This window comes from Bos indicus, chromosome 18 (assembly GCF_029378745.1).
Source record: "Bos indicus isolate NIAB-ARS_2022 breed Sahiwal x Tharparkar chromosome 18, NIAB-ARS_B.indTharparkar_mat_pri_1.0, whole genome shotgun sequence".
Classification (NCBI taxonomy): domain Eukaryota; kingdom Metazoa; phylum Chordata; class Mammalia; order Artiodactyla; family Bovidae; genus Bos; species Bos indicus.
Window position 1 is genome coordinate 25,883,309 of NC_091777.1, and position 243,793 is coordinate 26,127,101.

The window sequence follows — 243,793 nt, forward strand, 5'->3', positions numbered from 1 at the left end:
GTTTTAGTGTTTAATAGCACAACTGACCAAGGTCCAAGATATGAAGTTACCATGCTCAGGAAACATGGAAAGTAGGGGAGGGAAATCACTCTATAAACTAACTCTGTAGTACCAGGTAAGAGGAGGGCACACTTGATAATAGAAAACCTATCTACACATAGTAGTTAGTTGCAAAAAGCCACCCATCTTCCATCTTCTCTTGGCTCATGAATAGGATGCTGCAGAGTCTGGTTCGCATAAGCAAACTCCAGCTCCGCTGCGGAGCAGGGGTCTTGTTTTCACCATCCAGCTCTTTCACCCCAGCCTGTGTCATGAGGTCTATGGTGTTTTTGTCCAGGTCACCAATGCGACTTCTCATGTCATCAGTTCTTCCAGTGATCCAACTGGACATGGTCTGAATGCAGTATTTTTCTCCAGGTCATCAATATGATTGCCCATGTCATCAATTTTATTTTTTTAAGATTTAAAAAAATGTGGACCATTTTAAAAGTCTTTATTGAGTTTGTTACAACATCGCTTCTGTTTTCAGTCAGTTCAGCTGCTCAGTCATGTCCAACTCTTTGCAACCCCATGGACTGCAGCCCACCAGGTTTCCGTGTCCTTCACCATCTCCCAGAGTTTGCTCAAATTCATGTCCACTGAGTTGGTGATCCCACCCAACCATCTCATCTTCTGTTTTAAGTTCTGTGGTTTTTTTGGCCACAAGGCATGTGGGGATCCCAGCTTCCCAACTGGGGAATCGAACCCACACCTCCTGCATTGGAATGTGAAGTCTTAACCACTAGGCCAGGAGGGAAGGCCCTCACATCATCAGTTCTTCCAATGGTCTGGTCAGATATGGTCTGAAATTTATCTTGAATCTGTTGCAGGAGTGCCTGCATTACTGAGGTGAGATCCTGCATGGTCTTGGGGTCATCTCCCCAGTTCCCAGCTTGGTGGTGCTGTCTCAGACTGTCAGCTGCCATTGGTCATTTCCATTGGTCCCCAGTGTACCATTCATTGCACACATCTGGTAAATATGGTGGAGCAAGTTCCCACCTATCAAACTGACTTTGCTGAAGTAGTATCTACGGGGCCATGCCCACAACCACAGTATCCTGTCTGCCCTCTTTGAGCCAGCCTTGCTCACCTCTTCCACCTCCTCTCCACCTCCAGCTCCCTGCACCCATCTTTCTGTTCCCCCTCAGGCCTTTGCACTTTCTGTTTCCTCCACGTGGGGCCATCTTCCCCCAGATCATGTGGGGTTGGCTCCTTTCATCATTCCTGTCAGTATCTGGGTTAAAATGGCCCCCAGACCTCCCATTCACTTTCAGCCTGGCCTCCTGACAGATGCAAAGTCACTGTGCTTTTTTGCTGCCTTATTTGATGATCACGCTTCTCTCTCACTCAGCTCTGAGCTCTTGTAAAAGTAGAAACCTTGGCCATCTCGTTCACCAGGTAGTCCTAGCAGTAGTACAGTACCTGTCACATAGCAGGAACAGGAGGCATAAGTTCTGCACGAGTGGATGAATGGACAAATGGACAGATGGCTGTTGGCAATTTGATCTCTGGTTTTCTCTCTCAGGAACCAGAGAACCAGAGATCAAACCAGCAGTGGCCACAGGACTGGAAAAGGTCAGTTTTCATTCCAATCTTGAAGAAAGACAATGCAAAAGAATGCTCAAACTACTGCACAATTGCACTCATCTCACACGCTAGCAAAGTAACGCTCAAAATTCTCCAAGTCAGGCTTCAACAGTACATGAACCATGAACTTCCAGATGTTCAAGCTGGATTTAGAAAAGGCAGAGGGACCAGAGATCAAATTGTCAACATTCGTTGGATCATCGAAAAAGCAAGTGAGTTCCAAAAAAAATCTACTTCTGCTTTATTGACTATGCCAAAGCCTTTGACTGTGTGGACTACAACAAACTCTGGAAAATTCTTAAAGAGATGGGAATACCAGACCACCTGACCTGCCTTCTGAGAAATTTGTATGCAGGTCAGGAAGAAACAGTTAGAACTGGACATGGAACAACAGACTGGTTCCAAATTGGGAAAGGAGTACATCAAGGCTGTATATTGTCACCCTGCTTATTTAACTCACATGCAGAGTACATCATGAGAAACGCTGAGCTGGAGGAAGCACAAGCTGGAATCAAGATTGGCAGGAGAAATATCAATAACCTCAGCTATGCAGATGACACCACCCTTATGGCAGAAAGTGAAGAAGAACTAAAGAGCTTCTTGATGAAAGTGAAAGAGGAGAGTGAAAAAGTTGGCTTAAAACTCAGCATTCAAAAAAAAAAAAACTCAGCATTCAGAAAACTAAGATCATGGCATCTGGCCCCATCACTTTATGGCAAATATATGGGGAAACAGTGAGAGACTTTATTTTTGGGGGCTCCAAAATCACTGCAGATGGTGACTGCAGCCATGAAATTAAAAGACACTTGCTCCTTGAAAGAAAAGCGATGACCAACCTAAACTAGCTTATTAAAAAGCAGAAACACTACTTTGCCAACAAAGATCTGTCTAGTCAAAGCTATGGTTTTTCCAGTAGTCATGTATGGATGTGAGAGTTGGACTATAAAGAAAGCTGGGCGCTGAAGAATTGATGCTTTTGAACTGTGGTGTTGGAGAAGACTCTTGAGAGTCCCTTGGACAGCAAGGAGATCCAACCAGTCCATCCTAAAGGAAATCAGTCCTGAGTATTCATTGGAAGGACTGATGCTGAAGCTGAAACTCCAATACTTTGGCCACCTGATGCGAAGAACTGACTCATTGGAAAAGACCCTGATGTTGGGAAAGATTGAAGGTGGGAAGAGAAGGGGACGACAGAGGATGAGATGGTTGGAGGGCATCACCGACTCAATGGACTTGAGTTTGAGCAGGCTCAGGGAGTTGGTGATGGACAGGGAGGCCTGGCATGCTGCAGTCCATGGGGTTGCAGAGTCGGACATGACTGAGCAACTGAACTGTACTGAACTGGCCACTGCTGAGTTTCCCAAATTTGCTGGCGTATTGAGTACAGTACTTTTACAACATCATCTTTTAGGATTTGAAATGGTTCAACTGGAATTCCCTCACCTCCACTAGCTTTATTTTTTTAGTGGTAGTCAGTATGGCTAAGGCACTGCATTCAGGTTGCAGGCTCCCCTGGAGGCGTGGGTTTGAATCCCACTTCTGACAAAGCTGGAAGATGTTATACAAGCTGTTAAAGTTTTAAACATTTCTGCAGGACTACATTATGACTTTCCTGTTTGACCTGATACTCAGCTACTCTTTGGGAGCCCTGATTGATTCAGTCCCAACCCTACTCTGGCCACCTCCCACTTCCACGACTTATCTCTCCCCACCCAGGTCTTCTGATACCAGTCCCCTGATTTTCCATTGGGAAACAACCTCTCACCCACTCTCTGTCCTGGCACATCACATAAGCTGACTCTGGTCTCCTACCATGTGAGGGGGAAATGGGCTTGTGACTCTGGTCTGACCAATCAGCCAATTCCATTCACCTAGCTACACAGTGATTGGTTCTGAAATGAGCACACGGTTCCAGTTGGTCCAATGGGAGTCTGGTGAGGGGGAACTCTTGGAGAAGAGAAACTGGGTGTGGGGATCAGGTGGCTGAGCCGGTAGAGCAAAGTCTGAGGCTGGTGGTGGCTGTCATTGCTATGCCATCCAGAGCCTGCTTGGGAAGGGCTGGAAGAGTTTCTGAGAGAAAGTCAGAACTCTGGTGACAGCAATATTATTGGAACACCTGAATCTAGGTGTACCTGAAACCATCTGCCCCTGGTCTTTTCCGTTTCATGAGCCAATGCCCTTTTCCACTGAGTCAGTTTGATGTGAACTACTGTTACCTGTAACCCAAAGACTTACATGGCCTTGATCTGTGCTGGTTAGCATGGTAGTCACGAGTTGACTACTGAGCATTTGAAATGTGGCTGCACTGAATTGAGCAGACCATACACACAATATACAAACTAGATTTCAAAGAAAATTTGAAAATAAGCATGTAAGCTACAATTGACCCTTAAACAACAAGGGTTGGAACTCTATGGGTCCACTTACCCTTGGGTTTTTTCTTTTTTAAATTCTGTGGGTTTTTTCAACAGTGAAACCTATAGTACTACACAGTCTGCAGATGGCTGAATCTATTCGTGAATGCAGAGCTACAGGTGGGGAGAAACCGTGGATGCATAGGAACCTCAGGTGCCAGAGGGCACACTCTAAGTTATACACAGATGTTTGACCATGCAGAGGACCAGCACTCCTAAGCTCCATGTTGTTCAAGGGTCAACCCTACTTTATTATTACTTTTTGCTGTTGATACATTAAAGTGATAATTCTTTGGTTATATTATGTTAAACAGATTATTAAAATGAATGTCATCTATTCCTATTTACTTTTTCAAAGTTGCTACTGGGAAATTTTAATTGTGTGTGCCTTGTGTTATGTTTTTACTGGCCAGTGCCAGCCTTCAGCACTCACCTGTAAAATATCAGGGAGCAAGAGATCAGAGCCTACTCAAATAATGATACAGCACCACTGGAAAAGAACTCCAAAGATGCCAAGGAGGAGAAGGCTTGCTGAAGAAGGTGGGCATAAAAGGATAGGTCTGCTTTGTAGGGGTGGAGGGGGAGGGATACGGGACACAGTGAGAGCAAAGGCCTGAGCATGGGACTAACTGGACAGGGTCTGAGGAGAAACGAGGGTGAATAGGGGAGCTGGAGGGTTAAGATGGGCCATGCATTTCTTCACAGAAGCTGAGGACCTTAGGGAGGGTCCAGTTCAAAGGGACAAATGTTCCATGTTCCCTTCAGCCACCACACATTTTCTCTGTGTGTGTCATGAGGCCCAGGGCAGGTGCCTCCACTTCCCCAGGTATCCAGAGTCAGATTCCACAGCCACCCCCACCCTGCCCCTGGCCCCTGGCCTGAGATGCCAGGATCCAGCAGGCTATGTTACATGCCCAAGTCCATCAAAGTGGGGTTTCCAAGGATGGAGAGAAAGCCCCTAATTCTGGGAAGGGACAGGAGCCAGCATCTGCAGGTCTTTCCTACTAGCTCAGAGCCACTTAGTTTTACCATTTCCTTTGGAAATTCTCTCATCCTCAAATAGCTCCCAGTTTCCCTCTGATCTTTCGATATGCCTAATGCTTTGTGTTTTCTCTTGGCCTGTTTCCTGCAGTCCCTTTCTAATGCTGCTAGATACGTCATAGAAAATGTACCCATGACCTTATACCTCAATAGAGGACATGCCGTCAGGGGCCTGGACAAGTGGACTCACTGAGTCCCAGTAAGGCATCACTGAGTAGTGAAAAATCAGGGTGTTTGGCCTTCCAGCCAGAGATGTTCTGGGGGAGCCCCATTTTCTGCAATTCACTGCTTTTGCACTGCAAAAGAAAAAAAGCTGTGAAAATTACTTTTCATTCTAAAAACAAAAAAGCATTACTGACATCTTAGTTCTCCAAAGGTTTCCACAGATCTATAGAGCAAGTGTCTTGGTTGATCAAGCACCCTGCAAAAATGAGACAGAGTCTGATGCAATGTTTTTCTAGGTCAGGCAGTCTCAAAAAGTCTCAGCACTGCTGAAGGGCCTCAGTGCTTTTATATCCCTCAGCTGTCCACTGGACACTCCAGCTGGCCTCCAGCCTGAGTCAGCTCCCCTCTCTGAACCAGAGTCCCCAGCATGGGTGTGTGTGTGTGTATGAGTGTGTGTGTGTGTGTGAGAGAGAGAGAGAGATTCTCAGGCCACATGTACCCTACACTTCACGTGAGCAGGACCTGCCTGGACCCTTGATTCACCCCCGATCTCCAGCACCTGGCATCTTGTAGGTAGGCGCTCAGAATAGTCATTAATTGAGCAAATGAATAAATCCTACACTCAGAGTTTGCCCCCTCCCCCGCCCCCGCCAGATATTACAGCATCCCAACTAAGGACCTCAGTCCTCATGCACTCATCCTCAAGATTACATTTCGGAGGAAGCAAGTTTCTCCTGGTTAACGTCAGGCTCCAGAACAAAGGAACCTTCCTGTCTCCACCTACTCACCACCTGGTGGAGTGCCCACTCTGCCCCCGCCCTGGGAACCCCAAGTAGGTGTGGGGACAGGAGTGCATTTTCATGAGGTTCCTGCTATGTCTCCGGGCATCAAGGAGCCACATTTTTAGGAGAGCCTCAAGTCAGACTAAATGTATTTGTTACTGAGTCTTGGCTCATCATTCCCCTGCCACACGACAGGCCAGTAAATGGGGAGATGAGCCTTTGGGGCAAGGAATAGCAACTTTATTCAGAAAGCCAGCAGTCTGAGACAGTGGACTAGTGTCCCAAAGAACCTTCTTCCAGTTATTAATAGAACCCAGGATTCTTTTATACTTAAAGGGGAGAGGGTAAAGTCCTGGTTCCAGCCAGACTTCAGAGGGACTGTCTTAATTTCTCCTTCCCTGTAGTCATTCACAGGTGGGCCTGGTCAGGATGTTTCCTGCTAGCTAAACAAAGGTATTTTAGCTTAACGCTTATTACCTGGGAGGCAGGGTTCCCAGAGATGGGCTATTATGTATAACTGAAGTTTATAAGCAACATCCCTTTAGTGATTAACTATTTTTTTTTTTTTTGGCCAAGGGGCAGCATGTGGGATCCTAGTTCCGTGACCATGGATTGAAGCCTCGCCCCCCTGCAGTAAAAGCACAGAGTTTTAACCACTGGACTGCTGGGGAAGTCCCAAGTGACTAAGAATACAGAGGTTCTTTCCTATTACATGAGGACTACTAGGGGAAACTGAGGCAAGGGATTCAAAAACATTTCACAAACAGGAGCAACTGGAGAAGATGAAGTCACAGGATTAGAGGGAGGTTAGGGATGGGCTTCCACCTAGGGTTGGGATTTTGTTAGGGGAAATTAAAAAGTCTTGTTTAGGCTTCAGAGACAAAGCAGAGCAGGCCTTTGACCTTGCTTCTAACCTGCCTGGACACTGCCTTGACGGTGAGTGACTGTGAGTGACTGTCTTCTGTGAGTGCAAGACTTGCAGCACTGTATATAAGATGGGGGAGGAATCTTGTGATTGTTGAGCCCCTGGAGGGGTTCTGGCCAACCAAGCCCCAGGCTTAACAACATCCCAAGTTTTGCAAGACAAAACATACATCATTAACTTGAATCAGGCTTCCAATTTGCTCACAGATTGACGATGATATCAGTTTGCGTCCCTGGGAATACAAGCAGGAACCCCGGAATGCAATCTTTGAAGTCTTACCCACAGAGCGAACATGCTGCCTGGGACCTTTTCCCAATTGGGATTCCAGTTGTGCTGTGACATGGGACTTTCTGCTGCTGCTGCTGCTAAGTTGCTTCAGTCGTGTCCGACTCTGTGCAACCACAGAGACGGCAGCCCACCAGGCTCCTCCATCCCTGGGATTCTCCAGGCAAGAACACTGGAGTGGGTTGCCATTTCCTTCTCCAATGCATGAAAGTGAAAAGTGAAAGTGAAGTCGCTCAGTCGTGTCCGACTCCTAGTGACCCCATGTACTGCAGCCTACCAGGCTCCTCTGTCCATGGGATTTTCCAGGCAAGAGTACTGGAGTGGGGTGCCATTGCCTTCTCCGGACTTTCTGGTGTTGTTTAAATCTGAATGTTGGTCAAAACCCAATTTGGTGATGTATTCTCTACTCTTTCTATTTCTCTTTTCTTTTAATGTTGGTATATTGAAAGTAAGCTAGATAATTCTCTAATAAATATCTGTATCATTTATTTGTACATAACGAGTGGCTTATTTTGTGAACAAATCATTTGAACCTGAGATGAAAGTGAAAACTTTCAGCAAAACAGGTTTTTATCTCCCAGCCGAGGTCCTCTCCAAGATACCTATTCATATAAACCTTAGAAGGTGGGAGTGATGAACCTCAAGGTTCTTCACCAAAATTCCATGAGGTACCAGGGCTGTGGATCTTCCCAGGTGGCTCAGATGGTAAAGAATCCACCTGCCAATGGAGAAAATGTGAGTTCAATCCCTGGGTTGGGAAGATCCCTTTGAGTAGGAAATGGCAACCCACTCCAGTATTCTTGCCTGGGAAATCCCAAGCACAGAGGAGCCTGGTGGGGTACAGTCCACAGGATCACAAAGGGTTGACTACGACTGAGCATGCACACACCCACCAGGGCTGCTAGGGCGGGAACAGGAGCCTTAGATTTCTGCTGCCTTAGAATCTTGGCCGGGAGGGGAAGGGCGTGGAGAGAAGGGGCCCTGCTGTAGCTGGGGCAAGTGGCATCTGCTGGCATGATCACTGGTCTAGAAGACAGCAGCTGGAACTGGAGGGGGCAGAGAGGGCAGAACCTCTGTGGACAGCATGGCCAAGAAGGGGAATGTGGCCCCTCTGAGGGGTGGGCTCTGACAGAAGGAATGAGAGAGAGTTGAGTGGGGACAAGGCACGTCCCAGTGTCGGTGTCTATGCGTGTGTAGAACTGTTTGTCTCTGGGAGTGGTAACGTGTGTATGTGTCTGAAGTCTATTTATGCACACTGCACATGTGTGATTGTGTGAGAGAGTGTATCTTGGTTTAGAGATGGATGTGTCTAGAGGGGTGTGGGGACCCCACTGGGCCCGTGTGTGTGTATGTATTGGGACATTTTTGTGTGACTGAGTTAGTCATGTGTGTGTGTTGTATTGTGTGTGTGTGTTGTGTGTATATGCCTGGGACAAAGGATGCGCCAAAGAAGTTCTATAAACTTGGGATGGAGCCATTCAGAGCTTACACAATAGTAGACCTGTGAACAGGAGGGTCAAGTTCAAATCCCAGCTTTGCCACATTTCAGCTGTGTGTCTCAAGAATCTCTCCTTCTTTCCAAGCCTCAGTTTCCTCATCTATAGAATGGACGTTGTTACCCTCACTGCCTCCCAGGGCTGACCTACAGACCACTTTGGGAGGATGCCCAAAAAGCCTGGTGGGTAACTCAGTTCCCTCTAGGGAGAGGAAATGAGAAAAGAGTTCCCATTCTCTGTGCTCTTGGAATTTCTTACTATGAGCACGTATAATTTTTGTGGTGGAGATGTTAGGAAACCTTTACCACCTTTCTCAGTCCAGCTGGGGAGACGCTTACAGATGACCACGGTGGGTACAGCTAGGTATGAGGTTGTTTGCCAGGGTCACATCCTCAGGCCAGGCAAGCTCTCTGTGGCCTCCTTCTCCCTAGGAACCAGCTAGGGATGCCACTGCCTAACTGGGAGAAGACAGGAATGCTGCTTCCAGGAAGCCTCCCGGCTTGCTTTCTTGGCCAAGAAGAATCAGGCTCAGCCGGTCCCCAGAGATACGGGACAAAAATCACCTGCAGAAACAGACTTAAGGGTTCCCAAGCTTAAGCAACTTGACTTTCACAAAGGAAAGTCAAGTCATTAAATGGAAACTTGCCTTTCACAGTGCCTGTTTTGCTTTCCTTTCTTTTCATTGCTTTAGATTCCCCTCAGCCTGGCAAGGAATCTCAAAAACTTATTTTAAATCAGAGGTTATCTCTGGGGAAGGAAAGAGAATTATTTCACTTTTCCTTTGTACCTTTCAAAACCAAATTTAAATTTTTGAACTGTATCCTTTCTTCCTCTTTGTGCTCCAGCCTCCTCCCCCGCTGGTATTAGGAAATCTCTGGCCAAAGAGCCTGCCCATTGGGGGCTTTTCTTATTTGATCCTCAGTGTGTGAAAAAAGAAACAAAAACTGTGGTCACTGCTATATAATTTTTAAAACTACTAAAATGCTGCCCCTTCTAAAACCTAATCTTTTTTGCATTACATATTAAAACAATTTTTTTAACAGGTGTTACATCGGCAAGGAGTCAGACATGACTTAGCAACCGAACAACAACAACTTGACATAATTTGACTTTCAAAAGGTACAAAGAATAATCAGTGAAACACTTTTCTTTCATTCCCTTACCCCAGTTTCTGGCCCTAGAGGCCACCCGTGTTACTACTTCCTCATGCAGCCCTCCAGGACATCTCTGCACGCATAAGCAGATACTTACCGTCTTTCCCCTCCCTCTCCTCCTAATGTTGTAGTTTCCTACAGACTCTGTTCTGTTCCTCCCCAAATCTGCAGAGCAGGAGGTGAGCGGCAGGTGAACAAACACAACTTCATCTGCTGCTTCCCATCCCTCACCATCACTGGCCATTACCACCTAAACCGTCTCTTCCCCTCCTCCCCGCTTCTGCCCCCAACCATGGAAAAATTATCTTCCACAAAACAGGTCCCTGGGGCCAAAAACGTTGGGGACTGCTGGCCTATAGAATCTGGTCATTTTCATATATACAGTACTGTTGCAGGAAGGGGTTTTCCCTGCCTGCAACAAATGGTGACTCTGCTGGGACTCTTCTTCGTTGTGACTGACATCCTGACCACTTGGGTACTCAGGGACCAGCTTGCCCACTGATGGACCAGACCTATCAGCCACAACTGGGACCATCTTGTCCCTGGTCTCTTCCGGATGCGAACAACTGGCTAGAGTGCCCCAACTGGGTAAGGAGCAAGAGACTTGATTGACCTCTCTCCCCTTCCCTCTTTCTTTCCTCTCCTTAATATTTCCTATCCTATCCCTTTTTTTCTAGTCCCCCGGTCCTGGATGCAGGAATCTGGTCGAAGGGCCTCAGCCTGAGCTGAGGATTGGAGGCTGATCACCTCCTCTTGGCAGAGAACTTGAATTCTGGTTCTGGTCTGGTTTCTGGTTTAAATTCTGGTTCCAGTCTGGTCTGACCTGGTTTATGGTAGGGCCGAGTTCCAGTCCTCCCTTCTCTGAGGGCCAAGGGTAAAGTCCAGTAACACCTGGTTATCTGCAGGTGGCAGGATACGTCGGTAAGGCCACCGCTTTTGCCCACCTCTCCTGCCTCCTACGCCCTTTTCTTTCAACCTGGCTTCCTTTCCTCTCTGAAATTTTTGAAGACCTGAGATATTTTCATCTACTCTGTTAGTACTTGGATCTGAAGTTCTGTGTCTCTATAGGATGTTTTCTGAGAGACTGTAATCTTGTATTTAAGGGAGTGTCTGATGAGGATTGCCAGGTCTATGTGTGTGTTCTATACTCTGTGTTCTGTGGTGATTATGATGGCCATTTTGCTCTGTGTGGCTGCCATTTAGTTTAGACCTGCTGCCACTTTGTTAGAACTTGATTTTCTTTTCCTGTGCTTTGAGACCAGGGCTCTCAGGAACACTTATCTCAACCATCTCTAACTCCTGAGACTGAAGAAAAACAGGAAGAAGCCCTTAGATTTTTTATTTATTTCAGTTTTATTTATAAACTAGTAAATTTTATATTGCAATATCTAATTCATGACTAAGTTTAGAGAATGAAGCTAGATCTTGCATTGTGTCTGTCTGAATATGTGTATGTCTCAGTATGTCTTTGCCTCTGGATAATATTTTTGAGATTAATTTGTAAATGAGCTCTATTTAATTGGCTTAAAGAAAAGCAAATGCTTACAAATCAAACAATTCTAAATTAAGCTAAATGAGTTCAGGTTCATGTGAACTGGGACATATTCAGTATGAAATTAATACCTGGTAGCATAGACATGTCTTTAGAACTGTCTGGAGAATGTGTAATTTCCTCAGTTCTGTCTCACCACAACAAAGATTTGAAATGGTGGACTAGTGTTACATCTCTGTTACAGCTCAGAGTTTTATTCAGTAAACAAAGGATAGCACACCCTCAAGGTGTGAGGGCAGGCTAACCCCAAAGCAGAGGCCCCAACCCCATCTTGGCTCCTTCTTTTTATACATTTTGTCTCCTCCCCGCTGAGTCTGCTCTATGTAAATTCAGGCTAACCAGGAAGGGGGCATGTTTGTTTCACCTTAGGTTCTCACTCTGGACCGTGGATTTTCCTTTGTTCCCTTTTCCCTGGGTTTTTCCCCTTTGTCTTTTAGCCACCACCATTTTGGACTCCTTTTTCCTATTCTAACTACCTAACAGAAGCATCAACAAGTATAATACTTCTATTGTACCTAGGTTTACTAGAGGTCAAATAAGACTGTATTGTTACAAATTTGTCAATCAGAAATGTACCCCATTGTGGAAAATACTTTAGGGAAAAAAATGGACATGAGTCTCAGTAAGCTCCAGGAGTTGGTGATGGACAGGGAAGCCTGGCGTACTGTAGTCCATGGGGTCACAAAGAGTCAGACATGACTGAGCAACTGAACTGAACTGAATTGAAGGTGTGCTTTCAGTAAAAGATATGAAAAAAAATACTGAAAAAATTTATGCATGATCAGGGTTTTCTAAAATTGGATTACAATTAGTTGGATAAATGGATTTTGTTAGGAATGACACAGCCAAAGGGAAACTGGTTAGAGCCAAGTAGGTCCAAGATGGTGGAGTTTACTTTCACTAGACCTTGAACCTCAGTATATATGCACTTTGACATATCAGCAAGCTAAGTGCTACACCCACCAGCATCGGCTAAATCTGACTGAATGTTTTAAACATTTTTGACTGATTATTTTTGACAAAACTTCCTAAATCAAATTCTCTTGAAGTTCTTTGGACCTCTAGCTAATTTTGGGATGCTTCAGAGGGCCGAAACATCCCAAAGAGAGATATTAAACTAATTGTGTTTGTTTGGTTGGATAAATTACATGGAAAATATTATCAAATGAATAATAAATCCTCTCCGGTTATATTGCATGGTTGCTGCTGTGGCTGCTGCTAAATGGCTTCAGTCGTGTCCGACTCTGTGCGACCCCATAGATGGCAGCCTACCAGGCTCCCCCGTCCCTGAGATTCTCCAGGCAAGGACATTGGAGTGGGTTTCCATTTCCTTCTTCAATGCATGAAAGTGGAAAGTGAAAGTGAAGTTGCTCGGTCATGTCTGACTCTGTGCGACCCCATAGACGGCAGCCTACCAGGCTCCTCCATCCATGGGATTTTCCAGGCAAGAGTACTGGAGTGGGTTGCTATTGCCTTCTCCGATATTGTATGGTAAATATTAGTAATTTATATATCCTAGAAATTATATGGAGTTCCTAATATTCTGATATGTCCTGGTGTTCTAATGGGAAACCTGATGACTTCACAAAGGTTAACAAAAGGACTGAATGGGCCAGTGAATATGCTTATAACTTTTATGGTTTCTATCTAAAAAAATTACAGGCTTTATTCTGTGTTTTCCAGGAGTAGGGAAAACCTTCCCCTCAAACTAATTATGATAGTAATTTGATAAAACTATATGTTATAAACAAATTGAAACAATTCTATTTTCTCTCTATATGACTCCTCCAGAGATTGGAAACTCTTAAGTTTCCATTAACTTTATCAGATAAGTGAGGAAGGTTATCTCATTAATAGGTACAGAAATCACAAGGAATTTTTAAGACCTTGAAAAGGAAAGAATTCACCTAGATTTGCTAGGCAAAATCTGTGTTAAGCTTTTGGCATGACTTTCCCAGCCCTGAAAGGTTTTATTTTAAAAGTTTAGTCTGAGATTCTATAAAAGTTTCAGCAAAGCAAAAAGTCTATGATCAATTATGGTTCTATAAATCATCAGGCCAAATTTATTGAGAGCAGACCTATTTTGCAAGCACACTAGCTTTAATTTGGTTATATTTGGAAAAAATGAGGGTAATTTTAGGGAGATTAAGATATTTAAATAAATGTTAAATCCCAGTTTGTTAATGGAGGTTTGTATCTACTAAGACTCATTTCCTGGATAGTTCTTTACTATTATGCATTATTAATGTAAACTTTAATTGAATTATTAAAGAATATTCTAAGTTTGTTTATGAAGCTTATCTCAGCAATCTATCTTTAGATGAATATCAGATGCCTCACAACCTGCAACCAAGACTGGAAAAAGACATAATTTAAGGGATTGTCTCCAACCTGGTTGGAAGGACATTTTTATCAGGTACTCTTAACTAGCTTATGCACAGTGAAATTGAAGGGAAATTGACTCTTAAATTAATTTCCACTTCCAAAAGCCTCTACACTGGACTACTCTATAGAGAGGCCTGCTGACCTGAACTTACCTTAATACAATGCTCAAACAGAGGAAACTGCACTATACTAGGATGAGAAGTAGAGAAGGCAATGGCACCCCACTCCAGTACTCTTGCCTGGAAAATCCCATGGACGGAGGAGTCTGGTAGGCTGCAGTCCGTGGGGTTGCTAAGAGTCAGACACGACTGAGAGACTTCCCTTTCACTTTTCACTTTCATGCATTAGAGAAGGAAATGGCAACCCACTCCAGTGTTCTTGCCTGGAGAATCCCAGGGACAGAGGAGCCTGGTGGGCTGCCGTCTATGGGGTCGCACAGAGTCAGACATGACTGACATGACTTAGTAGCAGCAGCAGTAGCAGGATGAGAAGATGACATCAGAAGTAGATGACTTGCCCAAGATGCTGGACCTGATTCATATGATCATTTATAATATTTTCTTGACTTCTTGGACCTTTGCATATAAATCAAATGTTTTTCTATCATAGGCATGATCCTATGCTAGTTTTAGAAATCAATCCAATTGTTGAGTTTGTGGCCAATTACCCGTGTCTAGTTCTGGGTTACCTTGGTGAATTTCTCTACCCAAAGGCTCTAATTGGTTGGCCTTGAAAAAATTTACTTTGAAAGACAAATTACAGCCATATTCAGGTCACTGTTGATATTGCTAGATGAGATCCCCTCACCTGGCCAATTAATAACGCCTGCTCTGACCCTGGCCATAAATTTGAGTTTTCTTGGCATTACTCAGGCTCAATCAGGCAACAAGCAAAGTTTCAGCAAAGGAAAAAATCTCCCAGAATTATGGGATGGATTTGTATAAATAATACCAGGCTATGGTAATTTAGGTTTAGTCTCCTCTATGTTGGAAACAATTAAATCATACTAAGGATAATCAGTCTAATAACACTAGAAAACTGGGCTATGTGCCTTGTAGACAATGCCAACATATAAATTCCCTGGAAGATAAGGATTCGTACAGAATAAACTAAGTCAGACCACCTGGAATATACTAGGCTACATTTAATGAAAGCTCTTAGCTTAAGTCTTATTTATGACTTTACTAATACTGCTGGCTATGCTATTTGTATTTCCCCTGTTTTGCAAAATTGCTGTTTCTTACACTGCCAAATGTGTAACTGAGCCTCTGATAAAATAAAATTGGTCTCATAGTTCCATATGAGACCAATGATGGTAATAGTGTAACTCTAGATTTGGGAAGAAGCAACAAGAGGGAATGTTTTCATGGATCAAGAGGTTAGTAAGACAGGTGGTCCAGAGAAAACAGCCCCTGGAGTGGCCTGTCAACAGAATCTTTGCCAGACCTGAGAATGAACATTCTCAGCACTGTGGGATGAAATGGTCATGAAATACCGCCCCCTCCCGCCAAATCATGGTCAAGTTTATGATCAAGAAAGGGCCCTGCCAACTGGAAACCGACACTTGCCATCTACCTCTACAAAGATTAAATCATGGTCATGGCAGCTGCTGACCTTCAACACTGCTGACAAGAGTTCAGGGTGGAAATCAAGAACGAGGCACTCTGTGCTCTGGGGAAAACCGGCAGAACAGGCCTTTAGATAGTTAGATCTTTTCAGGAGAAGATTTTATGAGTTCCAATTCTTGCATTTCCTCATACCTAGAGAAACACTGTCATCATTAATGGTGATGTCTACTTTGGCTACTAAGGAGAATGTTACAATTAAAAGTCAGAATAGAGTAGCTATGGTTCAGACACCCAAGGACACAAGTAGGTGACACTACAGATGTAATTTCAGGCTAGGCCTTGTTTTGCTAAAAACTTGAGTTTTCTGAGTCGTGTCCGGCTTGGATGCCACTGCTGCTGCTGCTGCTAAGTAGCGTCAGTCGTGTCCGACTCTGTGCAACTCCATAGACGGCACCCTAGACATTCTTAAAACAATGTCTGCTGGCAGCTAGTAACTGCAAGCTTACTTTTTATACAACTAGGCAACTGGCTACAAGTCTCCCCAAAGTGCCAGGTCTAGACTGGGTTTCAGGCCTATTCCTCTGAAAAGAAATGAGATTTATTTTGTCTATTAAAATTCCAGTTGCCACTCCTCCAACTACTTCTAATTGGGTCTGCTACACCAAAATGGTAGACCAAGCGACTGAGATTTTAATCACACAAGACTCAGATCTAGAACTTGGAACTCAGAAATACTTCCAGTTCAGTGTCTATTCTCCAAACTGAGGCAGTCCTATGCCCCATTTTGACAGAAGGATATCAGAGTCATAGTTGCCCAGTTCCCTGAATTAAAACTGAGGGGGACTCCATGGGGCTCTGGAGTACAGATCCTTTCTGTGTTTCCCGTTTCTTATTTGTAGGATATAGATTTCATTCAGCCTCCTTAACCTTCCCTGAGTTTCAAAGGGCAGATCCAAACAGTTGCTGATCAGAGAAGGGAGGGGATACAGAAATAGAGGAGGAAGTGGTGGTACCGCCTTGGGACAAGATCCTGGTTCCTACTCAAGGAATATGCATGACAATATCTTTGCGTTCTTCTAAAGGACTGGGGCCCCCACCCAGGTGGAGGATGGTAATTTTAGGCTGAGCACAGGATTCCTGGAGTACCTCCCTGTTGCCTCACTACCAAACCAATCAGAAGAAAGTTGTACATATTGCAGCCCTCACCCCACAGTTTACCTTCCTTTTCTGAGGACCAGTGGTGACCATCCTGTCAGGTCTCCTGTTTGGCCCCTGTCTGTTTCATCTCTTGACAGGGTCCAACAGTTTCAGGCTAAATCACTGTTACTCCAAGGATGGAAGCCTGTTTCAGATACAGAATACCTTAACTAAGATCAGGTAGAGAGAAAGAGACTTCTACTCTGCTAGGTAGAACTACACCCATGCACAGTAGGAAGAAGTTACAGAAGAAAGAAACCTCTGCCCCAATTGCCAAGAAGTATGTTGAATACGAATTCTCTCAATGGGGAATTGTTAAGGGAAGCACGCTGACTGAAACCGCCCACCCTGGCCATGCACCCTGGTAACCATTTGCATGAGTTGTTTTATGACAGAAAGTCCTGGTAAGGAACACGGAACTAATAAGCCACCACCAACTGGAAGAGTTTGGGAAAGGTCAAAAGGAGATGCTGCGTGTCCGACCACCTCCCAGAATCCTTCTCGCTGGCATCCATATTGTCTAAGCAATGTGTGTGCCACCAGGAGTCAGAATGATTGGTCAGAGACAACCCGGAAACTAAGCCCATCACCATAAAGCCCGAGATTGTGAGGCACGTGACAGCTGTTCTCCTGGGTTCCCTTACTCTACTGTGCTGCCTGGGCGCTCCTTCCCAATAAAATCTCTTGCTTTGTCAGCACATGTGTCTCCCTGGACAATTCATTTCTGAGTGTTAGACAGGAGCCTGCTTTCTGGCCCTGGAAGAGGTCCTCCTTCCAGCAACAGGACCATGGGTAAAACAGATAGCTAGTGGGAAGCTGCTGAATCACACAGGGAGCATGTGCTCTATGGTGACCTAGAGGGGTGGGGTGGGGTGGGTGGGTGGAAGGTTCCAGAGGGAGGGGATATGTGTATACTTACAGTGGATTCACATTGCTGTATGGCAGAAACAAATACAACCTTCTAAAGCAACTATCCTCTAAAAAAAAAAGGAATCTGGTCATTTTATAGAAGTGTAAACTGAGGCTCAGAGAGCTCTGGAACCCCATCTTGCCTGAGTCTGGGGTACATTCCTCAAGTTTGAGGGTGAAATTGGCAGGGATAAACTGTCTCTACTAAGAGATATTGTTTTAAATAAACTCACTGAGTGAAACAGAGCTTAGACATAGATTTATTTGTTTGTTTTAGGAACCCTTGGTTCTCAGAAGAAAGGAAATCAGAACTTCCCAAGTACACACTAGAAAAGAGCATTTGCCTTCCCTATGGGTCATCTGTAAATCAGTGCCTGCCCCATAACAGATGCTGCCTCTCCATCCAAAATGGGGCCAAATCTATGGAGCCTCCTTCCAGCTCTGCCACAACAGCTGTGTGTCATTGGCTAGGTCACCTTCCTTCTCTGGGCCTCCAGGCTCCTCTCTATGCCTCACCAGCTGGAATTAGTTGCTGCTTCTCTGGGTTCCCACAACACACGATTTACAACCATCCTTCCCCAGTCCCCACCACTTCCTCCTTTCACTCTTAAATAATTTTTAATTAGTTGAGCACTTCTGATGTTCCAGGTCTGTGCCAAGCAGTCTTTGTGTGCTGAAGTTTCAAAACAACACTGAGAGGAAGGAAGAAACTGGACACACAAGGAAACTGAGATTTAGAGAGGTCAAGGAACTACCCTTTATTACAAAGCTAGTTAGCACTGGAGACAGAAATCACACCAGGCCAGCTCTGCCGACCACAGAGTCCCTAATGTGACCTACCATTCCCTTGGTTGCTGATATTCAAGTGTAAGCTTAGACAGCTTCACATTTCCTAGACAAAGAGGCTGGGCCCGGAGAGGGAAAGCAGATTGCCCAAAGACACACAGCCTCTGGGATGAGCAGAAAAGGGAACATTTCCTATTGTCTTCTGTACATCTTGGAGAAGGAAATGGCGACCCACTGCAGTATTCTGGCCTGGAAAATCCCATGGACAGAAGAGCCTGATGGGCTACAGTCCACAGGGTCGCAAAGAGTCAGAAGGACTGAACGACTAGCACTTCTTTACTTTTGTACATTTATCATGCACGGGGTGCTGGGAGTAGGGAGTTGGATAGAACACCTGCTGTGTGCTCCCAAGTTGCTCACAGATCCTCTCATCCGTACAGTGGTCTAGGCCAGGCGTTCAGCCATAGCTACGTGCCAGGCACTGTGGGGCTTATGTGTATCTTTTCACAATGATGACCCATGAGGAAAGGCACTTAACCCATTTTACGGATGGGCACACTGAGGCTTAGAGAAGTGACGACAAGACAGCCCTGGAGCTGGAGCTCTGGCTCAACCCAGCCTGTTGTCCTAATCATCCCACCCCTTTGCCTTCCAGGCTTGGGAATTCACATACTGTGAATGAATGGGGGGCAGGTATATGTAGTATGATCCTTAATAACAGTTATTATTATCAATGAGGTGTTGTAACTAGATCACCCTCCTCCTCAGGCCTGGGTAGGAGGAGTAGGGGTTTGGGTGGAGGAGTCAGTACATTTCCTGGCCCTTCATCACCCAAGAGAAAGCAACCAAGTTCCATCTTGAGACAGGAAGGTGACTCAGGCTTTCCTCTAGGATAAGTCCAATTTGAGATCCCAGGGCTGGCCCACCTGACAGCTCTCAGTCTCTCTCCCACAGAGCAGAGTGTGGAGAAAAAAGTCCCCAGGTGATTTCTTTGGCAGGGAGAGATGGGAATTTCAGCAACTGAAGATCAGAGAAAAATCTCACTCCTGGGAACTTTGGAGACCACAGAAGGGCAGTGATATATCCAAAATTCTGCAGAAAGTCAGAGGCTGAGGCCCGCCCCATGTGGAACATTGAACCTCTTTAGAGAGGTCTGCAGTGGGAGGCTGGTGACATGAAGATGTACAAAGCCCAGGACCTTCCTGGGAATGTTTATGGCTCAGTGGGGAGTGACATTATTACTGGGCAAAGACCTCGTGACATGTCCACCCCATGGTAGAAGGAAGTGGCAGCCTGGTGGCCCAGAAGAGGATGCCGTGCAATTCTGTCTAGTGGGGGAGAGGGACCATATCAGGGAAAGCTCTTGGGTACACACGGAAGGGTACGTTTTGCCAGGTGGAGAAGGGAGGAAACATTCCAGAAGGGGAGAACAGCATGACCCAAAGCTCAGAGGTGAGATCTTCCCCAGGGGCTGTGAGAAGCAGAATGAATGAGTCAAAAGCCTAGATTTTGGAATCAAAGTACTTAGGTTTGCATCCTGGCTCTGCCACTTTCTAGCTATGGGCCTTGGCAAGCATCCTAACCTCTTTGTGCCTGCCTCTGTGTAAAATGGGGGAAACAATAGTATCCACCTCAAAGGGTTTTAATGAGGATTAAATAAATGCATTCACATAAAAGCGAGTGAGCTGCCTATTATCAACTTTTATGATTGATGCTGTAATTGGGCTCAGGAAGAATTTCAGCATGGTGATCCGGTGCTCTTTCCTCTGCATTTGCCTCTATCTTGCTCTATGGAGCTCTGAGAAACCTGCTCCTCACTTCACCCAGTGTTCAAGATCCTTGATGGGTGGCCTGGAAAGCGGGGGAGGCCAGAAAAAGGGCTAGTGGAGCTTTTGGAAAGTCCCAACTATAGACTGGGATCCAACCCCAGGGGTTAGGACATAAGGAGGTTCTCTGGGAAGGTGGGAGTATAGGAAGGGGGTCTGCTCCAGATGGAGCACAGAAACATGCCCCCACCCTAAGCAGGGGCCCTCTTGCGTAAGGGCTCCGGAAAACTCTCATGGGACTGGTCAGCTTTAGATGGAGGTCACCAATTTATGGACTTTTGTAAACACAGAAAGAATTTGCCTGGACCTCCCATGCAGGGACATGGAATGCCCCTGGGGTGAGGAAGAGAGGGAAGGTCATAGCAGTCCTGGGGCTTCCTTGAGCAGCTCAGCCCCCTCCTCTGGTCTGGGGCAGGCAGGAGACCTCCAGAGTCAGCAGCCAGCCTTGACCAGCAGGGTGGGTGCAGAGCCCGAAGAGGCAGTCGCCTTCCCAAGGCAACTCCAGAGTCAGCGGAAGAGCCCCACCTGAGCCAGTGTCTTTGAGAAACAAGACGTGCTCAGGACTTCTGGGGTGTGGGTGTGTCATATGGACACACAGGAAATAGGACTTGAGGAGATGGGACTCTCTAAGGATACCTTGGGGGTCCTCCCCACTCAAAAACGGCAACTCCTTGTTTCCTGTGCCAGGCACCCTGCCGTCTTTGTGATTCAGCTTCTCTCTGGGTCTCTGAGTCTTTTTCTGTGGCCGTCCAGTCTCCCCAGGCTTCCCAGCTGGCTCAGTTGGTAAAGAATCTGGCTGCAATGCAGGAGACCCAGGTTCGATCCCTGGGTCGGGAAGATCCCCTGGAGAAGGGAATGGCAACCCACTCTAGTATTTGTGCCTGGGAAATCCCAGGGACAGAGGACTGGTGGGCTACAGTCCATGGGCTCCCAAAGAGTCAGACACGCCTGAAGCGGCTAGAGAGAAAACCTTACTCAGTCTTCCCAGGGCAGCCATGATGCCCCATCCTCACATCCCTCACCGAGTGTGGCCCCTGCTCACTGCTTTCCCACAGAAGGTCTTGGCTTCCGTGTCCCTCTCTTCACATCAGAAGCACAGTGGGGCTTGGGGAGAGGGGCTGACACCCGTCGCCCCCCTCCCCCTACTCTCTGAAAGAGGTGCTTGCCAACAATCATCTTCAACTGAGAGGTGATTCAACATCTAATTGCATTATTTGTTATAAAATAAATAAATCCTAGATTTGTTTTTGAATCACTGTGACATGTTATCTTAGTCAAATGGGCTGCTATTACAAAATAATGTGAACCGGGTGGCTTACCGACAACAGAAATTTGTTTCTTACAGTTTTAGAGGCTGCAAGTCCAAGACCATGGTGCCAGCACAGTCAGGTTCTGCTGAGGAGCCTTTTCTGGGCTGTAGACTACTGACTTCTCACTATATCTTCACATGGTGGAAAGAGGGAGTGAACTGAGCTTTCAGGCTTCTTATTAAGGACACTCATCCCATTCATGAGGGCTCCACCCTCAGGACCCAAGTTCCTCCCTAAGACCCCACCTCCAACATCACACTAGGGATTAGATTTCAGCCTATGAATTTTGGGGGGACACCAACATTCAGTCCATAAGACATGCATGTGGTATAACAGTAAATACAAACCTCCCTCCCCTCCCCTGACCCCTGGTTACCTTTCCCAGAGGTAACTACTCTTGCCTGTTTCTTCAACAACAATTTTTATGAGGTTCTTTGATTTGAGAGTTGCTGAGATGCTGATGAAAAGTGCCAAGAGAAAGCAGTAGGAAAGCAGGACCATGAAATGCCCAGAAAACCTGCTTTAGAGGGAAGAGTCTTCTTTTTTTTCTGGGTCACTTTCCCTTCTAAGGGCTTCCCTTGTGGTTCAACTGGTCAAGAATCCGCCTGTAATTCGGGAGACCTGGGTTTGATCCCTGGGTTGGGAAGATTCCCCTGGAGAAGGGAAAGGCTACCCATTCCAGTATTCTGGCCTGGAGAATTTCATGGACTGTGTAGTCCATGGGGTCTCAAAGAGTCGGACATGACTGATCAACTTTCATTTTCACGTTCCCTTCTAGACAATGGTAAACACCCCCTTTCCTGCCTCCCATTTGGACTTCTCTTTTGGTGTAAGAATTTGGCTGGGGTTCTACTCTGTGGGTTTTCAAATCTAATGGGACAGGCTATTCCTGCATTCCAGAGCATGCCTGGGGCGGGTCTGAGGAAGTCACCATTGGTTCTAAATTTAACCCCTAGTTTCAGCAGTTGCTGCCTTAGTGATGTGCTCAGTCGTTCAGGCTGAGCCCGGCTCCTCTGTCCGTGGGATTTTCCAGGCAAGAATACTGGAGTAGGTTGCCATTTCCTTCTTCAGGGGATCTTCCCAACCCAAGGACTGAACCCAACTCTTTTGTGTCTTGTGCCTTGGCAGGTGGATTCTTTACCGCTGAGCCACTAGGGAAGTCCGCCTTAGTGATAGATTACTAGTTTTTTGCATATCTTTCCCGAAAGATTCAAAGATTCTAAGCATATATGTACTCGAAAGTCCCAGTTCCCTTTTTCCTACAAATAGTATGCTGGACATGTGATTTAGGTCACCCCTTACCATTGTACTGTGGAGGCCAGTGCAATGAGTCAAGAAATAAAAGCCACAAGAATTAGGGGGGAAGAAAAAGAATTAGAAAGAAAAAATAATCCTTATTCATATGACATGATTGAGTACAGAGAACTTTCCAAAAGAATCTATAGACTAGCTATTGGATTGATAAGTGAATTTAGCATGGTCACTGCATCCAAGGTCAATATTCAAAAGTTAATTATATTTCTATAAACAAGCAACATACAAATAGGTACTTGAAGATGAGACAATCATGAAAATTTAACATGTTATACAGTACTATAAATAATTTAAAACCTAGAAATAAATCTAATGAAAGTTACACAAAGCCTCAACATTGAAAACTGCAAAATATTTTTGAAAAAATTTGAAAGAGAGACTAAATGAATGGAGGAATATACTATGAACAGAGATTGAAAGACTCAGGATTATAGAGTCTGCTTCTCCTTTCTTCAAACTGATAGGTTTAAGGCAATTCCAATCAAATATCCCAGATTTTTTTTTTTGCCTATACATAGAATGTCTTTATTCTTGAAAGAAAAATCCATTTGAAATATTTAAGAATGTAGTGTCATCACTGAGTATAACTTCCTCTCACTGAAAGAATACGTTGCTTAAAATTTTTTTCATATAGCATGTAGCAAACATCTATGTATCTAATGCGGGGGCTTCCTAGGTGGCTCAATGGTAAAGAATCCTCCTGCCAATGCAGGAAACACAGGTTTAATCCCTGGGGCGGGAAGATATCCTGGAGTAGGAAATGGTAACCCACTCCAGTATTCTTGCCTGGGAAATCCCATGGAAAAGGGAGCCTGGCAGGCTGCAGTCCATGGGGTCGAAAAAGAGTCAAACACAACTGAGCAACTGAGCATGCACACATACATATAATGCAGGGAGAAGTCTTTACAAGGAGATGGAAAGGAAGATACTTTTTTTTTTCTGTTTGAAAGCTAGGGTTTTCCCAGCTTTAATATAGCCTTAGAAACACAGTACTGCAGGTCTGTTATACAATTCATTACATGTGTCACTCAATGAGTATAACTTGCTTTCACTGAAAGAACACTGTTGCTAAAATTTCTTTCATGCAGTTTGTAAGAAACATCTCTCTAAATCTAATGTGGGAACATGTCTTTGCCTGCAGACATAAAAGAGGATACATCCTGTCCTTATTTGGAAGCTAGGCTTTTTCCACCTTCAAAGTAGCTTTTAGAACACCACTGCTCTTAAGAGGGAGGGGATGCATATAAACATATACACACACACACACACACACACACACAATTATAGCTGATTCTCCGGAGAAGGAAATGGCAACCCACTCCAGTGTTCTTGCCTGGAGAATCTCAGGGACGGGGGAGCCTGGTGGGCTGCCGTCTATGGGGTCGCACAGAGTCGGACACGACTGAAGCGACATAGCAGCAGCAGCAGCATAGCTGATTCTCACTGTAACATGGCAGAAAGCAGCACATTATAAAGAAATTATCTCCTCCAATTAAAAAATGAATTAAAAAAACATCAGTGGTAAAGGTCTGTTATACAATTCACTCCAAGCTTAACTCAATGACTATAACTTCCTTCCACTGTAAGAACACTGTGCCTTAAATTTCCTCCACATTGATGCTTTGAATTGTGGTGCTGGAGAAGACCCTTGAGAGTCCCTTGGATAACAGGGACATCAAACCAATCAATCCTAAAAGAAATCAGCGCTGAATATTCATTGGAAGGACTGATGCTGAAGCTGAAACGCCAATACTTTGGCCACCTAATTTGAAGAGCTGACTCATTAGGAAAGACCCTGATGCTGGAAAAGATTGAAGGCAGGAGGAGAAGGGGGCAGCAGAGGATGAGATGGCTGGGTAGCATCACCAGCTCAGTGGACACGAGTCTAAGCACACTTCAGGAGATGGTGAAGGACAGGGTAGACTGGCATGGTGCAGTTCAGGGGTCGCAAAGAGTCAGACACAAGTAAGCAACTGAACAACAACAAGCTTGTGAGAAACATTCTGTATACATTTAATGTGGGGAAAGTCTTCACAAGGATACAGAAAACACCTCCTTTTCCTGTTTGAAAGTGAGGCTTTTCACAGCTTTACGGTAACCTTGGAAACAACAGTGCTACAGGCTTGTTGCAGTCCATGGGGTTGCAAAGAGCCGGACATGACTCAGTGACCGGACTGAACTGAACTGAACAGGCTTGTTACACAATTCACTACATGCATGACTCACTGAATATATATATAAAAAAGAACAGAGTGTCATGATGTCTACAATTCACTTGCAAAGTATTATTTTTTGTTTTTTTACATTATTATAAAAGTGTTTTTTCATAATCACTTGAAACATTTTCTTCTCTAAATATTTAATAATAAATTTATTTTTAAATTAAAAATATATTGAAGTGTAATTGACATATACCATTATATTTCAGGTGGAGAGCTTAATGATTCGATATTTGTATATACTTGTGAAATGAGCACCATAATGAATCTAGTTAACATCTGTCACCATGTTATAGTTATAATTTTTGGTGACTGTGTAGAGAATTCTTAAGGTGACTCAGCAACTTTCAGATGTACAATACGGTGTTATTAACTATAGTCATCATGCTGTACATTGCATCCCCATGGCTTCTTTATTTTATAACTGGTTTGACTTCCTTTGTCCACTTTGCCCAGGCCCAGCCGTAAAGAAGCCGTCTGCAGTGCGGTAGACCTGGGTTTGATCCCTGGGTTGGGAAGATCTGGAGGAGGGCACAGGCAACCCACTGCAGTATTCTGGCCTGGAGGATCCCACGGACAGAGGAGCCTGGTGGGCTAGAGTCTACAGGGTCACAAAGGGCGGGGGGCCCACACACTCCCATTTGCCCACCCCCGCTTCCCATGTCTGGCAATCAGGCAACCACTGACATGTTCTTTGTATTCATAAACTTGCTTTTTATTTTTAATTCAACATGTGACGTTAAACAGTATTTGTTTTTCTCTGACTTACTTCATTTATTTCACTCAGGATTATAGAATCTATTTCTCATTTCTTCAAACTGAATGATAGGTTTAAGGCAATTCCAGTCAAAAATCCCTAGAATGTCTATACTTGGAAGAAAAATACGTTTGAAATATTTAAGAATGTAGTATCATCAATGAGTGTATCTTCTTACTGAAAGAACACACTGCCTAAAATTTCTTTCATATAGTGTGTAACAAACATCTACGTATCTAATGTGGGGGCTTCCTAGGTGGCTCAGCGGTAAAGAATCCTCCTGCCAATGCAGGAGACGTGGGTTCCATCCTCCTTGGGCAGTGGGGGTGGGGGGGGCATTCATGTTTCTGCAAATGGCAAGATTTCATTCTTCTTATGTTTTGCTTGTTTGTTTGTTTTTGGTTTTGGCCACACGGCATCTCAGAGCCTTAGTTCCCCAACCGGGGGGCCAGGGATTGAACCCGTGACCCTGCAGGGGAAGCTCTGAGTGTTAACCACTAGACTTCCAGGGAAGTCCCTGTAATGTGATTTGAAAACAAGGATCATAATGCCTCAAGCTTTGCTTTTCTTTCTCAAGTTTGCTTTGGCTGTTTGAGGTCTTTTGTAATCCCATACAAATTTTAGGATCATTTGTTCCCAGGATAGTTACATGCAGATTCTAAAACTTCTTTGGAGAAGTGGAAGACTTAATGGCCAAAGCAGCCTTGAAAAAGAAAAGCAAAGCTGAATGACTCACCCATCCGATTCAAGACTTACTAAAGCTACTGTGCTTAAAAAACAAAATAAACAACCCCCAAAACGTGGTGTATATATCAATTATCCAAATGGAAAAAAAAGGAATATTTACCCCATATCTCAAATTATATATATAAAATCAATTTCAGATTGATTGTTGATCTAAATTAGAGAGGTAAAACAATAACCACTTTAGAGAAAACAAGATTATAGCTTTATGAGTAAGGAGATGATCTCTTAATTGGGGATATCAAAAAACACTAACCATAAGAAAAAATGATTAAATTAGACCACATTAAAGCAAAAATTTGTGTTCATCAAAAGACACTGTTAAGGAAGTGAAAAATCATGTCAGAGAGTGGTATTAAAAGAACACTCATCCAGAACATATTGGGTTGGCCCCAAGGTTCATCTGGTGTTTTTGTAACGTGTTATGGAAAAACCCGAACTAACTTTTGGGCCAACTCAATGTAAGGAACTCCCACAAAAATGAGTAAGAAAATTACAGACTACTTAGAGGGAAAGGGGGGCAAAATTATTTGAACCAGCATTTCACAAAGAGAATTTCCAAATGGTCAAAGAGACAAAACAGCCAAAGTTGAAATGGGGTTCAACTTCATTAATCATCAGAGGCGTTCGAACTGAAACCACTATGGTCATGACTACGTACTCGTAAGCACGGCTACAAAGAAAATGACAGACAGTGCCAAGCGTCAGCTGGGATGCAAAGCAGCCAGAAGTCTCATCACTGCTGACGGAGATGTACATCTATAGAAGATCTGGGAAAATTCTGTGCCAGAATTTACCAAAGCACAACATATGCATACTCTACCATCTAGAAATCCTACTCTTAAACATGCACCTAAGAAAATGTTTACTTATATCCATCAAATGATGTTCAAGAATGCCCATACCTGCAATATTTATAATATCTCCAAACTGGAAACTACCCAAATATTTATTAATAGTAGAATGAATAAAGAAATTACATATTCTTTTTTGTTGTTGTTTTTGCAGGGTCTTTCTATTTCACTTATAAGTGTAGAATTCAATAATTTTTAGTAAAAGCACAAAGTTGTGCAACTGTCACCACAATTAAATTTTAGCACATTCCATTACTCCAGAAAGTTCCCTCATGCTTATGTGCAGTCACTCCCCTTTCCCCATCCCCAGCCCCAGTCACCTACTAAATCTAATTGCTGTCTTTATAGATAGGTCTTTTCTGGACATCCCACATACTGGGGACCATCCAGTGGCCCTTCATGCCTGGCTGGTTTCACTTAACACAGTGCTTGTGAGGTTCATCCAGGTTTTAACAAATATTAGTACTTCATTCCTTTTTGTGGCTGAATGTATACCATTGTGTCTGTAAAATACACTTTGTTCATTCATCCATGAGTGGACATTTGGGTTGCTTTCAGTTTCTGGCTATCATGAATAATTCTGCTCTGAATATTCATATTTAAGCTTTGTGTGGACATATAATTTTCCTTTCTCTTGGGTAAATGTTCCGAGGAGTGAATTGTTGGGTCATATAGAAAAACACATATATTTAACTTCTTAAGAAACTGCCAAACTGTTTTTTAAACTGAATGTACCATTTTACATTTCCTCCAAATTATTGAGGACTCTAGTTTCATCCTTGCTATCACTTGTTATTATCTGTCTTTTTTTAATTTTCATCATTCTTGTGGTATGAAGTAGTATCTCATTGCAGCTTATACTTCTCTAATGACTGATGATATTGAACACCTTGTTGTTGCTTAGCCACTAAGCTGTGTCTGACTCTTTTTTGACCCCATGGATTGTAGCCTGCCATGTTTCTCTGTCCATGGGATTTCCCAGGCAAGAATACTGGAGTGAGTTGCCATTTCCTTCTCCAGGGAATCTTCCTGACTCAGGAACCCAAGTCTCCTGCCTTGGCAGGTGGATTCTCTACCAATGAGCCACTGGGTAAACCCCATTGAACATCTTAATATATGCTTATTGGATGCTCATATAGCTTTTTAAATGAAATATCTGTTCAGTTGCTTTGCCAATTTTTTAAATTGGGTTACTTGTGTTCTTGAGTGGTATTCTATAAAGTGTTCTTTATATTTTGGATACACATCTTCAAGCAGATGTATAATTTGCCAATATTTTCTTCCAGTGATGGTGACTCATACAGTTTTACATTTTGATGAAATTCAATTAATTTTTAATTTTGTGGATTGTGCTTTTGCTGTTGTATCTAAGAAACTGTTACCACCCCTTCCGAGGAGAGCCCCAACAAGGCTTCTCCTTCCCCATGTTTGTTGTGCCAATAGAAGCAAAGGGATGTTTTAGGCTTTGATCAAATCAAAGAAGGGACAGGTGTAAGCCCTGACTCTAGAGTACACAGCTCCCTTTCTCAGTGAAAGGCTGTGGGAGGGCTGCCTTATAGGGTTATGCTCAAGTGCAGAAGGCGGCGGTTCTTATGGGTCTGGCACAGGAGTGTTGCTCACGCTCCAGATTGCAGTGCCTGGTGAAGGGTCTATGCACACGCTGCCCCACCCCCCACCATCTTGAATTGAAGCGCCCTGTGCATGCTCTTCATACAGCCCTGCCAAGCTGGAGGTGTTGGGCACAGCCATTCTATGGTGGAAACTCTAGTCCCTTGTGTTAAGGGCAAGACCATTTACAGGCAATTGGAAACTAAGCACAAAAGAAATGAGACCTGATCACCTAAATTCTCTTATTTTTCCCTGGGACCCCAGTGGATTTTGCTGGTGACAAAATGTTTGCCTAACCCAAGGTCACCAAGATTTTGTCCTAAGGGTTTTATGGTTCTAACTCTATGTTAGGTCTCATTCATTTTGAGTTAAATTTTGTGAATGGTGTGATGTAGGGAGTCCAGCTTCGTTCTTTTCTTTGCAGGTAGCCAGTTGCCTCTTGGCTCCTTGGTTGTAAACCAACTGATTGTAAATGTCAGAGTTTATTTCTGGGCTCTCACTTGTGTGTCATTGATCTGTCTAGCCTTATTCAGTTCTACACTCTCTTTATTGCTGTAGCAAGTTTGGAAATTGGAAGGTTATGTCCTCTAACTTTGTTTTTCTTTTTCAAGATTGTTTTTGTTATTCTAGGCCCTTTGCCTTTTAATATAAACTTTAGAAGCAGCCACAGTCAATCTGTGTGGAAAGGAAACAGACTTGCTTGAATTTTGATAAGGATTGAGTTAGTTCTATTGATCAAATAGAAGAGGATTTCCCGTAAATAATGAGCCTTCCAATCCATAGACGTAGAATATCTCTCTATTTAGATTTCTACCCGTCTTGGCAAAGATATAATTTTCACTTTTGAAATCTGGCACTGTATTTGTTAAATTTATTCTGACGTATTTTATTCTTTTGATACTGCTGTGAATGGAATTGTTCATTTGTGGGTTGTTCATAAGCATATGGAAATGCAGGTGATTTTCATATGTTGATCTTCTACACTGCAGTCAACAGGATTACTACTGTTTCTGCTATGGTTTTGTAGTTTTATTTGTTTTGGGTGTTTTTGTAATCCCCTTAGAATTTTTTGTATATATGATTATGTTTACTTCTTCCCTTCCAGTATGAGTGCCTCTTATTTCTTTTTGTTGCTTAATTTCTTGACAAGAAATATCCTTGTCTTGTTCCAAATCTCAGGGGGAAAGCATTCGATTTTTCACCATTAAGTGTGTGTTGGCTGTGGGTTTTTTTTTTTTTTTTTTTGACTGTGGGTTTTTCATGGTTGCCCTCTATTAGATTGAGGAAGTTCCCTTCCGTTTTTAGTTTGTTGAATAATTTTTTGTTATTAAAGGGTGTGGAATGTTATCAAATTCCTCCTCTGGATCCACTGAGATGATTATGTGGTTTTTGTTCTTTATTCTGTTAATATGGCATATTGCATTGATTGCTTTTGTATGTTAAACTAACCACGTATCCCTGACGTGAATTCCACTTGATCATAGTTAACTCTTTTTGTGTTTTGCTGAATTTGGTTGGCTAATTTTTTTTAATGTTAGGATTTTTTTGCGTTTAGATTCATAAGGGATGTTGGTTTTCTTAGTTTTATTTATTCCTTAATTTTTGGGGGTGTGCTCTGTCTTTCCGGTTTTACTATCAGAGTAATATTGGCTTCTGGCTTACCAGGTAAGTTGGTGGTAAAGAATACACCTGCAAAGCCGGAGACTGAGGAGACGTGAGTTTGATCCCTGGGTTGGGAGGATGCCCTGGAGGAGGAAATGGCAGCCCACTCCAATATTCTTGCCTGTGTAATCCTGTGGACAGAGAAGCCTGGCAGGCTACATTTCATGGGATCACAGTGAGTCAGACACAACTGAGCACACACAAGCACAGTGTTGGCTTCCCTTTGTTATTGAGCCGGGTACTTGAACTCTTCAATCAGTGGAAGTTGGTAAGAGGCCGGATGAGAAACTCAGGCAAGGCTTTATGGGCTGCAGCACAAGGGAGTGAAAACAAGAAACAAGTGTCCTTGCCTGCTGTCTGAGGAGGGCGGGCTGATTCCTCAATGGGGTGAGGGTAGTGGGGTGATCAGTGGTCATCAGAGGGATGGCTTCGGTGTGCTGTCTTGGTGGTGCTGTGTGCAGGGATCATGTGCAGTACCCTGCTTTTGCTCCTGGCACCTCAGAAACGGCAGTTGGTTTTTGGCTTTCTTGTATCTTATACATAATTTGCCCTCCTTGTGCATGTATGCAGCTATTTTTAGCCCCTCATTTTTTCTTGGTATTCTGTTGCTTCAGGAGGCATTTGTCCAGGTGCAAGCACTCCAGGGAAGGGCCCTGAATGCCAGGTTCCCAAGTCCCAGACTATCTCAATAGAATAAGTTGGGAAGTATTCCCTTCTATTTTTGGAAAATATGAGGATTGGTGTTCAATCTTCCTTAAACTTTTGTCAGAATTCACCAGTGAAGCTACCTGGGCCAGGCCTCTTCGTTGTGGGAAACTTTTTGATTACTAATCCAGTCTTTTGGCTTGTTGTTATTTATCTGTTTAGACTTTCTATTTCTTTCTTAGTCAGTTTTGTGTCTTTCTAGGAATTTGTCCATTTCATCTAGGTTATCTAATTTATTGTCATACAATTGCTGACTGTATTTTCTAGGTAGGAATACCTCCTGTTTCATCCCTGATTTTGTTAATTTATGTCTTCTCTTTTCTCCTTGGTCAGCCTGGCTAAAGGTTTGTCACTTTTGTTAATATTTTCAAAGAACCAACCTTTGGTTTTATTGATTTTCTCTGTTGTTTTTCTATTTATTTCCCTTCAATCTATGTTACTTCATTCCTGCAGCTTGCTTTTGATTTAGTTTTCTTTTTTTTTTTAATTAGTTTCTCATGATGTAAGTTTAGGTTATTGATGAGATCGTTCTCCATTTTAAAAATAGGCATTTACATCTTTAAATTTCCCTCCATGCACTGTTTTAGCAGTATTCTCCAAGTTTCTTTGTAAATATTTTAGTATTTGTTTATTTCCTTTTGGCTGTGGTGGGTCTTCAGGCTTTCTCTAGTTGTGGCCAGTGAGGGCTTCTCTCTAGTTATGGTGCATAACTTCTCATTGCCTTGTGGAGCGGGGGCTTAGGTAGCTGTGGCACATGGGTTTAGCTGCCCCGAGGAATGTGAAATCTTCCCAGACCAGAGACCGAACCCCTGTCCCCTGCATTGGCAGGCGAATTCTTAACCACTGGACCGCCAGGGAAGTTCTCCTAAGTTTTGATGTTTTGTGCTTTTGTTTTCATTCAACTCAAGGTATTTTCTAATTTCCTCTTGTGATTTCTTTTTTACTCACTGGTTATTTAGGAATTTGTTGTTTAAATTTTAAGTTTCTGAATTTCCAAAAATTCCTTCTGTTATTATATTTAATGGTGGTTGGAAAACATACTTTGGATCATTTCAGTCTTTTAAAATTTGTTGAGGCTTGTCTTATGGCTTAACATATGGTATCCTGAAGAATGTTCTACATACACTTGAGAATAATCTTTATTCTCCTGTTGTTGGGTAGAATGTTCTATAGATGTCTGTAAGTTTCAGTTATTTTATAGTATTGTTCAGGTCTTCTATATTCTTATTGATCTTCTACCTGTTTATATTCATTATTGAAAATGGGGCATTGAAGTCTCTATTATTGTTGAGTTATCCCTTGGATTCTGTCAATTTTTGATCTGTGTATTTTGAAGTACTGTTAGGTGAGTATATGTTTATAATGATTGTCCTCCTGATTGATTGACCCTTTTATCACTATAAAATACTCTTATTTGACTTTAGTAACAAATTCTGCCTCAAAGTCTACTTTACCTGATTTTATAGATACTCTAGCTTTCTTTAATATTTATATCTCTTTTGCATTTTGTATCTTTTTCATCCTTTTACTTTCAAAATATCTGTATCTTTGGCTGGAAAGTGTATCTCTTGTATACATAATATAGTGGGATCATACTTTTAAAAATCCACTCTTCAAACTCCGCTTTTAATTGGAGAAACCACCACGATGAGAAACCTACCTTCCCCAGCAAAGAGTAGTCCCTGCTCACAGCAGCTAGAGAAGGCCATGCAGCAGTGAAGACCCAGCACAACCAAAAATAAAGTAAATAAATAATTTCTTTGTCTTTGTTATTATTTTCTACTTGATAAATCTTTGTCAGCATACTTTCCTTTATTTAAACATGATCTTTTAGTTCTTTGAATATGTTTATAATAGCTCCTTTGAGGACTTTGTCTTCTAACATATGGATCCCCCCAAAGACAGTTTCTGTTGACTGTTTTGCTTTTTGCTGACAGCTAGCTGTTTTAGACCATATATTGCAGCAGCTCTGGTTTCTGTTACCTCTTCCCTATCACTGGGGCTGTTTATTGTTGTCTGTTTTTTGTTAGTTTCTTTTCTGTTTTTTTGGTGACTTCTCTGGACTAATTTTATGGATTTTGTTTCCTCCAAGCATGTGGCTGCTGATGTCTCTGCTCAGTTATTTTTTATTCTTGTTTTTATAAACCTAGTACTAGGGGTTGCCTCTGGGTCAGCATTCTTTGATGGTTATCCAATGATTGGCCATAAGTTGTGCTTAAATCTCTTGAGCCAATAAGACTTCTACCATTTGCTGAATGATCTATTTGTGTTTTGAGGTATATATTCAGGGTACAGCTAGTTTACAAGTTTATTCCAGATTTTAATTCGTGTGTTTTCAAGGCTCATGCTGAGTAGCTTGCTCTAACCTCCAATATCTCCTGAGATTTGTTCAGTCTTTCGTATGCACATCACCTGCCAGTAAAATCTTACTGAGAACTTTGGCTGTCTTGTTCTCCAGATATCCCTGTTAAAACTTTTGGCTGACCTGTTGGTCTATTGCTTTTCCTAACCAGTACAGAGACCTTAGACTAACTTTGATATTTGTCTCTCTGATTGCATGACACTGAGATCACTATTGCTTTTGATAATGCCTCTGGCATGGAATTTTCTGCACTCTGCTCCAATACAGTCACCTCTTTACCACCACTCTGATAGACCTTCTATTAATATATCATGAAGCTGAGGGAGGAGAAATATGGACATAGCCTCAGGTTGAACACCACGGATGTATACTCTCCTAACTGAAGTTTAGTTGATTTTCTTAAGTAAATGTTTCTCAATTTCTTGTATGCTATATTAGTTTTCTGTTGCTTCTATATCAAATTATCACAAACTTTGTGGCTTAAAATTATAAAAGTATATTACCTTATGGTTCTATGGGTCGGAAATATAAAATAGGTCTCATTAAAATCAAAATGGGACTTCTCTGGTGGTTCAGTGGTTAAGAATCTGCTTTCCAATGCAGGGGACATGGGTTTGATCCCTGACTCAGAAACCAAGATCCCCATTGCCTCAGAGTAACTAAACCCTTGAGCTACAACTAGAGAATTTGAGCTCCGCAACAGAACATTCCTCGTGATGCAACAAAGATCTTGAATGCCACAATTAAGACCCAAAGCAGCCAAATAAATAAATAAATATCTTTGGAAAAAAAATAAAAGAAAATCAAGGTATCAACAAGGCTACTTTCTTCTGGAGACCCTAGAGGAGAATGCATTTCTTTACCTTTTCCGGCTTCTAGAGACTGCCCGCATTTATATTATCAGTCAGTTCAATTCAGTTCAGTCACTCAGTCATCTCCAACTCTTTGTGACCCCATGGACTGCAGCACCCCAGGCCTCCCTGTCCATCACCAACTCCCAGAGCTTGCTCAAACTCATGCGCATTGAGACAGTGATTCCATCCAACCATCTCATCCTCTGTCATCCCCTTATCCTCCTGGCTTCAATCTTTCCCAGCATCAGGATCTTTTTCAGTGAGTCAGTTCTTCCCATCAGGTGGCCAAAGTATTGGAGCTTCAAGCTTCAGCATCAGTCCTTCCAATGAAGGAAGAGCTTTATCTTATGTCAGCTAATTAACAAACTTAATTCCATCTGCAATCTTAATTCCCCTTTGCCGTGTAACAATGTATTCAGAGTTTCTGGGGATTCGGACATGAACATCTTTGTGAGGTCATTATTCTGCCTACCATGGATGATTTTGATAAATCTCCAGTTTTCAAATGATTGCTTTTGGCTATTTTGCATAGCTTTACCATTGATCTTTTGGAGTGAGGGTTTTCAGAGGTTCTCAGTCATTCTGGAAATCCCACCCCTATATGATGAATTCTTACAATGGAATGCTAGAGAGAAATGAGAATGAGTGAATTGAAAAAAAGCAAACAGCATAGCTGAATCTCACTCACACTTTTTTTTTTTTTTTTTTTGCCTCAACATGTGGCACGAGGAGCTTCCCTGATCAGGGATCGAATACTCACTCCCCTCACCCTCCACAGTGGAAGCTGGAAGTCTCAACCTCTGGACCACCTGGGAAGTTCCCCCATCAACACAGTTTTAAAAGAAAGAACTCAGACACAAAATTATGATTTCTACATGATTCAAATAGAAAAACTGTCTAGATATTAGGAGTCAGAATGGGGGCAATCCCTTGAAGGAGTACTGATTGGAAGAGGTCGTAAGGGGGCTTCTAGGTGCTTATAATCTTCTGATTTGTTTTTGAAGTGATTTTAAACTTATAGCAATCTTGTAAAAATAGTATGAAGAATTCCTATATTCCCATCACCTTGATTCATGATTAACGTTTTGTCACTTATTTTTTTTTTTTAAATCATCTTCCCTTTTCAGATAAGAGGTACAGGCTTAGGCAGAAGATACAGCATCCCTGGGCAGCAACTCCCTGGAGCTCAGAATAAAAGGATGCAAAAGGAGGGTTCCTTTACTTCATGGTTCCTCCTTTAGGATCCTTTCCTCAAACAGGCAGCTTTTGACCATGGGAGCAATATTGATCTACATCTGCCTCCTATCTGAAGGCTTCTGGGGATTCCAGATGCCATGAGTTCCCACTCTACTTCTCTATAGTCCTCCCTCTTTGACTAGACCACCAGGCATCACAGAAAACAAATCACAAGAAAGTGAGGGTTAGGAGGCAGTATGGAAAGAACCCTGGGCTTGGGGATGTACTTTCGTGGGTTTTCTTCATTCCTCCTTCCACACCATTCCTTATGCTTTTCTGCTTCCCTCTTCTGATGTTACCTCCTCTCATAACTTAAGTCACCACCTCTTGCCTGGGGACTGAAGTGGGGTTTCCCTGAGTCAGGCATGTCACCTCTCCAGCTCAGACTTTCCCCAACTGTGAAATAAGCAATAACCATTCATGCCCTTTCAGCTCCAAAGGGCTCTTGTAAGGATCCCTGGGAGCAGAGAATGAGCAAGTCTTTGATTCCCCAACAACATGGCCGCGGCAAGGGTTACTCATTCCACAGAATTGGAGCTTGAGTCCCAAGAGTGTGAAGTTTGTTAGCCAAGCTCTTGCTGCCAGCTGGAAGTGAAGCTATGCCATAGTCCTAGTCTTAGGGTACAGGCACACTAGTCACACTCTACAGGCTTTAAGGTGCCCTTGTTTTTATGCAACACTGAAAAACCGTATTTGGAAATCCATAAAACATATCAAATGGCAGCAGAGATAAAAGGAATGTTAGAATTGTTTGCTTTTCTAAGGGATTTCTTCCCAGAAAAAAACAAATGTGGTTTTACAATGGGACTTGCTCTCTGAATCCAGGCCAGAGCAAGCTGTTCATTCAGGATAAGATGCTAGAGGATGAATCATCTTCTTCTTGCCTGCTCATTGGAAGTCCTTGGAGGACTTCCACTGTTTGCAAAGACTGGCTGGCTCTTCATCAAGCCTGTTTTCTTTCCTTCTTGGGCAGTCAGCTAGATAATTTCTCACCCTTCCTTGTGGTTAAGCAAGGCCATGTGTCTGAATTCTGAATGTGAGCAGAGCAGATGCACCCCAACTTCCAGGTCTGGACATAAAAGCCTCCCATGCTTCATTCCCTGCTCTGTTTTCCCTTCTTTGGCTTCCTGCAGGTGAGCACAGCACTCTATTAACTACAGTAGAACCACAGATGGAAGGAGCCTGGGCCCTGAGTCATCAATTGGAGAAGTTGTTATTTAGTCTCGTTGGACTCTTTGGGACCCCATGGACTGTAGCCTGCTAGGCTCTTCTGTCCATGGAATTTCCTAGGCAAGAATACTGGAGTGGGTTGCTGTTTCCTTTTCCAGGGGATCTTCCTGACCCAGGGATCAAACCTGTGTCTCCTGCATTGGCAGGCAGATTCTCTATCACTGAGTCACCTGCCCCCACTTGGAGAAGAGCTGCCCATTAACCAGGAACACCTATTTCGGACTTCACATGATGGGAAGTCAACTTTTAATCATATCTGAGCCATTATATAATTTGGGGGTTGTTTGTTACCACATCTAGTATTCCATTATTTACTACATGTTAGTTTACCTAATTCCAATAGTTTTTTAAAACCACGAAAGACATTTTATATCCTTCATGTGTTTAACAATTTCTACATCCTACACAGACCAAAAATATCTTCTTTTACCTCTGCCAATACCTTTGAAATACAATGTACTCCAGAGTTTCTTCTCCTCCTCCCCTCTCTGAAGGATCTTCTCTCACGAATCTTCCATCACAGGGAATGCCAAAGGAATCTTTGGAATCAGCATGGGAATATTGAGGCAAGGACAAGGGGACTTGAAAACTGCAAGGATAGACGCTTCTTGAGGTTTGCTATAAATGGACAGTATTTCGAGGCAGATGTGGGGTCAAGGCACCGTTTTCTTAAGATGCAGGAAGTAACGGTACGTTGCATTCAGATGAGCAAGATACAGTAGAGAGGGGGAAATTGATGATGCTGGAAAGAACGGGAGAACTGAGGAGTAACGTCCTTGAGTAGGAGAGGGGATTAGTCAGAAGCAAGGAAGATGGAAATCCATGGGTAGATGCCGTACTTGCAGGCGGGTGTGCTCTTCTGATAACTTCCCTTTTCTCAGGAAAAGAGGAATCAGGGTCATCAGTTGAGAGTAGGATCAGGGAGGAGGGATTAAAGGTTTGAGTGAAGGGAAGAAAGGATGAAGTAGTCTAGGAGGATGCAAAAGCAAACAAGCCAGGAATATACAGCAGGACTTTGGGGGCAAATGGAAGGACCATGGGAGATCTTGAATTTTTGGGTGGCATGACTGGATGCTTTTCTCCAGCCTCGTTCGGCTACACTGGTGCAAGTGCAATGAGTGAAGAGTTGTTTCCACCCAGTCATGGATTTGCTAGGATGTAGCAAGAATGGGTAGCAGATAGTTGAAGTTATTTGGGAAAGAGAGTTGAGGTAAATGATGTTTGTAAATGAAAGACCAAGGAAGTTGAGTTGAATAAGGAGAGAAGCAAAGACCTGAGTGGAGAGCAAGGGACAGGGGAAAGGGATGGGATTGGTTTGAGTGTGGTGGAAGGATTGTTGGAATGGTATATTCAAGCTGACGAGCTGGGCTGAGAGGTGATGGTAGTTGGAGAGTGGGGTATGTGAAACTGAAATTATACAGCTGCAGTTACTGGTAATGATATGGTCAACATGTATCTTAGGAGCAAGGGGCTGAAGTAGGTGGAAGATAAGCTTATTGGAGCAGAGAAGGCCGTGGAACTGAGAGGCTGGTTATTGAAATCATCATGACTATGACAGGATCATGCTGGAGGGAATGACAATGAGCTGGTAGCTAGTATTATCTGTGGGACGGGGAGTGACTAGTGGTGTACAAGGCTGCAGCAAAGGGTGGGTAATGGATGGAGAGTCTGCTGACATGCATGTCAAAGAATCTGGGAGTTTGATGGGGAAGATGGGAAAAATGGCTGGCTTGGGAGGAGCTATGAAGAGTGAAGAGGATCCTCTCCTGTGCCAGTCATGTGGTATGCGGTGCTCAGGGAGAGAAGTGTGGCTTGCTAAGAAGGCTACAGGGGAATCAGAGTCCTCAGGGGAGAACCCAGCTTAGAGCAAAAAGTGAGCGAAAAGATGAAGAGAACAGGAAGACACCGGCTAGGATGTCCACTCATTACAGAACTCTCAGTAATAGTCAACATCTGGAAAAAACCTAGATGTCCACTGCCAGGCGAGTGGATGAAACACACAATAGATTAGTTCTATGTTGAATTTGCTATATACAACAATGAAAATCAATGTACTAGATCCACATGGATCAACACGGAAAAAAAGCTTACAGACATAAACTTGAGTGAAATAAGCCAGTTGTAAAAGGTTATGGTCAGTATGATGCTACTTACGTAAAATATTAAGACCCCAAAATAATACCATACTAAAAGGCTATAAAAGGATAATGGCATCCTCAGAAAGGAACCCCAGCAACTTCAGAGTGGTGGTTTGTGGTTACCTGTGGAGACAGAGGGAGGGGAAATGACTGGGGGTAGGAATAAGATAACTTTAGGTATATCTAAACTATTTTATTTCTTTTTAAAGAATAATTTTATTTGTTTATTTATAGGCTCTGCTGGAGAAGGCAATGGCACCCCACTCCAGTACTCTTGCCTGGAAAATCCCATGGATGGAGGAGCCTGGAAGCCTGCAGTCTATGGGGTCACTGAGGGTCGGACACGACTGAGTGACTTCACTTTCACTTTTCACTTTCATGCATTGGAGAAGGAAATGGCAACCCACTCCAGTGTTCTTGCCTGGAGAAGCCCAGGGACCGGGGAGCCTGGTGGGCTGCCGTCTATGGGGTCGCACAGAGTTGGACACGACTGAAGTGACTTAGCAGCAGCAGCAGCAGCATAAGCTCTGCTGGGTCGTCATTGCTGTGCTTGCTTTTCTCTGGTTGTGGTGAGCTGGGGCTGCTCTTTAGAAGCGGCGGCTTATTGTGGAGTGCGTGGACTTCAGCAGCTGTAGCTTGAGGGCTCAGTAGTTGCAGTTCCTGGGCTCTAGAGCACAGGCTCAATAGTTAAGGCACACAGACTTAGTTGCTCCGCGGCATGTGGGATCTTCCCGGATCAGGGATTAAACCCGTGTCTCCTGCATTGGCAGGTGGATTCTTTGTCATTGAACCACCAGGGAAGCCCTAAACTATTTTACTTCTTAATGAAAAAAAAAAGTGAACCAAAACACAGCAAAATATCAACTGCTATTAAATCTAGGTTGTAGGTTCCCAAATTTATTTTAATTTTATCTGTGTTTGAAATATTTCATTTGAAAGTTAAAAAAACCTCTGAGGATATTAGAAAATACGGTAGTCATAGCAGAGTAGTATTGGCACAAGGATGGGCATACAGATCAATGGATTAGAATTGAGAGTCCAGAAATGACAGCATCCATTTAGGGGCAACTGATTTATGACAAGGGTGCCAAGATAAGTCCATGAAGAAAGAAGATTCTTTTCAGCAAGGAATGCTGGGACTGGATAGCCACATGCAAATGAATATAGTTGGACCCCTACCTCACATCACATACAAAGATTACCCCCAAATGAAGCAAAGATGGGAATGTAAGAGCTAAAAGTACCAAGAAGAAAACATAAGGCTAAGTCTTCATGCCCTTGGATTAGGTAATGGTTTCTTAGATATGACTCTTTCCTTGTTATAAGCAACCAAATAAAAAATAAATTAGTATCATCAAAATTTACAACTTTTGTGCTCCAAAGGACACTCTCAATAAAATGAAAAGACAAGCCAAAGAATGGAAGAAAATAAAGATCAAATATTAGGATACATAGAAAACTGTTACAACTCAACAACAAAAACATAAGCAAAGGGTATGAATAAACATTTTTCCAAAGAAGATATACAAATAGCCAATATTCACATGATCAGATACTCAGCATCATTAGTCATTAGGAAAAATGTGAATTGAAATCACAATGATATACCACTTCACACCCACCAGGATGGCTATAACCAAACGGGAAGATGGTAACAAGAGTTCACAAGAAAATTGAAAATTGGAACCCTCACACATTGTTGGTGGGAGTGTAAAATGTTAGATCCCCCTTGGAAACACTCTGCTGTTGCTGCTCTTTAGTCACTAAGTAGTGTCTGACTCTTTCTCTGCCGCATGTACAGTCGCCCACCAGGCCCCTCCGGCAGGTCCTCAAAAAGTTAAACATAAAATTACTATGTGAGCCAGAAATTCTTTTCCTATGGAATTCATTTCCTAAGGAATATGTGTATTCCTTAGATACACATATAACATAGATTTATACAAAAGCCTGTACACAGATGTTTATAGTAGCATTATTCATAATAGCCCAAAAGTATTTGAAAGGATTCAAATGGATAAACAGAATATGTTATATCCATAAGGAAGTATTACTCAGTCATAAAAAGAATAAAGTGCTGATAATGCTACAACATGGATACAACTTGAAAACTTAAAATTAAACACACAAAATGCCACCTATTGCCTGATTTCATCTATATGAAATGTCCATAAAAGGCAAACTCATAGAAGCAGAAAGTAGGGTCTGGGGAGGGGGAAAAATGGAGAGTGACTGCTGATGGGCGCTATGCTTCTTTTTGAGGTGATGAAAATGTTGTGGAATTAGTGGAAATGGATACACACACCTTGTGAATATATTTAAAAAACCACTGAATTATATATTTCCTTTATACTATTTAAAAGGGTGAATTTTAGAGTACATAAATGATATCTCAAAAAACAAAATAAAAAGCTTAGGGCGACAGAGGACAAGATGGTTGGACGGCATCACCGCTTCAGTGGACACGAACTTGGGCAAATTCGGGGAGACGGCGAGGGGCAGGGAAGCCTGGTGTGCTGCAGTCCATGGGGTCGCTATGAGTCAGACACGACGTGGAGGCTGCACAACCACAACGACAGAAAGGATCAAATCCAGACTCCATGTAGCCCTAGCAGCAGGCTTCCATTCTTTAAGCCTTGGTTCCTCATCTTAGGGCACTTCCGGTAACCCTGGCTGCACTGGCCTGAGAGGGACTCTCACCATCTGAGCCCTTCTAATGGGGCTCCTCACTCTTACTAGTGCCTTCGGTCTTGTCTGGCTACAGCGATGAGTGATTAGAATGCGCCTAGACTCTGGCCTCAGACCTGAGTGTGAATTCAGGCCTCACCACTCACTGGCTGTGGACTCTGAGTCTCAGGTTCCTTATCTGAGAACTGGGGGTGAGGATGGTGGCCCCTTCTCAGCAGGGGGATGATGAGACAGTTGGTATGAAAAACAAGGCACAGTGCATCTGGCACTCACGATGGGCTGTCTTCATCTTTTTTTCGCCTTTTTCTCCTTCTTCCTCCTTCTCCTCCTTCTTCCTCTTATTACTGTAGTGGTTGCCACTGTGCCAATTAATCCCCAAATCTTTTACTTCTTCTTCCTCACCCTCCCTTCTCCATTTCCCTCTTGCTTCTCAGTCCACTTGTCTGGCCCAGGTGGAGTTCTGGACTCAAGTCACCTCTTGGCCAGGCTCTTGTCCAATTCTCTTTGCTCACAAAGTCCCAGGCTTGTCCACCTGCTGCCCCAGGCCCTCAGATAAATGTGCATATCCTTCCTTCTGTTTGTGGGACAGTCTGGGGGTGCTCATCTCCTCCCTGCCATGTAAAGGGGTGACAGGCTGTTCCCCCAGAAAATTTCAGGGTGGGGATCCCAGCCACTCAGAAATCAGAAGCCTGGAGTGGTCCTCAGAGCTCCACGAGGAGCCCTCTCCAGGGCCCCTCCGGCTTTGCTGAAAAGAGGAAGCTCTGAGGCAGCAGCTCTTCAGGGCAGGGACTTTCTCTTTGCCTCTCAGTGGAAGCAAAAGTCCAGACACTACTTCTAGGAATTTATCTACCAGATGTGTTCCCTTTCATGAACAGCAAACAGCATGTAAATGCAAAAGACTGGAAAACCCCCAAAACGTCCATCAATAAGCAGACCAGCTATATTAATTTTGGTAGGTCCATACAGCAAAAAACCAGATGGCTACTGGAAAGAACGAGGCTGATCTAGACTACAGATAGGGACTTTTCCAAGATGCATTTCAGGTGAGAGAAGCAAGGAATAGAACAGTAGTAGTGGTAAAGAAGCTGCTTGCCAATGCAGGAGACATAACAGACGTAAAGTTCGATCCCTGAGTCGGGAAGATCCCCTGCAGGAGGGCATGGCAACCCACTCCAGTATTCTTGCCTGGAGAATCCCATGGACAGAGGAGCCTGGCAGGCTACAGTCCACGGGGTCACAAAGAGACGGACACGACTGAAGCGACTTAACACACACATATGCTGCCCTCCTTCCCACCCTTCCTCCCTTCCTTATTTAGGCCTTTCTCCCATTTCTTTCAAAGAAATGCCTTTGTATATATGCTTACATAGACTGTTTTTGAAGGACAAATAAGAAATCATCAAGCTTTTTTCTTCTGAGAAAGGGAAATGAAATGTGGAGGGGAAGTCAGAGGTGAGAAAATTGCTTTTCAGCCTATCTTTTTCTTTTTTTTGGCTGCATGAATTTACATTTTTTTCTTTCTGAATAGGTCAATCATGCACATGGAAAACACTTCAAATCACTCAAAAGGGTATTTGGTGGAAAGCAAACCTTTCCTCCTCTAAACAGCTGCCCCCATCCACTATCCCAGTTCCCTCCTTAGGGGCAGCTCACATGATGACTCGGTTGTATATCTTTTCAGATGTAAGCTAAGCATTTGTGTAAATACGTATTTACATATAATATTTTTGTAGAGATAATATATACATAGGGGTTTCCCAGATGACACAGTGGTAAAGAATCTGCCTGCCAAGCAGAAGAGAGTTTGACCCCTGGGTCAGGAAGATCCTCTAGAGAAGGAAATGGCAACTCACTCCAGTATTCTTGCCTAGAGAATCCCATGGACAGAGAAGCCAGGAAGGCTACAGTCCACGGAGTCACAAAAGAGTCCAGCATGACTCTGCAACTAAACAGCAATACATCAGAAGCTTTAAGTCATTTTAAAGATTTAAACCATTTTAAGGTGCACAGTTCAGTGGCATTAAGCACATTTACATTGTGCTTCTGTCGCCGCATTCCACCTCTAGAACTCGCTCATCTTCCCAAAGAGAAGCTCTGTCCCATCAAATAATAACTCGCCATCCCCTCCTCCTCCAGCCCCTGGCAATCACCATTCTACTTCTTGTGCCTATGGATTTGACCACCTCTAGGTACCTCATAGATACCTCCGGGAATCCTCCAGCACGTGTCTTTTTGTGACTGGCTTATTTCCCCTAGCATTAATGTCTTCGAGGTTTATCCATGTTGTCGCACAGCTCACAATTTCCTTCCTTTTTCAGGTGAGTAATATTCCATTGTGTGTGTGTGTTTCCATTCATCCACTGATGGACATATGGGTGGTTTCCACTTTTATGCATTTTTTTTTTAAGAAGCAAAAAAAAATTTAAACAGAAGAAGAAGGACATTTGGGGAAAGGAGAGTTTGATCTGGGAGCCTCCCATGCATTGCCAGCACTGTGGAAGGACAGAAGCACAGGGCAGCTCTACTTCTTCACATGAAGAGGGAAAACATCCCCTTCCTTGGTAACTGCCGGGGATTCCCCACCCTCAGCCCTAGAGAAACTCCCCTTGCCTTTTTCTGACAGCTGGTCCCCTGAGCCCTGTCTGTGAACTCAGGGCTCTCCTCCTGCACAGGGGGAGCAGGCTGGGGGAGCGCAGGCTGGCTGGCACAGGTGAGGCTCACCGTCTTTCCGAGCCCCAGGGAAATGGGGCACTGGGGAGCAGAGGCTGAGTCAGCAGGAAAGGCTGGGGGCCCTGCCTCGTTGCTGGGGACAAAGGTGCTCTCCAGTGGGCAGCCCCTGATCCCACCCCCTGAGGCCCTGTGGAAGGAAACCCCGAGTTCAGATGAAAAGCCATTAGACCAGTTCTGTGCCTCTCCCTCCAGTGACGGTCCATTTTTCACAAGATCACTTCCACATCTAAAAAATATTTCTTCTTTTCTCCCCGTGTTTTCTTATGAAACATTTAACATTTTCAGGAAAGTTGTTAGAGCAGTTTAAAGATCACCAGTGTATCTACCACCTCACTGTAACATGGTTAACATCTAGCTGTGTTTGCTTTCTTTGGGATATTGTACGGGTATATCCATATACACACACACACACGTAACACACATTTGCACATATACATGCATGCGTACACACACATACCAAGTGTACATACTCACATGTATATGTATACAACACACAGATGTAGGCATATGCACACTTGAATGCACGTCACCTATATGTATATGCAGTACATACATACATATGCATATATGCACATACACATATCCACATGCCTCTGTCTATACACACATCAATATGTACTCATATACATGAATACCTCACCTGAACTGAACTCTTTGAAAATAAGATCATCATGAATTTCACCCCTAAAAACTTCAGGTGCATCTCTTAAAAACAAGGACATCCTCCTACACACCTTTATAGTCTTTATCTTACCTAAGAAAATCAACAATAAAGCCCTAATATCATATTACATTTAAATTTCCTGGTTTCAGGGAGCTTAGCTCTGTGCTCTATGGTAACCTAGACGGGTATGATGGGGTGAGGTGGGGAGGAGGCTCACGAGGGAAGGGAAATATGTATTCCTGTGTGCTCAGTCACTTCAGTTGTGTCGACTCTTTGCCAACCCATGGACTGCTTCCTGCCAGGCTCCTCTGTCCATGGGATTTTCCAGGCAAGAATACTGGAGTGGGTTGCCATCTCCTCCTCCAGGGGAATTTTCCTGACCCAGGGATTGAACCCACATCTCCTGTGTCTCCTGCATTGCAGGTGAATTCTTTACTGCTGAGCCACTGGGGATGCCTGGATATATGTATACATATGGATAATTCATGTGGTTGTACATCAGAAACTAACACAACACTGTTAACCAATTATCCTCCGATTAAAAATAAAATTTAAAAAATAAAAGAAAAAAGAAAAATAAATAAATTTCCGTGTTTGTCCTCAAAAGATCTTTTATAACTGTTTCTCAAAATTAGGATTCAACTAGTCTATGTATTGTACATTTCTGACTGTCTCTTAAATCACTTTTAATTTTCAATGTCCCTAATCCACATTTTGTAAAAAAAAGAACATTGACTATGTGTTGATCCCCGGACAGCTGTCTTTTTGGAGGCCTGGAAGGTTCCACCTTCTGCAGTTATCTGCCTTCTCGTGGGATCATTCATCTTCCTCTAGACCCTGTATTTCTTATAAAACGGGATTCAGGGCTAGAGCTTGATTAGACTCTGGGTAACATCTTTCTTTTTTCTTTCAAGATAATTTTCTGGAGTAGTTGGGTTCACAGCAACATTGAAAGGGGGGTAGAGAAATTTCCTGTGTACTCCCTGCCGCCACACATGGGTGGCTCCCTCGCTATTAACATCCCCCTCCAGACTGTGCATTTGTGACAACTGATGAGCCTACTTTGACACATTGTAACCACCAAAAGTCTATAGTTTATAATATTATGGCTTATTCTCTCTTGGTGTGTGGTGTATGGGTTTGGACCAAAATACAATGATGTGTATCCATCGTTATGGTATTGTATGGAATATTTTCACTGCCCTAACACTCCTCTGCACTCCACTTATTCATCTTTTCTTCCCTCTAACCCCTGGTAACCACTAATTTTTTATCATAGTTTTGCCTTTTCCGAAAGGTCATATAGTTGAAGTCATACAGTAGTTAGCCTTTTCAAATTGGCTTCTCTCACTTAGCTAGTCATTGGAAAAGGAAATGGCAACCCACTCCAGTATTCTTGTCTGGGAAATCCCATGGACAGGGCTGCCTGGTGGGCTATATGACTTAGCGACTAAACAACAGTAACCGTGATATGCATTTAAGTTTCCTCCGTGTCTTTTCACACTTTGATAGCTGTTTTCTTTTTAGCAGTGAATACTGCAAGGAGATCCAACCAGTCCATTCTAAAGGAGATCAGTCCTGGGTGTTCTTTGGAAGGTATGATGCTAAAGCTGAAACTCCAGTACTTTGGCCACCTCATGCAAAGAGCTGACTCATTGGAAAAGACCCTGATGCTGGGAGGGATTGGGGGCAGGAGAAGGGGATGACAGAGGATGAGATGGCTGGATGGCATCACCAACTCAATGGGCATGAGTTTGAGTGAACTCTGGGAGTTGGTGATGGACAGGGAGGCCTGGCGTGCTGCGGTTCATGGGGTCGAAAAGAGTCGGACACGACTGAGCGACTGAACTGAACTGAATAATTCCATTGTCTGAAGTACCACATTTTATCCATTTACCTACTGAAGGACATTTTGGTTGCTCCTAAATTTTTGACAATTAGGAATAAAGTTGCTAAACTATAGGCTTTTGTGAGGACATAAGTTTTCAGTTTTCCTTTGGGTAAATACCAAGGGTTGTGATCATTGGACCAGACAGTAAAAGCATACTCAGTTTTGTAGGAAACCTCCAGACTTTCGAAGCGGCTGTGCTGTTTAACATCCCACCAGCAACGAATGGGTCCCTGTTGCTCCACAGCGTCACTGTTGTCAGTGCCCCAGACTTTGGCCATTCTCATAGGTGTGTAGTGGTATCTCCTCATTGCTTTAATTTGCATTTCCTTGATGACATAAGATGTGAAATATCTTTTCATATGCTTTTGTTTTCTTACTTTTAATTGATAATATATACATAATGTAAAATTTACCGTTGTAATCACTTTTTAAGTATACAGTTCAGTGGCATTAAATACATTCACTTTTTAAATTCTTTATTTAGTTTGGCTGTGCTGGGTCTCCACTGCTGCAGGCAGGCTTTCTCTAGTTGCTGTCAGCGGGGGCTGCTCCCTGGTTGCAGTGCTCAGGCTTCTCGTTGCAGTCGGTGGCTTCTCTTGTTTGAGGCTCGGTAGTTGCAGCAGCCGGGCTTCATTGCCCCGTGCGGCATGTGGAGTTTTTTGGATCATGGATGGAACCTGTGTCCTCTGCACTGGTAGGTGGATTCTTGACCACTGGACCACCAAGTTGTGCAACCATCCGCACCATCCATCTCCACAACTTTTCCGTCTTCCCAAACTGAAACTCTGTATCCATTAAAGACTAACTCCTCATTCCCTCTGCCCTCCAGCCCCTGGTAACCACCGTTTTAGTTCCTGTCTTTATGAATTTGACTCCTCCAGGAACCCCACAGAATGGTAATCATGCAGTATTTGTCCTTCTGTGAGTGGCTTTTGACGAGGTCTTCCAAAGCAATGCTATGCCCTTCCAGGGCAGATCCATCAGGAGGCCCATCGGAATCGTAGTTGAACAAGCCCCGCCCGCCTCTGCCCGCCTGCCTCTCCCAGCTGGCTGCCCTCTGTTCCCGCACGCACTCTGCCCCAGCTTCTCAGCCCTTTCACACTTAACCCTTGCCCTTTCCTCCCTGGTGGGCTTCTTAGTATCACCTGAATTTCAGCTTGCATGTCACCCCTCATAGACTACACAGCCTGCTTTCCCATGGTCACCGTCTGTTTTGCTCTGTTTCATTTCCTTCCCGGCGCTCGCTGCAGCCTGACATTACCTTGCTTGTTTTTTTTTTTTCTTCCTCTGTTTATTGTCTGTCTCCAAGGTTCACTGCTGTGTCCCCAGATCCTGGTGGTGTACCTTGCACACGGCAGGTTCTTGTATTAGTCTCCCCTTGTGTTGTGATAAATGGTGGTTTAATACAACACAAATTTGTTATCTTACAGTTCAGAAGTGGCTCAGTGGGTAAAGAATCTGCCTGCAATCAATGCAGGAGACATGGATTTGATCACTGGATGGGGAAGATTCCTTGGAGGAGGGCCCAGCAACCCATTCCAGTAGTCTTGCCTGGAGAATCCCATGGATAGAGGAGCCTGGTGGGCTACAGTCCGTGGGGTCGCAAAGAGTCAGACACTACTGAAGCAGCTGAGCACGCACCCATGCACAGTTTAGAAAGTCAGAAGTCCTAAATCAGTCTCAGTGATATGAAATCAAGGTGTTGGCAGGGCTGTTTTCCTTCTGGAATCCCTAGGGGAGAATTTGTTTCCTTGCGTTTCCCACCTCCTCGAGGCTGCCTGCATTCCTGGGCTCACAGCATCATATCATGTAAACTTCTGCTTATGTCATCCCTTATCCTGTCTGTATCTGATGCATTTGCTGGCCCTTCTTATAATGACCCTGCGATTGGATTGAGTCTATCCAGATAATCCCGGAAGTCTCTCTGTTTGAAGGGCTTGAACTTAAACACAACTGCAAAGTCTTTTTTACCATTTAAGGTCACATATTCACAAGTTCAGGGAATTACATGTGGACGTTTTGGGGGGTTCATTATTTTGTCTACCAAGGGCTCAATAAGTATTTGTTGAATGGATGAATAAATGAATGCCTGGATCCCTTTACAAGTAGAGTACTGCTGAGTCCTGAACTCCAGGCTGGCTCAGCCACTTACTGTCAAGTCCCTTTTTTCTCCTCCATTAGATGTATTCTGAGCACCCACAATGTACCCCAGTCTTGGAAGACCCTGGACTGCCAAGCAAATAAATGGAGACCCTGCTTTCCAAGAGATGAATCAATTTGGCTTCTGGGAGGAGCCCAAGAAAGAGAAAATATGATGTAATTTGTTTGAGTCCATGTTCTAGGTCACCCCAAAGAATTTTAAGTCCTGAGGGGGTGTGCTTACCTAGAGGCTGACATTTCAAATGGCTCTTGTGCACGAGTAGGAGTTTATGCAGTAGGGAAGTGGAAAGGGCATACATGGCCAGGGACAGGCCACAGACCTCTTTGAGGAACTGTGAGGAGAGTGATGTGATTCCTCATGGGAGGGAGACCAGTTTTAGGGCGAGGGTCATATCTGGAATAGAGGTCTTGAAGGTCACAATCAGGAGAATGGGTTTAGCGAGGGCGCAGAAGAGTTTTGAAGCAGGTGTGTGGAGGTTGGAATCAGGGCTGCTCCCTCTGGTTACTGCATTGTGGAGTGGGGAATGAGGGGCCAGCACCTGAGCCTGGGGTGGAGGCGGCCAGGACAGGGTAGGGACAATGGGGACAGAGATAAGGGGACAGATCTGAGAGAGACTTAGGAAGTAGGATCAGTGGGACATGGTGGTAGATTGAGAAGGGTTGGCTGAGGAAGAGGGTAGAGACAGCTGGAAAGAAGGACAGAAAGAAAGTGAAAGTCACTCCGTTGTATCTGACTCTGTGACCCATTGAATTCTCCAGACTGAATACTGGAGTGGGTAGCCTTTCCCTTCTCCAGGGGATCTTCCCAACCCAGGGATGGAATCCAGGTCTCCTGCATTGCAGGCAGATTCTTTACCAGCTGAGCCACAAGGGAACCTGGAAATGTAAATGACCATGAACTGGCCCAAGTTGAGACCTTGTGAGAAGCCCTGGAGAATGCTGGTGATGCGGGAGAGAAAATAAGCCAAGGGGTCCATAGGCTTCTCCCTTTGAAGACAGATCCATGATGAAGGTCACCAAGGGGACAAGATGGGCCTCAGTTCCATGTGAGGGCTTGGGGCTGTTTGTCTCCTGTCCCCATTCTCACTTGATTTACAAACAACCACTGGGGTAAGTCGGTGGGACTCTGAAAACGTCTCCCCCATTTCCAGATGGGTAAATTGAGACCCAGAGACGTCCAGTGACATGGCCAAGACCACACAGCCAGCAGACCCCAGGGAGCACAGGCCTCCAAGAAGCCCAGCTCAAGGGGGATTTCACATCTCTTGAGACTCAGGGAGAGGTGAGCGTGGGGGTCCCCTCTGAGTGATTCCTGGCCACAGAGAATTTCCTCCTCTTTGAAGGAAGCAGGAGTTCTTCTTTCATAATGTGAATGTCAGAGACTCTGGCCTCACGGGTGACTAAGAGTGTCTGAGGCTTGTGGGTGTAGCAAGTGCTTAAATACCAGACCTCCCTGTCCTTTGGTGATTGTAGACACCTGAGCTGGGACACAGGTCAAAACGATGGCCAGCCTGCAGACCCCTCTCCTGGCTGCCCTCATCCTCCTGGCTATGATACTTCAAGCAACAGAGGCAGGTGAGACTGGGAAGAGGCAGGGCTCTCTGCAGAAGTCAAGGTCAGACAGTAGTGGTGGAGAGAGTACTGAACTGAGAGCCGAAGACGCCAGTCTGTTGGCTGTTGGGCTAGTTCCAGTGCTTCTACCAGACCTGAGTCTTTATGTCTGCTAAATGAGCAGCGCTGAAGGCTTGGAGTCTAGGATCTGCCTCAGCTGGGTTGGGGTGGTGGTGGGTATGGCCCAGGGTCCCCCTAGAGAACTCAAGAATAGGGTCTTGGGGTGTGGAGAAGGAGCCCCTGAAGGAGGACCGCCTGGGTGGGGAAAGGTGGGAGCAGGGGTAAGGGCTATTCCCTTGGAAGACTGGTCCTGCCCTCTCACTGCCCCATTTTTGCTCTGGAACTTCCCCTCAACACTGGGCTGTTGATTTCCCTTTCCATCTCAAGGTCTGCTCTTCTGCCCTGTGTTGGGTAGGGGAATGAGGACTGGGCTGGGAGTCAGGAACGATGACTGCTCATTTACCGGGGGTTCCTGAGCACTTTTCCCTGCATTTAAGGCCCCAGAGAGTAGGTACTATTATTACCCCCTGGATCTGAGGAAGAAATTAGGTCTCAGAGATGTTACGTGACTCAGAGTAGAGTAAGACTCGAACCAGGGCTTGGGTGACTGGAGTCTGTCTGAGCCCTTGACCTGACACTCTCCTGGGTCCTGCTGTGTGGTCTGGGCAAATCCACCTCCTTCTCTGGACCCTAGTCTCACCATTTGCTCCAGGAAGGGGATTAAAGTAGATGTGAGCTGAAGGGAAATTCTCCAAAGACCTGGAGAGTTCTTCAAAGTGCATGTGTTTCAGCCTGGCTGGGACAAGGCACTGAGCTTTTCTGACAAGCTCTTATGTGATGGTGATGAGGGTCCACAGACCTCACCTCAAATAGCAAAGTTCTAAGGCTCCTTCCTGTTCAGAGTCTCTGGATCCCATCTAGAGCTTCAGCATTGTTCCGTTTGTTTGGTTGAGTTTTGGTGGGTTTTTTATTCTTGGCCACGCTAGGCATTGTTTTTTATTGTCTGTTTGTTTGTTTCTTTGGGGAGTGCTATACCACTTAAAGAACCTTAGTTCCCTGACTAGGGATCGAACCTGTGCCCCCTACAGTGGAAGCACAGAGTCCTAATTCCTGGACCATCAGGGAAGTCGCCTTAGGGCATTGCTGATGCTCAGTGAGTCTGACTCCCTCTCCCCCGAGCTGGCTGATGCAGAGTGTAGACTCTGGGTGCTTAATGGCTTCTTAGAGATCCAGAGTGGGGTTTTGAGGACCCAGAATCCTTTGGACACCAACCTTCCGCATGAGAACAGAAAAGCTAAGACAGAGGTGAGGGCCAAGGGAGACCAGCCTGTGACGCCCCTGAACACCCCTCTCCCCCAGGCCCCTACGGTGCCAACGTGGAGGACAGCGTCTGTTGCCGGGACTACATCCGTTACCCTCTGCCCCTGCGTTTGGTGAAATATTACTACTGGACTTCAAATTCCTGCCGGAGACCTGGCGTGGTGTGAGTAGGGAGCTGGGGAGACAAGGCCCTAAAGAGCCTGAGGGGTGTTGCCCGGGAGGATCCAGGTGCTCGTGGGTGGTCTCTACCCGGGGCTGGAGGAATGCAGCTGGACGCCTGGATGCCAGGGGGAGCCCCTGGCTGGACTAGATGGCTCAGCTGAGGCTTGGGTGTACCAAGAAAAAAAAAAAACCCATGTGATCATTCGACAGATCTTATCGGGCACTTCCTTTGTGCCAGGCAGCACGTGCCTGGTTCTGAGATCGCAGAGGGTGCATCCGCGGGCATGGTGAGATAGGTAGTGTAGAGCTGCTATAGAGCGCAGGGTGCAGGGGACAGGCTGATCCCCAGTGCCCTGAGATTTAGTTATTTGAGGCAGTCCATTCTAATTTTTTTTTGTTTGTTTATTGGGATATAGCCCATTAACAAATAATGTTGTGATGATTTCAGATGAACAGCAAAGGGACCTGTAAAGGGATATACCTACACATATATCCATTCTCCCCCAAACTCCCCTCCCATCCAGGCTGCCACATAACACTGGGCAGAGTTCCATGTGCTGTATATAGTAGGCCATTGTTGCTTATCCACTTTAAATATAGCAGTGTGTACATGTCCATCCCAAACTCCCTAACCGTGCCTCCTCCACCATCCTTTCGCCCACCCAGGAGCCATAAGTTTGTTGTCTAAGTCTGTGAGTCTCTTTCTGTCTTGTAAATAAGTTCATTTGTATCATTTCTTTTTAGATTCCACATATAAGGGATGTTGTATGATATTTCTCCTTCTCTGTCTGACTTACTTCACTCAGTGTGACAATCTCTGCTGCTGCTGCTAAGTCGCTTCAGTCGTGTCCGACTCTGTGCGACCCCATAGACAGCGGCCCACCAGGCTCCCCCGTCCCTGGGATTCTCCAGTCAAGAACACTGGAGTGGGTTGCCATTTCCTTCTCCAATGCATGAAAGGGAAAAGGGAAAGTGAAGTCGCTCAGTCGTGTCCGACTCTTCGTGACCCCATGGTCTGCAGCCCACCAGGCTCCTCCGTCCATGGGGTTTTCCAGGCAAGAGCACTGCAGTGGGGTGCCATCTAGGTCCATCCGTATTGCAGAACATGGCATTATTTCATTCCTTTTCAATGAGGCAACCCATGCTTACCAGGAGAATATTAAGAGCTGACACTAAGTGCTTCCTCTGGGCCAGGCACTGCTCTGAGCATGACTGTTTCATTCTCATAGTGATCCTACAAGGAGGTGCTATTATTTCCATTCCACAGATAGAGAAACAGCCTCAGGATGGGATGAAGAGAAATGACTTGCTCAAGGTTGCCCAGGCTGGAACCAGGACTCTTGGGTCCTTGTTCTCCTTTGCTGCTTTCTCTCAGCTTCTTTGGTTTCTTTTCCTTGGCCTGGAGTCTGCTGGGGGTGGGGTGTTTGAACCTGGGGATTCATGAGCCCCTTTGGGTCTGTGTCATCGTCCCCTCTTCATCCTTCTCATTCATCTTCCACCCCTCAAAGGGGTAAAAGGCAAGAAGACTGAAGCAGGAAGCCCTGCCAGGGTCTTGCTTACTTCAATACTGGGCCTCAGTTTCCCCATCAGTATAATGGGAATGACCACCTTCATTTATTTTTATCAAACGTGTAGAGAGTGCTTGTTAAGTGCCAGTTACTGTTATAAACACTTTATAAATATTAATAAATAGTAGTCCTTCAAACAACTCAGTGTAGTAGGTACTGTGAAATCTCCTTTTTACAGGTGAATAAATGGACACAGTGAGTTATGGGGCCTTTTTGAGCGTCGCAGGGCATGATAATAGGAAGTGGGAGGTGTAATACTCAATTTCTGGCATATAATAGATGCTCAGTGAGAGGCAGTTGCTGTTGTTTAGTCGCTCAGTTTCTTAGTTGTTCTTTTGTGACCCCATGGACTGTAGCCCACCAGGCTCCTCTGTCCATGGGATTTTCTAGCAAGAACACTGGAGTGGGTTGCCATTTCCTTCTCCAGGGGATCTTCCCAACCCAGGGATTGAACCTGAGTCTCCTGCCTTGACACATGGATTCTTTACCACTGAGCCACCAGGGACACACATGATTATTGGATCTTGAGCCGGAAGGGATTCTAGAAGGAATGTGGTTCAATGAATGGCCGGGCCTTGTCCGGTGCCACAGAGCAGCCAGGGCAGGCTGTCCATGGCCAAGATCAATCCTGCTTTGCTGCCTTCTTTGTTCTTTCTGTTCATTGGTCATCTGTGTGTATGTGTGCACACACGTGTGCAGATCAGGGGTGTTTGTTGCAGCTCTGGCAAAAGTGGAAGCCCGAGCCCACAACTGCCACGTGGTCTTGGGCTATTGCTCCCCACTCTTGTCTGCTCTCAGATCTCTCCAGGGCGGGCCCGGATGGGGAAGTTCTCTGAAGGCCCTGCCCCAGAGCATCCAGTTTATGGCCAGCACGATGAGGCAGGTCTTACCAGCTCTGGCCCTTGGGCAAGTTCCTTTACCTCATTTGGGCCTCACTTTCCTCACTGTGAAGCAGATAGAATACTGGAGGCTCACAGGGTCGTTGAAGGATTTATGAAGAAAATCAATGTTAAAAGTTCAGGCCAACATATACCAAGTGAACCTTAAAAATGCATTTCAATATACATTAGGTGCAGCCAAATCCTGTTTGATTCCACTTCCATGAGGTACCTAAGAATAGTCGAATTCATAGTCAGAAAGTACATCGGTAGATGACAGGGATCAGAGAGTGGGAGGACGGGTGGGGAGATAGTGTTCAATAGGGACAGACTTTCAGTTTAAGAAGGTGAAAAATTCGGAAGATGGATGATGGTAATAGTTGCACAATAATGTGAATGTACTTAGTGCCACTGAACTGTCCAGTTAAATATGGTTAAAATAGTATGTTTTAGATTATGTGACTTTTATTAGTTCAGTTCAGTTCAGTCACTCAGTCGTGTCCAACTCTTTGCAACCCTTTGTACCACAGCACGCCAGGCCTTCCTGTCCATCACCAACTCTTGGAGTTTACCCAAACTCATGTCCATTGAGTTGGTGATGCCATCCAGCCATCTCATCCTCTGTCGTCCCCTTCTCCTCCTGCCCTCAGTCTTTCCCAGCATCAGGGTCTTTTCAAATGAGTCAGCTCTTTGCATCAGGTGGCCAAAGTATTGGAGTTTCAGCTTCAACATTAGTCCTTCCAATGAACACCCAGGACTGATCTCCTTTAGGAGGGACTGCTTGGATCTCCTTGCAGTCCAAGGGACTCTCAAGAGTCTTCTCCAACACCACAGTTCAAAAGCATCAATTCTTCAGCGCTCAGCCCTCTTTATAGTCCAACTCTCACATCCATATATGACTATTTGAAAAACCATAGCCTTGACTAGATAAACCTTTGTTGACAAAGTAATGTCTCTGCTTTTTAATATGCTGTCTAGGTTGGTCATAACTTTCCTTCCAAGGAGTAAACGTCTTTTAATTTCATGGCTGCAATCACCATCTGCAGTGATTTTGGAGCCCCAAAAAATAAAGTCTGATACTGTTTCCACTGTTTCCCCATCTATTTGCCATGAGGTGATGGGACCGGATGCCATGATCTTAGTTTTCTGAATGTTGAGCTTTAAGCCAGCTTTTTCACTCTCCACTTTCACTTTCATCAAGAGGCTCTTTAGTTCTTCTTCACTTTCTGCCATAAGGGTGGTGTTATTTGCATATCTGAGGTTATTGATATTTCTCCCAGTAATCTTGATTCCAGCTTGTGCTTCTTCCAGCCCAGCATTTCTCATGATGTACTCTGCGTATAAGTTAAATAAGCAGGGTGACAATATACAGCCTTGATGTACTCCTTTCCTATTTGGAACCAGTGTGTTGTTCCATGTCCAGTTCTAACTGTTGCTTCCTGACCTGCATACAGGTTTCTCAAGAGGCAGGTCAGGTGGTCTGGTATTCCCATCTCTTTCAGAATTTTCCACAGTTTATTGTGATTCACACAGTCAAAGGCTTTGGCATAGTCAATAAAGCAGAAATAGACGTTTTTCTGGAACTCTCTTGCTTTCTCGATGATTCAGCAGATGTTGGCAATTTGATCGCTGGTTCCTCTGCCTTTTAAAAAAAAGTTAAAAACAGACCTTTGGGCCAGTCGTGGCACAATTATATAGCATCTACTGTCTGCTGTGCACTGTCGTGAGCACACCAGTTTATATATTAATTCATCAAATCGTCATCAGATTCCCGGGAAGTTGGACCACAATTATCACGCCCATTTTACAAATGTGAAAACAGAAGCTCAGAGAAGTTAAGGGACTCACTAACAAGTGGCAGAGCTAGAACTTTAATCCCAGATAAGCTGGTTCCAAAGTTCATGCTCTTGGCCACTATCCACTACCCGATACTCTCTCCCAAGACAGTGTCAGCAGTGATTATGAGCCTCTTGCGCATTCTATTTCCTGGCCTGTCCAGGCACTTGGGGCTGGGGCTGAAGGTATGGGAAGTCCTTGATGTTTATTTCCCCCTGTCCTTCTTAAGACATGTGAGTCACCTGCATTTATGAGTCACCTGCTGTATGCAAACCATCTGCAGTGGACCATGGCATCCTTGCTGCATGCTAATGAGGCTTCCTTCTCCCCCTGGTGTTTCTGCCTTCCAGCTTGCTGACTGTGAAGGACCGAGAGATCTGTGCTGACCCCAAACAGCACTGGGTGAAGAAGATTCTCCAGAAGCTGAACCAATGAGGCAGGCCCTGCTCTGATGACCGTGGCCTTGGTTCTTCCAGGAAGGCTCACAGATCCCCACCTCCCTCCTGTTACAGCGGCTTCCTGACATGAGCCTGTGCCAACGACTCTTTCAGTGCTGACAGAGCTTAATCCCTGCAGCTGTCACCCTCAGTCAAGCCTCCAGCTGTGCCTCTCATCTCCCCTCTTACCCTCCAACCCACCCTCTGCCCCACCAAAGCCAGAGGATCCACCATCCTGGTTAGTCACTCCTCTGCTCCAAACCCTTCCATGGCTCCCCATTGCCCTCAGCTGAAGTCAGAGCTCCTGAGCTTGGCACCTCAGTCTCCAGTCCTGCCTCATTTCCCTTCATGCATGTTGGGTTCCAGCTCCCTGTTCTCCCAACCCATGTCATACCTTTCCACTTCTGGCTCTTTTCCTGGGCTGCTCCTGATACCCAGAATGTCTTTCCATTTTCTGCACCTGTCCGACCCCATCTGTCCTCCAGGGCATCATCACTCGACCTAAGCAGCCAGTAATTGAGATTCAGTTTTTTAAATTTCCATGGGCCCTCTGCCTCTCTTTAGCAACACTGATCACCATCTTCCCAGAATTCTCAGGACTTGGGAGCTTGTCCTCCAGCCCTATCAGCTAGACCAACATCCACACCTGAGTTACTTTGGTCTCCTGGCCTCCAGCACAGAGCACAGGGGCTGGTTCAGAATCAGAGCTCAGTAACAGGCTGCAAACTGAGTCAATGAAAGTAGTTTCTCTCTCCCACCTCCCAAAGGCTCTCATGCATCAATACAGAGACTTAAGGTCATCTAGCGAAGGGCTGGTGGGGTCCATTAGGAAGCCTCAAATTTGCCCAGAATCACTTTTCTCCCCCATTTTACCTGCATGTTAGAGGTCTTTAACCTTCTTGCTTCCCTTGGGTTTTTACTGCCCCTCCAACCTCCAACATCCAGGCCTGATTTCTTCAGAGGGACTCTTCAGAGTCCCTCATTTTTTCTTCCTCCTTTCCCAAATAGCTAATAATGAAATTCATGCTACAGTATGAATGACTACACTTGGCTTGGTATTATAAGCTCTAGTTATATTTGTATAAGTAAAGAAGGCAGATGCTTAAAAGGCCAAATAAATGACAGGAAGAACTTCTAGGAAATGTGTGGGACGGGAACAAGGCAGTGATTTCCTGACCCCTGAAGTGAATGTGTGGGGTATAGTTAAGGGAAAGAGCCTTGAATGGAGGTTGTTCTCAGGTGGCTGTGGCCAGGCTAATGACTGGGATTTGGGATTCATCTGGAGCTCTTTGGGGACAACAGGTTCCCCAGGTATCTGTGCTTTTTCCTTTCTGAGGGACCCTGATGCAGCATGGCAGGGTGGTTGTCACTGTGTGACCCTGAGGAGAACATTTAACCTCTCTGAGCCTCACCTGAGAATGGGAATACCCATCTGAAGGGATTTGCTGTTAGGCTCAGGTGGAAGCCACAGGGAATGTGGCTTTGCCAGGCATAAACATCAGTGTCTTTCAGGGCTTGTGTCCCCTCCTAGAGCCCAAGGGCATTTGTCCACTGCAGGTACTAGAAGTGTTAACCTGCCCGCTGCCCATGCACATGGCCTCCAAGTGTTCTGGGATCTCCCTCCGCTCCTGTCCTGCCCATGCCCCTGCCCCTGCCCCTCAGGCCTTCTGGAAAATAAATCCTCTGCAACAGTGTCTGCTTTGTTCCTTGGCATGTGCTGTTCCTGTGAGGTGGGGCAGGAGACCCACGGCCCCCTCTCTCCCAGCGGAGAAGCCCTTGACTTTGGTACATGAGCTGGCTTGCACAAGGTCACCCTGTGAGAGGGTGGGGAGTCTCAGCCAGACCTCAGGACCTGGGAAGTAGCCGAGCAGGTGCCAGCAGGGAATCCCAGACATGTGTCCACCCTGGGACCACTTGACAGGAGGAGTTGATGAAATCATTCATTCAGTCCTCAATTGTAGATCTTTGAGAAGCATATTCATTCACTCATTCAATAACCCAACCTTAACCTTCCCCCTTCAAGGGAGAACACAGAGACAGAGGAGAGTGTATTAGTTAAGAAATGCTACTTGCAGAAACAACCCCACGAATCTCAGTGGCTCAACTCCATACAAGGTTTTGTCTTCTCACATGAAGTCTGACCGGGCATTCCTGGTCTGTGGTGACCTTCCACCCATGTGGTCATTCAAAGACCCGAGCTGCTTCCCACTCATGGCTCCAACCTCCTCCAGGACCAGGTCTCCTATCCATCATCCAGAAGATGGGAAAAGAGAGTGGAAGCTTGTGGGAAGACTTCATGAGCTGGGCCAGAAACGGGCTCATCACTTCTGCCCACGTGCCATTGGCAGAACTCAGTCACATGACCGCCCTGACAGCAAAGGATGCTGGAAAGTACAGCCACGCTGTATATCCAGGAAGAAGAGGGAGTGGATTTGGGGAGTATCTGGTTCATCTGGTGCCAAACTTCCCTGGGGCCTAAAATGGGTGTGCTTCCCTGGAGGAGTTCCTGGACACAGCTTGCTCTGCCAAAAACGACCAGAAAAAGGATTCTCTGCTCTTGCTGCATCTTCATTATTTCCTCAGTGTACATTCTGTTCCATGGATATCTTGGCACAAGTGGCCTTTGCTCCCTTTTGGATCTGGCTCTCACAGTGAGATTTCCAGGGTTGAGGCTCCAGACACCCGAAACACTAACTGAGAGGCGTGGAAAAGCATCATGAAGGGCATGGGTAACAGGTTCAGACAGACATAGGAACTCTCACCAGCTGTGTGTCTGGAACAAGTTATTTGGTCCCTCTGAGCCTCGGTTTCTGCCTCTGTGAATAGTGGGCAATGAAAGCCCATGGTACATGTATTTATGAGAATCTGATGGCATAAAAAGGTACAGACAGCCCAATAACAAAATGGGCAAAGACTTGGATGGACAGTTCTCCAAAGAAGATACTCAACTTGTTAATAAGCACATTCTTAGTGGGGGCAATATTTGCCGCTCCAAAATGTATCTCCTTGACATGAGGATTAATTCAGGCTGGTTATTTTTTTAACACTAAAAACATTTTTATTCTACTATTTGGGGACTAATAAAAATATTCTCAGTTTTGTGCATATTCATAAAAAGTAACCACTTTAAAATACTCCTTGTCTAATATGCAGGAGTAGAAGAAATGGAATAGCCCTCATAGTCAACAAAAGAGTCCGAAATGCAGTACTTGGGTGCAGTCTCAAAAACAACAGAATGATCTCTGTTCATTTCCAAGGTAAACCATTCAATATCACAGTGATCCAAGTCTATGCCCCAACCACTAATGCCAAAGAAGCTGAAATTGAGTGGTTCTATGATGACCTACAAGACCTTCTAGAACTAACACCAAAAAAAAAAAAAAAAAAAAAGGATGTCCTTTTCATCATGGGGTATTGGAATGCAAAAGTAGGAAGTCAAGAGATACTTGGAGTAATTGGCAAGCTTGGCCTTGGAGAATAAAATGAAGAAGGGCAAAGGCTAACAGAGTTTTGTCAAGAGAACACACTGGTCATAGCAAATACCCTCTTCTAACAACACAAGAGACGACTCTAAACTTGGACATCACCAGAGGGTCAATACCAAAATCACATTGATTTTATTCTTTGTAGCTGAAGATGGAGAAGGTCTATAGCAGCAAAAACAAGACCAGGAACTGAGTGTGGCTCAGATCATGAACTCCTTATTGCTAAATTCACACTTAAATTGAAGAAAGTAAGAAAAGCCACTAAACCACTCAGGTATGACCTAAATCAAATCCCTTACAATTATACAGTGGAAGTGACAAATAGATTCCAGGGATTAGATCTGATAGATAGAGTACTTGAAGAACTATGGATGGAGGTTCACAAATTATACATGAGGCAGTGATCAAAACCATGCCCAAGAAAAAGAAATGCAAAAAGGCAAAATGGTTGTCTGAGGAGGCCTTACAAATAGCTGAGAAAAGAAGAGAAGCAAAAGGCAAAGGAGAAAAGGACAGATATATCCATCTGAATGCAGAGTCTGTCACTGTTTTCACTGTTTGACTGTGTGGATCACAACAAACTATGAAAAATTCTTAAAGAGATGGGAATACCAGACCACCTGACCTGCCTCCTGAGAAATCTGTATGCAGGTCAAGAAGCAACAGTTAGAACCAGACATAGAACAATGGACTGGTTCCAAATTGGGAAAGGAGTATGCCAAGGCTATATATTGTCACCTTGCTTATTTAACTTATATGCAAAGTCCATCATGCAAAATGCTGGGCTGGATGAAGCACAAGCTGGAATCAAGACTGCCGGAAAAAATATCATTAAACTCAGGTATGCAGAGGACACCACCTTTATGGCAGAAAATGAAGAGAAGCTAAAGAGCCTCTTGATGAAAGTGAAAGAGGAGAGTGAAAAAGCTGGCTTAAAATTCAACATTCAAAAAGTGAAGATCATGGCATCTGGCCCCATCAATTCATGGCAAATACATGGGGTAACAATGGAAACAGTGACAAACTTTATTTTCTTGGGCTCCAAAATCACTGCAGATGGTGGCTGCATCCATGAAATTAAAAGATACTTGCTCCTTGGAAGAAAAACTGTGACAAACCTAGACACAATATTAAAAAAGCAGAGACATTACTTTGCCAATAAAGGTCTGTCTAGTCAAAGCTATGGTTTTTCCAGTAGTCATGTATGGATGTGAGAGTTGGACCATAACAAAGGCTGAGCGCCAAAGAATTGATGCTTTTGAACTGTGGTGTTGGAGAAGACTCGTGAGAGTCCCTTGGACTGCAAGGAGATCAAATCATTCAATCCTAAAGGAAATTAGTCCTGAATATTCACTGGAAGGACTGATGCTGAAACTGGTCCAATACTTTGGCCACCTGATGTGAAGAACTGACTCATTAGAAAAGACCTGGATGCTGGTAAAGATTGGGGGCAGGAGGAGAAGGGGTTGGCAGAGGATGAGATGGTTGGATGGCATCACTGACTCGATGAACATGAGGATGAGCAATTTCCAGGAGTTGGTGATGGACAAGGAAGCCTGGTGTGCTGTGGTCCATGGGGTAGCAAAGAGTTGAACATTCCTGAGTGACTGAACTGAACTAATATGCAAATCTACAAAAGTAAAGAACTGCCTCTATCTTTCGTATTAACATTCATTTAAATACTATACATCATTAATATATTTTGCCTATAGCAACTTTAATATATCCTCTGACCTTTAACAGAAATTTTTTTTTTCAAAGAATTCTAGAGCATTACATTTCATGGTCTCATAACATAACCTCATTGGAAAATATAATTCATTCTTTATACCCTATAGGCTGATTTATTTACTTTATTTTTGGCTGCTCTGGGTCTTCGTTGCTTTGCACTGGCTTTTTCTAGTTGTGGAAGCTGTGTCTACTTTCCAGCTGCGATGCGTGGGCTTCCCATCGAGGTGGCTTTTCTTGTGACGCATGGGCTCTAGGTTGCCAGGGCTTCAGTAGTTGCAGCGCACAGCTTAGAATTCTCAGGCTGCAGCGGTTGCAAGACGCAGGCGTGGTAGTTGTGGTACACTGGCTTAGTTGTTCCGCAGCACGTGGAATCTTCTCCGACCAGGGATCGAATCTGTGTCTCCTGCATTGGCAGGTGAATTCCCATCTACTGAGCCACCAGGGAAATCTTAGGCTGATTATTTTTAAGAAACAGAAGACCTGGGAAATTTTTTGGTTACTGCCCCCTTGACTGCCTGAAAGATTTTAGATAAAGAACCTGTGACAGGAATAGAACTATTACTAGAGCTATCTGCAAAGAATATGGAGCTAAGTATGGTCGGGGAAATTGAGGAAGGTCTAGAGATCAACATCCAGTCTGTGTCTCATTGTTTCTGCATGATGCAGCAAGCGTTTATTTACCAAACATTTGCGCTTTTTCTTCCTCCCTGTGAATTGTCTTCCTCCTCTTTGAAGTCTCAAATTGCTACCCCCAACATTCTCTTGTCATCAGCTGAAGATGGTATTTAATATGAGGGCTTCAGCTCTCTTGGCAAGTTACTCAGTTTTCCATGGTCTCCCCTGTGAATACAATGTTATTAAACTCTTGTTTGATTTTCTCCTGTTAATCTGTTTCATGTCAATTTAATTCTTAGACTGGGCAGAAGAACCTAGATGTGTAGAGGAAATTTTTATTCCTCCTCAGCGACAGGAAAAGGTGCTTAACATCACTAACCATTTAGGGAAATGCAAATCAAAACCACAATGAGATACCACTTCAGATTCATTAACATGGATATTATGAAAAAGCAAGGTTGGTGAGGGTGTAGGGAAATCGGAACCTTTGTGCATTGGTGATGGGAGTGTAAGGTGGTACAGTCGCTGAAGAAAACACTATGGCTGTTTCTCAAAAAAAAATTAAACATAGAACTACCATATGATCCAGAAATCCCACTCTGGGCATCCACAGACAAGAATTGAAAGCAGGGACAGGAACAGATATTCATACACCCATTACTCACTTCAGTATTTTCTGAAATAGCCAGAAGGTGGAAACAACCCAAGCACCCATCGATGGATGAATGCATAAGCAGAATATTGTCTAAACCTACAGTGGAATATGATTCAGCCTTAAAAGGAAGGAAATTTTGACACCTGCTACAATATGGATGAACTTTGAAAGCAAAAGAAGGCAGTCACAAGAAGACAGGTACTGTCTGATTCCTCAGGGAGTCAGACTCCTAGACACAGAAAGCAGATTGGTGGTTGCTAGGAGCAGTGGCAGGAGGAAATGGGAGTTATTGTTCACTGGGTCCAAACTTGCAGTTTTGCAAGATGAGAAAATTCTGGAGATAGATTGTGCTGATGGGTACACAGCAATGTGAATATACTTCATGCCACTGAACTGAACACTTAGAAATGGTTAAAATGTTAATTTTTTAAGTGATATATGTGGTTGTTCGCTAAGTCCAATCCAATTCTTTGCGACCCCATGGACTACAGCACGCCAGGCTTCCCTGTCCCTCATCATCTCCTGGAGTTTGCTCAGATTCATGTCCCAATGAATGTAATAGTCAGTAATGCCATCTAACCATCTCATCTCATTCCCTTCTCCTCCTGCCCTCAGTCTTTCCCAGAATCAGGGTCTTTTCCAATGAGTAGGTTCTTTGCGTCAGGTGGCCAAAGTATTGGAGCTTCAGCATGAGTCCTTCCAATGACTATTCAGGGTTGATTTCCTTTAGAACGAACTGGTTTTATATCCTTGTAGTCTAAGGGACTCTCAAGAGTCTTCTCTAGAACCACAATTCGAAAGTATCAATTCTTCAGTGCTCAGCCTTCTTTATGGTTCAACTCTCACATTTGTATATGACTACTGAAAAAACCATAGCTTTGACTAGATGGACCTTTGTTGGCAAAGTGATGTTTATTTTACCACAATAAAAAGAGGGGGTGGCCAGGCATGTGCACAGATAGAGGGAAATATCTGGAGCATGTGTGTTGCCCTCTTTAGAGGTCAGAAAAGGTGAGCTGGGTGGGGCTGGCTAGGGCAGGGAGTGCGGCCCCCAGGGGGACCTGGAGAGACAGCTCACTGGCCACCACATTCCTCCTACCATCCTGGGGTCCCACAGGCGTGCCCTGGGCTCCCCACCCCATTCCCCACTTGTTTCTGTCCTGCTTCCGATGCTGGGAGAATCCCCGATGTTCCACAACAGTGATGCAGCCTCCCTGTTCTTTGGGGCATCCATAGTGGGTCCCAGCCACCATTGGGTCTGCAGAATATAGATGAGAATACCTCTCTCCCTACCATCCCACTGACCCTGCAAAAACCCTCTTTCCTGCTACCCAGTGCTGCTCTGGTGATTCTTCAGCTCAGAAGATTCCCAGCTTCCTTTTTTCCCTGAATAGCATCCTCTTTTCTCACTCTAGCTTCAAAGTGTTTAACAGCAGACTTCCTGCCCATTCCTTCCTCAGAGACAACACACAGTGAGAAAAACAGTAAGCGAGACAGTGGTCTTGACTCTTCAGGAATTCAATCATGAAAGATGTAAAAGAAGTCTAATGTAGGATTAATAGAAACAACCATAAGCAATGCATGAACCTAAATGGGACCATGGCTCAATAGTCGATAGATAGATATGAAGGAAGAAAGAGAGAAAGAGGGAAGACAGGAGAAGAAACTTAAAATACATTTCAGGACAATTGGAGAAATTTGAATATTAACTAAATGTCATAAGAGATATAAGAATCGTTAGTTTTGCTAAGTGCAATAATAGTATCCTGTTCATGTAAGACAATGTCCTTATATAGTGGAGTACATGCTGAAGAATTCAGAGGCAAAGTATCAGGCAACCACTTTGAGATGGCTTGGCAAAAAGAAGAAAGATGAATCAAATATGGAAAAACGCAGGAAAGCTTTTTCTTTCATCCCTTTTTTATTGTTTACAAATTTTTCAAAACAATAATGTAAAAGACAAGCAAAATTCTGCCCACTTTCTGGCTGAAATGTCTCTCATTCCTACCTTCGTTGATTCCCAGACAAGAACAAAGGCTTCTCTCTCTCCCCAAGACCCGCAGCCTTCGAATCTCTGATAGGACTCGCATCTTCTTTCTACTACTGAACTGGGGCTCCTTAGGGCAAAAACTTTGACTTATTTTCCTACCTCCCCTCCTGCCCCACCTGCCCCTCCCTGTCCACCACAGTGCCAGGCACACATCAGGGTTGAATTACAAGCACCAATGGTTCCTGTGTGTCAGGCACCGTGAAAGTCCTTAGATTTGTGAACTCCCCAGGGAGTGAGTGATTCGGTGAGGGGGCTATTAGCATCCCATTTTACAGATGGGGAAGCTGAGGCTCAGAGCAGTTAAATCACTTGCCCAAGGTGATACCCCTCATACGTGGTTGAGTCATGTTTGTCTCAGGTCCCACCAACCTAAAATCCTGGCTACTGTGTCTGAATTGAATCTAAACTCAGTTCTTAACACCCGGATGAGACAGGTGGGGTGACCATTCCAAATTTGTGGGAGCAAAAGCTGGGCCAGAAGAGGACAGGGGACATTCCCAAGGGCTGGACAAAGAAAAGCAGTGCTGTCTCTGTGTTTTGATACCTGTTCCATGCCAGACTCTGAACCGGTACCTAAAGGGCACAAACTCAATTCCCACAGCAGTCCTCGCCGTGGGGGTGGAGGGAAAAGTGTAATCTGGAGTCAGGACCTCAGACTCCAGAGTTAGCTGGCTGGGGCACATCCAGGCTTCCCACTTCTGGGATGGTGATACTCAGAAAATACCTTAACTTTGGCATGCCTCAATTTCCCCATCCATAAAATGGACCACGATAATGGCATCTTGCTTACACCTGGGTTTGGTGCCATAATTTGCTGAATTAGTCATAGAAAGCACTTAAAACACTGCCCATCTCAGAGTAAGTGTGAAATCAGAGAGGCAGGGTAGCTGTCCGAGACAGCATAGAGATAGTGCCAGAACCAGGATCATCTGACCCCAAAGTCCTTGCTTTCTAAATCCTTATTTGGAGCATAGTATGGGGCCAAGAGAACAAGGGTCTCTAACCCCAAATATTTGGTCCAACCTGGTTCTTGTCCTTTATGAAATGTGGGGTTTCCCAGGACTTGCCTCTCCCCTCACCCCTCTCCCCTTCCCCTCTTCCTTTCTTTCCCCCTCCTCCTCTTTCTGGGTTTTCCCAGTGGCTCAGTGGTAAAGAATCCACCTGCCAATGCAGGAGACATGGGTTCAGTCCCTGGGTCGGGAAAATCCCCTGGAGGAGGAAATGGCAACCCACTCCAGTATTCTTGCCTGGCAAATCCCATGGGCAGAGGAGCCTGGCGGGCTAGTCCATAAGGTCACAAACAGTCAGAGAGGACTTAGCAACTAAACAATGTCCTCCTCCCCTTCCCTGGCCCCTCCCTGTTCCTCCTCCCCTTCCTCCGCGCCACCCCCTGCCCCCCCACTTCTCATCATGGGCAGAACAGAAAGAGCCTGGGACATCAGTTTGTATCACTTCTTGTCCCTCTTTGGGCCTCAATTTCCCCAGCTATACACTGAGGGATGTGAAGGTTACAACTTCATGTCTGCATGGGCTGGACAGATTCTCTGAGCTTGAGTAGACATTGACCAGTGCCAGGGATGCCCCTCCCTGTCAAGGAGGGTCCAGCCTTCTAGCTCCATACCCCAGACAGCTTTAGGGTAAAAGAGAGGTGCCCCGGGACCTATGACCCCTCTGCCCAGCCCCACCTAGACCAACTGGCTCCATAGCCTGCAGCCGTAGCTCACAGGCAGACTGGCTTTGCTCTGGCTGGCAGCCCAGAGTCGCCTCGATGAGAGTGGGTTCACGGTTAACTCCTGCCCCAGACTGACTGGGCTCCTGCTAGAGTCTCCTGGAGTCTTGGGGATTATTGCCACTGCCTGTGGGGAAGGCAGCCTCGAAAGCTGCTGTGCAGCGCCCATTCACACCGGCAAGCTCTGAGACCAGTTTGGTGGGAGCTAATGGCTAGTCGTGCCTTTACCTCTTGTCACGGCCTCTGACAGAGAGAAAGCCTGGGAAGTTGGAGCTGGGAAGCCCCCTCCTCAGTGATCGACCCAACTCCCTCCTTGAACAGATGGGAGAACGGAGGCCTCACGAGGGGCAGGGATCTTTCAGGGCATGCTGCTGAGTTCAGGACTGCCCGAGGGGCCCCAAGTTACCAGGGGTGACAGCCATGTGTTTCCCCTGGGCTCACAGCAGGCGAGTGGGTGATGGGAGGGAGGAGATGAGGAAAGAGCAAAAGAGGAAAGGAGAGGTAGTGGGGATGGAGGTGGGGAGGCCGGGCTCTTTGCCGCTTCCTGAACCACCCGCCCCCTGGGCCTGCCTGCTCTTCTCTGTGGCGGGGGAGGTGGGTTCCCCTCTCTGATGCTCTCTGTGACTTGGCCCCCTCTCAGGGCTTCAGTTTCCCCACCTGCCCTGTGAAGTGGGGCTGGCGCTTTCTTTCCGCAAGCTTTTGCTGTATTGAGCCCCTACTGTTTGCCAGGTTCCATGCTGGCCTCGGGGAACACCTTGATGAACAAGGTCCCCCAGGTGCTGGGGCGTTGAGAGGTTAAGGGTTAGAGGTCCTTCCTGGCATCGGAGAGCTCCCTCCCAGACCAGGGGAGAGTTTATCAGACCCCAGACGGCGGGACCCCAGAGTCCTCCTGGCTTGCCTGCCTGCCGCCGGCACTCTCCAGTCCTCTGTCCTTTTGTTTTCAGCCCACTTAGGAGCTAGGGCCCCAGCTCAGACCCTAGGACATGTGCCAGCTCCCAGTAGGAAGGCAGCCTCAGCAGATGGGAGGAGAGGAAGCCCTTTGAACCCTAACAGGCCGGGTCCAGCCTCCCAGGCAGGTCCCCATATGCGGAGCCAGCCCAGTCCCCCCACCACGAGCCGCTCACCCAGAGCCAGGGAGCTGCTCGCTCGGTTCCTTGGCAACATCCTGAGGAATCCAGTTGCTGCACACGCTCCCTTCCTCTCCCCTCCCACCGCCTGCCTGCTGCCTGCGGGGGCTGGAGGCGGAGGCGGAGGCAGAGGAGCCCCATTATAAATCGCAGCAGAGCACAGGCGGCCAGGGGACCAGCGCTGAGCTTCGACAAGGGCCCCTGCTGCCTGCCTGGACCCCCACCCGCCCCGGCCATGGGTCTTCCGCCTCTCTCGCGGCCGCTCTGCTTGGCTGTCCTCTGCCATTTGGTTGCGCTGCTAGCCGGTAAGTGGGGTGGACTCAGCCATGAGCCGGGTAAGGGGAACCCTTAGCCCCACTTCTGCCCCTCAAGCCTGACAACAGGACCCCCAGAGCCTTCCCGGGTAAGGCTGAGATCCCTGGCCGCCCCTTCTTGACATATATGCCGGGTGGGGGAGGTAGGAGCTGGGTGCGGGGGTAGGTGGGGGATGCGGCTTGACACCTCTCTGGTTGTGTGGTCTGCCCATGGGCTGGAAAAATTTACTCTAACCAGAGACTGTCCCTGCCTGGCCCAGTGAGCAAGGTGGTGACCACTTGGCAGTGCAGGGAGGTGGTGTGGGCAGCAGACGATCCAGGTGTGGGGTGCCGGGAGAGTGGGGGTAGTGGGAAGCCTGAGGAGCCTCTCGGTGGGCACTCGGATGGAGCCCTGGGAGACCGTGGGCTCATCTCCCTTTCCGGGGTTAATATGTAACCCTCGGTCCTGATTCCCATAGTCTCGGCTTGGCCCCAGCCCAGGCCACAGTTGGGACTTTCTCCTGCCCAATTTCGAGGCCTCTCCAGGAGAAGGGACCCAGGACCAGTGGAGGTCAAGGTCATTGCAGCTCATGAATTGGGCTCATCACTGTGCCTCTGGTCTAGCCCTCAATCCCTCTGCCCATGTCTGTCCCCACCCCACCTCCCCCCTCAGGGTACTGTCTTTCTCCTCCAAAGCACAGTTTAGAAAATGTTTTCACCTCCAGTCACTTGCTTTCTGGAGCCCGGGACCTGGGAGGGTATGATGTATCGATCCCACCCAACATGAGTAAGATGGAGGCCCAAAGAGGTTGAGAAACTGACCTGAAGATGCACAGCCAGCAAGTACGACAGGAGAGGGTAAGAGTGGGTGCAGGAGGGAGCGTGGATGCACGCGCCCGCTTCTGTGGATCACACTGCCTTCAAGAGCTATTTGAGCCAGCCCTATCCTCTGGTAATACCCAGGCCATCTGGCAGATTGAGGCTCAGAGAGGGCGGGAGGCTGCCTTAGGGCACACAGCCAGTCTGGGAAAATGAGCACCAGTCTCTGGTTTCCAGGACACCTCTATGGAGCGCACTGTCCCCCAAGTCCCTCTGTTTGGGGAAAAGCCACTGGTGGGGCAGAGAGCAGGTGAGTGGAGATGGTGCTGGCCAAGTGCTGCTGACCTTCCTGCTTCCTGGGCTTGAACTTCTGAGCCCTGAGGTGTATGGGGACAGTGAGGACTGGAAGATGAGGAGTCAGGTGGAGGAGGTTGCTTGGCCATAGCTGTGACCCTGAGTACAGTATTGCCTTCTTTGGTCCCAGCTGCTGCACCTTTAAATATAGCTATTGCCTATATGTGCGTGGTGAGGCTGAGGACACTTAGCAAGTGGGAGAAAGAGGAGGATCGCTTCTACTAAGCTGGGTTGGGGGGTGGGTTTCTTCTCTGCTAGGATGGAGGAGGGATCCTGGGTGGGGGGCACTCTGGAAGCTCTATCCGGCAGCCTGAGGCTTCAAAACCATCAGGGGCCCACCCTAATCTTGGCCACTGGTTTTTCTGGGAGATATTCCCATTATTCTGACCTTTCTGAGGCTCCGTCTCTCCCGTTTTACAACTGGGCATGTGGCTAGGTTCATCTTGAAAATTCTTAGCCATGCTGACATGTGTGGCTCAGAGACACCCCCTGGGAGCCCCTATAGGACTTAGGGACTGGACCACAAGCCGGAGAGGCAGAGAGAGAGGGGGAGCTGGGGACTTTGTGGCTACCGCCCTGGCTGGTGCAGGGTGGCTGCGTCAGTTCCCAAATGTGGGTTTGCGGGGCTGTGTCAGGCAGGAGGCGCCTCTGCTTTATATAACAAACCTGCAGATACAAGTCAGAACAGAGAATTTTCCTCCCTGAGCACTGACGCATTCACTCCCACTCAAGCTCTGACAAGAAAGAGGGAAAGAAAAAAACTGAATTAAGCTGCTGTCATCTGCCCCCCCTGATTAAGCAGTAGGGGTGGGTGGGAAAGGCAGAGGAGGATAAATTGAGAGTGTCAGATCCAGGCCTGGGTCGAATCTAAATTAAAAATTCCTCTATTTCCTGTTGGTTGGGATTTTACATGTACAAAGTGGCTTCCTTGTGCATTTTGTTGATTCATTTGGTAGATAAGCCCCTACTATGTGCCAGGTACAATTCTAGGTGCTGAGGCCACATCAGTGAATAAAATTGCCAGTGATCCCAGCTCTTGGGGTTGCTGAATATCAACTGGAAAAGACAGGTAATACTCAAAATGAATTAGTAAAGGATTTGGTCTGTTAGAAGGAAAAAAAAAATGCTGTGATTAAAAAAAAAAAACAGGGATCGAAGGGTGGTGTGGAAGATGTTGAGATTTTATGTAGGGAGTCAGGGGAGAAGGGGGCATTGAGTGGGGCAGGGGAAAGAATCATGTGGGTATCTCCAGGGCAGTGGTCCTCACTGCTGGAGTTGGCCCCCAAGGAGACATTTGGCAATTTCTGGCCACATTTTTGGTTGTTACGTTTTGGTTGGGAGGTACTCAGGCACCTAGTGCATCGAGGCCACGGGTGATGCCAAGCATCCTACAGTACATGGAACAGCCTCCCCAACAAAGAATCACGTGGTCCAAAATGTCAGTGGTATTTGCTGTTGAGAAAACTCTGCTCTAAGGGTCCAGATATTTTAAAAGCTTTATTCTCATAACCATCCCATGAAGCAGTTATTATCACATCCATTTTATAGGGATGGGAGGCTCTGAGAACCTGAGTGACTCGTCTGAGACACACAGCTGAGCAATGGCTCAAGCTCTCCCAGAGACCCAGAACATTCCCATCTTTTCCTGCCTATAACCCTCCGAACAGTCCTTGAGCTCCAGCCTAATGTACACTTCCTCCAAGAAACCTCCATGATCACTTGCAGTTGCAGGTGGTCTCTCCCTCATGTAAACCGCAGCTTCTCTGAGGTCTGTTCTGGAACATGGTGTTTTTTCTTGGCGTTTAAGGCAGCCTAGAATAGTGGATATTGGAGAAGGAAATGGCAACCCACTCCAGTGTTCTTGCCTGGAGAATCCCAGGGATGGGGGAGCCTGGTGGGCTGCCGTCTATGGGGTTGCACAGAGTCGGACACGACTGATGCGACTTAGCAGCAGCAGCAGAATAGTGGATTGTCTTAAGGGCTGGGAGGAAAACCTGACCTGCCACATCTGCCAGCTGTGTGGCCTTGGGCAAGTCATTAAAGCTCTCTGATTCTCAGCTTCCACATCTTTAAAATGAGGATAAAAGTAATCTTTTTGCAGGAATTAATGACAACAGATGTGTGTGGGCTGAGCCTAGTGTCCAATACACCACAGGTGGTCTACTAAGGAAAGTTCTGATACTCTGTGGTTCTCTCTTAGCCGTCCACCAGGTTGAGAGACTTCTGAGGCTGAGATGGGCCTTCTTCATCCCTCTGCTCCTCACAGGGCCTGGTCAGAGGCAAGTCAGCATTTGTTGGTTGACCAAGTGAACACGGTGATCTGATAGCATTTATTGGGATTGAGGTACTCTCTCCGAGCTCAGCATCAGCACCTCTGGGAGAAGGAGTTCAGAGTTAAGGACAAGAGGGCCTGGGTCTTTGTAGATACTCAAAAGTAACTCAAACAGATGTTGGCCAAATCAGGGAGTGGATGGATGGATGAAGGATATGTGAGTGGGCTGGAGAGAGATGGAGGGATGGGTAGATGAAGGGGGTGGAGGGTGCCTAGGTGGACAGGTGGTAGGTAGGTGAGTGGGGCACGGGTAGATTGATGGACTGGAGTGAGTAGGGCTGGGTGGGAGGTAGCCAGGTGGGTGGCAGGGAATGGGTAGCAGATTGACAAGAGGGGGCAGATAAATGGATGGATGGATAGACAGGTAGGCAGGTGGCTGGAGGGGTAAGTAGACTGAGACATTATTTCATTCAATGAATATTTATATCCACCTTAAGCTTGATGATGAGAAACACTGTGACACCAAGACATTCAAGGTCCCTGTCCTCCTGCATTCACACGAGAGTTAATAGACGACTGGCTGGTTGAGACATTATCCCCAGTTACAGAAAAGAAAACTTCAGTTCCTAGAAGGAAAGCCCGCTTGGTTAGTTACACCACCTTCCCAGGCAAAAGCGAGAAGAGAACCTGGCCAAGGCCATCAGGCACCATGGCAGACGGTGGGGACTGTGAGACAGGCTGCCTTTGTGGCTCATTAAGCCCTAGAAGTGGGCATAGTGGATGCAGAGTCAGAAGAGGGCACTGAGCTTCCCTAGTTTGTCCCTCCTGCCCACTGGGCAGCCTCCCCCTGGCTCCAGGTCATCAGAGGCACCATTTTTCTGGGGATTCCCCCCGGAAGTCACCTGCCACTCCAGTCCAGAGGACTGACTCTTGACTCTGCTCAGCAGGACCGGGGGAGGCTGCTGCTGAGTCATTTTGAGGTCCTGCTGTGGGGAAAGTAGGGTGACAAGGCAAGGAAACTTTCATATCCTGGTTCCTCAGAGAGAAAGGGCAGCTGGTGATTCAGGGACCAGCTGCGGGGAGCCCCCCTGCCCACCTCGGGGGGCTACTAGTGATGCCCCCTGATGGCCTGGCCCTGACCTTGCAAGCCCTGACTCCCCCTACTCCCCACAAGGCAGGGTGGGCTGAGGCAGGGGGTGTGATGAGAGAAGAGGCGGCAGATTTTAGAAGGTGTGCGTGCATGCCTGTATTTGGGAAGGCAGAGCATATTTGGTTTCTGTGTCCTCGTGCATTAAGTATTTGTGCAAGAGCAATGTGTGTTCTGGTGGAACCCCGGGGATCACTGGGGACCTCCCAAGCTCTGCAGAAATAAAATAAGTTTGTTCTTTCGGCTCCACTGCCCTGGAAGTCCTAACCTCTAGATTTTTCAAAATCCTCTGAGGTCTTGCTTTGGCTGCAAATGACCTTGACTCTGATCGGAAACTCAAGCTCTTCATTTTTTGGCCTGCCCCTCTTGAACTTATACCAAGCAGAGTAGATTTTGCTGGAGATTTTAGGGGAAGGTAGAGATGCAGTGCAAACCACATTGAATGTTTATATAAAATATCTGGGTTCTCAGCTGTCTGTTGAGTCACCGTCATTCTGTCCTGGGCTTTCTGTCTGGCTCCACGTGGGACCCAGCCATCTTAAGGCCCCGCCTATCCCATTCTGCCCTCACCCCATGCACAACCCCATTTCTATCCCTCCTCCCTACTCCTGCTGCCCCAGCTTGTCTTGGGAATCCAAATGGCCCATTTGGTTCCTCTCAGGAGCTGCTTCCCAATTCATCCTGGCTCTTTTTATAGACTATTTATTTCTGTATTCACTTTTTGGCTGTGCTGGGTCTTCTTTGCTGCACTCTGCTTTCTCTAGTTGAGGCTATCAGGGGCTACTCTCTCGTTATGGTGCTCAGGCTTCTCATTTCGGTGGCTTCTCTTGTCGCTGAGCACAGGCCAGAGGGCACTCAGACTCTGTAGTTGTGGCTCCCCAGCTATAGAGCATAGGCTCAATAGTTTTACTGCACGGGCTTAGTTGCTCCACAGTATCTGGGATCTTTCCAGATCAGGGATTGAACCCGTGACTCCTGCTTTGGCAGGTGGATTCTTTACCACTGAGCCACCAGGGAAACCCTCATCCTGACTCTTAACGGCAGAACAAAGGATTGTCTACTCAGCACGCTGCTTAGAAGGTGGTTATCGTTTTATATTTAAATTTTTTGTTACCTGCTACTTCGGCCTGGTGGCATGTATGCCTTTATGTGGTTTTTTGTTGTTGTTGTTGGGCATATATATGTGTCATTACGGTAGTTGCCGGTGACCGTGATGTATACAGGGAATACACATGGGATGTGAATGGACAGAGATCTAGGGGTGTCTCAGAGGCTGCGGAAATGGATCAGGCTGAGATGGAGGGATGGGATCCCGATGCGACGGGGTGAGAGTTGAGCAGGTGACTTACTAGAGTAAGAGCACGGTGCGGGGAATGGCAGGGTTACGGGTCCAGATGGGCCGGGAGCCAGGCCTGGCAGGAGAGCCTGTTCTGTCACTTGCTGACTGTGTAACCTCAGGTAGATCCTTGTCAGTTTCACACTCCTCTCCCCTGGTGAACCCACTCCAGCAACTGAATTTTAAAATTAAATAAGATGTGCCAGACAATAAGAGCTTTATAAGAATTCATTTTCCTCCATCCTTACAACAAACCTGTGAAGTAGATTCTACTGCTGTCCCTATTTTACAGGTAGGGAAACTGAGGCCTAGAGAAGTTTGGCCGGGGACAGAGGGCTGAGGTCAAGGGTGTGGGGCATTGGTTCTGGCTAGGAGGGTGCGTCTGGGACAAGCTGGCATGGGGCTGGGAAGCCAGATGTCCACAGACAGTCCCGCTGACTGGGGGCCTCTGTGGGGTTAGGGCAGCAACACGGTGTGAACAAGTGTAACCTCTTCTGCAACAAAATGACCCAGAAGATTCCCGAGTCTCGTCTAGTCGGCTACCAACGAAATCGGGAGTCCTGCAATGATGGAGCTGTCATGTAGGTACTGCCCTCTCAGCCTCTGTATTCCTTTCAGCCCCTGGTCTCTGCTAATCCATGTCCACATCCTGTCACCCCAAACTGGGCTCCTGGCCAAGGGCTTTCGGCAAGTGTTCCTCTTGCTCCTGACCTGCTGGCCTCCTCGCTGACCTTAATATCCGTGCCCTGAGCAAACATGAGCCGTGACATTCCTGAATAGCCTGGAGAAGCCATCCGGGGTGGTAATTCCTACTGGGCCAAAGGGTGTTTTATGCAGCACTGGAACCTGCTGGGTTTCATGGGAGAGGAAAAGCATGGTGTTCTGAAAGTGCAGGCTCTAGACGCCAGCAGATCTGGTGTGAATAATGCCTTTACCGCTTACAGTCTGGGTGGCCCCTGTGATCTTATCTACCCTCTGGGCTCTGGTTTCCTTATCTGTTAAAATGGGTAGTTTTGAGGAGAATGAAAGCTCTTGGCAGTGTGCCTGGAAGCTGCTAACAATAATAGAGGCCAAGGTTATAATCACCATTGAACAGATAAGGAAACAGAATCCTTCCCAGACTTCAGACTTCCAGGAGGGGTCAAGCCAAGCCGGCTTCACCTGTGGGTGTTAGGACTCCTGGCCATCTTGGCTGCTTGCTCATTTGGGGTCCCTCTTGGGTACTGCCCAGTCGCCCAGCCCTCAGGCCTTTCCCCAGGACTGACCTTTGGGTCCTAAAGCAGTCTCAGCCAGACCCTGACTCCTGGCAACAGGAAACAGCCTGTTCGAAGCCTGTTTCCCAAGCTAAAGCAGGCTTTCTTTAGCCCAGCTAAAGAAAATTGTACTTCCTCCCAGTGATTACTAAGAGGGCAAGTGTGCTACAGCCTGACCTCTCTGCTCATCTGTCAAACCTCACTTCCCCCACGCTACCCTATATGTTTGCTTCTCTTTTGTAGGCGAAGGGGAAGTGGGATGCTCCAGAGAGGGGATGACAGCACTGGGACAGCACTGTGCCTGTGGGTCCTTCAGGGTCATGCTCGCTTTCTGGACCTCTCTGGCTTCTTAGCATATTGGAGACAGGCACATTTTTATTACCCCTCTAAGCCTCAGTTTTCTAATCTGTAAAATGGGGATGTATATAGTAGCCATCTTGCAGAAAGGGTATGAAGTTTAACCAGACAAAATTTCCAGCACAGGCCAGGGTGTGGAGCAGGGGTCCCAGCCAGTTCTGAGCTGTAGTCTTGGTACTAAGCCACATGCAGGCTTCAAAGGAAGCTCAAGATTTGGATGGAACTCAGGGTCCTGAAGGAAGGAATGACCACCGACTCCAGTATTCTTTGAGCTTCCCTGATGGCTCAGATGGTAAAGAATCTGCCTGCAATCCAGGAGACCTGGGTTTGATCCCTGGGTTGGGAAGATCCCCTGGAGAAAGGAATGGAACCTACCCCAGTATTCTTCCCTGGAGAATTCCATGGACAGAGGAGCCTGGTGGGCTACAGTGCATGGGGTCGCAAAGAGTCAGACATGACTGAGCATCTAACACTTTCACTCACATTTCACTTTCAGGGCCCCATCAGGGCCACCATATAGAGAGTTGTAGCACCCTAGGGGCCCTTGTAGCCTGAGGATACACTCTAGGAGAGGAGAGAGGTCCAGAGGGCAGCCTTCAACTGAAGGAGAGGAGGAAGAGGAGGTTATGACATTGAGTCTTTTCCACCACCAAGCTTGCCAGTCACACACCTCATGGCAGAGAACACCTGGGATATCTCCCAATCATAAAACTCACAGCGAAGAGCCCCCATCTTCACGTTCATGACGTTATGACTTACATTTTTATTGTCTTTCTGGTCAGGAAGATCCCCTGGAGTAGGAAATGGCAACCCACTCCAGTATGCTTGCCTGGGAAATTCCATGGACAGAGGAGCCTGGTGCATATCAGTCCATGGGGCTGCACAGAGCTGGACACGGCTGAGCGACTGAGTTTTCATGCACACACTCTGAACCAGGTGCTTCACATCCTTTTCATTTTTTACAATAACACAGAAGCAGGTGACCAACTTGTCCTGGTTTGCTGGAATTGTCACAAAAAGACCCCTTCAGTCCCAGTTTTTCTGGGATGGTTGGTCACCCTGCAGAAGACAGGACTCTCTTTCCAGTTCTCAGGTGAGAACACAGAAGTTCTGTGAGCTGAGCTGCCACAGCTAGTAAGTGGTGGGGACTTGATTTCCAGCCAGGTCAGCTCACCTGCAGAGATTTTGTGTGATGCTCCTACTCCACGTGGCATCTAAGCATCACTGGCTCTCTTGTCTTCCTTCCTTGCAGCCTGAAGACTGTGAAGGGTAAATCATTCTGTGCTGACCCAAAGGAGGAATGGGTCCAGAAAGCCATGAAGCACCTAGACCACAAGGCTTCTGTGTCTCAAAAGAGTGGCACATTTGAGAGGCAAACCAGTGAGGGCAAGCCCAGGACCACCCTGGGCGCCAGGGAGATGTACCGGTCTGCTGCCTCAGAGGTGAACTTCACGGGCGAAAGCAGTAGTCTGGGGGCAGAGAGTGCCTTGGGGACTTCGCCAGGAGTGGCTGGTTCCATGGGGACCAGGTCCTCCTCCACTTCAAAAGCTCCAGATGGAGGGACTCAGAAAATTGAGCTTTTCAACGAGGCTGCCTTCACCACCGCCACGTCTTGGCAGAGTTCTGCTGCCGACCAACCTGAGGCAGGCCTCTGGACTGAGGGGAAAGCCTCTGAGGCCACCTCCACCCTGGTCCCCTCCACCCAGACCCTCCCCACCCCAGTCCCCTCCACCCAGGCCCCCTCCACCCAGACCCTCCCCACCCCAGTCCCCTCCACCCAGACTCTCCCCACCCCAGTCCCCTCCACCCAGGCCCCCTCCACCCAGGCCTCCTCCACCCAGACCCTCCCCACCAAGACCCTCTCCACCCAGACCCTCCCCTCCCTGGTCCCCTCCACCCCGGACCCCTCCACCCAGGCCCCGACTCTTTCCTACGCTGTCTTAGAGGACAGCAGTGGGCCTGGAAGCCTAACTGTGGGAATCAAGGTACAGGACTCTTCAAAGAACTCTCTAGGGTCCAAAGAAATGAGTCCCTCTTCAGCTCACACGGATGCCTTCCTGGGGTCGGCCACGGTGTCCAGCATCTTCGAGGTCACTGTAGCCTCTGAAGGGACCCCCAGCATGGATGCACTGGCCTCGGGCAGCTGGGGCCCTGAGACTGAGGAGCTCCCCAAGGCCAAGGAACCCATTCTCACCACCGCAGGCCCCCGGAGTCTGGGCATCCTTATGACGTCTGTCCCCGACTCCCAGGTGGCCACGCGAAGGCAGGCCGTAGGGCTGTTGGCCTTCCTCGGTCTCCTCTTCTGCCTGGGGGTGGCCATGTTTGCCTACCAGAGACTGCAGAGCTGCCCTCACAAGATGGTGGGGGATGTGGTGGAAGGGATCTGCTATGTCCCCCGGAGCTGTGGCAGTAACTCGTACGTCCTGGTGCCAGTGTGAGCTCCCCTCCTGCCTGCGTCTGTCCAGTCATTCAACTCAGCGGCCCGGGGTCCCCCATCCTCACACTCACCCTCACCCAAGGGTCTGGCCCAAGCTGGGATGATTGGAGCAAGGAGGCAAGGTCATCTGGGTGGGTCTTCTCCCAGCTCCTGGGGGCCACCCTTGACCATTTGTGACCTACTGTGGACAGAACAGGTGGCCTCCCCAGCTCACTCCAATGTCCCAGGACAAAAAATGTCCCTCTGCTGTTGGCTGGTTAGAGGGTCCCTTAGACACCATGCCAGCCCCCATGAACAATTATTTACTGAACGCCCAGCCCCTTTGACCCACTCCCCCTGTGTTACCATGGACATTCCATCTTACAAATGAGCCTCAGGTCAGGCCTCTCCTGCCCACTCCCTCAGACCTCATCGCGTCTCTTGGTCCCGCTGCGGTCGCCAGCCACCCCGGCCACCTGCGGTGCTAGTTTTCCATGTCCCCTGTACAGACCCCATGCCCCAGGAGGGGACCTGTCTTTTCTTGCATGAGGTTAGTGTGGTGTTTCCCGGGACTGCTCCCATTGAAGGTTCTGCCCTTGGGCAGGCATTTTGGGAATGAGAGATGAAGTAATCTGCTGGCTTGGATTCCACTCTCACCACCCCTCACCCCCCACCCCCGACCTCCGCATCTGTGAAGGAACATTGACTATAAATGTAAAGGCTGGGAGTTTAGTCCCAGGCCCTCACCAGTCCATCAAGACATTCATCACTCTGGTGTCTCATCTGTGAAAGGGAAGAGGGATGGTAGATATGTGGCAATAATCTCTATCCCTGTCAGGCATCACTAGTTGATCCAGAGACCCCTTTCTGCAGACCCTGGGTGCAGCTTCTCAACCTTCACAGTAGAGATGCTCTCAAGCATCGATGAGACAGGCATATCCATGGATGCTGTGACCAGGAGGTCCAGCCCCCACCCCCACCCCCCGCCCCCCGGCGACTTGTGACAGCCTACCAGGTCACAAGTGACAGGCTGTGGGAGGAGCAGAGGCCTGCAGGCTCCAAGAAAGGAGCCAGGGAGCAGCTGCAGGCAGTAGCCACACCCCTTCCTCCTCCACTCCTTCATGAGGGACCCAGGTCCAGCGCTTTCTCTTTCTTTCCCGCAGCCTGGCTTCCTCTTCCACCTCTCACTCCTTGAAAACACTGTCCTCTGTATTCTGAGCTCTTCCTGCCTCCCCTTCACCCCCACCACAGGCAGGGCCAGGCATTTCCATGATGTTTTCCATGATATCAGAATCCACCATGGAAACCTGAGGTTCCCATGTTTATTTCTGAAAGGGACTCTGTCCTGTGGGGAGAGATGGGCAGGGGAGGGGAAGTTGTGGACATGACGTCAGAGGTTCCCTTTTAGGCACTGAAGACTCAGGCAGGCCTGGGTGGGGCTGAAGGCTTCCTGGACTGGCCAGCACCCCACCATCAGAGCCAGACCTGCAAGTCCCACCCCCTCAGGGTCTCTGGTGGCAGCTCCCCACCTCCCTCTGGCTGTCTCTGAAGGTGTTCTTTGCGCCCCACCAGAGGAGCCTCCCATGGGCCAGGCTCTTCCATGTACAGGTGGCATGCTCCTTTGCAGACAGATGCTGAGAGAGTGCACATGCGGCTCTGGTCCACAGAGAGAGGGAAGCCAGCTTTCCCTGTCTGCCTGGCCCTCCTCCATGCCCGTGAGGGTCTGGCTTGGGTTGGGGGCACTCTGACCACTCAGAGAGGAAGACAGCAGATCTGAATGCACTTTTGGGGTTCTTCTTGATGGGGAACCTTCAAGGGATGGGGCCCAAGTGATGGGGCTCCCACCTGTGATAATGCGGCTGGGGACAACAGTTACCCCTTCCACAGACTTTGTGAGGTCCTCTTGAGAAGGACAGGAACAAAGACAATTTGGGGAGGGCTTTGGAAGGAGTTGGTTGATGCTTTTGCTTTTCCAACCCTATCGCCAACGTCTGTGTCATTTTGTATTTTACTAATAAAACTTAAAAGTCTTGAGTGTGCAATATAGTTGTTTTTCCTGGGTCAGACTCAGCAACCGAGGCCTCTGGGAAGATGGAACAAAGGAGGAGCCAAGACTGTCTGGGGAAGTGGGACTTCTCCGGCACACCAGTGGATATGACTCTGTGCTTCCACTGCAGATGATACTGGTTCGATCCCTGGCCCTGGGGTCCGCGTGCTGCAGGGCGGTGTGGCCAAAATAAACAAAAGACTCTCTGTGGAAGCATTGGAGACCCCTGGGGCAGAGGGGCAGCAGGAGAAGGGGCCCTGGGAACAGGGGTGAGGACGGCTGAGCCTCTAGCCTAGTTCTGCTCTGCCCAGGTATGTGACACTGGGCATGCATAAAATCAGGTGAGACTTCACTCTACACCTGAAACTAACACAACATTGTTAATAACTATACTTCACTATAAGAAATTTAAATTTTTTTTTAAAGATTTTAAAAAACCAGGTGAGAGATTTCCAGCAGCTTCCATCCCTGGCAGGAATTATATTCCCTTATGAAGTCCCCCACCCTGCCCCCTCCCACTGTGCAGGCCTCTAAACAACCATCTTGAGGGCCTTGGTATCACCATTAGGGATCTAGTGACCCACGGGAGCAAACTGGGCCACATTTTCCTCTTTACAGCCTCAACTCACTGCTGGTCCAGATAAAGATCAAAGAAGGATTACTTCTCAAGGGACTTGGGTACTCAGAGGTGTGACTCAAGTATGAACCGCCAGTGCCCAAGGTGGCATCATGAGCTGCTCTGTACAGTTGCGTAGACTGGAAACTGCAACGTGCCAAAGGCCAAGTCCAGCTTATTATACAGTATTGCATCAGTCTTGAATATTCATGGGAAGGACTGATGCTGAAGTTGAAGCTCCAATACTTTGGCCACCTGATGTAAAGAACTGACTCATTGGAAAAGACCCTGATGCTGGCAGGAGGAGAAGGAGAACAAGATGGTTGGGTGGCATCACTGACTCAGTGGACATGAGTTTGGGCAAACTCCAGGGGACAGTGAAGGACAAGGAAGCCTGGCATGCTGCAGTCCATGGGGTCTCAAAGATTTGGACATGACTGAGCGAATGAACAAATAATTGCATGGATTCTTAGACACACACTTCTTTTTTCACGTTGTAATACCTTTGGAATCAAGATGTGTCTTACAGTCAATGACTTGTCACAGTTTAATTGACAGGTCTTTTGTTCTCTACTAGTAGTTTATTAAATGTCAGAATGTTTTGCATTAGAGGCATTTTAGGTTTGATGTCTACATGGAATTTTTGTTTTTAATTAGAGGCAACACTTAAGAAACAGGAAATTACACACACCAGCCTACTTTTCTAGGTTCTCTTAAGTAATTTGGAAGGTCTCAGCCCCACTGTGTGCTGTCACCCCCAATATGATGGTGGGTAGGGCCTGAGCCATGGCTGACCCTTGAGATGGAGCAGGCCAGGGTGACAATCCTGAGTTCTCTACCACCCCTTCCACTTCTTGGCGTTCCGGATTCCAATGGCCATGTCAATTGCCATTTATCATCACCCTTCTCTTGTTTTTCTCATAGAGAGGATATTTTTCTCTTAGCCCAAGTCTTCATCAAAAGCGGGACCAGGAAAGACAGCATATGATGGGCCCTTAATTTTTCTTACATGCAGCTTCCCTCACTTCACCACCTCCTGAGCCCCATAGACATTTGGGTTTGAAGTTTCTGCAAGAATCTGAGATTGCTGCCTCACCACTCAGCTTGTGGGATCTTACTTCCCAGACCCAGGATAGGACCCATGCCCCCTGCAGTGGGAGCCCAGAGTCCTAACTATTGGACCACCAGGGAAGTCCCTGCAAATTCTAGTACTGCCCTTAGCAGCACACAATAGCTTTCCTGTTCCACTCCAAGTCCAGTCCCTCCTGCTTTTGCCCGTTCCCACCCCCAGGAAGGAGCTGGAGGCAAAGTCATAACCCCTCAACACCTGAACACCGCCCTTTCAGCAACGTGCAACACCAGCAGTGGCTTTGAAATGAAAATATTTGTCCCTGATTTTTCATCACATTCTCAGATAAGGTTAAGCTCTTCATGTTCCAGAAGAGAATGGAGAGCAAAAGAAATTTTTATTCTCCTTCAGTCCAGACCAACTCCCTAGGGATTTGGGGCTTGATTTTTCTCTTTCAGTTGTGGAGCTCAACTTTAGCTGAAGTGATTCCCCACAATTAGTGCAGAGTTTGATGGAGACTTGAAAGTGGAAGTGAAAGTCACTCAGTCGTGTCTGACTCTTTGCGACCCCATGGACTATATAGTCCATGGAATTCTCGAGGCCAAAATACTGGAGTTGGTAGCTGTTTGCTTCTCCAGGGGATCTTCCTAACCCAAGGATTGAACCCAGGTCTCCCGCATTGCAGGTGGATTCTTAACCATCTGAGTCACCTGAGGCCTCTGAAAACTTTGATAGAGTGATCAGGGCTCTGAGATATAATATACTATTACTAATAATATAATATTATTTATATTATTATCACTGTTGTTGTTGAGTCGATAAGTAGCGTCCAACTCTTTGCGACCCCATGGACTAGAGCATGCCAGGCTTCTCTGTCCTCCACTATCTCCTGGAGTTTTCTCAAATTCATGTCCACTGAGTCTGTGATGCGATCTAACCATCTCATCCCCTGTCATCCCCTTCTCCTCCTGCTCTCAGTCTTTCCCAGCATCAGGGTCTTTTCCAATGAGTTGGTTCTTCCCATCAGGTGGCCAAAGTACTAGAGCTTCAGCATCAGCCCTTCCAAGGAATATTATTATGTTATAATATTTTTATAATATCATATTATAATAATAGTAATATTATTGTTGTTATTAAAATAGCCATTGTTTATTTAATGTTTACCACATGCCAGGCAATACACTAAATTCTTTATGTACCAGGGCTTCCACTTGCAGATGATGAGAGTAAGGTTTTCAAAGTCCACAGGACTTGCCTGAGGTCAAACAGACTGTAAGCAGCAGAACTGGAACCTGAAGTCTTTCTCCAGGACTTGAATCTTAACCACCGTTTCTAAAATTGTGAGCCACAGATTGTCAAAAGTAGAGACTCCCGAGCCCCACTTCAGTCCTGCTGAATTCAGGGATGGGAGAGCTGAGAGTCTGCACTTTCAAGCCGTTGCCTCTTTCCTCCCGCCTTCCTCTCCTCTCTTTCCCTCCCCGCCTTCCAAACTAGGGGATTTGGCACCTAGCCAGAGTTTTAGAGCCCTCCGCACCAGGCCAGCCTGCCTCCACCCCACCTAGGTGTGCAGGGTCCTTTGGGCGACAGCTACCGGCAGCCCTCTCACCCTCTGCCCTTTGCTGTTATTCCCCTTTGCCTCTCCTGTGTCCTCTGTACATTCCCCAAAAGGGTGAGGCCAGGCAGAAAAACACAAATGAATGGTTGGGAATTTCCAGTGTGAAGCTGAATAGTAAGCGCCTGGGAGCCATGAAGTGTGTGTGTACACATGCCCTGCTGCTCCTGTGTACTGGGATTAAAGAAGAGATCTAGGGCCAGAATGCCTTTCCCCAAATGACCGCAAACTTCAGCTGCCAGACACACGCAGGATCTCATCAACCTTACCAAATTGGCTGGAAGAGCTGGTACCTCTGAACCTAGGAGGATTCCAGAGCAGGGCACCTGTGGGAAGAGATGCCTCTCTCTTACCTTCAAGGGATCTTTTGTCCCCAGGGGAAAGAACTAGAATTATTTCTAATGAGCATCTTGCTATTTAGCAATACAGAAGTGGAATGTAACATGGTGATCTTTGGCTGTGTGACTTTAGGAAAGTTGCTTAATCTTTCCAGGCTTTTGGTTCTACTTTAGTAAAGTAGAATTCACGATCAAAGAGTTTGAAACGTCCTTTTTCTACTCAGTTTTGTTATTGGTTACCCAAATAAGACTGTGGAATTATAAGAGAGAGATATATATCAGTCTTCTTGGTTTTCAGTAAAGGAAGATAAAGACATGATACAGTGTCAGCAAGCAGATAAAAATAATTTATGACTTGCATAATTTTTTCCCTAAGCTAATGGATGCTGTTCAAGTTGATGGAACTTTTTTCCTTCTAAATTGCTTTTGAACTTGGCAAGGTCAAAACACTGGCATCCTAATTAGAACCAGACTAGCAAGATGTCTGAATCTGAGACTTGGACAGAAAGGAAAGTTAGTTTCAACATCAATTTCTCCGAGCATTTCTGGCTTGCTTCCCCTAAGCACTCAAGAGGGCCACTCTTCTTGTTCCCTTGGGGTTGGTGAGGTGCCAAACAATCAATTCTGAGCTGGCAGTGGGAGTAAAGTTTGTCAAACCAGATTCAAACATTTAATTATTGGTGAGAAACCCTTGAGAACTTTTAGTTCCTGGAGCCAGAACTTGGCAATATTCCAGATGATGACTGACTGGTCCATTACCCTGGTTCCCAGAGTGAGGGTGACTCAGAACCTCCAGCCACAGAAAGAGCCCCAGCAGCTCCATGTGGAAGAAACAGAACTTTGCAGTTTTAAACCAATGAGAGTTTGACGCTATTTGTCATTGCAGCATAACCTAGCCTCTCCTGATTGATGCGGCAGTCAGGAAGAAGAAATATATCACTTGGACTTAGCAGGAATGACTTGTCAGTTACCTGCATGATACTATTGAAAACTTGAACCATTTCCTTAACTGGGGTAAACAGGCTTTCCAAGACCAAACTTGCCCCTCTATCCTTGCTCTGCTTGCAGACAAGATGAAGGCCACCCTTAGCCTGTCAGCTACTAATGGATTTAATCTGGAATTCTTACTGAGTGGACGTGGAAAGAAGAAGCGTTTTGTAGCTCCTCTGAAATACACTGATGCTGAGGAGTTCTAACGACTCAGATATGCTGGTGATCCCTTGCAGCAGACAAGGAAGTAAATGTGGAGAAGAATATTAAAATGATTGAGCACCAGCTGTTTGCCAGATGATCTAGACTAACCAGTCTCTAACATAGCTCCAAAACCCAGAAGTCCAACCAGGGTAACCTTGGCCTCTTGGCACAGAAATCTGGCACAGTTCTAGGGACTGACAAGTTCGTTTCGGTGTTTTTGTTTTCCTGGAGCATTTCAACCGTCCTGCTGGCTCCAGTTCATTTCCCTTGATGTTGATTCCCCCATCCTCATTATAACCCTCACGTGACCTGGCTAATTTCTGTAAGATCCATGAGAGCAGGCATTTGTGTGTGTTGGTCTGTGCTCCAGTGACCACCACCCACCACAGGTCCTGGAAGGAGAGAAAGAGGGGTGGAGCCAGGGCCCACAGCCATCTGTGTCCACTGGCACTCTCTGACCTGATGCCTGTGCCACGCCCCTTCTGATTTATGGAGGCCCACCCATCCATGGGTGGGGGGCGGGAGGTACATTTCAAGGCCTTTCCTGGCGAAAATATTTAATTGTCTCCAAGTGATGTCAGAGACTTAAAGTGGCCTTTTATGAAGATGTGATCACCCCAAAAGCCCTCTGAACCTCCTCCACCACATCCTCATCAATAAATTGCTCCTCAGGCCCAACAAGGACCCCCAGGAAGCTTGGACTGGGTCAAGGCTCTGACTGTCACGCAGACCCACAAGGAGTGAGCAGGGGAATCCAGCAGCCCTGGGATCTCAGGCGTCTCATTGTGGAGGCTTCTGCCTGCCTGGACATTTGCCTGGGTCTTCCCTTCTCCTCCCCACCCCTGGCTCTCACTGTACCTGTGCAGCCTGTTTCCTGGTTTTATACATCATCATGACTACCATTAGCCTGACAGAGTTGGAGTTCCATGCGCATGAACACTGAGATGCCCAGTAGGCAGCCCCCAGGTCGCCTTTCCAGGGCGTCAGGATTAGAAGCAGTGGGGCTCCCAGGTAGGGTGGGTAGCATGGGAAAGAGGAAGAGTTTATTTATTGCTGAAGACACCGATGACTAAGACACTGGCCTCCTCGGTGGGAGGTTCACCATCCCTGTCACACACCACTGTGAGTCTTTGAATGAATTTTCTCATTTAATCCCTGTCCCAGCTCTAAGAGGAGGTCCATAGAAGTCCCATTTTCCAGATGGTAGTGCTGAGGCCCAGACTGATTAAGGGTACTTACCTTGACCAACCTGGCAGACAGCCCAACTTCAAAGACCCTACTCTTCTTTTTGTCAATTGTAGCATAGTCATTGTACAGAAGAGCATACAATGGTAAAAGCAAAGAAATACATTGGTACCTGTCCACATACATGACTCTCAAGTTCAACACTGCAAAATGTGAAAGCACAGATACCATATGACAGTATTAATATGAAGCATAAAAGCATGCATTAACAGTGATATATATGATTTAGGGACACACACATATTAGTAAAATAGGAAGAAACGCATGGGACTAGCGGGTGCCCCATCCAGAGTCCTCTAATCCATAGAGGAATGGATTAGGAGAGATGCATGGGGCTTCCCTAAGCAGAAGTATTGACTCTTACCTGGTTAACTGTGCTGGTGTCCCACCCCGAGCCCCACTCACTTTGGCTACTTTCACTTCTAACTCTCACTTTAGAGCCTTTCTGGGGCCAAAAAGAAGCTCCCTGGAGGAGTCACACCTTCTCTGGGTTTCTGTCCCTTTCCTGCCCTCATTCCCATGCTCTTCCTTATCTACCCTGGAAGCACATCTTTAATGAGGCCAACCACAGACAGTGAAGAGAGCCAGTCACCCCACTCCCCAGGCTGCAGCCCATGGGGAGGGCAGGGATGAGGAGGGGCTGGCTGGAGGAGGAGAGGTTAGACAGGCTGAGAGAGGCTTCAGGGAGTGGATGGGGAGTGGGTGGGACAGACGCCCAGCTCCCTAAGGACATCTATACTTTCAGTATGATCCCAATAAAAATGCCAAATTATTTTTGGAGTTAGTGTGGACAGTTTTAGTTTAAAAAAATTGAGACTGGAGTGTTGAAGGAACGGAGACAAGGCAGGAAGGAGGAGGGATGCTGAGACAAGTGGGGTTGAGGGGAAAGCCTGTGTGTGGCAGAACAAGCCACAACCCATCTGGCCAGGCCTGGAGTGCTGCAGAGTGCTGGCTTCTCTCTAGAAAGGGAACAGGGCCCCCTCCTCTGGGGCCCATACTTCTCAGGTCTGGGTCCTGCTCAGATGTGGCCACAGCTGCTATGAACCCTCTGCCCCCACTGGGAGAGCCATAATCCACGTAGGTCTATGCCACGTGTCATACACCCCAGTGCTGCTGACCTTGTCCCTGCTGGCTTGTCTGCAGTGGCTGAGACTGGTCAGGAATGTGGGGAAACCTCTAGCCTTTCAAAGAGGCCAGGTTCACCAGGCTCCTTAGACAGGGTGCCATGTTCTCTTTCCAGGATGCTGGGCTCTGAGAGCTGACCCTGGTGCTGAACAAACCTTTGGAGCACAAGTGTCAGATTGGATAAGAAGGACCCTGCCAGGCAGGCTTCCAGGCTCAGAGCAGGCTGCTGCAGACTTCTGACATCCAAATGAAAGGTCTGTCATTGCTCTTGAGGGCTAAGTGCCTTGGACTGGCAGCCCAAACTAGAATGATCCCAGTGCCTTCAGGAGACCAAACACCTGCCTGTGAAAATACTTGGAAACTGGGATAAGTGCTCCCTTGAGAGAGAGAGCTGGATTCTAGCAGTGAATAAAAGGAACTGATTTACAGGGCTGGAGCGGGAGCCCAGATGAAGTGAGTGAGATTCCAGGCATGAGTGAGATTCCCCTCGCTCATCACAGGGAAGAGCGAGACACCATGAGAAGTGCTTCCTGGAACAATACCAGCCATTATTCATCCTCTCATTGGATTCTACCAGGATGTATGGTGGGCCCTCCATGTGCCAGGGGATATGCTTTGTTGAAAGGCCTTTGTCCCTGGGAACTTACATTCCAGTGGAGATGGGAGTAGGGAGATATGAGTGGGAGACAGGCAAACAGCAGCAGACAGAATAAGTAAGCCAATGGGATATAGTGCGTTGGAAGGCAGAAAGTATTAAATACACAGCAAAAAGCAAAAGAAAAAATTGAGCAGAGGAAAAGGTGGGGTGGGTTGCAATTTTAAACAGGGCAGACCTCACTGAAAAGTGACATTTAAATAAAATTTGAAGGAGGTGAAGGAATGAGTCACACAAGTATCCAGGGAAAGAAAATACCGGAGTTAACAGGGTCAGGAGGCAGGCAGAGCACACAGAACCTTCTGGCTGCTGTGGGGTCCTTGGTTTTTCCTCAGAGTCAGATGGAAAGCCACGGAGATGCTCTGATCAGAGGACACTCTCATTCCCTTTGACAACCGTGCTGACAGTAGATTGTAGGAGGTGAGGAGAGAGGTGGGGAGATGATGGAGAAGGCAGTATAGGAATCCAGGAGAGAGAAGCTGGGCTCTGGTTGGATTCTGAAGGCAGAGCTGGGCGATCACCAGACAGATGGGAAGTAGAGGGTGAGAGAAAGAGGTGTAGAAGATGGCACCCAGGTTTCTGGCCCGAGTAACAGGATGGAGGGGTTGGCAAAGAACAGGAGAGGAGCAGGTATGGGGGTGAATGGGAATGGGGAATGCAGCTTCAGACTTGGTGGTTTGAGACATCTGTTTGACATGTTGAGTAGGCAGCTGATAATACAAGTCTGGAGTTGGCGGGAGGAATTTGGGAGTCGGTGGCATATAGATGATATTTAAAGTCAGGAACTCATACTATTTGCCAGATATAGTGCTAAGGCAGCTGAAGCAAATCCAAACCTTCTAATGCAGTTACTATTATTATTTTCATTTTAAAGATGTGAAACCTAGGCTCAGAGAGGAGTGACTTATTGAAAGTCCCCCAGCTTGCTGATGGCAGACCTGAATTTAAACCTGGGTTATCTGACTGCCAGCCCCTCAGCTCCACAGTAACCTTCTTGCTTAATCTTTTATGGCATGCCATATATAAGAAATGGTAAAGAATCTGCCTACAATGCAGGAGACTGGGTTTGATGCATAAGTCAGGAAGATCCCCTGGGGGAGGAAATGGCCACCCACTCCAGTGTTCTTGCCTGGAGAATCCCAGGGACGAGGGAGCTTGGTGGGCTGCCATCTATGGGGTCACAAAGAGTTGGACACGACTGAAGCGACTTAGCAGCAGCAGCAGCAGCAGCAGTGACTAATACACATATAGATAAGAAATGGATAGAATTTGGTTTGGGGATAGGAGGTGGGTAAATCCAGAAAAAGAGAGGACAGGAGCTGCAAACCCAGGCACAGAGTAGAAATTTAACCCTGGGGAAACTCGAGATGAGACTGACCAGGGAGGGAGGGACCAGACTGATGCCAGGGCTTAAAGACTGGCCTGAAGAGTTTCCAGTGGAGGTGGAAGGAAGCAGGCAATCAGTGATGATTCTTGAGGGTGGGCAGTATGAAGTCAGAGCAGCGCTTGAGAAAGACCCACCAGACACAGGCAGGGAGGTGGGTGGTGTCTGCAGGACCAGAGAGGAGAAAATATACTGGGAGTGTTGGTATACTGTCTGGGTGTGAAGGATGTGAGTTGAGCCAGTGGGAATGAGGAGGAAGTGAGAAAACTGAAAGCTGCCTGAAGACATTGCCGAGTGGAGTCTGTGCCTGATGCAATGTGGGGGCTGGAGGCGAGGAATGAGTCAAGGGCAAAGTTTCAGACCAGTGAGACATACGGGGAGGTAGGGAATGAGGCTAACATACACAGAAAAAAAGGGAAGTCGGTTGAGAGGGAACTCGGTTCTGCCTTTCTGGTTCCTGAGGCTGCGAGAACCATGAGGGCACAGTTTTCTGCCTCTCTGGAGCCCCCAGTCCAGTGTGGGTGGCAGACGCACACAGAACCAGCTAGACGGCAAGGCAGAGAGCTAAGGTATCCGACAGTGCAGGCAGGAGAACGCCAGAGGAGACAGCGGGGTCCTGGGCTGTGTGTCTGGTCTGTCATGCTACGGAAGCATCCGTGCTGAGATCAAAGGTCTGAGTGGAGACATCTTGGAAGGAGAAAGGGTTGCTTGAGGTGAAAACACATCCTAGGACAGAGTCCCAAGCACACTTGTACCACGAGCTAGCTCTGTGTCCTTGGACCAGTTTCTCAACCATTGCGGTTGGTCCCCAGTTTCCTCATCCGTAAAATGTAGATAAAAATAGTTCTTACCTTCTAGGGCTGTTGTGAGGACAAAGGAAACTAATCAGCATAACTGCTAAGAACCCTGCCCCGCCCGTGGTGAGAGCTCAGACACATTACTGAGGAGTGTGAGTGCCTGCATTCTAAATCGCTTCAGCCAAGTCCGACTCTTTGGGGCCCCATGGACTCTAGCCCGCCAGGCTCCTTGGTCCGTGGGAGTCTCCAGGCAAGAACACTGGAGTGGGTTGCCATGCCCTCCTCCAGGGGATCTTCCCACCGCAGGGATGGAACCCAGGTCTCTTCTGTCTCCTGTACTGGCAGGTGCGTTCTTTACCAATAGCGCCACCTGGGAAGCCCATTACTGAGGAGAGGAGTCCACACAGAGTTCAAGCAAGAGAAAAACATGTCCCGAATCCCACAGGGAGGAATGTCAAGAAGGGAAATGGGTGCTCAGTGATGACAAGGGGACTCATCCATCCAGCTGGAGACTGAGAACTTTACCTTCATCATCTCAGTTCATTTTCCCAGCAATACCATGAGGCAGAATCTTACCCACATGCCCATTTTACAGACAAGGACAGTGAGGTTCCTAGTCTTGTTCACAGGGTCACATAACCAGGAACAGGTAGATGACAGACTGGGGCCCAGGGCTGTAGACACTGGTCCCAGAGCATCTGCTGGTAACCACTGCCCCACACTGTCCTCTGGGAAAGGATGAGAAGTTCAGGGTGTGGGGGCTGAGCTGCCCAGAGAGAGTCACATCCCTGGAGTGTCAGTACCAGAAGCCACATTCTAAGAATTCAATCACATGTGGACAGAGAGGAAATTGGTAGTGGGAGGTGTAGACCACACATCGGAGAAGTTTGGTCATATTCGTAAAAGGGGAAAAATAAAAGGGGAAATAGGAGGAAAGCATGCTGGAGTGCTGGAGGCTAGGGGAGAGGGGAGTTGGGGTCAAGGAGAGGTTTTATGGAAGCAGGCAAAAGGGATCATGTCGTCGGCAGAGGGGAAGGAGACCCTGGGGTGGGATAGTGTCAGAAGCCAAGAGGTGGGAGCATGTGGAGGGAGGAAGACCCTTCTAGGATGAAGAACGAATGAGATCAAAGCCACAGTTGAAGCAATTTAGGTTTGGCAGGAAGCAAGAAATGGCCACAACCCACAAGGAAGCTGTGAACTAGGTGGAAAAAAAGTCAAAAGAGTGCCTTGTTTGGTTTCCTCCACCTCATTCGTAACAGAGGATTCAGGTGTATCGCATGAGCTGAGGGGACACATACACTGGATCAAAAATCACTTGTTCTGGGGTGAAGAAGCCGCTGGGATAGACCAGAAGCTGAGTCCAAGCTGTACTTCAGAACTGTGTAAGTGTCCATCCATCCATCCATCCATGAAGCCGTTTACCCAGCCACACATCCATCTGTCCATCCATCCGTCATCCAATCACTCATCTGTTCACCCGTCCATCCAACCACCAACCCTTCATCCATACAATAAACATATTTTATGGCATATCAGCTGGGTGCTATGTCCTGGAGGTACAAGTTGAAAGACAAAAGAGTTCCTGTTTTCAAGGAGTTCACAGGAATAAGCCAGGTATAACAATGCAATGAAAAGACAGCATAATGGGGAAGTCAGTGACCTTTGAGGACACAGAGAAAAGTTGGGGCTGAAGGAAGGAAGTGAAGGTTTAAGCTGTGATCTGAAGGAGCGTAGGAATGAATGGAAGTAGGGTGTGGGGAGCAAGAGAGTGTTCTAGACAGGAAGCAGGGGTAGGGCAGACTTGTCCAAAGGCTTGAGGAGTGTCAGTGAGAGCCTGGCCTTTTTCAAGGAACTGAAAGAACATTGATGTGACTGGAACAAAGTGACATGGCTGGCAGGGCTGGGGGCAAAAGTTGAAAAGTTGGTGGGAATCTAGACTCCATCCTGAAGGTGATGAGGAAGCATTGAAGGATTTGGGGAGGGGAGAGCCTTGCTGAGATTTGTGTTTGTGGAAGATGACTGGGCTTTGGTGAGGATGGACTTGGAGGCCAAGGCTGGGAGCTGGGAGATGGATGTGGACCGTGGTCTAGGAGACAAATGGAGGGCTGGCCATGTGGATGGTGAAAAAGAGATGGATTCAAGTCATGTCTGGGTGGCTGACTCAGTAAGGTGAGGGAAAGGAGAGCCTGGGGCAGGGACTGCCCTTGGATTTCTGACCTGAGGAATCAAGCAGACCTATAACCTATCAGGAACAATTGATTCATCAGTGAGCAGGTCAGATTTTCAGGACAGGGGAGTGGGACACGTCTTGGGATTGGAAGATGGAGATAAATTTGGAGACCTGAGCACCTCAGCCCCCAGGGGCGGGGCAGGATGAACCTCGCTTCCGCTGCCAGAGAACGGAGCCGAGTGTGTACAATGCTACATACACATCCTGCAGGAGACAAGTCGTCGCACCTCCTGAAGCCTCAACTGACACAAGTAACCCACAAGACAGCTTTGCCAGCCAAGTGACAGTTGTCACGTGCAATTTGAAGGTGATGAAGAGCTTCCACACCCCAGCAACCTGGTCCCTGCTCTGTGGCTTGGGGCTAAGTTTTGGGAGGTGTGACAGCTGCATCTATGGTCCCGGCCCAGCCTGTGGTAGAGCCAGAGGTGGGGCAGGACCCCTCCCCCCTTACCTGTCAAGTGGAAGACCAGAATCAGGCCGGTCTGACCCCTTCAGGCTAAAGCTGGGGGGACACTGAGCCCTCCAGCTGGTTTAATCCTCAAGGCACTCCCCATGGCAGCAGTGTTAGGGCAGGAGGGTCCATAGGTGAACAGGCAGGTGTCTGGCCAGCTTGGGTCAGAGGTGTTAAGACAGTCCACATTGCTGCTTCCTCCCCTTCAGATCCAATTCCCCCTTGATGCTCTTCTCCCAACAGGCCTGCACCTGGCCTGCTTCCCTCCTGTACCCATTCCCTTCCTCCAGCTGCAGCACCCCTCCCCTACACCCCCTCCCTTGCACCTCTTCTCCAGCAGCCCCTCCCTGTCACTTCCTCCAGGGAGCATTCCTGGTTCCCCAGCACCGCCCCCGACAGACCTTGGAGCCCCAGAGTCCTCAGAGCACCTCAAAGGTCTTTTGAGACCCTGATCACAGGCCCAGACTCCAGGACACTCATCTGGAAGGTCCCTTGGAGTTTGTCTCACAGCTGGGAGAACCAAAGAGGAATAAATGGGTTAATCCCCGGTGAGGAAACCACCTCAAAAATGTCCCTGGTCCATTCTGCCTACCAAGGAAGGCTGAAAGATGCACTCGGCCCTCCAGGACTTCTCCCTCCGTTTCTGCTCCATGTCATCAACTTCCCTTTCCAGCCTGCGCTCACTCGGTCGAGCCTCACTGTGGAGCCCACTGGGTGGTAGGCGCCATGCTTGGCGCTGGGGACACACATAGTGGTAAGCAAAGCAGACGCCCTCCCGTCCCCACGGAGCTGACTGCCTCAGCGTCACACCCAGGCCATTTGCTCCAGCAGCATCCCATGTTGTTTCTCCCCGTTTATCTGTGCTCAGTGCTTCCCTGGTGTGAAATGCCCACTCCTCCTTCCCTTGGTATGAATCCTTCCACCCACCCGACCCATCTCACTGGCTGCAGCCTCCTTGTGGCATCCAAGGTAGCCAAAAGCAACATCTCCCCACTCCAGGCCCCTTGGCCCTTCGTCTCACCTACATGTTCCTCTGTGGGGCTGGGCCTTGTCTCTCCATCCTCATCTCCTGCGAACTCCCCCGGGGTCAGGGCTGGCCTCTGAACTCTGCCCGTCCATGACCCCAGCACACACCAGGCACCTGGCAGGGGCTCCAGGGCACCTTGGTTGCTCTGTTCCCTGTCCCCGGCGAGGCACACTGCACCCGCCCGGAGCTGGTCCAGAATCCTTTGTGTCTTCTCATGTAACCTGTTCCTTGGAAGGGGCAGGGGAACTTGGCTTGTTCCAGAGAAGAGTTCTGAGTCGGTGGCAAAAACAAAGGGGACTCGAAACCCACTCAGGGAGTTTCCCCAGCTGTGGGGGTTGGGGAAGCCTCATGGTTAATAAACTGCTAATCATCATGGTAACAGTTCCCTGTTGTCCAGCAGAGAAGAGCATGGGGGCCTCATTGGGAGGTGGGGCAGCCATGAGACAGTGGGCAGATGCCACTGGGTAGAGGGCATGCTGGGTCTACAGACTTCCCCCCAGGAGGCCCTGCATCAGCAAACATGCTCCCTCTGCCTCCTCCTAGGACGCAGGCCCTCCCCAGGCAACCCTGGAATTTTGTGTTTCCTCTGGGCTCCAGGCTCTGTCTCCAGGCCAAAGTTTGCCCTGGGGATAAGAGGATATGGCCAGCGGGACAGACTGGGGGCAGAGAGAACCCTCCTGGTCTGTGGCTTGAGGAATGGGTGGGGCTAAGGGGTCTCTGACATGTGATGTGACTCTAAGAAGCAGAGAGATTCTCGTGTGAGGTTCTCTAAGGGCAGATCCCATCTTTCTCAGATCTAAAATTTTGGTGGGGCCCCTGAGTCTCTCTGCAGGTAATGAAACTGAGGCCCAGAAAGGGTCTGTGAGCTTCCTGAGGTCACACAGCAAAGCCATGATAGAGGATCCTGCCCACAGGGTGGTTCTGCCATGGAGGGGAGGACTCCCCCAGCCAGGAACTGAAGCAGTCCAGCCTCCCAAAGTGGCCTTGGGGGAGGAGAAGGAGGAGCACCTGACCTTATCCTATGGTCTAGTTGAGCATCATGGGTTCCTTTCACAGGTGAGCCATGAGGGCTGATGAGATTATAGTCTGAGCACTGCTCCTGGTAGAGTTGGTTTCAACAAATGGCACCTGATTTTAAACTACCCTACAAAGCTGCAGTAGAGACTTCCCTGGTGGTCCAGTGGTTAAGACTCCAGGCTCCCAGTGCAGGGGGCCTGGGTTTGATCTCTGGTCAGGAAACTAGATCCAATATGCCACAACTAAGAATTTGCATGCCACAATGAAGATCGAAGACCTTAGACGCCACAACTAAGACCCAGCATAGTCAAACCGATAATAATATTTTTTAAAAGCTGCAGCAATCAAAGCATTATGATACCACACAAAAATGGATGCATCAATCAACAGAACAGACTAGAGAGCCCAGAAATAAACTCAGACTTATGTGGGCAATTAATCTATGACAAAGGCAGTAAGAATATGCAACAAGGAAAAGACAACCTCTTCAATAAATGATGTTGGGAAAACTGAACAACTACATGCAAAAAAAAAAAAAATCAAACTGTTTAAAGTTTGTAAAACTACAACCATAAAAATCCTAGAAGAGAACATAGGTAGTACATTTTTTGACAATGGCCTCAGTAATTTTTTTTTTAATATGTCTCCTCAGGAAAGGGAAACAAAATCAAAAACAAATAAATGGTCAGAATAATGATAGTAAAATGGAGAAAATGCAAGAATCAATTAACAAAGACCTGGAAGAATTAAAGAATAAACATACAGAGAAAAATAAATGGGACTACATCAAACTGGAAATCTTTTCATAGAGAAGGAAACTATCAACAAAACAAAAAGGCAGCCTACTAAATGGGAGATTATATTTGCAGCCGATATATCTAATTAGGGGTTAACATCTCCAAAATATATGGGATTCCCTGGTGGCTCAGATAGTAAAGTGTCTGCCTGAGATGTGGCAGACCCAGGTTCAATCCCTGGGTCGGGAAGATCCCCTGGAGAAGGAACTGGCAACCCATTCCAGTACTCTTGCCTAGAAAATTCCATGGATGGAGGAGCCTGGTGGGTACAGTCCATGGGGTCGCAGAGTCAGACACGACTGAGCGACTTCACTTTCACTTTCTTTCTTTATCCAAAATATACAAAGATCTCATATGACTCAATAAAAAAAAAAAAAAAACTGATTAAAAAAAGGGTGTGTGTGTGTGCCTGCTAAGTCAAGCCAGTCATGTCCGACTCTGTGCAACCTTATAGACTATAGCCCACCAGGCTTCTCTGTCCACGGGATTCTCCAGGCAGGATTCCCTGGAGTGGGTTGCCATGCCCTCCTTCCAGGGGATCTTCCTAACCTAGGGATTGAACCCACGTCTCTTCTGTCTCCTGCATTGGCAGCCGGGTTCTTTACCACTAGCGCCACCTGGGAAGCCCCCTAAAATGGGTAGAGGAACTGAAAAGACATTTTTCCAAAGAAGACATACAAATGGCCATTTGGCACGTGAAAAGCTGCTCTGCATCACTAATCATTAGGAAAATACAGATCAAAACCACAATGAGACATCACCTCAGGCCTCAGAACGGTTATTATCAACAAGACAGCAAGTAACAGTATTGGTGAGGATGTGGAGGAAAGGGGACACTTGTGCACCGTTGATGGGAATGTAAGTTGGTGAAGCCACTGGGGAAAACATTCTGGAGTTTCTTGAAAAAATTCAAAATAGAACTACCATGGAATCCAACAACTCTAATTCTTTCTTCTACTTTATCTGAAGGAAACAAAAACATTAATTTGAAAAGATATTTTCACCCTTATGTTTGTAGCAGCACTAGTTACGATAGCCAAGACATGGAAGCAACCTAAATGTCTGTCGACAGACGAATAGATAAAGGTACGGTATACAAACAATGGAGGGCTCCCTGGTGGCTCAGTGGTAAAGAATTTGCCTGCAATGCAGGAGACCTGGGTTCGATCCCTGGGTCAGGAATATCCCTTGGAAGAGGAAATGGCAACCCATTCCAGTATTCTTGTCTGGGAAATCCCATGGACAGAGGAGCCTGGTGGGCTACAGTCCATGGAGTTGCAAAGAGTCAGACACCACTTAGCAACTAAACCAGCACCACCACCACCCCTGTATATGCAATGGAATATTACTCAGCCATTAAGAAGAATGAAACCTTGCCATTTGTGACAACATAGATGGATCTAGAGGGGATTGTACCAAGTGAAATAAGTCAGACAGTGAAAGCCAAATACCATAAGATTTCACTCAGATGTGGAATCCAAAGAACCAATGGACAAACAGAACAGAGACAGACTCTTAGACACAGAGAACAAACATGTGACAGCTAGACGGGAGAAGGGGCAGGGGGAGGAGTGAAATAGGTAAGGGACATAAAGAGGTACAACCTTCCAGGTTGCCAAATGAATGAGTCACCGGGATGAAAGGTCCAGAGTGGTGGAATGTAGTCAACAATATTGTAATAACTTTGTACAGTAATGAATGGTAACTAGATTTATCATGGTGATGACTTCATAATGCATAGAAATATTGAATCACTACGTTGTGCTCCTGAAACTCACACGGTGTTATATGGATCAACCAACCTTCAGTTAGAAACAAAAACAATGGTGCCTGCTGTTGTTTTCATCGCTGGTAATGAAATGATGGTAATGGCTCAGTGAGTAACACAGAGCTGGCTGTGAGGGGGTCAAATGCACCTCACACCCCATTGCAGACGTGGGTGTGTGTTATTCTGAGCTGCTGCTGGTTGCTCAGGGACAGGGTGGAGCCAGGCTTAGATCCTGCATGTCAGAATCAAAGTCCAGGGTGGCCCTATGAGATGTAGGTTGAGGAGAGGGGCATGGGACTCTCCTTCTAGGTAAGGAACTCCCATAATCTGACCTGGGGAGCACTGAGCAGACAATTGGCCATTTTCTCTGGTGGCCAGGAGACCCACCCGCAGCCCACGGGGTTCATGGAATGTCTGCTCAGGGCCTGGCTGAGGACAGACCCTGATCATGTGTTCCAAGCTGACTTGACTCTCCTAGGAGCCGGAGGCATTCTCTCCCAAGGATCCTTCCCTTCCGTTCTGCAGCCTAGAGTGAGATGCCCCATTTGAGGGAACTTGGCTTCCCAGTCTCTACAGATTAGGACTTAATGGCGATTCAAACCTGTTGCAAGGTTTCCCTGGTGGCTCAGGGGTAAAGAATCTGCCTGCCAATGCAGGAGACAAGGGTTCGATCCTTGATCCAGGAAGATCCCACATGCTGCAGAGCAACTAAGCCTGTGAGCTGCAACTATTTGTAGGGAATATGCTATGCACAGGCCTGTACCATAATTAACAGGGCTTCTTTGCAAAATAAGAATGACTTTCTCATCACCCCCAGGCAAAGGGCTGCTGCTGCTGCTAAGTCGCTTCAGTCATGTCCAGCTCTGTGTGACCCCATAGATGGCAGCCCACCAGGCTCCGCCGTCCCTGGGATTCTCCAGGCAAGAACACTGGAGTGGGTTGCCATTTCCTTCTCCAATGCCTGAAAGTGAAAAGTGAAAGGGAAGTCTCTCAGTCGTGTCTGACTCTTAGCGACCCCACGGACTGCAGCCTACCAGGCTCCTCCGTCCATGGGATTTTCCAGGCAAGAGTACTGGAGTGGGGTGCCATTGCCTTCTCCAGGCAAAGGGCTGGGAGCAGTAAAAAGTACAACGTGGAAAAACATCTTGAAAACAAGATGTTGAAGTACTGATGTGACTGATGGAAAACCATTAGTGACTGTTCTCATGACCAGAGCCTTGAGGGAGTTGCTGAGAAAGGTTGTCACTAGCTGATGGTCTAAACAGAGTCATGAAAGGCCTGAAGCTTTGACATTGAGGACTGTGCATTGTATATCCTTATCCCTGATCTGAGATTGTAAAAAACAAGTATCTCTAGAGCATGTACAAGAAAGTAGATGTTAGCAATAAAAAGCATGCAAGGATTAGGATCTGGGCTTTTGCCTGTGCATTCTTCTTTATTCTTCTGCGCACTGCCCCTCAGGTCAGTTTTTTGTTGGGCTTGTCCCAACATTTGGTGCCCAAACAGGGACCCGAGGGTGCAAGTAGCTTTCAAGGCTTTTTGACAGTGCCAAAAGACGCGGAGAATTCCAGCCGAGAGACCGAAGGACAGTGAAAGTACTCGGTGAGGACACCCCTGTGGACTTGTCAATCAGGGACACAATGGGGCGATCTCCTTCTAAGCATGCTGACTATATTATGCTTCTAAAAACCTTACTACACAGCTCTGGAGTGCAAGTGAAAGAAGAGAATTTTGGGGAATCATTTCAGGCAATTCATAAGCTCTGTTACTGGTTGAACCCAGAAAAAGGGACTTTGAGTCTTAATGAGTGGAAAGAAGTGATGCGTTGTTTGTGTAGAGCCTATCAGTCTGGGGAACCCATTCCTATAAGTGTGTGGTCTCTTTGTAACCTTATATACTACTTTGGCTCCTTTACACTCTGAACGGTCTGACTCTTCTGATTCAGAATCCCATACTCCTGCTCCTCCTGCATCTCAGGAGTCGCTTGTCCGGCTGCCTCATATTTATGAAAATCTGGATAAAGGGAAATATAATCCTTTGGAAGGGGAGAGAGAGGCTTGATTTTTGAGTCCTAAATCCCACATTAACTACGGTACGGGACAACATCCTCAAGCTTTCCCTTTATCACCAGTCTCACAGCCTTCGGCTCCTTGGCCAGAGCCCCCTATAGCTCAGGAACCCCTCCACTAGATCCTGACACACCGTTGGATGGTGGGGTACTTATTTAGAGCCGCAGTCACAAAACCAAAGACGTAGGCGCCTGCTCTCTCATCTTTTCAACAAGCTCTAGGAGCAGTGAGGCGAGAAGGTGACCTTGGTACTTTGGTTTCGCCTGTTATCGTGACTGTATCGTGAGGTGCCCCCTAATGCTGAACTTTCACAAGGTGGGGTACAATTTGAACATACTCCTCTCTCTTTCAAAACTATTAAGAAGATTAAACAGGCATTTACACAGTACAGAACTACATCTCCTTACACCACAGGTCTTATTCAGGGGTTGGCTCAGTCTGAACAACTCATTCCATATGATTGAGAAACGATTCCTAGAATTTGCTTATCCACTTCGGAATTTTTACAATTCTGAACATGGTGGCAAGATGAGGCCTCTCAACAGACTCAAAGAAATGCAGCTGCTAATTCTCCTCTTAATATTACTGTGGAACAATTAACGGGGTCAGGAGCATATCAAGGGGTTCAGAGACAACTATAATTCGATGATCAACTTATAAGTCAGATAAGATTTATTTGTCTTAGGGTGTGGGAAAAGGTTAGCCCCCCAAGACAGTCTCATCCTTCTTTTGTTAATGTAACACAATCTAATGAAGAACCTTGTACTGATTTTATCACCCAATTAAGACAAAATCTGGTGAGAACTATTGCTCAAATTGAATTAAGGGATATGTTATTACTGATGCTTGCCTATGATAATACGAATTCAGAATGTCAAAAGGTTTTACAGCCTCTCAAAACACAAGGAAAGCCTCTAGAGGATTATATTAAGGCTTGTCATGATATTGGATCAGAACCCTATAAGATGCAATTGTTGGCTCAAGCCATTAAGGCTTGAAACAATAAATGAATCAGGAGATTAAATGTTTTAGTTGTGGTAAGAGAGGACATGTGCAGAAAAATTGCAAGACTAATAAAATACCCCTAATAAGCCTACTCCCACAAATGAAAAGACACCTGGATTATGCCCTTGCTATAATAAAGAAATCATCGGGCTAATCAGTGTAGATCTAAATTCATAAAATTGGATCCCCTTTGTCGGGAAACTGGAAGAAGGGCTCCGCTCAGGGCCCGTCAAACAATATGAGCTCTTAACAAACCTGGAAACTGTTCCTTTTGTGTACCCAGCCAGCGAACAGCAACCTCATCCAGCCCTTTCAAACCATACACCCGGGTTGCCAACCTCCTTCCTGCAACATCCGGGAGTGCAACATTAGATATCCCTGCCATTGATAATTTACTTCTTATGCCAGCTATGAAAATTTATAAAATCCCTATAGGAATTAAAGGTCCGATATCTAAAGGAAGTGTGGGGTTATTATTAGGACACAGTAGTTCAACAAGTAAGGGAGTTCAAGTCCTGATGGGGGTTATAGATGAAGATTATGAGGGCAAAATTTCTATTATGATGAAAACAGAGTATCCTTATCAAATAATAAAAGGAGATCGTATGGCTCAGTTGTTATTATTACCTTATATCACTACTAGTAAATCTCATATTAAAAAAACCGGAGGATTTGGAAAACTGGAGGACAGGAAAACAGGTATATTGGCAAACTTTTGTATCTGATTCTAGACCCACATTATCTGTATATATTAATAATAAGCAATTTTCAGGACTTATAGATACTGGAGCTGATGTTTCTATAATATCTAAAAAACATTGGCCAGTTTCTTGGCCTTTAACAGATATCCCTATTATGTTAACTGGAATTGGAACTAAGCAAAATATTCAAAAAAGTACTAATATTTTGACCTGTTCAGGCCCCGAACAACAACCTGCAACTTTAGTTGCAGATACCCCTATTAATTTATGGGGACGAGATCTACTGATGCAATGGGGAGCTTATGTAACAATTCCTACTATATCTTCTCAAGCTAAACAAATTATGGCAAATATGGGATACAATCCTGTTCAAAATACACAGGTTGTGGGGGCCACTACCAAACAACAAAAAACAGCACTTAAATTGACATGGGAATCTGAGGAGCCTATTTGGACAGAGCAGTGGCCCCTATCACATGAAAAGTTACAGGCTCTTGAACAGCCAGTAGAGGAGCAATTATCTTTTAATCATATTGCCTCAACTACTAGTCCTTGGAATTTTCCTGTCTTTGTTATTAAGAAGAAATCTGGGAAATGGAGAATATTGACTGATTTAAGAAAAGTTAATGCTATCCCAAAGAAAGGCAATGCCAAAGAATGCTCTAACTACCGCACAATTGCACTCATCTCACACGCTAGTAAGGTAATGCTCAAAATTCTCCAAGCCAGGCGTCAGCAGTACGTGAACCGTGAACTTCCTGATGTTCAAGCTGGTTTTAGAAAAGGCAGAGGAACCAGAGATCAAATTGCCAACATCTGCTGGATCATGGAAAAAGCAAGAGAGTTCCAGAAAAACATCTATTTTTGCTTTATTGACTATGCCAAAGCCTTTGACTGTGTGAATCACAATAAACTGTGGAAAAATTCTGAAAGAGATGGGAATACCAGACCACCTGACCTGCCTCTTGAGAAACCTATATGGAGGTCAGGAAGCAACAGTTAGAACTGGACATGGAACAACAGACTGGTTCCAAATAGGAAAAGGAGTACGTCAAGGCTGTATATTGTCACCCTGCTTATTTATCTTATATGCAGAGTACATCATGAGAAACGCTGGGCTGGAAGAAGCACAAGCTGGAATCAAGATTGCCGGGAGAAATATCAATAACCTCAGATATGCAGATGATACCACCCTTATGACAGAAAATGAAGAGGAACTAAAAATCTTCTTGATGAAAGTGAAAGAGGAGAGTGAAATGTTGAGCTTAAAGCTCAACATTCAGAAAACGAAGATCATGGCATCCGGTCCCATCACTTCATGGGAAATAGATGTGGAAACAATGGTTGACTTTATTTTTCTGGGCTCCAAAATCACTGCAGATGGTGACTGCAGCCATGAAATTAAAAGACGCTTACTCCTCAGAAGGAAAGTTACGACCAACCTAGATAGCATATTCAAAAGCAGAGACATTACTTTGCCAACAAAGGTCTGTCTAGTCAAGGCTATGGTTTTTCCAGTGGTCATGTATGGATGTGAAAGTTGGACTGTGAAGAAAGCTGAGCGCTGAAGAATTGATGCTTTTGAACTGTGGTGTTGGAGAAGACACATGAGAGTCCCTTGGACTGCAAGGAGATCCAACCAGTCCATTCTAAAGGAGATCAGTCCTGGGTATTCTTTGGAAGGACTGATGCTAAAGCTGAAGCTCCAATACTTTGGCCACCTCATATGAAGACTTGACTCATTGGAAAAGACTCTGATGCTGGGAGGGATTGGGGGCAGGAGGAGAAGGGGATGACAGAGGATGAGATGGCTGGATGGCATCACCGACTCAATGCACACGAGTTTGGGTGAACTCCAGGAGTTGGTGATGGACAGGGAGGCCTGGCGTGCTGCAATTCATGGGGTCGCAAAGAATCAGACACGACTGAGCAACTGAACTGAACTGAACTGAATACTGGACATATTATGGCCAATACTTCTGATGTAGAAATTATTGATTGGAGTCCCGAAGGAGATCCTTTGGATAAAAATAATAATTTAGATTTGCCTATATTGTTAAACTGCCGGGGACCAGCCCCAGCTGATCCAGGGTATTCGAAGGAGAGACGGCCTAGGCGACTATTTATATGCTAATTAGAGATATAGAGAACAATAGAATGAGGATAGCTCAGTAGGAAAATTCAGTGGAGAAAAGAAGCTGAGTAGCTTGGTTTACGCGGGAGACCAATAAAACTTCAAGACAAGAAGTTTGCACCACTTACGTAGGCCGCAGGCGCCCTCTCGAATAGCGGAAGGTGCCTCACCCTAGACACCTTCTCGAGTGGGTCTTAGAAGCCCAGGCATAATTAGTAAGCGTGGTGGGTTCCGCGCTCCAGATGGAGACTCAGCTGGAAGTTAAAGGGAAGAATGACATGGGGAGACCTGTAGCTTTATTTTTAGCAGGGGCTTTTATACCCTAAGTTACACATAGAGGATAATAGGGGATGCAAAGTCAGCAGTCTTTGATTCTTATCAAAAACCAAGGTTTCTTTCCTGCAAATTTATCGTATACAAATGGTTTAGGTGATTTACATCATCTTCTGGCCAGAAGGCCTACTAACATTTTATGACTCTTGACAAGGACTTATCAACAAAGACTTATTTTCTCTAAGAGTAATTATTTTAAGGTTTGGCACCATCTTCCAAAGATAAAATTGCATTCCTATAGGGCGGATGTGTAATGGGTTTACAACAAAGAAAAGAATTTATTACCTTAAGGGTCTAAAGTTACTAACACCAAGGCCACTACTTATTTTTTACTATATACCAACTATTAATTAATACACATTCAAGGATACAATTCAGAGGATGTGAAAACTTGGCAACAAGCATTGACTCATCAGTGAAATCCTTTACTAGTTTATTCTGACAGTTTTTAACTCTCTGAGAGGCTCTAAGCTATTTGAATATCTTAAGCTTCCCGTGCCTCTGGAGGCTAGGAGACTGTAAACAATCGTATGCATAGCTGCAGGAGTCCGGGTAAACTTGTCAGGCGAGTTAGAGAGCCATCTGAGGGGTTTGGATTTAAACACTCCTAATTGCCCAGGAACTTTATTAATTGGAGCTGTAAGTTAACTCTTTGACAGAGAGAGAGAGAGATGGTGGTAGGGGACAGCCCCCAGTAAAGTCAGAGGTGAGAGCACAAAGCAATAAAGTAGGCAGACTCTGGTTTTTTGGGGGAAAATGCTCGAGAATATCCGGGGGGACTCCTGAGGCTCGATCCCGCCTTTGCGTATGCCGAGCCTCCTTCCTCATGACCTTTGTCACGAGTGGAATGCCTCACCGGCTCCCCGCATTAAACAATACTTAAGACTCCATGAATAACATTGTTAATAGCTCCATATATTGACATGGAGGGAGTTTCTCCCCTCCCTTGCCTCAATTACCTTATATGCCTTTACAATCAGAATTGTGGAAAATATCAGCTGTCTTCCAAGCCATAACAGCATGGAAGGGGCGATTTAATTCAACAATATCCAGTCATTTCTTACAGTTTGATAAAAAATCAACCCATTGGATTAAAGCATTAGTTTACCTTTCATATTTTTGATAGGACCTACTTTTTATAATGCCTCTTCTGGGTTACTTCCTTGTCAAAATTGTTCCTTTTACACTTGTATCAACTCTTATCTACAATTTCAGAATGACTGTTCTCTATATATTCTAAAAACCAGATCTGGAGTATGGCTTCCAGTAAAAATGAATAGACCATGGCAGGATAGCCCCACAGTCTATACTGTAGAAGAAATCCTTAAAGAAAGTGTCAAAATGCAGTAAATGGTTAATTGGACTGTTAACTGCTACCGTTTTAGGAATTATTGCTATAGCTACTACAGCAGCTGTGGCAGGAACGGCGTTACATCAGGCTGTACAGACTGTGCAGTTTGTGCAGGAATGGCATAAAGATTCTGATGTTCTTTAGTCTATCCAAAGACAAATAGATGGAAAATCAGCTGCACAAACGGCTGATTTACAACAGGTTGTTACACTACTCGGTGATCAAGTAAACAGTCTGCAAAAACAGATTCGTCTTAAGAGTGATCGGAACATCGCTTCTTTTGTGTCACTCCTCACAAATAGAGTGAATCTTCATTTCATTGGGACAAAGTTAAACACCACCTCTTAAATCAAGGTAATCTATCTCTGGATAGTAATAATTTACAGCAAGAGATTATGGAAACTTTCTCTCAGAAACTACACCTTTTGCAAAGATCTAATCTGCAGGAAGCAGCAGCAGATGGGATTTCTCAATTAAATCCCATTCCTCACTTGAAAACTATCAGAGGATCAATGGCTGGTTTCATGTTAATTTTTATGTGCCTTTTTTTCTGTTTCTACATAGTCTGGCAACAAATCACCAAGAAAGTCAACAGACAACAACAGCAATCAGTGACTATCGCTTTGGCTTCTATGATCAACAATCATCAAAAATAAGCTTCTAAAAATAAAAAAGGGGGATACATAGGGAATATGCTCCACACAGGCCCGTACTATAATTAGCAGGGCTTCTTTGAAAAATAAGAATGACTTTCTCATCACTCCCAGGTGAAGGGCTGGGAGCAGTAAAAAGAACAACGTGGAAAAACATCTTGAAAACAAGATGTTGAAGTACTGATGTGACTGATGGAAAAGCATTAGTGACTGTTCTTGTGACCAGAGCCTTGAGGGAGTTGCTGAGAAAGGTTGTCACTAGCTGATGGGCTAAACAGAGCTAAAGCTTCATGAAAGGCCTGAAGCTTTGACATTGTGGACTGTGCATTGTATATCCTTATCCCCAATCTGAGACTGTAAAAAACAGATATCTCTAGAGCACGTACAAGGAAGTAGATGTTACCAATAAAACACGCATGGATTAGGATCTGGGCTTTTGCCTGCGAATGGCTTCTGCCCCCGATCCCCCCTTTATTTCTGAGTCTTATTTTTCTTTATTCTTCTGCGGCATCACTCCCTCAGGTGAGTTCGTTGTTGGGCTGATCCCAACACTATTGAGCCTGTACTCTCCAACAAGAGCAGCCACCGCCATGAGAAGCAACTAGAGAGTAGCCCCTGCTCACTTCAACTAGAGAAAAGCCCACCTTTAATTAATTAAAATTAATTAATCAATAAACGAAACTATAAAAAACAAAAACCTGTAGAGCTCTGGCCTGCTGTGGTCCAAAGCCCAACTTGGTAAAGGACCCACACCCAGGCTGTCTGGGCCCCAGGCCTTTCTCAGGTTGCAATGGAGCTACCCCTGCAGAATGATGCCCGTGCAGCCTGCTGACCCCCGGAGGAGGCCTTCCCAGCACCCAAAAGCTCCTCCAGGTGGGCAGTCCCTCTTGGCCCCAGCCTGGCTACCCCTACCCCTTGCCCAGGGTGCACCAAACATGAAGGACGTTGGCCAGCCTGAGCAGGGATGCAGCCAGCTGAGGATGGAAGCGTCTCAGTTCTATTTGAGGAACCAAGAAATGTCCCCTGTGAAAGGAGAAGTGTGCATGGCCCCCGGATACACATACCCCACCTCTGTCCCCAACGGAGTGCCCATTCTCTGGAAAGCCACAAACATTCCAAGACTGGACTTCTGCTGAATCATCCCGAATTCTTTGAATTCCACGGGTCTAGGGAAAGATGTGGGTGAGGTGATCAGAGGCGGGGCAAGATCCCCAAAGAGGTTAAATAGGTCACCTTCACCCTGGGAGTTCACCCTGGTCTCCCCTGAGCAGAGGGACCCACACACACAGACCTTCTCCCCGGCTCCTGGCACCATGGCTCCCCTGAAGACACTGCTCCTGGTCGCCATCCTCCTGGGGGCTCTTCTGCAGGACACCCACGCAGGTGAGAGCAGAGGAAAGACACAGGAGGAAGGGACACTGGGCAAGGAGGGGTGGGGCCGCTAAGACCACAGCAGCTGCACACGCACATTATTCCTGCACCCCACTTACTCCTGCAAAGGTGTGAGAGGCTGGCAGCAATAGGATTTAGAGGGAGGCGTTCAAAGGAAAATGATGATGATGAAGAGGAGGAGGAGGAAGATGAATGTCCTAGGACTTGGGGCTCAGCTTCTGAGGAAAAAATTGCTTGCACATCTCCCCCTGCAAATGTCATGAGGCAGTGACTGTGATTGTGTTTTGACAGTGGACAAGGAGCAATTCTCACAAGTATTTGTTAAGAGTCTGTTTATTTAATGGGTTTTTATATACAGTGAGGGGCTTCCCTGGTAGCTCAGCTGGTAAAGAATCCACCTGCAATGCAGGAGACCCCGGTTCGATTCCTGGGTTGGGAAGATCCGCTGGAGAAGGAACAGGAAAACTCCAGTTTTCATGGGCTTTCCTGGTGGCCCAGACAGTAAAGATCCTCCCGCAAGGCGGGAGACCTGGGTTTGGAAGATCCCGTGGAGGAGGATATGGCAACCCTCTCTAGTATTCCTGCCAGGAGAAGCCCCATGGACAGAGGAGCCTTGCGGGGCTACAGTCCATGCGGTGTCAAAGAGTTGGACACGACCGAGCACCTAAGCACAGCACAGTATATAGAATGAGAGGGCTGGCATCAAGGCAGGAGCACACGACCCCAGAGCAGGTGAAAAAAAAGAGATTTTTATACTCAGTTGGGAAAGGAAGGCTGAGCTAAGATTACTATTTTAGAGAAACAAAGCTGGTTAGCACCCCGTGTGGTGACACAGTGACAGGGCCACAGTCTTCGGGGCTAGCTTAATTGGGGTGACCTTCACAGTTGGCTGCATGTCTCACTTTTGTAAAAGTCTGGGCCTGGCCAGCTCCGTGTCAGTCAAACCAAGCTCCATCCGCAAGATGGTGAGAGGACACTCCGAGGCTTCTCAGAAAGCACCTTGTGGTGGTCTGAATTGAAGTCACAGATCGTCTGTTTGCCAGTTTGCAGATGCTGGATATTTTTTCTCCTGCTAAGATGAGGACACCAAGCCCCGGGGAAGTGTGTTCACACCCGGGCCTCCACTTTCTCATCTGTAGAATGGGGTAGTGACAGCACCTGTCTCCAGGTGTGCTTGAGGACTGAAAGAACAGCTACAGCCAAGGGTCAGCCCAGAGCCTGGTCCAGAGTCAACGTTTGGTGATTCGGGGCTGGTCTGAGTGTGAGCACACATGGATGCACACACATGCAGACACACACATATATGCGCAGACTCCCCAGGCACATACAGATCCACACCTGCACACAGATCTCCACACACAAATGTGCACACGCACAAAGACGCACACACAGGCATGTGTACACAAATCCTCTCAAACACATATAGACATGTGCACAGACAGACACACAAACACCGCAGGGCCCCTCAAAGCACACACACGACCTCATGCACACAAACGTGCACACTCTGACACACAGACTCACACACAGAGACACAGGTGCAGACCCCTCACATACTCCCCCACACAGAAACATGATCACAGAGCCCCTCAAGGAGACCTCTCCCAACCACACAGACACACACATGTAGAAATGCACACGCAAGGACCCACATGATACCACACACACACAGACTCCTCACCACAGAGACACACACACGTTCTGGCCTTCACAGACCCTCCCCAAGCAGACATGCGCACACATACCTGTTCCTGCTTGGCCTTCCCCGCAGCTCGAGCAGGCAACGTGGGCCGGGAGTGCTGCCTGCAGTTCTACAAAGGATCCATTCCCCAAAAGGTGCTGGTGGGTTGGTACCAGACCTCGGACGATTGTCCCAACAAAGCCATTGTGTAAGTCTGCCCCTGCTGTTCCCCTCTGCCCCCCTTCTTACCCCAGGAGCTGAACGTGGGAGAAGGTGGACCCTGGAGCTCCTGGAAGGGCCACTGCGGAGGGGAGAGGACAGACCGGGGCCTTCATCCCTTGTCGCCCTGGTCCTGCTCCTCAGGGCCACTCCCACTCCACACTCCATGAACCCCCAAAGGACCTCAGGCTGTGAGGTCTAAGCTCTTCATACATTTATGAGGAAAGGGAGGCCCTGAGAGACATGGGACAGCCCCATGCACAGGGGCAGTCAGCGCCCTACGTGGTCGCCTCTGCAGCCTGGGCCCGAACCCTGAGCCCCTCCTAGGCACCCCTCATCCCCAGGGTTACGTGGATGCAGATGGTCTGAGGTGGGGAGCAAAGCTGTGCAGCCCTGGCTCCCTGGAAGGGTCGGGAATCACTGAGGACAGACTGTGGGGTCCCAGAACTGCCACTGCCACCCTGGGTGACTTCAGGCGAGTTCCAGCCCCTCTTGGGGGCTTGGGTCCTGGTCATCACAGGGCGAGGCTGTGCCAGGACTCCGGAAGGCCTCCCTGCCCTGACCCCCCACCATGGTGTTCTCCCTCCATGTAGGCTGGTGACTCGCTCTGGTAGAACCATTTGTGCAAACCCCAAGGACAAAACGGTGAAGAAGGCAATGAAATACTTGCAGAAACAGAAGAAGTCACCTGCTTCGGCCCTCCAGGAGTCCTGACCCCTCCTGGACTTCTTGTAGACCTCCCGCCTCCATGTTCATTACCCCAACCCCCAGCTCCTGGAGCCAGAGGAGGCCCTACAAGGATAAGGAGGCCCCTTGTCCCCTTTTCTGATTAAAGTCTTTCTCCCCCAGTCTGGGTTCAGCGTGTTCTGTCCACCCTGGCCTGTCGCCCTGGAAGGGCCCTCAGAGAACATCTAGTCTCTCCCTGTTCACGTTAGAGAAGGAAGCTGAAGCTTCGGGTGCAGACCACCCTCAGGGAGAGGGGGCCCCGGGAGAGAGATGGAGGCAGGGGTGGGGCTGAGGGGTGTGGGATGAGCAGGGCAGGGGTGACAAGAGGCTGGTTGCCCACCCCAGCTCTGCTGTATGAGAGCAGGAAGAAGCCCTGGGAAGGGGCTTCCAGCTAGCCTCCCATCTAATCTGCCCCTGGCCTCCTCACGCCTGATCCCAATTCCACGAATGTTTCCAGGATTCTTTCCAGGCAGGCTGGGGTTCTGCCAAGTACTGGGGAGCTCCCTGGCGCCAGGGACTCCTGCAGCCCCTTCTCCATCTTGCCTACCTCTCAGCCCCCAACCACACACTGCAGCCCAGCCAGCCCCAGAGGGTCTTTGTAAGCCCAGCTGCGCCCCCCCTCTTCTGGCTCCAACTCCAGGCCGGCTCCCAAGGCTGGAGTTACTCCCCCTTGTCCTGAGTACCCTGTCCCAGCCTCACCCCTGCACCCACTCAGCCCCATGGCTTCCAGCCCTCATCTCCCACTCTGAGCAGGCTGCTTCCCACATTGTCCGTGATTCCTGCTGACCTGAAGTGTGAGCCCCGCCCTACCAGGTGACATCGCACCCAGCCTCAGCCCAAGCCAGCCTGCGGGAAGCCATCCTGGCTGCCACCCCTCCCGCCTCTCCTGCTCTTCGGGACGGTAGGGCAGCCCATGGGGGTTGTTTTCCTGTTGACTCCTGTGAGGGTCTGTAGTCCTGATTCCTCTATCATATTGGGAGCTCAGTGAGCCCCCCTAGAGAATCCACAGCCCATGTGCTCAGAAGGATGGAGAAGGACCCATCCCCAAACCCCTCTGACCAGGCCCAGCTGAGGACTGGAGTCATGGGGAATGGATAGAAGTTGGGATCTTCAGATTCTAGATCTGTCTCACTCTCCTCACCAGCCGTGGGCCTGTGGCTTCTCTCTCTGGGGCGAAGTCTAGGGACAGGGGCAGTGCGTCCTTCTCTCATGGAATTCCGTGTTATTTGGCGGGGCTGCAAATGAGAGTTCTTTTCGGGCAAAGTTTATGCCCTCTGCTGCCGCCTTGTGGTCAATGTTTTATTGATGGGCAGACATCAGAGCCAAGCCAACGAATAAAAGTGATGATAATAATAAGGTTGACGATGGTGGTGAATTATCTTATCCGTGACCCCAGGGTCTTCTCAGCCACAGTTGGGCTCTTTCTCTGCCCCTGGTCCCAAGGAGTATCCCTCGAACAACCACCTCTGATCCAGAGTCTTTGGGGGCAGCCCAGTCTGAGTCCTTTGTGGGAAAATATTGTCTGGATCCACAGTGTAAGGAGTGGGGAAAAGATGATCTCAAAATTAGGGGAGGCAAGGAGATGCTCCTGTGACAGCAAGGGAGAACAAGGGCTGGAGCCTAGACCTCCTCACCCTGCAATAATGACACTCAGGAAATTCCCTGATGGTCCAGTGGTTAGCTCTTGGCACATTTGCTGCTGTTGTCCTGGGTTCAATCCCTGGTCAGGGAACTAAGATCTTGCTAAGCCACGCGGCACAGCCAAAAAAAAAGAAGAAGAGAGACACTCAGAGATCATGCATGTAATCCCAGTGCATTGCAAACTCGCCTTAAAAGAATAAGAACTTTTTTCCTAGTGAAATCTTCCTGCTGCTGCTAAGTCGCTTCAGTCGTGTCTGACTCTGTGCGACCCCATAGACAGCAGCCCACCAGGCTCCCCCGTCCCTGGGATTCTCCAGGCAAGAACACTGGAGTGGGTTGCCATTTGAGGCCCTTCTTGTGAACTTGGATAAGTAGAGGACTATGAACAGGTAAAGAGGGGTGGGGGGCTGGGGGTCACAGAGCAAGGGGGTGTGTGGCTTAAAGGTCCCTCAGTGGAAGAGAGGTGGAGCCAGGACTGGCAACAACATGCAGGATTCGGAATCCAGGTGTTTACTAGCAGGGTCAGGTGCAAGGTGGGTGGGGGGAAGAGGCAGGAGATGGAACCAGCCATCATGTTCCCCTGGGAAGGGGTCATTTTAAGGAATCATGACAGGGAGACTTGCCCAAAAGTAGGGAGGCAGGAAGCAAGAGGACAGGGCAGGGACCAGAGAACACAGAACAGTTGGGAGGCACACTGGCCTCTCATTGTTCCTTCCACCTGGAAGGTGCTTCATCTCTTCCGCATCTGAAATCCAGTCCCCCTTCTGAGCTCAGCTCAAATGCTGCCTCCCTCAGGAAGCCCTCCCCGACCTCCTTGGTTGCAGCTGATGCCCCACTCTGTACCCTCCTCCAGCTCCCTGCTTTTGCTTTCGCTTTATCACACTGTCACCTGTAAATATAGTTACTTGCAAGTCTGACTCCCTGATGAGCTCCTTGGGGCAGGTATTTCTGACAGGCAACTCGGTACTTCCTGATTCATTTATGAGAAGGAGGAAGTGCTTTGTGTATAGTGGACATTTGAGATATATATTTTCATCAACAAGCCCCCGTGTGAATCCCATGAGGAGCACGTCAAGAAAGAAGGTCCCAGAGGAGCGGTGCCTGGATAAGGTAACTGCGCTTCAGTCTAGGCATTGACGTGGAATTCAGAATTGGGATACTCTTCAGAATTGCGCTGCTCTTCAGTTGCCCATCAGAGGGCGCTCCAGCTCTCAATAAAAATGGATGTACCTGACCACCAGGGCCCTGGCCTCAGCGCGGTCCCCAGGGGCTGAAGTCACCCACGTCGGATTATAGCTGCTCAAGGCCTCGGGTCAGCGTGTCTGTGGCTGGCCAGCTCTTCTCCTGAGGGAACTGGACAGGGAAACACTGCCAGGGGTTAACAGGATGAAGAGGAAGAAGGAAAACCACTGCTAGGGATTGCAGGGCCGCTAATTTCAGATGCGACGTAGGCAGTGCTGAGAGCACCGAGCTAGGGCCTTTTTCACCGCGTTTTTTTAGATTCTGAATGTGTCTATTTGGCATACATTTGTCACAAGTTACACCTTCCCTGTGATCTGGCTCTCAAAGGGACGCAAAAATCATACTGCAAACTTTTCAACCAATCCCGAGTCCCCCCAGCCATCTCCTTTATATAACTCACTTCCCAAACCAGTATTTCCCCAAATCACTAAGCGCTGGGTACCAGACAATGAGGGACAGCGCCCGCGCTCCAAAACCCGCTATCATGACTCCCACAGGCCGGTCCTCAATCGTTGTCCCACTCCTGCCTTGCTTTTTCCATGGAAACCCAATAAGGGTTGTGGCCTCAGCCTTCCCCACGCTTCTCTTTCTGCCCTGTGGGCTGGCATGGCCCCTCCTCTTGGGAAAGGTAAGTGATAATGGCATTGAGTCACCTACATACATTTAAATCCCATGAGTACATTTTATTTATTTATTTTTATTGAAGCATAGTTGATTATAATGTTGAGTTAATTTCCATTGTTCAGTAAAGTGACTCAGTTATTTATACATGTGTATATAAAATTCTCCAAGCCAGACTTCAGCAATATGTGAACCGTGAACTTCCTGATGTTCAAGCTGGTTTTAGAAAAGGCAGAGGAACCAGAGATCAAATTGCCAACATCCGCTGGATCATGGAAAAAGCAAGAGAGTTCCAGAAAAACATCTATTTCTGCTTTATTGACTATGCCAAAGCCTTTGACTGTATGGATCACAATAAACTGTGGAAAATTCTGAAAGAGATGGGAATACCAGACCACCTGACCTGCCTCTTGAGAAATTTGTATGCAGGTCAGGAAGCAACAGTTAGAACTGGACATGGAACAACAGACTGGTTCCAAATAGGAAAAGGAGTTCGTCAAGGCTGTATATTGTCACCCTAATATGCAGAGTATATCATGAGAAACGCTGGACTGGAAGAAACACAAGCTGGAATCAAGATTGCCAGGAGAAATATCAATAACCTCAGATATGCAGATGACACCACCCTTATGGCAGAAAGTGAAGAGGAACTAAAAAGCCTCTTGATGAAAGTGAAAGTGGAGAGTGAAAAAGTTGGCTGAAAGCTCAACATTCAGAAAACGAAGATCATGGCATCCGGTCCCATCACTTCATGGGAAGTAGATGGGGAAACAGTGGAAACAGTGTCAGACTTTATTTTTTTGGGCTCCAAAATCATCACAGATGGTGACTGCAGCCCTGAAATTAAAAGACGCTTACTCCTTGGAAGGAAAGTTATGACCAACCTAGATAGCACATTCAAAAGCAGAGACATTACTTTGCCAACAAAGGTCTGTCTAGTCAAGGCTATGGTTTTTCCTGTGGTCATGTATGGATGTGAGAGTTGGACTGTGAAGAAGGCTGAGTGCCGAAGAATTGATGCTTTTGAACTGTGGTGTTGGAGAAGACTCTTGAGAGTCCCTTGGACTGCAAGGAGATCCAACCAGTCCATTCTGAAGGAGATCAGCCCTGGGATTTCTTTGGAAGGAATGATGCTAAAGCTGAAACTCCAGTACTTTGGCCACCTCATGCAAAGAGTTGACTCATTGGAAAAGACTCTGATGGTGGGAGGGATTGGGGGCAGGAGGAGAAGGGGACGACAGAGGATGAGATGGCTGGATGGCATCACTGACTCGATGGACGTGAGTCTGAGTGAACTCCTGGAGTTGGTGATGGACAGGGAGGCCTGGCATGCTGCGATTCATGGGGTCGCAAAGAGTTGGACACGACTGAGCGACTGAACTGAACTGAGCAACTGAGCACACATCTTGAAATTGACACTCTAGGGGTAATGGCCTAAACCAATTCCAGCACCTTTGGTGAAAACTTCCTACTTGGCTGAGCCCTCACCCATACTTGGTAGCGGATCCATGTGCAGCTTCCCCTCCCCAACACAGGAAGCAGGCGGCTCTAGGTGCATAGCAAAGCTAGGTCTCTGATCTCCTGCCAACAATCTGAGCCGGCCAGGGTTGCTCCGTGGGATGCTTGGCTGCACACGGAACCCCCTGCTTGATGTTGTATCTCAAGCGCCCCCTCGGTTTGGAGCAGGTCTGGGCTCTGACTTGTTCTCTTCCTCCCACTCTCCAGCCCCAAAGGCCCTGCTTTCAGCACCCTTCCAGCTCTCTTGTGGTTCCTCTTGTGGTTCTGTTTCGGCTATGTCTTAACCCCAAGGAAGGTGTGGTTTGCTCTGCTGCCCACACCACTAGGTGCTTTAAAGTGACTTCAAAGAAAAGGGGAACGCCCCAACTGTTTGCTGTCCGATTTTGGAGATGACCTTAGAAAGAGTTCACCGAAAAATGATTCCTCAGCCCCACCCAGGCCCAATGACAAAATGTCCAAGGACCTGGGTAACCTTTGCCTTTAAAGGTCATCAGGTGATGGTCACAGCTCATTCTCTGGGTCTCACCCAGTCTCCAAATGTAAATTGTGGTTTTCAGTGATATCTGAGACTGTTTTGGCTCCAAAACCTCCCCTCAGAGCTGCTGTCTTCTAAAGTCCACAGGTGTGAGGACCCTTGTACCTTCCGTGGACTCACTGAGCTGTGTGGCAGCTGGGCACTGAGGCCACGTGTGCACTGCTGGCCAGCCAGGCCGCTCTGCAGCAGGTTGGCCCCCAACTCTGAGCCCTCATGTGGAGTGATCCAGCAGTGCTGGCCTGCGACTCTAACTGCCAGACAGGAGGTGGCATCACCCACTTTGCCAGCAGTGGCGGGGACGCAGAACAAGAATCAAATCAGCAAGAACTGGTGGCATTTGCCTGGAGTTCTGCTAAACCCAGCCCAGCTCTTTAGCTCAGGATCTTCTCTCTTCAACCTGCAGGTAGAGATTTTCCTCCTTCACTTTGGCAACTGCAGTGGGAGCCATTAACAGCATCCTGTCCCGTGGCTTGACTTGATAAATATCTGTTCACTTTAAGCCTAATTGGGGGCTGGAGTGGGTACCATGGGTGTATAATGAGCCACCCCCAATCTAGTGGCTTAACACCACACACATTTGTCATCTCAGATTCTGTGGCTTGGAAGTCCAGGCACCACAAGGTTGGGCTCCCATGTAAAGTCCCACCAGCTGGGTCTCATCTGAAACCCGGGTCCTCTTCTGAACGCTCCTGATTATTCAGTTCAGATTTCTGTTCTCAGGTGTGATTGCAGGGCTGAGGGCATTTTCTCTTTGACAGTCATTAGGTCCTGCTCCCTGGTCCCAGAAGTTGCTTGTGGTTCCTTGCCTGTGGATCCCTCATAACACGGCAACTTAAGGCCAGCAGGAAAAACTTATCCTCCAGTTCTTATAAAGGATCGACTGACTAGGTCAGGCCCATGAAGGACAATCGCCCTCTTAAAAGGCTGAAGGTCCAGGGAGGACGTTTTCCTCCAATTATTATTTTTATTGAAGTATAGTTGCTGTATAATGTTACAGGTATACAGTGTAGTGATTAATGATTTTTCAAGGTTATACTCCATTTAGTTATTATAAAATATTGGTTATAGTCCCCATGTTGTACAATAATGTATCTATGCAGTTATTTTATACCTAATAGTTTATACCTCTTACTCCCCTACTCCTATATTGGCCCCCACCTGCTGAACTCATAACTAGTTTGTTCTCTGTATCTCTGACTTCTGCTTTTTTGTTATATTCACTAGTTGGTTGTATTTTTTAGATTTCATATACAACTGATATCACTTCTCATGTCTCTTAGCCTAATGCCCTCCAAGTCCATCCATGTGGTTGCAAATGGCAAATTGCATTTTTTATGCCTGAGTAGTATTCCACTGTATGTATATACCACCTTTAATGTTGCTTATTATTCATCTGCTGATGGACATTAGGTTGCTTCCATTCTTGGCAACTGTAAATAGTACTGCTATGAACACTGGGGTGCATATATCTTTTCAAATTAGCTTTTGGTTTTTTTGGATATAAAGCCAGGGGATTTGCTGGGTCATATGGCAGTTGTAGTTTTAGTTTTTTGAGAAATCTCCATCCTGTTTTTCACAGTGGCTGCACCAATGTTGTACATTCCCACCAACAGTGTATGAGGGTTCCATGAGGGACTTTATCTGCAAATCCTTTCATATCCACCACACAATATAACCCAATCACAGCAGTGATGTCCTGTCATCCTCACAGGTCCTGCTCAGTCTACCACGGGGCTTCAGAGTCAAGCCATACCCATAACTAAAATCCATCAGAATGGACAAATACCAACGGGTACTTTTCTTTATTGTTAAAACAGGAAAACCTGGGTCTCTTATATCTACACAATCTCTCTTGCTATCTGGCAAGATCACTTTCATGTTTGTGTAGGTGGGAACAAGAACAGAGGAGCTCCTGCTCAGAGATTTACTGTTGGTTCTGCTTCTGCCCTGCTTCTCTCTAAATGCTCACCAGCACAGACTCTTCAAAAGGCGATGGAGGTCGGTCCTGATCTCTAAGTGCAGGAATGGCTCCCTGTGGTGTGACTCAGTCTCTCCAAAAATGGTTGTGGTACCAGGTGAGCTTAGATGGCTGTGTCAGACATCACAGACACACAGACATACACCCTCTTCACAGCGAGTATGCGTAAGTACATAAATTTTAATAACCTGTTGATGAACAGAAATGAAATAGGACACAGATGTAACACATTAACACATGGACGGGGGGAGACGAGTGGAGGGAGCAGGACACTGGATATGATCATGGCAACCCATGAGTGATTCCCTTGGTGCTGAGGTCACAAGACCCTCGCCTCACGTCACCAAAAACTGCATGGTAAATAAACCCCCAACTCTGGGAGATAAGCTGTGGGCGCTGCTGCAGAGCTTAGGATGAGACAGGGTCCTCCATGTCAGTGTCAATACTCAAGGGCAGCGGGATCCAAGAGTGTCACAGTCAGCACTCTGACGTAGGGAGAGGGGCCCACTGGAGATGAGCACTATTCGCCTAACACTGGGTGAAGGAGGTCCCCACTCAGGTGGTAGGGCCCCAGGATACCTTGGTCTTGACCGATGGCAGCACTCCACACCACTGCGCCCCGGCCAGCTCCACTCTGTCCCCTATCACCCTCCCTGCCAGGGACCTAAGTCAGAGGAGATGGGGGGAACCATGTGGTGGGATGTGAGGGGCGGGAGCTGACGGAGGAGCAGGTGTGCCCCAGGCCAGGCCCTCCTAGGCGTCGTGGAGGTTGCTGTCACTCAGAAGCACCTTCTCCCCAGGTTTGAAGGCTGGCATCCCAAGGTAGGGGCAGCTGGCACAGCGGAAAGCATCGCCCAGGTAACACTGTTGAGAGAAGAGACCCATTAGCGAGAAGCTGAGTGTCAGCTCTCCCGGAGATATGGGCTGGAAGATGATATAATATGGCCACAGCAGCCTGAAGAGAATGAGCGGGAGTATCTGTAGGTCCAGCTGAGACCCACAGACTGAGAGTCTTTAAGATCTCTGATTTCATGAAAGACAAATGTCTACAGAAAGTTCCTTAGGTGGACATACTTCTGGGTTCTCAGCAGTTCAAATCATAGCCACATGTAGCAAATGGTTAGGTAGCTTCAGGCCCCGTGTGAAGCAGAAAGAAAGGGGCCAGAAATAAGAAATGACAGGCGCCTGCCTCCCTATGGTCCTGAGCGTGCTACGCACCCTCAGGTGATAACCCGTCTCCCCACTACTCCCTGGAGACACCGTCTCACATGTCCACCTATTGTTACAATACTTGGGCAGTAGCTTCTGTAAAGCTGGAGCTGGTCTGTGTATGCTTTAGTCCTTTGTGAATACTGAGTAACCATCCAGATACTCACATTTCCACAAGCTGACTTGGGCTGGGAGCTTATCTGGTCCCTCGATTTCTCTTTTTCCAGTTCTTCTGCGAGGCCACAGGTGCTGGGGGAAGTCAGGAGCTGATGAGTGAGATTTCCTGCCACCCAAATCCTTGACAGACCTCCTTTCCCCTTGAGCCTTTACAGACCCAGACATGGACCTTTCCTGGCCTAGTCAGGTTTGGGCTCCACAACTCAATAAGGTATTGTTTGGAGATTCACACAGAGATAGTAATCTATGAAACAAGTCAGGAAGGAGCCCAAACTTAGGAGAAAGTAGCTTCTTGGGAGGAGATGGAGGGAGATGCAGCTGAGGAAGCCAGCAGAGGCAACGTCTGAGGTTCCCGATTCTTAACCTGGGTGGTCAGTACCTGGGTGTTAGTTTTAGTACTCTTTAAAATGTACCTGTTTAGGACACTCTTCTATACATCTGACACACTTTCCTGTAAGATATGTTTTAGTAATTGTAAAATACAGTGATTCTTTGAGAGTCAGAAGTGGCTGGCAGCAGCGAGGCGGCCCCAGCGCACCCCAAGGCTTACCAGTTCTTGCAGGCTTTCCTCTTTTTCCCTTCCCCACAGGAAGGGGCCCGCAAGGAAGCTGGGTCTGGCTTCTTCAGATCTTCCGCGTCCAGCAGTTCATCTGAGTCGATAAGATCCTGGAGAGTGTTGGAGGCCATGAATGACACAGTCGTGGTCTCTGCTAATGAACAGCTGATGTGGTCACGGGCCACGGCAGCAGTTCACCCCTGTGTGTCAGAAGGCGTCCACCGTCCTACCCAGGGTTGATCATCGCACCCAAGCCGCCCACACAGCAAGTAAACTGTGGGCACGGAAGCTATACTGGGTTGTGAGGGGCCTGGGAACTCATTTATGATGTGCAGAGATTATGTGTGAGGAGGGTGGGAGGGAGGGAGCAGGAAGAACAGAGAACTGTTACATGTACTTGAATATATAAGGACTGTCACACGAGAAAAGGGGATGGAATATTTTCCATATAATTTCAGGGGAAAAGGCAATAATAATATATACACTTGGGTAATTTGTGAGGGCAATTAATCTTTAAGTTCTATGAGGACACAAACCATCACCTATTTTGCTTACCACTAACCTCGATAGTCGCAGAAATGAAGCATTTTATTATAGAAAGCACAGATGTGAGATTTTAAGACAGTGAGCATTTGGAATCTTGTCCAGATGAAGAAGCCAAAAAATATTTTAGCTGGCTAACTCTTTTTAGGTTTACACATGCCTACAAGAGTCTTCAGTATATCACATGAAGTGAGAACAAGAAAATCTGTGGAGAAAGATGCTGAAAAGGAAATGTAAGATGCCACCAATGTGGAGTTTCCTTCTGAGTCAAAAACACCAGTGTCAGGCACCACCACAAGGCTGGGCTTTAAATGCTTTCACACTTACGAATTCAGAGTCCATTCCAAACTATGACCACTCCTACCCAACATGAACGTCGCTCAGTCGTGTCCAACTCTTTGCAATCCCATGGGCTATATACAGTCCATGGAATTCTCCAGGACAGAAGAGTGGAATGTGTAGCCTTTTCCTTCTCCAGGGGATCTTCCTAACCCAGGGATCAAACCCAGGTCTCCCACATTGCGGTCAGATTCTTTACCAGCTGAGCCACAAGGGAAGCCCAAGAATACTGGAGTGGGTAGCCTATCCCTTCTCCAGCAGATCTTCCTGACCCAGGAATCAAACCGGGGTCTCTTGCATTGCAGGCAGATTCTTTACCAACTGAGCTGGGAAAAGCCTAAAAGAATGCAATCAGGTGACCACAGAGCTGACTCACCACGCTCTCATCCTCCATATCATTGGCCGAGAGGGTCCAGAGCTTGGCAGCTGCAGGGTCCACAGCAGGCTTCCCTGAGTTCAACCAATAAAAGAAAACAAGCTCCAGAAAAGCAGCCAGAAACAAGGTCCACAAACATATTAAGTGCTTCTCTTTAAGGCTGTGCAGGGAACACACTGGACTGGGAGTCAAAAGACTTGGGCTCAAAGCCCAGCTCAACCACTTATAAAGGACCCATCACTTTATGGTAATAAAAGTCATCCTTTGTTAAGCACTTGCTTTGTGCCAGATATTAATACTACACATTAAACACTTTACATATGTTATCTGGTTTAGTCTTGCTAACCACCTCATGAGGAAACTTATCTGTCATCCTAATCTTCTGAGGAAACAGATTTAGATACTTGGGTCGGTTTCATACAGCCACAAATACAGACACAGTCTGCCTAACGCTTTAACCTTCCACTCCAGCTTGCTTTCTCCTCCTCCTCTTAGTTTCAGTCCCTAGAGCATGGGGCTTAATAGTATCCCCTAAACCCACAGCAGGAGATTTGCAGATTAAATGAGAAAGTGTGCCAAAAAGCATTATGAATAGCAAAGCTTTGGTCTCATGTAAACCTGTTATAGACAAGAAAATGGGCTCTGGAGCTGATGGTGGTAGTTTAAGAACAAATCAGTGACAATTACACCTTCTGATTCCCTTTCCGGGGGCTTCAGTGTGGGCTGGCTCATGAACGGGGCTTAGGGGGCAAAGTGTGCCCCCTGTGAGGGGCAAAGTGTGCCCCCTGTGATCACTGTCACAACTGGATGCTCAGACCCCCACAGGGCAGGTCATCTAAGCAGATCCTAGCTGCTCTGGAACTGTGAATCCAAAGGTTAGGATGCCAAAGAATTTCTTGAAGATTCAGGTTGGACAGCAAAACACAGCAGTGTGAATGTATACTTGTAAATTTCTGTCTACCTCACAGCTGGGACAATTTTCCTCAACCTGGGCATTAAAAGAAAGTGATAGGAAGGGTGAGAATGATGACAAAGGACTGGGTGTAATTTTCTAAACAGAAGAGCTATTTTTATAAATGTCTTAAGATCCTCAAAGAAAGAAAAGCTGACTTTCAGTGGCACAGAGAAAAGGACACGCAGGAAGAGGAACAGGGCACTCTTATCTGCCATGACCGCCCCTGGGAGGTCTTCAGAGGGTAAGTGTCATGATTCTGGGGTCTGGAAAGACTTCATTAGCTAATGAAGCCACAGGACTCAGAACCCTGGACTCTGGAACCTGGAGGCCTCAGCATCCTCTGGCGCAGGAGGAGGGGCTGAACTAGGTAATATCCACGTGCCACTTCAGTTTCGGATTATGAATATGCCCGGGACAGCAGTACATTAAGCATCCTTCTATTTGGAAATGAGAGAAATTAAGGAAGGAGCTGATTCTATAAAGTTCTCACCGCCTCACTCAGATCTCTGGCTCGGTTTCTAATAGGACCTCCTAAGTCACTCAGATAGACATGTCCCTAGGCCATCTCACCGGAAGACTTCTTGGCAATAGAAAGCTTAAGTTGACTAGAAGAGCCCACTTCAAAGTTGGGCTTTTTGCCTGTGATCTGCACAGAGAGCAGACTGTCGCTGTGGTAACCCAGGTGTTCTCGGACAGACTGAATCTCCTCAGGGCTCAAGGACTCGCGCTGCAGCTGGAATTCAAGACAGCAGAGGATCAGGGCACATCACAGTCCTTCTACAGTGTGACACGGTACCATGTCCCCCCATGGATGTCAAATGCTCGCATCTGGAGGAAGCACACGACAGCGGGAGGTCATAGACAGGGCCTCGGGCCTCACGTTCTCCAGAGCGTAACCTCTGTCTGCATGTTTACAGTTAACCCATCCCATGGACAGTTTGAAAGTATTTATCAGATAGCGGTCTATTGGGTACAAGGCGCTGTGCGAGGCCTTGTGGGGACTGTAATAATTGTTATTATCAAGATGAACTGGGTGTGTTGAATAGGATCAAAGCCTGTAGCGGGGAAGCATGCCCATGATAAAGAGGCTAGAAATGAAATATGTAGTAGAGAAAGCGAACCAAGGGGGAGGGAAATGCTTTTTATGTTCCTTGAGACGAAGCAGCAGGCAGTAAAGGTAGGGAAAACAGTAGGGGGTACCACCTCTGCGTCCAACAATTAAGGAATGAATGGCCACAAAAATCAGAGTCCATTTACACCACTGAATGTTGTTCCATCATTAATAACCAAGTGGGGAATACACTGATATGGATAAATGTCAAGCGTATCTAAAGGTGGAGAAAAGAGCTAGTGACTGAACAATGTATAATGTGACTTGATTTACATTAACAATGTGTAGACATACACACATAACACTCTTGTAAATACATAAAATGTCTGAACAGCCACACCAAAAAGTGTATCGGTGGCTTCCTCTAGGGAGGGAAGTGTAAGCAAGATCTGAGACGTCACTTTAAATTCTTTGGTCTTAATTGAAGTTTTATGAACATCACGTATTTTAGAATTAAAAAAGGGAAGAACTTTAACTAAAAAGAAAAATTAAAAAGGGAAAGTATAAAGAAACTGAGGCCCGCGGCCATGTACAGATCCAAGTATAACAACTATTGTGATTTAACACCTATCTCTCACACAAGAACATTTCAGCATGGGAGAAGAATGCAGAACCATGAATACCTCTATTTAATGTTAATGTTTCTACTGAATTGTCAGAAAAGGATTTCCCCTCTAACCTATTCCAGCCTCCCACCAAAAAGGTGAGGAAAATAACTGTGTAAGATTTGTGTAATAATTACAGGTGACTGCCTTCCCCGTGGGCCTAAGACTTGTGTCCACTAAGAGATGTGTTGCTCCCTTTCTGCCTCAGGCATCACCACCAGTACTGAGACCAGAAAATGGCCCAGCCCAAGCTGAGTCTGTCCAGAGGAGGCTGATGTTAGAGGTCTCCTCCTTCGAGGCATCAGGTGTCTTCTCAGTTTGTTTGCTAGTCTAAGTGACGCGGCTCACCTCACCTTTAGGGCTGCTATTTCTCCCGGGTTCTCTCTGTATCATCTGACAAAGAGATACTGAGCTTAGTGACCCAAGGCTTAAATTCCCAACGAAGAAGGTCATCTACAAACATACCTCTTTTACTTCCACAAGACCAGAAAGAGTCAGGGCTGAACACAGCTTAGATGCCGTCTTCACTTTGCTATTGTTAACTGCTAAGAGGAAAACCCCAATTAGTAGCGTTATAGGCCAATGCAGGAAAAATTATAAAGGCTCTATCCTAATCGAGTCAACAGGGCATTAAAATAATAATAACCTATTCTGTTTAATAGAATATAAATATATTTATATACAATATAAAGATGTATATATATATTTTAATGATAATATTTTAATTAGAGAAATCCTTTTGGTTGTTCAAAGTGCTCTTATACAATAAATCCTTTATTACTGTTTCTTATCACTCTCTGTTTCTAAGAAATACTTAACCTTACAGAGGCTGCTGGATAATGACTGAGAAAGAGGATTAGAAACTGTATACAAGTATCTTTGTATGGTTCTGGTAAGACGCTGTGTTTAGCCACTCAGGGTTTACCTCCTGGCAAAGAAGGCTATATCTGCTCCTAACATCACAAGTCTGTGTTTCCACATAAACATCTCTATATGTTTCAAAATACTTTCATTTCTATTATCATATTTGATGAAATGCATCACATTTTGATAGAAAGTCTAAAATGCTAAAACTCTAGAATGACTCTGACAGCTTTACCACTAAGCAAAAAAAATTAAAAAAGGTTTTTATTTCTTGGATTCTATCTTTAGTTTCACATGAATCAATACTTACCTCATCACTCTTGGACTATATTTAATTTTTGAGTTTGAAATACTATAGATGTATAGTAAATTAAAAAAAAGTTCAGGGAGGTTCGGAGGACCCTTCCCCTCACCTCCCCATGGTAATATCTTATACAATTATTACATAGTATGAAGGCTGGGAACCTGTCACGTGTAATAATATAGTCCACAGAGCTTATCCGGATTTCACCAGTTTTACATACATGTGTGTGTGTATAGTCTTCATCACCACAAGGAACCCTCACACTACCCCCTTTATAGCCTCATGAACACCCTTCCCTCCTGATCCTAACCGCTGACAATGGCCACCCTGTTCCCTGTCACTATAACTTTGTTATTTCAAGAATGTTCTGTGAATGGAATCATACAGCATGTAAGCTTTGGAGACTGGATTTCCTTCACTCGGCATGATTCCCCTGAAACTCATCCAAACTGCTGCCATGTGGCAAGCGTTTGTTCCTTTCTCACCGCTGCGTAGTTTTCCATTGTGTGGATGTACCAGTTAAACCATTCACCTGTTGAAGGATCCAGCCATTTTCAGATGAGCAGTTTCCTTCTATTTTACAACTAACAGGTCAAAGATCACAATTTATTCAGATGTGTGGTTCAGAGTTTTACAATAACTTATCCCTAAGGATAAGGTTTAATATAGGAATATTGATCTCCAAATATTTGCTACTCAGAGAGATGCAGCAAACATACCTAAGATTCAACCCTGTTAAATCATAGGGTTTAAGTAGGTCTTTCAAGTGAAGATCTAGTCTTTTAAGTGAAGATCTCCTTACCTACAGCTGTCTCTACCGGTTCCTTCAGAAAAAGACATCCACCAGGCCGAAGAATCCGGGCCATCTCAGCCAAAATCTCAGCACTGTGCAGAGTGGTGCTTCCAGGAATTATACCCGACAAAACAATGTCAAAGCTAGATTCTTTGTGGGCAGCTGAAAAGAAGGAAGACTCTACTTAGTGGTCACCTGGGCCCCAGAAGCCATCGACCAAGCCCCCACAAAAGCTACGCACGTGGCCCCGTAAAATAAACACCTACCTGTTCTGCAAAGTCTATTATACCACTGTTACTAGCAAGTGGGGCAAGGACGCTTGCTCTCCCTCAGTCTTACTAACTTCTTCTTCTTTTACATGCTCAGGGGAAAAAGTAAAAAAAGAGGTGGACGAAAAACAAGCTTTAAAAAAAAAAGATGTGGAACAGGTTCAATGAGTAAAGAACCTGCCTGCAACGCAGGAGCCGTGGGTTCAATCCCTGGGTCGGGAAGATCCCCTGGAGATCTTGGAAATGGCAAAGATCAAGGAAATGGCAACCCACTCCAGTATTCTTGCCTGCAGAATTCCATGGACAGAGGAGCCTTGCAGGCTACAGGCCAAAGGGTCACAAAGAGTTGGACACGACTAAGCAGCTAAGCACAAAGTAATAAGAAAGAAGAACCTACTTACACAGATCATCAACTCTATCTAAGTCCACTATATCTCAACTGAAACAACCACTATCATGTGCCACCTGAAACAAAAACCCAGCCATCAAGGAACGACAGGAAAGCAGCACCCCCCTCATAACTGCCCTGAAAGACAACCTGGGCAGGTACTTACACTGCAGCAGCTGGTTGATATTTTCCACAGACACTCGGCCCTCATCGCCAGTTAAGGCTTGAAGCTTATCCACCAGATCTTTCAGAGCCTCCACCGGGGATGACTTATCCCAGATCACTGCCACAAACTGGCCAGCCGAGATCCCAAAATCTGCCATTCCCGCAGTGCTGTGGACCTAAAAGCTATGGGCCAAAAAAGAGTCAAGACTGAGCAGAGACAAACATGGAATGATTAGAATTACACCTAATTTTGACCTTCCATTAGAAAATCTCACTGTAGATAGCAGAGTGTGATCAAACAAACCCATTATCCAAGGTTTCATAACCCCAACATTCCCAAACATGGCAGGTGGCTTTCTTGGTGAGAATCGTGACTGGGGAGTCAAGTACGGAGGTTGAAGGCACAACGATTATTCTCTCTTTGCTATGAAAACTCAGCTTGAACAGAATATAAAACACACAGGACATTAATTAAGCATAAGTATGACTCAGCAAGGGAAGCAAATAAGTTGGCTGCCATATCCTAACCACAAGCTGAGATGTTTTTAAAAAGAGACAACATATGTAAATTTAGCAAATTGAATAATGATATTTCTCCATTCATCAAGATAGGAAAATTCAATTCCACTGACTCTGCAGTGACCAATGGTATCTACCATGTCTTTCTTTAACAATTAAAATTAGCCAAACTCTTCAAAGCATTTAATATACGTTATCTCAACTGAACCCAAGTATAACCTTAAACTAGGTAATACTCCCATTTTAGTCAGGACACAAACTGTTGACTTTGCCCAGGTCACGTAACTGGTAAGTGTTGTGTGGATAAAGAAAGGGCTGGGATTTGAATCCCAGTCTGTATGACTGTAAAACCCATGCTTTCAACCTATGGAAATTTCCTCCCACCAGAGTCAACTTTCTCTTTCACTTGATACTCAGACAAGTATACAATGTCCTCACGATGCACTCAGGTCAGCAAGATAGCAGTCTACTTAGTTCCCTTTTTCTTTCTTAAACATTAATGACACTGAGTCCCTGCCTGCAGATAGCTCTACCAGATGACACGAAGACAGAAGCTGTAGGAGAGAGGTCATGCGTGCATCAGTCTTAAGCGGAACACTTCTGTCTTCTGAGAGGTGGCTAACCCAGTAACAATTATGTCACCACAAACATTCCAGGACTGAGCTTAAGCCAGGCACATACACTCTTCCTTCTTTCAAAATGTTCCCTTCAAATGATTTGCCTTTCAGCCTATTAAAACATGCTAAGGTTAGCCAGGCATCCTTAAATATGATACAAAATCAAAATAGGACTTTTGATTTTGTCGTTCATCTTCTAAAGGAGTTACTAAGGCTTTTATTTTCTAGAGCAAAGTCAAATCTCCTCAGTCCTCTGGATCCAGGTGCTCTGTAATCTCCAGACGCTCTACCTGTATCTCCTACCTCCCCTTGTTCAATGGAAAATCCTGGCATTTTTCACTCCATCGTGCCTTTTATGTGATTCCTTCCTTGTGGAATACCTTTATTATCCTAACCTGCCTTCAAGGCACAGTAAAAGAATGCCAAGTGCTATCAGACAAACAGGACTCCTTATTCACTAAATTGTGGTTTTTTAATCCCTAAAAAGCACACAATCAAGAACTGAAACTTTAAGCTCTCAACTGTAACATGATGTTGAGGAAGAACCCTTGCAAGTCTTTCAAGTGAACAACTTGGGGTCTCACATTTAAGAACCGACTACAAGATAGGAATATGAACTGCTGGGCATGAAGGTATAAGAAATAAACGACCTGTTTCTAGAATGATGTTGAAACAAGTTCTCCCTGGGGGCCATGGAAAAAGATCCCTTCCCACTACACCAACCTTGCACTGTACTCACAGAAAAACCCTCATGCAAGAACTGAGGGGCCAAAGGCTACTCATTAGCAGGAGAAACACAAAAGGCCAGATCTCTAGACCTTTTCAGCAAACTTAATGGAGGCAGAGTTTTACAGAGCACAGGTTTCCAACAGAAATGGACTGGGATTCTATCTAGCACTAGATCTTCTATTCATTGGCTACATAACCATGGATCTGTGATTAGCCTCTCTCTTTTCTCATTAATAAAGTAGGGATAATGATCTTATATTTTGCAAGGCGGTGGCAAGAAGTAAATAAGAATATAAAAATATGCAAAGCACTCAGCAGGGCCTGGCACATAAAGCTCAATAAAATAATGTTCTCAGAGAACTCTGAGCCTCCACTTCTCTGGGGCCAGTTTATTTGCCTTTGCTTCAAACAGTCCTATAAAATCTTGTTCCTCTTCAGCCTTGCCAGCTGGGAGGACTCCCCAAGGAGAGATGTGAAGCTGCTTTTTCATTGTTAAAATTACACAATATGAGAGCCACACTTTATGACATCTTATACAGTACTCCAGTGGGATTGTCCATAAATTAGAAGACTGGAAAGTGCTCTGTGTTCCATATCCCCTGAAACTAATCTTCTATGGCAACAGGGAGCTCATAAAATACATTTATTAAACATTAACCCTCAAAAAACAAGACACAGCCACCATTTGCAGTCAGCATTTTCTGAATAAAATGGGACACAGTGTTCTTTTAAACATCTAAAAGCGAAAGTGTGATGTTATTCATCATCAGAGTTTTATGTTGTTGTCAATGTTTTTTCTAAAAAGATATAGGGGAAAAAATGTCTGGCACCTAAGTCAACATACTTGGAAGTGTGACTCAGAGGCCTAGTTTCATTAAAATGGTAGAGTAGAAGTCATTGTCACGTCAATGGATTTATCTGAGAACAATTTCTGGAGATTCACTTGTTTATTTTTAAGACACCTGTAAACATCAAATCTTGAAGCATTTGGATTCCTTTAAGGATGAAGGGGGTGGGGGGGAAAGAATTTAAAAAAAAAAAGATTTAAGTTTGGATTTCAGTTCAAACCAAGGATCAAACCCTTTCAAGTCAAGTGTATAAAAAAAAATTCTGAGAATACTGACAGTTATCAGGAAATTTTTAATTCAAATAAACTGAAACACACACACACACAGAAAAAAAGGTGATAACCTGTAAGGAAGTAGTAAACTCAAAGGAAAAGAAATGGACAACTTTTTCTCCAAGCAAATGCTAGACTTTCTACAAGAGATATTCACTCGAAGATGAGTGGACAGAACTCAGAAAACAAAACCTCATGGGGAGATCAGTAGGGCTTTACCAAAATCTAGAAATATGGATCTGAAATTTTAACACCTGGGGAGTAGTTCTGGCTTAAGGGGAGGCTTCCCCCACACTCACACAGGGGAGAAGAGGTAATTGCAAAGTCTAGAGTTGATAAGCTAACTGAAAAGATTAAAGCTGCAAAGATGCAAAAGAGAAAAGGGTCTAAATGCACAAAATTTACAGAATGGCATGTTTAGCTCCTGCCCTCCGTTATCTCTAATCCCCAAAATAATTTACTTCTTCCGACTATTATGAAGCCTTCCTTGTTGATTAATTTCCCAGTAAGGCACTCCATATTTACATTTCTGTTCAGTGACTAGTCCATGACCTCCCTGAGTCATGCAGAGCTTGGCACTCAATGTAAGAATAAAGGCCACCAGCCTTTCCCAAATTTGCAGATCATCGAAATCACCCGGAGGCACGCTAAAATAAGATTCCAGGGGTACATTCTGAGGTATTGAATCGATTCTCCAGGAGAAAGATCTCCGCATCCAACTTACTAACAAGTATCCTGATGGCTTTTCCAACCTGGCAAGTTTGGGAATACTCAATTATACCAACTCAACACCTTGGAGGTTCAGGGAAGACACAGGTTCAAATTTACAACCTGGGGCTCCAGAGACCCCTCCAAGACGGAAACTTCAGCTTCTCCGATGTTTGCCAAGAGGGATGTAGACTCAAGGTCGTAACAGCTTGCTACTAGAAGTGGGTCTCAGACTCCGATCTCCCGGTCCCCAGCTGAGCGCTGTCCCCCGGGCCTCAGGCTGGGTCCGGCTGCGCGGGAGATAAGGCAGCCCGGAAAGGGCCGAAGCCACCACTCCAGGGGCCGCGGGGGAGACAGGGCCAGCCCGGCCCCTCACACTGGCTTCCTCCGGGCGAAACCCAGCTGTGGTCCTCAGGGAGGTGGCCACGGCCACGTTTCCGCCGAAGGACGGGGCTGGAAATGGGAAAGGAGCCGATGTAGAGGAGAGAATGGGTCGGGAGGGGACTGTTGGGGACGATCGAGCTCACGGACCACCAGAAGAGCGCTCACCTGCCGCCCTGAGCTCGCTCCCAGCTTCTCTGCATCCGCCGGCTCCACACCTCGCGCCTCTCGCGAGAGGAGGAAACTCCCGCTGCGCTGGGGCGGGCAGAAGTGGCCACTCAGCGCTGCCATTGCATCGCCGTAGGCGGCGTGCCCACTTCCAAGATGGCGGCGACGGTGGCGTTTTCTGGCGTCCTACGCCGGGCGGGCTGGAGGCTCCTTCAGCTGCGGTGCCTGCCCGGTGAGGGGGCGGCCGAGCCCGGGAGAGGGGAGGGAAGGGGTGGGGTGGAGGGAACCGACCTGGTCTGGGTGAGGGGCTGAAGAAGCCTCGGGGCGGCTCGAGGGCAAGGTGAGGTGAAGGGCATAACGGCTCGCGCCGGCGACCCGGGCTTGAAGTGGTCGCCTGGCTGGCTTCTGACCACGTTCTCGACCTGTGAGGAGCAAGAGCATCAGGGAAGGGCCTGTCATTCCCATTTCACGGAGTTGACGGAGCCTGAGAGAGGGCTGTGGGCGCCCAAGATGACACAGCTCGTCTGTTACAGACTGGCACACTTGCCCAAGTCTCTTGACTCTGATCTCAAATCCCTGGGCCCTGATCACAGGAAACAGCCATAGAGAGCCCCTCGTCTATTAATACTTTTTCCTAAGGCAGTCATTTCCCCACCACTTCAGTAATTCTTCAGTATCTACGTATCACCTTTGCCTCCATATGGTCAGTAGTTTTGTTTATATGTCTGATTTTATAAAAATATTGACCTTTATATCACTACCATAAATGGAAAACAGATGTCACCTCCCATAAGTAAATTATGTATTAACATATATAAGTATATAACTGATGAAATAATGTTCTTTTGTATCTCCTGTAGTCCACCTGAAATCTGGACTGCAGTGGTTCTGCAATATTGCTTTGGGATCTCCCAGACCCTTTTCAAAGTTTTATGAATATTTGCTCCATTTTTTTCTGTGCATATACTAAAATAATTGATATTTTCACCTGTCGCATGCTGTGTTTCTTTTAAAAATCATTGTTTTCTGAGTTGGTCCATAGATTTTTTTTTCTTTAATGAGTGCTGTTTTATACATAACTCCAACCTATATTCAGTAGAAGTACAAATAATGCCTGTGACCAGAAAATCTCCTAGATATTTACCCAACAGAAATGAAGGCATATGTCCGCAACAAGATTTGAACAAGTACATTCATAACACGTTTATTTATAATAGCCAACACTGAAACAGCCCAACGGAATAGTGTTTCTTAATGGAATACTACTGAGCAGTAAAAAAGTAACAACCTACTGATCTACACAAAAATATGAATCAATCTAAAAGATATTCTGGGCAAAAAAAAAGTCTTATACAGAACCTACAGTGGGATTCTGTATAGATGAAATTCTCGGACAGGCAAGACTAGAGTGAAAAATTTTAAACAGGTGAATATATATGTCACCTCAATAAAAGAAAAGTAAAAATTTTAACTCTAGTTAAGGATGTGTGTGCTGAAATGTTTAGAAATAAAGAATACTGAAGTTTGCGACAAATGCATCAAGAAATAGATTAATGTAGGAAGAGTAATGGATAGCCGTGTAGAACTTAGGTAGTGGATATACAGGCATTCATGCCACAGTTCTTTCCACTTGTCTGTGTGTTTGAATTTTTTTGTATAAATGCTCGGAAAGAAAACCGTAGTATTAGCCTTTCCTTAGTGAACACAGTACTGTACCTTTTAAAAGCCCTTGCCTGAAGTAAATGGGGCTGTTGCAGTATTGCAGATGAGAAAACAGACACCCAATAAACACTAGGGAGTCGGTACTCAGACCTAATTTCTAGTCCAGTGCTCTTGCTATGATATATAAGTATGTAACATTTTTAAGTCACTTTCATTTTTTGTTTGAGCCTCACAGCATTCTCATTGAGTAAATAGAGATTATTGCTCTTAATTTGCATATTTTAAAGTCATGCTCTTTGTCCATTAACCTAACAAATGATGGAAACATGCCTAGAAGACAGGTGTTCTCCTGGTTTATACTTTTGCCACCACATGGGAACCCATGTCAGAAGGTTCCCAGTTTACCTAAGATTTGTGTCTAGGATCCAGCACTTGGTTCTGGCTTTCCTCTGCTTTTCTTCCATCCCTCCTACCACTCTGGGTCTCAAAGGGTCTGCTTTTGAGTCAAGAGTGTCCTTGACTGATCAGCTCAGTTTCTGTTTCAGTGCCCCGCTGCCGACCAGCCCTGGCCCCACGTGCCTTCCGTGCTTCAGCTATGCAGCTAAGGTCTTTGGATCAGCAGAAGAATCAACCCCCGCCCTCTTCTTCTCAGCAACAGTCTGAGGCGCAGGGCGCAGAGGAACCCAATCCAGAGGCTCTGCGTTCACCCCCCAGGTAGGCATCAGAACACCTGCCCACCCATTTTGTCCACTTTAAGTGCCTGGGTGAATCTGTGCTTCTCCTTTCTTTCTGCTCTCCACCCTCTTCACACCTTTCATCATTTTCAAAACTATCTTTGGAAAGAACTTGTTTGTTTATTTTATGAAAATGGTGCCTATACATTCTAAAATGTTCTGAACAATACAAAGACGTTCACAAAAATCAAACAAAAAAATTACCAGAAATCACAAACCAAGGAATAACTCTGCTAACGTTTTTGTGATTATCCTTTTAGATGTTTCTCTAAGCAATTCATATATAGCCCTATGTATATTATAAATGATTAATTACACTGTATACTATACCTGTTGTTCCAGAGCCTGTTTTTTCACTCAGCAGGACATCTTTAATGTCTTTTCACAGATTGTATGATTTTAATTGTTGCATAATATTACAACAAATGGCAGTATCAAAATTTATTTGACCTTCTATTGATGGATATTTAGATTTCATTCACATCATGAAAAATGGTGTGATCAAGTGTGTGATTTTATTAGCAGTGGGAGCACGGAGTCAAAGGTTACGCACCTTATGAATTTTGTTCACACCTGTGGGGCCAAATTGCCTGGCAGAAAGGAGATAATAATTTCCGTCTCCATTAGATACGTTCTGTCTACTTAATCCTGCCCCTGAGAAGCTCCTCCAGCTCTGAAATGAGAGTCCCCAGTCAGTTTTCCGGTTTCGCACTGAATGTCCTTTTCATTTCAGTTCAGAGGGTCTTCTTTGTGCCAGGCCCTGTGAGTAATATCACCATTGTCCCTGTCCTCATGGATTACAGTTTGGTGCAAATCTAGATAAAGAAATGGTGCCATGAGGCTATAGACTGGGATATCCAGGGTGCTGCGAGAGCGTGTCCCTTCCTATCGCGTGACCTCCTTGCTCACTGGTTCCTTTCTCTCGGTGACTCTCTGGGAGGTGAAGGATGATGTGATTTTTGCTCTGTCGGCGTTCACACACTGATACTGACAGGTAAGTAAATGTCCTCCCAACACACGCTGAGAGGAAGCACAGCGCCTGTGGTTTCTGGCCAGGCACATTTTGCATCGCTCGGCAGGAGGCGGTGAGAGGAGGAGTGAGAACTCTCCCCCTGTCTGTCTCAGGTACACCGACCAGGGCGGGGAGGAGGAGGAGGACTATGAGAGTGAGGAGCAGCTGCAGCACCGCATCCTGACAGCAGCCCTGGAGTTTGTGCCCACCCATGGGTGGACGGCAGAGGCCATTGCAGAAGGAGCCCAGGTGTGTATGGGTGTGGGCAGGGAGGCCTGACCGGGTCAGCCAGGAGGGAGTCATACCGGCCAGAGAAGAGGGCCTCACACTTTCTTCCAGCCCAGCTCAGAGTCCTGGAACCCCTCACGCTATCAGATATTCTGGTTTTGCTTGTTTTTCCTCTGTGGAGTAGAAATGGCTTTATTTTTAGATTATTTTTTAATATAAAAAGAATATACCATGCATTTGAATCTTGAGAGTTAGGTTTTAAAGGCAGATCATAAGTAGTGTGATGGAAGAGATCTGAGCTGAGTGAGGCTGGGGAAGGGTCAGTTGAGGCCAAATCAGACAAGATCCAAAGGTCGCGTTGAAGAGTTACAATGTCTTTTGTCCTAAGAATAATTGGAGATATGTGCTCAGTCGTGTTCGACTCTTTGCGACCCCATACACTGTAGCCACCAGGCTTTTCTGTCCCTGGAATTTTCTAGGCAAGAATTCTGGAGTGGGTTGCCATTTCCTGCTCCAGGGGCTCTTCCCAACACCCAGATCAAACCTGCATCTCCCGCATTGGCAGGTGGATTATTTTCCACTAGCCCCACCTGGAGATACAGAAGATATGGGATTAAATTTGACATTTCGGAAACCATCATTTTGGCTGCTGGATGAAAGAAGTATTAGAGGCAGAGCGAGTCACTGGGGCCTGCTGCCAGTCATGCAGGAGAGAGGAGGGCTTTCTGACCTAGAACAGTGCAGTAAACATGGAGACGGGTGGTAGAATGACATAGGAGGGAGTGACAGAGTTGCCTGTCAGTTTGCATGTGTGGGTACGTGGCGGTGCCATTTTCTAAGATTAGGGCCCCTGAAGAGGTCCAAGTTTGGGGAAGGATCATGGGTACAGTCCTGAGCTTTGTTGTGTCTGAGGGATCTTTGGGTCAGCCATTGGGAAACCTCGAGCATACAGGCCTGAAACTGGAGGAGCTGCCTGGACTAGAGTATATGTATGTGATCGTTAAACCAGGGATGTGAGTGAGATTGCCTCGGGTGGCACGAGTGTGAGTGTGCCAGGAGTGTCATGTGAAAAGAGAGAGGAGTCTAGGTTCTCGGGGACCACTGACATTGAAGGGTGGGTGAAGCAGGGTGGGGTGGCAAAGGAGACTGAGGTGGAAGAGCCTGCTCTGGAGGCCAAGCAGCAACATGTGGGCGGAGCTACTAGACATCGGTGACTGCAGTAGCAGCCGTCGGAGGGGAGTACAGGTCAGCAGTAACGGGGTGGGTTGAGGAGTGAGTGGAGGGTAAGGAAATGGAGAGGCGTGTGGCAGGGACGGGTAGAGGGGAGCTGGTGTACGAGCTAGTGTACGAGCTAGTGTATGAGCTAGTGTACGAGCGGGGGAAGTGGGATGGAAGTTGGAGCCGGATGATGCAGAAACACGGGTGATGGTAAAGATACAGGAGAAATGGCAAAATTACAAATGTGAGGTTCCTTGAAGGCAAGACTTATGAAGTCCAGAAAACAGGTGGAAAGACTGGCCTTCGATGTATTAGAGGCAAAGCTGGAGAAGACAGCTGCAGATTTCGTTTTAGAAGAATCTTCTGGGTTCCCAGGGAATCGCTTCTGTTTTCTCTGAAGTAGGCGTGGTTGTCTCATGAACCTGAAGTTAGGAAAAAGTGGTAAGAGACAAAGATTTGGAGGTGGCAGGGAAGGTTTGAGAGAATCATTAGAGAAAGATGTAGCACCTGTAGAGAACAGAAATGTAACAGGATTGTTTGGGAAAATCTGAGTCAACTGATTATTCTATGGTTACCTGGCTTTTTTTCGCCCCACTCTGCATACCTCTGTTCATACGGCTGCATAATACCTGTTGTATTTACTTGAACTCAATTGATAAACATTTGGGTTGTTTCTGATTTTTTTTTAGTATTATAAACCTATGTGTATGACATAATTAAGTACATTTCTGGTTGGTTTCTTCAGGACAGATTCTGAGAAGCGGAGTTGGTCTTTCAGGGAGTGCGTCAATCAGAAGAAATCACTCGAATAGAGAGAATTTAACACGAAGCATTGTTAACTAGATGTGACATTGGTAACCAGGTAGCCGAAAGGATAAAGAGAACATTAAGGTATCCTCAAGGTAGCACCTACAGAGAGTAGCTCTCATCCTGTTCTCCTGCACTGGCAGGCAGATTCTTTACCATTGTGCCACCAAGGAAGCCCAAAAAGGCTGGGTACTTCCGCCAGAAGAGAATTCCTTCCCGACTCCCAATGGTGGGGATTTTTTAAGTCTTTTTGTTTCTTTCTGTCCTCCGTCCCTGCTGTCATCAGGGTTCTTCCGACTGTAGCTTCTCAGTGACTGTTGTTTAACAGGAGTAGTAAAAGGCCTCTGTGGCTTTGTTAAATAACTCCTTGACAACTCAGTGAGAAAAGTTTGTGGGTTTTTTTTTTCTTTTTTTTTTTAATAACTGAGAGACCTACTTTCCAAGAGATTTAGGTTAAGTGAGCTAGAAAGACAGTGCTTTTTCCAAGGCCCTTTTCACAACAGTTAAAATTCTAGGTTACAAGTGTTAGAACTCAACTCTGAACTGGCTCAAGCAAGACAGAGTGTTTCAGCTCATTTAATAACAGAAAAGTCTGAAAGTGGCTCTGGCTCAGCGTTCTTATCTTGTGCTGCTGGGAGCTGTCTCCATGGCGTATCTGCTTTGCTTTCCCCTCCGTGAGCTTCATTCTCAGCAGGGGCTTCCCATGAGTTGAGAGAGTCAGCAACCCCAGAGGAGAGAGAGTCCCTCTTCCCTGTCGGTACTAGCGGAATTCCAGAGGCAGCCTCATAGGACTAGATTTGGTCACGTGCATGTCCCAGAACTAGGCGCTGTGAACTCCACACGTGCCGGCCTGGATCCCCTACTTTGCATCACACCCGGGGGCCTGATGGAGTGTGGAGGGACGAGTGCTCAGCTTCTCCCAGATCACATGGACCAAGAATGAGGAGTGGAGGTGTCGCACTGAAAGCCAAGCTTCTGGTGCCAGGAGAAGAGGTGCTAGTGATGAACAGGCAGCCAGTGACCACTGCACCTGCCCGCCACTTCCCTGTTTTCCCCCTCCCCCTCTGTAGTCCCTGGGTCTCTCCAGTGCAGCCGCCAGCATGTTTGGGGATGACGGCAGTGAGCTGATCCTGCATTTCGTGACCCAGTGCAATGCTCGGCTCACCCATGTCCTGGAGGAGGAGCAGAAGCTGGTACAGCTGGGCCAGGCAGAGTAAGTCCCACAGCATCATTGCTCGGGGTAGCAGCTAAGGATGGGAGGACTTGGACCCCACCAGCTGTCCCGAGGAGGCCAGTCCAAGCAGAGCCTGCAGGGTAGCGCTGAGCACCCCAGCTGCTCCAATGGGACAGAAATGTAGCTGCCTGTCTTGTTCTAGCTGGTGGACCCCTCCGTGCTAGAACCGAGTACACAGGGTAGCACTGAGCCCCTGCCTTCGACCCAGAGACACTCTGTTTTCTTTTCTCTCTTCCAGGAAGAAGAAAACAGACAAGTTCTTGAGGGATGCTGTGGAAACCAGACTGAGAATGTTGATCCCGTACATTCAGCATTGGCCCCGGGTACATGGTCCACCCACATCCAGGCCCCAGGGTGACAGTGTGTTCATGTTTATGATTCTTAGCACCTTCACGCGGAAGGTCTGGCATGATGTTCAGAAGTTAGCTTGCTGATCTCCACAGACCCAGGGGTGTGCAGTGCACTGGTACAGTAGGTGTCAGATTGAGAACCAAAGAGAGGGCCTTCTGAGCCGCCTGTGTCTCAGTTCCTGGAGATGTGAGCGGCCTGGTCCTAGATCACGTCCTGGTGGGCTGCTAGTGGCCCGAGTATGTCAATGGGTTTTTGGTGAGGAGGGCTCCATGAAGGAGATTAGAAAAGTCAGAAGATTTTAGTGACCATCATCATTAACAGCCCTTTCGCATTCTAGATCTCAGGGGAGTGGGGCTTCTTTTCAGTTTGTCAGTGTGACACTTAGAGAATTGGAGTGTTCATTCCAAGGGCTTTCCCCAACTTTTCTAAAGCTCCATTTTTCCTCCTCTTTTCAAAGTGTGTCACAATGTGGGCCATTCTCGGTTAAGAAAGTCAATATATATCAGAACTGAGAGAACCCACAGATCAACTGGTATCCGCTGCCCAGCTGGGAGATGGTTGGGCATTTAATTTCAGCTGTGCACTGGGTGTGAGGGAGTTCAGCCCAGAGTCAAGGCCCACACCCTGCCCATGCTCGCATGCTCGATTTCGTGGACTGACTCATTCCACCTTGCATTTAAAGCCACACAAGTGCATGAAGTAGGCTGTGGTTGCCTTCTTATTAAGCGTGTTTCCTCCTGGGCTATTTCAAGATAACTTTCCAGCCAGTCGGGGACGTCTCTCAAGGCCACAGCCAGTGGGTTTCAGAGTTGGTAAAGTGACAACCCTCGGACTGTCCAGTGTTGATACCTGCTAATGGAGGCATCTCTGGGTTGTGCCACTGCTTATATGAAAGGATTTTGAGGTCTCAGGTAACAGAAATCAGTTTGAGTTAGAGAAAAAAAAAACTGGAAGGAGTTTATCATGAGCTACAGCAGGGCATCAAGGGCAGGAATGCTGCTGCGCTCCGGGATGGCCTAGAATCAGGGCTTAGAAACCTCCCCCAGACTCCCCTCCTATCCCTGCCTCTTTCTCCATGTTACAGAATGGGGGTGCCCTCCTCCATCCTTACTCAAAGATACCAGGCTAGACCTGGCTGTCTGCATTCCCAAGTTCATATGCCAGGGACTGAGGATCTGATTGGGCAGCAGAGGGTACTCTGCCCCGGCTCCCATAAGCCGTAGTTGGGAGGGAGCCTTAGACGCCAGGAGCTCACAGCTGTGGGTGGAGATGGTGCGTCTCAGAAGGAGGGCTGGGCGGGCCCCTTACTACCTCTACCGAACAGTGAGGCGCTGTCATTACCGGTGTGCAAGTACCCCTTCCTGTGTCGTCTCTCCCCAGGCCCTCAGCATCCTCATGCTCCCTCACAACATCCCACCCAGCCTGAACCTGCTGACCAGCATGGTGGATGACATGTGGCATTACGCTGGGGACCAGTCCACTGACGTGAGTGCTCTCCTCAGGCCCGCAGCGGGTGGGGACGGCTGGGTTAAGCATTTTCTCCAGAAGTTTGTGAAATTTCTTTGATCACACATCCCTTCAGGAGGACTCCAGAGTCATTCCCATCTTAGGAAGGAGAGTTTAACATATGAGGAGGGTCCCTCAACAAGCCACAGTAGCCTCTAGGTCCTCTTCATTCAGGGACCAGTGCTATATCCACACATCAGTGCTCCTTCCCCCCAGAGTGTGACACACGGCATCAGAGGGCTGACTGGGCTACCGTTTTATAACCATTTTCCCCTCAGTCTCCTAAAATTTAGATTCTGTGGCAGACTTCCTCCATGTATGTCTTTTATGAGACTGATTTTTTAAAAAAAAGGATGCCCGTAGAGACATCCTCTAAGACTTTTTTTTTTAAGACATTGCTTTAAAAAGAAACTCCCTCCCTACAGCCCATCTTGGCCTGCTTTGCTCAGAGATCAATAAGCCTCTAAACAGGCAGCCGGAAAGAATCTGACTTATTAATACTATCGTATTTCTGGTAGAAAATTAAAAATGTATATACACATGTATATATCTACACCTTCATAAAAGAAATTAATATGCGATGGTACTTGGTGGGATCCAGGATGGAAGGCAGAGAGATGCTTCCACCACAGTTCTAACAAAGTGCTTTAATAAACTTCCCTCATACGGGAATATACCACCAACAGAGATGGTTGGAAAATGAAATTAGAAAGCCCAGAAATCAGGGAGGTAAAACAGGAAGCAGCCAAGCTAGTGCTCTGAAGAGTGATTGGCCAGGATAGCCACAGCCAGAAGTTGCTGAAGGACCCGAACTCTCAGCTCCTCCCAGGTGTTCCAGTCTGTCCCTGATGCTGCCTCAAGCCCTCGCATCACTGATGGATGACACAAGGTTTGGTCACAACTGCCTGATCACAGAGCCTCCCTGGAACTTAGACCCCATGGACTATAGCCCGCCAGGGTCCTCTGTCCATGGAATTCTCTAGGCAAGAATACTGGAGTGGATAGCCATTCCTTTCTGCAGGGAATCTTCCCTAACCAGGGATCAAATCTGGGTCTTCTGCATTGCAGGCAGATTGTTCACCATCTGAGCCACCAGGGAAGCCTGAAAATTATATGAGATCTTTGTGACCCTGTGGACTGTAGCCCTCCAGGCTCCTTGTGTCCACAGAATTCTCCAGGCAAGAATACTGAAGTGGATAGCCATACCCTTCTCCAGGGGATCTTCCCAACCTAAGAATTGAACCTGGGTCTCCTGTACTGCAAGCAGGTTCTTTACTATCTGAGCCACCAGGGAAATACCTAGATGTCCAGAGACGTGGGCTTTTCACTGGTGGGTTCAAAACAGCAGATGTAGCAAAATCATGCTGCTGCTGCTAAGTCACTTCAGTCGTGTCCGACTCTGTGCGACGCCAGAGACAGCAGCCCACAAGAGCCCCCCGTCCCTGGGATTCTCCAGGCAAGAACACTGGAGTAGGTTGCCATTTCCTTCTCCAGTACATGAAAGTGAAAAGTGAAAGTGAAGTCGCTCAGTCGTGTCTGACTCTTCGCGACCCCATGGACTGCAGCCTACCAGGCTCCTCTGTCCATGGGATGGCAAAACCATATGGGATGCTTAATAAACATCCAGATCCTGGCACTTAACTTCGGACCTGCTGACTCTGGGCTCTAAGAGGTTGGGCCCAGGAGCCTGCATTTTCAATCTCCCAGGTGATTCTGACACCCAGCCTAGTTTGGGAACAGCCACATTGTCCAGAGGGCCACGTGTATCCGTGAAGGAAAGGGGAAATTAGGAGGGAGCCCACAAGTGCCAGGGGCTTTGGGTAGGAATCACTCAGACTTCCCCCAGCCTGCAGCAACAGTGGTGACCTATCCCCCTGGATGGGTTTCTTTGCAGTTTAACTGGTATACCCGCCGAGCAGTGTTGGCTGGCATCTACAATACCACTGAGCTGGTGATGATGCAGGACTCCTCCCCAGACTTCGAGGACACCTGGCGCTTTCTGGAAAACCGAATCAGCGATGCAATGAACATGGGCCACACTGCCAAGCAGGTAGCTCGGGGCTCGGCATCTGGGAAGCTGCCTCACTAAGCGCTCTGTCCTCTTGGGCCAAACTCGTCACCTGTCTGTTCTCTTGCTCTTCTTGGGCCTCAGTTGACAGTCCCCAGGGCCTTCACAGGGAGCCTGACTGGTTCTTCCTCACCCCAGCCCTTCCCTAAAAGCCACATGTGATCCCTTTGTTACTGTGTTATCTGTAGACTCTTCTTCCAGGACACAGGCCCTCTTGATTCTATCTGTTGGGGCTAGTAAGCCTACTGATCAGACCTCCCTGTCTCACGTCTGAGCAGTGGTGGGGGCCTGAGAGAACCTAACTCTGACTCCTTCTAGGTCAAGTCCACCGGAGAGGCCCTGGTGCAAGGACTCATGGGCGCAGCAGTGACGGTGAGTACCGCCCGTCTTGTCCCTGCCCAGCTGGCTCCAGTCCCATGATCCTCACGCATGTCACTCACCCCAAGTAGTTTTGTAGCCTTAAATTGGGGAAACTAATCTTACGACTGGCAGTGGTTCAGTCCCAATCTCTAGATCCCAAATATCTCACCTCTGTTTGTTACTGGCATGAAGACATAATTTATGCCTGGGACCCTGGTACATCAGATCTCTGCATCATAGCCACACAGGCTGCCTCGGAAATCTCAGTCTTTGCCATTGGAGTCCTGGGGGCAGGGCCAGGTCTCATCATTCTCTGTTTCCATCCTGTTGTCAGCTCAAGAACCTGACAGGTCTAAACCAGCGCCGGTGAGCAAGAAGGGCTGTAAGCTAGAGTACCCGGAAGAAAACCCACGGATGTATCCAAAGGGCTTTGAAACATACAAGGTGCCATCCATGGAACAGGGTGTCACCGAGAAAGCGCCAAAGGACTCTGCAGCACTACCACAGCCACCTGGGAACCACAGGGCACTGGACAGCACAGGTGTAGCCCAGAGTTGGGCCACTTCTTCAGTTCCTAATGCCAGGCCAGGCCTCCTGATGCCTTTTGGCACCATAGCTGTGGGACTGAAAAATGCGGCACTCAATCAAGCATTCAGATCATGGAAACCCAACACATCCCTATTGTGGTCTCTCAGGCACTTTGACCATGTCTTAACCTGCCTCTGGGGCTCCCAAGTCAGAGTCCGGATCTGAGGCCACCCCCGGTGGCAGCTCCCCCACAGCACAGCACAGGCCTGTGGGTTCCATGCTGTCCTTTCATGCTCCAGTGTCCTGAGTCATTGCACCGGGAAACCCCGCGGGCAGGCTGCCTCACCTGAGACAGGTGCCTGCCGGTGCTCAGCCTGGCCAGAGGTGTGGTCCCAGGCCCTGTGTCATGTTAAAACAGCACTCACTACAGGGTTATTAGTGAACTTAGAGTCTGTAAAATATTATAATAAATATCTTTGAAGCAGTTTCCTGTTGTGTAGGGAATTTCCATACAGATCATGGCAGCTGTCCAAGACCCCAGAAGCAGAGAGCAGGGTTTTGGAGAAGGCTTGCAACTGGCAGTCAGGAGACCTGAGTTAGGGTCCCGGTGCTGTGTGACATTGCTGGGCAGCTATGACAGCTCTGCACCTGTGGGCCCGGGCCTCCCTTCAGTAAAATGTGGGTGACAGGGGTCTTTCCCCCTCCCGGTTAGCTTCTTTGGCTCCTCCTGCCCATCACTGACTATTTCCTTGACACAGTATTTAGCTTTACAAATTCAGCCTCTGTGCTGGCTGGGCCCCCTATTTAAGTCCGGTTAATTCTGTTCAGCCCCTGAACAGACTTGTATAAGTCTGTTCAGGCTGCTGTGGTGAAATGTCTCACAGTTATAGAAGCTGGAAGTCCAAGATCAAGGTACCAGCTAACTTGATTCTTAGTGCTTTCTTCCTGACACACATGGCCACCTTCTCCCTACATTCTCACACAACAGAGAGAGCATGCAAGTGTGCTCTGTTGCCTCTTCCTGTTTTTGTTAGAGCACTAATCTCCTGAGAGTTCTATCCTCAGGACCTCATAAAGACCCCCATTTCCAAGTATCCTCACATTAGGAGTTGGGGCTTCACCATTTTGGTACACGCAGCACTCAGCAGCCATCTGTCTTCTGCTTTGCTGTCTCCTACCCAAGTAGACTGAATGATGATGGGAGTAATGGCTAGTAGGAATTTCCTGTTTCTTGTGCACTTTCCTCTGGGCCCTTTCTGCACCTAATTCTTTTATCTTGACATCCTGTCAAGTTGCCTGCAGTAGCTATCCCATATTTTGTTCCATTCCCTCTTTTATCTTTTATAGCATCCATCTCACACTCAACAGACAACCTTAATTTACTGAGATGATACAGGCGTTAGTGCTAGGGCCCCCTTAATGCTCTTCTTCTCTGTCTCAGGTGTCACTCCTTGCTAAGGCAAACGCCTCTCTATCCCCTCTGATTATTCTTTCTCTGCCCCTTACATGTTGTCCCCTGCCAAATTCTATTTTAGGACTTCTCTGTATAACCTGCTGCCACCTGGGAATTCCCTGGCGGTCCAATGGTTAGGACTCTACTTCATTTCAGGGGACATGGATGTGGCACAACCAAATGCAAAAAAAGACCCATCAAACTCTTTCCAGGCTGTTTAAGGCACTGCGTACTCTGTGCATGTAACCTACATGTGCCCTCCCATATAATTTAAGTTATCTTTAGGTTTCTTACAGTACCTAATACAATGTTTAATGCTATGGTAAATAGTTGTAAATGCTATATAAATAATTGCTGGTCGTGCAGCAAATTTATTTTGTTTTTGGAACTTTATGGAATTTTTATCTTCAGTTGGTTGGATTCAAAACCCTTGCATATGGAGGACCAACTGTACTTTAGTTCTTCCATAAATTAACACACTTCATCCTTTTAAACGTTACACAGTTTTTTACACAGTATTCCTGTGTTTGTATGTTTAACCAGGTCTCTGTCAATGGGCAAGTTTTATCTATCTTTTGCTACAGACTGCTGCAGTGAACTGGAGAAGGAAATGGCAACCCACTCCAGTGTTCTTGCCTGGAGAATCCCAGGACGGCGGAGCCCAGTGGGCTGCCGTCTATGGGGTCGCACAGAGTCGGACACGACAGAAGCGACTTAGCAGCAGCAGCAGCTGCAGTGAACGTCCCTGTACATGTATGTTTGCTTACAACTGCAAATGTTTGTGCAGTATGGATTCTTAGAAGTGTTACTGCGGAATCAAGGATGTGTGCATGCTTTGCCAAATCGCCCTCCGAATGGTTGAACCTGGCGCCTCTTCAAGAAGGTGGTGGGAGGGGTGGGTAGAAAATTTCGGGCCTCCGAGCAGCAGGCGGCGCTGTGAGCGCCCCTCCGCGCCAGTGGCGAGGCCCCGCTGACGGACTTCCGCTGGCGGAGGTGCGCAGGCCGGGCAGAGCTGACGCCAGAGGCCGAGCGAGCGGTGGGGCGCGATGCCGTACGCCAACCAGCCCACAGTGCGGATCACGGAGCTCACCGACGAGAATGTCAAGTTCATCATCGAGAACACGGACCTGGCGTAAGACTGCTGGGGGAAGAGGTTGGCGGTTCTGGAAAGCCGGGGGCCCCGGCCTGCGGGACGTCGTGACTTTTCAGAACTGGCTCCCGGGCCAGGGCTTCCGCTTTGGGCACGGTGGGGCGCGACCCCGGCCTGTCGAGGCTGGGGTACCCACACGCCGCTTGGTTTTCATTCCTCAGGGTGGCAAATTCTATCCGGAGGGTCTTCATCGCTGAGGTGCCCATAATAGGTAAGCGACCCCAGTCTCGTTGCCAGGGCTACCAGGCCTCTCTCTCCCCCCACCCCCACCCCTCCCTTTACCTTGCAGCTCCTGCCTCCAGCCTTGGTTTGGGCGACGGACTGGGGGCGCTAAGAGAACAGTCGTGCTGGAGACTTGATCGGGCCCTTTGCCCTTGGCCCAGGGCCATTCTGGCCACCTCTCTGGTTCCACGGGCTATTTATTTTGTTCCATTCTTTTCCGTGCGTTGGTGAAGCGCATGGGCTCAGGAGTCTGTGGACTGGGACTCAGAAACTGTTTTCACTTACTATCGCTGCGAAACTTGGACAAGCTATTAAACTCTGTTGCAGCCCCCTCTCTAGTGTTCGGACGCTAATAGCAGTTGTCAGGGCGACGTTAACGATTAAGGGTAATAATCTCTGTGCCTTATGTTCAGTGAGTCTCCAGTACCGGTAGATGTGAATCTGTTCCGTCAGCTGCATTTCGGGAGCATCCAGGCAGTGGTGCTAGGCACTGGAAACGCAGAGCTGTAAAGTACAGGGTTCTTTAGGAGTTCATCTTCAGTTGCTCAGTTGTGTTCGACTCTTTGTGACCCCATGGACTGTAGCCCACCAGGCTCCTCTGTCCATGGGATTCTCCAGGCAAGAATACTGGAGTGGGCTGCCATTTGCTCCTCCAGGGGATCTTCCCAACCTATGGATCAGACCCTCTCCTCCTGCATTTGCAGGCAGATTCTTTTAGGGTTTAAGGAGAACCATAGCTGCAGTGGGTTTGACGCTTTGAGGAGAAAGGATCTGTTTCTGCTTTTCTTCCAGCCACTTTTCACTGGGTGTTCTGCCTGTCTACAGATACACTACAAATATTTTCTGAGTGTTAACTCAGAGTTTGGTTTAGGAAAAAGAGATGTAAGCCATAGTTACCGCATCAAGTGTGCAAATTCCTAAGAGATAAACAGGCCAATTGTTTGGTAAGCAGAGGACATTGTAGTTTTTCCACCATTACCACCCTCCAGAGACTTTTTCAACTCAGAGCTTGGAGTGTTGGTTCTCCTTCTCTGCCTAATCACCCCGTGGGGTCTCAGGACCCTAGTTTCATCATGAGTAAAATGAGGCAGTTGTGCTTTAGACACTGACATTCAAGCGCCACTTTTTCCACAAGTAGCATGAAGCATCTCTTGCAATCCAGACCCCAGTTAGGAATACAGAAATTAAGACATCTGAAGACCCAAAGAATTTTTGAAGCTTGAAGTGGAAGCAAGATGCACACAAATATAATGCAATTAAGACAAGTGTCTTAAGAGAAATATGGACAGAGTTCTAGGAGAGAGTAGCTTCTTCCCGGGAGAGAGTGTTCATCTCTGTATCACAGAGGGTGGGCAAGTCCTGGTTTATGGGAAGCTCACAGAGTTTTTAATCCTGCACAGGAGAGGTTAAAGGCAGGCCATTGGGAGGAAAGGCAGAGACAGAAAAGCTTGGCTCTTAGTCCTTACTTGGCTCAGGTTTAGGAAGCAGAAGGACAAGCAGGTGGGGGTCTGGTCATGTCTGGTCCTCTGTTCCTAGTGTCTGCCCCTCATTGGACAGTTGGTCTCACTGCCTTTGACTTCTGAATTTAATTGTTTATGTACAGATATTTATGAATGAATGAGTAAATGTGTGTTTAAGTCAACTGTGTGTGACACTACAGTTCTCCTCGCTCATGGCTGGTAGGGATTAGTATGCCTTGCCCATTAAAGGAATTGTGTAAACATGATTTGGTTGAATGATAATAAAGTATTAATTTGGGTAATCTAGTCATTATATCACAAAAGGAGATGTGGACCATAAGTCTATGTTACTTCTCTGAGGTTTGTCCAACTTTCAAATGCCCAAATAGTTTGTGTTCTTACTGGTGTTGGCATGAGTAGCAGATTTAAGTGCTTCCCACAGAAATATTCAGCTCTAAGAAACACATTCCCATTCTCGTGGTATCTTTAGGTCATTGTTTTTGGGGTAATACAGGGAACTCTGCATCATAATTGCCTGAGCAGGGAAGTGCGGTGCGGTGTGTGTGTGTGGTTCTTATTAAAATGCAGCTTCCTGGGCCCCACTCCAGAGCTGTGGAATCAGAGTCTCTGGCAGCCTGACTCGGCCTCTGCAATTTAGTACGCACTAGATGATTTGGAGGAGCTCAGATGGTAAAGAATCTGCCTTAGTGCAGGAAGCCCCCGGGGTTCAATCCCTGGGTTGGGAAGAGTCTCTGAGAAGAGCATGGTAACCCACTCCAGTATTCTTGCCTGGAGAATCCCATGGACAGAGGAGCCTGGCAGGCTGCAGTCCATGGGATTGCGAAGAGTCAGACACGACTGAGCAACTAACACTTTCAGATGATTTTTAAATCTGGAAAATTTGGTGGCTAATCTGCCCGTCTGCTTTTTCTGCTTCCTTCATTCTTTAGCAATTGACTGGGTTCAGATTGATGCCAATTCCTCCGTCCTTCATGATGAGTTCATTGCTCACAGACTTGGTGAGTGCTGGGTTTGGAGAGTTACAGGGAGGGGGCTGTGCCAGTGTCAGAGGAAGAAGCGTCCTCACTCCCAAGGGGACTTGTGGACTCCTTCCACCTTGGCCCCTGCTTTCTTCATTGTGCTTTTCTATGTCTTCCAGGATTAATCCCTCTCACCAGTGATGACATTGTGGACAAGTTGCAGTACTCCCGGGTATGCTGTGTGCTTGGGGAGCTCGGGGGAGGCAGGGAATTCAGTTCTCAAGGAGATTTTTTGCTGCCATCTCAATTTTGGCTTTTAGAAAGACAGTGTGGAGATGTTGTCTGGAGCCCAAGGCAGGCATCGGTCTTTGGTTCTGATGGGACCACAGATTGATGAGGCTCAAGGGGCATAAGAGAGTCTCATTAGCCAGAGGGGACATACACCTGGATGCTCATTTATACCGAATGGGTGGAGCTGTTTCTCTTCAGCATCTGGTGTGCAATGTTTTCCAGAGCATCTCTTCCCAGGGACAGGGGCCTAGGAGGCTAAAGGGCATCAACAGAAGGATAGTGGGTGAGGACAAGGAGCAGAGGGAGTGAGAACTGTTCTGCAGAGCAGCAGCTGTCTGCCAGCTGTATGCCTCACCCTATGGGTTGTCTTCCTGAAACATGGCTCCATTCTTCTGGGGTGACGTTTGCCACTTCCATGATACATTAACAGACTCAGAACTAGGGAACGTGTAGGACAGGATTAGGTTACCTGTATCCTTTCATCAGAGCTGCGTTAGTTGACAGCTTGAGAGTATTCCTTCTTGATGGCTTTCGGTGGTCCTGAATCAACCCCTTTTCTGGTATTCCCAGGGGCACATCATTTTGGTGTGCTAATGGCTAATTTGATATATTTTGTAAATGTATATGTGTGTTGCTGTTTGTTTTATTATTTATTTATTTTTGGCTGTGCTGGCTCTTTGTTGCTGCTTGAGCTATTTCATTTGCATCGAGTGGGAATACTCCTGGTTGCAGTGTGCAGGCTTCTCACTGTGGTGGCTTCTCGTTGCGGGCACTGGCCCCAGGCTCAAGGGCTGCAGTAGCTGTGGCTTGCGGGCTCAGTGGTTGCTGCTTGCTGGCTCAGCAGTAGTTGTGGTGCACGGGCTTAGTTGCTCCACAGCATGTGGGATCTTCCTGGACCAGGGTTTGAACCTGTGTCCCCTGCATTGACAGGTGGATTCTTATCCACTGCGCCTCCAGGGAAGTCCATATATGTGTTTTTTTTTTTTAATATTCAAGCACACAGCAAAGTGTGGAGCTAATAAAACAAATAGGCATGCTGCCGCCAAACCACCTGTCACATTTTGACATTTCATCATTTTTGCTTCATGTCCCCAGAGTCTGTTTTTAAGAAATAAAACATCACATATATTGGTAAAGACAGTTGTACCACTGATTGAAGAGCAGTTAGTCCATATCTTACATAAAGATATGCATCCCCCGTGACCGAACAGTTCCTTCCATTAAATTTTTTTCTAGTATTGCATTTACTGAATAAAGATGGTCTGGATTTTTCGTTTGTGTTTTCTTAAAATTTGCAGAAAAGTTAAAAATAGAATACATATTCATTCTCATTTCACTTTTAATTTACAGTTGTTGATACTTTGCTATATTTGCTTTATGTTTCATATAGATGTTGTGATTTTTGCTAAACCATCTGAAGGAACGTTACAGAAATCATGATACTTCTCCCCTAACTACATCAGCATGTGTGTCCTAAAAATAAGGATATTTTCTTACCTAACTACAGTATTATGTCTAAGAAAATTAGTGTGGATTTGTACTATCTATATACAGTCTAAATTCAGACTTTCCTAGTTATCCTCAAAATGTCCATAATTTTTTTTTATTTGGCTGAACTGCTTGGCTTACCAGATCTTATTCCCCTACCAGGGTTTGAACCCCACACTTGACAGAGAAAGGGCAAGTCCTGACCGCTGACTGCCAAGGAATTCCCCCTGATTGGCTGTTTGTGATCTGTGATGCATGCACTGCATTCGGTTGTTACACCTCTTTAGTCTCTTGATCTCTTGAACAGACTCTTCTCTCTTCATTGTACTTTTTTTTTTTAGGTTGAGTACCTTTTTATATTTTTGTCTTCCATTACATTTTGATTCTTTAATTTCATATTTCTAAGAGTGATTCCATCTTGAGGGTCTAGGTTGCCTTCCTGTCCCACCTGTGTGTGATTACAGGCTGGCCAGGTGTGGCCCATAGATTTCCTTCATCGTCTTGAAAACATCAAAAGTAGCTTGGATTTTCCTCACTAATATGAGGGGAGAACAGTTTGCTTGACTACATTCTAGTAGCTCTCTTCTTGCCTGACGTTAAATGGTGGCAGCTAGTCTCTTAAGACGGGAGTGTTTCAAGAATCGGTTTAAAGAATGGCACACTTGAGAACTATTAAAACTGAGCGATACTTACATGGTGGCAGTCTCTTATACCCTTCTCTGCTTTTGTGAATGTATGAAACTTTTTTAGAAAAGGTCAGTAGTCTGGAGCTTCAAAGGTACTTTTTCTATTGTCCCCTAGATTGTTTTAAGTGTTAATTGCATCCACAAGCTAGTGCCAGCTCATGGATACTGAACTGTGCGGGCTGAAAGCCTCCTCTGTTAGTGCCTTGGTTCTCTGAGGAAGAGCCGTTCAGCAGCCCAAGAGCGGTGTGTAGATGGACACAGCTGACAAGAGACTGGCGGCTGTGGTCCACCCTTTCATCAGATGAAGAACCTTCAAGGACAGGGTATTAGAAGCGGGGAGCCAAGCCAGACTTCACTGTCTGTCCACAGACTCACTGATGTCTCTCTCCCACCTCAGGACTGCACGTGTGAAGAGTTCTGCCCCGAGTGCTCGGTGGAGTTCACTCTGGACGTGCGGTGCAACGAAGACCAGACGCGTCATGTCACGTCTCGAGACCTCATCTCCAACAGCCCCCGGGTCATTCCGGTCAGGAAGGCCTTCCCTGTGGGGACCTCTGCTGTTCTCCTGGCTCCAGTGGGCCAGATTGGGGTGGATTCTTAGAAGATGCCAACTTCCCTGTGTTACCCTCTGCCTTAATGTGAGCCTGATACTTAGAAGTGCTAATGATTCTGGACCCTTGCCAGGATGGGCAGAAACATTGGTGCTGTGGGCCCTCTGCCCCCTTAGGACCCTTTTCAAGACCATGGTACTGTTTTGACTGAGGAGGTTGTAGGGGTTAGAGGCCAGTCACCAGCACAGACGGGATCCCTGGAGGTGCTGGAAGATTTCCGGATGAGATGAGCAGCTGCTAATAAATGCCTCTGTTTGGATTCCCTGCAGGTGACATCTAGGAACCGAGATAATGACCCCAACGACTACGTGGAGCAGGACGGTAAGGCACCCCGAGAGAGGCAGAGACCAGACCCAGCCTCTCATGTTGTCTGGTCTTCCATGGGCTGCAGGTCAGACCCGGAGAACTGTGCCTCTGCCGGCCCTCGACTGACTGTCGCCTGTCCCCACAGACATTCTCATCGTCAAGCTGAGAAAGGGCCAGGAGCTGAGACTGCGAGCCTATGCCAAAAAAGGCTTTGGCAAGGAACATGCCAAGTGGAACCCAACTGCAGGAGTGGCTTTTGAGTATGACCCTGACAATGCCCTGAGGCACACGGTGTACCCCAAGCCAGAGGAATGGTATGTTCTTGGTGGGAGTTGAAGGCTGGCTGGGCGGGCGGGTGTGGAAGTGGCTCCTAGTGACCCAGATGGGGCAGCCTGACTAGGAGACACGGGTCCCTTGAAAGCAGCCATAGCAACCCTGTGCTGACCTCTGTTTGACCTCAGGCCAAAGAGTGAGTACTCAGAGCTGGATGAGGATGAGTCGCAGGCACCCTACGACCCCAACGGCAAGCCAGAGAGGTAAGACCCTAGTTTGGCACTCGAAGGTCACAGGTCTGGTGCAGCCTCTGAGTTAGGGAGCCCCTTTCCCTCCTGTCCAGTTCCCCTCAGCTGAGGAGGGGCCGGTAACTGCTGAACCCCCCTTAAGTCCCCTTTTGGTCACTGGGAGAAGGGGGCCCTCCAGTTATCCAGACTGTTCCTTTTGTGATTATTCAGCCCCCAAAGAAAGACCAACATAAGATCAAACCTAGGGCCCCAGACTGTCCAAAGCCTTCTAGTGACAAACATGAAAACAGTCCCCGGGTCATTCCAGTCAGGAGCAGTGGCACTGCTGATCATCTTCCTTCCCCTCAGTGTGGAGTGTGTCTGTACACAAGTGTTTTGAGATTGTCACACAGTATCTTTTTGAGGCCGCTGTGGCCCTCTTGAGGTCCTACAGAGTGCACTGGGACCACTGTTTTTAAGAAGCTGGATGGAGGTCAACCCTGGAACAAGGTCAAATTCATGGGGAGAAAGGAGTCAGGACCAGAAGGGAGGGAGGCCCTTGGCCAAAGCTGGGGCCCGCTGGCCTGAATGCTTTGTGGAGGGCTCTCACTGGACTCTTGCCTCTCAGGTTTTACTACAATGTGGAGTCTTGTGGCTCTCTGCGCCCCGAGACCATCGTCCTTTCAGCCCTCTCTGGATTAAAGAAGAAGCTGAGTGATTTACAGACCCAGTTAAGCCACGAGATCCAGAGTGACGTCCTCACCATAAACTAGCTGCAGCTCACCTGTTTGAGCAAAACAGTTGGATTTCAGGTCTCTTCTGAGACTCTTTTTGGCTCCTGGGGACTGGACAGCTGTTGCTCAAGTTTCTTGGCAAGCCTTCAGTACCAATTAGCAAGGCAGCAGCGGGGAGGGGTAGGTCCATGCCAGCCTCGATCGGTTACAGATCACCAGGGGCGCCACTATTGCCGGCAGGACAGTTTTCCCCTTCATTTAGCATCCCTGGGCCTTCCTGTAGGTTGGCAGCAGTGCTCCTTGAAACACTCCTTCCACCCTGTCTCCCAGTGTGCCTTGGGGGCCATAGGGCTCCCCTGTTGACAACCACTGAGCTGGACTCTCACCTTTGGGTCATTTCAGCTCTTTACTTCGAACCCTTTCTGTTCATGAGTTGGAGTGCTCACCATTGTAGGCTCGTGTGTAGGGACTGACTCTGAATCCTGACTCGGGCTGCACGAGCGCCCTTCCAGTCCCTGCCTCGGCCACCCTGTTGGCCTTTCACTCAGATTCTCAAGTGTCCTGAATTTGAGAACCTCTTAAGAGTAGTGTTAGTCCTAGGCTATCCCCCTCTTCCCCCCAGTAAACCTTGTATTTTGTTCTCTACCCATCAGTTTCAATCTTCACCAACAATGGCCAGATGATTTAATTTGTGTGGTGGGGGCAGGGTAGAGGACAAGGACCTTAATGAAGATCTGGCCTTGACCCTTAGCCCTGTAGGTAGGCACACACCCAACACAGTTAATTAGGCAGCCTGGCAGGAGAAGCCTGGAGAAAACCGGAAATCTAGTACAGAAAGGAAGGGTTATTTATTAACAGTAGTTGTCTTTTGAAAGTTTTTATTTTTGGCAATAAAGAGCACAACGTACGTAATCTCCTTCATGCGTCATCGAGCCACGAACCGAGCCAGCCAGCTCTGCCTCCCCTCCCGTGGCCTCTGGGTGCCCTTCTTCAGGCTAGCTTACTCCTGGGGTGGTCATTCCCTGGGTCAGGTTCAGAGCTGAACGGGCCGTGGCCCCTCCCTGGCTCCAGGGCTCTGTCTGGAGGGGCCTCTTGCTTTACCATCCTCCTGCCACAACTCAAATAGTGGTTATTTACAACAGGGTCTGTTCCCACAGATCAGAACCCTAAAATATTAAAAACAAAAAACCCAACACACACACAACCGAAGGTTTGATGTGAGTAGAAAGATAGCCCTTCTGCACGGTAGTCAATAAATACCAGCACTAGAAAATCAATTGCTTTAATTGCGTTTCAGCAGGGAGCCTCAGCACCATGTGGGGAGGAGGAAATGGGGCGGTCTCGGTTTTTGAGTCCTTTTGGCCAGAGGGAGGCCACACGGCAGGGGAGCACCCTCCACGGGAGCACTGCCCACCTGGTCAGTGAGGGGGCAGCAGGGTGCTCCCCCCGACCCCTCAGTCCTCCTGGGGGCCGGCCTGGCCCTGGAGCAGGAAAGAGCTCAGGAAGGGCCACCCTCCCTGGGCTGAGGTAACAGCACCCTGCCCCCAGGGCGTCTTCTAGCCTACGAAGCAGGAAGAGCCTGGGCAGAAACCACTTTAAAACCAGATTTTCACCTGAGGTGTCAGCGAGATGTCACCTCTGTGTAAAACTCCGAAGTGCAAGGCTGCCAAGTGGCACAGTGTAAGCTTGGATCCTTCCTGTGCCACCAGGCCCAGAGGGACCGAGAAGCCACCTGCTATCTCCACCCCTGGGCTGCGTGGGAAAGCCAGCAGCCAGAGCAGGCGCCGGGAGTGTGGACTCTCCCTCCTCAGGCCTGAAGCAGGAGGGCTGGTACCCCTTGGGGGACAGGAAAAACCACCGCCCTCACATTCAGAAACAGCCCTGACTGTGGCCTGGTCATGGGGATAAAAAATGTGTATGTGGTGGCAGGGAGGGACAGAGGGGGAAATCTTATTAATATAGAATAATGTCATAAGCCATATATATTAAAATCATTAACCGTATATAGTCCTATGGTAGCTCCAGCCCCTCACACATGCTCAGGTGGCATGGCCAGCCCTTTGCCTTGGTCCAGTCTCACCCTTGGGGGCAGAGAAGGGACGGCTTGCTCCCTTTCTCTGGGCTCCTGGCCCACAGCCCCTGCAGGCCGTCCACGAGACACTGCAGGCAGCCCCAGCGGTCGTCCGAGCACGCTAGCTCTGCCGTCACTGGGAAGGGGCCCTGGCCTCGCTGCTGTCCCCCTGGCTGGGCTTTGGCTTTAGCAGGATGAATCTGTTGAGGAGGTCCGTTTCTGAGCTGGCCTGGGCTGCCGCATACCCCTCACCTGTGGACACAGACGCAGGCTGAGGACTTGGGCCTAGGACAGAAGACCCCTGCCCAGCATGCCTTGTCCTCCACAGAGCCTCCTGGCTGGTGGGGGTGACGCACAGCAGTGACTCACCGGCGAAGCTGGAGGCCTCGGCGATGTTCTGGGAACCTGTGATGTGGTGCCAGTAGGCACTGCGGGGCAGCATGGTAGTGGGCGTGCAGGGGTATGAGTAATGTTCTGTGCCCTTGTTGAGCAGCTGTGGGGCAGAGAAGGGTCAGCGGCTAAGCCCAGGGGCGGCCAGCCCAAGACCCTGCCTGCCTTTGCCATACACATGAGCTGGAGACGGCTGGCACTCTCCCGGTCCTCTGACTGCCCGCCCGCCGCCCCCTACCCTGGACTGAGACGTGCGCGGCCTCACCCTCACATTCTTCTCCATCTCCAGCAGGACTCGTTTGTGCTGCTCGGCGATGGCCAGGGTGGCACTGTGGACCCGCTGGTAAATCTGTTCCCCTTCCTGTGTCTGGAAGGTGTAGAGCCCTTCTCCAGCGTCACACATCCTGGGGACACAGAGAGCACGGTGGTGGGCGCGTCCCACGTATGTGACATGCTCAGGCTCTCCTTTGGGAACAGGCAGGGCTGTTACCTGAGGGCCTGACCACCCAGCTCAAACGTGCTGAACATTTTCCACGGGCCTCGTGGTGGTCTAAATGCTTTACGAGAATTAATCCATTCTGTTTTCTCCACCACCTGGTCTGTGTGCAATCAGTTTGTTCATAACTACAGTTTTTCTCAAACTATCTTATAGATGAGAAAACTGAGGCATTCAGAAGCTAAGTAACAACCAAAGTTACATGGTGGAGTATACAGAATTGGAGTCTAGGCAGGCTCCTCCAGAGTTCAAGATATACCCAGTCACCATCATCACCCAGTGTGTGAGGCTAGGTACTTTTATTATCCCATATGACAGATAAGAAAACGGAGACACAGGTCTGCCATCACACAGCTGGTCAGTGCCAGTGCCAGCATCTGATTTGAGCTTTTGACGTACTTGCTGGGAGCCTCGATTTCTTCATCTGTAAAATGGGAATATTATGTTCCCCTTCAGGATGCTATGCCGATAAATGAGCTTTCAGCACAGGGCCCACCCAACACAAGTGAGTGGCAGCCACCATCAAGACCATGGCTGGAGGGTGGGGAGGCGAGTGGGTCCTACCGGCCAGCCTCGAAGGTGAAGCGGGTGGCATCCCGGCCATAGCGGCGCAGTGAGCAGAGGGGCCACGAGACGAGCTTCACGCGGGGGTTGTGTATGTCCCAGAGGTAGATGTTCTCGTGGGTGATCTGCAGCTTGCACTCGCCATACACGTCCAGGTTGGGACAGGGCAGCAGGAAGACATTGAAGCGATCTGGAGGGGAGAGGACAAGAGGGCCTGGAGCTTTCGGGGGATGGGGGGAGGTCCCCCCACCCCCACCCTGTGCCAGCACCAGGCCTCACCTGTCTGCTCACACTGCACTCCTGGGGCCAGGAGGTCTGGCTCTCCCAGACTGATGTCGTTGAGCCTCGACCCCAGACACTCCACAGAGAGTGTCTTGTACCACTCCTCTGCCTCCAGCTCTGGAGAAAACAGTATCTCATCATGCTGCCAACTCAGGGTCTCTCGGCAGCCCACCCCACCTGCTTCAGCCGGAGTAGTCCCCCCACGCAAGGCAGAGAGGGCGAGGCCAGTGGACTCTGCCTGCCTGCCCACCTCATCCTGGGGGGCGGCTCCCTCAAAGGCGCCCTCCTCCTCTACACCTCACACCCCGTCAGGAGAGCTAGCCTGGCTCTGCCCCCTACCAACTGGACCTTGACCGCACACCACCGGCAGCCCCATCCCCTCACCTGAGTCGCAGGTGAAGGTCCGTGCAGAGTCGTCAGTGAATATGATGGCCACTGCCTGCCTCTTGGTCTCCTTGGGGAGCCGTGTGACACACTTCACATTGCTGATCTCTGTCACCTGGCACAGCATCCACAGGGGACTCAGCCAGGGTGAAGCACCTCCCGCTACATCCCCCGCAGCTCTCTCACCCCCAGGAGGTCCTGTTGGCCCTCAGGACTCTGAATAACAATCATCGCTGCTTACAGGTTGGGGAGCTAGGGCCCAGGCCCCCTAACCTTGGGGCAGCCTCGGAGGCACACGGACTTCTCGTCTGGATACTTCTCCAGCCGCTGAGGCCCCTTGCTGGAGGACTTCCGGAACACCAGCCAGCACCTCCGGTAGATCTGTGGGGCGAGATGGCAGGGGGATGGACCCTGGACCACTCCCAGCGCAGCCAAAGTGACCCTGCAGTTTTCCCTGCCTACCACGAGGGGCAGTGCCACATAGCCTTCTAGGGGGCTCAGGCCCAGGAGACCTGGGACAGCTGACACCAGTGTGACACCCCACCCTGGGGAAGAGACCCCTCCCCAAACTGAAAAGGCAGTCATTTCTTGGCTGGCTCCATAAAAGTTGCTCCTGAGTTACTGTTGACTATGAGTTCAGCCCTGGGTTTAATCTAAGTAGCCAACATTTATTGAGTGCTTCCTATTTGTGCTTTTTGTTATTAGCACTCCTCACATTTAATCTCAGGGTCACTCTTGAGGTCAGTTCTATTATCATCTCCACTTTACAGATGGAATCTGAGGCACCCAAGAGTTGAGTAACAGCTTATGAATGGCAGAACTGGTATTTAAAACCGGCTGCCTGGAGCCAAGGCCGTACTGGGAAACCACTGCGCTAAGGCTCAGTCCAGGAGCACCGGCCAGGACAGAGGCAATGTCGTGCGGATAGGAATCAGGCCCGAGCCCGCTCCCAGCCTGCACATCACCACAGCCCTTGTTCTTAGAGCCAGGGGACAGCTCTTGATGTAGGTAACACCCCCTCTTGTCTCCAGGACCATCCTGGGAATGAAGGGAACCAGGGTTAGTTTCCTGCTCCAACTGGGAAACCAGGCGCTCTCAGAGGTCAAGGAGCAGAGCCAGGAACCTGGAATCACCCCAGAGCACAGAGCCGTCCCCAGTGAGGTTCATCACTCCTTGCCCCAACCACCGCCAGTGACCCTTGCCTAAATCCACCTAAATTCTCTATAGCTTCCCGGACTCCATCCGAGGGGCAAAGGAGCCAGGGAGCGGGGAGCTGCAACGTTGGTGGCCCTAGCCACTTGCCTGGGCCTCTGACTCTTCCTCCTATGGCTCTTTTCCAGCCCAAAGTCCAGCTGGGGTGTACCTACTCTTTCAGCAAGCACTCTAGAAGGCTGGCAGAGCCATTCCGCAGGAATCTCCAGTGCTCCTCTCACTGGCAGCATGGAGACTGAGGGGCCCTCCTCTTTGCCCTGCTATGTGGGCACCAGATCCTCGGCAGGCAGGTTCCCAGGGTGCGGTGGGCCAAGGCAGTCTCCATCCTGAGAAGCTACTCACACCAGGCTATTTCAGGCTCTGGAGACTCCAGGAGACATGTCTGTCCCTGCCCCCCTGACCTTGGCTCAGCCCTTGGCCTGTCTGCATAAACCCCAGCAGGCCTCAACTCTAAGCTGAGCAGCTCTTTTAGGGCAGAGATTGTATTTTATTCTCAGAATCCTCACATCCCAGTAGCCTCGTGAACAAAGCCTGCTGAACAAGTGAATGATCATGTGTAGAGACCGTGAATGGATGGATGGATGAATGAATGAATGAATGCATGAATGCTGCCAACTCAGATATGCCCTGCCAGGCGGGGCTCTGTGCAGCCTGCAGGGGCGGAAGGCCTGGGGGCCTGAGCGCTCTGGTTGCCTGGTTACAAGATACACACACACATGCACACACGCGCACGCACACACACTCGCACGAACACAGAGCCCCAGGGAGCCACTGTGCTCAAGAGCCCTCCTTCCCCACTTCTCACAGGTCTTTGATCAGCGCTTCAGAAACGCGCTGCCACAGCTCTGCCTTGGGAGGAAAGCCCTGGCAGGTAGGAGGGCCCGCTCCTGATCTCTTTCAGCCCTTCCCCCCTCACCTCTGTGGGCTGAGACAAGAATGGCTGGCCTGAGACAAGAATGGCCCGGTGGCCCCAGCCCCTCACAGCAGATCTGCAGGGGGAAGTCGAGTTCCCTGAGTGGGGGTGACTCCAGACGGGGCCTGGCCTCAGCCCAGCTCCTAAACCCTGCCCTTGACTGTGCCCACCGTAGGTTCCCAGGCCTCCCCCGAAACAGGCCAGGTTCTAAGCCCAAGTGGCCACCTCAAGTGCCTTGGCTTCCTGGGAAACTCTGCTCTGGACCCGCCCTCGGCCCAGCTGGCCCCTGGGGACCTGAAGGCGCTGACAGGTCTGGGCCCTGGGGAAGGAGGAGCCACACTAGAAGCTGGGCCCCTGCCCCCTGCCTGCCCACCTCAGCCTTAGCTTTTCTCCTCGTTCTGTGCTCCAAATGGGCTCCATCCTTCTCTCAGGGCAAGAACACAGTGGCTGATGGCCACCAGGGCCCAGGCTGGGACACAGTCCAAATCCAGGTAAGACCCCAATGTGCCCACCAGCTAAGTGGCTGCCCCCTGCCTGGACAGAAGAGCCCCCAACAGGGGCCCTGGGGTGAGGGCCACAGGAGTGGAAGGGGGCGCAAGAACCACCCTGCTCCAAGGCCAGTCCTGTTCTGTCTGGTACCCACGCAGGGGCCCCTGAGTATCAGAGCCCAGCTCCTCCGCCAGCCCACTCTGCTGAGCCAGGAAGCCTTGAAAGTCAGATCACACCCCCACTCCCACCAAGGCCACGGGGGAGGGGAGGGTGAGCAGGGGGCCCAGGTAAACACAAGACTTGGGCTATCTCAGGGGCCAGGGTTTCCATCTTACTGGGGAGACCCCTCAATGGAGAGAGCGGGGAGAGTCAGGGAATAAAGTCAGCTCTTGGGACAGCCTCACCAAGATTATTAAGTTGGTCCCTGGGGCCCCTGCTCATGCCTTTTGGGGGGGCGGTTTCAGCAGTAGTGGGTGGGAGAGGGTGCACACCCAGCAAAGGTACATCTGAGGCCTCATCTCCATAGGCCCTCCAAGCCCCCAAAACCTGGGAGGAAAGCAGCCGGGCCCAGTGCCATGGGCCATCCCGCCCAGGTGCTCATTCATAAACCACATAAAAGCCAGCTTCTGTGCCCCTCGTACCGCCGCCCTACCCCCAACAACCAACCACTCTTCTTGGCCAATACTTCAACCATAGAAGCAACAACCGAAGACAAAATAAATAAATGCCGGTACACAGAAAGCTATGGGAAGCAGGAGAGATGAGGTACTTTAAAGAAAAGAGGCCAGGGGAGGGGAGGGGGAGACGAGGAGGTGATGGCAAGGGGAAGTGACAAGCTGGTCTCAGCTCAGATACAGCCCGGCATTTCCAGCCGCTGCCCGGGCGACAACTTCAACAATAGCAGGCGAGCCGCCTGCCCATCGGCCACCACCACTGGCCCAGCCACTGGGACTCCAGCCAGCTGGGCTGGGGTGGGGGCTGCAGTGGGCAGAGCCGGGCCCAGGCACATGCCAGGCAGCCCGCCGGCCAGAAACCTCGAGAGACCGGCAATGCACGATGGCCGGCCAGGAACCGGCGGGTGGCCGTGCACCCCCGACATCCCAGATGCCAGACCCAGGGCCCCTTGGAAGGTGGCTCACCCCGAGCTTCCTGCTCTTCATCTTCACGTAGCCTTGCTTGACGATGTCGTTGAAATTGGTCGCCATGGTTTCTCCACCGTGTCTTTGAGGCTCGTCTCTCCCGGGCGCCGAGGGGAGGGATGCCCAGGTGGCCTCGGTTTTCCCGGCTCCTCCGATCACCTGTTCAAGATCCTCCGACGGGGCTGCTGCACGGAGCTGCTCTTCACCTTGCCTGCCTCAGCATTGTTCTAGCAGCTCCTTCGCCCGGCGCCTGCTGGAAATAAAAATGACAGGGAGATTAGACAGTGACATCTTTCTCTTCCCCTGGCCGTCTCGATCTTTTTTTCCTTCCTCTACCCACACTCGTCCCCTCCCTTCCTCCCTCTGCCCGCCCTTCTTCCTTCCCTTCCCTCCCCACCCCAGGACGGCAGAACCATTCAGGAAAACTCCGAGGTGGAGGCCTCTACGAGGAAAATGGTCTAGCCCAGTCCCCTCCCTCACACGGTTAACCCCTTCCTGGGAGGACGGGCTCCGGCTCCTGCTGTGGAGGTGGGGGCAGAGGGAAAGGTGGCCGGGGAACTGCCGGCGGGGCCCTAGCTCCTGCTGCAGCTGAGGGGCAGGCTTCCAGCAAGCCCCCCTCCTGCGCGGGCACCTCCCTGTAGGAAGCCTTCCAGGAGACGGGCTCCTGGGAGATGGCACAGATTCTGGGACCATGCTCCCCGAGGTTAGATGATCCACCCCGTCGGTTTCAGCAGACAGCGCCCCCCAACTACTCCAGGCCCTCTGTCCCACTCTGTTCTATACCTGGATCTCCCCAGCTCCAGGCAAGAGTCTGAGAACTGTCCCCTCAAACCCTGCTCTCCCCGCCCCCTGGAACTCTTCAGCAGCCTGTCTGGGTGCTGCTTCCTGGGTGGGAGGGCAGAGTCCAATGGGACGGGCCTGCAGATAAGCCTGAAGAATGTGCTGGGCAGGCTGGCAGTGGCCACTGTCGAAGCGGTTGCCTTGCCCTGGTGCTGGGAAGGCCAGGTTGGTCTGTGAGGGCATCGGGTCTGGACAGGACTCTCGGTGTCCCGTGTCCTGGACCCGGGCAGGAGTTAATTACACAGAGAACTAGCAAACACCTGGGCTGGGAGCAAAGGACACAGCTGGACCACATTGAGGGGGACTAAGGGGAAGTCCATACGCAGCTGGAAAAGGGGTGCCACCAGGGGCTCTTGGAATCAGGCAGGTCGGCAGATAACAAAGACACAGACTTGGCGGAGGGGGGTGTCTCAGTGATGACCCAGCCCAATGCCCATTTCAGATCATTTTATGGTTGGGGAAAAGCAAGCTGCCCAGAGAGGAGAGGCGGCGTGGCCAGGGTCACAGAGCAAGTCCAGGCTTCAGCCAGGGACAAATAAGTTCCAGAGTGGGTGATGGAGGCGGCCCTGGGGATGGGATGCTCTGCCACCTGGCACTGGCCACTCACCACCGTCTTAGCCTTCTCTGCCACCCAGGCTCAGGGGCAGGGCTGTGCCCACAACATGGTCCCCTGCATCTCTGGATGAGAATGTAGTAGCATTGCTGGGGTCAGCTGGGCAACTGTGCTGCCAGGACAGGACCCTGGGGCAAGTGTCCTGCTGGAGCTGCCAGCAGCTTGGCATTAATTAATCTTCTGGAGGCCTGTCTGTCGAGTCCCTAACAAGGAACAGATGTGACTATCCCAGTGTGCACATGCAAACAGGCAAAAGGACACAGACGGTAGTGCTCTCTATGCCCCGTGTACCCCGAGAGCCCCTCCAGCACCCCTCAGCAGCCTCCGTGCCCATCCACACCTTCTCTCCCAGCTCCCTGGGAGCCAAGACCCTGCCACACCCAAGTGATCTGTTTTCCTCCTGTAAGGTCAGCTGTGGGGTCCCTCCCTGGTACTGACCACCCCCCCAACAGCCTTGCCAGACCCAGGTGCTGGCACTCAGATGAACAAGCTTTCCCAGCTCTGTCTCCACCATCTGGGGCTTCCTTGACCCCCCAGCAAGGACCAGCTCTGTAAAAGTCCCCTCTGAGATGATGGCCAGCCAGCCGCTGGCTGAGGGTCCAGAGCAAGGAAGGCCCCTTTCAGAACACACTGACCAGCACGCATGGGCCCAGGGTTCATCCAGGGCAGCTTGGGATGTGGCCCAGCCAGGAACACGCACTTAACGGCAAGAGGTCCTGGGCAAGCCACTTAACATCTCAGCGCCTCAATTTCCCCACCAGTAAAATAAAATAAAAAAAGATAAATCAGCCCATTTTAAATGAGGAAATGAATCCTTAGGCACCTGCCTGCCCATGCTGGACCAAGAGCGTCTGCCTTGTAAACCCTAAGGGCTGACTGTATTTCGAGAGCTGCTGCCCAGCCAAGGGCTGTGAGATCACCCTAACCCAGCCTTCCACCTGCCCAACACAGGCCTGCTCCTTCCTGCCCCTCCCCGTTACCTTCCCCGCTCTACCCCTTGAGTGACTGCAGCCGCCAAGCTCTCGGGAGTACCCCTGGCACGTCTGTCCACAGGTCCACACCCCGCCCTAGGCTCCAGGCCCTAGAAATAAACCAACGGAAAGAGTAACCTTCCAGGGAGAGCCTGGGTGGCAGGGCGCCCGGCAGCTCACGCTGGCCTGGAGTCACAGGTGGTGCTGACCTTACTCGGTTCCAAATAAATATGCAAGAGCAAGACCCAAGCTGGGGCCCAGAATGATACAGCACAGGAGAGCTGGGGAGGCGGGCAGAGAGGGGGAAGGGTCAATGGATAGACTTACATTTGATGGGCAATGGGATCAAGGTGGGGGGTGGGTTCCCAGAACCAACAAATCCCCCAAAGGACGCGGCCCCCTGGCTGAGCCTGTGCAGACCCAATCAGGCATCAAGAGATGGCCGGCGGGCTGAGCACAGCAGGCAGGAACCAGGAAGGTGACCACGCAGCCCTCCTCCCCTTACCGCACCTGGGGCCACTTTCCCCATCACTACTGAACCCCCAGCAGCTCTGGCGCTCACAAGCCTGCAGCAGGGAAAGATGCCCCGCTAACTGTGGTCTCAGGTCTGTAAGGTCAGCTCTGAGCACTCTGAGAGGCTAAGCAGGGTGTCCAGCACCCCCTCAACACAGCTCCTCAACAGGGAAGGAGTAAGGACCCCCATTCCTCCTCCCAGCCTAGCATCAATGTGGTTCCTCAGCCACAAATGGTACCTGCCCCCGACCAGGACACCAGAGGGGACTCTGAAATGTCCCCTCTCTCCCAGGAAGAGCAGGCGTCCTGTGCGGAGTGGGTAGGAGACTCCCTGGTGCCCAGCAGAGGGGTGGGGCAGGGCCACTGCCCACCTGCCCGGTGGGACAGCCGTCTAAGCACTCCCTCCCTGCACCCAGATTCTGCCTGGAGGCTTGGCTCCAGAACAAACACTACTTGTTGCTGCTGGGAACCAATGGCTGAGCCGGAGTGGCTGCTGGCCTGGCTGGGCCTCCCCACCCTGCAACAGATCGGATCTTATCAGGGCTTGGGGACAGCCCTGCCTGGACTCCGGCTCACTGACGGCTCGCTGTCTCCACCCGCTGGCAAAGATCCTATCGACCGGACTGTCTCCAGCATCAGGGACATTTCCCATCCCCCACCCCAACCTGGTCCTCTCTACCCCCATGTGATGGCTATCAGGGGCTGGGAGGAGGTCCTCCCTTCCCCAGAGGGCCCCATCCCTGATCTCCTCCACCCCTGCAAATCCTCACAAGCAACCACCACCCGAAACACCGCAGGACTGAAAGTGGGTGGCAAAGTCAGATCCAAAACCAATTGGGAAGAGAAGACTGGCAGAAAAAGACATCAGAACAGTCACTGTCTTCTGGGCCCTCCAGCCAGGAAGGTGGTGCTATGTCTCCAGACCACTGCCGCTGGTCTTCCTCCAGTCCCCCGCCCACCCTTCCGGCCTCATCTCCCCCCTGCCAGGGGGCCGGGGGGTGCGGATGTTCCTCAACGTGCCTAACTCCTACCCATGCGGATCACTGCACTTGCTGTTCCCTGCCTATACAACACTGTTCCCTCAGATGGTCCAAGGTTCATTCTACCGAATCAGTTTAAAGACCATCACTTTAGAGAGGCCTCCCCTGACCACTCTGGCCAAAGGGAGCCCCCAGTCAGCCTCTACCACCACACCCAGTTTCCACTGTCCCCACATATCCCCACAGGTTTTACCTCTTCATCTGCTGGTTTGCTTGGCCACTGTCTCCAACAACATCCTAGAATGTCAGCTCCCTGATGGCTAAGCCTCCTCTAATTAACAGCTCCATCCTAGCACCTAGAATGGTGCCCAGTGAAGTGTTGTTTAGTTACTCAGACGTGTCCGACTCTTGCGACCCCATGGACTGTAGCCCACTGGGCTCCTCTGTCCATGGGATTTCCCAGGCAAGGATACTGGAGTGGGTAGCCATTCCCTTCTCCAGGGAATCTTCCCAACCCAGGGATCAAATCCACATCTCCTGCATTGCAGGTGGATTCTTTACTGCTGAGTGCAGAGTAAGTACTCAGTACATGGGGGCTGAAAATGTAATTATCTCCAGGATTTGTTTTGTCCTCTTCATCCTTTCTCCCATCACCACCACCAATATCCACCTGGTCAGACCTAGCTCAGCTTCCAAAGACATGTGGGCAGCAGTGGGTTCCCATTTCCCTGGGCCCTGGACCCACAGTTTGGTTCAGAGCTGACCCGGGGGGAGACAGCCCTGCTGACCCCGTGTCCGGGCCTGGCTGGGTGGCCCCACCTTGGCCCTGGTTGTTGGGTGAGATCATGCCCAGCTCTGCTGCCCTGCCTGGGAGAGAAGAGCTAGAAGTAGCCATTGCCCATGCTCAGAAGGACAAGCAACTGGGGGCACAGCTCCTGAGACCCATCCCAACTGGGGGACAGGACTGGCCTGCACTGGAGCCACATCTCTTGAAAGGGGCAAGAAAGGACTTTGCACTAAATAAGCCCAGCCTCAAATCGCTGCTGTGGATCCTGCCCGCCCGTCACTGCCCTTGACTCTTAGACCCCTACACCCGAAACCCTCCATCTGAGTCTCCTGGCAACAGCCACGCAGCCACAGCTTGGGATATGGCCCAGGTGCCGGCCTCTGCTCATACCCCTCTGCAGTGACAGCAAACATTTAACGGGAAGCCAGACTTTGGGAGCCCTGGGGGAGAGAGTGAACAGGACCCCAGGAACAGGCAAAAACAATCAACAAAAGCAGGCAGCTGGCTGCGAGTTTAAGCTGTAGGGCAGGAATCATCTGCAGGTGGGGTGGACGGTGGGGGAGTTGGAGAGTCTCTAGGAATTTAGGGGCGGGGGGTACTGAGAGAGTAGGAGGCCATGAGAGCAGAAAGGGTGCGAGGACGCAAGCTATGATGAGCTGAGCTGTGCCCCTTCGAGATGGTAGGGCCAGGGAGCACAAGGGCCTGGGCCCCTCCGATGGGTAGGTGTGGGGTAGGTGCTGGGTAGGTGTGAGGTCAAGCCCTGACCTGGGGTCCCCTGGAGAAGAGAGCTGAGGGAAGGCGGGGCTCAAGGGGTAGTTCTGAGGGCAGGGATTGGCTTTTGGAAGTGGACCCCTCAGGACCCCCACGGGGTAGGAAGGTCCCATAGGCTTGGAGAGTCCTCAGGGGGGAGTCGCCGAGGGTCTGGAGGGCTCCTGCGCGACCTGAGGCCCCCTCCCCGCCTCGCGCCCCACTAGTTACCTGGGAGCCGCGGCCCCTGATGGGGGCGCTGGCTCAGCGGGCGGCAGGCCAGGCTCATGCCCGCGTCACGGCGCGACCGGCGGGGGCGGCGGGGCGGCGGGGCAGCGGCGGCGCCGGGCTCCGGGCGGGGACGGTGAGGGAGGCGCGGCCGTCCAGCTTGGCTCCGGCTGGGACTCCGCGGAGCCGCCCCGCCGCCCGGCTCAGCTTCGCCGCTCCGCCCCGCCCCGTCCCCCCTGGCGGCCCGCCCCCGCCGTATTCCTCTGAGCTGAGGGACACCGACTTCTGCCCCGGCTTCCCTGCCCTCCCCGCCTCCTCCCACCTCCACCCCCGCCGCCATTCCCTGCTTGCCTCCGCGGGCCCCATCAGGTGGCCCTCCTCACCCCCGGCTCAGCCTCACCTTCCCTTCCTGGGCCCCCAGTCGCAGTCTCACATCGCCTCTCAGCCCCTGAAATCTGAACTCCACATCAGCTCCCAGTCCCCAAATCTCTACCACCCTCTCTCCATTTCTATAGGAATCATACACACATTCCTTGCTCCCCTATCCCCTAGAGAACTCCTTGGGCCTTTCTCAGTCTAGCCTCCCGGAGGACCCCCCACCCCCAGGGACCCCCTATCGCCCCTCTCCAGCACCCCCCACCGCACCCACACAATCGAGTAGCTGCATGAGCGCCTCTCACCCAGATTGTCAGCTCCCCTAGCAGGCGAGCCTCTCCTTCCTCCCCAGCCTCCTCACCACCCTCACATCACCCAGTACTCCCATCCTGCATCTCCCTGAGACTTTTCTAAATCCCATGGCCCACCATCACCCGCCCCCCGCAGCACTCACCTCACAGCTCCTCAGTCTTATCACTGCCCTGTTGGAATCACAAACCGCAGGCCCGCATAAGCTGTGCCAGGCAAGCATGCGTAGGTCGCCTAGGGCCTCCCCAGGGGTGGGACTCTGTCACCCCTCTGGTTTTCTGGTCTGCACCCTTTAACACCAGTGGTTTGCAGAGTGAAGGGTCAGCATCCGTATCACTTTGAAACTTGTTAGAAAAGCAAATTCCCTACCCCAGCCCAGACCTGTGAAATCAGGATGTCTAGGCTTAGTGCCCAGAAATCTGCGTTTTAACAAGCCCCTAGGTGACTCTGATGCGCATTAAACACTGCTTTACACCAAGTACACGAAACAAAACAAGAGGCCACACCTGAACAGCTGAAACCCTTAAACATGTAAATGCTTCCCAGTCTAACCTTTGACCAGGTTTTCTCTGAGCGGAGAGCCCAAGGCACCGAGGGTCCAAGAACCACAGCACTCACTCAGGGATCGCATGCCTCTGCCTTCTAATCACTGGGCCTCAGTCTAAATCTGGCGCACAGGACTTCTTAGGGGGCTGCTTCCCTTCCCCTGAATACTTCCTAGGGTGGTCACTCTCATGCCAGTGGCCACCAAGGGAGCCTCAAGGGCTCCTAGCAGCCTCCACCCTGGTCCTGAGCTAACCAGTCCCTCGATGCCAGGGGAAGGAGGGGACCACGCTCATCTTGTCCTTGCCAGCTAAGCTGGCCTGGGTCTCGACCTCCTGACCTCCCTATGAATCTTTCAAACTTGACCCTACCTGCTTTGCTTCAAACCACAGCTCGTAAAGCTTCCAGCACTTGATTCATCACAGCAAACTCTTTTTACCACCAGTAACCTTTGGAGGGGTCTTCCCTGGTGGCTCAGTGGTTAAGAACCTGGCAATGCAAGAGATGTGGGTTCAACCCCTGGGTTGGGAAGATCCCCTGGAGAAGGAAATGGCAACCCACTCCAGTATTCTTGCCTGGGAAATCCCATGCATAGAGGAGACTGGAGGAGTCCATGGGGTCACAAGAGTCAAACACAGCTGAGTGACTAAACAATAAAAAACCTTTGGAGGAGTTTTGGCCAACAATAACCACCAAGAGAGTTTTCATAATAAAAAAGCATCTTTTCTAGAGTAGGGCTTCTCAAACTTCTTCCTTCTCTCATTCTCTTAATTTTTCCCCAGTGCACTCTCTGTCTGCAGTACTGTCACCTAATTTTTTTAAATTAAACTTTTTTATTTTGAGATATTTGAAGATTCACATGCAGTTATAAGTTATGGAGAGAATTCATGTGCCTTTACCTAGCTTCATGATATCTTGCAAAACTGAGAACAGTATCACAACTAGCATGTTCAAGGCACAGAACGTTTCCATCACACAAGATCCTCCCTGCTGGGCTTTTATAGCCAAACCCACTTCCCTTCCCACCTTACCCCCTCTAACCCTGGCAACCACTAATCTGTTCTCTATTTCTGTACTTTCGTCCTTTCCAGAATGTCGTAAAATCAGAATTGTAAGTATGTAATCTTTGGGGACTGGCTTTTTTTTTTTTTTTTTAAACTCAGTGTAATTCTTTGGGGAACCATCCAAGCTGTTTCCTGTATTAATATTTGTCTTTTTCATTGCCAAATAATATTCCATGGCATGGATGTGTTGCAGTTCGTTTGTTTGCACACCCATTGAAGGATGTCTGGTCCAGTTTTTGCCTGTGATGAATAAAGCTGCTATCATCATTCATGTATAGGTTTTTGTGTGAATATAAATCTTTACTGCTCTGGGACGAATGCCTAGGAGCGCAACTTCTGGGTCTTATGGCAATTGTATGTTTAGTTTAAATTGCTGCACTGCTTTCTGTAGCGGCTGTACCATTTTGCATCCCCACTGGCAATGTATAATTTGGTGACCTCATCTCTTCACATCCTTGCCACCATTTGTTATCGCTCTTTTTCAAGTCATTCTGATAAGTGTATAGGGATATCTCGTTGTGGTTTTACTTTGCATTTCTCTACTGACTAATGTTGAAAATATGTTCGTGTGCTTATCTGCCATCTGTGTATCTTCTTCAGTGAAATCTTCATGTCTTTCGCCCATGTTCTAATTTGAAAATTTGCTTTTTTAATGTTGAGTTCTGAGAGTTCTTTATATATTCTAGATACTAGTCCTTGTCCACATATTTGTAAATACGTGGTCTACAAGTATTTTCTCCCAGTCTGTAGCTTGTCTTTTCATCCACTTAAAACGGTCTTTCACAAAGTAAAATTTAATTTCAGTGATGTCCAAATTATCAGTTTTTCCTTTTATAAATTGTGCTTTCAGTGCCAAGTCTAAGAACTGTTCGCTTAGCCCTTGATCATAAAGACTTTTTCCTGTGTTTTACTCTAAAAGTTAGATCATTTTATGTTTTACCTTTAAGTCTGTGATCCACTTTGAGTTAAATTTTGTAGAACATATGAGTCTTGGGTTGATATGGTGTTTCCCCACCCCCTTTGACCCATGGATGTCCAGTTGTTGCAGTACCATTTGTTGAAAAGTCTCCTTCTCTTTATGCCATTGAATTCTTTTTACAACTTTATAAAAAATCAGTTGGATCCATTGTGAGTTCTCTGTTCTGTTCTGTTGATTTATGTGTCTGTTTCTTGGCTAATAGCACAAAGGCTTGATTACTGAAGCTACGCAATAAGTCTTGAGAATCAGGTAAACTGAGTCCTCTCACTTTATTCTTTTTGAAAACTGTTTTAGCTATTTTATCTCCTTTGCCTTTACATATTTTAGAATAATCTTATCTATGAAAGTGAAAGCGTTAGTTGCTCAATCATGTCTGACTCTTTGTGACCCCATGGACTGTGTAGCCCCGTAGGCTTCTCTGTTCATGGGATTTCCCAGGCAAGAATATTGGAGTGGGTAGTTATTCCCTTCTCCAGGGAATCTTCCTGACCCAGAGATTGAACCTGGCTCTCCTGCATTGGCAGGTAGATTCTTTACTATCTGAGCCACCAGGGAAGCTCGATCTTGTCTATAGCTACAGAAAATCTTGCTAGGACTCTGATAGAAATTACCTTCAAATTTGATCAGTTTGGGGAGAACGGACATTTTTACGATGTTGAGTCTTCCAATCCATATTTAAAATGTAGAGTGTGGGGTTTCCTTGGTGGTTCAGTGGATAGGAGTCTGCCTCCCAGTGCAGGAGACACAGCTTAGATCCCTGGTTGGGGAAGATCCCACATGCCACACGGAGCAACCAAGCCCTCGTGCCACAACTATTGAGCCTGTGCCCTAGAGCCCATGCTCTGCAACAAGAGAAGCCACCGCAGTAAAAAACCCACGCACGGCAACTAGATGGTAGGCCTGCTTGCCACAAGGAGAGAAAAGCCCGTGCAGCAAAGAAGACCCAGCAGAGCCCAAAATAAATAAGTAATACAATTATTTTAAAAATGTACAGTGTGGCAAGGGTTTATGTAGGTACACCTATCAGTACAACCCTGATAATGAACATCCTCATCCTTCCATAGTTTCCTCCTTCCCTCTCGTGTCTCCTTTACCCCTCCCCCACCCTCATCAGTCCATGGACGATCATTGCTTTGATTTCTTTTACTATATATTAGTTTGCATTTTTTACTAATTGTACAGATAAATACATACAGTGAAATACAACAACAATTAAAACAAAGAAATATTCTATATGCAACAACATGGATGAATTGCAAAATAATTACTCTGAGTGAAAATAAATGAAACCAGAATTAGGGAGTACATATTATGTGATTTCATACACATACACTCCCCCCACAATATAACATATTTTATACATACATATACACTATATCTTAAAGCATGGAACTATTTCATTCATGTGCTACCGAAAATCAAGTATGCATAAAACACTACTCTGAAAAGTCTTCCTAAGAGCCAGTTTCTACATTTGAACTCAGAGGTTGCCCACAGTATGTTTTCATTTAACTCCCGGGTATAACTGGGGATAGGGGAAGTTAGGGCTTTCCTGGTAGCTCAGCTGGCAAAGAATTCACCTGCAATGCAGGAGACCCCGGTTCAATTCCTGGGTCGGGACGCTCCTCTGGAGAAGGGGTAGGCTACCTACTCTAGTATTCTTGGGCCTCCCTCGTGGCTCAGATGGGAAAGAATCCACTTGCAATTCGGGAGACCTGGGCTTAATCCCTGGGTTGGGAAGATCCCCTGGAGGAGGGCGTGGCAACCAACTCCAGTATTCTTGCCTGGGGAATCCCATGGACACAGGAGCCTGGTGGGCTACAGTCCATGGGGTCGCAAAGAGTCAGATACAACTGAGCAACTAAGAACAGCACAGCACAGGGGAGGTTAAGGTGCTGTGGATTACCAGGAAAACCTTCAGTGGAGACTGGAGATGTCTGTCTGTGAGGCCACTGGCAAATTATCTCCCTTCCCAGAACCTCAGCACCCTCATTTTATTTATTTATTTGGCTGCGCCAGGTCTTAGTTGCAGCATGTGGGATCTAGTTCCCCTACCGGGGATTGAACCTGCATTGGGAGCACAGAGTCTTAGCCATTGGACCACCAGAGAAATCCCACCACTCTCCTTTTAAAATCACGGGTGGGACAAGGAATGCCCCCCAATTTACAGGTGAATGGCCCCTCCATCTTCCAGCACCAGCTAGAGGAGGTTAAATGAGGATGGTGCCAGGTGGGTTTGGCTCTCCAGCTCATGGCCGGGGTTCCCAGCCCCAGTTTTAATCCAGCATTGATGCTGGGCCTAAGAGGCCCAAGATGGGGTTGGGGGAGTCTCCTGGGCTCCAGCTGTATTTGCTTTATCAAGTCCTTGAGGCTCAAGCCTGCTGAGCAGTGGCGCCACTCAGCCCCACTGGGCAGGCCGATTTTATTTTCTCACATTTTCTTTCTATAGCCAACACACTTTGTAGGTGGGTAGACTGGCTTTGCTTCTCACTTGAGCACACTCCAGGCTTTCAGTTGCTCTGGGCACAGGCTCATGACTGATTTGTCTAGGGGGAGGGATGTGATCCCAAACAGTGGCAATGGAGTGTGATGGAGTAAAAGCTGGGCATTCTCTGGGCAGCAAATGGTTAAGTCCAAGAGCTGTGATAGCAACACCTGTGTGCCCAGGGTCCAAGCACAGGCACCAGCATTCCTGTTGCCTTCTTTAACACACCCCACCCCCACGCCCCTGCCCCAGCTCCCTCCCAGACGTCTCAGCTGGGAGGGAATGAGGGAATGATGAAGACCGGGCAGCCAGTACCTCCAGTAAGGATGTGGTGTCTGGGCAAACTGAGACCATGAATAAGGGACAAGGAGTCGGCTGTGCGAATTCAGCTTTGTTCCTCCACTTCCCTCTGGCCCATCCGAGAGGCTGTCCTCCTAAAGACAGGAGGGCTCCAGGCAGACAAGGGCAGTGTCTTAAGCACGTAGGCTCCAGAACCAAACCACCTGGTTCAAGCCCTGGTTTCACCAACTGGGCAACTTACCTAGCCTCTCTGTGCCTCTGTTTTATCATCTGTAAAGTGGGGACAATGAGCTATGAGGAAATATATTCGGAGTTCCTGGAAGAGGACCCTGCCTGTGGGGTGTACCCCAAACAGGCTGGTTAGTAATCCACATCATTTCTTTCTTTCTTTTTGCCTGTTTCCTAAATTTTCTACAGGGGTAGAAATTTTTTCCTAAATTTTCTATAGGGCCCAAATTTTTGGCCACAGGAAAGCCCTATTTTGAGCCATAGACTGAATTTTGCATTTCCCTGAATCTCCCAACATTTGAAGAGAAGAGGGTTATTTGAAGCCCCAAGAGGTTGATCCAAAGCCATGTGACCCCACATTGGACACACACAGGGGTGGGGATGAGGGCCAGGCACGCAGGCCACTCACTGAATCAAGAGTGAAGCAGGAGGAGCAGGTGAGGCTCAGAAACAGAGACAGTGCATGGAGAGGGCCCGTCTTCCTCTGCCCCAGGGGGTCACTGCAGCCAGCACAGAGCAGCCAGGGAGAGCTGGCCAGGTGGGCCAGGGGCGGGGGCCCGCTTTCCCAGGAAAGAGGACAGCAAGGGCACGGCCTGGCACCCTCAGGCTGCCTCTGGACAACCACACAGGAGATGAAGTTAGATCCCCGGGTTGGGAAGATCCCCTGGAGCAGGAAATGGAAACCCATTCCAGTATTCTTGCCTGGAGAACCCCATGGACAGAGGAGCCTGGTGGGCTACAGTCCATGGACCTGCAAAAGAGTCGGATATGACTGAGTGACTAAACACACACCAGGTATATATTGCCTCCTGGGTGCAGCCCAGACTTCAGGACCTCACCCAAGCATGCCGCTGGGAGCCAGTACTTGAAAATCCTCACTCAGGACAGAGACTGGGAAGCATGGGAGCTCCTAGCTGTGCTGCAAGACCCTTCATGATTTGGAGCCTCAATTTCCTCCCCCGGAAATGGGAATAATGAGAGCTAGATAAAACCACATCAGTGGAAACATCTTCCTCGGTGCTTGGTGTACAGAGTAGAGGAGGCCCACACGCTCCTGTTTCTGAATCAGTAATAATATACTCAGGCCTGAGATTTACTCTCAGGAAACTCAGAGCTGTTCTCTGGTGTTGACTCTTCTGGTCCCTCGCCCACACCCCTTGTTTGTATATCACTTGAGAGTTTTTGAAGATTTTCACCTAAAGTGCTTTCACCCTGCTAGAACAGTATTTCCCAAACCCCAGCCACTCCAGCCACTTTGTGATTTTTCCCAGATTCAAGTGTCTCCTGTGCTATTATTTGCTCAATGCCTTTCTTTCAATCACCTCACAATTTTCTCTTTGCTTCAAGAGCAAACTACATAAAGGAAATACCTGGAAAATAAAATAAATGCATTCAATGTGTGCTAGCTAACCTCACCTGCCTGGAAAGCTTGCTCCAAGGCTTTTGTTAAAGGAGTTTAGCAAGTGTTAGAGAAGTGCTAACCCACGCTACCACCTGTCTGAGACCTCTTTCTTGAAACTGGCAGAGGATAAAAAAAAAAAAAAAAAAACAACGAACTGAGACTCGCTTCTGTGTAGCATGACCCCAGGGTGGTTAGGGGTGTTTTGTGGGGTGTCACTGCCATCATTCTACTTGTCGTGGTGGGGTGAGTCCACACCGGGAGCTTGTTGAACCTCACTGCAACAATCCTGAGTAGATATCGCAGTCCTCATTTCACAGGTAGAAAAACTGAGACCCAAATGAATTTGTCTAAGATGACATGGCCATGGCAGGACTTGAACGAGAGACCGTGTAGTCTCTGTGTCTTGGGGCCTTGACATAACCTAGAAGGATGGGGATCCTTGTCCATGCTGGTTTCCCGGGGAACCTCTAGCAAAATCTTCACTCCTCCCACACCCCCAGTTCTGCTCCTGGGAAAAGGGCAGGTTTGACAGAGCCAAAGGCAGAGCCAGAGGAGAAGGAATCCGGAGCTGGGAGGAGGCCCCAGAACCTCAGGCAACCTCACAGCAATCATCAGATTGGTGAGTTCTTTTCAGATGTTGTTGGTGAGTGGCTGGCATCTGTAAGAGTCCCGGGCCCCTCCACTGGCCGGAACACTGAGGTCTGGGCCAGTTTGCCACTCAAGACAAGGCCCTGAACGGTCTCCCTGAATGGTCTCCCTCCCCCCGCTGGTCAGTGACACAAACCAGCCTTCCCAGGAACCTTCACATCAAAGGGGACAAGCCAGGAGGGGTGGAGAGGAAGGAGATGGGGCCCCCCTGCTCCCTCTGCTTCCTCCCAAGGAGACTGGGCCAGGGGCCATTTCCGATGGATGTGGAGAGCCGCTTTTAGGAAGATGACATTCCAGCCCCACCTCCCAATGCGAGCCCCTCTCCAAGACAGCTCTCTCTCTGGGCTGCCTTCCTGAGCACACATGTCATATGCTACTATCAGGACTGACATGCTATACCCTGGACAGGCATGCCAGCCAGCAGTAAAAGGAGGCTGCAGGCTCAGCCCAGCTTCCCCTCCCTCACTGATTCATTCAACAAACATCTGAGCACTTAACTCTGTGCCAGGCGCTGGGCAATGGGGACACCGTGGTCAACAAGAACAGCCTGCCTCTGAGGAGTTCATAGTCTAGGAAAAGTGACAGGGGCTGGGACACTCCCAACGCAGGGGGCCTGAGTTCAATCCCTGCTTGGAGAACTAGAGCTGCACTCTGCAACTAAGAGTTATGTGCTGCAACTAAAGAATCCTGCATGTCACAACCGAGACCAGGTGCAACCAAATGAATTGATTTTCTTTTTTTTAAGTGGTAGGCATTGATCTAAGAATTCCATAGTTGCAGGTACAAGATATGAGGAGAGAGTGGGAGAGAAAGGGACTATAGGGTGCTGGAAAACCTATGGTGAGCTCCTGACCTGCCTGGGGAGGCTTTTAACAGATGAAGTGATTCTTAAGGTGAAAGTAAAAGGGTGAGTTCTCTAGGTGGAGAGGGATGGCAGAGTGTTCTGAGCTGGGGGAATGGCATGTGCAAAGGCCCTGTGGCAGAAGACAGCCTGCCTGTCTAGGTGCGTGGGAGGATGCCTGGGTGGCTGGAACGCCCAGGGAGATGGGGACACATGCTGCTCAGTGAGGCTGGCTGTGTGCAGAGTCTTGACGGCCAGTTCAAGGGTTTGGTCTCCATTTTAAGAGTAGCAGGGAAAGACTTCCCTGATGGTCCAGTGGTTAAGACTCTGCCTTTCAATGCCAGGGATGTGGGTTCGATCCCTGGTGGGAGAACTAAGATCCCACACGCTATAGGATGCGGTCAAAAATTAATTAAAAAAAAAGAACAACCGTTATTAAGAGTCAAAAGAAAACAAGTGTCGGCAAGGATGTGAAGAAAAAAAACAAACCCTTGTACATCATTGGCAGGAGTGTAAGATGATATAGTTACTATGGAAAATGGGGCTTCCCAGGTGGTGCTAGTGGTAAAGAATCTGCCTTCAATGCAGGAGACCTGGGTTTGATCCCTGGGTTAGGAAGATCCCCTGGAGAAGGGCATGGTAACCCTCTCCGGTACTCTTGCCTGGAAAATTCCATGGACAGAGGAGCCTGGTAGGCTGCAGTCCATGGAGTCAAAAAGAATTAGACATGACTGAAGCAACTTAGTACACACACATCTGGAAAACAGTATTGAGGTTCCTCAAAAATAACAGTAACGAGGAGATAGTCAAAAGTTTTAAACAGAGAACAGGATAGGATCCAATTTTCATTTTGGAAAAGTCCTGATTGCCCTATAGAGAAGCCATGGGGGCGAGTCAAAGGAATTGTGGGGAGCAGGACAGAAAGTGAAGGCAAGTTGTACAGGAGAAAGGTGGTCTAGCTTGGGTAATAAGAGAGGTGGTGGCAAGACATCCTCAGAAAGTCTGGGATAACCTGATTCCTTGGTGATTGGCCGCCAGGAGAATCAGGGATAGAAAAGGAAAACAACAGCACTACCGTTGTGGGTTTGATTCTTCTACACAAACAGAGAGGAAACCAAGACTGCAGTGTATTTTGCTCTTGTTGTTCAGTCGCTCAGTCGTGTCCGACTCTTTTCGACCCCAAGGACTGCAGCACGTCAGGCTTTCCTGTCCTTCGTCATCTCCTGGAGTTTGCTCAGATTCATGCCGACTGAGTCCGTGATGCTACCTAACCAGCTCAACCTCTGTCGTCCTCTTCTCCTCCTGCCCTCAATCTTTCCCAGCATCAGGGTCTTCAAATCTGATTTTTCACTTACTCCCTCTTCTTTAGCAAGCGTCACCTTGCTGACTGTCTAGCATGCCCCTGGAGAAAAGGACTATCATTTACTTCCCCAGCCCCTGACCGTCCAGCTGTTTAGTTGTCTCTATTTTTGCTTTTGTAAACAATGCCACAATGAGTGCTCTGTGGCTAAATATTTGTACCCATGCTTCTCTATATTACACATACTTACAGCCTTCCTTAAGTGAGGTTTCTAAAAAATGACCTGTCTTTGTTTTAGTAGCATTTGGCCAGCATTTGCTCTGTGGGGATTTCTACACTTTGACCATCTGAGGATGCACATTGCTGGAGGAAACCTCACCAACGCCTAGAAGGTCAAAGCAGTTGTACCTTTAATATCCGCTGCCTGGGGAAAAAAGAAGACCATATTGAGTGAAGGCTATTATGAATTCCACAGATCGTTGAAATGAATTTGTGTCTCATCTGTCCTGTGGCCTCTGTGCTTCCACTTAAAAGTGGTTCCAGTCTGGCGGGGGTGGCGGGGCGGAACATAAGGATTTGAGGAAGACTTTGCTTTCTGCCAAGACCCTTCCCAAGAGTCCTCTCCCAAAGAGATGGCTGGAGAAGTCATTCCCTACTCAGAACCCCTGCAGTGAGGCGATGGGAGCCACTGAGCTGGAGGATCTAGGGAAAGTGGGGAGGGGAAGATGTGGGGGTGCTGGGGATGGCTAGAGGCAGGGGCTCTAGGGTCCCTGAGGACCCACCCTCTGGCTATTTCCTGAAGCAGATCTGAGCCTTGACAGCAACACTGGCTACATAACTTTGGGGCCTGGTGTAAAATGAAAATGTGAGACTCCTTGCAAAATTATGAGTAATTTTAAGACATTAAACTAAGCATGGGGTCCTTCAAAGTGTGGAGACTTTGTGTGACTGCACTGGCCACATGCCCAGGAATCTGACCCTATGTGGCCAGCCTCTCTTTTCCAGAAGAGGTGCCAGGGGAATGGAGCAGCAGAGAAGAAGGAGGGAGGCCGTCTTGTGGGCAGGGCAGTTAAGAAAGGGCCAGGGGCCAGCCCAGCCCAGCCCAGCCCAGCCTTGGCTTGTGGCTGCTGCAGCCGGGGATCCCTTGGGACCTCATTGGGGTTGCCTGTCAGGCTGAGGGAGTGGATGGATGGGGTCCAGAGAGAAGCAGACGCGGCCAGAGGCCTGGTAGAGAGGCATGCACAGAACACCTCTTCAGCCTCAAGCCTTGCAGCAGAGCAGGGAGGCTGATTCAAAGCCATCCCAGGGGGAGGAGGAAGGAGGTGGGCAAGGTCACCCTCAGGGATGAAGGGCATGGATTTGAGGGCCAGGAGAAGGATGCTGAGATTAACAATAGGGACTGCCCTGGTGGTCTAGCAGCTAAGACTCTGTGCTCCCAATGCAGGGGTCCCAGGTTCGATCCCTGGTCAGGGAACTAGATCCCACATGCTGCAACTAAAGACTCTGTGTGCAGCAACCAAGACCTGGCATAATAAAAATAATTTAAAAAAAATTTTTTTAAAGAGAGAGATATTAACAACAATGTGAGCACCAGCAGCCCTTCCTCAGTGTCCCTACCTCAAACCAGGTGCCAGCAACACCTGTACTGGACAGATGAGGAAACAGAGGCCCAGAGATATTAAGCAGCAGAAGTGAGAGGTTCCAACTTCCACTCACCTGCTCTTGCTTGTCCTGCAAGGGACAGATGGGGGAACAGAGGCCTGGAATGGTGGGGAACTGGCCACCCACTAAAGGTCCCAACTCCCAGAGCAAGGCTTCCCCTCACAGCCATTGCCCATGCCCTTGGGGTCCTCACCTCCGGTTCCACCTCCCTCCCCTTAGCCTGTCTACTGGGCCTGGGGACCTGGGCAGGTGTGTGTGTGTGTGTGTGTGTTTGTTTCTGTGTCCCAGACATGCAGGAGCTTCCTCTCCCCCCTACCCCTGCCACAGATCCAGAACTAAGGCCAGCTCCATGGCCACGTCGCCTCTCCCGGTTGACCTCCAGGTGTGTGTCCCTGGTACCTTGGTTACTGTTTCTGAATCAGCCATGTGGTGGCCCTTCCACTGTATCCGGGTTTGATCGTCCATAAAAAAATTAATGGTCCCTGCAAATAAAGAAGCACAACAACAGAGGAAGGCTTTTTAGACAATCAATTAAAAGCCTAAGAGAGGGATTATCTCATTGAAATATCAATTTTTAATAGCACTGCATCTCTGAGTTTCCTCTAAAAAAACTTTGCACAGCTCATTTGCCAGCCCTGGTTTATAACTTCATCTCTTTGCTGCTTTTGACCGACCTGAACCTCTGGGACTGGCCTTGGGGAGCCCAGAGCAGGGGCCTGGGAGGGAGCATGGATGGTCATTCATTCATTTGTTCACCCATTCACTCATTCATTCACCAAAGGCTCAGCGAGCTCCTGCTCTGCAGCAGGCATAGGTGCTTGGCAGAGCGGGGGGACCAAAGTGACTCATAAGAACCTGATCCTAGCCCTTAGGGAACTCACAGGCTAGCAAGTCAGCACCAGCCAGGTGAGTACATCGGTAATTACAGAAGGAGAAGCCATCTGGAAAAATCAATGTCATGGGACTGAGAAGGAGGTTAATGGGCACAGGAGAGGGACTCTCTGTGTAGCTAGTGAAGCCAGGAGAGTATGTGAAGGCGGAAGGAAGAGCACGCCTGGAGGCCCCGGGGCAGGCACGAACTTGGGGTTTTGGAGGAGTAGAAAGGAAGTTGGTGTGGGCTAGAATAGCGAGTGAGGGGGAGAGGGTCGTAGAGGAAGCTGGGCAGACAGATACCATCCTGACTTGCAGAGGCCCTGGAAGCCAGGGAAGGGGCCTGAGCTATATTTAAAGTGCACCAGGAGCCGCTGGCACAGTGGTAAGTGGCATCCTTGCTAGGCAGCAGTGGCCTGGATTCAGGAAGCCACCAGGGGTCTCAACCTCGGTTTTCCTCACCTGTAAGGTGGGATGATACCGGTGGTCCCCTCACTGGGCTGTCAGGAGCATTGAAAGAGGTAGTAGAGGCAGAATGCTTGGTGTGGCTTTTTTCTAACCCTTCCCCTTAGCTTGATAGCTCCCTCAGTTTACCCCTTGGGGATTGGGCGATCAGATTAATTTTATCTGATAAGGGACTCCCACCAGACAAATTCCCAAGGAATTTTGTTACACTCCTAACTCCAGCTTATCAACCCAGGGAGTGGGTTGGTGGGGAGTGGGTGGTGGTCCAAGAGCAGACAAAGGTGCTTTGCTCTCTCAGTGCTACTGCTCAAAACCCATTCCATCCTGGAATTAAGATACCTTGGGCAACTGGGCAACTGGGTGGGTGACCAGGTGGAGGTTTCTGAGATGCGATGGACAGCAGAGACAACCGAGTGTGGCTGGGTGGGGTGGTGCAGAAAGGCAGGGATGGGTCTCGGACAGAGACTCCCACCCCAGTATGCACAAGTGCACTCACTCTTCCTGCCCGGACAACTGGTCTCCCACACAGATACGGTGGTGGGAGTCCTTGGACAAAGGTGGACAAACAGCAATACCGCTGGATCCCAAAGCCCATGCCGGGGCTTGACAAGTGTCCTTTCTAACTCCTACAGCACCCCATATGACATACGTGGCAACTGAGGCTCAGGTAGGTGGTGCTTAGTTAGTGGTATAGGTGAATCCACATCTCATTGACTGCTTTCTTTTTTTAAAAAATTATTTTATTTGTTCATTTTTGGCTGTGCTGGGTCTTCATTGCTGGGTGGCCTCTTCTGTATTTGCTGGGAGAAGGGGCTACTCTTGATTGTGCTGCTCGGGCTTCTCACTGTGGCGGCTTCTCTTGTTGTGGAACACAGGCTCTAGATGTGAGGGCTCAGTAGTTGCAATGCACGGGCTTAGTTGCCCCACACGTGGGATCTTCCCAGACCAGGGACTGAACCCGTGTCTTCTACATTAGCAGATGGATTCTTTACCACTGAGCCACCAAGGAAGCCCCTTGACTGCTTTCTTATTATAACGGAGGTTAATGTGTGAAAGTCACTCAGTCTTTGCAACCCTGTGGACTGTATAGCCCTTGGAATTCTCCAGGCCAGCATACTGGAGAGGGTAGCCTTTCCCTTCTCCAGGGGATCTTCCCAACTCAGGGATCGAACCTAGGTCTCCAACATTGCAGGCGGATTCTTTACCAGCTGAGCCACCAGGGAAGGATTATGACCCTATCACAATAACCTGGAGATTCCAAGGACACAGTTGCTGGGTGCCCTTGCATACACCACTTGGCTCTCTGGACCTCAGTTTAATTCATCTGTGTAAAGAGGTCCCCAAATCTGACTGGCCTAAGTTAGAGCATCAAGTTATCAAGTCAGGTGCTGGAGGAGAAAGTCTTGAGTGATCGAAAAGGAAGAGGGCTTGGCGACAGTGGTCACACCATTATTATCTTACACTCCCCCGCTGCCCTCTGCCCCCGAACATGCACAGAGCCTCTGCTTTGAACTGGGCCCAGATCTGGGCTGAGGGCTGTTAGCCGAGAGTACCTGGTCTTTGGAGCTGTCTGGATTCGAATCCTGGCTCTGTGATTTACTGGCTGGTTCCTTCCCTCTCTGGGCCTCGGATTCCTCATCTTGCCATTGTCCACTTCTGGAGGTGATGCTTGTGCTTTGAATGATACTCACACTCCTTTCCTGGGGAAGGCGGGTGGGAGAAGGAGATTTCCACAGGCGGGGCCCCGGCCTTCAGAGCTTGAGGTCCTCGTGCGAGCAGACCGCTGCAGTCACTGAGGAGCCATCAACCTGTCTGACCGCGCCATCGGCACTCCGGCCGTGGGGCAGATATGGAGAAGACGCTGTGGAAGCCAGTGGGGGCAGAAAAGAGGGGCCTGTCAGGACTTTATCCTGGAGCAACAGGGCCGTGAGACCAAGGCCGCTGGGGAATGTACTTAAGGGCATGTCTGAACCTCCCCCACCCACGGGTCAGGATGTAGAACAAGACTTTATCTGTCCAGCAGTGGAGAGCCATGGCTAGTTCTTTTTTTAAAAAAATAATTTTATTTATTTATTTTTGGCTGCGCTGGGTCTTCATTGCTGCTCTGGCCTTTCTCTAATTGTGGACTTAGAAGTCGTGGCTCCTGGGCTCTAGAGCACAGGCTCAGCAGTTGTAGAGCAGGGGCTTAGTTGCTCTGTGGCGTGTGGAATCTTCCCAGGTCAGGGATTGAACCTCTGTCTCCTCCATTGGCAGCAAATTCCCTCCCACTCACTGAACCCCATGGCTAGTTCGTGAGTTGGGGCGGTGGGCCCAGGATGTGCCTCTCTGACGTGGGGGGAGCCTGGGAAATGAGAAAGGCTGAGAAAGGCTTCACATTTACACCTCTCCTGGCCCCCTCCCAGAGCAGGAGAGGGGAGTCTGAGCACCATGGAGACCACTCCTGTGCAGCTGGGTCTGTAGGGCTGGTGGGGAGCTGGGAGGCTTTCCAGGGAGCCCTTGATCCATTGGGAGGCACCCGCCTGGGGCCTGGGAGGCAGCTGGCTGCTTGCAACCCTACAATTAGTAGACAGAGGAGTTGAGTGGTGGTGGGGGAGGCGGGGAGCGGGCTGAGAGCTGCAGCTGGTTCCTGGGCGCTGTCTCTGTCTCCGTCTCAGCACCCACTGTCCCAGAGGGGTGTCCAGGATGGCTGGTGGGCCCCCATGCCAACCGGGAGCTAGGGTCTCGGGAGGGGATGGAGAGCATAAGGAGAGCCAAAAAAATAACACCAACAGTGAAGCCATCTTCTGTTGGGAGAATCCAGCTGCTACTGTCTGCCTTTCACAGATAAGGAAACGAAAGCCCAGAGAGGGGCAGGAGCTAGCCAGAAGACACACAGCCAAACAGAAAGCAGCGGGATCCGGAACTCAAGCTTGCCTGGAGGACTGGGAGGTGGGGACTCACTCCTAGGCATAAATCTCAAGGCAGGGACCCCTAAAGGCTGCCTGGTTGGGGCAACACAAACTTGATTGGAAATCAAGGGGAGGACAGATGCCAGGGCCCCCAGCCTCACGCTGCAGGGGGAGGAGGGGCCGGGCAGGGCAGTGTCTGGCCCGTCAGGTTCTGCAGCTTGTCCGGGCACTCCAGGTCTGTGAGAAGAGGCCCTGGCACTGCTGCCCCCGGGTTGCTGCAGCTTTCAGTGACTGGGAGACTTCTCAGCTGACCAGTAGAAAGTCTTCTAGGACCAGTCCTGCGAGTATTGCAATGAAGCTGGAGTCGGAGTGGGGGGTGGGGGTGGGGGGAGCGGTGGTGGTGGTGGTTCTGGCTTCAACCTTCTACCATCTCATTCATCCAGCCATCAATCCTTCCTTCTTTCCCTCTTTTAAAGATGCTCACTAGGCCCAGGGCACTGTGCTGACTGCTGGAAGGTTTCTCTGCCCTCCAGGAGCATCTGTTGGGGCGGAAGAAGCAAATACACAGCCCAAATGAACCAAGTAGACTGAGCTTTGAGAGGCTGGTGGGACTTTGAAGGGGAAGGGGCAAATCTGAATGGCAGGAAGGGGGTTCAACATTGCTGGAGCTGCAGGGTCTGTGGAGTGGGGTGGGGCTGCAGAGAGCAGGGGCTGTACCACATGGGGCCTGGCCTTGGAGGGGTTGGGGAAGGTCATCATCAGGAGTGTGGGCTCTAGCTTCAGACTGCCTGACCTGGAATGCCAGGGTCACCACTAAGTAGCTGTGTGGCTTTGGGATAGTTCCTCTTTTGTGTGTGTGTGTGGTCTGAGAGCATGCTTTGTATGATCTGTTCCTTACCTGGTTCCTTTTTTTAAATAATTTCTAAAATTTTTTATTTTTTGGCTGTGCTGGGTCTTCATTGCTGCATGAGATTTTCTCTGGTTGCAGCGAACAAGGGCTGCTCTTTGTTGCTGCGCAGGCTTCTCATTGCTGGGGCTTCTCTTGATGCAGAGCACGGGCTCCAGGGCACATGAGCTTCAGTAGTTGTGACATGTGGGCGCAGCAGTTGCAGTTCCTGGGCTCTACAGTGTGGGCTCAATGGTTGTGGTGCATGGGTTTAGTTGCTCCGTGGCATGTGGAATCCTCCCAGACCAGGGATCAAACTCATGTCTACTGCGTTGGCAGGTGGATGCTTTACCACTGAGCCACTAGGGAAGCCCCCTGGCTTTGGGACAGTGACTTGCTCCCTCTGAGTCCCTGCATCCTTGGTGTAAAGTGAGATGACGCTGGGATGCCCTGCCTCACGGGGTCGTGAATCACACGGTGTGGCTCAATACACGTTAACTGCCCTTGGCACTCCTGCGCATGGTGACAAGGAGCTTGCAGGAGTTCTGAGAGGGAGAGTGACATGTGAACTTGGCCTGGCTGTGCCTCACAGTCTTCAGCCACCACCCCAACTCGGTCACTCACTTTCCTCACTTGTTCAAAGAAGGGACGAGGCCAGGGGCAGGACACGTGCCTGCTTCTGGGGACCAGGTGGTGACAGAGGCGAGGAGGGTGCAGGGGAGGCTGCAGGGAGTGGTGGGGACTGTGGTTCGTGGGTGCCTGTGTGCCCCTCCAGGGAGCACCTACCTCTCACCTCCACCGCTGCGGCCACGCAGGAGTGTGAGCCCAGTGTGGTCTGACCTGCTGAGGTCTCAAGAGGGGGAAATCCACATTTTTTATGAGGAAACTTCCCATTATTAACATCAGCAATGCATTAAATATCGTTTTTCAAGCACGATGTGAGCCAAGTTGATGCTTCTGTTTGGTAGATGTTGCTGCCATGACCCCCAGGATGCAAGGGCTCTGAGCAAGCCCTTGCTCAGAGGCAGCACAAGTTCCAGGGCCAGAGAACCTTCCAGCCCTGTGTCTGTGGCTGCGCTTCCCTCCCAAGACTTCCCGGCTCCGTTGTACATGGGAGGTGGGAGGCCAGACCCTCTCTTTTCTGAGGTTCTCAGGAGTGGCCCTGCCTGCAGACAGGGGCTGTAATGGGGCCCCTGCTCCACGCTATCTCTCCAGAGGTGCCAGGGAGTCTGGGGGAGCCCGTTGGGCTGGACGGTCTGCTCTGTGTCTGGGAATGGCAGGTCCGCCTGGCTGCCTGGGGGGACAGCTCTCAGGGCTGCTGTCTGTGAGTGCCTGGCTCCTGGCTCCCGGGGGTCAAAGGGCAGCGCTTTCAGCCTTTTCTGGGGCCCACTTCCTGTTTGGGAGAGAAAACAGCAAGACCCCCCGCAGGAAATGTTCCTCTTCCCCCAGAGCCTTTTCTCTTTTCTGCTGGCTCTGGCTTGTGGGGAAAGGCCCATGTGGGGTTTCTCCCACTCCTCTCTCTCCCCCTTGGAGCCCAGGAGGGGACCTGGGGCATGACAGCAAACCCCACCTTGCCAGCATGGTCAGTTCAGTCTTGGCAACAGGGGACCTATTTATTATCCCCTGCGGGGCTCCTGGGCCTGCTTGGCGCCTCCTATCAGCCCCCAGGGCCTGTGGCAGCTGTGGGTCCTAGCACCATAGCCCCAAGGGTCCTCTAGACTGGGCCACAAGAGAGAAGTCCTTAACTGCAGCTGCCCACCCCAAGGCAGGGAGCCCCCCAACCTTGATCAATTGAATTTAACTTCTCTCGGGAGTTGGTGATGGACAGGGAGGCCTGGCGTGCTGCAATTCATGGGGTCACAAAGAGTCGGACACAACTGAGTGACTGAACTGAACTGAACTGAACTGGGTGCCAGGCCCTTGCTCTGAGCCCAGCCTCTCCGTGCTCACCTCTGAACACAGGGAACTCGCCTTGGCCTGTGGGCTAGGACAGTTCTGAGAGTGCCTGCTCCTGCAGAAAGCAGGCCCTGGTGCTAAGAGTTCATGTCAAACTCTCATCAAGGGCAGGTGACTCAAAACGCCCCCTCAACTTGCGAAGATTCAATAACGTATGCTACCATGCTTTGAATAACCTTTCCTACCAGATTCAATATACACTGGCTGGTTATAGAAGGTGTAGGAATTAAGAATCAAAAGATAAAATCTATAATGTCACTACCTAGAGCAGGGCTAGGAGAATGACGAAAGGGTTACAGGTGTGTTCATACCCAGCTCTGGGTAAATGCCCACCAGTCAGTTGCCTGAATGTCATCCCTTACGGCTGAACCCAGCTGGCAAATCCCTCCTCTCCAGGGCATACCTTCAAGTATTTCGATTATAATTCACCTTTACTGAGCTCCAGGTGAACTCATCTAATTCTCCTGATGACTCTATGAGACAGTTTACAGATGGAGAAACTGAGGCTCAGAGAGGACAAGTAACTTCCCCAAGGTTGCACAACCAGTAAGGGCCAGAGCAGATACCTGAATTCATCTGGAGTCAGAACTGAAGTCTCCTGCAGATTAAACATGCACCATCCCTTCTCGTTCCCCTCACAGGAGCTGGATTCCAGACCATTCATCAGTTCCACTGTTCATTCATTCATTCTTTCTCACATTCATTCATTAAGTCACTCAAGTGACTGCATATCAATATTCCCGAGCTCAGGTTTGGTGCCGGGGCAGGCTGATCCTGTCTGTCCCCCACATGCGTGCCTGCACCTGCCACACACTCAGGACTCCACCTGAGAACATGAACTCCATTTATTACAAAAGACTGGGTTATCACATTGTACTATGAACAGTCACAGCCCCTGCCAGACCTCCAAGGTCCAAAGAGGCAGCCTGGATGGAGGCCCCTAACAGCTCTCCTTTGACACCCCCTCCCCCAGCAAGAAAGTCCTGGGTGGGTGGGGGCACCTGACTGGGCCTTGGAGTGGTCCTGTGTCTATAAAACCAAATAAGTCCAAAGACCCCAGGCATATATACTAATATATATATGACATATATATATATATATATATAAAATATATATATATAAAACGTAGGCCACGGCTTCCCTTCCATGGAGTGTCAGTAAGGCGGGACCATCAATGCCCACCGTGGGAGAGAAGGAAGTTGTCTGTGGCAGGGACTGGGGTCTGCTCCCAGAGTCAGCACGGACAGCTGCATCAGTTCGAGTGGCTGGGCAGCCTGGGCACCCAGGGTTGGGGGGTGGCGCCCAGTCCTGCCTAGCCCTGGCAGGTCTAAGCCACCTGGATCTGCAGGTCCTCGTCCTCGTCCAGGTCGCTGGCTCCGTCCCCTGCCTCCTCGGCACCAAAGCGAGCACTGCGGATCTTCCCAAAGACGGGGGCATTCTGCTGCTGTCGGCGGAGCCTGTGGGGTGGGGTGACAGGAGGGTCAGAGACGAGCCTGATCCACTGGTGCTGACAGCAGCTAAGCCTCCCCTAGCGCTTCCTGCTGCCAGGCACCAGACTGGGCCTTCCACAAACATTACCTCGTCTCACTTCATCCTTCCAGAAGCCCCCGAAGTGAGGGAGGTGCTCCTGTCACTCCCATTTTACAGACAGGGAAACTGAGGCACTAAGTCCCACAGACGACAGCGCGCAGGGGCTGGGCTCTGAACTGGATGGCTGGCTCTGGAGTAGGGTGGGGTGGGGGGCACGGCTTGAAGAGGTGAGGCAGCCGGCTCAAGGTAACGCGGCTGGGATTTAAACCCAAGCCAGGCTCCAAAGCCCACAGGAAGAGAGTCCAGGGGTGGGGGTTCTGAGTCCCCTACATCCCTAATGTCAGTGAGAAAGCCCTCCATCCTTGTTCCCCACATTAAAATTCCTAAAGCCAAAATTTACGAGGCAGACTTCTCTAAGAAGAGCCAGTGGAGGAAATGCCCATCCCCCCTCCTCCCTGGCTCCCCGCGCCCACCCCCAGCGGAGTAGCCGCCTGGCTGCATCTTACTGGAAGGCATGAATTATTAACACGGCGGGGAGGGGCGCGGGCAGGGGCCTCCATTACTGCCTGGTGATTTAGTGAGCTGTCCCCAGAACATTAAAGCACAAAAAGTTGGGGAATAAGATGAGGCAGCGGTCCTGGGCAGCCCCGCCCTCCTCATGGAAGCACTTGAGAGCCTGGGCAGAGCCAGCCTGCCTGCCCATTTCGGGAGTTTATGGCTCCCAAAGAATGTGGCCAAAACTGCGGGAAGGCCCTGAGGCTAGGCGGGTATGAGGGGTATGTGCTTGTGAGGGGTATGTGCTGGAGTGGCGGGGCGGAGGGAGGCGGGGAGGGGTGTGGAGTGGGCAGAGCTGGCCAGACACTGAGCTTGACTTGCACTCATGACTGGGCTCCTGCACGACACTTCATAGGCAACATCCCAAGCGTCTGGGGAAACTGAGCCTTGGCTCCCCAGGTCACACAGCTATCAGGTCTGGCTCCACAGCCTGTGCTCTTAGCCACAGACACTCAGCACATATCTAACAGTACATGTTCTGCAAATAAGGGCTCAGGTGGCAGACGGCCAGGGAAGCAATCTGACCTGACCACCCACCACCTGTGTGGTAGTGAAAGGCCTTAACCCTCTTGTGCCTTAGTTTCCTTGTTTGCCGGCCCCCTGGGGGGAGAAAAAAATTTTCCTTCCTGTCTCTCCTAGGAGCGTGGTTCTTAAAGCACAATGTTGTTGATCAATCGCTAAGTCGTTTCCGACTCTTTGCGACCCCATGGGCTGCAGCACGCCAGTTTTCCTTGTCCTTCACTCTCTCCTGGAGTTTGCTCAAACTCATGTCCATTGAGTTGGTGATGCTATCCAACCATGGCACAATATCTGACCCTGATACTAAAGCTCCGCTACTATTTAGCATTTATCATGGGCCTGGTCCTTTTATAAGCACAAATCAGCTTATTTAATTCCCACAATCAAGAAGTAATAAAAACTGTTATCAATCTCATTTTACAGATGAGGAAACTCTGGGAAAAAAAAAAAAAAAGAGGTTAAGTAAGTGGCCCAAAATAACACAGCTACTTAGTGCAGAGCCAGAGTTCCCACCACCCAGGCAGTCTTGGCAGCAGAGACTGGGTGCTGTCTATTCCATGAAATAAGAGGATGGAAGTAAGGGCCTGGCCTGGCACAGGAAATCAGTCTCAGGTGGGAGCTTGTGAAATGGGGTGGGGCCTGGACTAGATGTTCTCTGACATACCCCGGCTCTAAGGGGAGTCTGGGGGAGAGAGCCACTCTTGGGGTGTTGGGATGGGGTGGGAGGCAGAGCATGCTGGGTGGGCCCCCAGACCTCCTGGTCCTCCCTCACTGAGGCAGATGGGTCCTGTCTGCAGCTGAGGGGTCCGGGCTGCCATCAGGGCTGGGATCCCACAGACCCCAGCTGGTCCAGAGTCACCCCAGCCTGAGGACCTTGCAGGCTGCTTGTCCTTCTCATCAGAGACTGCCCAGATCCACCCGCCCTCCCTGCTGCCCCGCGTTGGGCCTGACTTCTTTGGCTGCTCCCTCTATATCCGCTGACTGCAGGACACAACTCCCAGGCTCCCAGCTGGTCTTACTTCCTGCACTCCCTTCCCTGGTTTCCGAGCCCTGGCCCTTCCTGCTTGGAGGGGACAGGATTCTGGCCCCAGGACGTCCGGATCTCTTCCTTCCCTGTCTTCCCCTCTAGGCCCATTCGGCTGGAGCCCTGACCCCGACCCTGGGCCTCCCTGGGCTGGAAGCGCCCTTGCCTGTTTGTGCACCCCGGCCGGGAGTCCTCACCCCTGGGGCGGCACGCTGGGCCCACCTGGACTGCACGTGTTCCAGCTGCACTTGCAGGTTCTCGCTCTGCTCCGTCTGCTCGTCCAGCGACCGCTGCAGCTTCCGCGCCTGGTTATGGGCCTCGTCCAACTGTGGGGGTGAACGGAGCCAAGAGCATAGGAGTTACCTTGGGTTGGGCCAACCTGCCCTGCCGTCTGCTGAGGACCAGCCACTCCTGCCGTTCCTCTGTGAGGACGATCCTCCTGGAGAGCAATCCCTGTCTCTCCTTTGAGGCCTAGACTGAGGCCCAGCTCCTCCAGTAGAACATCCCTTTTTTGCCTCTTCTTGCCTGTTGCCTCTCCCTTCCAAATCCACCCACACTCCAATGCCCCAAGCTACTGATCCATCCATCAACTCACCTACCCATATATTCCCATGAATCTGTTCACCTGACCATTCATCCATGGAAATATCCATCTGCCTATGGAGACACCCACCGACCCACTCACCAGCCATTGATCTATTCAGCCACCCATTCATACAACTTTTGTGTCCTTCCACTCTTCCAAACCCGTCTTCCCATCTACCCATCCTTCTGCCTTCTTTCCTTCGGTCCATTCACTCTTCCACCCACTGAAAGTCAGCTGTCTGTCCATCTTTCCACTATCCACTCAGTCATCCATCTTTCCACATATCCATTCATCCACCCATCTATCTACCTACCCCTTCATCCATTCATCCAACCACCCATCAGACATCTGTTGTTACGTCTCATCCATCTCTCCTCTCTCCCAACCATCTGTCCATCTATCCCCTCATCCATCTGTTCATCCATCCATGGTGTTATCCTGTCCCTTTAACCAACTCCACATCCACCCACTCATTCATTCATTAATCTACTCAACCACTCATCTACGTTATCTGTCCGTTTCTCTTCCCATCTTCCTACCCACACACCACCTGTCACCCACCCTCTCTCTCCTGAGTGCCTCCCGAGAGTCAGGCTTGTACCAGGCACGGGGGACCCAGCACGGAGCGACACAGGAGGGCCCTGCAGCTCCACCCCCACCGACCCCAGCTGAGGTCTGCAGGCTGGTGCTCACCTCGTCCTCAGCCTGGGCCAGCTCCTTCTTGAGCTCTTCCACTCGCAGCCGCAGCTTCTTCACCTCAGCCTCGTGCTGCTCCACCCGCCGGTTGGCATGGGCCAGCTCCGCCACCTTCTCCTGGAACTGCTTCTTCAGCTTGCCGTGCACGTGCTTCAGGTCGGCCAGCTCCTGCAGGAGAGCGGAGACGGAGGAGGGCTCATGCTGGGAAGTCCACGAGGTCAGGTGGTTCTGGGGGTACTGGGGTCCCTTCTCCCTGGAACCTCTCTGAAATGCCAACACTAGAGTCGGGTGAGGAGCTGGAGGCTAGAGGTGCCATCTAGTGAGGTGAGAAAGCCTGGGGGTGATGAGGTGAGAGGTGGGTGGAATTGCTGGCTCCATTCTGGACGTGGAACTCTGGGGTGCCTGCTGGAGATGACATGAGGTGTGCAGTAGGCTACTTGAGCTGAGTCTCGTTTTCTGGGGAGGGATAAAGTCAGGACTCTTTGATGTATCAAAATGGCATTAAAGCTCTGGGTCAGCTGAAGAGTGCATTTTGGAAGCAAAGAGATCTGATGCCAGAGTGGCTGGGAAGAAGATGAGCAGCCAGGAGAGGAGCTGTCCACACCTGAGCTCTGGGAGCTCTCTGAACCCTCAGTCTTCACATTTGTGAAATGGCCTCTTGAATCCATTCTTTGTTCCATGTCCACCAACCTCAGCCTGGTCCTGGCCTCCATCATCTCCCGCTGCCCCCAGGAATGGCCCAGACTCCCCATCCACTTGCCTTCTCATCCGTCTTCCACCCCGCAGCCAGTGAGCGCTCAGAGCCACAACCTGCTCGCACCTACCTCTCACTTTTCAAAGGTGACTCAGGCCTCCTGCCTCACCTACCACATCCCTCTTGCCTGCTCCCCTCCAGCCACAGCAGCCTCCCTTGTTCCTCCAAAGCTCCAGGTCCCTGTCACCATGGGACATTCATTCACATCATTTTCCAAATTTCCTCCTGGAGTCAGTCCACTGCCAGTCAACATCTACTCTCCCTGGAGACCTGGGCTTAAACGTCACTGCCTCAGAAAAGCCTCCCAGGACCTGGGCCTCAGCCAGGTCCCCGGGCATCCCCTCTTCTCTCTCCCTGCCATGGCCACGGAGCTGTGTGACCAGCATAGGTGTGTGATGGAGAGAGCAACGTCTATATCTCCCTCAGCTATCAGCTCCAAGAGGGGAGGCCACGTCCCTCCTGTCTGTTCACGGCTGTGTCCCCACCACCTAGAACAAGGCCTACACACAGCTGGAGCTCAATAAACATTTGTTGGACCGATAAAAGGGCTGTTGAAAGGATTAAGTGATGTTGTTGTGTTTAGTTGCTCAGTTGTCTCTGACTCTTTGTGATCCCATGGACTGTACCCTGCCAGGCTCCTCTGTCCATGGGATTTCCCAGGCAAGAATACTGGAGTGGGTTGCCATTTCCTTCTCCAGGGGATCTTCCTGACCCAAGGATCAAACCTGCATCTCCTGCTTGGCAGGTGGATTCTTTACCACTACGTTGCCAAGTAGTCTCCATAGCACGGGCAAAAAGCACCAGCAGGGAGCCTGGCCCACAGTGGTGCCCCACAAACCCAGCTATGATGGTGGTATCACTGAGCCGGGCCCACAGCGGGTGCCCAGGAGGAGCCGCTGCCAGGCAATCACCTCCTCCGTCTGTAGTCGTTACTTCAAGGGTCCCTGGCCCCCTGCAGTCTGGAGGTGGACGCCCAGGAGGTGGTCCGCCCCGGCCCTGGCTGCGGCCCCCTCACTACGCCACCTTGTTCTTCTCAAAGAGCGCAGCCTGGCTTGCCCGCAGGTCGCAGTCCAGCGCGCTGGCCGTCTGCCGCCGACGCCGGGCCAGCGCCTCCTCCAGGTCCCCGACTTGAGCCCGCAGCTTCTTGTTCTCCCGCTCAAGGCCCAGTTTCTCCGTCTCCAGCCGCTCCCGGCGACCCCACTCGGCAGCGTTCTCCGCCTGCAGCCGCTCCATCTGAAACAGGGCAGGACCGCGGGAGGGGTCCACAGGGAGGGGCACAGCAGGCCTGAGCGGGAGGTTCCCCCTCCCCACCTCCTCCGGCAGTTGTTTTGGCTCCAGGAAGCAAGTCCAGCTGCAGCAGCTATAATTAACCCGGGCTTATTTCACGGCGCACGGGGTGTGAGCAAGAGAGGCCCACCCCTTGCAGACTGGAGCACCCAGGGCTGTGGCTGGTTCCTGTCCTCCTGCGAGTGAATGACTGATGGAGGCAGGGCCCCCCGGGCGCCCCCAGACCCAGGGCCCTGCCGGTGGTCTCACCTCGCCCCTCAGCTCCGCCATCTTCCTGTCCATGCTGGAACGCGCACCCAGCTCATCCTCCAGGTCTTCGGACATGCGGCCCAGCTCGTCCTGGTGGGCCTCCTTCAGTATGCTGAGCTGTGTGATACAGCACAGGCTGGTTAGGCGAGGACCACTAGCTCCAGGGAGGGGTGGGCGCTGGTGCCGGAGGGCTCAGCAAGGAGCCTCATGTGGTGCCCAAATGGGCCACGGGGCATCCAGAACAGACCCTGAATCTGAACGCATCTGCCTCCTCCGACATCTCTCACCTTCTCCCTGATTATCATCCAGCCTCCCAGTGTCCATTCTTGGGTGCCCCCTCCTGCCCCCTGACCTTCTCTTATAAACCCATTTTTCGCAACAGTAGCCCTTTTTTCTTAATCTTAAAAAAAAGATAAACCCAGGGGAATTCCCTGGTGGTGCAGTGGTTAGGACTCTGAGCTTCCACTTCAGGGGGCACAGGTTCCATCCCTGGTTGGGGAACTAAGATCCTATAAGTAAGCCACTCTGTGCGGCCAAAAAATAAACTGATTAATTAAAAAAAGATACAGCCAATCATATCCCCAACCCCGGGTTCCCTAAGAACCAACCTGTCCCTATGGTCCCACAAAGCCATCTCCCATCACCTGCATCGCCCACTCTCCTCCCCAGAGCTCCCTGAGCCTCCTCTCTAGTCCTCAAATGCACAAGTTCCTGTCCATTGCAGGCTTCACACTTGCGGTTCCCTCTGCTCGCTGCCCTCTTTCAGAGGTATCTTGAAGGGCTGACTTTTCTCACTCTCAGGTCTTGGCCTAAATGCCCTCTCCTCAGGGAGGCCTCTCCTGTCCTCCCTGCCCAGAAGGGGTGCTTCTCCATCCCCCTACCTCCCCAAGAACGTGAGCACAGGAGACACATGTCTGTCTGTCCGCCTTCGTATCTGTGTATGGCCTGGGCACCCTCAGTGAACACTGGCTGAACACACCCAGGGGATCTGCCTGTGGGTGTGGGGCTGGTCACATCAGAATTGCCTGGGGTGATCTAAAATAGTACAGAGTCCCTGTTGTAGAGCAGGGAAAATTGTCAGAGGAATGCTCTTTGCAATGGCATGAATGAACCTTAAATATGCAGTGTTGATGGGAAAAAAAAACCCAGATACTAATGAGAATCTTTATAGTTAAGTATCTGTAAAACTGCACAGTTGGATCCCACATTTCTTCAAATGATTACACAATTTGAAAAGATTAAAAAAACAGATTCCTGGACCTAAGCCCCAAAGATGCTGACTCAGGAGAGTGAGGGCAGGGTCTGGGAAGCTTTATTTTAGGAGATTCCTTAAAGAGATTCTACTTAAAGACCAATCTTCCAGGGCAGTTTCAGGCTCTGGGGTCTGTGAGCCACCCACCTTTTGGAAAAGCAGGGTGGCTGCGCCCTCTGGTGGCCATCAGGGTGAGCACAGGGAAGCAGTAAGGGAAGCCCAGCCTGACCCCAGCATGCAGGAGTTCCCAAACTGCAGGGGTGGAATTTCCTCTCTGCCAGCTAGAGTCTCAGTTTCCTCATCTGTAAGATGGGGACACCAAGTGTGTTTCCTTGACTGCTGTGAGGCTCTAGCAAGATCTCATACCATGTGCCCAGTGAACATCCAGACTCCTCTTTGTCTTGGTCTACAAGGCCAGTGGGATCCCCTTACAATCTCATCTCTCACTGACTACCCTCCAGCCACACTGGCCTCTATTTCTTGAACACACTAGGCTTGTCTGGCCTCAGGACTTTTGCATTTCCTGTGCCCTCTGCCAGGAACTCTGCCCCCTGCCTCTTCTCAACAGTGGCTTCTTCTAATCACTTTAGGTCTTGCCTTGTGTAACCTTCTTAAGAGACCTTTCTATGACTCACCACCTCATCTCTCTAATTGTGTTTTGAATTTCACAGTTTCTGAATTTATCTACCTGGTTACTGTTGGCCTTCTCCCCACAACCCCTCCTCCACCTCCTGCCCCAGTCCACAGATCACCACATGGCATAGGGCTGGGGCTTGACAGTGAATGACTGAATTCCCCTCTTTCTCCCCTTCCCACTGCTGAAATTCAATGACACAGTACTGCTTCCTCCAGGAAGCCCACCCTGGTCTCTGACACTCACTTGCTTGAGCATCTCCTGCTTGGTCTTGCTCAGTTCCTCGTACTTGATCTTCCACTGGCTGAGCTCTCCCTCCAGCTTCTCGATGTTCCTGCTCAGTGCCATTTTATCCCTGGGGAGGGGAGACGTGGGGGTGAGCCCACTGGGGCCCTCTGCTGAGTCCTCCTGCATAGTCCTCCAGTCCCTTCCAAGTCTAAGACCAAGGTGTCGTGAGAGGTAATCTGTTCTATGCCGCTTCCCTGGCTTCTGGTGGTTTGCTGCGTGCTCCAGGCCTTAGCACCCCACTCTGTGGCAGGCAACCTGGGTGTGCGATCTCCTCGAGCTCCACCCTCCACACAACTGTGGGAGTCCAGCCCCTGCTGTGGGGAGTGACTGGTTCTCCAGGGCACCAGGCCCTGGGCTCATCCATCAAATAATACCTCCATTGCCCTCTATCTGTTTTATGCTGACTTGGTGTGAACACACAGCTCTGCAGTCAGAAAAGCTGGAAAACACTTTCCAGTGACTCTCTGAAGGAGGAGTCCCTTCTTGTCACCATCACTGGGTGGGAGTCCCATAAACCGCTCTCACGCCCCTCACCCTTCACTCTGCCCTGAATGTGCAGGAGGCGCCGTGGGTATTTGGCCCTATGTAGTGTTTCATGACCAACCCCCACACCACGCTGGCCTCCCATTCTGAGTTTAGTATCACTTTACATTTCAGTTAGTACAACAGGTTGATTTTTGTTCACTGGGCTTAAACAGAAATGCAGCATCTCAGTTCTGGAGGCTTCAAGTCCAAGACCAAGGTGTTGGTTCCATGCGAGGGTGGTGAGAGGACATCTGTCCTATACCTCTTCCCTGGCTTCTGGTGGCAATAGCTGGTGCTCCTTGGCTTGCAGGAGCATGGCCATGATCTCTGCTTCCACCTTCACAGGGGCACTGTGTTGATTTTTAAAAGATTTCTGTGTGTAGTTATCTTATACCATCTTTGTGTTTAATTTCTGGATGGAAAAGGGGGTGTTACTAAATATTCAACATAATCAGGCAAAAATGACCAATCAAGGTCACTGGTGACCTCCAAGTCCTAAATCCACTGGTCAGTGCTCAGTCCTCTTCCGACTTTACCAGCTGACTGCTCCCTCATCCATGAAACGGTTCCTCCTGCTTCCTCTTCCCCCTCACTGGCTCCCTCCTCCTGTATCCTTTGCTGCCTCCTTCTTCCTCTGATTCTATAGCTGGTCGGCTCCAGGGCCCCATCCTTTGACCTCTGGCCTATCCACTCTCACCCGAGCTCATGGTTTTCAGCATCATCTATTCGCTGATGACTCCTGAATTTCTACCTCCAGCCCAGACCTGTCTCATGAACTCTATAGACTCATTCACATCCCCAAATGCCTTTCTGCTGAATCAAGCTCAAAATGTCCAAAACCAAATTCCCAGCCTCCACCCCTCAGTCCCCTTATCCCTCCTTCCCTGCTTTGATTTTTGCCCACGGCACTCTCCCTGCACGATGGCAGGGATTGCTGGTCTCATGGATAACTGTATCCCCACCGAGCACAGTGCCTGACCCAGATCCTTGACACATATTAGTTGAATTAATTTTAAAAAGCCCTCATATTGGGTCCTTGGGTACCGTACCACTGTTTTCAAGTCCCAAGAATCGATGGGACTCAAAGGGGAAGTCCCATTCCCTTTCATTGAGTCTCACCTCTGTGACATGGATTTTCATTCTGTGATTCCGAGGAGGCCCTGGTACAGCCTGGCCCGCCCCCTAGCCCCTGCCTGCCTCCCGGGACTCACTCTCGTTCCTTGAGCAGCACCTTCTGGGACTCATCCAGCCGTAGCCGCAGGGCGGTCAGCTTGGAGGCATCCTCCTCGACGGTGGTGTCCTCCCAGGGCAGGCGGCCGCGCTCCTGGCGGCCCGAGCTGCCCCGTGGGGCCCCGGCCCCCGCGCTGCGCACCTCCCAGCAGCCCTCTGGCTCCTCTGGTCTGTTCTTCAGCAGGCTCTCCATCAGCTCGAGCTCCTATGGGGACCCAGGCAGAGGCTGGACTAATGATCGCTGAGTCCTCACCCTCTTGGCCTTCATCATGGCCTCTCCCAGGTCCAGGGCCTGGCATTAGCTTGGTGGGTAATCGTGGGCAAGTCACACAGTCCTCTGGACCCCCGTTTCCTCTTCTGCTGCCTGTCTCTCCACCCCTGGAGAGGGAGGGCCACACCCTCCCCCTTCGCTACTTAGAAATGCACAGAGTCAGCCACTCAGATTCCCTGAATCCTGGAAGATTCCCCAGAAGAGGTGATAAGTTCTCTGCTGCTGGAAGCATGCAAATATTTGGTGGGACACTGATGAATGCAGAAGCAGGGATTCCTACAAGGAATAAGGACGAGATTCCCTCAAAAGGGATTCCTGCTCAAAGATCCCACTTTTCAGTGGGATCACCTGAAACATAAGTGACATGGTAAAAGATGCATGGACTTCCTTGGTGGCTCAGTGGTAAAGAATTTGCCTGCCAGTGCAGGAGACTCAGGTTCAATCCCTGGATTGGGAAGATCCCCTGGAAAAGGCAATGGCAACCCACTCCAGTATTTTTGCTTAGGAAATCCCACGGACAAGGAGCCTGGCGGGCTACAGTTCATGGGGTCACAAAAGAGTCAGACACCACTGAACGACTAAACCACAATAATAAAAGATGCACAGGAAGGCGGCCTCTGAGAGCAGAACCAGCTCCCAGACAGAAAGCAGTAAGGGTTGATTAACACAACCCTGAGCCCTCTTCCTCCCTGTCAGGCTCCTCTTCCCCTCTGCCCTTGTCTGCCCCCTGGCCTGCCTCTGACCACAGATCCAAGATGCCCATGGCCTCTGTCCCAGCCTGGCTTCTCCCACAGTCATTCCAGATGAGTTTGGGCTGGTCCCTTCCTCGACTGACCTTCAGTTTCCCTATCAAGACTAGGACAATGGGCCTGAGGAGTGAAATTCTACTCCTCTTTTATCTCAGACTGTCTGGGTGGGGGCCTCTGAGGCCATCTGGTCCAAAGCTCCAATTCCCAACTGAGGAACCAGGGAGGGAAGAAGGGAATTGCTGGAGGGTCACAGAGCACAGACATGGCTGGGCTGGAAAACAAACTCAGGCTGCATCCTCCGAGCTCTTGACGTGGTACCTGCTACCTCCTGGGGTGACTCATAACCGAACACAGAGAGGACAGGAACAGTGTCCAAGGCTGGCTGATATACAGAGGCTCATTCTCTGCCCCAAAGAAGAGCAAGGAATGTCACCTGCACCAGTCAGGCCCCGGCGAAGGGGGCTGCAGCCACCAGGAGGCAGCAGTGCCCACTCTAGCCCACAGGCAGGAGAGGAGAGAGGGCAGCTAAGAATCTTAGGAGCTGGCCTGACTGGGGATGGAGCTGGGAGCAACCTGAGCCTGGACTCTGTCCCTAGACAGCCTTCAGGTGAGTCTTGCTTGTTCAGAGGAGGCTGCCCTCCGTACATATCATTAATGTTCCAGATGGCCTAATTATTATCACCATGGGCTGAGAAGTTCACCTGGGGTCAACTCCCAGCGACTCCAGTCACCAGCTGGGAGCCACTGGTAATTAACCTCTCAGCACCTCAGTGTTTTCATTTGTAAAGCCAGTATTTCCTGGGTTGCCCTGAGAATTAACTAGATAGTGTGTATGCAGAGCCTAGCATTTTGTAAGGGTGCCCATGGAAAGACGGAGGCTTTTCCCAGATTTACCAAGCACTCTCAGCCTCTCGCTATTTGCACAGAATTTCCATCACCTGTAATGCATTCCTGCACTTTTCACCATCAATTCCTCCTGCTGCTGCTACTGCTGCTAAGTCGCTTCAGTTGTGTCCGACTCTGTGGCACCCCAGAGACGGCAGCCCACCAGGCTCCCCTGTCCCTGGGATTCTCCAGGCAAGAACACTGGAGTGGGTTGCCATTTCCTTCTCCAATGCATGAAAGTGGAAAGTGAAAGTGAAGTCGCTCAGTCATGTCCGACTCTTTGCGACCCCATGGACTGCAGCCTACCAGGCTCCTCCATCCATGGGATTTTCCAGGCAAGAGTACTGGAGTGGGGTGCCATCGCCTTCTCCTCAATTCCTCCTATCTCAGCTTAAATGGGACCGCTTCTAGAAAAGCTTCGGTGAAGCTCCCTCCTCAGAGCCTGGCTCAGGTACCTCCTTCTGTGCTCACATTGTCCTGACACTCCCTACCCCCAATCCCTCAGCTTTGATAAGACACCTGTTAAAATGTTTACTCCTTTCTCTAAATTGAATAAATGAAGGGATTCAGCTCTGCGACTAGTGGATGTCTTTGAGGTAAGTTCTTACAACTTGCTCCTGCTCAGAGAGGATGATTTGTTGGTTTTGTTGATTACTGAGGGTCGGACACGACTGAGCGACTTCACTTTCCCTTTTCACTTTCATGCATTGGAGAAGGAAATGGCAACCCACTCCAGTGTTCTTGCCTGGAGAATCCCAGGGCCGGGGGAGCCTGGTGGGCTGCCGTCTCTGGGGTCGCACAGAGTCGGACACGACTGAAGTGACTTAGCAGCAGCAGCAGGTATGGGAGCGGCGTGACCACCATAATCAGGTGTGATACCTACCCAAGTGCCAGGCCCTTTCCCTTTCTGAGCCCTACAGCCACCGCTCCCGCCCGGGTCAATCAGCCCCTCCCACTTCCGGACCCCAGCGCGAAGGCTCCGCCCAGAAGCCCCGCCCCTCGCCGCGCACCTGGCTGCCCTGCGGTCTCTCGCATCCGGATCCCACGTCGCGCACCGGCACCGGCTCCTGTTCCCTTTCCGGCTCCGTCTCGGGCCCATCGGGCGTCCTGTCCACGCCTCCCCGGGCGCCCCGCAGCCGCGCCAGCTCGCGGCCCCGCGCCTCGCTCTCGCCCTGCGCTTCTTGGCGCTCGCGCCGAGCCCCCGCCAGCTCCTTGGTGAGCGCGTCGAGGCGCTGGCGCAGCTGACGCACCTCCTCGCGCGCGCGGTTGCGCTCGGCGCGCACCTTGCTCCACTTCTCGCGCCAATTGGCGGTGCAGTCCGACCACCAGCGCATGGTCTTCTCCATCTGCGCCGCCCGCGCGCGCGCCTCCTCCAGCTCCCGCAGCCGCAGCTCCTCGCGGCTCTCCCAGTCCCCGTCGGCCAGCAGTGCGGGCGTGGGCGGCAGCGGCAGCGCGGGTGGCGGCCCTGGCGAGGGCGTGCCGCTGGGAGGCGTGGGCGGAAGCGAGTCGGCCGGCCCCATGCGCTCGGGCGACGGGCTGCCCAGGATGGTCAGGAGGCTGCCCTTGGACAGCTGCGGGGACTCGGCCAGCCGTGGGCTCGGCCCGTGGCTCATGGCGTGGCCGTGGGGGCGGGCAGGCTCGTGGGTGTTGGGCTGGAAGTCCCGAACTCAGAGGCAGCGCGGGGGACGCGTAGCAGATGCGAAACCACTGTGCATGATGGCCACTGCTACTGGCTGCTCTCCGGGCTATGGGGAGGGGTCGCTCCCTCCGACCTGTGGGAGAACACAACCATTATTTGGAGGTGGCCACCAACTGCCCATATCCTTAAGCTCAGCCATGGGAAGCGAAGGGAACAGCTCGACCGGTAGAAGGAACAGCATGGGCAAAGGTGGAAGGAGTGCAACTGGTCGCCTCCAGGAGCCCCAGTGAGGCTGGAATGGTGAGCCAGGGCCTGCAGCCGCTTCCTCACGGGCCTCCAGATAACCCCCTTGAGTCGCTTCACCCTGGAGCAGCCACGGATGATCTGAAACCTTGATCTGCTGTCCCTGACCTTCAGGTCCCATCTCACACATTGAATGGCTTATACTGCTCTCCACCCGGAATGCTATGTGCTTCCATGCTGGCCCTGCTGCCAGGAGTCCCTCCCAGCCTCTTCCTGCGCTGGGCTGACTCTTCCCATCCTTAAAACTTACCTGAAATAGCATCTTCTCCAAGAGGTTTTCCAGGACCCCTTCAGGCCAGGTGGTCAGCCCCTGCCCAGGTCTCCACCAGCCAGCCTCGCTGTACTATTTTTCTGTGTCCCTGTGAGCACCCCATCTTCACCCCAGGCTATGAGTTTGCTGAGGGCAGGGGATGGCTGGCTGTTGGTCTTTGTCCCAGCACATGATGACAATAATAATGACATTTATGGAGGGCCAACTACAGGCCATGCCTATGTAAGCTATCCTCTCAACAGACTCAAGGGCAACTATAGACATTTACTGAAGAGGAAAGGGAGACTCAGCAAAAGTAAGCCCTGGAGTTGATCCAGATACACCATCCAGAAGTCCAAACACTGGCGTGGGTTTGGTGAATACGTGCACGTGCTGGTGGTATGATGGAAGTAAGCTGGGGTCTAGATGGGGGTGCAGTGTGGTGAGGTGTCTCCCCATGCCAACCACTGAGCTCTGCTGTTCGTTGGCCACATCCCTTTTAAAATAAGTGAGACACATGCCCGCTCTGTCCCCAGTCTGCCACATTCTGCCTCAGAGTGGCTTCATGCTGACCACCAACAGCTCCTTGGGCTATCTCATACTTCCTTCCCCATTCAGCTGGGCCTGGCCCTCAGAGCCTCACTGCAGCCCCTGAGACCTGCCCTGATCGCTATTCCTTCCTTTTCTGGGTGACGCATCAGGGCACTGCTGGTGGGACTCTCAGCATCCTGGAAGAGTGTCCCAATACTGTCTGGCTGTGTCCCTTCATCACCCTTTTCCAGCCTCTAAGCCCCCCACTCGGCAGCACATCTAATGTCACAGTTTGTGGTAAAAAGAGGAGCTATCAGGCTGGCACTCCCTCCTTGTCCTGCCTTTAGCCCCACAGCTACCTCCTCTCTGCCATGAAGAGGATGGGGGGCTCTCCCACCTTGGGTCAAAGGCCCCTCCATCCAGCTTCTCCCACCCCAACCAGTGATCCCCCTCCAAGGAGCCTGCTCCCTGCTGAAGTCTCTCCTGGCACTTTCACCTCCCTTCTCTGTCTCCTCCCTTTCCAGGCCCATCCAGAGTGGGCCATGCTTGCTGTCTCCCCACTGTGCACCTCCCTCGCCCTCTCTCATCAAGCCTTACCAGCCTGGCCTCCACCCCCCTGCCCTACCCTCCGGGCATGTCTCAGCTCTCGCAGGTATGCCCTCTCTAGCTCTGGGCACCTTCCAGCCCTCCTTTCTTGCATCACTCCTTCCCAGGATGTTCTCCGGGTTTTCCTCCTCTTCTCCAGTGGTCCCCCATTAGCTTCTCGGGTTGGCAACCTGGGCTCATCCCTGCAGTGCTGGCGTGACCCCAGTCCTGGCCGCCTTCTTCTTTCTGGCTGCCCCTGCCTGAGCCATCTCTCCATGTCCGCAGTAACCTCCAGTCTCTCTCCCAGCCTGGGCTGCTCTCCAGAACCACTCACATGTCCCTCAGACAACTCAGACTCAGCTTGGTCAAATGGGACTCCCTGTCTCCATTCCCCTCACAACCGGAGCCTCCTTCTGGATGCCCTCTCCGGGAGAAGAGTGCTTCTTTACTTCTTCACACTGTGGGGAATATCCTGGAATTGGCTTTCTCTCCACCTCCAAGTCCAGTCAGTCTGTCTGCCACCCATCACGGGGATCCTCCTACCTTCTTCATCCCCAACCACTAACCTGTCAGGCCACCACCATCATTTCCCACTGGGGAGACTGCAGCCACTCCTTGTCCCATCCCCCTGTCCCCTTTTGCCTCCTTCAAATCCATCCTCAAGAGCAGCAGCCAGAGTGAATTTTTAAAAACACAAACCAGATCTTGCCACTGGCCACCACCTTTGCCATTACCAGTAGCTGCGACCCCTCCCCTCTCTACAGTCAATTCCAAACTCACTCTCTCAAAGGCTCCAACACTAAAAACTCATCGATTCCCTGACTTGTTCACTGTCCCCACTGCCCACCCTGTTCCTTCTCTCCTTGCTACACCCACCCAAATGCCCTCAGTGTTCCAGCTACCTCACTTGTTCTTGTCTCTCCAGGCAGTGCCGCCTCTGGTTGCTTCCACTGCTCTGCCTGCTCTTGCCTTCACCCGTATAACCAGGCATCGCAGGTTTTCCACCACTGTGGACCAGTGTTCATTTAAATTCATGACTATTACAGTCACAGTTCCTTAGCACGGCTCAGTGATCCTACTACTGGACTGGCCAAAAAGTTTATTTCAGTTTTTTCCCCTAAGATGTTATGGAAAAACCAGAATGAAACTTTTGGCCATTCAAATGTATTTCTCCAGTGCATTTGCCCTTAGTTTATTGTCTGTCTTCCTTCACCAGGCACCAGCTCTAGTCCCTGCTCTGTCATCAACCTCATCTAAACCACTGCCCCAGACTGGGCCTGTTTCTCCCCTGGTAGAACTGGAGTGAGGGGTGAGGGAGGCCAGTGCTTCTAGAGCAAGAAGTCCTTCAGATTCACCTGGACATTTGCTTAAAATGCAGTTCCTGGACCTCACTCCTCAGAGAATCATGTTCAGTAGGTGTGGGACCGGAGATTTGCATTTTAACCATCCAACTGTGGGATATTTTGAGTAAGTGGTGATGCCGTGTCACCACCCATAGTTCCGTATGTACAAACATGTCTATCTCAACCCCAGTAACACCTGCACAGACTAGGTTACGCCCCCAGACACAGCCCTCTGGGCTTAGGTTCCAGTTCCCTGTACACCCGACTCCCCAAGGGATCCCTGGAAGGCTGAGTACCCACTGTGACTCTGTCTTTCCACCTGTGCAATGAGGTGACTGGCCTAGATCCCACGTGCATTCACAGACATGCGCACACCCAGACACACAAGCAACCCCATACATGTAAATATAGATAAAGACGTGGGCAGGCAGACACATACACGGAGGTGGCCCCATAGGCACACACAACAACTATATATATGTTCAGAGAGATGCTTCCTTGTAGATACAGAGTCACAGACACACCTGAAAACATACATATGCCCACACGGATACACATAGAGACACGCAAAGATACATACTCATCCCTGAGACAGACAAATGCACACACACACATATACACACACACGAACACATATACGGACACTCGCAGCCCTCCTCTCCCCAGTTTCCTGGCCGAGCTCCACATGGAGAAGCTCTTGGAAAAGAAAAACAATGTGAGAGCCTGCGGGGGAGGGGAAGGAGGCAGGAAATCTGAGTGCCAGCCCGGTGGCCTCGCCAGAGGCCAGAGCTGTGCTGGGAATGGGGGTTGGAGAGGTGGGGGTCCCTGGGGCCAGGCCCCTGTCTGCTGGGCCCTTCCTGCAGCCCCTAAACCGAGAGGGCGGCAGGGAGGGGGCTGCTGCCACATCCTCTCTGCCTCTGGGAGCTGCCAGGCCTGAATGGGGCTTGGCGGGGAGGGGTGGCCTGCTCCTTCCAGGAATCCCAAGCCTGTCGTGCAGGGCCAGGGCAGGCGCCACCCAGGCCCCTAATGGCTTCCAGGCACCCACGCTCAAGGGAGCGGGTGGGGAGGAGTGGGGGTCAGAGGGGCTCTGGACAGGCCTCCTGCCTTTCTTCCTACAGGCCCAGGTCCCCTGAAGGGTGTGTGTGCACACATGTATAAATGGATGGGGGTTGGGGGGGGGTCCCAAGGTTAGTCTTCTGGAGAAGCCCACCCCTGGACACACCAGGAACCCTGCGTACACACTCAAGGGCAGCTTGTCTCTGCCTAGCAATGCTTCCCCCTCACCCCTACCCCCACCCCACTGACATAACACAGCCTTAGGGGCAGACACACACACATCAAGCCCTGGTAACATACACACTCACCAAGAGAGACGCCACATGGAGGTTCAGCTGGCAGTTGTAGAGACTGGCTCCCACTGCCTACCCCGCCTGCCCTTCGTCACCAGGATCAGCGTCTTCCTCCCCTGGGATGTGAGTATGTGTGCGGGGTGGCCTCCTGATTCCTGCAGGGTGTCACCACTCCCCATGGAGCAGGTGGAGGAGGGACCAGCCTCCACAGGCCCAGAAAGTCCTTCCCACTCACCCTCCCCTCTCCTGTGCCCACCCCCCACCCCCAGCACCAGCCAGACGGGTCTATTCCTGCTCAAACCCTCAGGATCTCTGCTCAGCCTGATCCCCTACTTGGGATGCCCCGCTCAGACTCCGAAACCCCACCCAGCCTTCAGGCTCAATTCCACAACCTCCCTCCCGGAAATGCCTTGGTCTCCCCAGCCCCACTCTGCCAGGGGAGTATATCCCCACAACCTTCCAGAACCAGACCTGGCCAGCTGCCCTCTCTCCTCTTGCAGTTCAGGCCTCCCCCAACCCAGGCAGGACACTTGTGCCACCCGGAGCCACTAGCACAGGCCCTGCACACAGGATGTGCTCAAAGTTGGCTGGCGGGGTGGAGAGCAGAAAGCAGAACCATGGCTTCACATCCCCTTAACTGGGTAGCAGAGCCACCTGGGAAGGCTTCCCATGTGGCACTAGTGGTAAAGAACCCACCTGCCAATGCAGGAGATATAAAAGATGTGAGTTTGATCTCTGGGTTGGGAAGATCCCCTGGAGGAGGGCATGGCAACCCACTCCAGTATTCATGCCTGGAGTATCCCATGGACAGAGGAGCATGGTGGGCTTTGTACGGCCCATAGGGTTGCAAAGAGTAGGACACTACTGAAGTGACTTAGCAAGCATGCACAGGTCCACATGGGACTCAAGAGCTCCTGAACCCCAGCCCCACAGTCATCCTCACTGCTCCAGGCAGCTGCTGGCCAGGACAGAAGAATGTTTTGACTGGATGTTTGCCTCAGGCAAGGCCTTCATCAGCCTCGTCTAGACAAAGTGACCGGTGGCTCTTGCTTCTAGTGGACCTGTTTGGAATGTTCTTTCTCCTTTCTCTAGCAGTACCTCCTACACATCCTTTAGGACCTACCTCTGGGTAATGATCCCCTGGGTAGCCTTCCCCAACCTCATACAAAGAGTATGTTAGTGCTCCCAATATGGCACCTCCTTGTTCTTCAGCAGTGGCCACACTGAGAAACCACAAGGGCATCCTGGACTCACTGGCTGTCAGCACAGGGCCCAGCATACAGCAAATGCTGCACTAATGCTTCCCAGGCTGATGGGTAGAAGATGGACAGCTAGGGGTTCTCTGTAATCGGGGAGGGTTGCACCATTCTAAGGATCAGGAGTCACTTTAGGGTCAGGCTCTGAGACAGGTAGGTGTCAAAGCCTGTAGCCAAGGTCAAAGTCAGAGGTCATCTCATGGCCAGGTCAAGGATCAGGCCTCTTACCTGAAGGAGTCTAACTGACTCGCAGGGGGACAAGTTTATTTTGTCCTTACCGTGTTTTGATGGCTCATACCTAGTAAGAAGAGTAAGCAGTGCTGAGGCCTAGATGGGGCCCAGCTTAGGGGGCTGGGGTGGGTGTGGGGTGGGATGGGATGGCCCAACTCCTCCCTCCAGCTCAGAAACCCTCTATAACTTCCCAGAACCTTTCAGGTGGGGCTGTGGGGCTGGCCTGTGGCCACAGGCCTGGCTGTGGGCAGGGAGCAGAGCCCAGCAGGAAACCACAGAGGACAGCCTGATTGGATAAGTGCAGGGCCCAAGGCTGGTCAGCCCACAAACTGTGGGCGCTTGTCCCTCTGACCTGTCACCCGTGCTCCCATCACTGGACCTCCAGGAGAGGACAGGGAGGCAAGCTGAGCCTGCAGGCTGAACCTGAGCCCTGGTGGGTAGGCACCCCTAATCTGTTCCCAGGTAACTCCATCTCAGACAGAGAAGCCAAAGATATCCTGGACCACTAATCAGAACTCCTTTTTTACAAATGGGCCACCTGAGATCCAGAGGTACAGCTATTGGTCCACATCAAGGATCAGCAGCAAACCTGGGTGTGTGTTGGCAGGTGGGGGGGTGGGGTCGCTGGATTGCTGGGATTGGATGCCTCCCCTCCTGGGTCATGATTACCTGAGGGGCAAGGTGCCCCTGGGACTACCTACACTATGGGGTCCTCAGTCAGGCCAAGCACAGCTGGGAGAGGATGGGAGGTTTTCATGGGGTGGACCCCAGCCCCGGGGCTCTGAGCAACTCCTTGAACTATACACTCTAGTACAGCGGACTTCTCAGGAGCCCCAATTGTACCTCTGTGATGCTGTTTGATACCTGCAAGGCCACGCCCTCTCTGATGCTGTTTTCTTACTTGTAAGATGGAGAGAGGCACTAACAAGATACCTAAAAGCTTTGTCTAAACAGTGGGCAGAATCTGTGCCGACACGAAGTAATCCTACCTCCCCAACAGCCCTATATAATCCACACTTAAGACAGAGAAACTGAAGCCCCGGTGGGGAAGGAGGCTTGCAGGATATCACCAGTTCTCACAATCGTAATAGTGGGACAACGGAGGCCCACTCCCTTCTCATGACACTAAGCCGTCGCTCCACCTGTCCCAACTCCTTCCAGAAATTCCCTTTCTGGCCTCCCACGACCAAGAGTCGCCTAAATCCTCACTTCCTCTCCCCTTCCCCAGCACTTCGGCGGCGGGATGAGGGAGGAGGGTCTCCCGGCCCAGCGAGACGCGGTCCCGCCCACCCCGCCGCGCGGCCCCCCATTGGCAGCCACCAGGGGCGTCGTGCTCCGATTGGCCCGCGCCGCCCGTCCGTCCCGCATTCGCCATGGTGACCACGTTGGGTCCCCCGGGAGAGGTCCAAATTCCGCCCCCGCCCGCTGCCACCGCCCCCCTGGGGTCTGGCCCCCGCCCGCAGCTTTTCAAGGGCGGCCCTGCCCTCCCCCCTCCCCCAACTCCCGAAGCCCCATCACTCCTGAGGCTGGGGCTCCGGAGGTAGGGGAGCCCGCGGAGGGGGCTAGGAAGTTCTGCTTGGAGTTTGGGGGTTGCTGCGGACGCGGGAGTCCCCGCTGCTCCTCTTCCAGCACGCCCTCCAACTTAACCCCTTCCCTCCCGCTGAAGGTTCGCGGCCTGGAGGGAGTTCCCGGGACGCGGTGGCTTTCGGCCCCCTGCACTACCGCCCCCGCTCACCTCGGCCGGCGACCAGCGGGCTCCGGACGTCCGATCCGCCGCGGCTGGGCGGAGCGGGCACGGGGCTTGCTGCGGCCGCCGCCGGGAGGGCCGAGGGAGGGCCGCGGAGTCTCCTCCTCCCTCCCGGGGGGAGGGGAGAGAAAGGAATCGGCGAGGCGGGGGCGGTGGGGCCCGGGCGGGTTGCGGCCCCACTCTGACCCTGGCCCGCAGAGTTGGGTGGGTGGGAGACCCGCGCCTAACTTTGGGGAGAGGGGCGCGGGCCGAGTTGGCGGGATCGCCACCGAACGGGCCGGACCCCGACGGAGGCCCCACCCCGCCGTCGGGCCTAGAGGAGGGGGAAGGAAGGCCGGGTCTGGGGGCCCCGCGGGGTCGGCTTTCCCGCCTCAAGTTTCCCGGAGCGGCAATGACGTACTAGGCGCCCAGCAGCAGACGAGGGCACAGCCTGTCCCCGGCTCAGCACGTGCAGCTGTATACCAAGCTTGTATGCTTTTGTTACCTACATTCTTCCTAGTGCTAGCTCTGCCACCGAGTGGGTGCGGAGCAGCAAGTCCCTGCACCTCATCGGGCCTCAGTTTCCCCTTTGTACAGCAGAAGGATGGACCATAGTAGCCTCGCGCATGTTGAGAAGCGTGGGTGGAGCCGGGAGGAGGTTTTCTCGGATGTGCTAGGGTGCTTCCCGTGCAGAGCCGGCCTCAACTGGCTAGGGGAACGGGGTAGGTGGGGGGGGGGGGCGGTCCCGGTACCTTGAGGGGTACTTGCGTGCGCCTTGGCACTTTGGGGCTTCCTGCCTTGAGAGTGAGTGTCTGCGGTTACTTTGAGAGAGGGGGAAGCGGTCTTCTTACCACATCCTGTCCCCTGGAAGGCCGATGAGGTGAATCCGTGTTAAAGGAGGACCAGAAGTTCAGAGTTGTGGCGGAGGGAACCTTGCTGTATTGAGTCTTTACGTGGAAGAAGAAACTAAAAATAAAGAAGATAAATTAGTTTGAATTGGTAATTAACAATAGAGGCATATGTCTGTTTATTGCCCTTCGCAAGATGCTGTGTTTCTGTTTTTGTTGTGTACAAATTGAAGGTTTGTACAAGTCTCATGTGGAAAGCGAGTCTTGGCACCAACAGCATTTGCTCACTTTCTGTCTCAGTGTCACATTTTGATAACCCTAAAAATATTTCAGACCTTGCACTAGCAAAAAGATTACCAGTTGGTGAAGGTGCAAGTGATAAAACTTTTTTAGCAATGTGCTTGCGTGTTAAGTCACTTCAGTCATGTCCAACTCTTTGGAACCCAATGGCCTGTAGCCTGCCAGACTCCTGTCCATGGGATTCTCCAGGCAAGGATACTGAAGTGGGTTGCCATGCCCTCTTCCAGGGGATCTTCCCCACCCAGGGATCAAACCCCATCTCTTCTGTCCCAAACTGCATCTCTTCTGTCTCCTGCATCGGCAGGCAGGTTCTTTATCTCTAGCACTACCTGGGAAGGCCCTTTTTAGCAATAAAGATTTTTAAATTAAGGTTTATGTACTTCTTAAAAGACATAATGCTGTTGGCACACTTACTATACTAATATAGTGTAAACATAAGCTTTATCTGCACTGAGAAACCAAAAAAATTCGTGTAACTCAATACATTGTGAACTTTGATTTACTGTGGTGGCTTGGAACTGAACTGGAAATACCTCCAAGGTATGCCTGTATTTGGGGGCTTCCCTGGTGGCTCAGATGGTAAAGAACCTATATTTAGATTATGGTTGCTATCATGCGCGCAGTAGCATCAATAAAGAATTGGCTCTTTGCAGCAAGAGGATCACTTTTGCAAACATATTTGAGAGTTTCACACCAGAGTTCACTCTGAATCCTGTGACAGTCAAACAGTTCTCTCTGCAAGTTCTTGGGCCTTTCTTTTACAGAAGCTGTCTTCCTCTGTGGTCAGTGGCTGCTCGTTTTCCACAGCATCACTTACACCCACTTCGTGAAATCCCACGCTTTTTTGCAGGATTTGTAGTTTCACTCATAACCATGTGCTTTGTCTTGGCATGGTTGAATGTTGATAGCATCTGACAATCAGCTCAGGGCAGATTTTGCTGGCACTATGTGGGGTTTGAGAAGGAACTGACCTGTGAATATTGCAGTGGCTGACCTTTGCTTACTGTGTACTTTGGACCTGTGAGATTCAGATATTGAATACTCAGACAGCTGGAACACCCCCAATTTTAAACTTGGGGAAATGCTCACTGAGGCGCTTGGCTGAGACTTACCCAGAGTTTCACAACCAGTAAGGACAGTTGTGGACCAAGATCCCAGAGTTCTTTCCTAGAGTTTCTGAAGGTGGGGATATGGATTAAGAAGATGGAGGAGGCTGAGTTGATGGTGAACCTAACCTCCAATTGTTATTTTACAGCTTATTTTATTATTATCATTATTGGCCACATCATGTGGTATACGGGATCTTAGTACACCAACAAGGTATTGAAGCCATGCCCCCTGCATTTGGGAGCCCGGAGTCTTAACCACTGGACCACCAGAGAAGTCCCCTAAGCTCCAGTTATAAAATCATCATGATAGAGCTATCTGTCTCAAAGAAAAGAACCAAAAATATTGTCCCAGGCATGTCTGTTGCAGGGGTTGAGGGAGGGAGAGCTACCCACTCATAGAACCAAGCTGTGTCCTGACCATAGGCTTGGGAGTTCACATGAATTAGCTCAGTGTTATAGCCATCCTTGGCTTCCCAGGTGGTACTAGTGGTAAAGAATCCACCTGCCAATGCAGGGAGGCAAGAGATGTGGGTTTGATCCCTGGTTGGGAAGATTGCCTACAGTAGGAAGTGGCAACCCACTCCAGTATTCTTGCCTGAAAAATTCCGTGGACAAGGGAGCCTGGTAGGCTACAGTCCATGGAGTTGCAAAGAGTAGGACATGACTGACTGAGCGAGCATGCACACATAGCCATCCTATGAGCTGGTATTACCATCATCTTGTAGTGAGAAAAGTGGGGATTAGAAGCCAAATGACAGACTCCAGTCACACGCTGGGAGATCTTAAAGCCCAGATCTGACTTTCAAGTTTACCATTTCATTCCTGTTGCTAAAACCGCACCTCCTGGCAGCCTACTGGATGCAGCACTTATCTGGTTTCTTTCCCCAGTTTAGCACAGTAGGGTTTTCCACTGAGGCTTATGTTAGTATTTCCCACACATCAGCAGTTCTCTGTCCTGTGTCTCTGCCACCACTTTTTGCCATCAACACATAACTCTTGTGCTATTATTTACTTGGCATTTTTCCTTAAACCATTTCACTTTTTTTTTAGAACAGATGTATATTTTAGGCTAAATAGGAAATGTTATCAGTTGCTGTAAATAGAAGAAAGTCATAAAAATAAATGTCATGTAAATAAGCAACATCCTCAATCAAGCTAGAAACCCTCACTTTGTTAAGAAAGGAATACAACTTGTACACCCACGTTCGTAGCAGCATATTCACAATACCCCCAAAAGATAAAAGCAACCTAAGTGTGTGTCGGTGGATGAATGGATAAACAATGTGGTCTATACATTCAAAAGAATATTATTCAGCCTTGAGAGGAGGCTAAAGGAAATTCTGACATATGTTTAACAGCATAGATTGACCATAAAGACATCATGTTAAGTTAACAAGCTACACACAAAAGGAAAAATATTGTATGATTCCACTGATAGGAGGTTCCTAGAATAGTCAAACAGAGACTGAAAGTAGACTAGTGGTTACTTGGGGCTCTAGGGGGTGGGGAATGGGGAATTAGTGTTTAATGGGTACAAAGTTTCAGTTTCCAGAAATGGGAAAGCTTTGAGGGTGGTGATGGTAACAATATAAATGTACTTAATGCCACTGAACTGTACACTTAAAAATGGCTAATATGGTAAATTTCATGTATATTTTTGCCACAATAAAAGAATCACTAAACATCAGATATCCTGTTTTCTATGTCCAATGTAAGTTTGAAGAATGAAAATCAAAAGGACGGAAGGCGGTGGTAGAAAGGGGCTAGAGATAATTTAGTTCTAAACAGACACTTCTCCTGGATGTCACTGGGATTGAGAGAGACTGAAAAGTAAATTACTTTTTCTTGGTGTGACTCAGTTTATCTAATGTCCTGTCAGGGGGTGCCACTTACTGCCCTCTTGCAGATCACCAGGGGGAGCAGCCCCCATGGTGAGAGACATCCCTAGGGCTGGGGATGACTCTCTCAGGGTGGGGAGTGGGAGGTGGCTTGCCTTCCTCCCTGCCTGGGAGACTGAACAAGGGCCAGGCATGCCTCCCAAAGTAGAAGCATCTGGAATGTTCCATAGGGGAACTGGAAGTAGGGAAGGCTTCCTAGAGTAGGCAGGACTTGAGATGGGCCCTAATGGATGGAGAGGAGCTGGTGTGCCCAGATATGTGTGTGTCATAGCAGGATAAGAGCAGGGAGACTGGGATGAATAAGCTGAAGCTCCAATACTTTGGCCACCTGATGCGAAGAGCCAACTCACTGGAAAAGACCCTGATGCTGGGAAAGATTGAGAGCAGGAGAAGAGGGCAGCAGAGGATGAGATGGTTGGATACCATCACCGACTCACTGGACACGAGTTGGAGCAAACTCCAGGAGATGGCAAGGACAGGGAAACCTGGTGTGCTGCAGTCCGAGGGGTTGCAGAGTCGGACACGACTGAGCGATTAAACAACAATGGCAAACACATCCCGAACTGGGTGGAAGTAGTGACTGACTGGGGCTAGACAACGAAGACAATGGGAGCCACTGCCGGCTCCTTGAGCTGGGGGTGTGTCTTGGCAGTGAGTTCCAGAATCTGGAGTGCAGGGCTATGAAACCAGCACCCCCAAAAGGCAGGGTGTAGTGAGGCAGGCCCAGATCCAAGATGAAAACTAAAGGGGCTTTTGGGGTGAATAGAGCTTCCTCCTGGGCCCTGAGAGCAGCTGCTGGTGATGCAACCCTAGAGGTGGCCAGGAGAACTCAGAAAGGAAGGCAGAGCCTAGAGGTCAAGGGCTGGGTCATGGCCACAGAAAACCAAAGTGCAGAGGAGGGCAAGAATTTGTCCGAGTCACCCAGCAGGAACGTGGCCAAGGGATCAAGCATACAGGTGTCCCTGCAAAGTCACTGCCCTGCAGCTGGGGTGAGAGCCTGCACACGTGGGTCTGCGCCTCCCTGAAGTCTCCCTGTCCTGCAAGGAGCAGCTCCCTTCCTTCCTCCCACCAAGTCCGCCTGAACTACCTATGAGCTGTGCTTGGCGGAGGCCGCAGGGGCCCCAGCATAGGGGCAGAGAGGAGGGAGACCGTGTTGGGACCTGCCTGTTTCTCTCTGTAGCTGCATCCCTAATTCATCCCTGGGGGTAGAAAAGCTCGTTCCTGAGTCAGAATTTTCCCAGGGAGTCCGGCTGGGCCCCTGGCAAGAGAGAGCACCCTGTCTTCTCTCTGACACACACCGACACTTCTTCCTGTTGCTCAGGGCTCTGCGGAGGAAGTGGCAGATGTCCGACAGGCTTGTCCAGACCCCTGGCTCAAGGAGCAGCTGGCCACCTTTCCAGCCCCCCAGTTCTGGCCATGTCTTCTGATCTGTACTCTCAGTGAGGCCTTTCTCCAGAGGGCTCTGGACTGGGTAACTCTGGGTCAGGCTTTTGTCCTCCCCCCGCACCCCCAGGCCCCAGGCACCCCAGGGCTTCACGAACACTTCCAGGGACTCTGCAGCACTACCCTTGATAAGCCCCACATGACCCCACGAAGTGGTACTGTCACTGTCTCCATTGTGCAGAGGGGAAACTGAGGCTCAGAGAGTTTCCATCACTTGAGCCAAGTTACCCAGCCAGGAAATGGTGGGCCTGGGGTTGGAACCCAGGCAGCGTGACCCCATGCCTGCCTGAGGTCTTTACCATCATCCGCCTCATTGATCCTTGGCTCAGGCAGGGATCATTCTCTTTTTCCTACTCCTGGGGAAACTGAGACCCAGAGAGCCCTCATCTCTGGCCCGAGGGTTCAGAGCCGAGTGGGTCTTGAACCCTGAAGGGTGCCCCCAACATTGGCCTCCTCCCTCTCTCTCCATGACACCCAGTATCTCTGCAAATGTGCAGCTGCCTCCAGGAAGTGCTGCAGGCTCTGGGGGGTTTGCTATCAAAGGGTGAGCTGGGTGTGGCTATCAGCTCGGGATGCAACAAACAGGCTTCTTCTAGTGAAAGAAGAAGTGCAGGGAGCGTGTGCTGTGCCGGAGTAGGGTGAATGAGCAGAGGCCGCCTGCCCGCAGCACAGAGGTTCCCAACTTCCCCTTCTTCCTGCAGAAGGCAGCCGCGGGCAGCGAGACAGCAGCAGCCGCACAGGTCAGCCCTTCTGTCTGAGTCTCTCCATGCCCCGTTCTTCCTAGACTCTGTCCTGACCCTTGGGTCCCCAGCGGGCACTGGGCGCACCCCTGCCTGGGTGGTTGTTGGGCTGGTGACATCCCTGGAGCAGCAAGGTGGGGCTCACCTGCCTTCCCTTCACCGGTTCCTGGGCCTCTGATGGCAACTCCTAATCTCAGGACTGGAGTGATCTATGTTTTTGGTTTTCTTTTGTTTTCCAGTGGTGGTGGGGACATATTTCTTTTTTTCTTTTTTAACTTGAAGTATATTTGATTTACAATGTCATGTTAACTTCTGTTGTACAGCAAAGTGATTCCGTTACAGGTATATATGCATTCTTTTTCAAATATTCTTTTCCATTAAGGTTTTTAAAAGTTAATTAATTAATTAATCAGTTAGTTTTTGGTTGCCCGTGGGCTTTCTCTAGTTGAAGTGAGCAGGGGGTACTCTGGGTGTGGTACGCGGTTTCTCACGGCAGTGGCTTCCCTTGTTGGAGAGCATGGGCTCTGGGACGCATGGGCTTCAGTCGTTGCCGTATGCCAGCTCAGTTGACCCCCAGGCATGTGGGATCTTCCTGGGCCAGGAATCAAACCTGTGTCCCCTGCATTGGCAGGCGGATTCTTAACCAGCGGACCGTCAGGGAAGTTCCCAAGATAGTTTATCATAGGATTTTGAATATAGTTCCCTGTGTTATACATGAGTATCTTTTTGTTGAGATCTATGTTTTTGAAAAATAGATAATTCAATTAAGGAGTAGTTAGGCTCTGGGTTCAAACCTTTACTCCCCTTACCCACTTTGTGGCCTGTTATTGAACTTTGCTTTTCTGGACCTCAGTTTCCTTATCTGTAAAATGGGGCTAGTCCAGTAGCCTGCATCTCAGGTGACAGGGGTGAGGGGCTGGCACAGAGTTGATGTTGGGCAGATCAGAGCAGGTGCAGTTCCTCTGAGTGCCCTGGATTAGAGCCTGAGACAGTGTGTTCCAGGCAAAGGCTCTGGGTCTGATTGGGTCATAGACCCCCCTGTTGGGCCCTCGTGGGACCTCCTTTTGGGAAATAATAGCACCTGTCAGGACTTCCCTGCAGAGACCACAGGTTCACTTTCACCCAGGCCGTGGGGGAGGCGGAGGTGGGAATTCCAGTCTGTGGTTGGCAGGAGCAGCTGTTGGGAGGAGCACGTGGGGCCCTACCCAGGAGCACATTGGCTCAGTGGGCTCTAGTACTGTTGGGGAGAGGGTGGTACACAGCCAGCTCTGGAGAGGGAGAGGAAGGCAGAGGTTCTCCTGCTCAGTGTATTCCTGGCTGGGAATCTGGGTTAGAGCCTCAGATTCCCAGGAGTGTGGATCGTGGATATGGTTGAGTCTCTGTCTCTGGGAAATGTGCTTCTCAGGTGGTGCCAGAAGTAAAGAACTTGCCTGCCAATGCAGGAGACATAAGAGACGTGGATTCAATCCCTGGGTTGGGAAGATCCCCTGGAGGAGGGCATAGGCAATCCACTCCAATATTCTTGCCTGGAGAATCCCATGGACAGAGAGTAGGCTACAGTTCACAGGGTCTCAAAGAGTTGAACACGACTGAAGCAACTTAGCATGCACGCCCTAGGAAATAGATGACCTTGGCCTCATTTTACAGTTGAGAAAGCGTGCAGCACAGAAAGGTCAAGTTCCTTGCCTAACTTCACAGCTCAGGTGCTGAAACGGAACTAGTTATAGAATTTACATCTCCCAAAGGCTCTGCTCTGCGTGCCACCTGTCCCCTCATGTTCTGTTGACCTGATTAGGGTTATGTTCTTCCTGGTAGCAACTCAGCCTCCCGGCCACCTTTTGGAAGCTGCAGCATATCTCAGGGGAGAGCACTTGACTTGGAGTCTGGGTTTGTGTTTCAGCTTGCACACTGGCCTGCTGAAGAACGCCAGGCAAATTCTTGTGTGGTATTCAGTTTTTCCACTGTCAGGGGGAACCTTCCTGGGAGTCAGGTAAGGGGGTCCTGTTTCCTGTGCTGTGTGCTAAGTTGCTTCAGTCGTGTTTAACTCTGTGCAAACTTATAGACGGTAGCCCAGCAGGCTCCTCTGTCCATGGGATTCTCCAGGCAAGGATACTGGAGTGGGTTGCCATGCCTTCCTCTAGGGTATCTTCCCCTCCCAGGGATCGAACCTGAGTCCCCTGCATTGGCAGGTGGGTTCTTTACCACTGGCACCACCTGGGAAGCCCCCTCCTATTTCCTATAAGGCTTCAAATAGTGAATTGTGCTATTTGAGATGGCTGAATGAGAATGAGATGGCTGAGGGTGTGGGGTAATGGTGAGTGGTGGTCTCTCTGAAAGGATGGGGAGGGGGATGTAGGAGGTTGCAAGCAGAAGTGTGATTGTGGTTTGCTCCTGGGAAAGGGGATGGAAACCATAGCTTCTATTTGGTTGCTTGGGGGAGGGATCACTTCTGCTTTGGCCTTAATTTCCCCAGCTGGGTGGGGGGATTAAACTCCTCTTCCCCCTATGTCTGTCTGGCAGCAGCATGGCCAAGGGCCTGGGGACCCAGTCTTAGGGTCCAGACCCTGGAGGTCAAGTCCACACCACTGGCTGAGCCTCATTTTCCCCATCTGTACTCCCAAGGGAATCTTTTTTGCATTCTTGGGTTCTCAGTTTTCTCACCAGAAATATTCCAGATGATCTTATTCAGTGGTTTCCTTTGCCCCCCTAAATCATTTCTTTTGATCTCTGAGGTCCTGAGAGGGTAAGTGAATTGCCCAAATGAAAATTAAAAAATGAAACGTTAAAAGTATTAGTATTAGCAGGAACTTAGGAGAATTCCTTTATAATGCTGGAATGGGGAAGGTCTTTCTACCTAAAACTCAAATATTAACCTAATAGCCAAACAAATAAGAACCCAACACTCTGACTCCATAGTCTTTATTCTCTTTTAAAATAAAAATAAACATACATATTAATATATAGCATTAAGGGAATTCCCCAGGGATCCAGTGGTTAGGACTCTGTGCTTCCACTGCAGGGGCATAGGTTGGGGAATTAAGATCATACAAGTCAAGTCACGTGATGCAGCCAAAAAAATAGTGTTAAGACAAATGGGTAACCACCAGAAAAAATTTGAATCCATATTGCATACTCTAGGTCAACACAAATGGACTGGGAATTCCAAATATAAAAAAAATGAAACCTTAAAAGTATTAGAAGAATCTTAGGTGAATTCCTTTATGATGTTGGAATGGGGAAGGTCTTTCTACCTAAAACTCAAAATCCAGAAGCCCAAAGAGAAAACACTGGTAATTTTTATTATAGAAAATTTCTATATTAAATAAAGAAAGCTACCTGGCAAAAAAAAAAAAAAAGAGAGAGACCATATATAATGTCAAAAGGCAAGTGACGAACAAGGGAAGATATTTGCAACTCATATAATAGACAAAGAGCTAATTTTCCTATTATGTAAAGAGTTTCTAGAAGTTGATAAGGAAAAGTTTAACCCAATACAAAAATGGGCAGATAATGAAGTTGCACATGCAGCAAATAAGGCAGGTGTTAATAACACCTGGAGGTATTGGAGTTTCAGCGTCAGCATCATTCCTTCCAATGAACACCCAGGACTGGTCTCCTTTAGGATGGACTGGTTGGATCTCCTTGCAGTCCAAGGGACTCTCAAGAGTCTTCTCCAACACCACAGTTCAAATACCACAGTGGAAAAGTTCAAATACCACAGTGATTATGTTATACGAGCTATTTTTAACCTGTCCTTTCCATTCAATGGGCTTCCCAGGTGGCACAGTGGTTAAGAATCTGCCTGCCAATGCAGGAGACACAGGAGTTGGGGGTTCAATCCTTGGGTTGGGAAGATCCCCAGGAGAAGGAAATGGCAACCCTCTCCAGTATTTTGCCTGGGGAATTCCATGAACAGAGGAGCCTGGTGGGCTGCAGTCCATGGGATTGCAAATGAGCAGCAGGCATGGTACTCCACTCAGTGACATCCTGTGCTCCTCTTCTATGCGGCTGTTTACATCATAATTCTTAGTAATGAAATGGCGATCCACTGTACTATATTTAACTTTCAATTTTGAAAAGGTGATAAGTTAGCAAGAAGTTGCAAAAAATGTACACAAAAATTTTTGTGTACATCTCACCCAGTCTTATTCCATGGTAACATCTTTCATACCTAAGGTACAACATCAGAGCCAGGAAATTGATTTTGGTACAATTCATAACCTTTATTCAGATTTCATCAGCTTTTATACACTGACATGGGTGTGTGTGTGTATGTGTGTTTAATTCTATGCAATTTTATGAAGTGTAGATTCTTATATAACAAGGAAGATACAAGACTTCCTGTTACCACAAGGCTTCTTAGAAACATCACCAGTCTCTAAACCACTGACAACTACTAATCTGTTCTCCATCTCTGTAATTTTTTTATTTCAAGGATGTCAAATAAATAAAATTATAGAAATGCAGCATTTTTAGACTGGCTTCCCCCCCACCCCCAGCATGACTGCCTAGAGACCCATCCAAGTCGTGTGTCACACATTTTTCTAATTGCTGGGCTGAGTTTGTTTAACCATTCACTCATTGAAGGCACATTGGGATTGCTTCCAGTTTGAGGCTATGGCGAATAAGGCCTCCTATGCAGGTTTTGGTGTGAACATGAGTTTTGATTTGTCTGGGTTAAATGCCCAAAAGTGCGATCGCTGGGTCATATGGTACATTTAGTTTTATAATATATTACCAAACTTTTCCAGAGTGGCATTGGACTGTAATTTTTGTAACTATTCCTCTATTGAGGAATAACATCTACATAGTTTTTTGCTTTTTTATGATTAACAATGGTATTATAAATACTTTTCTATGTATTTTACCTGGCTTGCCCTCTTATTTCCATAGGATAAATTCACAAAAATGAGTTTCCTGGATCAGAGGCTATTCAGAATGAAAAGTGTGTGTTGTCCAGTGATTCTCTTGAAAAGGCTGAACTCTTGACACTCTCATGGGGAGTGGGGTGTGCTTGTCTCTCACTGGGTGATACCACATTTGCAAATCCAATGGCGAAAAACTTGAAAGTCATGGGGACATCCCTGGCAGTCCAGTGGTTAAGACTGCACTTCCATCAGGCGCACAGGTTTGATCCCTGGGGAACTAGGATCCCACAGGCCAAGTGGTACGGCCAAAAGATTTAAAAGAAGAAAGAAAACAAAATTAAAGGTCATGCTCTTAACTACTTCTCTCTGCCTTTACCATCAAACAGGTGTTTGAGTTCTGTGGTTCTCCCTTCCTGGAACTCTGTGGGGCTTTTCTGGTGACTTTCTCCCTCCGTGAAGGAGGAAGGTGAGCTTCCTTATCCTCTCCACACCTTTCCACTTCCTCTTCCCTATATTCTCGCTATATTTTTGGCTTGACTCTCAAAAATTCGGTTTATAGACGGATGCTTCACCTACTACAGTTTTCTATTTGTTTAGTTGATTTATTTTATTTATTAAACTCACACTTTTGGAGAGTAGTTTGATGAGTTTTGACAAATACTTGGAGTCCTACATACATTCTATCTCAGTCCAGATATATACTATTTCCATCCCCACTTTCCAGGTAGCTCAGTGGTAAAGAAACTGCTTGCCAAAGCAGGAGACTCAGGAGACTCGGGTTCAATCCTTGGGTCGGGAAGATCGTCTGGAGAAGGGAATGGCTGCCCACTCCAGTATTCTTGCCTAGAGAATTCCAGAGACAGATGAGCCTGGTGAGTTTTAGTCCATGGGGTCACAGAGAGTTGGACACGACTGAGCCATTGAGTGGAGCACATCCCCCTGAACAGTTGCTTTGGCTCCTTTTATAGTCAGTTACCTTTTTCCCACCCCATGGAAACTATGGATGTGTTCTCTCACATGAAGCTTTTACTTTTCTGGAAGATCATATACATGCGATCATAAAATACATACTCCTTTTTGTCTGGCTTCTTTCGCTTATCATACTGATTTTGAAACTCAGCCATTTGTTGCCTGTGTCAGTGGCTCATTCTTTTTTATTGCTGAGTAGTGTCCCACAGTATGGATATACCACGGTTTGTTTATCTTCCCCATTGGATGCAATTGTTTTGGCTGTGCTGTGCAGCTTGTAGGATCTTAGTTTCCCAACCAGGATTGAATCCATGCCCTTGACAGTGAAAACACCGAGTCCTAACCACTGGACCGCCAGGGAATTCTCTTGATGGAAGTTGGTATTGTTTTCAGATTTTTCAAAGTGCCTTCGTGCATGCTAAGTTGCTTCAGTCATGTCCAACCCTTTGCGACCCCATGGACTGTAGCCCGCCAAGCTCCTCTGTCCATGGGATTTTCTAGCAAGAATAATGGAGTGGGTTGCCATGCCCTCCTCCGGAGGATCTTTCCAAACCAGGGACTGAACCCATGTCTCCTGAGACTCCTACATTGCAGGCAGATTCTTTACTGCTGAGCCACCAGGGAAGCCCTTTTTCAAAGTAGTTGTCCCATTCTATATTCTTTCCATCCATGCATGAGAATTCAGCTGTTGTATATTCTCAGTAACACAAGATATTACCAGTCATTTTGTTTTTAGCTCCACCAGAAGGTGTGTAGTGACTTCTCTTTGTGGTTTTATTTGCCTTTCCCTAATGACTAGTGATACTGAATATCTTTTCATGTGCTTTTTTGGCATCTATGTATCTTCTTTGGCTGAGTGACTCTTTAAATCTTTTGCCTTTTTTATTGGGTTATTTGTCTTCTTGTTTAGTTTTATGAATTCTCAATATAGTCCAGATGCACATTTTTTTTCAAATTTGTGTTTTCAAATATTTCCTCTCAGTCTATAATTTGTATTCTCACTCTCTTAGCAATGATCTTCAAAGATTAGAAGTTTTAATTTTTGATGAAATTCAAGCTATCCACTTTTCCCTTATATAGGTGGTTTTTTGGCCATAGTGCTATTTTTTTGTGGTACATTAAAATTTCTGCATGTATTATGAGGCCTCACAATATGGTGTTGCCATTTTTACATTAGACATTTTTACATTAGACAGATGTTAAAATTGAGAAAATTCATTCTGTATTTGACATATTTTTATCAGTTTCAACACTCCATTTCTCTGTGTAGGTCCATGTTTTCATCTGGTATAAATGTTCTTCTGCCAAAAGAATTTCCTTTAATATTTCTTTTAGTGCAGGTCTGCTGGAAATGGGGCTTTTTGGTAGCTCACCTGGTTAAGAATCCTCCTGCAAGGCAGGAGACCCTGGTTCAATTCCTGGGTTGGGAAGGTCCTCTGGAGAAGGGAGAGGCTACCAACTCCAGTATTCTTGAACTTCCCTGGTGGCTCAGATGGTAAAGAATCCACCCGCAATGCAGGAGACCTGAATTTGATCCCTGGGTTGGGAAGATCCCCTGGAGGAGGGCATGGCATTCCAGTTCAGTACTCTTGCCTGGACAGAGGAGGCTGGTGGGCTACAGTCCATGGGGTTGCAAAGAGTTGGACACGACTGAGCGACTAAGCACAGCACAGCTGCTGGAAATGAATTTTTTTAAGCCATTGCTCATCTGAAACAGTCCTTATTTGATTTTAATTTTTGAAACATATTTCCACTGGGCATCAAATTCTAGGTTAACACATTTTTCTTGAAATATGTAGTTGTGTTATCTTCTGGTTTGTATAGTTTCTTGAGAAGTCTCTTGTTTTATTTCTTATCTTCTGTATCTATTATTTCTTTTTCTCTCTGTCTTCAAGATTTTTTTAATCTTTGGTTTTGCATCAGTTTGACTGTATGTCTAGGTGTGGTTTCTTTATATTTATTCTGCTAAGTTTTATAGAACTTCTTAAATCTGTAGTATGTTGTCTTTCACTAATTTTGGAAAAAAATGCAGCCATTATCTCTTTAAAGATTTCTTCTATGTTCTTTCTCTTCCTTTTGGGACTCATATTACATGTTTATTAGACCATCTGCTCTTGTCCTACCGTTTTGAGTTTTATTTTGGCTTTTCTTACTCTTTGTGTTTCAATTCAGATTATTTATATTGTTCTATCTTCAAATTCACTGATTACTTTGCTGTGTCTGGTTTGCTGATTAATAGGCCTTCAATGGCTCAGATGGCAAAGAATCTTCCTGCAATGCAGGAGACCTGGGTTCCATCCCTGGGTCAGGAAGATCCCCTGAAAAAGGGAATGGCAATCCACTCCAGAATTCTTGCCTGGAGAATTCCATGGACAGAGGAGCCTAGCAGGCTACAGTCCATGAGGTCACAAAGAGTTGGACACAACTGAGCAACTAACACTTTCACTTTTTTTCACTTCACAATTGAAGAAATTCTTTATCAATGATATTGAGTATTTCATTTCTACCTGTCTCTCCTTAATAGTTTCCATTGCTCTCCTGAAATTTCCTATCTGTCCTTAGGAGTATACCTTTCCACCACCTGCTTTTCCATACCCATGTATCTTTAAGTCCCTATCTGATAGTTTTAACATTTTGGTCATCTCTGGCTCTACTTCTCTTGTCTCTTTTATCTTTTGACAAAGAGTATTTTCTTTTTTCTTGATTTTATGTGTGTGTTATAAGCTTTGACTGAATACCAAGGCATTGTGTGAAAGCACAGTAGTGAGGTAAATTATAATTATGCCTATCCCAAATTATGCCTATCACCAAAAGTGGGGGTATTTCTTATGTCATGGCTTAAGTAGAGGGCATTCACTGAGTCAGTCTAGTCTGTGATCGATTTGGGTTACAGTCTTGTTGTTGCAGGTACCTTCTCTGCAGCATAAGCATCACATTTCTCCAGTGAGGGACGGACATTACTCTGTGTTTAGTGTGAGCCCTTGCGTCCCGCATGGATTTTCTCAGTAATCCTACTCCACTTTCATCCTTGCATGCATGCAACACAGAGGGAATCTTTCTTTGTGTTCTGGCCCCTTTGCCAGTGGTAGACAGCTGTTGCTTATTACTTGGTGCAAAATTTTTGATGGAAGCAGTAGATTTCTGGTTCTCTTGCTCTAAGTTTCGGTCTTAGGTAGCTTTGTGCCTGAGCCCCACGACCAGGGCTTTCTTAGCTTTCCCATTTCTCATTCAGTGACTGGCAACTTCTGCCTCTTCTTCAGTGCTGGCTGACTTCTCCTTTACCCTCATGGAGCCCAAACCCTGCCATGTATTGGTGGAGGCGTCTGAGGTGTGAATGAAGTTCCTGCCTTTCTCACAGCAGCAGCAGCAGCAGCAAGCAGCCCCTTGTTTTATAACAGTGCAAAATCCTGGGCACTAGTGGGTTTGGCCACTCCATACCAGTGGCAGATAGCTTTTGCCTAATGTCCATGCAGGGTCTGGGGTAGGTGGTTTTTATTTGGCTGCACTGTGCTGCATGTGGAATCTTAGTTTCCTGACCAGGGGTCAAACTTGTGCCCCCTGCATTGAAAGTGTGGAGTCTGAACCACTGGGCCACCAGAGAAGTCTCTTGTTGGTTTTTTTCACTTCTCCGCCAGAGGCAGCAGACCTTTTCCTTATAACAAGTCAGGGACCTATGGATGTGGGTCTCATTATGGCAAGGCCAGGGCGCAGATGTCTGTCTCTCGCAGCAGCCAGTCACCATCACGTACTCACACATGGCCTGGGGCTCATATAGGCTTCACCCTCAAACCTCAGCATGCCCATGTCACCACAGGGGCCCTCTCAGGTCCCTGCCCCACCCCCAGTCATCCTCATGAGCACCAGCAGAGGACTGTGGGAAGAAATGGTCAAGTGGATTTAGACACCCCTTGTGTCTGGGGCTCTCAGTGGTTTTAAACTGGCATTCTCATTCATACTCAGCCTTTACGAATTCACTAAGATCATATGCTATCCCTTATATTCAGAATCTAAAAATAAATTATACAAATGAACTTACTTAAAAACCAGAAACAGACTCACAGGTTAGGGAACGAACTTGTGGTTACCAGAGGGGAAGGACGGAGAGAAGGGCTAGTTAGGGAGTTTGAGATGGACACGTACACATTGCTATATTTGAAATGGATAAAGTGTGTTAACTGCTCAGTCGTGTCCAACTCTTTGCGGCCCCATGGACTGTAGCCCGCCAGGCTCCTCTGTCCATGGAATTCTCTAGGCAAGAATACTGGAGTGTGTTGCCATTCCCTTTTCCAGGGGATCTTCCTGACCCAAAGATCGAGCCTAGGTTTCCTGCATTGCAGATTCTTTACTGCCTGAGCCACCAGGAAACCCAAGTGATAATTCACCAAGATACATGATTTGTGAACTTTTCTGTAAGTTTTATTTTGATAAGAATATTATTAAACAATGTTTCTGAATGATTGAAAAAATAAAATGGATAAGCAATAAGGACCTACCGTATAGCACAGGGAACTCTGCTCAGTGTTATGTGGCAGCCTGGATGGGAGGGAAGTTTAGGGGAGAATGGATACGTGTATATGTATAGCTGAGTCCCTTTGCTGTCCACCTGAATCTATCACAACACTGTTAATTGGCGATACTCCAATATAAAATAAAGAGTTAAAAAAAGAATCCATTATGGTATCAGTTGTTCTTATCTGCTTTTTTGGTAACCACTGAGCTGAAACACCTCATCTTCGAAGGGCTTATCAACCACTGGAAACCAGTTTATCTGATTATTTTGTGACTTCAGTTCTCTAACAGGCTCAAAAAACCGGTTTTGTACATCATTTGGCTTTTCCCATGGTCAAGATGGGAGTGATGTTCCCTTGTGGCTCTCTACATCATAAATGGAAGTCAAAATCATTTTTATATGGTTTTTATACAATTTTAAAAATATAGAGAATTCCCTGGCAGTTCAGTGGTTAAGACTTGGCACTTTCCCTGGGGTTCAATCCCTGGTCAGGGAACTAAGATGTGGCGAGAGTGACACAGCTCCCCCCCCCTCCGCCAAAAAAAGTTTTTATAATGCTATAAACATCTTATACTTTATGTCAGTTTGTGTAGCAAGATTACGTTTTCTTTCCTGTACAACTTGGTTTTCCTGAAGTTAATTGCTTCTTTTTTATTTTTCATTTGCAAGCTTTCTGTAAGACATTTCTCAAAATAATTTTCCTATGTATTCAGACCTGTCAGACAATCTGTATATTCGCCTCCTTCTTTTACACACTGAGACGTTCCTCCTGGAAACCTACTGTCTTCTGCTTCCTTCTGGACGGGATGTGCCCTAGGCCTGCTGCCCAGTCATCAGTCCGGGCCTTCTCTTCATGCATTTTCTGGGGAGTAGCTTCCCATCTCTTCTGGTGGGTTTTCCTGTACCCTATGTGTTCTTTCATGATTTACTCTCTCATTTTGTGGAACACATCCTCCAGCAGCTTCCTGAGAAAGGTGTACATTTAAAAAATCCGGGAGAAATATCAATAACCTCAGATATGCAGATGACACTGCCCTTATGGCAGAAAGAAGAGGAACTAAAAAGCCTCTTGTTGAAAGTTAAAGAGGAGAGTGAAAAAGTTGGCTTAAAGCTCAACATTCAGAAAACTAAGATTATGGCATCTGGTCCCATCACTTCATGGCAAATAGATGGGGAAACAGTGGAAACAGTGGCTGACTTTATTTTTGGGGCTCCAAAATCACTGCAGATGGTGATTGCAGCCATGAAATTAAAAGACGCTTACTCCTTGGAAGGAAAGTTATGACCAACCTAGACAGCATATTCAAAAGCAGAGACATTACTTTGCCAACAAAGGTCTGTCTAGTCAAGGCTATGGTTTTTCCAATGGTCATGTATGGATGTGAGAGTTGGACTGTGAAGAAGGCTGAGCGCTGAAGAATTGATGCTTTTGAACTGTGGTGTTGGAGAAGACTCTTGAGGGTCCCTTGGACTGCAAGGAGATCTAACCAGTCCATTCTAAAGGAGATCAGTCCTGGGATTTCTTTGGAAGGAATGATGCTAAAGCTGAAACTCCAGTACTTTGGCCACCTCATGCAAAGAGTTGACTCACTGGAAAAGACTGATGCTGGGAGGGATTGGGGGCAGGAGGGGAAGGGGATGAGAGAGGATAAGATGGCTGGATGGTATCACTGACTCAATGGACGTGAGTCTGAGTGAACTCCAGGAGTTGGTGATGGACAGGGAGGCCTGGTGTGCTCCAGTCCATGGGGTCACAAAGAGTCCAACACGACTGAGCGACTGAACTGAACTGAACCGAGGGATCCTTGGCACTAAAAACTTAATTGCCTGGTAGGGCTTGGTAACTGGTGAAGCTTCACCGTAAGTTTGGTCTTTGCCGCTATATTAAGGAGCACCAAAATGTCAGTAACTAGAGGATAATTTTCTTGGCATGATTGGTTCTTCAGAGAAAAATTTTCTCCTGCCTTGGAGCATCATTACCTGGCTGTGCAGTCTTCTAGAAGCTGACTGGAGGAGGCGGTGGAGAGGGGATATTGCTTCATTTTCCTGTACCAGAATGGCACCCCGCAGAATGGGACTCTTCCGAGTCTCTCTGGTGCACTGTCTCAGGGAACGTACTTTGAGCTGGGACAGGTTTGGGGAGGGGAAGGTGGTGAGGAAGGCTCCTGGATGTTCCAGGTGACAGAGGAGATATGGAGACCCAGCTGGTCCTTTTAAAGATTCACAACCAACAGCCCCCACCCCCCATGTGTAGCCTCACCCTCCATCCCGCCTTCAGAGATTCCAAAGCCTCTAGTTCCTAAGTTCCCGTGTGGTTGACCTCGCTGCTTTCTCCCTGTCCCTCACTGACCCCACACCCCCTGTACTCACTTCTCCCTGACACAAGCACTTGGGTTCAACATTTCATGGTCTGCTTTTATTTTTTTTAAACCAGGTAGCCACCGGCTTTGTAACCGCCAAAGTTTTACTGATATCGCTCGTCTGCTGTTGTCTTCTTTCCCATTGTTCTGTCTTTCATGGCTTTGTGTCTGTTTTATTCATTCACTCTCATGTTGTTTTTTTAGTTTTTAGAAATTTGTTTTCTTTTTTTTTTCTTAACTAAAACAAATGTTTGGCCTCACTATACATGTGGGATCTTAGTTCCCAACCAGGGATGGAACTCCTGTCCCCTGCATTGGAAGCACAGAGTCTCAACCACTGGACAACCAGGGATGTCCCATTCAGTCTCATTTTAGTGGAGTTTCAGGGGCAGACATAAATTTGCTATGTTTAAGCAGAAATTGGTCCATTCATTTTAAACCTGAGGGAAATTATGGCAGAAAGGGACAGGATCCTTTTCTTAAAAAACCAAATCATTGGATTTAGTTTCACAAATTTGAGCCTGATATCTTAATTCATAACTAGCAGCTGCTGTGGTTTCTCGCAGTCACAAAAATAGGTGAAAAGGAAGATGAGGTTTCAAAGCAAATGTTGAATACAGTACTGAAGAGTATGTTCGAATCACGTTCTACTTTAAAATGGGCATTGGGGGAATTCTTTGTGGACAAAGGCAGTGGTTCTCCTGTTGTCCTCCAGCTGTCGTGATTCTTGGTGGCCCCTGACCATCCATGATTGTCATCAAAACTATCCTTCTCCCAAAACTCTTTGTTCTTGCTTTTTCCCTTCTAATTTTCCAATTCCCCACAGCGGCTGCTGCTGGCAGTTTCATCAGAGAGGTTCAGATTCTTGCCCAAAGTCACATGGTGGGTGAATGACAGGACTGGACAGGGTTAATGACAAGCAACTCCCAACTTTCCCATGGGTGAGGTCAGAGTCCTGGGGAGGTCCCCAGAGAGACCATTTTTTGGGAGGAGGGAGTGACTCAGACAGAGCTGCGAATGGCAGGGTTTGGTAAAAATGGTCCAGGATTTGGGTTTCAAGGAGATCTGGCTTCAGGCAGCCTCACTTGAAGCAAGCCCCTTGCTCTGTGAGCTGTGGTTTCCACATCTGTGGAATGCAGGAGTGTGAGGATCAGGTAAGATGCTGCCTGCTAATCTAGGGACAGGCCAGATGCCTAGGGTGAGAGGAGGCTCATTTACTGTGGTCACGAGACATGCACGTTTTCCAGGGTGGGAGCCAGTTCCTGGAGGAAATTTGATACACGACATGAATTGCTGCTGGGCCCCTTTCCTCTACCTGTGCCTCTTGGTGTCTCAGAGCAGGACGGCAGGTAAGAGGGCTTCCCTGAGCTGCAAGAGCCATCCTAGCCCGGACCCCTGACTTTGATGTGAAGTGGGGGTGGCCTCAAACCAGGGGAGACTGAAAAGAGGGCACTTCTGCCCTGGGGCAGCAGCCTGGGGCAGAAGAGCCAGAGGCCAAGGGATGGCCAGGGGTGGGGGATGCTGGGGGGGACAGCTGTGGACAGAGGCTGAGGCGGTTGTTGGACTCGCTCCTCGCAGAGGCGTCCCAGGAGACCCTGCACTGGATGGAGAAAATGGAGGTGGCAGCCAAGAGCAGGATCAGCACATCTTCTGCTGAGTGAGTCGGGCATCCCTCCTGGCCTTCCCAGAGTCCGCTCTGCCTCCACCCGCAGCCTGTATCTTGACTCAGTGGCCCAGGGTCACTCCAGTGTAGACTGCTCATTCATTTATTCAACACTCATTTACTGAGTACCTACCATGTGCCAGGCACCAAGCTCTGGAGCTGTGGGATGGACGCACCCCTGTTCTCATTGAGTTTACTGTCTGGTTGAGGGTCCTCAGCCGTGGGTGCCATGAAACCAGTGCAGAATCGTGGGTCTCTGTGCATTTTTCTGGAAAGGGGCTCCAAGAATGGACTGGGCTCTCCAAGGTCTCTGACTCAAAACCCTAGGTGCTCAGGGTGACAGGCTAATGCTGATGACTTAACAGGGAAGTGTAGGGACTGTGGGGCATTTCAGCCAGTGGGGAACAGCCAGGGAAGGCTTCTTGGAGGAGGTGGCAATAAAATGGGACCCAAGCAAGAGTTAATGGAAGAAGGAGATGGGGGAGCTGGTGAAGAGGTAAGGGTGTGCCAGGAACACTGTGTGTGCAGATGTTTGGAGTTGGGAGTGACAGGGGTGTGGGATGGGGGAGGCTGTGGAGGGTCCCTCTTGCTTCCATCCTTACTCCAGGGCTCTGGCTGTCTCTCTAACCCTCAGGCTCATTCATGGCCTAGAGTTGAGGCTGCTCAATGCCAGCTTCGGGGGCCACAACCTCACCTTGCAGACGCAAATCATCCAGGCACTGGCCTTCAAGCTGAACTGCAACTTCTCTGGCCTCTCTCTGAGCAGTGCCGCTCTGGAGAAGGTCCCCCAGGTCAGAGATGCCCAGGGATTGAGGGTACCCAGAGCCTCAACCCCACAAATGCTCCAGGGGTTGAAGGTCTGGACTTTCCCCAGGGTCTATCACCTGCCTTCCCACCAGTCTGGGCTTTGGACTCTGCCTTAATAGCTGTGAGTTGTTGTTCAGTCGCCCATTCGTGTCCAACTCTTTGTGACCCCATGGGCTGCAGCACACCAGGCTTCCCTGTCCTTCACTGTCTCCCGGAGTCTGCTCAAACTCATGTCCCTTGAGTCAGTGATGCCATCCAACCATCTTGTCCTCTCATCCCCTTCTCCTCCTGCCTTCAATCTTTCCCAGCATCAGGGTCTTTTCCAATGAATCAGTTCTTCACACCAAGTGCCCAAAGTACTGGAGCTTCAGCTTCAGCATCAGTCCTTCCAATGAATATTCAGGGTTGATTTCCTGCTTTTGCAGGTTCCTGGGGTGAGGTAGCCCCCTTTGAGGGCCCTGGTGTGATTCCTGCAGAATGCCTGGGTGTTGGGTGCTGATGTTCCATCCTCAGGGCCCCACTTGAGTGGGAGAAAAGACCCCAGCTCAAGACCAGAACAGCCTGAAGGGAAGGCCTAGGATCTCGCAAGTTTGGGTGGAGGTGCAGTCTGGCAGGAGAGGGTTCTGTGGGTGGAGGCTCCAAGATAGGAAGTGCCTGAGGGCAAGGCCGGGAGGGCTCCCTGGTGAGTGGGGAACAGTGAAGGTGCTGTGGGTCCGGAGGACTGTGGACATGGGGCCCAGCCTGTCTCTGGCCCTCTGCAGGCCCGGCCCCAGCACGCCATGCAGTTCCCGGCCGAGCTGACCCGGAATGCCTGCAGGACCCGCTCTAGGGATCTTCGTCTCATCTGTATCTACTTCTCTAGCACCCGCTTTTTCCAGGTCAGCCCCTGCTGGTGGGCCATGAAGGGTGGGTGCTGGCCCCTTCCTAGGGGCTTTGCAGGCATCCATGTCTCCTCCTGGCCTTCTGCAACCTCAGCCAGTTAGCGCCCCTCTCTGGGCCTCCGTTTGAGCAGAATAGTAGGAAGGCACCATTATAATGTGCAAATGAGACTTAAGAAATCTTCTGTGTGTGTGCCTGTCCCTAAACAGGAGGCAGACAAGTAGGTCACAATATCTTTGTCCTCAGAGAACTCTCTATCTCAACAATTAGACCAGGACCTTAGAGACTTAATTTTAGCTCAAGGTTAAGTATAATCATAGAGATTCAAAGGGATGAATGAGTCAGGGTGAGGTCAGGATGGTTCCCAAGGAGCAATCCAGGAGGGCTTCCAGAGGAGATGCCTTTTAAGCTTGGCTTTGAAAGTGAGTTGGGGTAGGGTGAGGTGGAGGGTACAAGGCTGGAATCCATTTAACAAATGGGAAGTGAGGGTGGAGGTTGTGAGGAGGTGAAAGGGGCAGAATGTGCAAAGCCTGGGAGGTTGGCACAGCTGAGCACATGTAAGCCATGCTGCTTGTTCTCATCCAGGGAGGAGGCTCTTGGACTTCATCCAGGGTCTCCTTGTGTTCCCTCCAGTCAGCCCTTCTTCTCTTGCCCTTCCAGAAAGACATCAACTCATCTCTGCTCAATAACTATGTTCTGGGGGCCCAGCTGAGCCATGGATACGTGAGCAACCTCAGTGAACCAGTGAACATCAGCTTCTGGCACAACCAAAGCCTGGTATTGTTCGGGGACACCCCCATTTCCAGCCCATCCCTACCCTCTTGTAGCTATCCTGTTGAATATTGGTTTGAGCAAACCCAGCCCTGTGGATGGAGAAGGAAATGGCAACCCACTCCAGTGTTCCTGCTTTGAGAATCCCAGGGACAGGGGAGCCTGGTGGGCTGCCGTCTATGGGGTCACACAGAGTTGGACACGACTGAAGCAACTTAGCAGCAGCAGCAGCCGCCCTGTGGAACTATCTTAGAAACAAACTGCTTTAAATTTTGAAGTGTTTTGAAAATTCCTGCCGAAGAAATGAGAGAGAAGCTTTTAGTCATTGCATTGGTCAGGATTCTTTGAATCACAAATGATAGAAAAGCAGCTCAAGCCAGCTTGAACACAAAAGGGACTTTATTGCCTCCTGTACATGAAATGTCCAAGACAGCTTCAGGTACAGCTGGATCCAGGAGCTGATACGCTGCCATAATGGCTCAGTTTCCATTTCTCAGCAGTGGTTTCCTGCCCTGGCTTTCCATTCTGTGGCAAGATGGCAGCTGAAGTGCTGGACCTCCTTCCCCTCTTCTCAGGGGGCTCTTTCTTGCCAGTGCAAATCAGGATCCCATAACAGATCCTAAAGGTCCAGTTGGATCATGTGTCCATCCCTGAACCATCACTGTTCCCAGGAGGATGGAACATGTGGACTGGCCAGGCTGCGGTCATATGGCCAAGGGACTGGGCTGGACTCATATGACCTGTCATTGGGAGAGGGGTGGGTCCTCAAGGAAAGTACAGATGTTGATGCCAAAAGAAGGAAGAAGGGCTGCTGGGTGGACACAAGCCCTGATGGCATTCCTGCAAAGCCCAGAGCTTCTACACTCTGGCCCTATCTTCACTCAATCTCATCAGAACTGCTCTGCACTCCCAATTTCTCCATCATCATTTCATTTCATTCTTCTGAGCTTTTGCCCCTGCAGTTCCCGCCATCTGGTATGTCCTTGCTCCACTTAGAGAAAATCTGATGTGTCCTTAAGGCCTCAGTCCCCTAGTTGTCCCTTCCCTTCTCTGGACTCCTCCACCCCTCCCTCTGGGGCTTTCCAAGGTGTGCCTGTTTCATTTCCCTTACCTCTCCAACCACACGGCTTGGCATCAGGGTTGTCTGTAAATGACTCTCTCCCTCACTGGGATGGGTCTGGATCATCATTGTTCCCCATGGGTAGGAGGGGAAGTGGGAGAGTTGATCATAGAGCACCTGCTGTATTGGCCAGAGCTGGGTACTCAAGATCCTCATTGTCTTTGATGACTCCACCTTCCGTGTGACTTGAGCATGCGTGCTAAGTTGCTTCAGTCATGTCTGACTCTTTGCGACTCTATGGACTGTAGCCTGCCAGGTTCCTCTGTCCATGGGATTTTCCAGGCAAGAATACTGGAGTGGGTTGCCATGCCCACCTCTAGGGGATCTTCCTGACCCAGGGATTGAAACTGCATCTTTTATGTCTCCAGCATTAGCCACTAACACCACCCGGGAAGCCCGTATCTTGAGTATAAATGATCCCATTTTGCAGATGAATAAACTGAGGCTCAGAGAACCTCTGTGACTTTCCCAGGTCTCTCTCAGAGTCCAGGATGGAGGTGGGGCTGGAATCTGGGTCTGTCTGATGCCAAAGCACAGCTGGTGCCTGGTAAAATGTTGACAAGGGTGCAGCTGAGTCACGTTTGGCTCCCACAATTTCCAGACCCTGATCCATGGCCTTCCCCTCCACCCCTTGGATGCACCCAACTCCAGCATTTCCCCTTAGGAAGGCTACACAGTGACCTGTGTCTTCTGGAAGGAGAGAGCCAGCAAGCACCACTGGGGGGCCTGGAGCCCTGAGGGCTGTCACACAGAGCAGCCCACACCTTCCCAGGTGCTCTGCCGCTGCAACCACCTCACCTACTTTGCTGTTCTTATGGTATGTGTGCATCCAGTCTGGATGAGGGTGGTCAGAGCTGCAGAGGGCCCCACATCTAGGACAGAGCAGAAAGGTAAAAGTTGGTGCAAGGGACAGAAATCCAACTCAAAGGGATTTAAAGGGGGGTTAAAAAAAAAAAAAAAAGAAACTTATGAATTAATGTTCCCTAAAAGGTTGGGTTAGGCTTCAGGCATGGCTTGATCCAGGGACTCAATATTACCAAGACAGGACTCTATCTCAGTCTCTCCAATGTGCTTGCTTTGTGCTAGCTTAGTTCTCAGATAGGCTCTCCCCACGGAATAATAATATGGCTGCTAGTGTTTCCTGTTGTAGGTCCTACTAGGGTTCAGGTTTCTTACCAATTCTGCCAGCCAAAATCTTGGGACTGAGTCCCATAGCCCCAGAGTGTGTCACATGTCCATCCCTTAACCAATCACTGTGGGAAGAAGGAGGGAGGGCTCTGATAGGCCAGGCCTGGTGTGCCTGACTGCACCTAGCAGGAGCAGGGGAGGGTCTACCCCAGTGCCTAAGAGAGTGAAGGTGGGGAGGAAGGAGAGATGGGAGTTGAGAGACAGAAAAGCCACTGTGTCTGCCACGGCTGTTTTCAAGTCAGGATCGCGGATGGGATTGTAGGGGACGGGGGCTTGGAGCTGAAATCTTGGCAGGTCTTTGATTCAGGCAGGGGAGGGCATTTCAATGCTTCCGCCCCTGCCTTTTCTCCCACAGCAACTCTCCCAGGCCCCTGTCCCTGCAGAATTGCTGGCGCCTCTCACCTACATCTCCCTGGTGGGTTGCAGCATCTCCATCGTGGCCTCGCTGCTCACTGTCTTGCTGCACCTCCAGGCCAGGTATTCCCCTGCCCTCATGCAGGGCCTCCTGCCCTCTGCTGCCCAGAATGCCTCCTTCTTTTCTACTTGGCCCCGTGAGAGTCAGGTGGGCTTTCCCGGAAGGCAGAAGGCAGGTGGGGGTGGAGTGGAGGCAGGAGACCAGCCTCATTGTGTGTGGCTGCTGTTGGGTCCCTGCCCGAGCCTCTTGACCCGTGTCCAGGTCATTATGTGTCTACGAGCCCAGGGGGCGGCGCTGCCTGGTGACATCCAGGTTGCGGAAGGCCATGCTCCCACCCGCAGGAAGCAGAGTGACTCCGTAACCCGCATCCACATGAACCTGCATTCCTCCGTGCTGCTCCTCAACATCACCTTCCTGCTGAGCCCTGTGCTGGCCACGCCCCCAATGCCTGGGGCAGCATGCGTGGTGCTGGCCGCCACCCTGCACTTCGCGCTGCTCAGCTGCCTCACCTGGATGGCCATTGAAGGCTTCAACCTCTACCTCCTACTCGGGCGCGTCTACAACGTCTACATCCGCCGATACGTGCTCAAGCTCTGTGCCGTGGGCTGGGGTAAGCACGGTCTCCCTGCCCTCTTGCTTCCTGAGGCTTCCCGCAGGTCTTGGGTGTCTGTCCCCTCTGTCCTTTTCTTTCTCTTCCCTTGCCATGACCATGGTCATCATTCCTGCCAACACCCACCACCACTTCCTACATGACTATTCTTATCACCACTTCCACCTCCAGAACGACTCTCATTACCATCTCCAGTACCATCATCAATCACCTCCACGGTCGCCTCCATCACCACCACTGTCCTCATCCTTGTGTTCACCACCACCTCTGGTACCACCGTCATCAGCATCCCTAGTCTCTCTATTGTTTCCTCTGCTGCTGCTGCTGCTGCTAAGTCGCTTCAGTCGTGTCCGACTCTGTGCAACCCCATAGATGGCAGCCTACCAGGCTCCCCCGTCCCTGGGATTCTCCAGGCAAGAATACTGGAGTGGGTTGCCATTTCCTTCTCCAATGCATAAAAGTGAAAAGTGAAAGTGAAGTCGCTCAGTCGTGTCCGACACTTCGTGACTCCATGAGCTGCAGCCTACCAGGCTCCTCTGTCCATGGGATTTTCCAGGCAGGAGTACTGGAGTGGGTTGCCATTGCCTTCTCCACCAGTTCCCAAATCCTCTCTCAAATTACCTCCCAGCCATACCCTCCCAGCAGGACCACTACTGCTACAGCTATAATCCCACCTGAGAGCCCTCACTCATATCAGCCTTCTCTAAGCGTGTATGTGAGCATGGGAGCTCAGTTGTGTCCGACTCTTTTGCGACTCCATATACTATAGCCCACCAGGCTTCTCTGTCCATGGGATTTCCCAGGCAAGGATACTAGAGTGGGTTGCCATTTCCTTATCCAGGGGATCTTCCCGACCCGGGATCGAACCCACGTCGCCTGCATTGGCAGACAGATTCTTTACCACTGCACTACCTGGGAAGATCACCTTCTCTAAGACCACTAGGCGGGCTAATTCCTCTGAGTCTGGACCACACTGACAGTGGTTGGGGGCTCAGAGCAGTCTCTTTCCTGCCCCACTACTTGCCCAGTAGAACTGTTATAGCAGCTCATTTCTGGGATCTCCTGACAAGACACTGAGGCTCTGTTCCACTCCTCAGGGGTCCCGGCCTTCCTTGTGCTGTTCCTTCTTGCTGTCAAGAGCTCAGTTTATGGACCCTGCAAGATCCAACTCTCCGATAGCCACGGAAACAGCACGGGCTTCAAGACCACATCCATGTGAGTTTGCTCAAGGCTGTGGCAGACTCCCTGGCTCTGGCAGCAGGGTCACTAGGTCCTGGGGCTCTAGATGGGGCGTCCTATGGGCGGGGCGCTGGCTGCGGGGCCGGGAGGGGGCTGCGGCTTCCAGAGGGCATGGTTTCCAGGGGGCTTTGCCTCACCCCTTCGGCTGGTTCCTCAAGGTCTCCAGCTGGATGAGTTATTACATCGCCGCCAGCTAACTTTAGGAAGCACCTGCCTCCTGGCAGCTGTCGGCCAGACCGGCTCCGGTTCTCAGGCTCTGTGGTGGAGCTCAGCTTGTACCCGATTCTCCTTTCTCCTCATCACCTCGCTTCGCTCACTCTCTTGGCTCCTCCCCACCCCCGACCCGTGCGTAGGATGGCACCGCCAGCCCTCAAACCCTCCTGGTTGGAGAAGAGAATGTTGTAGGGGCCGGGAACAACCCAGGGACCAGGCACAGCATATGTGTGGGGGAGAGGGGGGTCTTTTGGGGGCTCTGAAGGACAGACTCTGCCCCTCCTTCCAGTGCCCTAGGACATTAATCTTTTCCTTGTGATGAAATGTTTCTAACAGGCAACATAGAAGGAACAGCTTAATAACCCCCTGTAGACCCATCACCAGCAGATGGCCATGTGGCCTTTTCCCCTCCTGACTGAGATCAGCTCAGGCCTGCTCAGGGCTGACTGATCCTCACAGCGGGAGCAGGTGCTGTTGTCAGCCCTTGTTTACTGTCGGGGAAACTGAGGCACAGGCAGCTGAGGAGCCCTGCCCAGGGAGACCCAGTGGGGGCAGGCAGAGGTGGGACTTGGTCACAGGCAGGCTGACTCCCCAACCTCTGCCCACCCCAGCCTCCGGGAAGTGAGGGTTCTGGGCACAGTGTGGGGCTTTTCAATTCAGTTCAGTCGCTCAATCGTGCCCAATTCTTTGCGGCCCCAGGGACTGCAGCACGCCAGGCCTCCCTGCCCATCACCAATTCCCGGAGTTTACTCAAACTCATGTCCATCGTGTCGGTGAAGCCATCCAGCCATCTCATCCTCTATCGTCCCTTCTCCTGCCTTCATTTTTTCCCAGCATCGGGGTCTTTTCCAATGAGTCAGTTCTTCACATCAGGTGGCCAAAGTATTGGAGCTTCAGCATCAGTCCTTCCAATGAATATTCAGGACTGATTTCCTTTAGGATGGGCTGTTTGGATCTCCTTGCAGTCCAAGGGACTCTCAAGAGTCTTCTCTAACACCACAGTTCAAAAAAAAGAAGGCTGAGTGCCAAAGAATTGATGCTTTTGAACTGTGGTGTTGGAGAGGACTTTTGAGAGTGAGGCTGAGGTGAAGTTAATTCCTCTCACTGTGAGAGTTGGGTGGTTTTTCTGAGGAAGTGTGACTTAGGACTCTTTGAATGTGTGTTTTATTATATAATTTGCTGACATGGGCAAAATAACTGAAGTGACGCTTCCATAGGACAGGAAGTGGGCCAGTGCAGAGGTGTTAGTGAGCCCCCCAACTAAGGACTGGCTCCTCCTGAGTCTTCCTCACCTCTCTCCCTCTCCTCTCACCCTGGATTTTGCAACTTTCATTCACTTGCATTTAAAAAACCCTTACTACATATGTATGTATTCTTTACAAATTTTTTTACATGTTTTATTTTTTAAGTTGAAGTATGATTGACATATAGTGAAAGTGAAAGTCGCTCAGTAGTGTCTGACTCTGCTACAACCATGGACTATAAAGTCCATGGAATTCTCCAGGCCAGAATACTGGATTGGGTAGTCTTTCCCTTCTCCAGGGGATCTTCCCAACCCAGGGATCAAACCCAGGTCTCCTGTATTGCAGGTGGATTCTTTACCAGCTGAGCCACAAGGGAAGCCCAAGAATACTGGAGTGGGTAGCCTATCCCTTCTCCAGTGGATCTTCCTAACCCAGGAATTGAATCGGGGTCTCCTGCATTGCAGGCAGATTCTTTACCAACTGAGCTTTCAGGGAAGCCCTATAACACTTGACATATAACACTATATTAATTACAGGTACACAGCATAATGATTTGATATTTATATATATATTGCAAAATGACCATTGCAATATGTGTAGTTAACATCCATCACCATATGTAGTTATAGAATTTATTTTTCTGCGGTAAGAACTCTACTCTTAGCAACTTTCAAATATGCAATGCAGTATTATTATTTATTTTTATTTTATTTTGAACTTTTTGGCCACACTTCACAGCATGTGGGATCTTAGTTCACGGACCAGGGATTGAACCTGTGCCCCCTGAAGTGGAGGCGTGGAGTCTTAACCGCTGGTGGTGGTTGTTGTCCAGTTGCCCAGTCGTGTCCAGCTCTTTGCAACCCCATGGACTGTGGCACACCAGGCTTCCGTGTCCTTCACTATCTCTGGGAGTTTGCTCAGACTCATGTCCATTGAGTCAGTGATGCCATCCAACCATCTCATCCTCTGTCATCCCCTTCTCCTTCTGCCCTCAATCTTTCCCAGCATCAGGGTCTTTTCCAAGAAAGACCCTTAATGGCTGGACTGCCAGGGAATTCCCTTGCAATGCAGTAGTATTAACGATAGTCATCATACTGTACTTAGATCCCCAAGACTTACTTATTTTATAACTGGAAGTTTGTACCTTTGACCCAGTTCACCCATTTTTTACCCACCCCCATGCCCTGTGGCCTGGCTGGAAAGCCAGGTTCTGGATTTTTCCATGTGTGCGGTCAGGCAAGAAATGATGGGGACAGGATTCAGGAGACAGTCCAGAGGCCTAGGAGACGGTGGCTTCCCCGCCTCGGGCCTTGGGAGCCATACCCACCCCGGCACTTACCCATCCCCTGCAGATGCTGGGTGCAGAGCTCCTGGGTGCACAGTGTCCTGGTCATGGGCTATGGTGGCCTCACGTCCCTTTTCAACCTGGTGGTGCTGGCCTGGGCGCTGAGGGTCCTGAACAAACTGCGGGCACAGGAGAAGGCGCCGGGCACCCGGGCCTGCCGGGACACCGTCACCGTGCTGGGCCTCACCGTGCTGCTGGGCACCACCTGGGCCTTGGCCTTCTTCTCCTTCAGTGTCTTCCTGCTGCCCCAGCTCTTCCTCTTCACCATCTTCAACTCGCTCTACGGTAGGGCCTGTGGACAGCGTGGAGGAAACCCCTGGGGGCTGGGTGGTGGACAGCAGGTACTGGTCTACTGCTGAAGGGCTCCAGGTCAGGGGCTGAAATCTGGCCCCAAACAGGCTGGTTTGGGGCTACACCAGCCCACAGGAAGGGGGCACCACCTTGTAGTTTGCACAAAGGCAACCTATAGGCTTGCAGAGGCTGGTCCTCCAGCTCCTACGCTCCATCCCTTTTGACTTCCTACAGTGAGGGCTTCTGAGAATTACTCCTGGGCCTCAGGGAGGCCCGGCTCGCCCCGACCAAGAATGTGCCTGGATTTGGAGGGAGGCCCCATGTGCTCCGTGGTGCTCCCACTGACCAGTCTTTTGCTTGCAGGTTTCTTCCTCTTCCTGTGGTTCTGCTCTCAGAGGTGCCGCTCAGAGGCAGAGGCCGAGGCGGAGATGGAGGTGTTCACCTCCCAGATGGTGCAGTAGGCTGGACTACCTGGACTTTCTGGCCCGGAGCTCCCAGCCTCTCTGGCTGCCTGCAGAAGAGAAGATGGCAGCCCAGCTGCTGGAGGACAGAGGCCACTGTTGCCTCTTGGGGGCCTTTTCTACCTCTATGGCTTCCCCAGGCCCAGGGGGCAGGATGTTGCTCTACCTCCTCTGGCATTCTGCTCCGAGACAAGTCAACCCCACTTGGGGGCAGCCAACTCGCCCCTGGTGCCTCGGCCCAGCTGGCCAGGCCTGTGACCAGAGCACTGGTTGCGGAGTCAAAAGGTCATGTTTCAGCGCCTGGCTCTGAGTCTCACTGTCTGACCTTGGACCTGTCATTTCTCACTGACCCTCAGTTTCCACATCTGTGACCTGGGGACAGATGGCTCTGGTCTTGCCCTGTCCCAGAGTTCTATGAAGATTAAATGAGACCAGGGAGGAAGAGGTCATAGGGGGGTGGGGCAGCTGGCCTAGGGCAGCTGGGGGCAGGGTCTTGACCAGCCTGTCCTGGACAGGCCTGCTGGGCCCTGCTTCCTTCCTTGAGGAGAGGGTCATCCCAGGCCGGGAGTCCCACGTCCAGTGCTCAGAGACCCACCTCGTGTTTGAGACCTCATCAGCCTGTGTCCGAAGTTTCTTTTCCTTTTGCTCCCAGATTATGTGGACTAACTCCAAGCCCACCTTTCCCGAAGATCAGAAAATCCTGTCCTTCCCAGAGGCTCCTCCTCCAGTGCTCCCCAGGCCCCTATAGGCCATTTAGACTAGTGACTGGGGCCATAGGACTTCCTGGAGGTGGGAGGGGAGTGCCTCGTTGCCCTCCATCTGAGCTCCAGTGGCCAGGCATTTTGATGACTGGGCAGGTTTGAATTCCCCCTGGTAGGTGTGAGGATGTGTGTTCTAAATCTCACATTTGTTGGTATATACTCTTGGAGCTGGGAGGCGCCTACAGTGTTATAAATTGGTATAAATTATGCAAGTCTTTTGTCATGCTGCACATTCTTGTCTTCTTCTTACTTGCTATGTTAGCTGTCACTGTTGTAGAGAATCACCATTGCCCTTGACCTGTCCTGATAGACGGAGTAGGAGACCACTCGGGAAGCCAGCGCATTTCCCAGACTTTCCACCAGGGGGCGATGTTGGTCCACATCAGAAGTCGTGGGGTAGATGCTGTGGTCACCTGTCTGTGGAGATGACACACCAGATGGAGAGGCCCTGCCTCCAGGACTGTGCGTGCTGAGTGACCAGCGGGAGGAATGCCAGTCCTGCTTACATAGCCATTTCTCTTTCCCAACACAGCTGCCCACTCTGCCTCTTGGTGTCTTGTTCTCTGGGCATATCTGACACTGGAGCAGTGGGCTGGGACAAGTTCTCAGAGACTGGCTCCGGGCCATCAGACAGATTTTGGTGACTTTGAACATCACAGGGCGGGAACTGGAGCCAGATCCCTTTTCTCCCAGGGGGACCCTCTGCCCTCTGTTCATTTCTTACACGAATAGCCTTTCATTCGGTGGTGAATGGTTCAATTCCGGAGCTAGATGGCCTGGGATCAAATGCCAGCCCTGCCACTTGTCAGCTGTGTGACCATGGACAAACCATTCCACCTGTCTGTGCCTGAGTTTTCCCATCTGTAAGACAGGGGTAATAGTAATACCTATTTAGAAGGTTAAATAAAATAACCCATATAAAGAGGCTTCAGTTCAGTTCAGTCGCTCAGTCCTGTCCAACTCTTTGTGACCCCATGAATCGAAGCACACCAGGCCTCCCTGTCCATCACCAACTCCTGGAGTTCACTCAAACTCATGTCCATCGAGTGAGTGATGCCATCCAGCCATCTCATCCTCTGTCATCCCCTTCTCCTCCTGCCCCCAATCCCTCCCAGCATCAGAGTCTTTTCCAATGAGTCAACTCTTCGCATGAGGTGGCCAAAGTCCTGGAGTTTCAGCTTTAGCATCAGTCCTTCCAGTGAACACCCAGGACTGATCTCCTTTAGAATGGACTGGTTATAAAGACTTAGCAGAGGGTAAGTAAGTGCTCAGTGAATGGTCACCGCTGTCATTCATATGCTGTTATTATTGTTAGCAGCGCCGCCTGAGTCTCAGAGGCTGATCCATCTAAGATCCAGGTCTGCTCGTCCTCACAGGTCCAGCTCCTCTCTGGGCACGTCTTGTGTCCCTTGGCTTTACCACTTTCCCCAGAGCTGCCTCTACCCAGCCTTGCTGGCCTTTGGTCATTTTAGGAAGCTTCTCCACGCGGCACAGCCTCCAGGCATTGCCACCGATCACCCTACCCCTCCGTTCCCCAATTCTCTGATCTAGTGAAATTCTCAGGGGCTCAGTTATCGTGTCTCCCATGAAATCGCTCCAATTTTCCCACAGAGAAGGTCTCTCTCCCACTTTGACTCCAGGCAGAGTGTCCCCCTGCCTCTATCAGGGTGATGTGAGCCCCTATCCGAGCTCCTCTGGTTTGGCCATCTCTGGCTTGTACCAGGCTCCCCAGGCCTTGGGATGGGTCCCCATTCCAATGAGGATCCCGAGGATCATGGGAATCTCCATCTCCTCTCTTCAGCAGCTCCAGGGAGCAGTGTCCCAGGCTGACTCTGCAGCCCAGTAAAGCAGGGCCTTGCCTGGGAGCTCCCTCCCCACTCCCCACCCCAGCCCGGACCTGGCCCGTTAGATCCTACCAAGCCTGGGCTGCCAATGGAAGATGTGGCCACAGTGACACGGAATGGGGCTAGTAATTCTAGGAAACAGCCCCAGGCATGTGGCCCTGAGCCCAGCTGGGGTTCATGCTCTGGGCAGGGACCACTTTCTGGAAATGCCCCAGCTGGGTGTGGGGGCAGGGATGAGGGAGCCCTTGCCGGGCCTCTATGTCCTCCTCTCACTCCCAGCAGGGTCCTGGCCTTGCCCGGACTCCACATCGGGTGCAGCTTTCAGGGGCTTCCAGACTTAGCAGGAAGATGGTGTGGGTTGTGTCTGGGCAGGGCCGCTGCTCAGGGCCAGAGACTCCAAGGAGGCACCTGGTGAGGGATGACAAGTCGATGCCAGAAAGGCCACAGACTAGCAGTTTCTGTGTTGCTTTGCTGTTTTTTTTTTTTCAGAAAGGCATAGTGTGTGTATGGGGGGAGGAGTATTGAATGAGGGTTGTCCAATAAAGCACAAGATGCTCGATCTGGGGGACAGATACAAAAAAAGTTCACTGTTTATCTGAAATTCAAATTTCACCCTGTAGATCTCCATCTGCTTATTTTTTCTTTATTTCTTTTGCTAAGCCTGGCAACATGCTTTTTTTTTAAATATAATTTTTGGCTGTTCTGGGTCTCCGCTACTGTGCACACTAGTTGTGGAGCACTAGTACTAGTTGTGCACGCGCTTCTCGCTGTGGTGACTTGCTGCGGAGCACAGACTCTAGAGCTCTTGGGCTTCAGTAGTTGTAGCACGGAGGCTCAGCAGTGGTGGCGCACAGGCTTAGTTTATGTTGCTTAGGAAGGAGCACTGGCTCAGGGGTCTGGGGTGTGCAGTCTTCACTCTTCACATCTATCCACCGTGTGCCAACTGGGGAACCCTCTGCCCCCTGGGTGAGTCCTGAGCTCCACTCAGGGCTTCTCTTCCTGGGCTCCACTTGCCAGTCAAGGCTGCCACCAGGATGCTCAAGGGCTCTGCCTTCTGGCACCCCTCCCATCAACCGTGGTCCAGACCCGGCCTCCATCCTCCTCTCCACAGCCCTCCCTGGCTTCCCACTCCCAGTCTGAGCTTTATTCAGAAGCCAGAGGGAATTTTTTCATCTTGCAAGCTGACATGTTTTTCTCTGCTGACACCCTTCCATACTCTCCCCCTTCCTCATAGTCAAACTTCCCATTGGGGTTCGAAAGGCCCTGGGGCTCCTACCTGTCATTCCTTCCTTGTCCTCCTTGTTCCTGCCATACTCAACTACTTCACGTTCTCTGAGCAGGTCCTTCCTCACCTCCAGGCCTTGTACAAGCTTCCTAGAACACTGTCCCTCAGATCTTTCATTTGCAGAAAGATGACAACACACCCTAATGATCTCAGTCTGGCTGCCTCTCCTGATTTCTCTGTCTGGACCAGGAGCTGCCCTTAACCGGTAAGGCTGATTTTGGAGAGATAGCAGTGAGCGGTCCTGAAGAGAGATCTTAGTTCCCTGCCCAGGAATCGAACCTGGGTAACCCTGGATGAAAACCAGGAATCCTAGTCCCCAGGGGTGGAGGTGAGATGCAAAGTGACCCTGGCTCTTTCCTCCCATTTGAAAGCAAGAATGTTTCAAGAAGACAAAAACTGTAAAAACAGGTACAAAGGTTATTAATAGAGACACAGCATAAGGTGTGGGAGTGCACACAGAAGCAGTTTGTGTATTTAAGACGGAAGCAAGGCAGAGACACACACCTGGAGAGGAGTGCTTGTGTCCTGAATGAGGGGCGTGGTAAAGAGGCGATTCAGATCACTCCTATAGGACAGTCCTTCCGGGTCTTTGTTTACATTAGGCCCGCTCTTTCATTTTTTTCTTTATACCTGACTGGTCCTAGCACCCTCCCCAAGATGCGTGTGCAACTGCTTGCTAAGCTGGACCCTACAGCAGAGGCCTGTGGGTGCATTCCATGCTTATTATGGAGGGTGCCCCTCCCTTTTTGACCCCCAGGGAGTCTTCCTGCTCCTTCCTGCTCCCCAGTGTCCTTCCTGGACATTACACACACGCACGTGTGCAGACAGGAAGTTTTTCTGAGCTCAGGAGCAGGCACCTTATCTCTTTACTTTAGCAGAGCTCAGCTTTCGCAACTAGTTTTGTCCTTGGAGTGTCTGGGTGAGAACAAAGCTTCAGTTTTGCTCCACTTGACAAACACCAGCTGTCCAGCCCAGGGGCCCCATCTATCTCCTACCTCAAAAGCTAGGATGGGGCCTTCTCTTGGCTCCGCAGCCTTTGCCCTTCCCTCGCGACAGTAGTTGTGGATATCCATATCATTTAAAAAGTGAATTTTATCATCTGCAAGTTTACTTCGACCAATCTGATTTTTAAAAATTGATAGACTAGGGAGAAGCTGACAAATCCTCTAGCAACATGGGATGTTTCAAATGCTTCTCTCTCTCT

General features: G+C 49.1%; 9 protein-coding genes across 34 annotated transcripts; 6 read left to right on the forward strand and 3 right to left on the reverse strand.

Annotated features, from left to right (window-relative positions):
- Nucleotides 1-50,708: 50,708 nt before the first annotated feature.
- On the forward strand, nucleotides 50,709-58,740 carry CCL22 (C-C motif chemokine ligand 22). Its single transcript, XM_019978852.2, has 3 exons — nucleotides 50,709-50,809; nucleotides 52,205-52,328; nucleotides 56,960-58,740. The coding sequence occupies exons 1-3, from the start codon at nucleotides 50,737-50,739 to the stop codon at nucleotides 57,042-57,044; spliced, it is 282 nt and encodes a 93-aa protein (XP_019834411.1). The 5' UTR covers nucleotides 50,709-50,736; the 3' UTR covers nucleotides 57,045-58,740.
- A 9,676-nt stretch (nucleotides 58,741-68,416) lies between these two features.
- CX3CL1 (C-X3-C motif chemokine ligand 1) lies at nucleotides 68,417-80,727 on the forward strand. Of its 3 annotated transcripts, none has more exons than XM_019978845.2 (3): nucleotides 68,417-68,743; nucleotides 75,120-75,244; nucleotides 77,522-80,727. In XM_019978845.2, exons 2-3 carry the CDS (start codon nucleotides 75,225-75,227, stop codon nucleotides 78,705-78,707), a joined length of 1,206 nt encoding a protein of 401 aa, XP_019834404.1. In that variant the 5' UTR covers nucleotides 68,417-68,743; nucleotides 75,120-75,224; the 3' UTR covers nucleotides 78,708-80,727. The 3 variants fall into 3 exon arrangements, with proteins under 3 accessions (XP_019834404.1, XP_019834405.1, XP_019834403.1); XM_019978844.2 differs by having other exon boundaries at nucleotides 68,422-68,743; nucleotides 75,120-75,240; XM_019978846.2 differs by lacking the exon at nucleotides 75,120-75,244.
- Nucleotides 80,728-107,545: 26,818 nt separating this feature from the next.
- CCL17 (C-C motif chemokine ligand 17) lies at nucleotides 107,546-110,443 on the forward strand. Its single transcript, XM_019978851.2, has 3 exons — nucleotides 107,546-107,686; nucleotides 109,467-109,584; nucleotides 110,189-110,443. Exons 1-3 carry the CDS (start codon nucleotides 107,617-107,619, stop codon nucleotides 110,307-110,309), a joined length of 309 nt encoding a protein of 102 aa, XP_019834410.2. The 5' UTR covers nucleotides 107,546-107,616; the 3' UTR covers nucleotides 110,310-110,443.
- Nucleotides 110,444-118,016: 7,573 nt separating this feature from the next.
- CIAPIN1 (cytokine induced apoptosis inhibitor 1) lies at nucleotides 118,017-130,891 on the reverse strand. Of its 3 annotated transcripts, none has more exons than XM_070770620.1 (9): nucleotides 130,753-130,891; nucleotides 126,512-126,693; nucleotides 125,698-125,850; nucleotides 124,193-124,269; nucleotides 122,582-122,744; nucleotides 121,057-121,130; nucleotides 119,793-119,908; nucleotides 119,233-119,314; nucleotides 118,017-118,720 (listed from the first exon to the last, which is right to left on the reverse strand). In XM_070770620.1, exons 2-9 carry the CDS (start codon nucleotides 126,666-126,668, stop codon nucleotides 118,610-118,612), a joined length of 933 nt encoding a protein of 310 aa, XP_070626721.1. In that variant the 5' UTR covers nucleotides 126,669-126,693; nucleotides 130,753-130,891; the 3' UTR covers nucleotides 118,017-118,609. The 3 variants fall into 3 exon arrangements, with proteins under 3 accessions (XP_070626721.1, XP_070626718.1, XP_070626719.1); XM_070770617.1 differs by having other exon boundaries at nucleotides 124,193-124,272; XM_070770618.1 differs by lacking the exon at nucleotides 130,753-130,891 and adding an exon at nucleotides 130,327-130,640 and having other exon boundaries at nucleotides 124,193-124,272.
- On the forward strand, nucleotides 130,830-142,947 carry COQ9 (coenzyme Q9). Its single transcript, XM_019978843.2, has 9 exons — nucleotides 130,830-130,984; nucleotides 132,960-133,128; nucleotides 134,274-134,409; nucleotides 137,484-137,626; nucleotides 137,886-137,970; nucleotides 139,379-139,483; nucleotides 141,399-141,554; nucleotides 141,891-141,944; nucleotides 142,267-142,947. Exons 1-9 carry the CDS (start codon nucleotides 130,909-130,911, stop codon nucleotides 142,300-142,302), a joined length of 960 nt encoding a protein of 319 aa, XP_019834402.2. The 5' UTR covers nucleotides 130,830-130,908; the 3' UTR covers nucleotides 142,303-142,947.
- A 1,940-nt stretch (nucleotides 142,948-144,887) lies between these two features.
- POLR2C (RNA polymerase II subunit C) lies at nucleotides 144,888-153,253 on the forward strand. 2 transcript variants are annotated; one of them, XM_019978850.2, is made up of 9 exons: nucleotides 144,888-145,045; nucleotides 145,225-145,274; nucleotides 147,696-147,764; nucleotides 147,905-147,957; nucleotides 150,588-150,716; nucleotides 151,071-151,122; nucleotides 151,253-151,421; nucleotides 151,569-151,643; nucleotides 152,236-153,253. In XM_019978850.2, exons 1-9 carry the CDS (start codon nucleotides 144,960-144,962, stop codon nucleotides 152,378-152,380), a joined length of 828 nt encoding a protein of 275 aa, XP_019834409.2. In that variant the 5' UTR covers nucleotides 144,888-144,959; the 3' UTR covers nucleotides 152,381-153,253. The 2 variants fall into 2 exon arrangements, with proteins under 2 accessions (XP_019834409.2, XP_070626722.1); XM_070770621.1 differs by having other exon boundaries at nucleotides 144,940-145,045; nucleotides 150,588-150,828.
- A 354-nt stretch (nucleotides 153,254-153,607) lies between these two features.
- On the reverse strand, nucleotides 153,608-166,108 carry DOK4 (docking protein 4). Of its 4 annotated transcripts, none has more exons than XM_070770614.1 (8): nucleotides 165,964-166,108; nucleotides 160,282-160,534; nucleotides 156,802-156,909; nucleotides 156,529-156,643; nucleotides 156,142-156,261; nucleotides 155,863-156,052; nucleotides 155,068-155,206; nucleotides 153,608-154,905 (listed from the first exon to the last, which is right to left on the reverse strand). In XM_070770614.1, the coding sequence occupies exons 2-8, from the start codon at nucleotides 160,345-160,347 to the stop codon at nucleotides 154,546-154,548; spliced, it is 1,098 nt and encodes a 365-aa protein (XP_070626715.1). In that variant the 5' UTR covers nucleotides 160,348-160,534; nucleotides 165,964-166,108; the 3' UTR covers nucleotides 153,608-154,545. The 4 variants fall into 4 exon arrangements, with proteins under 4 accessions (XP_070626715.1, XP_070626716.1, XP_019834408.2 ...); XM_070770615.1 differs by lacking the exon at nucleotides 165,964-166,108 and adding an exon at nucleotides 161,065-161,175; XM_019978849.2 differs by lacking the exon at nucleotides 165,964-166,108 and having other exon boundaries at nucleotides 153,608-154,664; nucleotides 154,782-154,905; nucleotides 160,282-160,646.
- A 19,880-nt stretch (nucleotides 166,109-185,988) lies between these two features.
- Nucleotides 185,989-208,025, reverse strand: CCDC102A (coiled-coil domain containing 102A). 4 transcript variants are annotated; one of them, XM_070770625.1, is made up of 9 exons: nucleotides 207,918-208,025; nucleotides 199,206-199,967; nucleotides 196,272-196,495; nucleotides 194,494-194,602; nucleotides 192,362-192,478; nucleotides 191,849-192,058; nucleotides 190,069-190,239; nucleotides 189,012-189,115; nucleotides 185,989-186,618 (listed from the first exon to the last, which is right to left on the reverse strand). In XM_070770625.1, the coding sequence occupies exons 2-9, from the start codon at nucleotides 199,806-199,808 to the stop codon at nucleotides 186,489-186,491; spliced, it is 1,668 nt and encodes a 555-aa protein (XP_070626726.1). In that variant the 5' UTR covers nucleotides 199,809-199,967; nucleotides 207,918-208,025; the 3' UTR covers nucleotides 185,989-186,488. The 4 variants fall into 4 exon arrangements, with proteins under 4 accessions (XP_070626726.1, XP_070626723.1, XP_070626725.1 ...); XM_070770622.1 differs by lacking the exon at nucleotides 207,918-208,025 and adding an exon at nucleotides 207,418-207,563; XM_070770624.1 differs by lacking the exon at nucleotides 207,918-208,025 and adding an exon at nucleotides 204,211-204,367.
- A 5,570-nt stretch (nucleotides 208,026-213,595) lies between these two features.
- Nucleotides 213,596-239,683, forward strand: ADGRG5 (adhesion G protein-coupled receptor G5). Of its 15 annotated transcripts, none has more exons than XM_070770632.1 (13): nucleotides 213,606-213,746; nucleotides 214,070-214,088; nucleotides 227,701-227,802; nucleotides 228,032-228,110; nucleotides 228,751-228,907; nucleotides 228,991-229,044; nucleotides 229,685-229,801; nucleotides 230,436-230,579; nucleotides 232,358-232,510; nucleotides 233,237-233,906; nucleotides 235,004-235,121; nucleotides 237,955-238,232; nucleotides 238,602-239,683. In XM_070770632.1, the coding sequence occupies exons 3-13, from the start codon at nucleotides 227,739-227,741 to the stop codon at nucleotides 238,697-238,699; spliced, it is 1,932 nt and encodes a 643-aa protein (XP_070626733.1). In that variant the 5' UTR covers nucleotides 213,606-213,746; nucleotides 214,070-214,088; nucleotides 227,701-227,738; the 3' UTR covers nucleotides 238,700-239,683. The 15 variants fall into 15 exon arrangements, with proteins under 15 accessions (XP_070626731.1, XP_070626733.1, XP_070626732.1 ...); XM_070770631.1 differs by lacking the exon at nucleotides 214,070-214,088 and adding an exon at nucleotides 219,001-219,080; XM_070770637.1 differs by lacking the exons at nucleotides 213,606-213,746; nucleotides 214,070-214,088 and adding an exon at nucleotides 223,152-223,992 and having other exon boundaries at nucleotides 233,237-233,358; nucleotides 233,638-233,906.
- Nucleotides 239,684-243,793: the final 4,110 nt, after the last annotated feature.

Excerpts from the sequence above, each read along its gene's own strand:
- CX3CL1 (XM_019978844.2), top strand. The coding sequence starts at position 68,674 with ATGGGTCTTCCGCCTCTCTCGCGGCCGCTCTGCTTGGCTGTCCTCTGC. Across the intron at positions 68,744-75,119 it reads TTTGGTTGCGCTGCTAGCCG|GGCAGCAACACGGTGTGAAC; the intron begins GTAAGTGGGGTG and ends CTGTGGGGTTAG. Across the intron at positions 75,241-77,521 it reads TGCAATGATGGAGCTGTCAT|CCTGAAGACTGTGAAGGGTA; the intron begins GTAGGTACTGCC and ends CCTTCCTTGCAG.
- CCL17 (XM_019978851.2), top strand. The coding sequence starts at position 107,617 with ATGGCTCCCCTGAAGACACTGCTCCTGGTCGCCATCCTCCTGGGGGCT. Across the intron at positions 107,687-109,466 it reads TCTGCAGGACACCCACGCAG|CTCGAGCAGGCAACGTGGGC; the intron begins GTGAGAGCAGAG and ends CCTTCCCCGCAG. Across the intron at positions 109,585-110,188 it reads TGTCCCAACAAAGCCATTGT|GCTGGTGACTCGCTCTGGTA; the intron begins GTAAGTCTGCCC and ends CCCTCCATGTAG.
- DOK4 (XM_070770614.1), bottom strand. The coding sequence starts at position 160,347 with ATGGCGACCAATTTCAACGACATCGTCAAGCAAGGCTACGTGAAGATG. Across the intron at positions 156,644-156,801 it reads GCCTCCGAGGCTGCCCCAAG|GTGACAGAGATCAGCAATGT; the intron begins GTTAGGGGGCCT and ends ATGCTGTGCCAG. Across the intron at positions 156,053-156,141 it reads AGTGCAGTGTGAGCAGACAG|ATCGCTTCAATGTCTTCCTG; the intron begins GTGAGGCCTGGT and ends TCTCCCCTCCAG.
- CIAPIN1 (XM_070770617.1), bottom strand. The coding sequence starts at position 126,668 with ATGGCAGATTTTGGGATCTCGGCTGGCCAGTTTGTGGCAGTGATCTGG. Across the intron at positions 121,131-122,581 it reads TATTGCCAAGAAGTCTTCCG|GGAAGCCTGCTGTGGACCCT; the intron begins GTGAGATGGCCT and ends GGTTGAACTCAG. Across the intron at positions 119,315-119,792 it reads AGGAAAGCCTGCAAGAACTG|CACCTGTGGCCTCGCAGAAG; the intron begins GTAAGCCTTGGG and ends GACTTCCCCCAG.
- CCDC102A (XM_070770625.1), bottom strand. The coding sequence starts at position 199,808 with ATGAGCCACGGGCCGAGCCCACGGCTGGCCGAGTCCCCGCAGCTGTCC. Across the intron at positions 192,059-192,361 it reads TGGCGGAGCTGAGGGGCGAG|ATGGAGCGGCTGCAGGCGGA; the intron begins GTGAGACCACCG and ends GCCCTGTTTCAG. Across the intron at positions 189,116-190,068 it reads TGGCCCAGGCTGAGGACGAG|TTGGACGAGGCCCATAACCA; the intron begins GTGAGCACCAGC and ends TCACCCCCACAG.
- CCL22 (XM_019978852.2), top strand. The coding sequence starts at position 50,737 with ATGGCCAGCCTGCAGACCCCTCTCCTGGCTGCCCTCATCCTCCTGGCT. Across the intron at positions 50,810-52,204 it reads ACTTCAAGCAACAGAGGCAG|GCCCCTACGGTGCCAACGTG; the intron begins GTGAGACTGGGA and ends CCTCTCCCCCAG. Across the intron at positions 52,329-56,959 it reads TGCCGGAGACCTGGCGTGGT|CTTGCTGACTGTGAAGGACC; the intron begins GTGAGTAGGGAG and ends TCTGCCTTCCAG.
- ADGRG5 (XM_070770627.1), top strand. Across the intron at positions 229,045-229,684 it reads TGGACTCTGCCTTAATAGCT|GCCCGGCCCCAGCACGCCAT; the intron begins GTGAGTTGTTGT and ends GGCCCTCTGCAG. Across the intron at positions 233,907-235,003 it reads GCTCTGTGCCGTGGGCTGGG|GGGTCCCGGCCTTCCTTGTG; the intron begins GTAAGCACGGTC and ends TCCACTCCTCAG.
- POLR2C (XM_019978850.2), top strand. The coding sequence starts at position 144,960 with ATGCCGTACGCCAACCAGCCCACAGTGCGGATCACGGAGCTCACCGAC. Across the intron at positions 151,123-151,252 it reads CGACTACGTGGAGCAGGACG|ACATTCTCATCGTCAAGCTG; the intron begins GTAAGGCACCCC and ends CTGTCCCCACAG. Across the intron at positions 151,422-151,568 it reads TACCCCAAGCCAGAGGAATG|GCCAAAGAGTGAGTACTCAG; the intron begins GTATGTTCTTGG and ends GTTTGACCTCAG.
- COQ9 (XM_019978843.2), top strand. The coding sequence starts at position 130,909 with ATGGCGGCGACGGTGGCGTTTTCTGGCGTCCTACGCCGGGCGGGCTGG. Across the intron at positions 137,627-137,885 it reads GTACAGCTGGGCCAGGCAGA|GAAGAAGAAAACAGACAAGT; the intron begins GTAAGTCCCACA and ends TCTCTCTTCCAG. Across the intron at positions 141,555-141,890 it reads TGGGCCACACTGCCAAGCAG|GTCAAGTCCACCGGAGAGGC; the intron begins GTAGCTCGGGGC and ends GACTCCTTCTAG.